Consider the following 288,358-nt stretch of genomic DNA (forward strand, 5'->3'; position numbering starts at 1 on the left):
CAAGCTTCTTCACTGCTCGCACGAGTGAAGGAGGGAAGGAGGAGTGGGCTGCCGGCACACGCCGCACAGAGCAGAGACTCGTTGGAGCGGCGGCTTTGGAGGACGCTACAAAGCAAGGAATGGGTAAGAAAAGTTCTGACCACCAGCTCCTAGAGCCCAACAAATCACCTCACCCTGCACCAGCAGGGAGCCCATGATCAGACAGAAGCAGGGTGTCACAACCAGGGACACCTAAAGTAGCGCCTGATCTTTCTCCCAGCAGTGTCTCTCGCTCCCTGCAGCTGCAGCAGAGCTCACTGTGGGCAGAAAGACATGGACTTATACGGAGCTCACAGTCCCCTGACACAGAAGCTGAAAACTTAGCTCCTCCTCCACCCCTCCCATTGCAATTAGTGGCGAGGGGCGGAGAGGGGGCAGGAGCTCAGTGCACTGCTCCCAACACTTCCAGCCTTCCTCCCCCTGCAGAGAAGGACGCTGTATATCGTTGGGGCATGCAAACCAGGCCGATATACGGTCGTCAGAATAAGCCCTTAAACTGCTAATAGCCAGAGAGTGGAAGCCCCCTAACACACCCACAATCCAAAATTTGATCAGTATGACATTGGAGCATTGCTTGTATGAAAAACTATTAGGCCTAAGGCAGAGAAGAATGCATAGCTTAGGAGAAACTTGGCTAAAAATGGATTAAAAAGCTATTATTATTATTGTAATAAAGGTCTAGAGGGATGGGTTCTTTCGGGTCATGGTTGTGATGGTTCTGGAAATGTACCCCCCTCTCTCCCCTGCCCCTCACCCCACCCCCCTCCTTGTTTTACCCAATCCACACCTTTTATGTTTCTTTAGCTTTAAAATGTCATGTTTATGTGGTTTTGTATGAAGAAAAGATTGATGGACAGATTCACCATCTGAATGTAAATTGTAAATCTAACCAATGCGCGGTTTTATCTGTCATCACAATAAAAATGAACGGAATTAAAAATCTTTTTTTTCATTATTTTTCACATTTCAAATAGGAATCTGGTTTCCTTGTAAAATGTTTTCCACATACAGAAATCAAACAACGTCTTCCTCGTGTAAATTATTTATTGCTATTTACAACTGGTATGAGTAGTAAAACATTTCCCACATTATGAACATAAGGCCTCGCTACTGTGTGACTTCTCTGATGTAAAATAAGATTTAATTTCAACGCAAAACGTTTCCCACATTCTGAACATGAATGCAGATTCTCTGGTGTGTGAACTCTCTCATGTACAAGTAAGTTTGATCTATGTGCAAAGCATTTCCCACAGTGTGAACATAAAAATGGCTTCTCTCCTGTGTGAACTCTCTCATGTACAAGTAATTGTGAGCCACGTGCAAAACATTTTCCACATTCTGAACATGAAAATGGCTTCTCTCCTGTGTGAACTCTCTCATGTAGAAGTAATTGTGAGCCACGTGTAAAACATTTTCCACATTCTGAACATGAAAACAGCTTCTCTCCTGTGTGAACTCTCTCATGTACAAGTAAGTTTGATCTATGTGCAAAACATTCTCCACATTCTGAACATGAAAACGGCTTCTCTTCTGTGTGATTGCTCTGATGTTGAACAACATCTGATTTTTTGATTAAAGATTTCCCACATTTTGAATGTGAAAATGGCTCCTTTCCTGTGTGAGTTCTCTCATGTGCAATTAACTGTGCTCTATGTAAAAACCGTTTCCTACAGTGTGAACAACGGTACAGTTTCTCCCTTGTATGGACATTTTTGTGTGTAAAAAGACGTATTCTGCTTGGAAGATGCTTTCCACATTCATCACACTGAAATGTTTTACCCCTTTTGGGAGCTGTAGGTTTGGTAACAATCTGCAATTGGCCAGAAGAAGGTTCCACATGATTACGGGGATTATATGACAGGTCTGTACTGACAAGCTGTGATTGGTCAGGAGAAGGTTCCAAATGATTAGGGGAATTATATGACAGAAATGTACTGATAAGAGGTGGTTGTACATGAAGGGTGATGAGGTTTTCTGCTGAAGAGCGCTGCATGAGATCTTCATCTTCTACTTTATAATTACACGATAACATCAAGTTTCCTTCTGAGTTCGCAAGTGGATTATCTGCTAAGAGTAAGAAAAAAAGGATTTCGTGGTTTTTGGTTTTTTTTAAATCACTAAAGTACAGAAATTTATTGAATTTGTAGTAACCTTGAAATAAGGGAGATGGAACAATACCTCTGTAGTGCCACCTATTGGAAGGCAGCTTTCCTGCAAGTCATTGTTAGACTCCTTATACAAGCGTTGTAACAATGACTGGGAATTGAAAAACAAGCCCGAACAACATACACAGACAGCCGTTTCAGGGTGTTTGCCCCTCATCAGTGTGTAGTAAGTGCTCTACTTAAGGAGAAAAGATAGCGTTCCCGACCCACATCTAGAGGCTTCTCACTAGTCAAGCCAGAAATCTACTATACACTGATGAGGAGCAAGCACCCTGAAACAACTGTTTGTGTATGTTATTTTGACTTAGTTCGCTGATGCCTTCTCATCTCCCGGGGAACAGGAGGATCTGGCTATGAAAGTTAACATCCCTGCTTCTTCTTTTCTCCAACATCCTCTGCTAAAGGAAAGTTAAGCCGCCCCAGACACGTTAGAGAATTGTCCAGCTGCCAAACCCACCATTAATAACAGGTTGTACATGAAGGGTGATGAGGTTTTCTGCTGAAGAGCGCTGCACGATATCTTCATCTTCTACTTTATAATTACACGATAACATCAAGTTTCCTTCTGAGTTCTCAAGTGGATTATCTGCTAAGAGTAAGAAAAAAAGGATTTCGTGGGTTTTTTTTTTTAAATCACTAAAGTACAGAAATTTATTGAATTTGTAGTAACCTTGAAATAAGGGAGATGGAACAATACCTCTGTAGTGCCACCTATTGGAAGGCAGCTTTCCTGCAAGTCATTGTTAGACTCTTTATAAAAGCCTTGTAACAATGACTGGGAATTGAAAAACAAGCGCGAACAACATACACAGGCTGCTGTTTCAGGGTGTTTGCCCCTTATCAGTGTGTAGTAGGTGCTCTACTTAAGGAGAAAAGATAGCGTTCCCAACTAGAGATGAGCGGACGTACTCGTTACGAGTACTTACGCACCCGAGTACCGCCATTTTCGAGTACTTCAGTACTCGCGCGCAAAGATTCGGGGGGCGCCGTGGCGGCACGGGGGGTAGCAGTGGGGAGTGGGGGGGGGGGGAGAGGGAGAGAGAGAGGGCTCCCCCCTGTTCCCCGCTGCTACCCCCCGCACCGCCAGGCCTCTCCCCGCCCCCCGGCGCCCCCCGAATCTTTGCGCGCGAGTACTGAAGTACTCGAAAATGGCGGTACTCGGGTGCGTAAGTACTCGAAACGAGTACGTTCGCTCATCTCTATTCCCAACCCACATCTATAGTCAAGCCAGAACTCTACTATACACTGATGAGGGGCAAGTACCCTGAAACAACTGTTTTTGTATGTTATTTTGGCTTAGTTCTCTGATGCCTTATCTCCCAGGGAACAGGAGGATCCGGCTATTAAAGTTAAAATCCCCGCTTCGTCTTTTCTCCAACATCCTCTGCCAAATGAAAGTTGAGCCACCCCAGACACGTTAGAGACTTGTCCAGCTGCCAAACCCACCATTAATAGCAGGTTTTGGACAACTAAAGTCTAATGTGTATGGCCGTGTGTAGGTAGCCTTAGTGAATGGAGATGGAGTAGGTTGGGGATCACCTCCGGCCACCATTCATAGCAGACAGGCAGTCATTCATAGATGAATGATTGTCCAATTACACGGGCCGATCGGCAATTGATTTTTATACCTACAGAAACTGAACGACAAGCGAACCAATTGTCATTCCTCGTTCATTCACTGGCAGCGTTTACACTGAATGATTGTTTCGCACCACCCAGATATAAACTTAATGATAATTGTTCTGTGTAAAAGCCCCCTTAGACACAAACAGTTCACAGCATTTTGTTCTGATAAAAAGTGCATCTAATAGTCTGAAAAAAATATGACAAAATATATTTATTTGTTTTCTCCACTACATATGTAACTCTCTTCTTACCCTGTGATATCGGAGGCTGGTGGTTCTCCATCTTGACGTCCTTGTACAGATCCTTGTGTCCTTCTAAATACTCCAACTCCTCCATGGAGAAATAGACAGCGACATCCTGACACCTTATAGGAACCTGACACACACAATGACACCGTCATTACCCAGACTCCTCTAGTGCTGTTACTGTATAATTACCCAGCATTCCCAGCAGGGTCACCTCTCCAGTCAGCAGCTCAGTGATCTTGTTGGTGAGTTCTAGGATCTTCTGTTCATGTATCAATAAGTGAGGTGGAGCCTCTGTGATGGGCCTCTGGCTCCATCCTCCTGACTCATGGAGATGGCTGTTGGGAGTCGCACCATCACCCGATGTCTTCTTCACTATTGTGTAATCCTGTGTATGGAGAGAGAGACATGTAGAGAACTGAACCAAGTATTCATCCATCAGTAGAAAGCGGGAGATTGGGATCCCGCTGTATAGAGGTCTAGTGAGACCACATCTGGAATACTGGGTTCAGTTCTGGAGAACTCATCTACTAAAATACCTTGATAAAATAGACCAAGTCCACAGATGGGTTATAAAAATGGTGAAAGGTCTTAAGCAAAGAACTGACAAGGTGTCACCAGATTTCAAGCTGGCCAACTGATGGAAGCAGCATATGGCAATGGCACTCAATACTGGCTCAGCTCTATATAATCTCTAGTAATCACACTCCCCATGCATTATTCATTGGGTGGAACTCAGGCTTTCATCAGCAATGGCTCCACACTCTGCAGATATAATGCCACTATGCCAATTATATTTGCACATTCTTATTCCCTAACGGCAATGTCCTCCTTAGCAACGCTATTTTCACAGTCAGAAGCACCAGTTGAACTCCTTCACATCTTGTAGACTGTGCCACTGTCACGTTTCATCCTTGTCAGGACAACCACTCTATGAACAAGACACTACTTAAGACCCCCATAGGCATGTACAGCCTCGCCTCACAACACACAGAGCCTCCTATGCCATGCTCTGTAGTCACAACGTTGTCAAGGTATTTTTTATTAAAGTGACAATGTAAGATCCACTTTAAAGAACGTTGAGAAATTTGCAATTCTCCACAGTGTCATACCAGACCAGGATGTACTGAAACCGGTCCCCTGAACAGTCCCTGGGCTATGTTCACACAGTGGAACAAAGAACATAAACCAGCACAGGTATCATGTGAAATAACAGATGGAGGGGAACTTTCCATATATGTGGATGTCCCGTCCTGATATTTCCAGCGTAAACCAGACTTCTGTGAACAAAACTCAAAACCTACAGCAACAGTACCTCCTCTGCTAGAAGGGGCCGCAGGACACTTAGGACCAGGTCCATTTGGATTAGGTCTATGAAACTTCATAACTAGCCGTTTCGTATAGACATTTATGGCCGGAACCCATGTCTTTTCTTCTGGCCCGCAACCATGCCAATGCACAAAGTACTGTAATGAATTCCTCACTCAACGAGTCCAAAATGTGGCTGACCCCAAATTAAAGATCTCCATCAACCATCACTGGGACAGGAGGGGTAGAGCCATTCCCTGGATTGATATACTTTTTTTTTTAACAAAAAGATTTGTGAAACACATCTGTAATAAAAGTTGGGAATCATCAATCTAAAGGATATACAATTAATTTTAGCTGGACCAGGCTAACCTCCGGCCAGGTGATCCTGCTGGTTCCTGCCTCCCTTTCCTCCTCATTACAAGGAGCCTACTTCCCATTCTCATTGCTCCTACAACATTACTATTAGCTCATTGGTTCCCACCATACAGAACTGACCATATTGGTGGCCGATGTTCACATTCTCTGCTGCTCAGTTCTTTAGTTCTCCCTCACTTGGAAGGTTTGGAAGCCGTTATACAGGACACTGGATTGTTCCTATTACTTCCTATGATGTATTTTCCCTTGTCCTGGTCTGACTTGTTACATAATACAATAAAGAACATAAAAATATTCAAAAGTTTACCTCTCCGGTCAGCAGGTAGATGATCTCCAAGGTGAAGTTTAATATTCTCTTGGTAATTTCATTGCTGTCTTTGTCCATTCTCAGTGAATCATGAAGAACTGTTTTGGATAAGAACATCAGAAAAATTGATCAACTGGAGGGTTCCAGTACTGCCGGCTTTAAGAATAAAGACTCTAAATCATACGGGGAACATCATCATGCAAGATATACAGAACCTCATTTAATGAGTATTAAGAGCAGCAGGGTCTCAAAGCCTTCAACCTCATGGTTTAAAGGGGTATCCCCAACACAAGCGTATATGATATAGCCATAGTAGGTGCCACCTCCAAGACCCATACCAATTTGAAGAGTTGGGGTCCCCTACCTGTTTGGTGAGGCGGCCACCACTTCCAGGCAGATTATGAATGGAGAAGAGGGTATACTTGGCTCTCTCCATTCACTTTTATGGGAGTTTAGGCAACAGTCGAGCAGACAAAATGACCCGACTCATTACAACCTGACCCATGGCTGATACTGGGGAGGCAATGTGACTGTGACTGTAGATGGCTTTTTGGGGGAATACTACTGCTACCGTGCTTCCCAAAAAATAGGTCATACCCTGATAGTAAGACCTACCAGGTTTTCAGGGGAGGCTTGAAATATATGGCCTCCAATGAAAATAAGACCTAGCTATCATGCCCCCTTCCCCCCAAAAAAATCCTTACCTGGTCCACGGCGTCCTGATAGTCTCCGGCGGCGCTGCGGCAAACTGCAGATTCCTCCCCATCTGCCAATCTGCCATCTCAGCTTCTGCTGGTGACGGAGCTTTGAATACCCCACCTCCAGCAAAGCGAGCGCTGTGATTGGCTAATCGAGCACCAGCAGCCAATCACAGCCGGCACTCGATGAGCCAATCACAGCCATTCAGTGATGTCATTCACTAAATATAGAAAGAAGGATAGAGAAAGAGTTGTGAATAGAGGAGAAAATTATTTATTTAAAGAAAGCAGATAGTTCCCCAATCCTCCAACTCCAGAGAGGACCCCCGCTGCCGGCCAATGGCCTAAAGTCACTGAGAATTAGGAATAACTGAGTTATATTATGTTACCTGTTCCCCTAACTCCTGGAGCTCCGTCTCACCCAAGACCCCCTGCACGGCACTGAGTACTACACCGTCCTCCAGGGGAAGGGACTGCAACCCCCCAAATCCCCTCACAAAAACTTTGCTCATAGCGGGTCAGGCCGGGCTATGAACTGGCGTCACGACAACAGCTGCCATCATTCCCTACTGGAGCCCATTATAAAGTCTCATGCCAAACATTCTGTCGGCTGTCGTTTTGGTGGATAGAAGAGTGACCGCCATCACCACAACCCCCCATTCTGGCGCGCCAAACCTACACACGGCTGAGCACAATATCAAGCCGTGAAACCCGTCCCAATATCACGCTCACACCCGTGCGATGTGCTGGCGGATGCGAGGTGTTTTTCTGTTAGCAATGCCTCCCATCACGTCCGTGAGGTTGCGATCCTCCGGTGCCGCTCACAGCCGTGAGTGTTTCCCATTGTTTTCAGTGGGAGACCTCGCGTTGCACGTGTGCGATGCGTCTTCTGGCCCCATTAAAAACTATGCGTTCCGAGGAAAATTGCTCATGTGACTATTCAAAAGAATGAGGTTCATATTCGTTCAGTTAGGCCGCCTGCAGACGGCCGGGTCGGATCCCGCTGCAAGAGCCCCTGCAGGGACCAGTGCGGCGCTCACCTATCCCGCGGCTCTGGCTCTTTGATGTGCGCAGAGCGGAGGTGGGGATGACACTTCTGTGCGGGCCTCTGCGAGACCCACACGGAAATAGAGCATGCCGTGATTTGTTTTCTGTATGGGGTTTTTTAATGCAATTCTATGCAGGCGTGCACGGGCGGAAATCCCGCAGCAGAATTTCCGCCCGTGTGCAGATGGCCTTATAGTACAACCCCGTTAACCCTTTGTGCTACACAAGTCCTTGCAGAGAGCTGGGCTCTCCTCGTTACACAAGAAAAACACAACAACACTGCAGAACCCCTCCGGCGTCTCTTACCTGCCGGCCGGAGTCACACGCAGAGGTCTAGTACTATTGTATAATTCAGCAACCGACTGGTGTGAATATAGCTGATATCAGTGACCATGTGCCGTATATGTATCCGCTGGCTGATAACAGCAGGGACCAGGACCTGCTACACTGTGATGATGTCACAGTCATGTGATCAGTATATAAGGGGCGGAGTTCAGCAGTGAGGAGTGGTGACTGAAGGAGCTGTGATGATGTCACCGTCATGTGATCAATATATAAGGGGCGGAGTTCAGCAGTGAGGAGTGGTGACCCAAGGAGCTGTGATGATGTCACCGTCATGTGATCAGTATATAAGGGATGGAGCTCAGTGTGCAGATGATAAGAAGTGGCGATATGTCATGTGAACACACAGCGTGAAGCTTCTGTGTTATGTATGAAGTAGAAGAAATTGAAGACTTTGTGGATTTGTTCCAAAATCAATATATTTGCCAGAAGCAACAAACCTGAATGGATCCCCTTAAAAGTACACTTTTATTAATCACATATAAAATTTCACCTCAAAACGATAGAAAAAGAACAGATTATGCTGCAGCAGCAGAAAACAATGATTATACGGACTGAACATATAGACTCCCTGCCTCACATTGGGTGTATATACACTTAATTGGGACTGGTAGAGCCGGCGCTCACTCCACCGCCTCCAGCATAATGGCTCATGCACACTGAGTCATAGAAACCAGTATGACCATGTGAACTAGTGCATATATAACACTAGTCACTGACTGGTATCAGTGGTACTAATATACTGAAAGCACCACAATCAGTAGTGAAGAGATAAATACCTACAGCAGAGATCTGAAGCTAAAGCCTAGCACTAGAGCGCCCCCGACCTGTCACCAGACGACCAGCGTTCTCAGGGGTACATGGAGCTAGAGAGTGCTTTCAGTATATGAGTACCACTGATACCAGTCCGTGACCAGAGACGGAGATGTTCAGCCACGGAGATTCCCCTTTCCAACTTGTAGGTGTTGCAGTTGTTAGTATCGCCCCCGTCCCATACATCCGTGGTTAGTGCCAACACAACAGGACGCCATTAGATTATTACTACTCGCTGTTTGGCCATATTGTATCCCAACTATAGAACTGTCTGAAGTGTTTCCGTGTATTACACCGACATGACAAAAGTGCTGGGATACTTAGTGACCCCATACTATGAGATCAGACGGCTGTCCAGCGTCTTCTAGGTGTACCACACCAAGTACTAAGTACTCACACCCCCGGCTCCTCCAGCTTCTGCCACAGCAATAAACATTAGTTGATACACCGATGTGCCAAAATCCTGGGATAGCGGTATGTAAATTGATAAAGTGGCGAAACTTCAAGGCACGGCTTATATAAGTTGTGAGGTGTTATCTTGCAAGTGAGGATAAACACCGGCCAGCGTGCTCATGGCAAGACAACATTCTCGGAGTTCAAACAAGACACAATAGTGGGTGTCAGACTGGTGGGATGTTCCATTTTCAAACTTGTGTGGGCATTTAGCCTTCCTCGATCACATGCGTACTGGCAATACATCATAGAAGGCACTACCACTCACAGTGGACAGCACAGTGACTACCTACAGGTGCTTAATGATAGTGACTGGCAGCATCTGGCTAGAATTGTCCGTACAAACAGACAAGCAACTCCAGCAGAAATCATATCCACATTCAGTGCACGAGGCCCCAACGCCCCTGTGCCACGGGTCGGGGCAGGAGGCCCCAATGCCCCTGTGCCGCGGTTCGGGGCACGAGGCCCCAACGCCCCTGTGCCGCGGGTCGGGGCACAAGGCCCCAACGCCCCTGTGCCGCGGGTCGGGGCACGAGGCCCCAACGCCCCTGTGCCGCGGGTCGGGGCACGAGGCCCCAACGCCCCTGTGCCGCGGGTCGGGGCGTGAGGCCCCAACGCCCCTGTGCCGCGGGTCGGGGCACGAGGCCCCAACGCCCCTGTGCCACGGGTCGGGGCAGGAGGCCCCAACGCCCCTGTGCCGCAAGTCGGGGCAGGAGGCCTTAACGCCCCTGTGCCGCGGGTCAGGGCAGGAGGCCCCAACGCCCCAGTGCCGCAGGTAAGGGCAGCAGGCTCCACACCCATGTCCTGTGGGTCAATGCAGGAGGTCCCACACCCATGCTTTACAGCTCAGTGCAGCATTCTGTAGCTTCTGTGGGATATTGGAGCAGAAGACCCAGCAGAGCTTATGTTGATATCACAAAACTGGGCTCAGTACCTCACCAGGGCTTGTGAGGTTGCTAACTGTACCCTATAGGACTGGCAAATCACAGTACCCATTGTTCTGGGCTAATCGTGGAATCATAGAATGGTGGAGTTGGAAGGGACCTCCAGGGTCATCGGGTCCAACCCCCTGCTCAAAGCAGGATCACTAAATCATCCCAGACAGATGTCTGTCCAGCTTTTGTTTGAACACTTCCATTGAAGGAGAACTCACCACCTCCCGTGGTAGAACTCACCACTGCCCGTGATAAAGGATAAATAATTCTAAGACTGCAATAGTCATTAAAGTGACTCTCCAGACCTAGACAAACAAAGATGGCCGAACCACTACCCTCACTACCTGTATATAAGTATTCATAGTCTAAGACACTACATGCTGCTCCCAATGGCTTCACACAGGCGATAAAATCACGTGAGATTTCTGCCTTGCGAGATGCACAAATATGAACCCTACTCTTTTGAATAGCTTCATACACATGAGTAATGTTTTCCCACATGGCACCACAATGCTAAGCGGGAAACAAATCGCAGCATCATCTATCTGGCTGCATGATCTCGCATCGAAGCCCCATTGCTTTCAAAGGGATCAGCGGCAACAGCCAAACGATTGAAAACAATGGGAGAAACTCCGCGATCCTCTGATATTTTTTATGTGTTTCCCACGAATTATATCTTCAGCTGGAATCAACATTTCCCAAAGTGCTTTGAGCTCTGTATAGCTCGAGGATTTAGAGCAGACACTTAGAGCTGCACAGGAACCTTACTGTTCCCCATCTGTCGCTTGTGCTCCCCAACCAGACTCACTAGCCCATTTGGATGGACAATTTAAGATTTTGTCGAAAGACGATGGCCTTCTCTCCTCGTTAACAGGATTTTCTGCTGGAGGGACCTAGAGTGTAACCCATGTGCAGACAAGTTCTCTTATGACCGAATACTCATGTTTTTTTTTGAGGAAAAAGGAAAAACCCCTGAAGGAGTTCAAGAAGGCCAACCAAACTAATTGCAGTGCAGAAGTACTGCAGTGTATTATCAAAGCAATCATAGCATCGCAGGTTCAAGGGACATAAAAATTGTCAAAAAACCAATTGTAAAGAGAAAAAGTAAAGAAGGTTTTTTGCACACTTTCCAACTTTTTGTTAAAAAAAATGTTTGGTGTTGTTACATAATATCCTGTACAATAAGTTGAACACTAGAGATGAGCGAGCATACTCGTTCGAGTATTAGGGTGTTCAAGATGCTCGTTACTCGTGACGAGCACCACACGGTGTTCAAGTCAATTCCATTTCCTTCCCTGAAAAATTTGCGCCATTTTCTGGCCAGTAGAAATGCCGGGAATGCATTACAACTTCCTCCTGTGACGTTCCAGCTTTATCCCACCCCCCTGCAGTGAGTGGCTGGTGAGATCAACTGACCGCAGAGTATATAAGGCAGCCCCACCCGCTGCTCGCCTCAGACACACGCTGGCAGAGATTAGGGACAGTGCTGCTGCTGCTATAGGGAGAGTGTTAGCATCTGCAAGAACCCCAACGGTCCTTCTTAGGGCCATAGCTCACCTAGTGCACTACTGTTGTGGCTGCTGGGAGCAGTTTTGCACAATATTTTTTTTTTTTATATCAGACGTGCAGGCTATAGCGTTCTCAGGCTGCAGTCTGTACTACGTAGTAGAGGGGCAGTATTGGTCAGGCAGGGACAGTGGGTAGTGTAGAAGTGGGTACGATCCTGTGGGGGGTCTGGAACGCAGACCGTAATGCGAATGTTGCCTGTATCCAAATTAAGAGGAAATATTATATAGAGTACTCATAGAGAACCATAATAAGCCACTACACAGACCGTCTAGTGATATCAGTATGAATTCTGTTTATTGTTGTACATTGCTAGTTTATATGCAAGTTGTAAAGAAGGCGTTTCCAATACCTAGTTTCATTCTACTTTTGCTGACCAAACCCTCATTCCAACAGATTACAATAGGGCTGTAAATCAAAAGCCTTTTAAACAAAAGGTATCAACAAAGCTGTTTGAACTATACATAAAACAATTACATGTGATAATAAAGATTGTCTCCTGGCTGTCTGAGTACCTACTTAGTCAGAATGTAATCTTAAAGATCCATCAACAATTTGCACATCAAAAGAGGGGACATTGTTTCTACTTTTCACATAGACAAAACTGGTCCAGCCACCTACTGGGAGTCAGCATAAAGTTGATAAGTTGGTATTCAGTAAGATAGCTGAATAAAATCTAATTAATCATACATTTAGTATTCTAAAATCAATATTCAAATAAACGCTTGAATATACCTTTTTACATATGATTCTATATCCAAATTCTACTAGCAACTTCCGGAATGTTTTACATATAATACATAACATTATATAACCAAATAACTAATGTCACATTTATTACACTGTTTCCTTATCTTTCTTATGTTAGATTATTGATTAATAATGATTGACCCCTATCAATCGTGTGGGCTCCCGGGCTTAGGTTGCCCACACGATCGTAACAGATAGTGTGGTATCCTGTCTAGAAGAACCCCAACGGTCCTTCTTAGGGCCACATCTTACCGTGTGAATTACAGTTGTTGCTGCTAGGAACAGCTTTGCACCAATTTTTTTCTTTCATCTTGGGCTCTGCAGACTATTGCGCTCTCAGTCTGCAGCCAATTCTACAGAGTATGGGGGAAGTATTGGTGAGGCAGGGACAGTGATAGTGTTACATGTGCTGCTGGGATCTGTTGTACTATGTACTCCTAGCAGCACAGTCAGGTGGTTGAGGGTTAATTGATCTGGCTGGGTGTGGTACTTCCTGCTAGCCAATCTCCTGGATCTGTGCTCACATATAAACCCCAGCTCCTGGTCAGTCTGGCTGGGTTCCCAAGGTTAGCACTTATGTTACTTCTGTGTCCTGTAACTTGTTATCAGTCATGTTCAGCTTGTTCCCCTCTGATCTGTGTTTGCAAGTAGGTCTATTGCCTCTCTGCTTCCCCAAGATTGTTTGGACACCTGTAGTCCTAGTCTGCAGTACATGCAGCCCCCTTTTCCTTCCCCCTGTACAGGTGCAGCCTCCAAAGGTCTTATGTCTTATTCTGGGTGTCAGTTGGTGTAACTGGACACTGTTCCCTATGTCAGCTTGAGTAGTTGACTGTCTGTTCTGTGTGTCAGTTGGTGTAACTGGACACTGTTCCCTATGTCAGCTTGAGTAGTTGACTGTCTGTTCTGTGTGTCAGTTGGTGTAACTGGACACTGTTCCCTATGTCAGCTTGAGTAGTTGACTGTCTGTTCTGTGTGTCAATTGGTGTAACTGGACACTGTTCCCTATGTCAGCTTGAGTAGTTGACTGTCTGTTCTGTGTGACAGTTGGTGTAACTTGACACGGTTCCCTATGTGAGCTTGTGTAGTTGACTGTCTATTCCCCCTGGTATGAGGACACATTGACTTGCTGTGAGTTCCATCTGTGCACATGTGAGCTCTGGGTAGAGTCTGTCTGGCTGTGTGCCCTGTACTCTGTCCTGTTCCTGATGCAGCTGGCTGTGTGTCCAGTGCTCTGTTCTGTCTTGTTGCAAGCTTTGCTGTGTGATCTGTGTCTCACTGGTTCATGTCCGTTTGTACGTTTAAATTGTCAGTTTTGTTTCAGTTTGCTGTATGACCTGCCATCTGTGTCCTGTCCTGTTGCAGCTTTGTGTGAACTCTGTCCGGTTCTGCTGGACTCCTGGTTAGTGTAGGGACTAGCGGTATAACAAGGAGCCGTGAAGTGGCCTGCTGGCTTCCATGTTTTGTACAAAATGTCTACCAATACCTGGTATTTATATTCAGCTTATCATCTGTTACTAGTGGTTGCATTTTGTCTGCTGTATGCTGTGTTTTCTGGGTCTGTGTATCCTGTTGTTCAGTCTTTGTCATGTGGCATATGTGTCTCTTGTTCTGTGGAGTGGCTCCTAGGATCAGCTAGGGCCCAGATCCGAAGACCGCTGGGCCGCCCTTTATTGAGGCGAATCCCCCGCTTAGGTAGGGCCATGCCATCCTCCCGCATAGAACAGGGTCAGTTGCCTGAAACCTGTGTGAATCCCGTGTGACCCTGGTGCTACCTGTCTGCATCCATCCCATCCATTCTAACCCTCTTTTGGGTACGATCGTGTGGGCTCCCATTCTTAGTCTGCCCACACGATCGTAACATAACGCCTCCCCATCTACGAAAGGGGGGGCACTATGTTATGCTTATGTTGTATGTCATATGTGTGTATGTTGTTGGATTTGTTAGTATGTTCTATGTAGTATGTTGTGCAACATCTGTTGGTATATGTTATGTTATATGCATTGTTGTATGATATGTTAGTATGTTCTATGTAGTATGTTATGTTGCTATGCGAGTATGTTAGTATGAAATCCTGCTATGTTGTATGTTGTACGCCATGTTATGTTCTGAGTATGTTGTACGCATATGTTATCCTGCTATGTTCTGACTATGTTCTTGTTCTGTTCTGAGTATGTTTGCTATGTTCTTGGTATGCATGTAAACTCCGTTTTGTTAGATGTGTCTATTTCTGACAGTCTCTGTTTCCTGTCTGTCTGATCCACCCGTCCATTGGTTGTGGACGCCTGATTCCTGTTCCTGTATTTCTACCCGTCTGTATCCTGTCCCCCTAGTCCGTTGGTAGGCGGATGTAGGGCCTTGTCTGTCTGAGCCACCCGTCCATTGGTTGTGGACGCCTGATTCCTGTTCCTGTATTTCTACCTGTCTGTTGGTGGGCAGACGTCCTGATCTGTATCCTGTCCCTTAATCCATTGGTAGGCGGATGTAGGGCCTTGTCTGTCTGAGCCACCTGTCCATTGGTTGTGGACGCCTGATTCCTGTATAGCTACCCGTCCGTTGGTGGGCGGACGCCCGATCTGTATTCTAACTCCTTTGTCCGTTGGTAGGCGGATGTTAGGGTCTGTTTCCCTGTTTTGTCTGAGTTCCAGCTCTGTCTGTTACCCGTCCTGCATTATGCAGTTTGGATTCCTGTCCCGGTGTCCGTCCTGCGGCATGGTGCGCCCAGCGGACATAATTTGCCGCAGACCCCTGTATGGTATGTACCTGAGTTTTTTCCCTTCTCCTGCTGACTGGCTGGTGTCCGCACTAGGCCCGTATGGATAAGTCCTGTGCACGTTATGTCAGTAGAGTGGGTTGCCATGTTTCCCCTCTGGCTACGTGCACGCTATGTGTTACGTTTGCCCCCTCCTTCACAGGTGTTTGTGTGTTTGCATGAGGCCCGTATGGATAAGTCCTGTGCTACGCCTATCCTGGGTGACCTGTTCAGCAGTACTAGGCCCGTAGTGATGAGTCCTGTACTGCGTCTGTGTCTTTTGGAGGAGTTGCATAATTTTTGATGTAATGCTTAAAGGGTCCGGAGGCCCCTTTTTTAAAGGGGAGGTACTGTTACGTGTGCTGCTGGCATTTGTTGTACTATGTACTCCTAGCAGCACAGTCAGGTTGTTGAGGGTTAATTAAGCTGGCTGGCTGTGGTACTTCCTGCTAGCCAATCTCCTGGATCTGTGCTCACTAGAGATGAGCGAGCCTACTCGGCCATGCCCCTTTTTCGCCCGAGCACCGCGATTTTCGAGTACTTCCGTACTCGGGCGAAAAGATTCGGGGGGCGCCGTGGGTGAGTGGGGGGGTTGCAGCGGGGAGTGGGGGGGAGAGGGAGAGAGGGCTCCCCCCTGTTCCCCGCTGCCACCCCCCACGCCGCCCCCCGAATCTTTTCACCCGAGTACTGAAGTACTCGAAAATTGCAGTGCTCAATCGAGTAAATACTCGAAACGAGTAGATTCGCTCATCTCTAGTGCTCACATTTAAACCCAGCTCCGGGTCAGTCTCTGGCTGGAGGCTAGGGTGAGCACTCATGTTACTTCTGTGTCCTGTAACTTGTTATCAGTCATGTTCAGCTTGTTCCCACTCTGATCTGTGTTTGCAAGTAGGTCTATTGTCTCTCTGCTTCCCCAAGATTGTTTGGACACCTGTAGTCCTAGTCTGCAGTACATGCAGCCCCCTTTTCCTTCCCCCCGTACAGGTGCAGCCTCCAAAGGTCTTATGTCTTATTCTGGGTGTCAGTTGGTGTAACTGGACACTGTTCCCTATGTCAGCATGAGTAGTTGACTGTCTGTTCTATGTGTCAGTTGGTGTAACTTGACACGGTTCCCTATGTCAGCTTGTGTAGCTGACTGTCTATTCCCCCTGGTATGAGGACACATAGACTTGCTGTGAGTTCCATCTGTGCGCATGTGAGCTCTGGGTGGAGTCTGTCTGGCTGTGTGCCTTGTACTCTGTCCTGTTCCTGATGCAGCTGGCTGTGTGTCCAGTGCTCTGTTCTGTCTTGTTGCAAGCTTTGCTGAGTGATCGGTCTCGCTGGTTCATGTCCGTTTGTACGTTTAAATTCTGTCAGTTTTGTTTCAGTTTGCTGTATGACCTGCCATCTGTGTCCTGTCCTGTTGCAGCTTTATGTGTGAACTCTGTCCGGTTCTGCTGGACGCCTGGTTAGTGTAGGGACTAGCGGTATAACAAGGAGCCGTGAAGTGGCCTGCTAGCTTCCATGTTTTGTACAAAATGTCTACCAATACCTGGTATTTATATTCAGCTTATCATCTGTTACTAGTGGTTATATTTTGTCTGCTGTATGCTGTGTTTTCTGGCTCTGTGTATTCTGTTGTTCAGTCTTTGTCATGTGGCATGTGTATGTCTCTTCTTCTGTGGAGTGACTCCTAGGATCAGCTAGGGCCCAGATCCGAAGACCGCTGGGCCGCCCTTTATTGGGGCGAATCCCCCGCTTGGGTAGGGCCATGCCATCCTCCCACGTAGAACAGGGTCAGTTGCCTGAAACCTGTGTGAATCCCGTGTGACCCTGGTGCTACCTGTCTGCATCCATCCCATCCATTCTATCCCATTTTGGGTACGATCGTGTGGGCTCCCGGGCTTAGGTTGCCCACACGATCGTAACAGATAGTGTGGTATCCTGTCTAGAAGAACCCCAACGGTCCTTCTTAGGGCCACATCTTACCGTGTGAATTTCAGTTGTTGCTGCTAGGAGCAGCTTTGCACCAAAAGGTTTCTTTCATCTTGGGCTCTGCAGAATATTGCGCTTTCAGTCTGCAGCCAATTCTACAGAGTATAGAGGCAGTATTGGTGAGGCAGGGACAGTGCTACTGTAGAATCCTGTCAACAAGTACCCCAAAAAAGCACCTGTTTAGGGCTATCTGTGACCGTCTGCATTTAACTCCGTTGCTGCTGGTAGTTATAGTACCTCATTATTGCACAGCTAGGCGTGCTTGCAGTCTTCCGAATAATTTTTTTCCTGGCTGCAGTTTGCGTTGTCTCACTCCAACTGCAGGCCAATAAAAATTCAAAGATTTTTTACACCGCTGTGTGTCTGCTGTAAATTGCACGCACGGTGACAGACCCCCATACAGGGAAACTCACATTGGCGCAATATAGCCTGCATTGCATTGCATAAAAATTACCAAAAAAAAAAACTGAAAATCCTTACGGCTAGCTGTGACTCTCTGCATTTCACTGCGTGGCTGGTGTGAGCTCAGGAGTATCAGTATTGCATATTTCACAGCTTCTGCGTAGATGTTACTGGGGCCTATCTGTACTGCTACTACTGAAATGTTAAAAATACTGTGCTCTCCCTATACTGCTGCAACGGAAATGTTAATCTGCTGCTTTGCCCATACTGCTTCTACGGAAATGTTACTGGGGCCTGTCTGTACTGCTACTACTGAAATGTTACTAATACCGTGCTCTGCCCATACTGCTTCTACAGAAATGTTAATGGGGCCTGTCTATACTGCTACTACTGAAATGTTACAAATACTGTGCTCTCCCTATACTGCTGCAACGGAAATGTTAATCTGCTGCTTTGCCTATCCTGCTGTTACGTAAATGTTACAGGTGTCTGTCGATACTGTTACTACTGAAATGTAGCTGATACTGGGCTCTGCCTATACTGCTGCTACTGAAATGTTACTGGGGTCCGTCTATACTATTACTACAGAAGTGTTAATAGGGTCTCCCTAGACTTCTGCAACATAACTGGTAGTGGGGTCAGCTTATACCTTCGCTACAGGAGTATTACAGGGGTCTGTGCATACTATGGACTGCACTAAGTGTTCCCATCGCGTTGTTCAACGTACATGGCCCCCAAAAAACTAACCCAGACTGACTAGGGCATGCAGTGTGGGCCGAAGCCCACCTGTATTTTCTGACGTTAGCTCAGCTATGCAGGGCACTGCAATGGGATTTATTTATGTACCGCTGGTGGGTTCCAGGGAGCCACCCATGCTGTGGGTCCACACGGACTTCACATAAGGGAGTTGTACCTGCCTGTGTCTATTTATTAAAAGCACCCAGTCTGACTGGGGCATGCAGTGTGGGCCGAAGCCCACCTGTATTTTATCTGATGTTAGCTCTGCTGTCCAGGGCACTGCAATGGGATTGATTTATGTACCACCGGTGGCTTCTTGGGACCCACCCATGCTGTGGGTGCACATGCAACTCCCATAGTGGAGTTGTACCTGCCAGTGTCTACTTATAAAAATCCCCAGTCTGACTGGGGCATGCAGTGTGGGCCGAAGCCCACCTGCATTTAATCTGACATTAGCTCTGCTGAGCAGGGCACTGCAATTGGGATTTATTTATGTACCGCCAGTGGGTTCCAGGGAGCCACCCATGCTGTGGGTGCACACGGAATTCCCATTGCGGAGTTGTACCTGCCTGTGACTATTTATAAAAAAAAAACAGTCTGACTGGGGCATGCAGTGTGGGCCGAAGCCCACCTGTATTTCATCTGACGTTAGCTCTACTATCTGGGGCACTGCATTGGGACAAACTACAGGAGCAATACAGCGCTAATGAGACGTTCACAGCTACGCTAGCATTGGAGTCTGCTCTAGGCCCACGATTGCTGAGGGTTTGTGCAGAGGCCTATGTCCTGGGCGCAGTGAAAGTTTGCTTCCTACCTACGATTGCTGAAGCTGTGGGCGGAGGCCTATGTCGTGGGCGCGGTGCAAGTCTGCCATGTTTGGCCGCTCAGATTTATTAATTGTTCAGGTCTTGGGTTGAATAGGACCCACCTATGCTGTTGGTGCCCACGTAGATCCCATCACGGTGTTTGAACTGTCTAGCACAAGGACACTGACTGACTTGGGTAGGGAGCAGAGTGCAGATGGCTTTCCCCTTGCGGTGTCGATTGAGCTATGCGACACCTTGACAGAATGAATACTGTGTGGGCACATGGATTCCCCATTGCTATGCCCACATTTGCAGCTCCGGACGGAGGTGGCACAGGATTGGATTTCGCATTGCTTCTGTACAGCATTGTGGGCTATCACCCCGCCCCTTTTAAAGAGGGTCACTACATGGCGCTGCCAACCCTCTGCAATGTGTGCCTCTAGTTCCTCCTCATGGCAGACGGCACTTATAAATAGACATGAGGGTGGCGTGGCTATGCAGGCAGCGTGTGGCATGAGGGCAGCTGAAGGCTGCGCAGAGACACTTTTGTGTGCGCTGCAGACACAGGGTCGTGTGGGGGGGTTGGGCAGCATGTAACCCAGGAGAAGAGGCAGCAGTGTGTCCCGCAGGCAGTGATTCTGTTTAGTTGGAGGTAGTGTCGTGGTTAGCTAAGGTGTGCCTTGCTAATGAGGGTTTGTCCGAAGTAAGAATTGTTGGGGGGGGGGGGGGCACTCTTGCCGCTATTGTGGCTTAATAGTGGGACCTGGGTGTTAGGTGGGTACAGAAGAAGGCTGGGAGTCCCTAAAAACCACCCACCCCTCTGACCCTACCTACTTGCCTCGCCCTGGCTAAACCCAGGGGGACAACTGGGCGGCTGTCCCTATACTGTCTAGGGAACCCAGGTCCTAAAGGGGAAAAGCAGCACAAAAACAGAGAGGAACTCGAGGCTGGAAAAAACCTACAGCAAGGGATAAAGCAAGGATAAAAGCAAGGTTTGAAGAAAGGGTGAGAGGACCAGAGAGACCTAGTTAACCTCACTAGGTACAAACAAACACTGGCAATGAACCTAGCCAGCTGCTGCCTTTTATCCCTAGCAAGGGGGCGGAGACAATGACAAGCTGGTGGGTGGAGGAAGAAGACCCACCCTCTCACAACAGAAAAGGCTCAGAGAGCCGCGCTGCCGCCCTAAGGGAACCGGCGCCGGACCTGGTAGGAAGAACATCGTGCCTGGACCGCTGCAGCTGGACTGGCATGCTGCCGAGACCTGACAGCGCTGCTGGTAAGTTTCCTCCTAACATTGGGATCCTGAGATGGAGCCCAGCATGTTGCCCCCCGCCTGCCCTATCCGTTTCTGTGTCGTTTCAATCACTTTCTTGGGTTTTGAAGATTTTCACAAATGAAAACCTTAGCGGAGCATGGGTCATATACAAAAATGCTTGAATCACCCATTGACTTTATTTTGGTGCTCGCTCATCTCTATTGAACACACTTTTTCTCCTGCAAGGCAAACACTATTTAACACAAAAACTAAACAAAAGCTGAGCCAAAATGCATACTTGTTCATTTTTCCTCCCCAAAAAAATGCAATAAAAGTGATGAAAAAAATGTACACAAAAATGGTTCCAATGAAAACTATCGCTTGTAACTAAAATAACAAGCCCTCACATGGCTGCATTGATTAAAAAAAAAAACATTAAAAAAAAGTAATGCAAAAAAGAAATTTTTTTTTCAAAAAGGGAATTGGGTAGAGATGAGCGAGCATACTCGTCCGAGCTTGATGCTCATTCGAGTATTAGGGTGTCCGAGATGCTCGTCACTTGAGACGAGCACCACGCGATGTTCGAGTTACTTTCACTTTCTTCCCTGAGAAATGTGCGCACTTTTCTGGCCAATAGAAAGACAGGGAAGGCATTACAACTTCCTCCTGTGACATTCCAGCCCTATACCACCCCCCTGCAGTGAGTGGCTGGGGAGATCAGATGTCACCCGAGTATTAAAATCTGCCCCGCCCGCGGCTCGCCACAGATGCAGGCTGAGAGAGATTAGGGAAAGTGCTGCTGCTGCTATAGGGAGAGTGTTAGGTGTGATTTTAGTGTTCAAGAACCCCAACGGTCCTTCTTAGGGCCACATCTGACGGTGTGCAGTAATGTTGAGGCTGCTTTTAGCAGTGTTGCACTTTTTTTTTTTTTTTGTATATTGGGCGTGCAGACCATAGTGTCCTCAGTCTGCAGTCATTTTACAGAGTATAGGGGCAGTACTGGTGAGGCAGGGAAAGAGGTACAGGGAAAGAAGTATACTGGCTATATAAGCAGTGGGCTTTTTCAAAATAGTCACTGTATTTGGGCTGCCTGTGACCGTCTGCAGTTTACTGCGTGTCTGCTGGGGGTAGTAGTCCCTAAATTATTCCCAGCTAAGCGTTTCAGCAGGCTTGCGCATAATTCTTTCCTGGCTCTGCTGTGCGTTCCGTAACATCATCGCCGTCATCCCGGCATAGGGAAACAGTATACATATATACGCTGCATACGGTGTCTGTCTGCTTTTTCACCTCACCATTTAAAAAAATAGAGGCAAATAACTTAAAGCCTACCACCGGCCTTTGGCCACTTCACTGGTTCTGCGCTGTGAATGCCAGCAGCTCAGTCTTACGCATCTACGTCTCACTACAGGCTGGCGCATAATTCTTTCCTGGCTCTGCTGTGCATTCCGTTAGCAAAGTCAGCCTCCAACCACAGGCCAATAAGCGCCACATTTAAATACAGCGTTCTGTTTCTGCTCTACTCGTAATACACCATGCTGAGGGGTAGGGGTAGGCCTAGAGGACGTGGCCGTGGACGCGGGCGAGGACGCGGACTCCCAAGTCAGCGTGTGGGCACAGGCCGAGCTCCTGGTCCAGGTGTATCGCAGCCGACTGCTGCGGGAATAGGAGAGAGGCAAGTTTCTGGGGTCCCCAGCTTCATATCACAATTTTTGGGTCCACGCGGTAGACCTTTATTAGAAACGGAGCAGTGTGAGCAGGTCCTGTCGTGGATGGCAGAAAGTGCATCCAGCAATCTATCGACCACCCAGTATTCTACGCCGTCCACAGCTGCAACTCTGAATCCTCTGGCTGCTGCTCCTCCTTCCTCCCAGCCTCCTCACTCCATGAAAATGACACTTTCTGAGGAGCAGGCAGACTCCCAGGAACTGTTCTCGGGCCCCTGCCCAGAATGGGCAGCAATGGTTCCTCTCCCACCGGAGGAGTTTGTCGTGACCGATGCCCAACCTTTGGAAAGTTCCCGGGTTCAGGGCGATGAGGCTGGGGACTTCCGGCAACTGTCTCAACAGCTTTCAGTGGGTGAGGTGGACGATGACGATGAGACACAGTTGTCTATCAGTGAGGCAGTAGTAAGGGCAGTAAGTCCGAGGGAGCATCGCACAGAGGATTCGGAGGAAGAGCAGCTGGACGATGAGGTGACTGACCCCACATGGTGTGATAAGCCAACTGAGGACAGGTCTTCAGAGGGGGAGGCAATTGCAGCCGCAGGACAGGTTGGAAGAGGCAGTGGGGTGGCCAGGGGTAGAGGCAGGGCAAAAGCGAATAATCCACCAGCTGTTTCCCAAAGCACCCCATCGCGCCAAGCCACCGTGCAGAGGCCAAGGTGTTCTAAGGTGTGGCAGTTTTTCACTGAGAGTGCAGACGACCGATGAACAGTGGTGTGCAACCTTTGTCGCGCCAAGATCAGCCGCCACCAACCTCACCACCACCAGCATGCGCAGGCATATGATGGCCAAGCACCCCACAAGGTGGGACGAGGTCCGTTCACCGCCTCCGGTTTGCACGACTGCCTCTCCCCCTGTGCCCCAACCTGCCACTGAGATCCAACCCCCCTCTCAGGACACAGGCACGACCGTCTTCCGGCCTGCACCCACACCCTCACCTCCGCTGTCCTCGGCCCCATCCAGCAATGTCTCTCAGCACAGCGTCCAGCCATCGCTAGCGCAAGTGTTTGACCGCAAGCGGAAGTACGCCGCCACGCACCCGCACGCTCAAGAGTTAAACATGCATATAGCCATATAGCCATATAGCCATTGATCAGCCTGGAGATGCTGCCGTATAGGCTTGTGGAAACGGAGGCTTTCAAAAACATGATGGCGGCGGCGGCCCCTCGCTACTCGGTTCCCAGTCGCCACTACTTTTCCCGATGTGCCGTCCCAGCCCTGCACGACCACGTCTCCCGCAACATTGTACACGCCCTCACCAACGCGGTTACTGCCAAGATCCACTTAACAACCGATGTTGCAGGGTCCTGAGGGTGGCAGCGTCCGTGGTGGACTTGCGGAAATGTGCGCAGATGCGGCGCACTTTGCCGAGCAGGTCAGACAAGTGGGGGGTAGTTTTTCAGAAACCGCTGAACCACCGGATTGAAGACGTGGGCCAGGCATGGCACGTGTGTGAGGCTGCCGAGCTGCAGAGCCGCCACCAGGTTAAGGTCGTTGTCACACACGACCATGCCCAGTTGGAGGCTCAGCGGCAAAAGCCAGAGGTCGGTCTGCTCTGTAAGACCCTGCAACAGTTCGGGGGCCATGTGCCTCTTGTCACCTAAGCTGATTAGTTTCAGCACGGCCTGCTGACGCTTGCCCACCGCCATGCTGCCGCAACATGCGATACCGACTGCTGGCGACATGCTCACGCTTCTTAATTGAGAGGTAGGGGTGGCGGAGGAGGAGGAGGGGGAGAGTTTAGAGGAGGTGGCATAAAACGCCGCAGATACCAGCACCGAGATAAGAACCGCTATTCTGGGTGTGGGTAGGACGTGAGCGGTCCCAGGCTCCACCAAATTCACCCAATGTGCCGTCAGGGAGATATAGTGGCCCTGCCCGCAAGTACTTGTCCATGTGTCCATGGTTAAGTGGACCTTCCCAGTAACCGCATTGATGAGGGCATGATTTATGTTGCAGGAGACGTGCTGGTGTAGGGCTGAGACGGCACACCGGGAAAAATAGTGGCGACTAGGGACAGAGTAGCGCGGGACCGCCGCAGCCATCATATTTTTGAAAGCCTGTTTCCACAAGCCTGTACGGCAGCATCTCCAGGCTGATTAATTTGGCAATGTGCACATTTAAAGCTTGTGCGTTCGAGTGCGTGGCGGCATATTTGCGCTTTCGCTCCAACGCTTGTGTTAGCGACAGCTGAACGCTTTGCTGAGAGACATGGCTGGATGGGGTGGAGGACGGTGGAGGACAGTGGAGGCACTCGTGCCTGTGTCCTGAGAGGGGGATTGGATCTGTGTGGCAGGTTGGGGCACAGGGGAAGAGGCAGTGGTGTGACCCGGAAGCGGTGAATGGCCTTCGTTCCACCTTGTGGGGTGCTTGGCCATCATGTCTGCGCATGCTGGTGGTGATGAGGCTGGTAGTGGTGGCTCGCTGTCTGATCTTGGTGCACACAGGTTGCACACCACTGTTCGTCAGTCGTCCGCGCTCTTACTGAAAAACATCCACACCTTTGAACACCTAACCCTCTGCACGGGAAACAGTTGGGTCCTTCTTTGCTCTGGCCCTGCCTCTACCCGTGGCCACCCCACTGCCTCTTCCAACCTGTCCTGCTCCTGCACTTGCCTCACCCTCTGAAGACCTGTCCTCAGTTGGCTTAGCAAACCAGGTGGGGTCAGTCACTTCATCGTCCAACTGCTCTTCCTCCGAATCCTCTGTGCGCACCTCCCTTGGACTTACTGCCCTTATTACTACCTCACTGACAGACAACTGTGTCTCATCATCCTCCTCACCCACAAAAAGCTCTTGAGACAGTTGCCTGAAGTCCCCAGCCTCATCACCCGGACTCCGGGAACTTTCTAAAGGTTGGGCATCGGTCACGACAAACTCCTCAGGTGAGGAACTGTTTTTCCCAGTCAAGGCAGGGGCCCGAGAACAGTTCCTGGGAGTCTGTCTGCTCATCAGAATGTGTCATTTTCATAGAGTGAGGAGGCTGGGAGGAAGGAGGAGCAGCAGCGAGAGGATTCAGAGCTGCAGCAGTGGACAGCGTAGAAGACTGGGTGGTCGATACATTGCTGGATGCATTTTCTGCCATCCACAACAGGACCTGCTCACACTACTCATTTTCTAATAAAAGTCTACCACGTGGACCCAAAAATTGTGATATGAAGCTGGGAACCCCAGAAGCTTGCCTCTCTCCTAATCCCGCATCAGCCGGCTGCGATTCACCTGGACCAGGAACTCGGCCTGTGCCCACACCCTCACTTGGACCTCCGCGTCCTCGCCCGCGTCCACGGCCACGGCCTCTAGGCCTAACCCTACCCCTCAGCATGGTGTATTACCAATAGAGCAGACACAGAGCGGTCTGAATAATTATGTAATTAGTGGCGTGCAGTTGAAGGCTGACAGCGGTTATGTTACGCACACTACAATACGTAAAAAATTATACGCAAGGCTGCAAAAAGGCCTAGCTGGCTAATAGTGAGCCACTACAACTCCCAGCGGCCATGCAGTAAAATGCACACAGTCACAGGTAGCCCTAAGAAGGAGCTTGTTTTCAAATTTTTGTGAAACCGCAAACAGCCTAGATAGCGTGATTGTGTCTTTCCCTCTATCAGCGGCTGTGGGCGTACGCTGTGCGTGAAGTTGAAGGGACGCACAGAGCGGTGTAACAAATTAGGCAATTATTGGCCTGCACTTGGAGGGTCACAGTGGTTATGTAACACACACTGTAGGCCGAAAAAAATATACGCTGGGCTACAGAAAGGCCTAGCTGGCTAACAGTGAGCCACTACAACAGTAATGCACACGGTCACAGGTAGCCCTAAGGAGGAGCTTTTTTGGGGTACTTGTTGACAGGATTCTACACTACCACTGTCCTTGCCTGACCAGTACTGCCCCTATACTCTGTATAATCGGCTGCAGACTGAGAACGCAATAGTCTGCATAGCCCAAGAGGAAAACAAAAAATGTGTGCAAAACTGCTCCCAGCAGCCACAACAGTAATGCACACGGTCAGATGTGGCCCTAAGAAGGACCGTTGGGGTTTTTGAAGACGCCAACACTAACTATAGCACCAGCAGCACCCTCCCTAATCTCTGCCTACGTGTGTCTGAGGCGAGCAGCGGGCGGGACTGCTTTATATACTCGGTCACTTGATCTCGCCACCCACTCACTGCAGGGGGGTGGGATAGGGCTGGAACGTCACAGGACGTCCCTGCATGTCTATTGGCCAGAAAATACAGAGAAAATAGGAAACCAACAGCACTCACCGCCACAATCCGGGGGGGTCCTTCTATTAAACACGCAGTCTGCACGCCTAGAGCGGGATTAGATCCAAATCCCAACAGATACAGTCAATGAAGTAAAGGAACGTCAGGCAGCAGGTTTTTCAGTGCAATGCACTTTTATGTATCCAGAAGCATTTACCTTGTACTCCTATGGATACAAAAAAATACATTGCACTTGAAAACCTGCTGCCTGACGTTCCTTTACTTCATTGACTGTATTGGCCAGAAAATGGTGCAAAACATGCAGGGAAGGAAATGGAATTGACTCGAGTACTGCGTGGTGTTCGTCTCCAGTAACGAGCATCTCGAGTACCCTAATACTCGAGCGAGCATCAAGCTCGGACGAGTACGTTCGCTCATTTCTAATATATATATGTAATGAGAAAAAGTCACATAACAGTCACGTGCACGTCACATGGCATACGAGTGCCATGTATTTTTTTCCAAGGTCATGTAGGAACAATGAGCGATCTCTCCTGCAGGAACGTCCAAAACTAGAACACGCTGTGATCACATTTCCTCGCAGAGTGAGTGAAAAAAATTGCTGATGTGAATAAATGAATGGATTTCATATTCGTGCGCGTTAAATATGCATCGCACAAAACCGACGCGAGCGAATTACCATTGGCGAAATCACTGCCGTGGACAGGGAGAAAGCAAAACCCGATTTGTTCATCTTTTTTCAGGGGGGGGGGGGTGGCCTGGATGGAGACCAGAGCGGTTGCTAGTCTCTAAGCTCCACACAAGAAGGCCTTCTAAAAGCTAATACAAGCACAGGAAGAATGGGAACCAGCTAAAGAAACCTAGCAGAGGATTGCCCTGCACAATGTCCACCAGAAAAAGCTGGCCCGTAGCGGCTCACAAGCTTCTTCACTGCTCGCACGAGTGAAGGAGGGAAGGAGGAGCGGGCTTCCGGCACACGCCGCACAGAGCAGAGACCCGTTGGAGCGGTGGCTTTGGAGGACGCTACAAAGCAAGGAATGGGTAAGAAAACTTCTGCTGACCACCGGCTCCTAGAGCCCAACAAATCACCTCACCCTGCACCAGCGGGGAGCCCGCGATCAGACGGAAGCAGGGTGTCACAACCAGGGACACCTAAGGTAGCGCCTGATCTTTCTCCCAGCAGTGTCTCTCACTCCCTGCAGCTGCAGCAGAGCTCACTGTGGGCAGAAAGACATGGACTTATACGGAGCTCACAGTCCCCTGACACAGAAGCTGAAAACTTAGCTCCTCCTCCACCCCTCCCATTGCGATTAGTGGCGAGGGGCGGAGAGGGGGCAGGAGCTCAGTGCACTGCTCCCAACACTTCCAGCCTTCCTCCCCCTGCAGAGAAGGACGCTGTATATCGTTGGGGCATGCAAACCAGGCCGATATACGGTCATCAGAATAAGCCCTTAAACTGCTAATAGCCAGAGAGTGGAAGGCCCCTAACACACCCACAATCCAAAATTTGATCAGTAGGACATTGGAGCATTGCTCGTATGAAAAACTATTAGGCCTAAGGCAGAGAAGAATGCATAGCTTAGGAGAAACTTGGCTAAAAATGGATTAAAAAGCTATTATTATTATTGTAATAAAGGTCTAGAGGGATGGGTTCTTTCGGGTCATGGTTGTGATGGTTCTGGAAATGTACCCCCCTCTCTCCCCTGCCCCTCACCCCACCCCCCTCCTTGTTTTACCCAATCCACACTTTTATGTTTCTTTAGCTTTAAAATGTCATGTTTATGTTGTTTTGTATGAAGAAAAGATTGATGGACAGATTCACCATCTGAATGTAAATTGTAAATCTAACCAATGCACGGTTTTATCTGTCATCACAATAAAAATGAATGGAATTAAAAATCTTTTTTCATTATTTTTCACATTCCAAATACGAATCTGGTTTCCTTGTAAAATGTTTTCCACATACAGAAATCAAACAACGTCTTCCTCGTGTAAATTATTTATTGCTATTTACAACTGGTATGAGTAGTACAACATTTCCCACATTATGAACATTTCCCACATTATGAACATTTGGCCTCCCTACTGTGTGACTTCTCTGATGTAAAATAAGATTTAATTCCAACGCAAAACGTTTCCCACATTCTGAACATGAATGCAGATTCTCTCGTGTGTGAATTCTCTCATGTGTAATACAGTGTGATCTATGTGCAAAGCTTTTCCCACAGTGTGAACATAAAAATGGCTTCTCTCCTGTGTGAACTCTCTCATGTATAAGTAATTGTGAGCCACGTGCAAAACATTTTCCACATTCTGAACATGAAAATGGCTTCTCTCCTGTGTGAACTCTCTCATGTATAAGTAATTGTGAGCCACGTGTAAAACATTTTCCACATTCTGAACATGAAAACAGCTTCTCTCCTGTGTGAACTCTCTCATGTACAAGTAAGTTTGATCTATGTGCAAAACATTTTCCACATTCTGAACATGAAAACGGCTTCTCTTCTGTGTGATTGCTCTGATGTTGAACAACATCTGATTTTTTGATTAAAGATTTCCCACGTTTTGAATGTGAAAATGGCTCCTTTCCTGTGTGAGTTCTCTCATGTGCAATTAACTGTGCTCTATGTAAAAACCGTTTCCTACAGTGTGAACAACGGTACAGTTTCTCCCTTGTATGGACATTTTTGTGTGTAAAAAGACGTATTCTGCTTGGAAGATGCTTTCCACATTCATCACACTGAAATGTTTTACCCCTTTTGCGAGCTGTAGGTTTGGTAACAATCTGCAATTGGCCAGGAGAAGGTGCCTCATGATTACGGGGATTATATGACAGGTCTGTACTGACAAGCTGTGATTGGTCAGGAGAAGGTTCCAAACGATTAGGGGAATTATATGACAGAAATGTACTGATAAGAGGTGGTTGTACATGAAGGGTGATGAGGTTTTCTGCTGAAGAGCGCTGCATGAGATCTTCATCTTCTACTTTATAATTACACGATAACATCAAGTTTCCTTCTGAGTTCGCAAGTGGATTATCTGTTAAGATTAAGGAAAAAATAAGGATTTCGTGATTTTTTCCTTTTTTAAATCACTAAAGTGAAACAAAAATTTATTGAATTTGTAGTAACCTTGAAATAAGGGAGATGGAACAATACCTCTGTAGTGCCACCTATTGGAAGGCAGCTTTCCTGCAAGTCATTGTTAGACTCCTTATACAAGCGTTGTAACAATGACTGGGAATTGAAAAACAAGCCCGAACAACATACACAGACAGCCGTTTCAGGGTGTTTGCCCCTCATCAGTGTGTAGTAAGTGCTCTACTTAAGGAGAAAAGATAGCGTTCCCGACCCACATCTAGAGGCTTCTCACTAGTCAAGCCAGAAATCTACTATACACTGATGAGGGGCAAGCACCCTGAAACAACTGTTTGTGTATGTTATTTTGGCTTAGTTCGCTGATGCCTTCTCATCTCCCAGGGAACAGGAGGATCCGGCTATGAAAGTTAACATCCCCACTTCTTTTCTCCAACATCCCCTGACAAAGGAAAGTTGAGCCGCCCCGGACACGTTAGAGACTTGTCCAGCTGCCAAACCCACCGTTAATAGCAGGTTGTACAAGAAGGGTGATGAGGTTTTCTGCTGAAGAGCGCTGCATGAGATCTTCACCCTCTACTTTATAATTACACGATAACATCAAGTTTCCTTCTGAGTTCTCAAGTGGATTATCTGTTAAGATTAAGAAAAAAAAAGGATTTCGTGTTTTTTTTTAAAAATCACTAAAGTACAAAAATTTATTGAATTTGTAGTAACCTTGAAATAAGGGAGATGGAACAATACCTCTGTAGTGCCACCTATTGGAAGACAGCTTTCCTGCAAGTCATTGTTAGACTCCTTATACAAGCCTTTTAACAATGACTGGGAATTGAAAAACAAGCCCGAACAACATACACAGACAGCCGTTTCAGGGTGTTTGCCCCTCATCAGTGTGTAGTAAGTGCTCTACTTAAGGAGAAAAGATAGCGTTCCCGACCCACATCTATAGGCTTCTCACTAGTCAAGCCAGAAATCTACTATACACTGATGAGGGGCAAGCACCCTGAAACAACTGTTTTTGTATGTTATTTTGGCTTAGTTCTCTGATGCCTTATCTCCCAGGGAACAGGAGGATCCGGCTATGAAAGTTAACATACCCGCTTCGTCTTTTCTCCAACATTCTCTGCCAAAGGAAAGTTGAGCCGCCCCGAACATGTTAGAGACTTGTCCAGCTGCCAAACCCACCATTAATAGCAGGTTTTGGACAACTAAAGTCTAATGTGTATGGGGGGGAAGCTTCTAGGGTCCTTTTACACGGAATGATTGTTGTCCACTTAAGTGTCCCAAAGTCGTCCTGAAGATTACGGCTTCTGTCCTTTCACACAAGTGATAATTACTTAGGCTGCTTTCACACGACCGAGAAAAATCACACAAGATTTCTGCAATGCGAGACGCATAAATCTTGCATGAATACTAATCCCGTTCTTTTGAATGGAGTCATATTCATGAGTGAATTTTCCTCGAATAGCATTGCCTATTGTTTTCAATAGGAAACACTTGCCGATCCCCCGACATGGCTATAAGACTCACCAGGGGATCGCTGCTTCCCAGAAGCTGCTTCGCATCCACCGGCACATTGCATATGCCTGAGCGCGATATTGGGCTGAGTGTCACGCCCAGATATCACATTCGGCCGTGTGTAGGTAGCCTTCGTGAATGGAGGTGGAGCAGGTTGGGGATCGCCTCCGGCCACCATTCATAGCAGACAATCATAGATGAATGATTGTCCGATTACACGGGCCGATCGGCAATTGATTTTTATACCTACAGAAACTGAACGACAAGCAAACCAATTGTCATTCTTCGTTCATTCACTGGCAGCGTTTACACTGAATGATTGTTTCGCACCATCCAGCTATAAACTTAATGATAATTGTTCTGTGTAAAAGCCCCCTTAGACACAAACCGTTCACAGCATTTTGTTCTGATAAAAAGTGCATCTAATAGTCTGAAAAAAAATATGACAAAATATATTTGTTTGTTTTCTCCACTACATATGTAACTCTCTTCTTACCTTGTGATATCGGAGGCTGGTGGTTCTCCATCTTGACGTCCTTGTACAGATCCTTGTGTCCTTCTAAATACTCCCACTCCTCCATGGAGAAATAGACAGCGACATCCTGACACCTTATAGGAACCTGACAACACAATGATACCGTCATTACCCAGACTCCTCTAGTGCTGTTACTGTATAATTACCCAGCATTCCCAGCAGTGTCACCTCTCCAGTCAGCAGCTCAGTGATCTTGTTGGTGAGTTCTAGGATCTTCTGCTCATGTATCGGTAAGTGAGGAGGAGCCTCTGTGATGGGCCTCTGGCTCCTGCTCCATCCTCCTGACTCATGGAGATGGCTGTTGGAAGTCGCACCAGCACCCAATTTCTTCACTATTGTGTAATCCTGTGTGTGGAGAGAGACGTGTAGAGAACTGAACCCAGTATTCATCCATCAGTAGAAGGCGAGAGATTGGGATCCAGCTGTATAGAGGTCTAGTGAGACCACATCTGGAATACTGGGTTCAGTTCTGGAGAACTCATCTACTAAAATACCTTGATAAAATAGACCAAGTCCACAGATGGGTTATAAAAATGGTGAAAGGTCTTAAGTAAAGAACTGACAAGGTGTAATCAGACTTCAAGCTGGCCAACTGATGGAAGCAGCATATGGCAATGGCACTCAATACTGGCTCAGCTCTATATAATCTCTAGTAATCACACTCCCCATGCACTATTCATTGGGTGGAACTCAGGCTTTCATCAGCAATGGCTCCACACTCTGCAGATATAATGCCACTATGCCAATTATATTTGCACATTCTTATTCCCTAACGGCAATGTCTTCCTTAGCAACGCTATTTTCACAGTCAGAAGCACCAGTTGAACTCCTCCACATCTTGTAGACTGTGCCACTGTCACGTTGCATCCTTGTCAGGACAACCACTCTATGAACAGGAAGACACTACTTAAGACCCCCATAGGCATGTACAGCCTCGCCTCACAACATACAGAGCCTCCTATGCCATGCTCTGTAGTCACAACGTTGTCAAGGTATTTTTTATTAAAGGGACAATGTAAGCTCAACTTTAAATAACGTTGAGAAACTTGCAATTCTCCACAGTGTCATATCAGACCAGGATGTACTGAAACCGGTCCCCTGAACAGTCCCTGGGCTATGTTTACGCAGTGGAAACATAAACCAGCACAGGTATCATGGGAAATAACAGATGGAGGGGAACTTTCCATATATGCGGACATCCCGTCCTGATATTTTCAACGTAAACCAGACTTCTGTGAACGAAAATCAAAACCTACAGCAACAGTACCTCCTCTGCTAGAAGGGGCCTCAGGACCCTTAGGGCCAGGTCCATTTGGATTAGGTCTATGAAAATTCATAACTAGCTGTTTCGTATAGACATTTGTGGCCGGAACCCATGTCCGTTCTTCTGGCCCGCAACCATGCCAATGCACAAAGTACTGTAATGAATTCCTCACTCGACGAGTCCACAATGTGGCTGACCCCAAATTAAAGATCCCCATCAACCATCACTGGGACAGGAGGGGTAGAGCCATTCCCTGGATTGATATACTTTTTTTAAACACAGATTTGTGAAACACATCTGTAATAAAAGTTGGGAATCGTCAATCTAAAGGATATACAATTAATTTTAGCTGGACCAGGCTGACCTCCGGCCAGGTGATCCTGCTGGTTCCTGGCTGCACTTTCCTCCTCATTACGACGAGCCTACTTACCATTCTCATTGCTCCTACAACATTACTATTAGCTCATTGGTTACCACCATACAGAACTGACCATATTGGTGGCCGATCTTCACATTCTCTGCTGTTCAGTTCTTTAGTTCTCCCTCACTTGGAAGGTCTGGAAGCCGTTATACAGGACACTGGATTGTTCCTATTACTTCCTACAATGGATTTTCCCTTGTCCTTGTCTGACTTGTTACATAATACAATAAAGAACATAAAAATATTCAAAAGTTTACCTCTCCGGTCAGCAGGTAGATGATCTCCAAGGTGAAGTTTAATATTCTCTTGGTAATCTCATTGCTGTCTTTGTCCATTCTCAGTGAATCATGAAGAACTGTTTTGGATAAGAACATCAGAGAAATGGATCAACTCGAGGGTTCTAAAACTGCTGGCTTTAACAATAAAGACTCTAAATCATACGGGGGACATCATCATGTACGATATATTATACAGAACCTCATTTAATGAGTATTAAGAGCAGCAGGGTCTCAAAGCCTTCAACCTCATGGATTAAAGGGGTATCCCCAACACAAGCATATATGATATAGCCATAGTAGGTGCCACCTCCAAGACCCATACCAATGTGAAGAGTGGGGTTCCCTACCTGTTTGGTGAGGCAGCCACCACTTCCAGGCAGATTATGAATGGAGAAGGGGGTATACTTGGCTCTCTCCATTCATTTTCATGGGAGTTTAGGCAACAGTCGAGGAGACAAAGATGACCCGACTCATTACAACCTGACCCATGTCACTGTAGATGGCTTTTGGGGGAATACTACTGTTACCATGCTTCCCCAAAATAGGTCCTAACCCCGATAGTAAGACCTACCGGGTTTTTGGGGGAGGCTTGAAATATAAGGCCTCCATCGAAAATAAGATCTAGCTATCGTTTCTCCCCCCCCCCCCCCCAAAAAAAATCCTCACCTGGTCCACGGCCTCCTGATGGCCACCGGCGGTGCTACGGCAAACTGCAGAGTCCTCCCCATCTGCCATCTTAGCTTCTGCTGGTGACGGGGCTTTGAATACTCCACCTTCAGCAAAGCGAGCGCTGTGATTGGCTAATCGAGCACCAGCAGCCAATCACAGCCGGCACTCGATGAGCCAATCACAGCCATTCAGTGATATCATTTACTGAATATAGAAAGAAGGATAGGAGACAGAGTTGTGAATAGAGGAGAAAATTATTTATTTAAAGAAAGCAGATAGTTCCCCAATCCTCCAACTCCAGAGAGGACCCCCGCTGCCGGCCAACGGCCTAAAGTCACTCAGAATTAGGAATAACTGAGTTATATTATGTTACCTGTTCCCCCAACTCCTGGAGCTCCGTCTCACGCACGGCACTGAGTACTACACCGTCCTCCAGGGGAAGGGACTGCAACCCCCCTAAATCCCCCCACAAAAACTTTGCTCATAGCAGGTCAGGCCGGGCTATGAACTGGCGTCACGACAACAGCTGCCATCATTCCCTACTGGAGCCCATTATAAAGTCTCATGCCAAACATTCTGTTGGCTGTCGTTTTGGTGGATAGAAGAGTGACTGCCATCACCACAACCCCCCATTCTGGCGCGCCAAACCTACACACGGCTGAGCACAATATCAAGCCGTGAAACCCGTCCCAATATCACGCTCACACCCGTGCGATGTGCTGGCGGATGCAAGGCGTTTTTCTGTCAGCAACGCCTCCCATCACGTCCGTGAGGTTGCGATCCTCCGATGCCGCTCACAGCTGTGAGTGTTTCCCATTGTTGTCAGTGGGAGACCCCACATTGTACGCGTGCGATGCGTCTTTTGGCCCCATTGAAAATGATGCGTTCCGAGGAAAATTGCTCATGTAACTATTCAAAAGAATGAGGTTCATATTCGTTCAGTTAGGCCGCCTGCAGACGGCCGGGTCGGATCCCGCTGCAAGAGCCCCTGCAGGGACCAGTGCAATGCTCACCTCTCCCGCGACTCCGGCTCTTTGATGTGCGCAGAGCGGAGCCGGGGGAGACCCTTCTGTGCGGGCCTCTGCCAAGGATTACGTTTTTTAATGCAATCCTATGCAGGCGTGCACGGGCAGAAATTATGTGGGAAATCCCGCTGCAGAATTTCCGCCCGTGTGCAGGTGGCCTTATAGTACAACCCCGTTAACCCTTTGTGCTACACAAGTCCTTGCAGAGAGCTGGGCTCTCCTCGTTACACAAGAAAAACACAACAACACTGCAGAACCCCTCCGGCGTCTCTTACCTGCCGGCCGGAGTTACACGCAGGGGTCTAGTACTATTGTGTAATGCAGCAACCAACCGGTGTGAATATAGCTGATATCAGTGACCATGTGGCGTATATATATCCGCTGGCTGATAACAGCAGGGACCAGGACCTGCTACACTGTGATGATGTCACTATCATGTGATCAGTATATAAGGGGCGGAGTTCAGCAGTGATTGAAGGACCTGTGATGATGTCACTGTCATGTGACCATTATATAAAGGGCGGAGCTCAGTGTGCAGATGATAAGTAGTGGCGGGAGGATCTGTGCTGATGGTCATGTGAACACACACCGTGGAGCTTCTGTGTTATGTATGAAGTAAAAGAAATTGAAGACTTTGTGGATATGTTCCAAAATCAATATATTTGCCAGAAGCAACAAACCTGAATGGATCCCCTTAAAAGTACACTTTTATTAATCACATATCACCCTCGTCCCATACATCCGTGGTTAGTGCCAACGCAACAGGACGCCATTGGATTATTACTACTCGCTGTTTGGCCATATTGTATCCCAACTATAGAACTGTCTGAAGTGTTTCTGTGTATTACACTGACATGACAAAAGTGCTGGGATACTTAGTGACCCCATACTATGAGATCAGACGGCTGTCCAGCGTCTTCTAGGTGTACCACACCAAGTACTAAGTACTCACACCCCCGGCTCCTCCAGCTTCTGCCACAGTAATAAGCATTAGTTGATACACCGATGTGCCAAAATCCTGGGATAGCGGTATGTAAATTGATGATAAAGTGGCGAAACTCCAAGGGACGGCTTATATAAGTTATGAGGTGTTATCTTGCAAGTGAGGATAAACACCGGCCAGCGTTCTCATGGCAAGAAGACGTTATCGGAGTTCAAACGAGACACAATAGTGGGTGTCAGACTGGTGGGATGTTCCATTTTCAAACTTGTGTGGGCATTTAACCTTCCTCGATCACATGCGTACTGGCGATACATCATAGAAGGCACTACCACTCAGTGGACAGCACAGTGACTACCTACGGGTGCTTAATAGAGATGAGCGAGCATACTCGTCCGAGCTTGATACTCGTTTGAGTATTAGGGTACTCGAGATGTTTGTTACTCGAGGCAAGCACCACGCGATGTTCGAGTGAATTCCATTTCCTTCCCTGAAAGTTTTGCGCCATTTTCTAGCCAATAAAAATGCATGGAAGGCATTACAACTTCTTCCTGTGACGTTCCAGCCTTATCCCACCCCCCTGCAGTGAGTGGCTGGCGAGATCAAGTGACCCCCAAGTATTTAAAGTGGGGCCACCCGCGGCTTGCCACAGTCACACACTGGGAGAGATCAGGGACAGTGCTGGTGCTGCTATAGGGAGAGTGTTAGTGTAGGATCCTGTCTTCAAGAACCCCAACGGTCCTTCTTAGGGCCACATCTGACTGTCTGCATTACTGTTGTGGCTGCTGGGAGCAGTTTTGCTAATTTTTTTTTTGTATATCGGGTGTGCAGCCCCATTACAGCTATAGCGTTCTCAGGCTGCAGTCTGTGCTACATAGTATAGGGACAGCGTTGCTGAGATAGGGAAAGTGGTAGTGTGGGATCCTGTGTAGAAGAAAACCAAGGGTCCTTCTTAGGGCTACCTGTGACCGTGTGCATTTTACAGGTTGTCTGGTGGGAGTTGTAGTCCATCACTATTGCACTTAGGCCTGTTTGCGGCCTTCCTGACTATTTTCTTCAGCCTGGAGTTTGCCTTACTATACCACTCACAGCGAGAAAGACTATGCACATAATTCCAAGATTATTTACACCGGCCTGTGTCTGCAGTGAATTTGACGCTCAGCATACGGCCAACACAGCTACTTATAGAGGGAAAGTGATATACACAGTATATAGCCTGTCTTCTTTTTAAAAAAAAACCCAAAAAGCTCCTTTGTTGGGCTACCTCTGACCGTCTGCATTTTACTGGGTGCCTGGTGGGAGTTTTGGTGCATCACTATAGCACTGCTAGGCCTCTTTGCGGCCTTCCTTCCATTTTTTTCTGCCTGGAGTTAGCATTACGATTCCGCTCTCTCCGTGAAAGTGTACGCATATAATTCCGTGGTCTGTGTCTGCTCTATTCGTAATAAACCATGCTGAGGGGTAGGGGTCGAGGATGTGGACACGGGCGAGGATGCAGAGTTCCAAGTGAGGGTGTCGGCACAGGCCAAGTTCCTGGTCCAGGTGTATCCCAGCCGGCTGCTGCGGGATTAGGAGAGAGGCAAGTTTCTGGGGTCCCCAGCTTCATATCACAATTTATGGGTCCACGTGGTAGACCTTTATTGCAAACAGAGCAGTGTGAGCAGGTCCTGTCGTGGATGGCAGAAAATGCATCCAGCAATGTATCGGGCACCCAGTCTTCTACGTAGTCCACTGCTGAAACTCTGAATCCTCTGGCTGCTGCTCCTCCTTCCTCACAGCCTATACTGCTGCTGCAAAAATGGTACTGGGGTCTGCATATGCTTCTGCTACATAAATGTTACAGGGGTCTGCTGATACTGCTGCTACAGAAATGTTACAGTGGTCTGCGTGTACTGCTGCTAGAGAAATGTTACTGGGGTCTGCCTTTACTTCCACTACAGAAATAGTACTGGGGTCTGCCTATACTGCAGCTACAAAAATGTTACAGGGGTCTGCCTATACTGCTGCTACAGAAATGTTCCTGGGGTCTGTTTATACCTTTGCTACAGGAATGTTACAGTGGTCTGTCTATACTATGGGTGCACTAAGTCTTCCCATCGCGGTGTTTTACCTATGTGGCACAAATAATACAATGACTGACTAGGCCAGAATTGCTGGCCGAGGCCAAGTTGCTTGGCGGGGCGAAACTCTCCCATGGTTGGGCACTCCGATTTCTTCCTGTGTAATACCATCTTTGTGCACTTACAGCATAGGCTAGGCCAAGGAACTCTAAGACTGCCCCTTCCAGTGTTGAGCTATCTATGTTGCGACACATGGATTTCCCGTTGCTATGTAACTCAGGGCACCTTAGGTCACAAAGGTGGAGGCTTGGAACCGAGCCTGACCCTGGGCCCGCTAACGTGCTTCCCACACAGACTATTGCGGGTCCTGGTCATGGTGTCTTGGGCTTGTAATGCCACCTTCTCCTCCTGCTTGGGGTCAGGGGATCAGCACTGGGCATTATGTATTTTCTCCCGTGTTACCACAGTTATCTGAGACACTGGTTTGGGCCAAAGAGGAGGAGCGTTACTGCATTGATGAGACCTTCACAGCTGTATAAGCATCGGAGTCTGCTCTATGCCCACGATTGCTGAGGGTGTGTGCAGAGGCCTATGTCCTCGGCACAGTGAAAGTCTGGCATGTTTGGGCACTATCATTTCTTCATGTTTATTACTGTCTTTGGGTTCCTTCGGCTCGCCTACGCTGTGGGTGCACAAAGACTTCCCATAGCGGGGATTTACCTGTCTGGCACAAAGTCACTGACTGACATGGGTAGGGTGCATAGTGCAGATGGCTTTCCCCTTGCGGTGTGCATAGAGCTATCCGACACCTAGACAGAATGAATACTGTGTGGGCACATGGACTGCCCATTGCTATGTCAGTCACAGCACCTTGGGTCTCACAAGGTATTTGCTGGGACCGAGCCTGGCCAAGAGCCCGCTCACATCCTTTCAACACAGGCTACAGCGGGTCCTGGTCATGGTTTCTTGGCCTTGTAAGGCCACCTCCTCCTCCTGCTTGGAGTCAGGTGATCAGCAATGCGCATCATGTATTTTCTCTCGTGTTACCACAGTTATCTGAGAAACTTGTTTGGGCCAAAGGAGAGGAGTGTAACTGCATTAATGTTACAGGGGTCTGCCTATACTTCAGCTGCAGAAATGTTACAGGGGTCTGCCTATACTTCAGCTGCAGAAATGTTACAGGGGTCTGCCTATACTGCTGCTACACAAATGTTACAGGGGTCTGCCTATACTGCTGCTACACAAATGTTACTGGGGTCTGCCTATACTGTTACTACAGAAATGTTACTTTGTCTGTCTATACTGTTACTACTGAAATGTTACTGGGGTCTCCCTATACTGTTACTACTGAAATGTTACTGGGGTCTGTCTATATAAGCGCTGCAGGAATAAGTTGGCGCTATACAAATAAAGATTATTATTATTATTATATTGTTACTACTGAAATGTTACTGGGGTCTGTCAATACTGTTACTACTGAAATGTTACTGGGGTCTCCCTAGACCTCTGCAACATAACTGTTACTGGGGTCAGCTTATACCTTTGCTACAGGAATATTACAGGGGTCTGTGCATACTATGGGTGCACTAAGTTTTCCCATCGCGGTGTTCTACCTATCTGGCCCCCCAAAAAACACTGACTGACTAGGGCATGGAGTGTGGGCCGAAGCCAACATGTATTTTCTCTCACGTTACCACAGCTATCCGGGGCACTGCAATGGGATTTCTTTATATACCTTCTCTGGGTTCCTGGGACCCACCCATGCTGTGGGTGCACACAGACTTCCCATAGCGGAGTTGTACCTGCCTGGCACTTTAAAAAAAAAAACAGACTGACTAGGGCATGGAGTGTGGGCCGAAGCCAACATGCATTTTCTCTCACGTTACCACAGTTATCCGGGGCACTGCATTGGGACAAACAAGAGGAGCGATACAGCGCTAATGAGACGTTCACAGCTACGCTAGCATCGGAGTCCGCTCTATGCCCGCGATTGCTGAGGGTTTGTGCAGAGGCCTATGTCCTGGACGCAGTGAAAATCTGCCATGTTTGGGCACTCTGATTTCTTTATGTGAACAGTCTTTAAGTTCCTTGGGCCCACCCATGCTGTGGGTGCACACAGACTTCCCATTGAGGTGTTTTACCTGTCTGTCCTCAAAAGACTGACAGACTCGGGTAGGGTGCAGAGTGCAGATGGTTTACCCCTTGCGTTATCGATGAGATATCCGACACCCAAACAGAATAAGTAGTGTGTGGACACATAGATTCCCCATTGCTATGTCACTCGCAGCACCTTGGGCCACACAAGGTGTTTGCTGGGACCGAGCCTGGCCAAGGGCCTGCTCACATCCTTTCAGCACAGGCTACAGCGGGTCCTGGTCATGGTTTCAGGGCCTTGTGAGGCCACCTCCTCCTCCTCCTGCTTGGGGTTAGGGGGTCAGCATTGCGCATCGTGTATTTTCTCTCGTGTTACCACAGTTATCTGAAAAACTCGTTTGGGCCACAGGAGAGGAGCATAACTGCATTAATGAGACCTTCACAGGTGTACTAGCATCGAAGTCCACTTCCTGCTTACGATTGCTGAAGCTGTTGGCTGAGGCCTATGTCCCGGGGGACCGACAACGACGCCAGGTTGGGCCTGTGGAACTTTTTCCTGGCTAATGCAGTCTTTGGAGCAGTGAAAGAAAACGTAACGGATTTACAGACACCTTCACAGGTGTACTAGCATTGAAGTCCGCTTCATGCTTACGATTGCTGAAGCTGTGGCCCGATGCCTATGTCGTCGGCGCAGTGTAAGTCTGCCATGTTTGGCCACTCTGATTTCTTTATTGTTCATGTCTTGGGTTGCGTTGAAACCACCTATGCTGTGGGTGCACACAGACTTCCCATCGCGGTGTTTGACCTCTCTGACACAAAGACACTGACTGACTTGGGTAGGCGGCAGAGTGCAGATGGCTTTCCACTTGCAGTGTGGATTGAGCTATCTGACACCTAAACAGAATGAATACTGTGTGGGCACATGGATTCCCCATAGCTATGTAACTCATGCCCACGTTTGCAGCTCCTGACGGCGGTTGGCACTTTATTGGAATGAAGAGCGAACGTCAATTTCTCATCGATTCTCTACAGCATTGTGGGCTATCGCCCCGCCCCTTTTAAAGAGGGTCGCTGCCTGGCCCTGCCAACCCTCTGCAGTGTGTGCCTCCGGTTCCTCCTCATGGCAGACACACTTATAAATAGACATGAGGGTGGTGTGGCTATGCAGCCAGCGTGTGGCATGAGGGCAGCTAAAGGCTGCGCAGGGACACTTTTGTGTGCGCTGCGGACGCAGGGTCGTGCGGGGGGGGGGGGCTGGGCAACATGCAACCCAGGAGAAGAGGCAGCGGTGTGTCCCGCAGGCAGTGCTTGGTTGGAGGAAGTGTGGTGCTTAGCTAAGGTATGCCTTGCTAATGAGGGTTTGTCCGAAGTAGAAATTGTTAGGGGGGGGAGGGGGCGTCACTCTTGCCACTATTGTGGCTTAATAGTGGGACCTGGGAACCTGAGATGCAGCCCAGCATGTTACGTTTTGAAGATTTGCACAAATAAAAACCTTAGATAGCATCGGCGATATACAAAAATGCTCGAGTCGCCCATTGACTTCAATGGGGTTCGTTACTCGAAACGAACCCTCGAGCATCGCGGAAAGTTCGACTCGAGCAACGAGCACCCGAGCATTTTGGTGCTCGCTCATCTCTAGTGCTTGATGATTGTGACCGGCAGCATCTGGCTAGAATTGTCCGTACAAACAGACAAGCAACTCCAGCAGACATCATATCCACATTCAGTGTAGGAGGCCCATATCCATGTCCTGCAGGTTGGTGCAGGAGGCCCCACACCCATGTCCTACAGGTTGGTGCAGGAGGCCCCACACTTATGTCCTGTGGTTCAAGGCAGGAGGCCCCACACCCATGTCCTGCAGGTTGGTGCAGGAGGCCCCACATTTATGTCCTGTGGGTCAATGCAGGAGGCCCCACACCCATGTTCTACAGGTCAGTGCAGCATTCTTTAGCTTCCATGGCATATTGGAGCAGAAGACCCACCAGAGCCTATGTTGATACCACAAAACTGGGCACAGCACCTCACCAGGGCTTGTGAGGTTGCTAACTGTACCCTATAGGACTGACAAATCACAGTACCCATTGTTCTGGGCTGATCATAGAATGGTAGAGTGTGAAGGGACCTCCAGGGTCATCAGGTCCAACCCCCTGCTCAGTGCAGGGTTCACTAAATTATCCCAGACTGATATCTGTCCAGTCTTTGTTTGAACACTTCCATTGAAGGAGAACTCACCACCTCCCGTGGTAGAACTCACCACTGCCCGTAATGAAAGGATGAATAATTCTAAGACTGCAATAGTCATTAAAGTGACTCTCCAGACCTAGACAAACAAAGATGGCCGAACCACTTCCCTCACTACCTGTACATAAATATGCATAGTCTAAGACACTACATGCTGATCCTACTGGCCAACGCTGCTCATGGACAGCACTACTCCAAAATAACAATGGGCATACATATGTATACAGCTGTGTATATCGTTATATCAACCCCAATACACAGATTAGGAATGTAAAAAAAAAACCTTTATTTACCAATCATATTAAAATATTTTTATTTAATATTTACAAGTTGAACAAGAGTGCGCAGCTCTGACACAAAAACAGTAGATCAATTAAATATGCATTAGTATAATGGTTGAGGTCCCATATGTGTGCTACAATGTATAAGAAGCATCATATCAAAATATATTAACAGCAGTCACATGTTACAACACAAAATAAATGAACATACCTATACCATATATAGCACCGACCTAGATGCACACCCCGGTAAGTATGCATAGTCTAAGACATTACATGCTGCTCCCACTGGCCAGCGCTGATCATGGACAGCACTGGTCCATCAAAGCAGGTGTAGTATCTTAAAACAACAATGCAAACTAATCCACAGCGTGCATCAGGTAGGCAGAGAAGTGGTTCGGCCATTCTTGTTTGTCCAAGCTTAGTGGTTTGCATTAAAAAGGCATTTTATGCTGAATTTTGAGAGACCACTTGTTATATTAGTTGTGTTGAGATATTTAAATTGTTCTGGTCTGACAGCATTGTGAAAACAGCTAAAAGTTTGTATATTTGACAAATAAACCTAATTTGCAATTGCGGTTGAATAATTTTGATTGGAACTGTCCGTCCATCCAGTTCAACATCCTGCAATATTGATCTAAGGTCGGCTTCACACGGACGATAAAATCACGTGAGATTTCTGCCTTACAAGACGCACAATTTTCGCACAAATATGAACCCCACTCGGCACCACATGGCACCACAATACTATGCAGGAAACAAATCACAGCATCATTTATCTGGCTACATGATCTCGCATCGAAGACCCATTGCTTTCAAAGGAGCCAGTGGCATCAGCCAAACGATTGAAGACCATGGGAGAAACTCTGCTATCCTCTGCTGAAGCCGCGACAGCTGTACAGGAGGATCCCTGCATTCCTGAAGAGGCACCCTCTTCGGGCTTTCACATGGATGGCGAGCGCGATATTGGGGCGGGATTCATGGCCCCATATTGCACTCGACTGTGTGAAATTAGCATAAAGGAAGGCAAAACCTTATGCGTTAAGTCTTTTTTTCTGCCTTTGCCATAATCCAAACAAGAATCTGGTTTTGTTGATTAAATTGATTCCCTTACAAAATGTTTTCCACATATAGATTATCAAAAGGGCTTCTTCCCTCTGTGAATTCTTTGATGATACCTACATCTGGTTTTAATAATAAAACATTTTTAACATTCTGAACATGAATAAGGCCTCTCTCCTGTGTGACTTCTCTGATGTGTAGTAAGATTTGATTTAGACCCTCTCCTGTGTGAAGTTTTTAATGTGTAAAAAGACTTAGGCCTCATGTCCACGGGGAAAATCAGATCCGCTGCAGATTCTCCATGTAGAATCTGCAGCGGGTCCCTCCTGCCCCGCGGACATGAGCGCTGAAAATGGGAATAAATGAGAATAAACTCACCTCCCATCCGCTCCGTTTCTTCTCTTCGCGGCGGCGTCATCTTCTTTTGTCGCGGCCGGATCTTCATTCTTCGGCTCGGCGGATGTGCATGATGACGTCGGTGACGTGCCTCGCGCATGCGCCGGGCTGAAGCAAAATGATCCGGCCGCGACGGAGAGAAGATGACGCGGCGCCGAAGAGAAGAACCGGAGCGTGTAAGTAAAATATGATTTTTGTGTCCCGCGGATCCGGACGGCTTCCATAGGCTTCAATAGAAGCCCGCGGGAGCCGTCCCCGCGGGAGACCCGCATGAAAATGGAGCATGGTCCAGATTTTTTCATGCTCCATTTTTTTTAAAATCACTTTTATTGACGATCCGCGGGTATTTATCTACCCGCGGGTGGTCAATGCATCCCTATGGGATGCGGATCCGCGCGCGGGAGAAGAGTTAAAATCCGCTGCGGATTTTAATTCTTATTTTCCCCGTGGACATGAGGCCTTAGCGTCACGAACAGGATGAAACCTCGGTGCCATGTATGCTGACAGGTGGGAGAATGGACTTCTCTCTGTTGTGTTGCTGCTCTTGGTCGATTACAAAACCTGAGAATTAGAATTGGACTTTTATGGAGATAAATTCTATGTGCAGAAAATGCCCTACGACTTGGAAGAGGACTGTGTGGTGTTGCTGGGTGAGGTAGCACTGTTGGACACTCACATCAGGCCGATGGTTCAAATAGCGAAATGGACTCTCAAGATGGCGCCTAGAAGACCCCCTCCTCCTCCCAGGAAAAGCCTGCCCAATCCTCCCCGCCAAGAAAAGCCCGCCAGTGGTGAGAGAAAAGTATGGGGGTGGAAATAGGCAACCGGACGGAGGCGGGGTTAATGACAAGCGCTACAGTACTACAACAGTGTGCTCAGGAGAGAGAAGAAGTGCCTGACAGTGAGAGCACTAGAGGCTTTAAGCTGCTGCAATGGCATTACAAGGTGTGCCTGCTGGATATTCCCCGTCTAACCCCAGTGGTACTTTGGGGATAAAAAAACAGTGCAAGAGAGGCTGCCTTTTATCAGAATGTAATCTGGAGATCCGTCTGGCTTGGGTTCCGTCGGTGAGGGAGAGAGAACTGACATGGAGTCTGTACCAGCCGACGCAACCATCCCCAGCAGAAACAGGAATTTGCGGCGTCTGGCCCTCAAATGCCCCCTAAGACTTGACCTCCTGTGTGGATTCTCTGATCTCCATTAGGATTTGAGTTTTGTATAAAAGATTTCCCACATTTTGAACATGATTGCAGCTTCTCTCCTGTGTGAATTTATATGTGATTTATATCTAAAGCATTTCCCACAGGTTGAACAGGAGTACGGCTTCTCCCCTGTGTGCACCCTTGCGGGTGTAAAAAGACCTGGTCTGCTTGAAAACCATTTTCCACATTCACCACACTGTTACAACATGTCACAAAGATGGAAAAAGGTTTCAATCTAAGATTGGTCAGGAGAAGGTTCCTCATGATTAGGCCTCATTCAGACTATTGCAGTTTTAGCGCTGTTAGCAGCGAGAAAAGCTTGCTGCTGAAGTGCTGTAAAGATCACATGAATGGGCTACTTCAAGCTTCGTAAAGTCACCCATTTACACAATCTGAGGTGCGTGCTTTCAATGCTCCCGTAGCAGCCCATGGAAAGCACACAGCAAAGATAGAACATGTCCTATCTTAGCGTGCACCTCGGAGCCGACATGCAAGTTTGCACTCGCATGGCCTATCTTTTGTTAGATGCGCTGATTCAGCGCTTCTAACAAGCACTCATGTAAACGCTTCTATAGGAACCCATTCGTTCCTATAGAAGCACTCTTTTCATGTGCATCTCAAACACTAAAACAGCGCTCGTCTGAATGAGGCCTTAAGGGGATTGTATGACAGATCTGTATAACGAAGCTGTGGGGTTTCTTCTGAAGAGTGTTGTACAGTAGCTTTATCTTCTACTTTATAATGGGGCGATAACATGAAGTTACCCTATTTGTTAGCATTAAAAAAGTTTTTAATGATTTTTTTTTTTTTTAAATCAGAAAGTAGGTCAGGTGAACGAAGCACACGTGTAATTGCCATAGATTTCAATCAACGCTACCCAACGAGACTTCCCATTACCCCCAGTGAAGTTGCCAAATTCTGAGAAATGGGTTCTGTGGCTGAGAAAAGCTGTTGAGGATGCTTCATGACTGCTTTTTGTCATGCAGCGAATGCCACCAATTACAAGGAAGTGCAGAAAGAAGTGGAGCTACTCCAGCAGACTAAGAAGTCCAATTTTGTGTGGCTATGGGTGATGGATAGTGATAAATTAAATATAATTCTAAGGTGCTGCCAGCCCAGAATACGACACAGTTGTACAATGGGTGCATCAGTATAGCTGAATGAAAAAGTAGAAAAACTTTTCACAAATAACAATTACACTAGGAATATAAACCCAACTCCTCCGTATATGGCAGCTAAACCAACCCATTTGACCCATCATCTTCTCTTTGTCTGAATGCACCCCAGCTGCCCAACGCTTAGGAGCTGTGTTCTACCCAGCCATTCTGAGGAAGGGGCTGTGTCCCCCGAAACACATAAAATGTGCTAGTTCTGTTGGACTTTATATGACATCACTGGGCAAAAAATACATAGCGTTACAAACAGGGCTATAAATCCATAAGGGAGATGTTTGTAAAGTCGTAACAATTAATCTTTAAGGTGTATAAACAAACGTAATTGGAAGACAGTTTCGTCATGTGACACGGGTCGCTCAACGGCAGTTCAGGGGTGTGATGACGTCAAAGACATAGAGGACATCAGAGGCGTGCCTATGCATCCTGTTGTGAGGATGAGCTATAATCAGAAATACAAGGAACGTGACGCTGCGTTCCACTGTGGTGCTCCAGGGAGGTAATGAGCGTCGGGGGTGTGCCTATGTATTCTATTGATGCCTTATGACATAGGAGGTAAATGGGGAACGTAATGTTGCGTTCCATTCTTTCAATTCAAAATAAAGGAATCATTATGAAAAAATATAATAGCATCATGAAAGGACAGGGGGAGATAACAGAAATTTACAGGAAAATTATATAATGATTAGAAAAGCAAATACAGAGTGTACTATTGTGGAAATGAAGTGAAGTGGGGGAACAATACAGTTATACAAATGACTTCATGGAAGGGCATAGGGGCATGTCACCTGCACCTCAAGAACATCACAAAAATCCGACACCCTTTCTCACCATGGACACGCTAAAAACGTTCACTCTTGCCGTCATCCACTCTCGGCTCAATTATTGCAACTCGCTGTTAACCGGCCTTCCCTGCGCCAGACTCTCCCCTCTCCAATCCACAATGAATGCAGCAGCCAGGCTCATCTTCCTGTCCAGCTGCTACTTGGATGCCTCTGAATGACCCACCGAGGAGGAAGAAATCCGGCAATGAGATTACCAAGAGAATATTAAGCTTCACCTTAGAGATCATCTACCTGCTGACTAGAGAGGCAAACTCTTCTGTATTTCAATCATCTTTATTGTATTGTTTAACAAGTCAGAGTAAGGGGAGAGAAAATACATTCTAGGAAGTAATAGGAACAACCCAGTGTCCTGTATAACGGCTTCCAGACCTTCCAAGTGAGGGAGAACTAAAGAACTGAACAGCAGAAAATGTGAAGATCGGCCACCGATATGGTCAGTTCTGTATGGTGGGAACCAATGAGCTAATAGTAATGTTGTAGGAGCAATGAGAGTGGGAAGTAGGCTCCTTGTAATGAGGAGGAACCAACCAACAGCCAGGAGCCAGCAGGATCACATGGCCGGAATTCAGCCTGTAGACTTTGATATTTGCCACTTCTAGAGACATAGAAGACTGATGTCAGAAGGAGAACACATGGTCCATCACGTCTGCCCTTGTAGATCCTTATATACAGCGGGATCACAATCTCCCTCTTTTTACTGAGGGAGGAATACAGGGTTCAGTTCTCTACATCTCTCTTTCCATACACAGGATTACACAATAGTGAAGAAGACATTGGTTAACGGTACGACTCCCAACAGCCATCTCCATGAGTCAGGAGGATGGAGCAGGAGCCAGAGCCCCATCACAGAGGCTCCTCCTCACTTACCGATACATGAGCAGAAGATCCTAGACCTCACCAACAAGATCACTGAGCTGCTGGGAATGCTGGGTAATTATACAGTAATAGCACTAGAGGAGTCTGGGTAATGATGGTATCATTGTGTTGTGAGGTTCCTATAAGGTGTCAGGATGTTGCTGTCTATTTCTCCATGGAGGAGTGGGAGTATTTAGAAGAACACAAGGATCTGTACAAGGACATCATTATGAAGAACCACCAGCCTCCGATATCACAAGGTAAGAAGAGCCATATAAGAAATACATAGAAAAAAAAATGTTATATATATATATACATACATACATACATACACATATATATCCCATATTTTTCAGACTATTAAATGCATTTTTTATCAGAAAAAAATGTATTGAAAGGTTTTTATGTCTAAAGGCCCCCATACACATTGGACTTTAGTTGTACAAAACCCGCTAATAACAGCCATGTGGCCAGACAACTCTAGTTTGTCCAGGGCAGCTCAGCTTTCCTTTGACAGTTGATGTTTGTGAAAAAATAAATCAGGGGAATCTTTATCAGTTAGGGACAGATGGCTCTTTTAAAGGGGTTGTGTCTGTAAATTAAACATTTTTCCCAACTCAGCATGAGTTAAAATTAAAAAAAATAAAGCAAACTCACCTGTCTTTGTACCTCCTCCCCTCCTAGGAGCCACTATCCAGCTCCCACTGCTCTGTCCCCATTCTCCGCCGCTGGGAGTCGGCGTGAACCCTGAAGCCAATCAGAGGCTACAGCATCACTTTAAGGTCGCTACTCATGTCTGCCGCCCTCATGCAGTTTCTGGCAGCTGTAAGTGTCTCTCTGCCCTCCCTGTCTGCTTCCCTCACTGCAACATCTTTCCTGAGCACCAGTGTTCAGAACTGTACACAGTATTCCATGTGAGGCCTGACCAGTGCCTTATATAGTGGGAGGATAATGTTCTCGTCCTTCGCCCCTATACCTCTTTTAATGCACCCTAATACTTTATTTGCTTTTGTAGCAGCTGACTGGCATTGATTGCTCCAGTTAAGTCTACAGTCCACTAGTACCCCCAGGTCTTTTTCCATCTCACTTTTTCCTAGCAGTACCCCCTTTAGTGTATATTGGTGACATCAGTTTTTGCTGCCCATGTGCATAACCTTACATTTTTCAATATTGAACTTTATTTGCCATCTTTCTGCCCAAGCCCCCAGCTTATCTAGGTCAGTTTGTAGCCGTACATTGTCCTCCTTCGTATTAATTATATTGTATAATTTTGTGTCATCTGCAAATATTTATATTTTACTGTGCGGTAACTCTATCAGGTCATTAATAAATATGTTGAACAGAATGGGGCCAAGTACTGAGCCCAATCAGAGTACAAATAATTTATTACCACCCTCTGCTTTCTATCTCTAAGCCAGTTATTTATCTAGATACACACGTTTTCGCCCAGTCCGAGCTGTCTCATTTTATATATATCAGCCTATTATGCGGCACGGTGTTAAATGCTTTCCAGAAATCCAGATGTATGAGATCAATAGACTCTCCCGTTCCAGCCTAGAACTTACTTCATCGTTGAAGCTGATCAAATTGGTCAAAGCAAAAGGATCATTTATTGTGGAGAACAGACCCCTTGTAGGAAGGCTCTAGTACCCGGTTGATCCGCTTCTAGCTTAAATACAAGATGTGATGTGGATAGGCATGGAAGGGGCTTGTTATTTAAATTGCGCCAACTTTTTCCACAGCGCTTTCAGGTAATCTATATATATACACAAAAGGTGAAAGCCCTCACTCACTCACTGATTGATTGACTGACTCGCCACTAATTTTCTAACTTCCCGATGTCGTACAAACAGGAAATTTAGGATGATCATTCTTTAGGTCCTAAATAGGAAAAGAAAAGGGGTCACAACTCAATTATTCAATGCTAAGTGCAAAAGTATTAGCAGCTCTGTGTAATGGACTAAATCTAATTCTCTAACTTCCTGGTGTCACACAAACATGAATTTGGCAGAAGAATTCTTAAGATCCTAAATAGGAAAAGTAAAGGGGGGGGGGGGTCACAACTTGAAAATTCAATGCTAAGTGCAAAGGTATTGGCACCCCTATATAATGTACCTAATCTAAATTCTCTAACTTCCCAGTGTCGTACAAACATGAAATTTGGCAGGAGCATTTGTTAGGTCCTAAATAGAAAAACTCAATTATTCAAAGCTAAGTGCAAAAGTAAGTGCACCCCTATGTAATGTAACTTCTCAGTGTCATACAAGCGTGAAATTTGGCGCAAGCATTCTCTAGGTCCTAAATGAGGAGAGTGGGAGGGGTGGCACATTCTACAGAGGGACATCAGTACATGCAGCCTGAGGAGAATCTAACACTCCTCTATGTGTATACATATTTTATTCCTCGGTTACTCCAAAGCAACCTTGACTTCATAAAATTTTCCAAGCAAACAACACGTAAAACACGTGTATCTAATTAACTCGGGCTAGTTTATTTATATTACCCCACAGCAACTGGATACTCATTTTACCAACCTTGGAAGGCTGAGTCAATCTTGAGCTGGCTACCCGAACCATGCATGAATTGAACTCATGAGTGAGACCTTAGGACTTCATACTGCTGCCTTAACACTCTGCACCAACGTGCCTCTAGTACCCTGTTGTACCGCCTCTAGCTTGGCTACAAGGTGTGATACTGATGGACATGGAGGTTCTACTACCCTGTTATACTACCTCTAGCTTGGATAAAAGATGTGAAAAGGGGTGAGCATGGAGGCATCATGTTGTATCTCTTCTAGCTTGGATAAAAATGTGATACGGGGGGGGGGGGCATAGAGGCTATAGTACCCTGTTGTAATGCCTCGAGCTTGGCTACAAGATGTAATATGGGTCTGGTATGGAGGCTCTAGTACCCTGTTATACCACCCCTAGCTTGTATGCAAGGTGTGATACAGATGACAGAAGTATGGTATCCTGTGGCATATCAGTCCACATTTGCTGAAACTGAGCCTCTAGAGCGTGCAAACTTCCAGGTTGTCCCAGATGGTCCCATACATGTTCTATTCGTGATAAACCTGGTGATTGGGCAACCATGGAGGTGTGACAAAGTTGTGGAGATGTTTCTGTGACCAGCTTGTGTGTGCGGCCGAGCATTATCCTGCTGCCTCTTTGAAGCTGCCATGAAGGACAACTACAGCACCAGCAGGATGCTGCTCCACAGCAGAGGCAAGATTGAGACGCTCACACTAAGGTCTCTACACCAAGGTATTAAGCCGCCTTCGCACGGAGTAAATGCTGTGAGAATCCTGCAGTGTCTACAGTAGACGGCAACGGAATGAGAGTCTACAAATCTTCACACATCATGGATTTTGTCTTGCATGACATTTGAAAAATGCTGCGGTTTGAAAACAGCAGCACATCAATTTTTTTTTTGCAGAAACGGCATATACGTGCAGCGGATTTTCACCATAGTGATCGATGGGCAACATAAAAATCACTCCGTAAACTACAAAGAGGGTATTGTTACCATTTTTGCATCTTTTCTGTTGCGAAAACACTCAATTCACTTGAAAATCTGCATTTATTATTATGTGTTTATTGAAATTTAAGCACCAGGTGCTTTTTTTGGTCACGCCCCCTCAAATGAATTTTTTTTATTAAAAAAAAGTGATCACAAAACTCATATTGTACCCCAAAATGGTACCATTAGGAATTACAGCTCATCTTACAAATAACAAGCCTCCACACAACACCATCAACGGAAAAAAATAAAAGTTATGGGGGTCAGCAGATGGCAACAAAGTAATTTTTTATAAAGTTTTTTTTATTTTTTATTTTTATTTTTACAGTAGTACAACAAAAACTATCACATGGGAATTATACTGATTGAAAAGCTGAAAAGCTGAGTTCTTGAGAGAAAATAAAGCCAAATAAATCTCCTGTAGTCAGAATGAGATCACATGACCCTGACGCTGGGAGTACATTTGTCAGGATAAAGCATCGCTGAGCCCAAACGGCTCGTGAGCACAGATGCGACTTTGCAGCAATTTTCTTGCGACGATGTCACGATAGCCAGTGTGAAAGTAGCCTTAAGGTATCTTCGCACAGGCCGATAGATAAACATTTCTATTCTCTGGATATGTAGAATTTGGCTCTAGGACCATATAGGGCTGAGAAGATGGCAGAGCTCATCCAAGTGTTGTCATTGCTGAAGACTGGCTCAATAGAAAGTCTATGGGCCCTATGACATCTCAAGTTTGTTTTTTAGAAAGTGCAGTTACACCTTAAGCTGGTTTATGTTGAAATACATTTTAGCACTTCTTCACATTGACTCCGCGGGTCCCGTTTTCCTTCTCATTTATGGCAAAAAAAAAAAATGTAATTCACTGGTCGAATAGATCTCTTCCAAGATGGAAACGAGCGGCACTGAACGTTCCCCATTCTTGTATTATAACAGACTTCAGTGACAAAGGCTCCGAATGGAACATCCAGAGGAGCGTGAAAGAATCGCCAGTGTTTCCTACATACTTTAGGGAAAAACCACATGCACATCACATGGCATACGAGTGCCATGCATTTTTTTTCCCAAGGTCCCATAGGAAATAATAGGTGACCCATCCTGCGGGAACGCCCAAAAATAAAATAGGCACTTTTCCTCGCAGCGTGAGGGGGAAAAAAAAATGTGAATAAATCCACTTAGAAGAATGGAATTCGTTTGCGTTATATATGCATCGCACAAAACTCACATATGGCATTTTTGTGCTTGTTTTTGCAATCAGACGATACGCAGTATATCCACATACGTCCGTGTTGAAAACCGCGACCATACACAACTAGTTTTTATGATCATTCGCAGGTCTAATGTGAGCCCGGCCTAAACCTAACTTGTAATGGGAATCAAAATATACATAAAAAGGGAATATATACAGACAATAAAAAAAAAAACTAGAATATGGCCATATACTTACCAATGTACTAATACAAGAGGGCAGGTAGAAGCACCACATCCCTCAACATGCAGAGGGGGGTGGGGCGGGGGGCGGCGGCTACTTAGTGCTATACTAGCTCACAGACATAACATACAAAGGGTGTCAGGCCACCTAGAACATGTAGTGCACCCTGCATGCTTACAAGGTGTGAGTTGTTGTTCATCAGTCCATACACCTGTATAATGCTCCTCCATATAGCAGTCTGGCTGTCTGCATGCTGGGGGCTGTCGTACTTCTACCTACTCTCTTGTATCAGTACATTGGTAAGTATACGGTCATTTTCCGTAACTTGTAATGGCGGTTGAATAATTTTAATATCCAGTTAAACATCATTCTGCAGAATTGATCTAAAGGAAGACAAAACTTGATGCGTTAAAAAAAAATTTTCAGCATTTTTCACATTACAGATATGAATCTGGTTTCCTTGTAAAAGGTTTTCCACATAGAAATCAAAACAGCTTCCTTGTATGAATTATTTGATATTACCTATATTTGGTATGAGTACTAAAACATTTCCCGTATTATGAACAGAAGGCTTCCCTCTTGTGTGACTTCTCTGATGAACAATAAGACTTGATTTCACTGTAAAACGTTTCCCACATTCTGAACATGAATAGGGTTTCTCTCCTGTGTGAATTCTCTGATGTGTTATGAGATATGATTTTTGGATGAAACATTTCCCACATTCTGAACATAAAAAGGACTTCTCTCCTGTGTGAATTCTCTGATGTCTAACAAGATCTGATTTTTGGATAAAAGATTTCCCGCATTCAGAACATGAAAATGGCTTCTCTCCTGTGTGACTTCTCTCATGTATAAGAAGATCAGATTTCTGGATGAAACATTTCCCACATTCTAAACATGAATGCGGCTTCTCTCCTGTGTGAATTCTCTCATGTATAACAAGTTCTGATTTCCGGGTAAAAAGTTTACCACATTCTGAACATGAATGCAGCTTCTCTCCTGTGTGACTTCTCTCATGTGCAATAAAAGGTGATCTATATGCAAAACATTTCCCACAGTGTGAACAAGAGTACGGCTTCTCCCCTGTGTGCACTCTTGTGTGTGTTGAAAGACCTGATCTTCTTGAAAACTGTTTTCCACATTCACCACACTGAAACTTTTTACCCCCTTTGTGAGTTGTAGGTGAGCTAAGAATCTGTAAATGGTCAGGAGAAGGTTCCTCATGATTAGGGGAATTATACGACAGATCTGTACTGACAAGCTGTGATTGGTCAGGAGAAGGTTCCTCATGATTAGGAGGATTGTATGACAGATCTGTACTGATAAACTGTGGTTGGTCAGGAGTAGGTTCCTCATGATTAGGGGGATTATATGACAGATCTGTACTGACAAGCTGTGGTTGGTCAGGAGTAGGTTCCTCATGATTAGTGGGATTGCATGACAGATCTGTACTGACAAGCTGTGGTTGTACATGAACGATGATGAGGTTTTCTGCTGAAGAGCATTGCATGAGATCTTCATCTTCTACTTTATAATTAAACGATAACATCAAGTTTCCTTCCGAGTTCTCAGGGGGATTATCTGTTAGGATTAAGAAAAAAAAAAGGATTTCGTGATTTTTCTTCTTCAAATCACAAAGGTACAAAAACTTCCATCACCAACTCGTTCGCTCCGGCGAGTGAGAATCGCGAGATTCTCGCTGTGCCTAAAGGGGCCCTAACATCTAAAGATGGTCTGTTACGATTAAAAAAAAAAAAAAAGGATATGGTGATTTTTTTTTTTTTTAACTACAAAAATGTATAGAATTTATATTATGCAGGAAACACACTTTTGGTTTTATCCAGAATTGGATCCGGGAAGACTTGGAAAAAAGCACTTCTTTATATTTTCTCAACAGAGACAAAAACTATTCATGTGATTTCGGTCTTTGTATGTACTTCGCCTTATGAGGCATCGATTCATGCAGGTTTTATAGAACACCTACCACATACTGCTTACTTTACTGTAAATATCAATATCTCCTACAAAAGTAAAAAGAATTCTAAATATGACTCTTATGATATGCAGTTTATTTTTAATTTACGGAGAAGACCCAACTCTGCATGGGGTTGGAGTCCTCACTTCTGGGTTGGTGATTATGGCAGGTCTGCACATTCCACAAGCCTCAAGGCTTCATACACTTCAAATTTCAAAAAACAAAAGTCTGCAGATCTGTAACGGGCTGCTGGTAAGTGCCCAGGATGGAGCGGAGATGACAAACAGAGGCAGAAGAAGCACTTTATTTACTATTTAATTTTTTTCTTTTTTAACTAAACAACATGGCTGTAAGCCGCACCAGAGGATCGCTGCTTCCCAGATGCTGCTTTGCATCTGCCGTCACATCGAATGCGAGTGTGATGTTGGGCTGAGTTTCACGGACAGATATCACACTCGGCAGTGTGTAGGTAGCCTTAGTGAATAGAGGCAGAGCAGGTTGTGGATCACTTATGACCACCCGCCATCATTCACAGCAGACAGGCAGTCTATCATTGATGAACGATTGTCTGATTACACGTACCGATTGTAATTTAATTTTTATACCTGCAGAAACTGAGTGACAAACAGTTTATAGCATTTTTTTTTCTGATTAAAAGGGCATCTAATAGTCTGAAAAATATGACAAATATACTAATTTTTTGTTTCCTACACTACATATGTAAATCTCTTCTTACCCTGCGATATCGGAGGCTGGTGGTTCTCCATCATGACATCCTTGTACAGATCCTTGTGTCCTTCTAAATACTCCCACTCCTCCATGGAGAAATAGACAGCGACATCCTGACACCTTATAGGAACCTGACAACACAATGATACCGTCATTACCCAGACTCCTCTAGTACTGTTACTGTATAATTACCCAGCATTCCCAGCAGTGTCACCTCTCCAGTCAGCAGCTCAGTGATCTTGTTGGTGAGTTCTAGGATCTTCTGCTCATGTATCGGTAAGTGAGGAGGAGCCTCTGTGATGGGGCTCTGGCTCCTGCTCCATCCTCCTGACTCATGGAGATGGCTGTTGGGAGTTGTACCGTCACCCGATGTCTTCTTCACTATTCTGTAATCCTGTGTATGGAAAGAGACGTGTAGAGAACTGAACCCAGAATTCCTCCCTCAGTAAAAAGAGGGAGATTGTAATCCCGCTGGGAATTGCATTCTCACCCGATGTCTTTACTATTATGTAATCCTGTGTATGGAAAGAGACATGTAGGGAGCTGAACCCAGTATCCCATCTTGAATAGAAAGTGAGAGATTGTGATACCGCTGTATAGAGGTCTAATGCGATCACATCTGAAATACTGTGTTCAGTTCTGGAGACCTCATCTACTAAAATACCTTGATAAAAGTCCACAGATGGGTTACAAAAACGGTGAAAGGTCGTAAGCAAGGTGACAAGGTGTAATCCGACTTTGAGCTGGCCAACTGATGGAAGCAGCATATGGCAATGGCACTCAATACTGGCTCAGCTCTATATAGTCTCTAGTAATCACACTCCCCATGCATGCCATTCACTGTCCCTAACTAGGACAGAAGTAAACAACTAAGAATACAACTACATCAGTAATCACAGTATTTAGCTTGAGATTAGCAGGAAAAAATTGGAGACCAAGTTCCAGCTCTGATTCCAACAACCATCAGATGAAGCCTGAGAATAATCAGCACAAATCCACAGCCAAGACAGGAATAAAAGCCATCCCTAATTACCAAGTAGGTGCAACAGGTAGCAGAACACTCCCACCAGTGCCAGAGAAAGCAGAGAGGAAAATCAAAACAGCACTAGCATAAACCAGATCTCAGTGAACAAAAACCAAAACCTGTCGCAACACATAGCCACAGTAAGGAGTAATTATGTTTAGGGCTTATTCACACAGGCGTATACAGTGTCAGTCTGTGAAATACTCAGGGTTTTCACAAACCAAAACTGTTCATATTTCCAGCATATTTAGAACTTTCTGGCATTTCTCCTGCCTTTATGTGTAAATACGCAGTGAATATACATGTATTGCGCATATTCACACAATTCTATTGACCTTAATAGGCAATTTCGGGCCGTAGTATAAACCAAAAGAGGAGATGCTGCAATTTTTTCACATGCATAAAATACAAACATGAAAAATGCATGTCTGAATTCCCCAGTGCAAATGAATGGGGACTAGGCAGTCAGTATGGAGTGCGTAAAAAATATGTAGGTAAAACAGAGCGTAATTATGCGAATGTGTGAATGAGGCTTGTAACGGGTACTTTGAAGGCAACCATAATGCTGATTTGGTTCCCTGGTGAAAATAGGTTTGACACCCCTGACCGAGGAACTAAAAGAAAAGGGAAACCTGATGGGACATAATCTGAGACGACTTAGGAGGAATATCAGAAAAAAAAAAAAGGAGTAGTAGATGTTTGGTTTGGAACAAACTTCCAGCAGAAGATGTTGGAAAAATCAACAGTAAGTGTCTGTAAACCTACCAGAGATAAACATAGCCAAGAAAGGAATAGAAAGGAACTAATATAAGGACAGACTAGCTGCAGCGTTGCTCCACCTGCTGCCAATGGTCTACAAATCTGTATAAATGTAAAACGAGAGGCAAAAGTCCAAGTCTCCAGGCCGAACTCTGGCCATGTTATCCTGCTGGCTCCTGCCCTTTCCTTCTCATTACAAGGAGCCTACTTCCCATTCTCATTGCTCCTACAACATTACTATTAGCTCATTGGTTCCCACCATACAGAACTGACCATATTGGTGGCCGATCTTCACATTTTCTGCTGTTCAGTTCTTTAGTTCTCCTTCACTTGGAAGGTCTGGAAGCCGTTATACAGGACACTGGATTGTTCCTATTACTTCCTACAATGGATTTTCTCTTCCCTTAGTATTAGTTGTTACATAATACAATAATATAGAATGGCTTACCTCTCCGGTCAGCAGGTAGATGATCTCCAAGGTGAAGTTTAATATTCTTTTGGTAACGTCATTCCGCTCTTTGTCCATTCTCAGTGAATCATGTAGGAGAAGAACTTATTTGGATAAGAACATCAGAAAAATGGATCAACTGGAAGGTTCTAGAACTGCCGGCTTTATGAATAAAGACTCTAAATCACACGGGGGACATCATCATATGAGATTTACAGAACCTCTTTTAATGAGTATTAAGAGCAACAGGGTCTGAAAGCCTTCACCACATGGATAAAAGGGGTATCCCCAACACAAGCATATATGACATATCCACAGTGCTTCTATAAATGTGCCACCTCTGAGACCCATAACAATGTGAAGAGTGGAGGTCTCCTGTTTGGTGAGGCGGCCACCACTTCCAGGCAGATTATGAGGCGGTCATACTTCCAATTCCAAATTGGCCTCATGTTATACCAAGGCCCAAATCAGCAGGAAGTGGGGTAAATTCAAGTAGGCTGGGGTCAGCAAACGGCCAGTCATAGCCACGAAGGTGGTAGGAGGGAAGGAGTCTATGCAGCATGCACTGCTTGCCACCAAACATTTTCTACAAAGCAAAGACCATGTTAGCAGTGGAGGTACACTAGAGGGGTTTTCTGGGTAAATACTATTCAAGACCCCAGGATAGGTCATCAATAGTGGATCAGCTGGGTCAGGTGCCTGCTGGCAGCGCCACAACACGGCTATGTAGCAGAAGTAAAAAACGTGAACAATCTGCATGACAACCACTCCGTTCCCCCCATTGGCTGTCCATCACACAGCTCCCCATTGGCTGACAGTGGGGTGATTGTGAGAGGAAGCCTGTGATTGGTAGAAAGCAAGGGGCGACCGTCAGTGTGGAGTGAGAGGAGGAAACAGTCAGTGAGGAGGAAAGGTGTTTAATACAAGAGAAGATTATAATAGAAAATATAGATAGGCAGAATAAGGAAGGAGGAGACAGAAAGAAGAATTGTAATTAAAAAAAAAAAAGGAATTTTTATATTATATTAATATATATATATATACATACACACATAAGGAGAGAGAGAGAGAAAAGTATAAAGAAAGAGAGAAAGAGTTGTGAATAGAGGAGAAAAGGACCCCGACTACCGGTCAACGGCCAAAAGTCAATGAGAATTAAGAAGTACTACACTGCCCTCTAGTGATAGGAACTACAACCCCCAATATCACCAAATCCCATTACACTGTTCGTAGTGGACTCAGGCCCGGCTATGAACTAGCGGCATGACAGCAGTTACCACCATTCCCTACTGGAGCCAATTCTAAAGCCTTATGCCAAACATTTTGTTGGCCGCCGGCGCCATTGTTTAGGGTGACAGCATTACCACAACCCCCCCATTCTGGCGCACCGCACCTACACACGACCGAGCATAATATTGGGCCGTGAAACCTAGCCAGATATCGCGCTCGCACCCAAGCGATGTGCTGGCAGATGCAAGGCTTTTTTTCTAAAAAACACTTCCCATCACATCGGTGAGGCTGCGATCCTCCAGTGCCGCTCACAGCCACATCAGAGGATCGCCAAGTGTTTCCCATTGTTGTCAGGGGGAGACCTCGCATTGTACGCATGCGATGGGTCTTCCGGCCCCCATTGAAAATAATGCGTTCCAAGAGAATTCGCTCGTGTGACTATTCAAAAGAATGGGGTTCATATTCGCGCAAGATTTTCTCAGCCGTGTGAAAGTGTCCGTATACTGTGGATAACCTGCAGTTATAGTACAACCCCTTTAACCCTTTGTGCTATACAAATCCATGCAGAGAGCCGGGCTCTCCTCGTTACACAAGTACAAAAATTCAACAACACTGCAGAAACCCTCCGGCGTCTCTTACCTGCTGGCTGGAGTCACACACAGAGCTCTGATACTGTAATATAATGTAGCTGATATCAGTGTGCTGTATATGTGTATATATATCCTCTGGCTGATAACAGAGACAACAACAGGGACCAGAGCCTCCTACACTGCAATAGGACCTGTGATGATGTCACCATCATGTGATCAGGATATAAGGGACGGAGCTCAGCAGTGAGGAGAAGTGGCTGTAGGATCTGTGATGATGTCACCATCATATGATCAGTATATAAGGGGCGGAGCTCAGTGTGGAGATGATAAGTAGTCCAATTCTTACATGCTTATAAAAAAACACTTTCTGATTTTTTTTTTCAAATTCCTGGTCGCTATGGTTATATGCGTTGAAAATGGGTCGAACTCACATTATGCATGTGCAATCCATTTTTTAAATGGACACATAGTCTTGAATGGGCTATTTTCATATGAAAATCACACCAAAACAGGACATGCTGTGATTTTTTAAAACCTTTTTTTACTCAGACTATTGTGAATACATATTCAAATAAACGTGTTTTATTTCCATCTGATCTTTTGGTCCAAAAATTGGACAGAAAAATATTTTGTGTTAATTTCTCCTAAAGCGCATACCAAATGCTGAAGGTCTTCATGCCCGAACTCCAAGGCCTCCACCTCTACTGACCCAAAAGTACTAAAAAACGTTACCTGCAATGTGCTCAAAACCATATAAATAAGGCTACAGAAGTGTTGGGATTCTGTTGTGTAACAATGTGTAGTAGCCCAGTAATTTTTTCCTGGCCCCCTCCATAAATGTCATACATGTCATGTTTTGTGTTAGTGTGCTGTGCAAGTGTCTTGTCATTCTATTAAGTGTATTGCACAGCTGCAGCAAATGAAGAGTTAAGAGTTTGCAAGAGACCGGGAGATGCTTGCAATGTATCAATTTGTCTTGTCATGTGGTATGAGTGAGAATATAAATAGGAGTGTGTGAGAGCGGGAAAAGGTCCTAGTCCATTCTTCTGGGTTCATCAGTCTTCGCAGTGCCAGCCACATGGGGGTACCTTCAACTCTCATGTGGTGAAGAATGGAGGAGGAAGAGCGGTTACCGTTTACCTGTGTGACAGCATCTGTGGCAGAGTGAGTCCCTTGAGAAAGAGAGCGTGAGCAAGAGAAGGTGCATACAGCCAGGCCTAGTGCAGAGGTAACATAGTATGTAAGGCTGAATGAAGACAATGTCCATCTAGTCCAGCCTGTCTATCCTCCTGTGTTGATCCAGAGGAAGGCAAAAACCCCAAGAGCAGAAGCCAATTAGCCCTTTTGGGGAAAAAAATTCATTCTCGACTCCCTAATGGCAATCAGACTGTTCCCTGGATCAACCCCTAATAGTTCCTACCTGCCTGTATACCCGGATTGACAATTAACCTAAGATGTATATCCTATAATGTCCTTCCTCTCCAGAAAGACATCAAGTCCCCTTTTAAACTCCTCTATGGATTTTGCCATCACCACTTCCTCCGGTAGAGAGTTCCACAGTCTAACTGCTCTTACAGTAAAGAATCCCCTTCTATGTTGGTGATGAAACCTACTTTCCTCTAATCGTAGCGGATGTCCTCTTGTTACCGTCGTGGTCCTGGGTATAAACAGATCGCGGGAGAGATCCATGTGTTGTCCCCTCATGTACTTATACATGGTTATTTGATCACCCCTTAGCCGTCTTTTTTCTAGAGTAAATAGTCCCAATTTGGATAGCCTCTCTGGGTATTCCAGTCCCTTCATTCCATGTATTAGTTTAGTTGCCCTTCTTTGAATCCCCTCAAGCACTGTGACATCCCTCCTGAGCACCGGTGACCAGAACTGTACGCAGTATTCCATGTGAGGCCTGACTAGTGCCTTATATAATGGAAGGATAATGTTCTCATCCTTCGCCCCTATACCTCTTTTAATGCACCCCAAGACTTTATTTGCCTTTGCAGCAGCTGACTGGCATTGGTTACTCCAGTTTAGTCTACTATTCACTAATACCCCCAGGTCCTTTTCCATATCACTTTTTCCTAGCAGTACTCCATTAATTGAATATTGGTGGCATCCGTTTCTCCTGCCCAAGTGCATAGTCTTACATTTTTCAACATTGAACTTCATTTGCCATTTTCCTGCCCAAGCCCCCAGCTTATCCAGGTCCGTTTGTAGCCGCACATTGTCCTCCGTTGCATTAATTATCTTGTATAATTTTGTGTCATCTGCAAATATTGATATTTTGCTGTGCAGCCCCTCTATCAGGTCGTTGATAAATATGTTGAACATTGTGGGGCCTAATACCGAACCCTGTGGCACCCCGCTAGCGACTGTGGTCCAATCAGAGTACGAACCATTTATTACCACTCTTTGCTTTCTATCATTGAGCCAATTTTTTACCCACTTACACACGTTTTCGCCCAGTCCGAGCTGCCTCATTTTGTATATTAGCCTATTATGTGGCACGGTGTCAAAGGCTTTAGAGAAGTCCAGATATATGAGATCAATAGATTCTCCCAGGTCCAGCTTAGAGCTTACTTCATCGTAGAAACTGATCAGATTTGTCTGACATGAGCGACCCTTCATGAATCCATGCTGGTGAGGAGTTATTCCCTTGTTCTCCATGAGGTACTCGTCGATGGCGTCTCTCAGAATCCCCTCGAAAATTTTTCCCGTTACTGAAGTGAGACTTACTGGCCTGTAGTTACCAGGCTCACTTTTGCTCCCTTTTTTGTAAATTGGAACCACGTTGGCAATGTGCCAATCCAATGGTACTACACCGGTCTTGATAGTGTCTAGAAATATTAGATATAGCGGCCTAGCTATCTCATCACTTAGTTCCCTTATTATCCTTGGGTGTAATCCATCTGGGCCCGGTGATTTATCAATTTCAGTTTTCTTTAGACGCTTCCGCACCTCCTCCTGCGTTAGGTATGAAATATTTTGTGATGGGTTCATTTTATTCCCCTGCATCTCATGTGGCATTTCCTTTTCGTTTGTGAATACACTTGAGAAGAAACTGTTTAGTAGATTTGCCTTCCCTCCGTCATCTTCAATGATCTCTCCTGCATTATTTTTTAAAGGGCCAGTGCGCTCCCTGCAAATCCTTTTGCTGTTAATATAGTTGAAAAATAGCTTCGGGTTGTTTTTGCTCTCTTTGGCGATCAGTCTTTCTGCTTCCTCCTTGGCAGTTTTGATCTTATCTTTGCATATTTAGTTTTTTCCCTGTATGATTTTAGCGCTTCTTCGTGCCTTGTTGCTTTAGTAGTTTGAACGCTTTCTTTTTTTCGTTTATTACCCCTCTTACCATCTTGTCGAGCCACATTGGTTTCCGTTTAGTTGACTTTCTTTTATTTTTAAAGGGAATGAACTGCTCACATGAGGTAATTAGGATCCTTTTAAACTTTTCCCATTTGTCCTCTGTACGTTATTTTTGAGGATGTTGTCCCAATTAATGTTACCGATAGTAGTTCTAAGCTGATCAAATTTGGCTTTACTAAAGTTTAGTTTCTTTGTCGCTCCCTGATAAGGCTTCCTATTGAATGACAGCTGGAAATTGATTATATTGTGGTCACTGTTCCCCAAGTGGCCCTCAACCTGCACCCCCTTTATACGTTCCGGTTTGTTAGTACTAGGTCCAGAATGGCTCTCCCTCTTGTTGGTTCCTGCACAAGTTGGTTCAGGTAATTATCTTTAATTACTCTCAAGAACTTATCACCTCTGTGAGATTTGCAGGTTTCGTTCTCCCATGTTATATCTGGATAATTAAAGTCCCCCATGATAATTACTTCGTAGCGGTTTGACACCTTGATTATTTTTCCTACACGGCTGTCCTGAAGACTGGGATCACCGCGTAGAGGTACGCCCATATGTTTTTGCATCTGGTCGTCCTGAAGTCTGGGATCACTGGGTGGAGGTACATCCATTTGTTTTTCACACCCGGCTGTCCTGAAGTCTGGGACCACTTAGTGGAGGTACTCTTAAGTCTACTTCTTTACCTGCACTGCCAATTCTGTGTAAACTGTAGCATCAGCTGGAACTCATGGTTTGTAAAGTTTTGCCAGGCCCTGACCGCTCCCAGGGACCTGAGGTACGTTACTTTGGTCTGTGGCTCTGTTATTTACCACTGAGGGTTGGCATCACCCGTGACATTTGCTATCCCGGTTCTCCAGTTTATTGGGCATCTTTATGCTAGGCTAAGGCTACATGGTCTCCCTGGGAGAGAGCCTGGTAAGTGCCACCATGACAAGTGACCACTCTTCCCTCCCAGCTCCTCAATGTGTGCCTTGTGTCTGGGGTGACCCTACAAGACGTTGCAAGTGAAACAAAAAAAGTGGGCCTCTGGATTAGCGGTATGTCTGGAGGAGAAAAAAATGAAGCAGACGCTAAAAAGAACCCCTGCCTACATTGAACCCTGGTGGTGGCTCGGTGATGCTCGGGGGCTGCTTTGCTTCCTCTGGCACTAGAAACCTGCTGTGTGTGTAGTGTCCCACTTTAGGAGTTAATGTAGTTTTGCTGAAATATGTGTGTACTGCTTAAAGAACGTTAACAGGTTCATTCACCATGCCTATTCTGCCTGATAACTCCCACTGTACCCTGGTGGCTAGTTAGGTAACAATAGTTAGCTGTTCAGTGACTGAAGTAGTAAGGAGTCAGAAACACTTTCTTTTCTCCTATGGAGAGCACCTATGAGTGAGGAGACTCAAAAAGCCATTCATGCTCCTCTGGGTAATATGCAAACAAGGGAGATGGAATAATCCCTCCACAGTGCCACCTATTGGAAGGCAGCATTTCTTCAAGCCAAAGTCAGACTCTTTATACAAGCCTTGTAACTATGACTGGGAATTAAAAGCAAAGCCAGAATCCGTGTACAGAGGATAACCGCTTCTCACTGATTGGTTGAGAGAATTTAGTGAGAACATAAGTTAGTGAACAGAGGAAGTGGTGGGAGAAGAGTTCTAGAGTTGAGCACAAACAAGAGAACAGAGCAGAAGAAAAGACCAGAGCTAACGCCAGAGAAAATGTGGTCGGAAATGGAAGTGTAATAAGTAAGAGAAAGAAAGTTCTGCTTGGAAAAGACAGAGAGAAAGAATGAGAGATAGTTTATACAGAAAGAACCAGTTTATGCAGTAATCATGGAAGCAAAGAAACCGTCAGTGCACCAGTAGCAGGAGAAGAAAAGAGAATACATAAAGAAATATGGTGAAGAAAGGAATTAATAGAACAAAAGAAACAGCTGAAACAGAAGTAACATCCTAGGGTGCAGAAGAGTTACCTGAACCTGAAATTGTGAAAAAGCTTAATGTGCAAATGTGGTTTCTGGACTTCTATCTCTGAGCGTACAGATGTGACTAATGACAGACTGTCACCATCTGGAGAGAAATCATCTGGGCTTGAATGTCTTGTCTGATAGACAAAAGATCTTTCATCCGCCACACAGTGAGCATATATGACCGCTTTGAACAACTGTAACAGTAAGTATACACTAGAATGGCTGTTTCTGCAAAACCAGACAATCATCAACCTAGTTTTATCTAATGTGTATGACCAGCTTAAAGGAGTTGTGTGGTTTAAAATAAAAAAAATGTTACCAGCTTGGCATAAGTTAAAATAAACACGAAAACATATTCACCGATCTTCAGATTCCCAGAGTCACCAATAACCGACTCCTGCTGCTCAGTCCCCATTCTCTGCCACCAGAAGTCAGATGATGGTTGCAACGGAATACAAAAAGAAAAAAAGATCCAGCGCTCCAAAGCAAAAGAAGCCTTGTTAACTAGTAAACTAGAAGGCTCCTTAGGCTTCTTTTGCTTTGGAGCGCTGGATCTTTTTTTCTTTTTGTATTCCGTTTTATCCAGTCGCATCCCTGTCTAGGGATGTGACAGATCCCTGCTTGCTCTGTTGCATCATTTCCTTATTTCCTGACGGGAGAAAGGAGAGTGTACCTTATATACATGGCCTACCAGGACGTGGAGGTGTTAGGTGGTGGGTCCCTCAGCAGAGGCCCATCCACCTTCACCGGGTAAGTCCCCAGATTTCCGTTTCATTGTGTTTGAAATATTGTATTCCAGTGGGTGGAGCGCCGTCTCTCATCAGTAGATGATGGTTGCAGGTAATCAGAGGCTGCAGGGAACTCCTGGCATCATGACACCAAGGATGTGAATGCTGATGCCAGGAGTTCAGAAGGTGATGCTGCAGCCTCTGATTGGCTTCAGTGTTCTCACAGACTCCCAGCGGCAGAGAAGCGGGACAGAGCAGTGCCTAGGAGGGGAGGAGGTGCAAAGATGGGTGAGGTTGCTTTATTTTTTTTAATTTTAACATGCTGAGCTGAGAAAAATGTTTAATTTGAAAAAACACAACTCCTTTAAAAGAGCCATCTGTCCCAAACTGATAAAGATTCCCCTGATTCTTCTTTCGTAAACATCAACTGTCAAAGGAAAGCTGAGCTGCCCTGGACAAACTAGAGTTGTCTGGTCACATGGCTGTTATTAGAGGGCTTCGTACAACTAAAGTCTAATGTATATGGGGGCCTTAGACATAAAAACCTTTCAACACATTTTTTCTGATAAAAGGGTATTTTGTAGTATGAAATATATGGGGCGTATATATAGTACATATACTTTTTTTTCTATGCTATATATGTATGTCTTATATGTCTCCTGGTGGTTCTCCATCATGATGTCCTTGTACAGATCCTTGTGTCCTTCTAAATACTCCCACTCCTCCATGGAGAAATAGACAGCGACATCCTGACACCTTATAGGAACCTGACAACACAATGATACCGTCATTACCCAGACTTCTCTAGTGCTGTTACTGTATAATTTCCCAGCAGTATATCAAAGTATAAATGAAGTGGGCAACAGCACAACCCAAATACAATGCCCCAAGGTGGGAGAATATATATAAGCGTGGTGCAGGATTTCAGGACAGGTCAGGACTTATTGACCCGTATCAGTATAATTACCCCTCCATTGGTTTGTGGTGAAATCAGCCCTCCAGGACTTGGCTTTTAAAAGGAGGAACTTGATTCCTCCATAAGCTAGCTGCGACGTTTCGACCTTGAGGAGGTCTTTCTCAAGCAGGGGGCAGTGTGCTGCTCTATAGCAAAGGCAGGATTGAGGCGCTCACCCCAAGGTCTCTACACCAAGATATAAAGCCGCCTTCACACAGGGAGTAACACTGAGAATCCTGCAGTGTCTACAGTACACGGCAACGGAAGGAACGTCTACAAATCTTCACACATCATGGCTTTTGTCCTGCACGACATTTGACTAATGCTGCGTTTTGATACGGACAGCATGGAGGCTCATCTATTTATATTGCAGGAACACCAGATATGTGCAGCGGGCTTTCACCATAGAGATCGATGGGCAACATAAAAACCGCATCGTAAGAGATTATGGTTTCTGTAGCTTTTCCGTTCTGAAAACGCTCTTAATTCACTTAAAAATCCGCGTTTGTTTTGTTTTTCTTAATTATAGGTTTATTGAATTTTTATAAGGAAACAAATAAGAAAGTTTACAATTAGAGATGAGCGAGCGTACTCGCTACGGCAAACTACTGGAGCGAGTAGTGCCTTATGCGAGTACCTGCCCGCTCGTCTCAAAAGATTCGGGTACCGGTGGGGGAGAGCGGTGAGTTGCGGGAGTGAGCAGGGGGGAGCAGGGGGAGAGAGTGAGAGAGAGATCTCTCCCTCGTTCCTCCCCTGCCGGCACCCAGATCTTTTGAGATGAGTGGGCAGGTACTCGCATAAGGCACTACTTGCCCAAGTAGCTTGCCTTAGTGTGTATGCTCGCTCATCTCTATTTACAATCTTTTGTTACTAAACATTAGATTATCTACAAAATAAGTGGCTACGAGGTTTACAGTAAGAGCGTGTTCACACACAGCAGAAACACCACGGCCCCCGCAGCATTCCCACAAAAAGAAACAAAAGTAAAACCCGTTGGGATTCCCCCACATGTGGGGAACTGCCGGAACAAATGGATCTGTGCAGCAGAATGAGAGCTGGATGACTCCAGTGGCGCAGGTTATTCAGATAGTATCGGGCACTGAAATGGAATATTTGTGAAAAAAGTGCAATTTTCACTCCTCACCATCGCAGTTTGTCATAAAGATAATACAAGTAAATTCGTATATTGACCCCTCTGAACGATTTATAATTACCGGGGGCTTTTTTTGGTCACCCCTCTCAAAGGAATTTTTTTAAATAAAAAAATGATCACAAAACTCATATTGTACCCCAAAATGGAACCATTAGATATTACAGCTGAATTTGAAAAACTGAGTTCTTGAGCGAAAATAAAGCTAAATAAATCTCTTGTAGTCAGAATGAGATCACATGACCCTGACAATGGGAGTTTGTCAGGAAAAAGCATCACTGAGCTCAAGCGCCCCATAAGCACGTATGCAATTTTTTCACGATTTTCTTGGATTTTTTTGGAACATTCAAATGAGCGTAAAAGTATGGCAAGTGTTTCCAATATACTTTAATGAGAGTAATCGCATCACCGTCACATGCACATCACATGGCATATGAGTTTCCAAGGTTCAACAGGAAACAATGGGCGACCCCTCCTGCGGGAACGCCCCAAAATAGAACACACTGCAAGGAAGGAAAAAAGTGCTCATGTGAATAAATCCACTTAAAAGAATGGATTTCATATTCGTGCGCCTTATATATGCATCATTAGAACTCAAGCGAGTTTCTTGTTCATGAGAACAAGCCCTAAAAGTGGCATTTTTGTGCTTAGTCTTCCACACAGACCATCCGCATACATCCTTGTTGAAAACAACACGCCTATGCGACCATACGCAAATAGTTTCCATGATCATTTACAGGTCTTCCACTGCAGTATCCGACCCCCTCGTGTGAGCACATCCCTCAACATGCAGGGTGGGAGAGCAGTGGCAGCTGATCAGTACTATACTTGCACACATACAAAGGGTGTCAGACCACCTAGTACTTGTAGTGCACCATATAGGCTTACAAGGTGTGAATGGCTGTTCATCAGTACCTGACCCTGTGTAATGCTCCTCCATCTGACTGTCTGCATGCTGGGAGTTGCGGTGCTTCTACCTGCCCTCTGGTATTAGTACATTGGTAAGTATACGGCCACTTTCTGTATCTTGTAATGGTGGTTAAATAATTTTAACACCCAGTTCAGCATCATCCTGCAACGTTGATCTAAAGGCAAAACCCGATGTGTTAAAAATCTGTTTTCAGCATTTTTCACATTCGAAATAGGAATCTGGTTTCCTTGTAAAAAGGTTTTCCATGTATAGAAATCAAAACATGTGAATTATTTGATAATATCTACAACTGGTATGAGTAGTAAAACATTTCCCACATTATTAACAGAAGGCCTCTCTACTGTGTGAGTTCTCTGATGTGCAGTAAGAGTTGATTTCACTGCAAAACATTTCCCACATTCTGAACATGAATAGGGCTTCGCCCCTGTGTGAATTCTCTGATGTCTAACAAGATCTGATTTTTGGATAAAAGATTTCTCACATTCTGAGCATGAGAATGGCTTCTCACCTGTGTGACTTCTCTGATGTACAACAAAATCAGATTTAATGGTAAAATACTTCCCACATTCTAAACATGAAAACAACTTTTCTCCTGTGTGAATTCTCTGATGTCTAACAAGATCTGATTTTTGGATAAAAGATTTCTCGCATTCTGAACATGAAAATGGCTTCTCCCCTGTGTGACTTCTATGATGTGTGGCAAGATCTGATTTCCGGGTAAGACATTTCCCACATTCTAAACATGAATGCAGCTTCTCTCCTGTGTGAATTCTCTCATGTGTAATAAAGTGTGATCTACGTGCAAAACATTTCCCACAGTGTGAGCAAGAGTACGGCTTCTCTCCTGTGTGAGTTCTCTGATGTGTAACAAGATCTGATTTCCGGGTAAAATGTTTCCCACATTCTACACATGAATGCAGCTTCTCTCCTGTGTGAATTTTCTCATGTTTAATAAAGTATGATCTATGTGCAAAACATTTGCCACATTCTGAACATGAAAACGGCTTCTCTCCTGTGTGAAGTCTCTCATGTGCAATTAAGTGTGATCTATGTGCAAACCATTTTCCACATTCTGAACATGTAAACGGCTTCTCTCCTGTGTGAATTTTCTGATGCCTAACAACATCTGCTTTTTTGATAAAAGATTTCCCACATTTTGAACATGAAAACGGCCTTTCTCCTGTGTGAATTCTCTCATGTATAACAAGTTCCGATTGCTGGGTAAAAAGTTTCCCGCATTCTGAACATGAATGCAGTTTCTCTCCTGTGTGAATCCTCTCATGTGCATTCAAGTGTGATCTATATGCATAACATTTCCCACAGTGTGAACAGGAGTACGGCCTCTCCCCTGTGTGCACTCTTGTGTGTATAAAAAGAGCTGATCTTTTTAAAAACGGTTTTCCACATTCACCACACTCAAACTTTTTACGCACTTTGTGAGTTGTAGGTGAGGTAACCATCTGTGATTGGTCAGGAGAAGGTTCCTCATGATTAGGGGGATTACATGATAGATCTGTACTGACAAGCTGTGGTTGGTCAGGAGAAGGTTCCTCATGATTAGGGGGATTATACGACAGATCTGTAAGGACAAGCTGTGATTGGTCAGTAGAAGGCTCCTCACGTTTAGGGGGATTATATGATAGATCTGTACTGACAAGCTGTGATTGGTCAGGAGCAGGTTGCTCATGATTAGTGGGATTATATGACAGATCTGTACTGACAAGCTGTGATTGGTCAGGAGAAGGTTCCTCATGGTTAGGGGGATTATATGACAGATCTGTACTGACAAGCTGTGATTGGTCAGTAGAAGGCTCCTCACGTTTAGGGGGATTATATGACAGATCTGTACTGACAAGCTGTGGATGTACATGAAGGGTGATGAGGTTTTCTGGTGAAGAGAGCTGCACGATATCTTCATCTTCTACTTTATAATTACATGATAACATAAATTTGCCTTCCAAGTTCTCAGGTGGATTATCTGTTAGGAGTAAGAAAAAAAAAAAGCTTTGTGATTTTTTTTTTTCAGATCGCAAAAGTACAAAAATGTATAGACTGTGTATTAGCCTGGAAACACACTTTTGGCTTTTCATGTCATTTGAGCTGCATTTTTTGAGACAAAACGCAGAATTGGATCCGACAAGACTTGGAAATAAAAGCGCTTCTTTATATTTTCTAAACAGAGACAAAAACTATTCATGTGATTTCGGTCTTTGTATGTACTTCGCCTTATGGGGCATCGATTCATGCAGGTTTTATAGTAAAAATCAATGTCCCTCAAAAGTAAAAAGAATTCTAAATATGACTCTTAATGATGTGCAGATTATGTTTAATTTACGGAGAAAACCCAACTCTGCATGGGGTTGGAGTCCTCACTTCTGGGTTGGTGATTACAGCAGCCTCAAGGCTCCATACACTTCAAGTGCAAAAAACAAAAGTCTGCACATCTGTAACGGGCTGCTGGTAAGTGCCCAGGATGGTGCAGAGATGACAAACGGAGGCAGAAGAAGCACTTTATTTTTTACCATTTTGATTTATTTACTTAAACTGTCAAAGGGTTAACTACTACACTCCATAGGAGGCATGGACAGCTATCGGTGTAGGACTGTGCCTAGAGGGGTAACTGATATGGAGTGGATGAGAGCTGAAGCATTCCTACATCCCGTGATATTGATCGCAGAGGGCCAATGAATGGCAGACATCAGCATCTGTGAGTGCTAGGACAAGTGATAATACACTGCAGCATAGAAGTATTGCAGTGCATTATCTGGGCAATCATATGATGGAAGTTTGAAAAAAAAAAAAAAGACAGAACTTAAAAATATTCAAAAAAGTAAAAGAAAAGCCTCTTTTGCACACTTTTCCTTTTGTACGTTTAAAAAAGCAAATATATATGTTTGCTATTGACACATCTGTAACAATCCATACAAGAAATTGAACACACCTTGCATGCCTCATGGCAAAATGCTATTCAGAAAAAACAAAAAACCTAAGGCAAAATGCGTTTTCTTTTTTGTCTATCACTGGACAATAATCATTACCTTCCATATTCACCATAAACTCGGACCATTAAGGTGCCCATACACATTCAAAAACTGTTCCAAGAACAATTGCTCATCCCACAGCCGTTTCCCATGGATACCCCACATGGATGAAAGTTCATCTGGGCCAAACGTTCATGTGTTTAGAGGTAAGCTGCAGCCAGATAACTCTGATGACGCCTTATCTCCCAGGAACAGGAGGATCCGGCTATGAAACTTAACATCCCCGATTCTTCTTTTCTCCATGATCATATGCCAAAGAAGCTCGAGCCGCCCCGGACACATTAGAGACTTGTCCAAAACCTGCTGACAAAGGCAGATTTGGCAGCCGGACAACTAAAGTCTAATGCGTATGGAGCCTCTGGGGTCCTTTTACACTGTACGAATGTTGTCCACTGAAGTGCTCCAAAGTCATCCCAAAGATTATGGCTTCGGTCCTTTCACACAGAAGCGATAATTACTTTCATGCGGCTGCATTGAATGGCTGTAATTGGTTCATCAAGTGCTGCAGGGATTGGCTGAGCTGCGGCGCTCAAGAACCAATCAGAGCCAGCACTTCCTGGAGGCAGGGTTTTTGAACCTCCGATCCAGAATGCGCTGTCTGAAGACTTCAAAATAGTGGTGGGGACCTGAGAGGAGACATGCGGCGGAGACGTCTGTTAGGTGATGCATTCTGTCTTTTTAATGCAGCCAGGGCTTATTTTTGGAATAGGGCTTATATTTCCAGCACTCCAAAAATCCTGGCAAAAGGGAGCTATAAAGTCGTGCAACTTTGTAGCAACACAAAAATTGCAATATGGCCGCGAGAAAATGCAGCGATGTTGCTGTTGCCCATGTGAAAGAGGCCTATGGGTGGCTTCACACGGGTGAGAAAATTGTACGATTTCTCATCTGATGTGAGAGTCAGTTAAAAAAGCTGATTAATGAAACCAATGATATACAATGCTTTCCTTTCCATTAGCGATGTTTTCACTCCTGCGATGATGAAAGAACAATAAAAAAAAAAATTGCAGCATGCTCTGTCTTTTTGCGCTGTGCAATTTTTTTTCTCTCTCATATTTCCCTATGAAGCCTTCTTTTTATAGCACCGCAACACACGAAACGTGCATTATAGGGCGGCAGCGATGCAAAAAAAGAAAATAGCATCACTAACACTCAAAAATCATGGGCAAAAAGACACGACAGCTCGTGTGAAACTAGCCCAATAGTCTGAAAAATTCTCACAAATATATTTATTTTTTGTTTTCTCCACTACATATATAAATCTCTTCTTACCTTGTGATATCGGAGGCTGGTGGTTCTCCATCATGACGTCCTTGTACAGATCCTTGTGTCCTTCTAAATACTCCCACTCCTCCATGGAGAAATAGACAGCGACATCCTGACACCTTATAGGAACCTGACAACACAATGATACCATCATTACCCAGACTCCTCTAGTGCTGTTACTGTATAATTACCCAGCATTCCCAGCAGTGTCACCTCTCCAGTCAGCAGCTCAGTGATCTTGTTGGTGAGTTCTAGGATCTTCTGCTCATGTATCGGTAAGTGAGGATGAGCCTCTGTGATGGGGCTCTGGCTCCTGCTCCATCCTCCTGACTCATGGAGATGGCGGTTGGGAATTGCATCGTCACCCGTTGTCTTCACTATTATGTAATCCTGTGTATAGAAAGAGACATGTAGGGAGCTGAACCCAGTATCCCTCCCTGAGTAGAAAGTGAGAGATTGTGATCCCGCTGCATAGAGGTCTAATGCGATCACATCACAAAAATGGTGACAGGTCTTAGGCAAAGAACTGACAAGGTGTAATCCGACTTCGAGCTGGCCAACTGATGGAAGCAGCATATGGCAATGGCACTCAGTACTGGCTCAGCTCTATATAGTCTCTAGTAATCACACACCCCATCCATCACTCATCGGGTGGAACTCCAGCTTTGACTAGGACAGAGGTAAACAACCAAGTGAGAATACAACTACCACCAGTAACTACAGTACTTAGCTTGAGATGTGCAACCATTACGTTTCCTCCTTGTCACAACCACACTCTGAACAGAAAGATACTACTTAAGGCCCCCCATCAGCATGTACAGCCACGCCTTACAACTAGGGTTGCCACCTTTGTCATGAAAAAATACCGGCCATAGTTAAAGGGGGCGGGGCAAAAATGTTGTTCTGCGCATGTGGGATGGCCATGGACAGGGGACCATAAAGGATCACACATTGGCAAGCACGACTAAAGGACTAACTAAGGGACAAACTGACTAGAAGGAATGACTGAGGGACAGACGGAATAAAGTACTGACTGACTAAGAAACAGATGGACTATTAGATTGACTGAGAGACGGACAGACTACAGGACTGACTGACTAACAGAGACAGACGGACTATAGGACTAACTGACTCTCTCTTATACCTGAAAGAGTGAAGAGACTAATGTCCTAGCAACACTCTGGATAGATTTGTGGCACTGCTCCAGCCTTGGGCAGAAGGTCACTTGTCTTCTTAGGCTTACATTCTTACATGTTAATGCTGCCATGTTACCGCAGTAACATGGCAGCATTAACATGTAATTATGACTTCAGTGACCTCAAAAGCCAGTGCTCTTAACTGGTTAGATAATGTCTATATGGGATCCATAGAAAAAAACAAAAACAACTTCCCACAGAGAAAAAGTATTTGCTGATTATGTCACATTTGACCAGAATGAACCAAAACCAGTCTCCCGAACAGTTCCTGGGCTATGTTAATACAGTGGAACAAAGAACATAAACCTCCACCAGTAACAAGTGGAATAGATGGAGGAGGCGAACTTTCCATTACTCAGATAAAGAGACTGTACCTGATATATAGTGGATGACCCATTCTGATAAGAATGCACTTGACCCACGTTTCTTGGCCTCTCACTGTCCCTAACTAGGACAGAAGTAAACAACTAAGATTGACTGAGAGACGGACAGACTATAGGACTGACTAACAGGCAGACAGGCTACAGGACTGACTGACTAACAGAGACAGACGGACTATAGGACTAACTGACTCTCTCTTATACCTGAAAGAGTGAAGAGACTAATGTCCTAGCAACACACTGGATAGATTTGTGGCACCGCTCCAGCCTTAGGCAGAAGGTCACTTGTCTTCTTAGGCTTACATTCTTACATGTTAATGCTGCCATATTACCGCAGTAACATGGCAGCATTAACATGTAATTATGACTTCAGTGACCTCAAAAGCCAGTGCTCTTAACTGGTTAGATAAGGTCTATTGACCAGAATGAACCAAAACCAGTCTCCCGAACAGTTCCTGGGCTACGTTAATACAGTGGAACAAAGAACATAAACCTCCACCAGTAACAAGTGGAATAGATGGAGGAGGCGAACTTTCTATTACTCAGATAAAGAGACTGTACCTGATATATAGTGGATGACCCATTCTGATAAGAATGCACTCGACCCACGTTTCTTGGCCACTCACTGTCCCTAACTAGGACAGAAGTAAACAACTAAGAATACAACTACCACCATTAACCACAGTATTTAGCCTGAGATTAGCAGGAAAAAACTAGAGACTAAGATCCAGCTCTGATTTCAACCACCATCAGATGAAGCCTGAGAATAATCAGCACATATCCACAGCCAAGACAGGAATAAAAGCCGACCCTAATTACTAAGTAGGTGCAACAGGTAGCAGAACACTCCCACCAGTGCCAGAGAAAGTTGAGAGGAAAACCAAAACAGCACTAGCATAGATCTCAGTGAACATAAAACAAAACCTGTCGCAACACACAGCCACAGTAAGGAGTAATTATGTTTAGGGTTTATTCACACAGGTGTCTACAGTGTCAGTCTGTGACATACTCAGGGTTTTCACAAACCAAAACTGTTCATATTACCAGCGGATTTGGAACCTTCTTGCATTTCTCCTGCCTTCACGTGTAGATACGCAGTGAATATACATGTATTGTGCATATTCACACAATCCTATTGACCTTTATAGGCAATTTCGGGCCATAGTATAAACCAAAAAGGAGATACTGCAATTTTTTCACATGCATAAAATACACGCATGAAAAATGCATGTCTGAATTCCCCAGTGCAAATGAATGGGGACTAGGCAGTCAGTATGGAGTGCGTAAAAAATATGTAGGTAAAACAGAGCGTAATTATGCAAGTGTGAATGAGGCTTGTAACGGGTTCTTTGAAGGCAACCATAATGCTGATAATGGTATGAGTAGTAGATGTTTGGTTTGGAACAAACTTCCAGCAGATGATGTTGGAAAAAGCAACAGCAAGTGTCTGTAAACCTACCGGAGATAAACATAGCCAAGAGAGGAATAGAACTGAAATAATATAAGGACAGACTAGCTGCAGCGTTGCTCCACCTGCTGCCAATGGTCTACAATTCTGTATAAAATGTAAAACGAGAGGCAAAAGTCCAAATCTCCAGGCCGAACTTCGGCCATGTGATCCTGTTGGTTCCTGGCTGCCCTTTCCTCCTCATTACAAGGAGCCTACTTCCCAATCTCATTGCTCCTACAACATTACTATTAGCTCATTGGTTCCCACCATACAGAACTGACCATATCGGTGGCCGATCTTCACATTCTCTGCTGCTCAGTCCTTTAGTTCTCCCTCACTTGGAAGGTCTGGAAGCCGTTATACAGGACACTGGATTGTTCCTATTACTTCATAGAAAGGATTTTCTCTTCCCTTAGTATTAGTTGTTACATAATACAATAATATAGAATGGCTTACCTCTCCGGTCAGCAGGTAGATGATCTCCAAGGTGAAGTTTAATATTCTTTTGGTAACGTCATTCCGCTCTTTGTCCATTCTCAGTGAATCATTTAGGAGAAGAACTTATTTGGATAAGAACATCAGAAAAATGGATCAACTGGAAGGTTCTAGAACTGCCGGCTTTATGAATAAAGACTCTAAATCACACGGGGGACATCATCATATGAGATTTACAGAGGCCCCCATTCAGTACTAACGAGCATCCACTTAGTAATAACGCCCCTCATGTGGGCCCCCCACTCAGTAGTAACGCCGCGGCAGAGGGTCGTTACCTGAAATGATGCAAGGTGGTTTTAACACAAACACGTCTCACATTCGCAGGGACATCGCACGTTGGCGAGTTAGATATCAGGCGGAGTTTCATGACCCAATGTCGCACTAACTCGTGAAGTTAGCGGAAGGCGACCCGCAGTGCGCACAACGTAATATTTCATGCAAGTCTGTTTTTATGCATTTCTGATAAAGGATGTTGTTGGTTGTAGAAGAAAGGGTTAATCACAATCTGCATGACAACCACTTCATTCACCCATTGGCTGTCCATCACCCAGCTCCCCATTGGCTGACAGTGGGGTGATTGTGAGAGGAAGCCTGTGATTGGTAGAAAGCAAGGGGCAACAGTCAGTGCGGAGTGAGAGGAGGAAACAGTCAGTGCGGAGTGAGAGGAGGAAACAGTCAGTGCGGAGTGAGAGGAGGAAACAGTCAGTGCGGAGTGAGAGGAGGAAACAGTCAGTGCGGAGTGAGAGGAGGAAACAGTCAGTGAGGAGGAAAGGTGTTTAATACAAGAGAAGATTATAATAGAAAATATAGAAAGGCAGAATAAGGAAGGAGGAGACAGAAAGAAGAATTGTAATTAAAAAAAAAGGAATTATTATATATGTATATATAATAATTTATATAAAAATACACACACAGGAGAGAGAGAGAAGTATAAAGAAAGATAGAGAAAGAGTTGTGAATAGAGGGAAAAAGGACCCCGACTACCGGTCAACGGCCTAAAGTCAATGAGAATTAAGAAGTACTACACCGCCCTCCAGTGATAGGAACTACAACCGCCATTGTTTAGGGTGACAGCATTACCACAACCCCCCTATTCTGGCGCACCGCACCTACACACGGCCGAGCATAATATTGGGCCGTGAAACCTAGCCAGATATCGCGCTCGCACCCAAGCGATGTGCCGGCGGATGCAAGTCGTTTTTTTCTAACAACACCTCCCATCACATCGGTGAGGTTGCGATCCTCCAGTGCCGCTCACAGCCACATCAGAGGATCGCCAAGTGTTTCCCATTGTTGTCAGGGGAAGACCCCACATTGCACGCATGTGATGGGTCTTCCGGCCCCATTGAAAATGATGCGTTCCAAGAAAATTCACTCGTGTGACTATTCAAAAGAATGGGGTTCATATTCGTGCAAGATTTTCTCAGCCGTGTGAATGCGGCCATATACTGTGGATAACCTGCAGTTATAGTACAACTCCTTTAACCCTTTGTGCTATACAAATTCATGCAGAGAGCCGGGCTCTCCTCATTACACAAGTAGAAAAATTAAACAACACGGCAGAAACCCTTCGGCGTCTCTTACCTGCCGGCCGGAGTCACACGCAGAGCTCTGATACTGTAATATAATGTAGCGGATATCAGTGTGCTGTATATGTGTGTATATATCCTCTGGCTGATAACAGAGACAACAGCAGGGACCAGTACCTGCTACACTGCAATAGGACCTGTGATGATGTCACCATCATGTGATCAGTATATAAGGGGCGGAGCTCAGCAGTGAGGAGAAGTGGTGGCTGTAGGATCTGTGATGTCACCATCATGTGATCAGTATATAAGGGGCGGAGCTCAGTGTGGAGATAAGTAGTTATTACATGCTTTAAAAAAAAAAAAACACTTTCAGAAAAATATTTTGTGTTACTTTCTCCTAAAGCGCATACCAAATGCTGAAGGTCTTCATGCCCGAACTACAGGGCCTCCACCTCTACTGACCCAAAAGTACTAAAAAAAGTTACCTCCAATGTGCTCAAAACCATATAAATAAGGCTACAGAAGTGTTGGGATTCTGTTGTGTAACAATGTGTAGTGGCCCAGTAGTTTTTTCCTGGCCCCCTCCATAAATGTCATACATGTCATGTTTTGTGTTAGTGTGCTGTGCAAGTGTCTTGTCATTCTATTAAGTGTATTGCACAGCTGCAGCAAATGAAGAGTTAAGAGTTTGCAAGAGACCGGGAGATGCTTGCAATGTATCAATTTGTCTTGTCATGTGGTATGAGTGAGAATATAAATAGGAGTGTGTGAGAGCGGGAAAAGGTCCTAGTCCATTCTTCTGGGTTCCTCAGTCTTCGCAGTGCCAGCCACATGGGGGTACCTTCAACTCTCATGTGGTGAAGAATGGAGGAGGAAGAGCGGTTACCGTTTACCTATGTGACAGCATCTGTGGCAGAGTGAGTCCCTTGAGAAAGAGAGCGTGAGCAAGAGAAGGTGCATACAGCCAGGCCTAGTGCAGAGGTAACATAGTATGTAAGGCTGAATGAAGACAATGTCCATCTAGTCCAGCCTGTCTATCCTACTGAGTTGATCCAGAGGAAGGCAAAAACCCCAAGAGCAGAAGCCAATTAGCCCTTTTGGGGAAAAAAAATCATTCTCGACTCCCTAATGGCAATCAGACTGTTGCCTGGATCAACCCTTAATAGTTCCTACCTGCCTGTATACCCGGATTGACAATTAACCTAAGATGTATATCCTATAATGTCCTTCCTCTCCAGAAAGACATCAAGTCCCCTTTTAAACTCCTCTATGGATTTTGCCATCACCACTTCCTCCGGCAGAGAGTTCCACAGTCTAACTGCTCTTACAGTAAAGAATCCCCTTCTATGTTGGTGATGAAACCTACTTTCCTCTAATCGTAGCCGATGCCCTTTTGTTACCGTCGCGGTCCTGGGTGTAAACAGATCATTGGAATGATCCTTGTATTGTCCCCTCATGTACTTATACATGGTTATTTGATCACCCCTTAGCCGTCTTTTTTCTAGAGTAAATAGTCCCAATTTGGATAGCCTCTCAGGGTATTCCAGTCCCGTCATTCCATGTATTAGTTTAGTTGCCATTCTTTGAACCCCCTCAAGCACTGTGACATCTTTCCTGAGCACCGGTGTCCAGAACTGTACGCAGTATTCCATGTGAGGCCTGACTAGTGCCTTATATAATGGAAGGATAATGTTCTCATCCTTCGCCCCTATACCTCTTTTAATGCACCCCAAGACTTTATTTGCCTTTGCAGCAGCTGACTGGCATTGGTTACTCCAGTTTAGTCTACTATTCACTAATACCCCCAGGTCCTTTTCCATATCACTTTTTCCTAGCGGTACCCCATTAATTGAATATTGGTGGCATCCGTTTCTCCTGCCCAAGTGCATAGTCTTACATTTTTCAACATTGAACTTCATTTGCCATTTTTCTGCCCAAGCCCCCAGCTTGTCCAGGTCCGTTTGTAGCCGCATATTGTCCTCCGTTGCATTAATTATCTTATTGATATTTTGCTGTGCAGCCCCTCTATCAGGTCGTTGATAAATATGTTGAACAGAGTGGGGCCTAATACCGAACCCTGTGGCACCCCGCTAGCGACTGTGGTCCAATCAGAGTACGAACCATTTATTACCCCCCTCTGCTTTCTATCATTGAGCCAATTTTTTACCCACTTACACACGTTTTCGCCCAGTCCGAGCTGCCTCATTTTGTATATTAGCCTATTATGTGGCACGGTGTCAAAGGCTTTAGAGAAGTCCAGATATACGAGATCAATAGATTCTCCCTGGTCCAGCTTAGAGCTTACTTCATCGTAGAAACTGATCAGATTTTTCTGACATGAGCGACCCTTCATGAATCCATGCTGGTGAGGAGTTATTCCCTTGTTCTCCATGAGGTACTCGTCGATGGCTTCTCTCAGAATCCCCTCGAAAATTTTTCCCGTTACTGAAGTGAGACTTACTGGCCTGTAGTTACCAGGCTCACTTTTGCTCCCTTTTTTGTAAATTGGAACCACGTTGGCAATGCGCCAATCCAATGGTACTACACCGGTCTTGATAGTGTCTAGAAATATTAGATATAGCGGCCTAGCTATCTCATCACTTAGTTCCCATAGTATCCTTGGGTGTAATCCATCTGGGCCCGGCGATTTATCAATTTTAGTCTTCTTTAGTCGCTTCCGCACCTCCTCCTGTGTTAGGTATGAAATATTTTGTGATGGGTTCATTTTATTCCCCTGCATCTCATGTGGCATTTCCTTTTCGTTTGTGAATACACTTGAGAAGAAACTGTTTAGTAGATTTGCCTTCCCTCCGTCATCTTCAATGATCTCTCCTGCATTATTTTTTAAAGGGCCAGTGCGCTCCCTGCAAATCCTTTTGCTGTTAATATAGTTGAAAAATAGCTTCGGCTTGTTTTTGCTCTCTTTGGCGATCCGTCTTTCTGCTTCCTCCTTGGCAGTTTTGATCTTATCTTTGCATATTTAGTTTTTTCCCTGTATGATTTTAGCGCTTCTTCGTGCCTTGTTGCTTTAGTAGTTTGAACGCTTTCTTTTTTTTGTTTATTACCCCTCTTACCGTCTTGTCGAGCCACATTGGTTTCCGTTTAGTTGACTTTCTTTTATTTTTAAAGGGTATGAACTGCTCACATGAGGTAATTAGGATCCTTTTGAACTTTTCCCATTCGTCCTCCGTACTGATATTTTTGAGGATATTGTCCCATTTAATGTTACCGATAGTAGTTCTAAGCTGATCAAATTTGGCTTTACTAAAGTTTAGTTTCTTTGTCACTCCCTGATAAGGCTTCCTATTGAATGACAGCTGGAAATTGATTATATAGTGGTCACTGTTCCCCAAGTGGCCCTCAACCTGCACCCCCTTTATACGTTCCGGTTTGTTAGTACTAGGTCCAGAATGGCTCTCCCTCTTGCTGGTTCCTGCACAAGTTGGTTCAGGTAATTATCTTTAATTACTCTCAAGAACTTATCACCCCTGTGAGATTTGCAGGTTTCGTTCTCCCATGTTATATCTGGATAATTAAAGTCCCCCATGATAATTACTTCGTAGCGGTTTGACACCTTGATTATTTTTCCTACACGGCTGTCCTGAAGACTGGGATCACCGCGTAGAGGTACGCCCATATGTTTTTGCATCTGGTCGTCCTGAAGTCTGGGATCACTGGGTGGAGGTACATCCATTTGTTTTTCACACCCGGCTGTCCTGAAGTCTGGGACCACTTAGTGGAGGTACTCTTAAAGGAGATGTCTCATGAAAGCAAGTGGGGTTATATACTTCTGTATGGCCATATTAATGCACTTTGTAATATACATCGTGCATTAATTATGAGCCATACAGAAGTTATTTCACTTACCTGTTCCGTTGCTGGCGTCCTCGTCTCCATGGATCCGTCTAAAATCGCCTCTTCTGGAGATTTTAGACGCGCTTGCGCAGTCCGGTCTTCTTGTTTTCTCAATGGGGCCGCTCGTGCAGGATGCCGGCTCCGTGTAGCTCCGCCCCGTCACGTGACGATTCCAGCCAATCAGGAGGCTGGAATCGGCAATGGACCGCACAGAAGCCCTGCGGTCCACCGAGGGTGAAGATCCCGGCGGCCATCTTCACAAGGTGAGTATGAAGACGCCGGACCGCGGGGATTCGGGTAAGTACTATATGTTTTTTTTTTTAAAACGTCTGCATCGGGTTTGTCTCGCGCCGAACGGGGGGGCTATTAAAAAAAAAAAAAAACCGTTTCGGCGTGAGACATCTCCTTTAAGTCTACTTCTTTACCTGCACTGCCAATTCTGTGTAAACTGTAGCATCAGCTGGAACTCATGGTTTGTAAAGTTTTGCCAGGCCCTGACCGCTCCCAGGGACCTGAGGTACGTTACTTTGGTCTGTGGCTCTGTTATTTACCACTTAGGGTTGGCATCACCCGTGACATTTGCTATCCCGGTTCTCCAGTTTATTGGGCATCCGTATGCTAGGCTAAGGCTACATGGGTCTCCCTGGGAGAGAGCCTGGTAAGTGCCACCATGACAAGTGACCACTCTTCCCTCCCAGCTCCTCAATGTGTGCCTTGTGTCTGGGGTGACCCTACAAGACGTTGCAAGTGAAACAAAAAAAGTGGGCCTCTGGATTAGCGGTATGTCTGGAGGAGAAAAAAATGAAGCAGACGCTAAAAAGAACCCCTGCCTACATTGAACCCTGGTGGTGGCTCGGTGATGCTCGGGGGCTGCTTTGCTTCCTCTGGCACTAGTAACCTGCTGTGTGTGTAGTGTCCCACTACAGGAGTTAATGTAGTTTTGCTGAAATATGTGTGTACTGCTTAAAGAACGTTAACAGGTTCATTCACCATGCCTATTCTGCCTGATAACTCCCACTGTACCCTGGTGGCTAGTTAGGTAACAATAGTTAGCTGTTCAGTGACTGAAGTAGTAAGGAGTCAGAAACACTTTCTTTTCTCCTATGGAGAGCACCTATGAGTGAGGAGACTCAAAAGGCCATTCATGCTCCTCTGGGTAATATGCAAACAAGGGAGATGGAATAATCCCTCCACAGTGCCACCTATTGGAAGGCAGCATTTCTTCAAGCCAAAGTCAGACTCTTTATACAAGCCTTGTAACTATGACTGGGAATTAAAAGTAAAGCCAGAATTCGTGTACAGAGGATAACCGCTTCTCACTGATTGGTTGAGAGAATTTAGTGAGAACATAAAAGTTAGTGAACAGAGGAAGTGGTGGGAGAAGAGTTCTAGAGTTGAGAACAAACAAGAGAACAGAGCAGAAGAAACGACCAGAGCTAACGCCAGAGAGAGAGTGGTCAGAAATGGAAGTGTAATAAGTAAGAGAAAGAAAGTTCTGCTTGGAAAAGACAGAGAGAAACAATGAGAGATAGTTTATACAGAAAGAACCAGTTTATGCAGTAATCATGGAAGCAAAGAAACAGTCTGTCTACCAATAGCAGGAGAAGAAAAGAGAATACATAAAGAAATATGGTGAAGAGAGGAATTAATAGAACAAAAGAAACAGCTGAAACAGAAGTAACATCCTAGGGTGCAGAAGAGTTACCTGAACTTGAAATTGTAAAAAAGCTTAATGTGCAAATGTGGTTTCTGGACTTCTATCTCTGAGCGTACAGATGTGACTAATGACAGACTGTCACCATCTGGAGAGAAATCATCTGGGCTTGAATGTCTTGTCTGATAGACAAAAGATCTTTCATTTCATAATCTTTTCCTTCAAAGAACGTTCTCAGAAAGATAGTTCATCCGCCACACAGTGAGCATATATGACCGCTTTGAACAACTGTAACAGTAAGTATACACTAGAATGGCTGTTTCTGCAAAACCAGACAATCATCAACCTAGTTTTATCTAATGTGTATGACCAGCTTAAAGGGGTTCTGTGGTTTAAAATAAAAAAATGTTACCAGCTTGGCATAAGTTAAAATAAACAAGAAAACATATTCACCAATCTTCAGATCCCCAGAGTCACTACTAACCGACTCCTGCTGCTCAGTCCCCATTCTCTGCCACCAGAAGTCAGATGATGGCTGCGGGTAATCAGAGGCTGCAGGGAACTCCTGGCATCATGACACCAAGGATGTGAATGCTGATGCCAGGAGTTCAGAAGGTGATGCTGCAGCCTCTGATTGGCTTCAGTGTTCTCACAGACTCCCAGCGGCAGAGAATCGGGACAGAGCAGTGCCTAGGAGGGGAGGAGGTGCAAAGATGGGTGAGGTTGCTTTATTTTTTTAAAGGAGATGTCCCGAGGCAGCAAGTGGGTCTATACACTTCTGTATGGCCATAATAATGCACTTTGTAATGTACATTGTGCATTAATTATGAGCCATACAGAAGTTATAAAAAGTTTTATACTTACCTGCTCCGTTGCTGGCGTCCTCGTCTCCATGGTGCCGACTAATTTTCGCCCTCCGATGGCCAAATTAGCCGCGCTTGCGCAGTCCGGGTCTTCTCCTCTTCTCTATGGGGCTCCGTGTAGCTCCGTGTAGCTCCGCCCCGTCACGTGCCGATTCCAGCCAATCAGGAGGCTGGAATCGGCAATGGACCGCACAGAAGCCCTGCGGTCCATGAAGACAGAGGATCCCGGCGGCCATCTTCAGCAGGTGAGTATGAAGACGCCGGACCGCCGGGATTCAGGTAAGCGCTGTGCGGGTGGGTTTTTTAACCCCTGCATCGGGGTTGTCTCGCGCCGAACGGGGGGGGGGTTTAAAAAAAAAAAAAACCCGTTTCGGCGCGGGACATCTCCTTTAACTTATGCTGAGTTGGGAAAAATGTTTAATTTGAAAAAACACAACTCCTTTAAAAGAGCCATCTGTCCCAAACTGATAAAGATTCCCCGGATTCTTCTTTCGTAAACATCAACTGTCAAAGTAAAGCTAAACCGTCCTGGACAAATTAGAGTTGTCTGGCCACATGGCTGTTATTAGAGGGTTTCGTACAACTAAAGTCTAATGTATATGGGGGCCTTAGACATAAAAACCTTTCAACACATTTTTTCTGATAAAAAGTGCATTTTGTAGTCTGAAAACTATGGGGCGTATATATAGTACATATACTTTTTTTTCTATGCTATATATGTATGTCTTATATGTCTCCTGGTGGTTCTCCATCATGACATCCTTGTACAGATCCTTGTGTCCTTCTAAATACTCCCACTCCTCCATGGAGAAATAGACAGCGACATCCTGACACCTTATAGGAACCTGACAACACAATGATACCGTCATTACCCAGACTCCTCTAGTGCTGTTACTGTATAATTACCCAGCAGTATATCAAAGTATAAATGAAGTGGGCAACAGCACAACCCAAATACAATGCCCCAAGGTGGGAGAATATATATAAGCGTGGTGCAGGATTTCAGGACAGGTGTGGACTTATTGACCCGTATCAGTATAATTACCCCTCCATTGGTTTGGGGTGAAATCAGCCCTCCAGCACTTGGCTTTTAAAAGGAGGAACTTTATTCCTCCATAAGCTAGCTGCGACGTTTCGACCTTGAGGTCTTTCTCAAGCAGGGGGCAGTGTGCTGCTCTATAGCAAAGGCAGGATAGAGGCGCTCACCCCAAGGTCTCTACACCAAGATATAAAGCCGCCTTCACACAGGGAGTAACACTGAGAATCCTGCAGTGTCTACAGTACACGGCAACGGAAGGAAAGTCTACAAATCTTCACACATCATGGCTTTTGTCCTGCACGGCATTTGACTAATGCTGCGTTTTGATACGGACAGCATGGAGGCTCATCTATTTATATTGCAGGAACACCAGATATGTGCAGCGGGCTTTCACCATAGAGATCGATGGGCAACACAAAAAACGCACCGTAAGAGATTATGGTTTCTGTAGCTTTTCCGTTCTGAAAACGCTCTTAATTCACTTAAAAATCTGCGTTTGTTTTGTTTTTCTTAATTATAGGTTTATTGAATTTTTATAAAGAAACAAATAAGAAAGTTTACAATTAGAGATGAGCGAGCGTACTCGCTAAGGGAAATTACTGGAGCGAGTTGTGCCTTATGCGAGTACCTGCCCGAGCGTCTCAAAAGATTCGGGTGCCGGTGGGGGAGAGCGGTGAGCAGGGGGGGGGGGGGGGGGGGGGAGAGTGAGAAAGAGATCACGATTTTCTCAGATTTTCTTGGAACATTCAGATAAGCGTAAAAGTATCGCAAGTGTTTCCAATATACTTTAATGAGAGTAATCGCATCACCGTCACATGCACATCACATGGCATACGAGTTTCCAAGGTTCAATAGGAAACAATGGGCGACCCCTCCTGCGGGAATGCCCCAAAATAGAACACACTGCAAGGGGGAATATGGATAATTAGAACTCAAGCGAGTTTCTTGTTTATGTGAACAAGCCCTAAAAGTTGCATTTTTGTGCTTAGTCTTCCACACGGACCATCCGCACACATTCTTGTTGATAACAGCACGCATATGCGACCATACGCAAATAGTTTCCATGATCATTTACAGGTCTTCCACTGCAGTATCCGACCCCCTCGTGTGAGCACATCCCTCAACATGCAGGGTGGGAGAGCATACAAAGGGTGTCAGACCACCTAGTACTTGTAGTGCACCATACAGGCTTACAAGGTGTGAATGGCTGTTCATCAGTACCTGACCCGGTATAATGCTCCTCCATCTGACTGTCTGCATGCTGGGAGTTGCGGTGCTTCTACCTGCCCTCTGGTATTAGTACATTGGTAAGTATACGGCCACTTTCTGTATCTTGTAATGGTGGTTAAATAATTTTAACACCCAGTTCAGCATCATCCTGCAACGTTGATCTAAAGGCAAAACCCGATGTGTTAAATATCTGTTTTCAGCATTTTTCACATTCGAAATAGGAATCTGGTTTCCTTGTAAAAGGTTTTCCACGTATAGAAATCAAAACATGTGAATTATTTGATGATATCTACAACTGGTATGAGTAGTAAAACATTTCCCACATTATTAACAGAAGGCCTCTCTACTGTGTGAGTTCTCTGATGTGCAGTAAGAGTTGATTTCACTGCAAAACATTTCCCACATTCTGAACATGAATAGGGCTTCGCCCCTGTGTGAATTCTCTGATGTCTAACAAGATCTGATTTTTGGATAAAAGATTTCTCACATTCTGAGCATGAGAATGGCTTCTCACCTGTGTGACTTCTCTGATGTACAACAAAATCAGATTTAATGGTAAAATACTTCCCACATTCTGCACATGAAAACAACTTTTCTCCTGTGTGAATTCTCTGATGTCTAACAAGATCTGATTTTTGGATAAAAGATTTCTCGCATTCTGAACATGAAAATGGCTTCTCCCCTGTGTGACTTCTATGATGTGTGGCAAGATCTGATTTCCGGGTAAAACGTTTCCCACATTCTAAACATGAATGAAGCTTCTCTCCTGTGTGAATTCTCTCATGTGTAATAAAGTGTGATCTACGTGCAAAACATTTCCCACAGTGTGAGCAAGAGTACGGCTTCACTCCTGTGTGAGTTCTCTGATGTGTAACAAGATCTGATTTCCGGGTAAAATGTTTCCCACATTCTACACATGAATGCAGCTTCTCTCCTGTGTGAATTTTCTCATGTTTAATAAAGTATGATCTATGTGCAAAACATTTGCCACATTCTGAACATGAAAACGGCTTCTCTCCTGTGTGAAGTCTCTCATGTGCAATTAAGTGTGATCTATGTGCAAACCATTTTCCACATTCTGAACATGTAAACGGCTTCTCTCCTGTGTGAATTTTCTGATGCCTAACAACATCTGCTTTTTTGATAAAAGATTTCCCACATTTTGAACATGAAAACGGCCTCTCTCCTGTGTGAATTCTCTCATGTATAACAAGTTCCGATTGCTGGGTAAAAAGTTTCCCGCATTCTGAACATGGATGCAGTTTCTCTCCTGTGTGAATCCTCTCATGTGCATTCAAGTGTGATCTATATGCATAACATTTCCCACAGTGTGAACAGGAGTACGGCCTCTCCCCTGTGTGCACTCTTGTGTGTATAAAAAGAGCTGATCTTTTTAAAAACTGTTTTCCACATTCACCACACTCAAACTTTTTACGCACTTTGTGAGTTGTAGGTGAGGTAACCATCTGTGATTGGTCAGGAGAAGGTTCCTCATGATTAGGGGGATTACATGATAGATCTGTACTGACAAGCTGTGGTTGGTCAGGAAAAGGTTCCTCATGATTAGGGGGATTATACGACAGATCTGTAAGGACAAGCTGTGATTGGTCAGTAGAAGGCTCCTCACGTTTAGGGGGATTATATGATAAATCTGTACTGACAAGCTGTGATTGGTCAGGAGAAGGTTCCTCATGATTAGTGGGATTATATGACAGATCTGTACTGACAAGCTGTGATTGGTCAGGAGAAGGTTCCTCATGGTTAGTGGGATTATATGACAGATCTGTACTGACAAGCTGTGGATGTACATGAAGGGTGATGAGGTTTTCTGGTGAAGAGAGCTGCACGATATCTTCATCTTCTACTTTATAATTACACGATAACATCAAGTTTCCGTCTGAGTTCTCAGGTGGATTATCTGTTAGGAGTAAGAAAAAAAAAAAAGCTTTGTGATTTTTTTTTTTCAGATCGCAAAAGTACAAAAATGTATAGACTGTGTATTAGCCTGGAAACACACTTTTGGCTTTTCATGTCATTTGAGCTGCATTTTTTGAGACAAAACGCAGAATTGGATCCGACAAGACTTGGAAATAAAAGCGCTTCTTTATATTTTCTAAACAGAGACAAAAACTATTCATGTGATTTCGGTCTTTGTATGTACTTCGCCTTATGGGGCATCGATTCATGCAGGTTTTATAGAAAACCTACCAGATACTGCTTACTTTATTGTAAATATCAATATCCCCCAAAAGTAAAAAGAATTCTAAATATGACTCTTAATGATATGCAGATTATGTTTAATTTACGGAGAAAACCCAACTCTGCATGGGGTTGGAGTCCTCACTTCTGGGTTGGTGATTACAGCAGCCTCAAGGCTCCATACACCTCAAGTGCAAAAAACAAAAGTCTGCACATCTGTAACGGGCTGCTGGTAAGTGCCCAGGATGATGCAGAGATGACAAACGGAGGCAGAAGAAGCACTTTATTTTTTACCATTTTGATTTATTTACTTAAACTGTCAAAGGGTTAACTACTACACTCCATAGGAGGCATGGACAGCTATCGGTGTAGGACTGTGCCTAGAGGGGTAACTGATATGGAGTGGATGAGAGCTGAAGCACTCCTACATCCCGTGATATTGATCGCAGAGGGCCAATGAAAGGCAGACATCAGCATCTAGGTCTGCTATAGCCTGTGAGTGCTAGGACAAGTGATAATACACTGCAGCATAGAAGTATTGCAGTGCATTATCTGGGCAATCATATGATGGAAGTTTGAAGAAAAAAAAAAAAAAGACAGAACTTAAAAATATTCAAAAAAGTAAAAGAAAGGCCTCTTTTGCACACTTTTCCTTTTGTACGTTTAAAAAAGCAAATATATATGTTTGCTATTGGCACATCTGTAACAATCCTTACAAGAAATTGAACACACCTTGCATGCCTCAGGGCAAAATGCTATTCAGAAAAAACAAAAACCTAAGGCAAAATGCGTTTTCTTTTTTGTCTATAACTGGACAATAATCATTACCTTCCATATTCACCATAAACTCGGACCATTAAGGTGCCCATACACATTCAAAAACTGTTCCAAGAACAATTGCTCATCCCACAGCCGTTTCCCACGGATACCCCACATGGATGAAAGTTCATCTGGGCCAAACGTTCATGTGTTTAGAGGTAAGCTGCAGCCAGACAACTCTGATGACGCCTTATCTCCCAGGAACAGGAGGATCCGGCTATGAAACTTAACATCCCCGATTCTTCTTTTCTCCATGATCATATGCCAAAGAAGCTTGATCCGCCCCGGACACATTAGAGACTTGTCCAAAACCTGCTGATAAAGGCAGATTTGGCAGCCGGACAACTAAAGTCTAATGCGTATGGAGCCTCTGGGGTACTTTTACACTGTACGAATGTTGTCCACTTAAGTGCTCCAAAGTCATCCCAAAGATTATGGCTTCGGTCCTTTCACACAGAAGCGATAATTACTTTCATGCGGCTGCATTGAATGGCTGTAATTGGTTCATCAAGTGCTGCAGGGATTGGCTGAGCTGCAGCACTCAAGAACCAATCAGAGCCAGCACTTCCTGGAGGCAGGGTTTTTGAACCTCCAATCCAGGAAGCGCTGTCTGAAGACTTCAAAATAGTGGTGGGGACCTGAGAGGAGACATGCGGCGGAGACGTCTGTTAGGTGATGCATTCTGTCTTTTTAATGCAGCCAGGGCTTATTTTTGGAATAGGGCTTATATTTCCAGCACTCCAAAAATCCTGGCAAAAGGGAGCTATAAAGTCGTGCAACTTTGTAGCAACACAAAAATTGCAATATGGCCGTGAGAAAATGCAGCGATGTTGCTGTTGCCCATGTGAAAGAGGCCTATGGGTGGCTTCACACGGGTGAGAAAATTGTGCGATTTCTCATCTGATGTGAGAGTTAGTTAAAAAAGCTGATTAATGAAACCAATTATATACAATGCTTTCCCCTTTCCATTAGCGATGTTTTCACTCCTGCGATGATGAAAGAACAAAAAAAAAAAATTGCAGCATGCTCTGTCTTTTTGCGCTGTGCAATTTTTTTTCTCTCTCATATTTCCCTATGAAGCCTTCTTTTTATAGCACCGCAACACACGAAACGTGCATTATAGGGCGGCAGCGATGCAAAAAGAGAAAATAGCGTCACTAACACTCAAAAATCATGGGCAAAAAGACACGACAGCTCGTGTGAAACTAGCCCAATAGTCTGAAAAATTCTCACAAATATATTTATTTTTTGTTTTCTCCACTACATATATAAATCTCTTCTTACCTTGTGGTGTAAGAGGCTGGTGGTTCTCCATCATGACGTCCTTGTACAGATCCTTGTGTCCTTCTAAATACTCCCACTGCTCCATGGAAAAATAGACAGCGACATCCTGACACCTTATAGGAACCTGACAACACAATGATACCATCATTACCCAGACTCCTCTAGTGCTGTTACTGTATAATTACCCAGCATTCCCAGCAGGGTCACCTCTCCAGTCAGCAGCTCAGTGATCTTGTTGGTGAGTTCTAGGATCTTCTGCTCATGTATCACTAAGTGAGGATGAGCCTCTGTGATGGGGCTCTGGCTCCTGCTCCATCCTCCTGACTCATGGAGATGGCTGTTGGGAATTGCATCGTCACCCGTTGTCTTCACTATTAAGTAATCCTGTGTATGGAGAGAGACATGTAGGGAGCTGAACCCAGTATCCCTCCCTGAGTAGAAAGTGAGAGATTGTGATCCCGCTGCATAGAGGTCTAATGCGATCACATCACAAAAATGGTGACAGATCTTAGGCAAAGAACTGACAAGGTGTAATCCGACTTCGAGCTGGCCAACTGATGGAAGCAGCATATGGCAATGGCACTCAATACGGGTGGAACTCCAGCTTTGACTAGGACAGAGGTAAACAACCAAGTGAGAATACAACTACCACCAGTAACTACAGTACTTAGCTTGAGATGTGCAACCATTACGTTTCCTCCTTGTCACAACCACACTCTGAACAGAAAGATACTACTTAAGGCCCCCCATCAGCATGTACAGCCGCGCCTTACAACTAGGGTTGCCACCTATTTCATGAAAAAATACCGGCCATGGTTAAAGGGGGCGGGGCAAAAATTTTGTTCTGCGCATGTGCGATGGCCATGGACAGGGGGCCATAAAGGATCAAACATTGGCAAGCGCGACTAAAGGACTAACTAAGGCACAAACTGACTAGAAGGAATGACTGAGGGACAGACGGAATAAAGTACTGACTGACTAAGAAACAGATGGACTATTAGATTGACTGAGAGACGGACAGACTATAGGACTGACTAATAGGCAGACGGACTACAGGACTGACTGACTAACTGAGAGACAGACGGACTATAGGACTAACTGACTCTCTCTTATACCTGAAAGAGTGAAGAGACTAATGTCCTAGCAACACACTGGATAGATTTGTGGCACCGCTCCAGCCTTAGGCAGAAGGTCACTTGTCTTCTTAGGCTTACATTCTTACATGTTAATGCTGCCATATTACCGCAGTAACATGGCAGCATTAACATGTAATTATGACTTCAGTGACCTCAAAAGCCAGTGCTCTTAACTGGTTAGATAATGTCTATATGGGATCCATAGAAAAAAAACAACAACAACTTCCCACAGAGAAAAAGTATTTGCTGATTATGTCACATTTGACCAGAATGAACCAAAACCAGTCTCCCGAACAGTTCCTGGGCTATGTTAATACAGTGGAACAAACATAAACCTCCACCAGTAACAAGTGGAATAGATGGAGGAGGCGAACTTTCCATTACTCAGATAAAGAGACTGTACCTGATATATAGTGGATGACCCATTCTGATAAGAATGCACTCGACCCACGTTTCTTGGCCACTCACTGTCCCTAACTAGGACAGAAGTAAACAACTAAGAATACAACTACCACCATTAACCACAGTATTTAGCCTGAGATTAGCAGGAAAAAACTAGAGACCAAGATCCAGCTCTGATTTCAACCACCATCAGATGAAGCCTGAGAATAATCAGCACATATCCACAGCCAAGACAGGAATAAAAGCCGACCCTAATTACTAAGTAGGTGCAACAGGTAGCAGAACACTCCCACCAGTGCCAGAGAAAGTTGAGAGGAAAACCAAAACAGCACTAGCATAGATCTCAGTGAACATAAAACAAAACCTGTCGCAACACACAGCCACAGTAAGGAGTAATTATGTTTAGGGTTTATTCACACAGGCGTCTACAGTGTCAGTCTGTGAAATACTCAGGGTTTTCACAAACCAAAACTGTTCATATTACCAGCGGATTTGGAACCTTCTTGAATTTCTCCTGCCTTCACGTGTTAATATGCAGTGAATATACATGTATTGTGCATATTCACACAATCCTATTGACCTTAATAGGCAATTTCGGGCCGTAGTATAAACCAAAAAGGAGATGCTGCAATTTTTTCACATGCATAAAATACACGCATGAAAAATGCATGTCTGAATTCCCCAGTGCAAATGAATGGGGACTAGGCAGTCAGTATGGAGTGCGTAAAAAATATGTAGGTAAAACAGAGCGTAATTATGCAAATGTGTGAATGAGGCTTGTAACGGGTTCTTTGAAGGCAACCATAATGCTGATAATGGTATGAGTAGTAGATGCTTGGTTTGGAACAAACTTCCAGTAGAAGATGTTGGAAAAAGCAACAGCAAGTGTCTGTAAACCTACCGGAGATAAACATAGCCAAGAGAGGAATAGAAAGGAAATAATATAAGGACAGACTAGCTGGACCGTGTGCTCCACCTGCTGCCAATGGTCTACAATTCTATATAAAATGTAAAACGCGAGGCAAAAGTCCAAATCTCCAGGCCAAACTCAGTCCATGTGATCCTGCTGGCTCCTGGCTGCCCTTCCCTCCTCATTACAAGGAGCCTACTTACCATTCTCATTGCTCCTACAACATTACTGTTAGCTCATTGGTTCCCACCATACAGAACTGACCATATTGGGGGCCGATCTTCACATTCTCTGCTGCTCTTTAGTTCTCCCTCACTTGGAAGGTCTGGAAGCCGTTATACAGGACACTGGATTGTTCCTATTACTTCTTAAAAAAAAGGATTTTCTCTTCCCTTAGTATTAGTTGTTACATAATACAATAAAGATGTATAGAATGGCTTACCTCTCCGGTCAGCAGGTAGATGATCTCCAAGGTGAAGTTTAATATTCTTTTGGTAACGTCATTCCGCTCTTTGTCCATTCTCAGTGAATCATTTAGGAGAAGAACTTATTTGGATAAGAACATCAGAAAAATGGATCAACTGGAAGGTTCTAGAACAGCCGGCTTTATGAATAAAGACTCTAAATCACACGGGGGACATCATCATATGAGATTTACAGAGGCCCCCATTCAGTACTAACGAGCATCCACTTAGTAATAACGCCCCTCATGTGGGCCCCCCACTCAGTAGTAACGCCGCGGCAGAGGGTCGTTACCTGAAATGATGCAAGGTGGTTTTAACACAAACACGTCTCACATCCGCAGGGACATCGCACGTTGGTGAGTGAGATAGCAGGCGGAGTTTCATGACCCAATGTCGCACTAACTCGTGAAGTTAGCGGAAGGCGACCCGCAGTGCGCACAACGTAATATTTCATGCAAGTCTGTTTTTATGCATTTCTGATAAAGGATGTTGTTGGTTGTAGAAGAAAGGGTTAATCACAATCTGCATGACAACCACTTCATTCACCCATTGGCTGTCCATCACCCAGCTCCCCATTCGCTGACAGTGGGGTGATTGTGAGAGGAAGCCTGTGATTGGTAGAAAGCAAGGGGCAACAGTCAGTGCGGAGTGAGAGGAGGAAACAGTCAGTGCGGAGTGAGAGGAGGAAACAGTCAGTGCGGAGTGAGAGGAGGAAACAGTCAGTGCGGAGTGAGAGGAGGAAACAGTCAGTGCGGAGTGAGAGGAGGAAACAGTCAGTGCGGAGTGAGAGGAGGAAACAGTCAGTGAGGAGGAAAGGTGTTTAATACAAGAGAAGATTATAATAGAAAATATAGAAAGGCAGAATAAGGAAGGAGGAGACAGAAAGAATTGTAATTAAAAAAAAAGGAATTAATATATATATATATATATATATATATATATATATATATATATATATATAATATAAATACACACACAGGAGAGAGAGAGAAGTATAAAGAAAGATAGAGAAAGAGTTGTGAATAGAGGGAAAAAGGACCCCGACTACCGGTCAACGGCCTAAAGTCAATGAGAATTAAGAAGTACTACACCGCCCTCCAGTGATAGGAACTACAACCGCCATTGTTTAGGGTGATAGCATTACCACAACCCCCCCATTCTGGCGCACCGCACCTACACACGGCCGAGCATAATATTGGGCCGTGAAACCTAGCCAGATATCGCGCTCGCACCCAAGCGATGTGCCGGCGGATGCAAGTCGTTTTTTTCTAACAACACCTCCCATCACATCGGTGAGGTTGCGATCCTCCAGTGCCGCTCACAGCCACATCAGAGGATCGCCAAGTGTTTCCCATTGTTGTCAGGGGGAGACCTCGCATTGTACGCATGTGATGGGTCTTCCGGCCCCCATTGAAAATTATGCGTTCCAAGAAAATTCACTCGTGTGACTATTCAAAAGAATGGGGTTCATATTCGTGCAAGATTTCCTCAGCCGTGTGAAAGCGGCCGTATACTGTGGATAACCTGCAGTTATAGTACAACCCCTTTAACCCTTTGTGCTATATGAATCCGTGCAGAGAGCCGGGCTCTCCTCGTTACACAAGTACAAAAATTCAACAACACTGCAGAACCCTTCCGGTGTCTCTTACCTGCCGGCCGGCCGGAGTCACACACAGCTCTGATACTGGTCTATAATGTAGTTGATATCAGTGTGCTGTATATGTGTATATATATCCTCTGGCTGATAACAGAGACAATAACAGGGACCAGAACCTGCTACACTGCAATAGGACCTGCGATGATGTCACCGTCATGTGATCAGTATATAAGGGGCGGAGCTCAGCAGTGAGGAGAAGTAGTGGCTGTAGGATCTGTGATGATGTCACCATCATGTGATCAGTATATAAGGGGCGGAGCTCAGTGTGGAGATGATAAGTAGTCCAATTCTTACATGCTTTTAAAAAAAAAAACACTTTCTGATTTCTTTTTCAAATTCCTGGTTGCTATGGTTATATGCGCTGAAAATGGGTGGAACTTACATTATGCATGTGCAATCCATTTTTTTAAATGGACACATAGTCTTAAATGGGCTATTTTCATATGAAAATCACACCAAAATAGGACATGCTGTGATTTTTTTTACTCAGACTATTGTGAATACATATTCAGATAAACGTGTTTTATTTCCATCTGATCTTTTGGTCAAAAATTGGACAGAAAAATATTTTGTGTTAATTTCTCCTAAAGCGCATACCAAATGCTGAAGGTCTTCATGCCCGAACTCCAAGGCCTCCACCTCTACTGACCCAAAAGTACTAAAAAACGTTACCTCCAATGTGCTCAAAACCATATAAATAAGGCAACATAAGTGTTGGGATTCTGTTGTGTAACAATGTGTAGTGGCCCAGTAGTTTTTTCCTGGCCCCCTCCATAAATGTCATACATGTCATGTTTTGTGTTGGTGTGCTGTGCAAGTGTCTTGTCATTCTGTTAAGTGTATTACACAGCTGCAGCAAATGAAGAGTTAAGTGTTTGCTGGAGAATGGCAGATGCTTGCAATGTATCAATTTGTCTTGTCATGTGGTATGTGTGAGAATATAAATAGGAGTGGGTGAGAGCGGGAAAAGGTCTTAGTCCATTCTTCTGGGTTCCTCAGTCTTCGCAGTGCCAGCCACATGGGGGTACCTTCAACTCCCATATGGTGAAGAATGGAGGAGGAAGAGCGGTTACCGTTTACATGTGAGACAGCATCTGTGGCAGAGTGAGTCCCTTGAGAAAGAGAGCGTGAGCAAGAGAAGGTGCATACAGCCAGGCCTAGTGCAGAGGTACTACTTGATTATTTTTCCTACACGGCTGTCCTGAAGACTGGGATCACCACATAGAGGTACATCCATTTGTTTTTCACACCCGGCTGTCCTAAACTGTAGCATCAGCTGGAACTCATGTTTTGTAAAGTTTTGCCAGGCCCTGACCACTCCCAGGGACCTGAGGTACGTTACTTTGGTCTGTGGCTCCGTTATTTACCACCGAGGGTTGGCATCGCCCGTGACATTTGCTATCCCTGTTCTCCAGTTTATTGGGTATCCGTATGCTAGGGGTTTCCAGAAGAGGCCCAGCGCTGCTCTGGCCAAGGCTACATGTGTCTCCCTGGGAGAGAGGCTGCTAAGTTCCACCATGACACGTTGCAAAGTGTAGACCAGGCAGCATCAGATGTAATTTCAAATAATTTTCAACCTTTATTCCTCCATAAAAAAGACCAGCGACGTTTCGGCCACTACTTAGGCCTTTCTCAAGCTTAGTCAGCCAACATACAATGACACATATATATACCAAAAGACATAATGACACATACTAATCAGGTGTGGACACAACATCTCACCCATCATTAATTACTTAACCCTAAGTGTGCACATACATACCTCACAGTGTTAATGACAAGGTTTTGATCCGGACCAAACTGGGCTGGTGCATCCATTTACTCCTCACTGCTTATACAGCAGAATATCAGAATCTGATCACATAGATTCTATGAGAGTGCTGCAGTTGACGCTATACAAATAAAGATTATTATTAGATTATTATTATTCCCACCATGACAAGTGACCACTCTTCTGGCCAAGGCTACATGTGTCCCTCCGGGAGGGAGTCTGGTAAGTGCTACCCTGACAAGTGACCACTCTTCCCTCCCAGCTCCTCAATGTGTGCCTTGTGTCTGGGGTGACCCTACGAGACGCTGCAAGTGAAACAAAAAAGTGGGCTTTTCGATCAGCGATGTGTCTGGAGGAGAAAAAAATGAAGCAGACGCTAAAAAGAACCCCCTGTTTACATTGAACCCTGGTGGTGGCTCAGTGATGCTCGGGGCTGCTTTACTTCCTCTGGCACTAGAAACCTGCTGTGTGTGTAGTGTGCCACTACAGGAGTTAATGTAGTTGTTTTGCTGAAATATGTGTGTACTGCTTAAAGAATGATAACAGGTTCATTCGCCATGCCTATTCTGTCTGATAAATCCCACTCTATCCTGGTGGCTAGTTAGGTAACAATAGTTAGCTGTTCAGTCATTGAAGAAGTAGGGGGTCAGAAACACTATCTTTTCTCCTATGGAGAGCACCTATGAGTGAGGAGACTCAAAAGGCCATTTATGCTTCTCTGGGTGATATGCAAACAAGGGAGATGGAATAATCCTTCCATAGTGCCACCTATTGGAAGGCAGCATGCCTTCAAGCCAAAGTTAGTCTCTTTATACAAGTCTTGTAACAACTGGGAATTAAAAGCAAAGCCAGACTCCATGTACAGAGAATAACCGCTTCTTACTGATTGGTTGAGAGAATTTAGTGAGAACATAAAAGTTAGTGAACAGAGGAAGTGGTGGGAGAAGAGTTCTAGAGTTGAGAACAAACAAGAGAACAGAGCAGAAGAAACGACCGGAGCTAACGCCAGAGAAAATGCAGTCAGAAATGGAAGTGTAATAAGTAAGAGAAAGAAAGTTCTGCTTGGAAAAGACAGAGAGAAAGAATGAGAGATAGTTTATACAGAAAGAACCAGTTTATGCAGCAATAATGGATGCAAAGAAACAGTCAGTGCACCAGTAGCAAGAGAAGAAAAGAGAATACATAAAGAAATATGGTGAAGAAAGGAATTAATAGAACAAAAGAAACAGCTGAAACAGAAGTAACATCCTAGAGTGCAGAAGAGTTACCTGAACTTGAAATTGTGAAAAAGTGTAAAAGTGCAAATGTGGTTTCTGGACTTCTATCTCTGAGCGTACAGATGTGACTAATGACAGACTGTCACCATCTGGAGAGAAATCATCTGCGCTTGAATGTCTTGTCTGCTAGACAAAAGATCTTTCATTTCATAATTAGAGATGAGCGGGCACCAAAATGCTCGGGTGCTCGTTACTCGAGACGAAATTTTCGCGATGCTCGAGGGTTCGTTTCGAGTAACGAACCCCATTGAAGTCAATGGGCGACCCGAGCATTTTTGTATATCGCCGATGCTCGCTAAGGTTTTCATTTGTGAAAATCTGGGCAATTCAAGAAAGTGATGGGAACGACACAGAAACGGATCGGGCAGGCGAGGGGCTACATGTTGGGCTGCATCTCAAGTTCCCAAGTCCCACTATTAAGCCACAATAGCAGCAAGAGTGCCCCCCCCCAACAATTTTTACTTCTGAAAAACCCTCAGTAGCAAGGCAGACCTTAGGTAAGCACCACACTACCTCCAACAAAGCACAATCACTGCCTGCATGACACTCCACTGCCACTTCTCCTGCATTACTTGCTGTCTAACCCCCCCCCCCCCCGCACGACGCAGTGTCCACAGCGCACACCAAACTGTCCCTGCGCAGCCTTCAGCTGCCCTCATGCCACACGCTGGCCTCATAGCCACCCCACCCTCCTGTCTATTTATAAGTGCGTCTGCCATGAGGAGGAACCGCAGGCACACACTGCAGAGGGTTGGCACGGCCAGGCAGCGACCCTCTTTAAAAGGGGCGGGGCGATAGCCCACAATGCTGTACAGAAGCAATGAGAAATCCAATCCTGTGCCACCTCCATCAGGAGCTGCACACGTGGGCATAGCAATGGGGAACCCATGTGCCACACACTATTCATTCTGTCAAGGTGTCTGCATGCCCCAGTCAGACCGGGGTTTTTTATAAATAGACACAGGCAGGTACAACTTCGCAATGGAAATTCCGTGTGCACCCACAGCATGGGTGGCTCCCTGGAACCCACCGGCTGTACATAAATGTATCCCATTGCAGTGCCCAGCACAGCTGAGGTAACGTCAGGTTTAATGCAGGTGAGCTTCGGCCCACACTGCATGACCCAGTCAGACTGGGGTTCTTTAGAAGTGGACACATGCAGTTACAACTCCGTGTGGACCGACAGCATGGGTGGGTCCCAGGAAGCCACCGGCGGTACATAAATATATCCCATTGCAGTGCCCAGCACAGCTGAGGTAATGTCAGGTTTAATGCAGGTGGGCTAAAAATTACTAGGATTACAGTGTAGGCGAGGGCCCAAAAAAATTGGTGTACCAACAGTACTAATGTACCTCAGAACAATTGCCCATGCCCAACCAAGAGGGCAGGTGAAACCCATTAATCGCTTTGGTTAATGTGGCTTAATTTGGAACTAGGCCTGTAGGCAGCCCAGTTAAAATAAAAATTGGTTCAGGTGAAAGTTTCAACTCTTTATTGAATTGAGAATTAAAACGTATAAACATTGTTTACAAAAGTAATATGACTGAGCCTTGTGGGCCTAAGAAAAATTGCCCGTTCGGCGTGATTACGTGAGGTTTCAGGAGGAGGAGCAGGAGGAGGAGGATGAATATAATACACAGATTGATGAAGTTTTTTATGGTGATAGAGAACGATGCTTCCATCCTCGGGTGCAGCCTACGTATTGTTTAAGTATCGCTGCTGTCCGCTGGTGGAGAAGAGAAGTCTGGGGAAATCCAGGCTTTGTTCATCTTTATGAGTTTAAGCCTGTCGGCACTGTCGGTTGACAGGCAGGTACGCTTATCCGTGATGATTCCCCCAGCCGCACTAAACACCCTCTCTGACAAGACGCTAGCCGCAGGACAAGCAAGCACCTCCAGGGCATACAGCGCGAGTTCAGGCCACGTGTCCAGCTTCGACACACAGTAGTTGTAGGGGGCAGAGGCGTCACGGAGGACGGTCGTGCGATCGGCTACGTACTTCCTCACCATCCTTTTACAGTGCTCCCGCCGACTCAGCCTTGACTGGGGAGCCAGAAAGCTGTCAAAGGCCTTAGAGAGTGTTTCCCTGCCTGTGCTGTACATGCTGCCTGATCTCTGCGCTGTCGGATGGGAATTTTACCATCAGTTTGTCCGCCAGGGTCCTGCGGTATAGCATCACTCTCGAACCCCTTTCCTCTTCGGGTATGAGAGTGGAAAGGTTCTCCTTATACCGTGGGTCGAGCAGTGTGTACACCCAGTAATCCGTAGTGGCCAGAATGCGTGTAACGCGAGGGTCACGAGAAAGGCATCCTAACATGAAGTCAGCCATGTGTGCCAGGGTACCTGTACGCAACACATGGCTGTCCTCACTAGGAAGATCACTTTCAGGATCCTCCTCCTCCTCAGGCCATACACGCTGAAAGGATGACAGGCAAGCAGCATGGGTACCCTCAGCAGTGGGTCAAGCTATCTCTTCCCCCTCCTCCTTATGCTCCTCCCCCTCCTCCTCCTCAACGCGCTGAGATATAGACATGAGGGTGCTCTGACTATCCAGCGACATACTGTCTTCCCCCGCCTCCGTTTCCGAGCGCAAAGCGTCTGCCTTTATGTTTTGCAGGGAACTTCTCAAGAGGCATAGCAGAGGAATGGTGACGCTAATGATTGCAGCATCGCCGCTCACCATTTGGGTAGACTCCTCAAAGTTTCCAAGGACCTGGCAGATGTCTGCCAACCAGGCCCACTCTTCTGTAAAGAATTGAGGAGGCTGACTCCCACTACGCCGCCCATGTTGGAGTTGGTATTCCACTATAGCTCTACACTGCTCATAGAGCCTGGCCAACATGTGCAGCATAGAGTTCCACCGTGTGGGCACGTCGCACAGCAGTCGGTGCACTGGCAGATTAAACCGATGTCGCAGGGTGCGCAGGGTGGCAGCGTCCGTCTTGGACTTGCGGAAATGTGCGCTGAGCCGGCGCACCTTTCCGAGCAGGTCTGACAAGCGTATGTAGCTTTTCAGAAACCGCTGAACCACCAAATTAAAGACGTGGGCCAGGCATGGCACGTGCGTGAGGCTGCCGAGCTGCAGAGCCGCCACCAGCTTACGGCCGTTGTCACACACGACCATGCCCGATTGGAGGCTCAGCGGCTAAAGCCAGCGGTCGGTCTGCTCTGTCAGACCCTGCAGCAGTTTGTGGGCCATGTGCCTCTTCTCTCCTAAGCTGAGTAGTTTCAGCACGGCCTGCTGACGCTTGCCCACCGCTGTGCTGCCACGCCGCGCGACACCGACTGCTGGCGACGTGCTGCTGCTGACACATCTTGATTGCGAGACAGAGGTTGCGTAGTAGGAGGAGGAAGACGGTGGTTTAGTGGAGGAAGCATACACCGCCGCAGATACCCGCACCGAGCTGGGGCCCGCAATTCTGGGGGTAGGTAGGACGTGAGCGGTCCCAGGCTCTGACTCGGTCCCAGCCTCCACTAAATTCACCCAATGTGCCGTCAGAGAGATATAGTGGCCCTGCCCGCTTGTGCTTGTCCACGTGTCCGTTGTTAAGTGGACCTTGGCAGTAACAGCGTTGGTGAGGGCGCGTACAATGTTGCGGGAGACGTGGTTGTGCAGGGCTGGGACGGCACATCGTGAAAAGTAGTGGCGACTGGGAACCGAGTAGCGCGGGGCCGCCGCCGCCACCATCATGTTTTTGAAAGCCTCCGTTTCCACAAGCTTATACGGCAGCATCTCCAGGCTGATCAATTTGGCTATGTGCACGTTTAACACTTGAGCGTGCGGGTGTGTGGTGGCGTACTTGCGCTTGCACTCAAACAGTTGCGCTAGCAACGGCTGGACGCTGCGCTGAGAGACATTGCTGGATAGGGCCGAGGACAGCGGAGGTGAGCGTGTGGGTGCAGGCCGGGAGACGGTCGTGCCTGTGTCCTGAGAGGGGGGTTGGATCTCAGTGGCAGGTTGGGGCACAGGGGGAGAGGCAGTGGTGCAAACCGGAGGCGGTGAACGGCCTTCGTCCCACCTTGTGGGGTGCTTGGCCATCATATGCCTGCGCATGCTGGCGGTGGTGAGGCTGGTGGTGGTGGCTCCCCGGCTGATCTTGGCGCAACAAAGGTTGCACACCACTGTTCGTCGGTCGTCTGCACTCTCAGTGAAAAACTGCCAGACCTTTGAGAACCTCAGCCTCTGCAGGGTGGCATGGCGCGAGGGGGCGCTTTGGGAAACAGTTGGTGGATTATTCAGTCTGGCCCTGCCTCTACCCCTGGCCACCGCACTGCCTCTTCCAACCTGCCCTGCTGCTGCACTTGCCTCCCCCTCTGAAGACCTGTCCTCAGTAGGCTTAGCAAACCAGGTGGGGTCAGTCACCTCATCGTCCAGCTGCTCTTCCTCCGAATCCTCTGTGCGCTCCTCCCTCGGACTTACTGCAATTACTACTACCTGAGTGATAGACAACTGTGTCTCATCATCATCGTCCTCCTCACCCACTGAAAGCTCTTGAGACAGTTGCCGGAAGTCCCCAGCCTCATCCCCCAGACCCCGGGAACTTTCAAAAGGTTGGGCATCGGTCACGACAAACTCCTCCAGTGGAAGAGGAACCATTGCTGCCCATACTGGGCAGGGGCCCGAGAACAGTTCCTGGGAGTCTGCCTGCTCCTCAGAAAGTGTCATTGTAATGGAGTGAGGAGGCTGGGAGGAAGGAGGAGCAGCAGCCAGAGGATTCAGAGTTTCAGCAGTGGACGGCGTAGAAGTCTGGGTGGTCGATAGATTGCTGGATGCACTTTCTGCCATCCACGACAGGACCTGCTCACACTGCTCATTTTCTAATAAAGGTCTACCGCGTGGACCCATTAATTGTGAGATGAATCTGGGGACACAAGAAACTTGCCTCTCTCCTAATCCCGCAGCAGTCGGCTGCGATACACCTGGATCAGGAGCTCGGCCTGTGCCCACACCCTGACTTGGGCCTCCGCGTCCTCGCCTGCGTCCACATCCTCTAGGCCTACCCCTACCCCTCAGCATGGTGTATTACGAGTAGAGCAGAAACAGAACGCTGTAATTAAATGTGCCGCTTATTGGCCTGTGGTTGGAGGCTGACTTCGCTTACGGAACGCACAGCAGAGCCAGGAAACAATTTTGCGCACGCCTGCAGGGAGACGTAGGTGTGTATGACTCAGCTACTGGAATTCACAATGCAGAAGCAGTCAAGTGGCCAAAGGGCAGTGGTAGGCCTTACATATTTTGCTTCTATTTTTTTAAATGGTGAGCTGAAACACCAGTCAGATACTGTATGCAGCGTATATTATGTATACTGTTTCCCTCTGGGGCTATGACGGCGGTGATGTAACGGAGACAGCAGAGCCAGGAAACAATTTTGCGCATGCCTGCACTGAGACGTAGGTGCGTATGACTGAGCTAGTGGAATTCACAGCGCAGAAGCAGTCAAGTGGCCAAAGGCCACTAGTAGGCCTTACATATTTTGCTTCTATTTTTTTAAATGCTGAGCTGATACAGCAGACAGATACTCTAGGCAGCATATATTATGTATACTGTTTCCCTCTGGCGGGATGACGGCTGTGATGTAACGGAGACAGCAGAGCCAGGAAACTATTTTGCGCAAGCCTGCTGTAACGCTTAGCTGCGTATTAATTAGGACTACTACCCCCAGCAGACACGCAGTACACTGAAGACGGTCACAGGCAGCCCAAATATAGTATTTTTCCCCAATTTTTTTTAAAAAGCCCACTGCCTATATAGCCATCTCTTTCACCTTTCCCACTGTCCCTGCCTCACCAGTACTGGCCCTATACTCTGTACAATGACTGCAGACTGAGGACGCAATGCTCTGCACGGCCGATATACAAAAGAAAAAAAATTGTGCAACACTGCTCACGGCAGCCTCAACAGTACTGCACACGGTCAGATGTGGCCCTAAGAAGGACCGCTGGGGTTCTTGAAGCCTAATATAACACCTAACACTCTCCCTATAGCAGCAGCAGCATCAGCAGCACTTTCCCTGATCTATGTCAGAATGCATCTGTGGCGAGCCGCGGGAGGGGCTGATTTATATACTCGGGTGACACCTGATCTCGCCAGCCACTCACTGCAGGGGGGTGGCATAGGGCTAGAACATCACAGGAGGAAGTTGTAATGCCTTCCATGTCTTTCTATTGGCCAGAAAAGCACGCAAATATCTCAGAGATGAAAGTGAAAGTAACTCGAACATCGCGTGGTGCTCGTCTCGAGTAACGAGCATCTCGAACACCCTAATACTCGAATGAGCATCAAGCTCGGACGAGTACGTTCGCTCATCTCTACTCATAATCTTTTCCTTCAAAGAACGTTCTCAGAAGTATAGTTGTGTAGATTAACTATCTAACTGTAACAGTAAATATACACTAGAATGGCTGTTTCTGCAAAACCAGACAATCATCAACCTAGTTTTATCTAATGTGTATGACCAGCTTAAAGGGGTTTGTGTGGTTTAAAATAAAAAAATGTTACCAGCTTGGCATAAGTTAAAATAAACAAGAAAACATTCACCGATCTTCGGATCCCCAGGGCCACCACTAACCGACTCCTGCTGCTCAGTCCCCATCCTCTGCTACCAGAAGTCAGATGATGGTTGCGGGTAATCAGAGGCTGCAGGGAACTCCTGGCATCATGACACCAAGGATGTGAATGCAGATGCCAGGAGTTCAGAAGGTGATGCTGCAGCCTCTGATTGGCTTCAGTGTTCTCACTGACTCCCAGCGGCGGAGAACCGGGACAGAGCAGTGGAAGCAGTGCCTAGGGGGGGGAGGAGATGCAAAGATGGGTAAGGTTGCTTTATTTTTTTTTATTTTAACTCATGCTGAGCTGAGAAAAAATGTTTAATTTGAAAAAACACAACTCCTTTAAAAGAGCCATCTGTCCCAAACTGATAAAGATTCCCCTGATTCTTCTTTCGTAAACATCAACTATCAAGGTAAAGCTAAACCGCCCTGGACAAACTAGAGTTGTCTGGCCACATGGCTGTTATTAGCGGGTTTCGTACAACTAAAGTCTAATGTGTATGGGGGCCTTTAGACATAAAAACCTTTCAACACATTTTTTCTGATAAAAAGTGCATTTTGTAGTCTGAAAAATATGGGCATATATATAGTACATATACTTTTTTTTCTATGCTATATATGTATGTCTTATATGTCTCCTGGTGTTTCTCCATCACAATGTCTTCGCACAGATTCTTGTGTCCTTCTAAATACTCCCACTCCTCCATGGAGAAATAGACAGCGACATCCTGACACCTTATAGGAACCTGACAACACAATGATACCGTCATTACCCAGACACCTCTAGTGCTGTTACTGTATAATTACCCAGCATTCCCAGCAGTATATCAAAGTATAAATGAAGTGGGCAACAGCACAACCCAAATACAATGCCCCAAGGTGGGAGAATATATATAAGCGTGGTGCAGGATATCAGGATAGGTCTGGACCTATTGACCCATATCAGTATAATTACCACTCCATTGGTTTGTGGTGAAATCAGCCCTCCAGGACTCGTCTTTTAAAAGGTAGAACTCTATTCCTCCATAAGCTAGCTGCGATGTTTCGACCTTGAGGAGGTCTTTCTCAAGCAGGGGGCAGTGTGCTGCTCTATAGCAAAGGCAGGATTAAGGGCATAAATTCCCTTAATCTCTATGAGCTGGATTACATTTTCTCCAGCAGGTTTCGGGGTATTTTGTAGCTTCCAAATTGTATAGTGTGCACACATCATCGACCAGATCAGACACAAATGCTGGTCTAAAACTGGGAGAGTCTCTACAATGTGTAGAGCCTCAGCCTTTTTATTATAACACATGACACCTGCCCTTTAATGGGCGTGCAACAGATTACATCAGTAACATATAAGATTCTCATTTGTCGGATCATATAGAATCTCCCGCCTCTCTGCCCACCCTTCCTCAAGCCCGATGTAGCTTGGACTTTGTCTTCTTAGCATGCAGGCAACCTTAAGCAATGTCTGTGTACGTGGCAACTCATTGTTTAAATAGTGTCTGTGTGGGGGGGGGGGTGGAAGAGGGCTAGGAAAACACTCAGTATTGGACGAGTATACATATAACACTATGACCTTTAACTCTTAGAGGCTGTTTGTGCAATTTATGTACTCAGCTAACATTACACCACACATCTTTCACCATGCCATTGTCCAACAAATACCATGATGAGATTGTGTGGCCATTATCCTCCACTAAGTTAAAAAGTCATTACAATAGCATAATACATTTGGTTTATACAAATCAATAGACTTTTTATACTGACTAATTATCATGTCTACTACATCTATACCAAGATATTAAGCCGCCTTCACACAGGGAGTAAACACTGAGAATCCTGCAGTGTCTACAGTACAAGGCAACGGAAGGAAAGTCTACAAATCTTCACACATCATGGCTTTTGTCCTGCACGACATTTGACTAATGCTGCGTTTTGATACGGACAGCATGGAGGCTCATCTATTTATATTGCAGGAACACCAGATATGTGCAGCGGGCTTTCACCATAGAGATCGATGGGCAACACAAAAACCGCATCGTAAGAGATTATTGTTTCTGTAGCTTTTCCGTTCTGAAAACGCTCTTAATTCACTTAAAAATCCACGTTTGTTTTGTTTTTCTTAATTATAGGTTTATTGAATTTTTATAAAGAAACAAATAAGAAAGTTTACAATTAGAGATGAGCGAGCGTACTCGCTACGGCAAACTACTGGAGCGAGTAGTGCCTTATGCGAGTACCTGCCCGCGCGTCTCAAAAGATTCGGGTGGAGGTGGGGGAGAGCGGTGAGTTGCGGGAGTGAGCAGGGGGGAGCAGGGGGAGAGAGTGAGAGAGAGATCCCCCCCCCCCCCCCCCCCGTTCCACCCTGCTCTCCCACGCCACTCCCTCCCCCCCGCTGGCACCCAAATCTTTTAAGACGAGCGGGCAGGTACTCGCATAAGGCACTACTCGCTCGAGTAGTTTGCCTTAGCGAGTATACTCGCTCATCTCTATTTACAATCTTTTGTTACTAACCATTAGATTATCTACAAAATAAGGTTTACAGTAAGAGCGTGTTCACACGCAACAGAAACACCACGGCCCCCGCAGCATTCCCACAAAAAGAAACAGAAGTAAAGCCTGTTGGGATTCCCCCACATGTGGGGAGCTGCCGAAACAAATGGATCTGTGCAGCAGAATGAGAGCTGGATGACTCCAGTGGCGCAGGTTGTTCAGATAGTATCGGGCATTGAAATGGAATATTTGTGAAAAAAGTGCAATTTTCACTCCTCGCCATCGCAGTCCGTCATAAAGATGATACAAGTAAATTCGTATATTGACCCCTCTGAACGATTTATAAACACCTGGTGCTTTTTTTGGTCCCCCCTCTCAAAGGAAGTTTTTTTTATAAAAAATGATCGCAAAACTCATATTGTACCCCAAAATGGAACCATTAGATATTACAGCTGAATTTGAAAAACTGAGTTCTTGAGAGACAATAAAGCCAAATAAATCTCATGCAGTCAGAATGAGATCACATGACCCTGACAATGGGAGTTTGTCAGGAAAAAGCATCACTGAGCTCAAGCGTCTCATGAGCACGTATGCAATTCTTTCACGATTTTTTTGGAACATTCAGATGAGCGTAGAAGTATCGCAAGTGTTTCCAATATACTTTAATGAGAGTAATCGCATCACCGTCACATGCACATCACATGGCATATGAGTTTCGAAGGTTCAATAGGAAACAATGGGCGACCCCTCCTGCGGGAACGCCCCAAAATAGAACACACTGCAAGGGGGAAAAAAAGTGCTCATGTGAATAAATCCACTTAAAAGAATGGATTTCATATTTGTGCGCCTTATATATGCATCATTAGAACTCAAGCGAGTTTCTTGTTCATGAGAACAAGCCCTAAAAGTTGCATTTTTGTGCTTAGTCTTCCACACAGACCATCCGCATACATCCTTGTTGAAAACAACACGCCTATGCGACCATACGCAAATAGTTTCCATGATCATTTACAGGTCTTCCACTGCAGTATCCGACCCCCTCGTGTGAGCAGATCCCTCAACATGCAGGGTGGGAGAGCAGTGGCAGCGGATCAGTACTATACTTGCACACATACAAAGGGTGTCAGACCACCTAGTACTTGTAGTGCACCATACAGGCTTACAAGGTGTGAATGGCTGTTCATCAGTACCTGACCCTGTGTAATGCTCCTCCATCTGACTGTCTGCATGCTGGGAGTTGCGGTGCTTCTACCTGCCCTCTGGTATTAGTACATTGGTAAGTATACGGCCACTTTCTGTATCTTGTAATGGTGGTTAAATAATTTTAACATCCAGTCCAGCATCATCCTGCAACATTGATCTAAAGGCAAAACCCGATGTGTTAAAAATCTGTTTTCAGCATTTTTCACATTCTGGTTTCCTTGTAAAAGGTTTTCCACGTATAGAAATCAAAACATGTGAATTATTTGATGATATCTACAACTGGTATGAGTAGTAAAACATTTCCCACATTATTAACAGAAGGCCTCTCTACTGTGTGAGTTCTCTGATGTGCAGTAAGAGTTGATTTCACTGCAAAACATTTCCCACATTCTGAACATGAATAGGGCTTCGCCCCTGTGTGAATTCTCTGATGTCTAACAAGATCTGATTTTTGGATAAAAGATTTCTCACATTCTGAACATGAGAATGGCTTCTCACCTGTGTGACTTCTCTGATGTACAACAAAATCAGATTTAATGGTAAAATACTTCCCACATTCTAAACATGAAAACAACTTTTCTCCTGTGTGAATTCTCTGATGTCTAACAAGATCTGATTTTTGGATAAAAGATTTCTTGCATTCTGAACATGAAAATGGCTTCTCTCCTGTGTGACTTCTGTGATGTGTAGCAAGATCTGATTTCCGGACAAAAAGTTTCCCACATTCTACACATGAATGCAGCTTCTCTCCTGTGTGAATTCTCTCATGTTTAATAAAGTATGATCTATGTGCAAAACATTTGCCACATTCTGAACATGAAAACGGCTTCTCTCCTGTGTGAATCTTCTTATGCGCGTTCAAGTGTGATCTATATGCATAACATTTCCCACAGTGTGAACAGGAGTACGGCCTCTCCCCTGTGTGCACTCTTGTGTGTAGAAAAAGACCTGATCTTTTTAAAAACTGTTTTCCACATTCACCACACTCAAACTTTTTACCCACTTTGTGAGCTGTAGGTGAGGTAAGAATCTGTGATTGGTCAGGAGAAGGTTCCTCATGATTAGGGGGATTACATGATAGATCTGTACTGACAAGCTGTGATTGGTCGAGAGAATGTTCCTTATGATTAGCGGGATTATACGACAGATCTGTACTGACAAGCTGTGGTTGGTCGAGAGAAGGTTCCTCGCGCTTCGGGGGATTATACGAGAGATCTGTAAGGACAAGCTGTGATTGGTCAGTAGAAGGCTCCTCGCGCTTAGGGGGATTATATGATAGATCTGTACTGACAAGCTGTGATTGGTCAGGAGGAGGTTCCTTATGATTAGGAGGATTATATGACAGATCTGTACTGACAAGCTGTGATTGGTCAGGAGAAGGTTCCTCATGATTAGGAGGATTATATGACAGATCTGTACTGACAAGCTGTGGATGTACATGAAGGGTGATGAGGTTTTCTGCTGAAGAGAGCTGCACGATATCTTCATCTTCTACTTTATAATTACACGATAACATCAAGTTTCCTTCCGAGTTCTCAGGGGGATTACCTGTTAGGGAAAAAAAAAAGGCTTTTGAGATTTTTTTTTTTTCAAATCGCAAAAGTACAAAAATTTACAGAATTTGTATTAGGCTGGAAACACACTTTTGGCTGCATTTTTTGAGACAAACGCAGAATTGGATCCGACAAAACTTGGAAATAAAAGCACCTCTTTATTGTTGATGCATTCCCATACCTTGTATGTTTAAAAAAAAATCTAATAAAAATTGATTTAACAAAAAAAAAACAAAAAAAAACAAACAAATAAAAAAGCACCTCTTTATATTTTCTAAACCGAGATAAAAACTATACATGTGATTCCGGCCTTTGTATGTACTTCGCCTTATGAGGCATCGATTCATGCAGGTTTTAAAGTAAACCTACCACATACTGCTTACTTTATTGTAAATATCAATATCCCCCAAAAGTAAAAAGAATTCTAAATATGACACTTAATGATGTGCAGATTATGTTTAATTTACGGAGAAAACCCAACTCTGCATGGGGTTGGAGTCCTCACTTCTGGGTTGGTGATTACAGCAGCCTCAAGGCTCCATACACTTCAAATGCAAAAAACAAAAGTCTGCAGATCTGTAACGGGCTGCTGGTAAGTGCCCAGGATGATGCAGAGATGACAAACGGAGGCAGAAGAAGCACTTTATTTTTTACCATTTTGATTTATTTACTTAAACTGTCAAAGGGTTAACTACTACACTCCATAGGAGGCATGGACAGCTATCGGTGTAGGACTGTGCCTAGAGGGGTAACTGATATGGAGTGGATGAGAGCTGAAGCACTCCTACATCCCGTGATATTGATCGCAGAGGGCCAATGAATGGCAGACATCAGCATCTAGGTCTTCCATAGCCTGTGAGTGTTAGGACAAGTGATAATACACTGCAGGATAGAAGTATTGCAGTGCATTATCTGGGCAATCATATGATGGAAGTTTGAAGAAAAAAAAAAAGACAGAACTTAAAAATATTCAAAAAAGTAAAAGAAAGGCCTCTTTTGCACACTTTTCCTTTTGTACGTTTAAAAAAAGCAAATATATATGTTTGCTATTGACACATCTGTAACAATCCTTACAAGAAATTGAACACACCTTGCATGCCTCACGGCAAAATGCTATTCAGAAAAAACAAAAACCTAAGGCAAAATGCGTTTTCTTTTTTGTCTATAACTGGACAATAATCATTACCTTCCATATTCACCATAAACTCGGACCATTAAAGGGGTTGTCCCAAGGCAGCAAGTGGGTCTATACACTTCTGTATGGCCATATTAATGCACTTTGTAATGTACATTGTGCATTAATTATGAGCCATACAGAAGTTATAAAAAGTTTTTCACTTACCTGCTCCGTTGCTAGCGTCCTCGTTCCCATGGAGCCGACTAATTTTCGCCGTCTGATGGCCAAATTAGCCGCGCTTGCGCAGTCCGGGTCTTCTGCTTTCTTCAATGGGGCTCCGTGTAGCTCCGCCCCGTCACGTGCCGATTCCAGCCAATCAGGAGGCTGGAATTGGCAATGGACCGCACAGAAGCCCTGCGGTCCACCAAGGGGAGAAGATGCCGGCGGACATCTTCAGCCGGTAAGTAAGAAGTCACCGGAGCGCGGGGATTCAGGTAAGCGCTGTCCGGTTTTTTCTTTAGGTCCCTGTCTCGCGCCGAACGGGGGGGGGGGGGGGGGGGGGGAGTTGAAAAAAAAAAAAAAAACCAGTTTCGGCGCGGGACAACCCCTTTAAGGTGCCCATACACATTCAAAAACTGTTCCAAGAACAATTGCTCATCCCACGGCCGTTTCCCATGGATACCCCACATGGATGAAAGTTCATCTGGGCCAAACGTTCATGTGTTTAGAGGTAAGCTGCAGCCAGACAACTCTGATGACGCCTTATCTCCCAGGAACAGGAGGATCCGGCTATGAAACTTAACATCCCCGGTTCTTCTTTTCTCCAAGATCATATGCCAAAGGAAGCTTGAGCCGCCCCGGACACATTAGAGACTTGTCCAAAACCTGCTGATAACGGTAGATTTGGCAGCCGGACAACTAAAGTCTAATGCGTATGGAGCCTCTGGGGTCCTTTTAAACTGTACGAATGTTGTCCACTTAAGTGCCCCAAAGTCATCCCAAAGATTATGGCTTCGGTCCTTTCACACAGAAGCGATAATTACTTTCATGCGGCTGCATTGAATGGCTGTAATTGGTACATCAAGTGCTGCAGGGATTGGCTGAGCTGCGGCGCTCAAGAACCAATCAGAGCCAGCACTTCCTGCAGGTAGGGTTTTTGAACCTCCGATCCAGGAAGCGCTGTCTGAAGACTTCAAAATAGTGGTGGGTACCTGAGAGGAGACATGCGGCGGAGACGTCCGTTAGGTGATGCATTGTGTCTTTTTAGTGCCGCTAGGGCTTATTTTTGGAATAGGGCTTATATTTCCAGCACTCCAAAAATCCTGGCAAAAGGGAGCTATAAAGTCGTGCAACTTTGTAGCAACACAAGGATTGCAATATGGCCGTGAGAAAATGCAGCGATGTTGCTGTTGCCCATGTGAAAGAGGCCTATGGGTGGCTTCACATGGGTGAGAAAATTGTGCGATTTCTCACCTGATGTGAGAGTCAGTTAAAAAAGCTAATTAATGAAACCAATGATATACAATGCTTTCCTTTCCATTAGCGATGTTTTCACTCCTGCGATGATGAAAGAACAAAAAAAAATTGCAGCATGCTCTATCTTTTTGCGCTGTGCAATTTTTTTTCTCTCTCATATTTCCCTATGAAGCCTTCTTTTTATAGCACCGCAACACACAAAACGTGCATTATAGGGCGGCAGCAATGCAAAAAAAGAAAATAGCGTCACTAACACTCAAAAATCATGGGCAAAAAGACACGACAGCTCGTGTGAAACTAGCCCAATAGTCTGAAAAATTCTCACAAATATATTTATTTTTTGTTTTCTCCACTACATATATAAATTTCTTCTTACCCTGTGATATCGGAGGCTGGTGGTTCTCCATCATGACGTCCTTGTACAGATCCTTGTGTCCTTCTAAATACTCCCACTCCTCCATGGAGAAATAGACAGCGACATCCTGACACCTTATAGGAACCTGACACACAATGATAACGTCATTACCCAGACTCCTCTAGTGCTGTTACTGTATAATTACCCAGCATTCTCAGCAGTGTCACCTCTCCAGTCAGCAGCTCAGTGATCTTGTTGGTGAGTTCTAGGATCTTCTGCTCATGTATCGGTAAGTGAGGAGGAGCCTCTGTGATGGGGCTCTGGCTCCTGCTCCATCCTCCTGACTCATGGAGATGGCTGTTGGGAATTGCATTGTCACCCGATGTCTTCACTATTATGTAATCCTGTGTATAGAAAGAGACATGTAGGAAGCTGAACCCAGTATCCCTCCCTGAGTAGAAAGTGAGAGATTGTGATCCCGCTGCATAGAGGTCTAATGCAATCACATCACAAAAATGGTGACAGGTCTTAGGCAAAGAACTGACAAGGTGTAATCCGACTTCGAGCTGGCCAACTGATGGAAGCAGCATATGGCAATGGCACTCAATACTGGCTCAGCTCTATATAGTCTCTAGTAATCACACACCCCATCCATCACTCATCGGGTGGAACTCCAGCTTTGACTAGGACAGAGGTAAACAACCAAGTGAGAATACAACTACCACCAGTAACTACAGTACTTAGCTTGAGATGTGCAACCATTACGTTTCCTCCTTGTCACAACCACACTCTGAACAGAAAGATACTACTTAAGGCCCCCCATCAGCATGTACAGCCACGCCTTACAACTAGGGTTGCCACCTTTGTCATGAAAAAATACCGGCCATAGTTAAAGGGGGCGGGGCAAAAATGTTGTTCTGCGCATGTGGGATGGCCATGGACAGGGGACCATAAAGGATCACACATTGGCAAGCACGACTAAAGGACTAACTAAGGGACAAACTGACTAGAAGGAATGACTGAGGGACAGACGGAATAAAGTACTGACTGACTAAGAAACAGATGGACTATTAGATTGACTGAGAGACGGACAGACTATAGGACTGACTAACAGGCAGACAGACTACAGGACTGACTGACTAACAGAGACAGACGGACTATAGGACTAACTGACTCTCTCTTATACCTGAAAGAGTGAAGAGACTAATGTCCTAGCAACACTCTGGATAGATTTGTGGCACTGCTCCAGCCTTGGGCAGAAGGTCACTTGTCTTCTTAGGCTTACATTCTTACATGTTAATGCTGCCATGTTACCGCAGTAACATGGCAGCATTAACATGTAATTATGACTTCAGTGACCTCAAAAGCCAGTGCTCTTAACTGGTTAGATAATGTCTATATGGGATCCATAGAAAAAAACAAAAACAACTTCCCACAGAGAAAAAGTATTTGCTGATTATGTCACATTTGACCAGAATGAACCAAAACCAGTCTCCCGAACAGTTCCTGGGCTATGTTAATACAGTGGAACAAAGAACATAAACCTCCACCAGTAACAAGTGGAATAGATGGAGGAGGCGAACTTTCCATTACTCAGATAAAGAGACTGTACCTGATATATAGTGGATGACCCATTCTGATAAGAATGCACTTGACCCACGTTTCTTGGCCTCTCACTGTCCCTAACTAGGACAGAAGTAAACAACTAAGAATACAACTACCACCATTAACCACAGTATTTAGCCTGAGATTAGCAGGAAAAAACTAAAGACCAAGATCCAGCTCTGATTTCAACAACCATCAGATGAAGCCTGAGAATAATCAGCACATATCCACAACCAAGACAGGAATAAAAGCCGACCCTAATTACTAAGTAGGTGCAACAGGTAGCAGAAGACTCCCACCAGTGCCAGAGAAAGTTGAGAGGAAAACCAAAACAGCACTAGAATAGACCAGATCTCAGTGAACATAAAACAAAACCTGTCGCAACACACAGCCACAGTAAGGAGTAATTATCTTTAGGGTTTATTCACACAGGCGTATACAGTGTCAGTCTGTGAAATACTCAGGGTTTTCACAAACCAAAACTGTTCATATTTCCAGCATATTTAGAACTTTCTGGCATTTCTCTTGCCTTTATGTGTAAATACGCAGTGAATATACATGTATTGCGCATATTCACACAATCCTATTGACCTTTATAGGCAATTTCGGGCCGTAGTATAAACCAAAAAGGAGATGCTGCAATTTTTTCACATGCATAAAATACAAACATGAAAAATGCATGTCTGAATTCCCCAGTGCAAATGAATGGGGACTAGGCAGTCAGTATGGAGTGCGTAAAAAATATGTAGGTAAAACAGAGAGTAATTATGCAAGTGTGAATGAGGCTTGTAACGGGTTCTTTGAAGGCAACCATAATGCTGATGTGGCCCCCTGGTGAAAATAGGTTTGACACCCCTGACCGAGGAACTAAAAGAATAGGGAAACCTGATGGGTCATAATCTGAGACTACTTAGGAGGAATATCAGAAAAAAAAGGAGTAGTAGATGTTTGGTTTGGAACAAACTTCTAGCAGAAGATGTTGGAAAAATCAACAGTAAGTGGCTGTAAACCTACCGGAGATAAGCATAGCCAAGAAAGGAATAGAAAGGAAATAATAGAAGGACAGACTAGTTGGACCATGTGCTCCACCTGCTGCCAATGGTCTACAATTCTGTATAAATATAAAATGAGAGGCAAAAGTCCAAGTCTGCAGGCCGAACTCCATCCATGTGATCCTGCTGGTTCCTGGCTGCCCATTCCTCCTCATTACAATGAGCCTACTTAGCATTCTCATTGCTCCTATAACATTACTATTAGCTTATTGGTTACCACTAGAGATGAGCGAGCGTACTCGTCCGAGCTTAATACTCGTTCGAGTATTAGGGTACTCGAGATGCTTGTTACTTGAGACGAGCACCATGCGGTGTTCAAGTCACTTTCATTTTCTTCCCAGAAAATTTTGCGCCGTTTTCTGGCCAATAGTAACACAGGGAAGGCATTACAACTTCCTCCTGTGAAGTTCCAGCCCTATCCCACCCCCCTGCAGTGAGTGGCTGGGGAGATCAGGTGCCACCCGAGTATCTAAACTGGGGCCGCCCGCGGCTCGCCACAGATGCACGCTGAGACACATTAGGGAAAGTGCCGTATTGCTGTAGCTGCTATAGGGAAAGTGTTAGGCTGTTATATTCGTCTTCAAGAACCCCAACGGTCCTTCTTAGGGCCACATCTGACCGTGTGCAGTACTGTTGAGGTCTCACTACAGGCTTGCGCATAATTGTTTCCTGGCTCTGCTGTGTCCGTTACATGATCACCGTCATCCCGCCAGAGGGAAACAGTATACATATATACGCTGCATATGGTGTCTGTCTGGTTTTTCACCTCATCATTTTAAACAATTGGGGTAGTAGTCGCTCACTTATTACCCAGCTAGGTGTTACTGCAGCCTTGCGCATAATTTTTTCTGGCTGCACTGTGCTTTCAATAACCACAGTCATCCTCCAACAGGGAAATCCATATACAGGCTATATAGGCAGTGGGCTTTTTCCCAAAAATTGGAAAAAAATACAATATTTGGGCTGCCTGTGACCGTCTTCAGTTTACTGCATGTCTGCTGGGGGTACTAGTAGTCGCTCATTATTACCCAGCTAAGCGTTACAGCAAGCTTGCGCATAATTGTTTCCTGGCTCTGCTGTGTCCGTTACATGATCGTCGTCATCCCGCCAGAGGGAAACAGTATACATATATACGCTGCATATCTGTCTGGTTTCTCACCTCACCATTTTTAAAAAATTGAAGCAAAATACTTAAGGCCTACCACTGGCCTTTGGCCACTTGACTGGTTCTGCGCTGTGAATTCCAGTAGCTCAGTCATACGCACCTAGGTCTCACTACAGGCTTGTGCATAATTGTTTCCTGGCTCTGCTGTGCGTTCCATAAGCGAAGTCAGCCTCCAACCACAGGCCAATAAGCGGCACATTTAATTACAGCGTTCTGTTTCTGCTCTACTCGTAATACACCATGCTGAGGGGTAGGGGTAGGCCTAGAGGACGTGCTCCCCCTATACTGCTGCTAGTGATATGTTACTGGGGCCTGTCTTGACTGCTACTACTACTGAAATGGAACTAATACTGTGCTCCCCCTATACTGCTGCTAGTGATATGTTACTGGCGCCTGTCCCTAATGCTACCGCTGAAATGTTACTAATTCTGGGCTCTGCCTATACTGCTGCTAATGCTATGTCACTGGGGTGTGGAAACGGAGGCTTCCCAAAGACATGATGGCGGCATGGCCATTTCCCACCAACGCGGTTACTGTTAAGGTGCATATAACCACGGACATGTGGAGAGGACACGTAGTGCCTCAAAAACATCCCCCTCCCCCAACAATGAAAACATTCTTGGCAAATACCTTTGCATTGGTCCGTCTGGTGGCAGTCCAAGAATTTCACCTTTAACGACACAACAAGAGAGCCCCCCCACCATCCCCCCGCCACGGCCCACTTAATCCTGGCCACATTCCAAAAACCAACTAAATAAAACCGCGTTACTAGGTCCGCAGTCTCGACCACATTCCCACCAACGCAGTTACTGTTAAGGTACATATTACCAGTCTGACTGGGGCATGCACTGTGGGCCGAAGCCCACCTGTATTGTATCTGACGTTAGCTCTGCTGAGCAGGGCACTGCAATGGGATACATTTATGTACCGCCGATGGGTTCCAGGGAGCCACCCATGCTGTGGGTCCACAGGGACTTCACATTACGGATTTGTACCTGCCAGTGTCTATGTATTAAAAACCCCGGTCAGACTGGGGCATGCAGTGTGGGCCGAAGCCCACCTGCATTTAATCTGACGTTACTTCAGCTATGCTGGGCACTGCAATGGGATTTGTTTATGTACCGCCGGTGGCTTCCAGCGAGCCACGCATGCTTTCGGTCCACACGGACTTCACATTAGGGAGTTGTACCTGCCTGTGTCTACTTATAAAGAACCCCAGTCTGACTGGGGCATGCAGTGTGGGCTGAAGCCCACCTGTATGTAATCTGACATTAGCTCTACTATCCGGGGCACTGCATTGGTACAAACTACAGGAGCAATACAGCGCTAATGAGACGTGCACAGCTACGCTAGCATTGGAGTCCGCTGTAGGCCCGCGATTGCTGAGGGTTTGTGCAGAGGCCTATGTCCTGGGTGCAGTGAAAGTCCGCTTCCAGCCTAGGATTGCTGAAGCTGTGGGCCGAGGCCTATGCCGTGGGCGCGGTGCAAGTCTGCCATGTTTGGCCGCTCAGATCAATTTTTGGTTCATGTCTTGGGTTTCCTAGGACCCACCTATGCTGTTGGTGCAAACTTAGCTCCCATTGCGGTGTTTGACCTGTCTGGCACAAAGGTACTGACTGTCTTGGGTAGGGGGCAGAGCGCAGACGGCTTTCCCCTTGCAGTGTGGATTGAGCTACGCGACACCTTGACAGAATGAATACTGTGTGGCACATGGATTCCCCATTGCTATGCCCACGTTTGCAGCTCCTGACGGAGGTGGCACAGGATTGGAGTTCTCATTGCTTCTGTACAGCATTGTGGGCTATCGCCCCGCCCCTTTTAAACAGGGTTGCTGCCTGGCCCTGCCAACCCTCTGCAGTGTGTGCCTCCGGTTCCTCCTCATGGCAGACGCACTTATAAATAGACATGAGGGTGGTGTGGCTATGAGGCCAGCGTGTGGCATGAGGGCAGCTCAAGGCTGCGCAGGGACACTTTGGTGTGCGCTGTGGACACTGGGTCGTGCGGGGGGGTTGGGCAGCATGTAACCCAGGAGAAGTGGCAGCGGAGTGTCATGCAGGCAGTGATTGTGCTTTGTTGGAGGTAGTGTGGTGCTTAGCTAAGTTATGCCTTGCTAATGAGGGTTTTTCAGAAGTAAAAATTGTTGGGAGGGGGGGCCCACTCTTGCCGCTATTGTGGCTTAATAGTGGGATCTGGGAACTTGAGATGCAGCCCAACATGTAGCCCCTCGCCTGCTTTATCTGTTTCTGTGTCGTTCCCATCACTTTCTTGAATTTCCCAGATTTTCACAAATGAAAACCTTAGCGAGCATCGGCGATATACAAAAATGCTCGGGTCCCCCATTGACTTCAATGGGGTTCGTTACTCGAAACGAACCCTCGAGCATCGCGGGAAGTTCAACTCGAGTAACGAGCACTCGAGCATTGTGGTGCTCGCTCATCTCTAGTTACCCCCTTACGGAACTGACCATATCGGTGGCCGATCTTCACATTCTCTGCTGCTCAGTTCTTTAGTTCTCCTTCACTTGGAAGGTCTGGAAGCCGTTATACAGGACACTGGATTGTTCCTATTACTTCATAGAAAGGATTTTCTCTTCCCTTAGTATTAGTTGTTACATAATACAATAAAGCTGTATAGAAAGGTTTACCTCTCCGGTCAGCAGGTAGATGATCTCCAAGGTGAAGTTTAATATTCTTTTGGTAACTTCATTCCGCTCTTTGTCCATTCTCAGTGAATCATGTAGGAGAAGAACTTATTTGGATAAGAACATCAGAAAAATGGATCAACTGGAAGGTTCTAGAACTGCCGGCTTTATGAATAAAGACTCTAAATCACACGGGGGACATCATCATATGAGATTTACAGAACCTCTTTTAATGAGTATTAAGAGCAACAGGGTCTGAAAGCCTTCACCACATGGATAAAAGGGGTATCCCCAACACAAGCATATATGACATATCCACAGTGCTTCTATAAATGTGCCACCTCTGAGACCCATAACAATGTGAAGAGTGAAGGTCTCCTGTTTGGTGAGGCGGCTACCACTTCCAGGCAGATTATGAGGCGGTCATACTTCCAATTCCAAATTGGCCCCATGTTATACCAAGGCCCAAATCAGCAGGAAGTGGGGTAAACTCCAGGAGGCTGGGGTCAGAAAACCGCCAGTCATAACCACGAAGGTGGTAGGAGGGAAGGAGTCTATGCAGCATGCACTGCTTGCCACCAAACATTTTCTACGAAGCAAAGACCATGTTAGCAGTGGAGGTACACTAGAGGGGTTTTCTGGGTAAATACTATTCAAGACCCCAGGATAGGTCATAAATAGTGGATCAGCTGGGTCAGGTGCCTGCTGGCAGAGCCACAACACGGCTATGTAGCAGAAGTAAAAAACGTCAACCCGTGTATTGGCCAGCGCAGGTAATTGCAGATGCCGCTCTCATTAGGCCGAGCCCTCAGAACAGTTTAAAGCAACCCTCTGGTCCAGAAACAAAGATGGCCGCCCGTTTCTCTGCCTACCTGATGTAGACTGTTCATTAGTATACATCATGAGTTTAGGGCACTATGCCTGCTTTGATTGCCCAGGTGAGCAGTATTGGCCAATCACATCCGCATGTAGTGTACGACTACTGATGCATACTAATGCCCCCCACTCCGTGCTAACGCCCCCCCATACGGTCCCCTGCTCAGAGGCCCCCATTCAGTACTAACGAGCGTCCACTTAGTAATAACGCCCCCCATGTGGGCCCCTTCACTCAATAGTACAGCCACGGCAGAGGCCCCCTCACTCCGTAGTAACGCCGCGACAGAGGCCCCCTCACTCCGTAGTGACGCCGCGGCAGAGGCCCCCTCACTCCGTAGTGACGCCGCAGCAGAGGCCCCCTCACTCCGTAGTAACGCCGCGGCAGAGGCCCCCTCACTCCGTAGTAACGCCGCGACAGAGGCCCCCTCACTCCGTAGTGACGCCGCGGCAGAGGCCCCCTCACTCCGTAGTAACGCCGCGACAGAGGCCCCCTCACTCCGTAGTAACGCCGCGGCAGAGGCCCCCTCACTCCGTAGTAACGCCGCGGCAGAGGCCCCCTCAGTCCGTAGTAACGCCGCGGCAGAGGCCCCCTCACTCCGTAGTAACGCCGCGGCAGAGGCCCCCTCACTCCGTAGTAACGCCGCGGCAGAGGCCCCCTCACTCCGTAGTAACGCCCCGGCAGAGGCCCCCTCACTCCGTAGTAACGCCCCGGCAGAGGCCCCCTCACTCCGTAGTAACGCCGCGGCAGAGGCCCCCTCACTCCGTAGTAACGCCGCGGCAGAGGCCCCCTCACTCCGTAGTAACGCCGCGGCAGAGGCCCCCTCACTCCGTAGTAACGCCGCGGCAGAGGCCCCCTCACTCCGTAGTAACGCCGCGGCAGAGGCCCCCTCACTCCGTAGTAACGCCGCGGCAGAGGCCCCCTCACTCCGTAGTAACGCCGCGGCAGAGGCCCCCTCACTCCGTAGTAACGCCGCGGCAGAGGCCCCCTCACTCCGTAGTAACGCCGCGGCAGAGGCCCCCTCACTCCGTAGTAACGCCCCGGCAGAGGCCCCCTCACTCCGTAGTAACGCCCCGGCAGAGGCCCCCTCACTCCGTAGTAACGCCGCGGCAGAGGCCCCCTCACTCCGTAGTAACGCCGCGGCAGAGGCCCCCTCACTCCGTAGTAACGCCGCGGCAGAGGCCCCCTCACTCCGTAGTAACGCCGCGGCAGAGGCCCCCTCACTCCGTAGTAACGCCGCGGCAGAGGCCCCCTCACTCCGTAGTAACGCCGCGGCAGAGGCCCCCTCACTCCGTAGTAACGCCGCGGCAGAGGCCCCCTCACTCCGTAGTAACGCCGCGGCAGAGGCCCCCTCACTCCGTAGTAACGCCGCGGCAGAGGCCCCCTCACTCCGTAGTAACGCCGCGGCAGAGGCCCCCTCACTCCGTAGTAACGCCGCGGCAGAGGCCCCCTCACTCCGTAGTGACGCCGCGGCAGAGGGTCGTTACCTAAAATGATGCAAGGTGGTGTTAAGACAAACACGTCTCACATCCGCAGGGACATCGCACGTTGGCGAGTGAGATAGCAGGCGGAGTTTCATGACCCAATATCGCACTCACTCGTGAAGTTAGCCGAAGGCGACCCGCAGTGCGCACAACGTAATATTTCATACAAGTCTGTTTTTATGCATTTATGATAAAGGATGTTGTTAGTTGTAGAAGAAAGGGTTAATCACAATCTGCATGACAACCACTCCGTTCCCCTATTGGCTGTCCATCACCCAGCTCCCCATTGGCTGTCCATCACCCAGCTCCCCATTGGCTAACAGTGAGGTGATTGCGAGAGGAAGCCTGTGATTGGTAGAAAGCAAGGGGCAACAGTCAGTGCGGAGTGAGAGGAGGAAACAGTCAGTGCGGAGTGAGAGGAGGAAACAGTCAGTGCGGAGTGAGAGGAGGAAACAGTCAGTGCGGAGTGAGAGGAGGAAACAGTCAGTGCGGAGTGAGAGGAGGAAACAGTCAGTGCGGAGTGAGAGGAGGAAACAGTCAGTGAGGAGGAAAGGTGTTTAGTACAAGAGAAGATTATAATAGAAAATATAGAAAGGCAGAATAAGGAAGGAGGAGACAGAAAGAATTGTAATAAAAAAAAATACATTTTTATTAAAATATATATATATACGAAAACTTTTTTCGTAGTGGACTCAGGCCGGGCTATGAACTAGCGGCATGACAGCAGTTACCACCATTCTCTACTTGAGGAAATTTTAAAGTCTTATGCCAAACATTCTGTTGGCCGCCGGCGCCATTGTTTAGGGTGATAGCATTACCACAACCCCCCCATTCTGGCGCACCGCACCTACACACGGCCGAGCATAATATTGGGCCGTGAAACCTAGCCAGATATTGCGCTCGCACCCAAGCGATGTGCTGGCGGATGCAAGGCATTTTTTTCTAACAACACTTCCCATCACATCGGTGAGGTTGCGATCCTCCAGTGCCGCTCACAGCCACATCAGAGGATCGCCAAGTGTTCCCCATTGTTGTCAGGGGGAGACCTCGCATTGTACGCATGTGATGGGTCTTCCGGCCCCATTGAAAATGACGCGTTCCAAGAAAATTCGCTCGTGTGACTATTCAAAAGAATGGGGTTCATATTCGCGCAAGATTTTCTCAGCCGTGTGAATGCGTCCGTATACTGTGGATAACCTGCAGTTATAGTACAACCCCTTTAACCCTTTGTGCTATACAAATCCATGCAGAGAGCCGGGCTCTCCTCGTTACACAAGTACAAAAATTCAACAACACTGCAGAATCCCTCCGGCGTCTCTTACCTGCCGGCTGGAGTCACACACAGGGCTCTGATACTGTAATATAATGTAGCGGATATCAGTGTGATGTATATGTGTATATATATCCTCTGGCTGATAACAGAGACAACAGCAGGGACCAGTACCTGCTACACTGCAATAGGACCTGTGATGATGTCACCGTCATGTGATCAGTATATAAGGGGCGGAGCTCAGCAGTGAGGAGAAGTGGTGGCTGTAGGACCTGTGATGACGTCACCATCATGTGATCAGTATATAAGGGGCGGAGCTCAGTGTGGAGATAAGTAGTTCAATTATTACATGCTTTAAAAAAAAAAAACACTTTCAGATTTTTTTTTCAAATTCCTGGTCGCTATGGTTATATGCGTTGAAAATGGGTCGAACTTACATTATGCATGTGCAATCCGTTTCTTTAAATGGACACATAGTCTTGAATGGGCTATTTTCATATGAAAATCACACCAAAATAGGACATGCTGTGATTTTTTAAAAACTCTTTTTACTCAGACTATTGTGAATACATATTCAAATAAACGTGTTTTATTTCCATCTGATCTTTTGGTCCAAAAATTGGACAGAAAAATATTTTGTGTTACTTTCTGCAAAAGCGCATACCAAATGCTGAAGGTCTTCATGCCCGAACTCCAAGGCCTCCACCTCTACTGACCCAAAAGTGCTAAAAAAGTTACCTCCGATGTGCTCAAAACCATATAAATAAGGCTACATAAGTGTTGGGATTCTGTTGTGTAACAATGTGTAGTGGCCCAGTAATTTTTTCCTGGCCCCCTCTATAAATGTCATACATGTCATGTTTTGTGTTGGTGCGCTGTGCAAGTGTCTTGTCATTCTGTTAAGTGTATTGCACAGCTGCAGCAAATGAATACTTAGGCCTCATGTCCACGGGCAAAAGAAGAATTAAAATCCGCAGCAGATTTTAACTCTTCTGCACGCGGATCCGCACCACATAGGGATGCATTGACCACCCGCGGGGTAGATAAATACCCGCGGATGGTCAATAAAAGTGATTTTAAAAAAAATGGAGCATGAAAAAATCTGGACCATGCTCCATTTTTGTGCGGGTCTCCCGCGGGGACGGCTCCCGCGGGCTTCTATTGAAGCCTATGGAAGCCGTCCGGATCAGCGGGAGACAAAAATCAGATTTTACTCACCCGCTTCGTTTCTTCTCTTCGCCGCGGCGCCATCTTCTCTCAGTCGCGGGCAGATCATTTTGCTTCGGGAGGGCGCATGCGCGGGGCACGTCACCGACGTCATCCTGCGCATCCGCCGGACCGAAGAAAGAAGATCCGGCTGCGACGCAGAGAAGATGACGCCGCATTGAAGGAAGGATTCGGAGCGTGCGGGAGGTGAGTTAATTCTGATTTATTCTTATTTTCAGCGCTCATGTCCGCGGGGCAGGAGGGACCCGCTGCAGATTCTCCATGGAGAATCCGTAGCGGGCCTGATTTTCTCCGTGGACATGAGGCCTTAAGAGTTTGCAAGTGACTGGGAGTTGCTTGCAATGCATCAATTTGTCTTGTCATGTGGTATGAATGAGAATATAAATAGGAGAATAGGAGTGTGTGAGAGCGGGAAAAGGTCTTAGTCCATTCTTCTGGGTTCCTCAGTCTTCGCAGTGCCAGCCACATGGGGGTACCTTCAACTCGCATGTGGTGAAGAATGGAGGAGGAAGAGCAGTTACCGTTTACCTGTGTGACAACAACCAGAGCAGAGTGAGTCCCTTGAGAAAGAGAGCATGAGCAAGAGAAGGTGCATACAGCCAGGCCTAGTGCAGAGGTACTACGTGATTATTTTTCCTACATGGCTGTCCTGAAGACTGGGATCACTGCATAGAGGTACACCCATTTGTTTTTGCATCTGGCCGTCCTGAAGTCTGGGATCACCGGGTGGAGGTACACCCATTTGTTTTTCACACCCGGCTGTCCTGAAGTCTGGGACCACTTAGTGGAGATACTCTTAAGTCTACTTCTTTACCTGCACTGCCAATTCTGTGTAAACTGTAGCATCAGCTGGAACTCATGTTTTGTAAAGTTTTGCTAGGCCCTGATCGTTCCCAGGGACATGTGATCTGGAATATGATTTCTCCAGCAGGCTTTGGGGTATTTTGTCGCTTTCCGAATTGAGTATCGTGTGCACACATCATTGAACCAGAATCAGACACAAATGCTGGTCTAAAAACTGGGAGAGTCTCTACCATGTGTAGAGGCTCAGGCCTTTTATTATAACACATGACAACCGCCCTTTAATGGGCGTGCAACAGGTTACATCAGTAACATATAGGATTCTCATTTGTCGGATCATACAGAATCCCCCACCTCTCTGCCCACCTCTCTGCCCACCCTCTCTCACGTCCGCCATAGTATGGACTTTGTCTTCTTTAACATGCAGACAGCCTTAAGGAATTCTGTGTAGTTGACAAATCATTTGTTTAACTAGCTGAAGTCAGCTCCGTGTATAAGCAAGTCTTATCAACATGTGCTCAGGCTGAAGCAATTCCTTTGTTGTAGACGTTTCAGGATGGGAGGGGTGAAGAAGTGCTAATTCAACACTCAGTGTTGGTCACAGGATATACACGACACTATGGCCTTAACTCTTAGAAGCTGGTTGTGCAACTTGTGTAACTTCTATGTACTTAACTAACATTAGATCAGACATCCATTGTCTAGCAAATACTATGATTAGATTGTGTGTGTGTCCTTTAAACTCTTGAGCTAAAAGTCATTACAACAACAAAATACATTTGGGTTATATTAATCGATAGACATTTTATAAATAATCATCATGTCTATCACAATCCCCCCTTAAAATGTCTATCCTCTAATTCTCTATCTAATTTTCACAGTTTTCTGCGCATGAGCCTAAAACTGGAGCGCGTTGAAGGTTCGTTTTAGGGTCTTCAAGTGGGTGTAGGACTTGTCCACTCCTTCTGGGGATGCATTCAGCAAACTCATGGTGGGGGCGGCTTTTCCAGCATCAGTTTCACAGGTCTCTCTGACACAGGGGATAACACAGCAGACTAGAACAGAAAAGGTAACCATCAGTTCACATACAACAGCGACGCCCGTCTGTGCCAGGATCCTTTACCACCCGCTCATCCATGGCGAGTGCTGGTCCCAAAAGTTAGCTCTTTTTAGTTAGTGCGGTCAGCTTCTTAATGGCAACTGCGTCTTTACCCGCGGGTCACGTGTCGTCTGGGATGTAGGTACAACAAGTCTCCCCTATCATCTTACAGACACTCCCCTTTTTAGCTAAAGTCATATCTGAGGTCACTCTATTTTAAAAAAAGTCAATAGTCGAGGTAGGTCCTATTGGTCGACTAGTCCCTATAAGGCGTCTCTAGTATAATTTATAAACCACTGCTAATTATAATAAACATAATTAATCCAGTCAACATTTATTTACCCTAATGATCAGGAAAATGGACTCGAATCTAGTTTTAACTTGGTCTCTAATTTTTAAAACTTGTCAGGTACCCCCCTTGGCTATCCTATGACGTCAATGTATACGTGTAGATCAAAACTACCACCAGGGGTCTCTCTTCTCGCTCTAGCATAATGTTACAATACTAGTAGCGTGCACAGGTACGCACGGCGTGGGACTCCCTAATCTTCACCCACACCAATGTCCCTCCTGGAGATAGTCCTAATGGTGAACACGTCCAAGTCGCCTCACCCTTGCGTCAGGGTTTTCCCACTGCCCGTAAGTCCCTACTCCTAGGAGGGGGGGATCCCTACCTCACCTCAGAGGGAGGCCATGGATTCCCTGGGCTCATTTCCGGGCATCCATACCCTCTATCTGTACAAGTTAACACCCCACAGGGTGTGCCCTCGCCGGAACCTAAGGTCTTCTGCACTATCCCTAGGCAAATGGGAATTCCACTGACAATCCATCTTAGGAGATCGGGGCAGGCGCAGTACTAGTACATTTCTCCTTTTTCTTTGGTAGCGTATGTGTTTGGCATTATCGGAACTGGCTCTTCATCTTTTTCAAACAAGGGAAACGTTGGTGTCTGACAGGATGTGGAGGAGCATAAGGGCTTTACTAAGGCACACTCCCCTGTCCAATTACCCTCCAGGCGGGTCCTCTACCTCATGTCTCCACAAAGCCAGTAAACGTCTCCTAAGGACTGGACCTGATTCTGCATCTATTCCCCTCCTATCATACTGTAGGAGGAGCAATACCCGTTGGTGAGTTCCCCAAAAATCTCCCTCCACCCTGCCTATTTGCCCGGCAGGTGTAGTTTCCAGGGTAGTCAGTAATACTCTCTCCGGTGCAAAACACTTAAGTAGTTATAGAGTATTCCTTCTTCCATTTCTCACGGACAGTGTAATTAGCGGAAATGTTCGTGAAGAGACTAAGCATCTACAGGGAGATTTAGGGGGACCATCCCCGAGTGTGGTCGGGCACTACCGCACACGCAACAGTTAGACTTGTTGCTCGTGTTAGCATTGTACCTCATCAACTCCAACCAGAGATTCTGGTCAGAGTAGCCAGTCGCTACTGTCAAGGTGTCCTCAAAGGTAGGGTCGGCTATGATCATCATGTTCATCAAGGTCTTTATCTTACGGCGGAGGGGGTTAATTATGGGCACGGGACTAAGTGAAGGCTTCCATTCGGCTGCATCTACCATATCCCTTATTTTAAACTTCCCTAAGGGATCTGTCCTCCCGTACCGGTATGTCCCCAGACTATAAGTCTCCCCGTCCCCCGGGCTTGGATCTCCCATGGTTAATGTAACAACCACATTAAAACCAAGCAGCATACTAAGTTCAGCCTTCCAATACCTGCTGTCCTTATTACTCTCAAGGAGGGTTATACAACTAATTAGGGATTTCCCGCTCCTATCTTTCTTATTTAAGGCACTTCGCGGTTTATAGGACTAGTCTATTCCTGTGTTCCATCCCACTAATCCCCAATAACGGCAGTCTTCTCCCCAGACGTTATCAGTGGCGCAAACATATTGTATTCCCCGGGTATATAAGTCATATAACCAGCTGGACTGAGCTAAATCTGGCCTGCGGTGGGATCTTGCGCCTAGACACGGGACCACAGTACAATAGTCGAAGGAATATGCGGCTACTTGAGCATTGAACGAGTTATACCAGAAGGTAACCATACCCTCATATTCTTCCGACTAAGGATTCCAGTTGCTACCCTCCTCTCTCACTAGCCCTAACCAGAGTAATGTCTTTGGCACAACTTAAGACTGGTCTCCCGGATCTGAAGCTTTCTTACAGTATGAAGCATGGATCCATGTAAGTCTTTCGGCTAGTTTCACAGCTGTGGCAGTAGTCAGAAGCACCTGGTAGGGGCCATCAAATCGGGGCTCAGGAGGGTGCTTCCTGGGGAACTTCTTGACGCACACCCAATCCCCAGGCTGCAAGATATGTGTCCCAGTGTCTGCCTCTGAGTCTGGAAGAGAACACCTGTGCATAGGCTTTGGTTAGTTCTTTAACAACGGAAATCACATACTCAGTCAACACATCAGATTGTAATTGTAACCACTGAGGATAGTAACGACCTAGCCTTGGGGCTAGCCCAAACAATCTCATAGGGAGATAATGTATAATCCCCCCTGGGTTCATATCTAACACTGTATAAGGCTATTGGATGACAGCCTTTCCAAAGTGGCGTCATTTTTAAGTATCTTACTTTTTAGCGTGCCACTACGTCTCTCCACCTTTCCACTACTCTAAAGATGGTAGAGTATGTAAAAGGCCTGGGATACACCCAGAGCAGACATGACATGTTACATTTACCTGCGAAGTTTATACCTCTGTCTGACTCTGAATCACCTCTGGTACCCCATATTCACAGTTTACCTCGTTCATGAGCTTCTTTGCGGTTACCTACTTGTTTACCTTGGTAACAGGGTCGGCCTCCAACCTGCAAAGACATCAACAACAACAAGCACGTAGTCATACTTCCCAACAAGTGGGAGCTGAACGTAGTCAATTTGCAATCCCTGAAATGGGTAGAGTGGTCCCGGCAAGTGTGATGTGGCAAATTTACTTCTGCCCTGTCTCACCTATGGCATAGATCATGCTAAACCGGACAAATGATGCAGCAGCTACAGAGAATCTAGAAGTCGCCCAACCTCTTTCAAGCGTCGTCGTCATTACTGCTTTACTAGGTGGGTCTTTCCGTCCATCAGCTGGGCCATCATGGGATACAGGAACTGTGGTGGGCAAGTGCTGTTGACTGGTCACCACACGCTGTCCTGTTTCTGCTGCTCCCATATTAGTCCATTTATTCTTTCCTTCCTTGCTGGCTGGTAACTGTAAAAGTCTTTAGCATATCAAAGTCCAAATTTTTGTCAATGTCCAAAGTTTTTTGCCACTGACTCATGCTGTCAGTACCTTTCTTCTTTCTTCCACGGCTTGAGGGCCGCTGCCTTTGCTGCGCTGTCAGCGAGGGTGTCGTCTCTCGCCTCTCCAGTGTAGGAATCGGTGCGAACTCTCAACTTTGTCAGGTAGAAGTAGGGCCTCCATGCGACTCTGTACCGCTGCACCATACTCAATTGGTTGTCCTGCTAAGGTAAAAAAACTGTCTGGCCTTCCATATTGGGCCGTAATCATGAGCTGTGCCAAATGCATACCAGGAGTCAGTGTAAAGGATTGCCGGTCTTACCTCTCGCCACTCTACACGCCTCAGTGAGGGCTTCCAATTCCGCTTCTTGTACTGTGACATGCGGAGGCAGAGCTTCTGCTTCTAGGACATCTTGTTGTGTGACCACTGCATATCCGATGTGGAGTCATCAGTCCTCACCCTGATACCATCTGCAAAAAGCTCAACATATGCATTATCAACAGAGGTTCTGACAACTGTTTGCATACCTGCAGTTTCTTACTGAATTAGTACTAAATAATCGTTCTGATGTTCTATTTCCCATGGCTCGGAACCTTGTTATCTTATTCCATTTATTTTAATTTTTTTTTTCAAACCCAATAGCTGATCTACAACACCTAGATCATCTATGACCCAGATCACCTATGCCTCCCCCCTTTTGAACCGCAATACTCAATGGAAAAAGAGTCATTGCGTTCAAACTAGTAAACCAAGAGGCACAAAAACAAGCACTTTGTAGGTCAAGGTGACATTGTATGCAGCGAAGTCTGAGCGAAAATCTCCTTACAAAAATTTTTTTTTTTTTTTTTTTTTTCTGGTCTCAGTTAGCATTTTTTAACACAAGGGGGCGCCACACGATTCAAATTTTACGTCACCCAGTGTAATAGTATTTCAGGGTATGGCCAGCGTTTAGCTTTTACTCTCCTGTCGGAATATAATTATAGCTTCAGTGTAGACTGACACTAGAATATACAAAAGACTTAAAGAAAAACTAAAAAATACGGATGAATTAACATCCTACTCTGGGCAATTCAGTCCCTCTTTCTTCACATAAAAAGTAAAATTACTTCACCAAATTGCATGAAAAAGTTTGCTGGGTGACTATAGGGAAATTATTCCATCTGTAGGAGCCTTCCATAACATCATCTGTCTGAGCATCCATTGGAGAAGCGGGCAGTGGAAAACAGAGCCCCTGGGAACATGAGAGAGCGTCCCCTGTCATGTATTCCTGGTCTCTGCCCCCCATGCATCAACTCAAATCTTCCATGCACTATAAACCAGCTTAGTCATCTACTATGTCCCAAGCTGCATCTCCACAAAGGTTTGTTTCACTGAACTTATCACACATCCAAAGTGGCCACATCTTGGAGTGTAACAAAGTCTGGTCAAACAAAACCTTACTTCAGACAATCATGATGTTAGCACTGGATACAGTGGCATTGGGGAATATAGGCCTCCCAAGTGCAGCAAAATGGCCGCCAGAGGCAGAAAGGGGCGGGGCTACAAATCTCCCAAGTGAGGCAAAATGGCTGCTGAGTAGCAGCACGTCCAGGTGAGGCAAGATGGCCGCTGGAGGAGGAAGGGGCGGGGCCAGGTCCTGTCCCGGATGGGGAGGGACCGGAAGTAACATCACACACCCTGAAAGTGAGCACATGGGGGGGAGGGGGGAGGGGGGGGGGGAAGTAACTTCAGGGTGGGGGCAGGCCTCACTACATTTTCTGCAGAGTCACACTATGTTGGATTGTAAACATTGCAAGCCAGCCACCATTACCGGGAGGGGCTGCAGTCAACACAAAGACATTACATTGTTCATTAGCAATACACATACCCCCCCTACATGCTTTCCCCTCTTCAATCTCTTGACTACATTATACCTTCTCCTAGCAATCTAAAAACACCTTTCTTTCTGCTAGGCTTCCTGCTCATCTTCTGAAAACTTTCTACAGCCTATCTTATCTGTCCATGACCTAACATTTCTTTCTGCAACTTTTCCTGGTCCTTTCCCATTGTTCAGTAACCAAATCACAAGCTCTATGACCCTTGTCCTTGCTCACTTTGCTCAACTCTATGCTACCTGCTTATTCTATTCTATTCAAAGTTTCTGCACACAATACTGTTTCTCTTGTAAAATCTGCTTTCTTCAAATCCTTCCCATATAACCTCTTTCCCACTCAGAATTATAATGCACATTAATTCTACAAAACACAGGGAACGACAAAGTAAACAGAAAGGGTTAATTGGAAAAAGCTTTCAGTTCACTCTTATCAGCAGCCCTCCCCCCAACAATAAACACTGCACATTCTTTCTATAATACCAGACAGACGGGATTACTGGAGAATACCCACAACGGCTCAAGGTATATATATATCTCATCCACCTTTATATCAACCCAAGGTCTACTAGCAATCCCGAAGAGCACTTCCTGTACACGTCCTAGACAGGACATTTAGCTATACACAGAGACTGACGATTATTTTCAATGACCAAAACCTCAATAATATTCTGGAGAAATCAGCCGTCACACCACGGCTATATTCACCCGTAAATACCTTTCCACATATGAGAACATAACACGCTCAATCATATGGTAAGTATACGTATCATAAATCTTCCTAACCTCACACTAGTTTTACCTAGGAGCACGTGTCACTGGCGTGTTCCCTCAGACTTAAACAGCCGAGTCCGCCCTCCCGACACATTAACCCTCACAGAATTTATCTCTTGGTCTTGCATAAACAATTTTTAACCGTCTCAGACATAACAGCATACACAGCGTACAAAATACCCCTAGACAGGTAACGTGGTGGTTTTACCGAGTGGACAGAACTGTCTTTCAGTGAAGGTCCAGTCTGGATCAGATATAGGCAGATTTAGCAGTCAGAACCCAGATCACATCGGTAGATTTACATAAAGCAATCTTACCGTGTTCTGTAGATTTTCGGGCCCCTGAGTTCTGCGTGCCATCTGCCGATCTCCATACGTTCCAGGCTGTAACCTCACAGATCCACTCGCTCACCCAGGAACGACACTGATCTGGAATATGATTTCTCCAGCAGGCTTTGGGGTATTTTGTCGCTTTCCGAATTGAGTATCGTGTGCACACATCATTGAACCAGAATCAGACACAAATGCTGGTCTAAAAACTGGGAGAGTCTCTACCATGTGTAGAGGCTCAGGCCTTTTATTATAACACATGACAACCGCCCTTTAATGGGCGTGCAACAGGTTACATCAGTAACATATAGGATTCTCATTTGTCGGATCATACAGAATCCCCCACCTCTCTGCCCACCTCTCTGCCCACCCTCTCTCACGTCCGCCATAGTATGGACTTTGTCTTCTTTAACATGCAGACAGCCTTAAGGAATTCTGTGTAGTTGACAAATCATTTGTTTAACTAGCTGAAGTCAGCTCCGTGTATAAGCAAGTCTTATCAACATGTGCTCAGGCTGAAGCAATTCCTTTGTTGTAGACGTTTCAGGATGGGAGGGGTGAAGAAGTGCTAATTCAACACTCAGTGTTGGTCACAGGATATACACGACACTATGGCCTTAACTCTTAGAAGCTGGTTGTGCAACTTGTGTAACTTCTATGTACTTAACTAACATTAGATCAGACATCCATTGTCTAGCAAATACTATGATTAGATTGTGTGTGTGTCCTTTAAACTCTTGAGCTAAAAGTCATTACAACAACAAAATACATTTGGGTTATATTAATCGATAGACATTTTATAAATAATCATCATGTCTATCACAATGAGGTATGTTACTTTGGTCTGTAGCTCCGTTTTTTACCACCAAGGGTCATACCGGTGGGTAACAGAATGTTGGCATTACCCGTGACATCTGCTATCCCTGTTCTCCAGTTTATCGGGCATCCGTATGCTAGGGGTTTCCAGAAGAGGCCCAGCGTTGCTCTGGCCAAGGCTACATGTGTCCCCCCGGGAGGGAGCCTGGTAAGTGCCACCCTAACAAGTGACCACTCTTCCCTCCCAGCTCCTCAATGTGTGTCTTGTGTCTGGGGTGACCCTACGAGACGCTGCAAGTGAAACAAAAAAGTGGGCCTTTGGATCAGCGATAGGTCGGGAGGAGAAAAAAAATGAGGCAGACGCTAAGAAGAACCCCCTGTCTACATTGAACCCTGGTGGTGGCTCGGTGACGCTCGGGCTGCTTTGCTTCCTCTGGCACTAGAAACCTGCAGTGTGTGTAGTGTCCCACTACAGAAGTTAATGTAGTTGTTTTGCTGAAATATGTGTGTACTGCTTAAAGAATGTTAACAGGTTCATTCACCATGCCTATTCTGTCTGATAAATCCCACTGTACCCTGGTGGCTAGTTGGGTAACAATAGATAGCTATTCAGGGATTGAAGAAGTAGGGGGTCAGAAACACTATCTTTTCTCCTATGGAGAGCACCTATGAGTGAGGAGACTCAAAAGGCCATTCATGCCCCTCTGGGTAATATGCAAACAAGGGAGATGGAATAATACCCTGAGTATTATGAGTGCGTCTGCCATGAGGAGGAACTAGAGGCACACACTGCAGAGGGGTGGTAGGGCCAGGCAGCGATCCTCTTTGAAAGTGTGGGCGATAGCCCACAATGCTGTTGAGAATTGATAATAGATTGACATTCGATCTTCATTCCAATCCTGTGCCACCTCTGTCAGGAGCTGCAAATGTGGGCATAAAGGGGACTCAGCTGCCAGCTCAGCACTTCTACACATCTCCACAATGCAGCAATACTCGGTGTGGGAAGTATGTGAGCGGGTCCTGGGTCAGCCTCTGTCCCAGCAAATACCTTGTGTGGCCCAAGATGCTGCGAGTGACATAGCAATGGGGACTACATGTGTCCACACACTACTCATTCTGTTTGGGTGTCGGATACCTCATTGACAACGCAAGGCGTAAACCATCTGCACTCTGCACCCTACCCAAGTCTGTGAGTGTTTTGGGGACAGACAGGTAAAACACCTCAATGGGAAGTCTGTGTGCACCCACAGCATGGGTGGCTAGCAGGAACCCACAGACGGTACAGAAAGAAATTCCATTGCAGTGCCCCGGATAGCTGTGGTAACATGAGAGAAAATACATGTTGGCCTTGGCCCACAATCCATGCCCTACTCAGTCTGGGTATTTTTTTGGGCCAGAAAGGTAGAACAACGCGACGGGAAGACTTAGTGCACCCATAGTATACACAGACTCCTGTAATATTCCTGTAGCAAAGGTATAAGCTGACCCCAGTAACAGTTATGTTGCAGAAGTCTAGGGAGACCCCAGTAACATTTCTGTAGTAGAAGTACAGGCAGACCCCTGTAACATTTCTGTAGCAGAAGTATAGGCAGACCCCTGTAACATTTCTGTAGCAGAAGTATAGGCAGACCCCTGTAACATTTACGTGCCAGAAGTATAGGCAGACCCCAGTAACATTTTAGTAGCAGAAGTATACGCAGACCCCCTAGTAACATTTATGTAGCAGCAGTATTGCCAGACCCCTGTAACATTTCTGTAGCAGCAGTATACGCAGACCCCAGTAACATTTGTGTAGCAGCAGTATAGGCAGAGCCCAGTATTTGTAACATTTCAGTAGTAACAGTATAGGCAGACCCCAGCACCATTTCTGTAGTAGAAGTATAGGCAGACACCAGTAACATTTCTGTAGTAACAGTATAGGCAGACCCCTGTAACATTTCTGTAGTAACAGTATAGGCAGACCCCAGTAACATTTCTGTAGCAGCAGTATAGGCAGACCCCAGTAACATTTCTGTAGCAGCAATATAGGCAGACCCCTGTAACATTTCTGTAGCAGCAGTATAGGCAGACCCCTGTAACATTTCTGTAGCAGCAGTATAGGCAGACCCCTGTAACATTTCTGTAGCAGCAGTATAAGCAGACCGCTGAAACATTTATGTAGCAGAAGCATAGGCAGACCCCAGTAACATTTTTGTAGCAGCAGTATAGGCAGACCCCAGTACCATTTCTGTAGAAGTAAATGCAGACCCCTGTAACATGTCTGTCGCCGCAGTATAAGCAGACCCCTGAAATATTTATGTAGCAGAAGCATAGGCAGAACCCAGTACCATTGTTGTAGCAGAAGTATACGCAGACCCTTTTAACATTTCTGTAATAACAGTATAGACAGATCCCAGTAACCTTTTCTGTAGCAGAAGTATAGGCAGACCCCAGTAACATCCTTGTGGCAGCAGTATAAGCAGACCCCTGTAACATTTATGTAGCAGAAGCATAGGCAAATAGTGGCGACTGGGGACCGAGTAGTGTGGGATCGCCGCCGCCATCATGTTTTGAAAGCCTCCGTTTCCACAAGCCTGTACGGCAGCATCTCCAGGCTGATCAATTTCGCAATGTGCACGTTTAAAGCTTGAGCATGCGGGTGCGTGGCGGCGTATTTGCGCTTGCGCTAGCGACAGCTGGACGCTGCGCTTTGAGACATTGCTGGATGGGGCCGAGGACAGCGGAGGTGAGGGTGTGGGTGCAGGCTGGCAGGCGCTCGTGCCTGTGCCCTGAGAGGGTGGTTGGATCTGAGTGGCAGGTTGGGGCACAGGGGGAGAGGCAGTGGTGCGACCTAGAGGCGGTGAACGGCCTTCGTCCCACCTTGTGGGGTGCTTGGCCATCATATGCCTGCGCATGCTGGTAGTGGTGGCTCCCCGGCTGATCTTGGCACGACACAGGTTGCACACCACTGTTCGTCGGTCGTCCACGCTCTCACTGAAAAACATCCACACCTTTGAAGACCTAGGCCTCTGCAGGGTGGCTTGGCGTGATGGGCTGCTTTGGGAAACAGTTGGGGGAGTCTTCGCTCTGGCCCTGCCTCTACCCCAGGCCACCCCACTGCCTCTTCCAACCTGTCCTGCTGCTGCACTTGCCTCCCCCTCTGAAGACCTGTCCTCAGTTGGCTTAGCGAACCAGGTGGGGTCAGTCACCTCATCGTCCAGCGGCTCTTCCTCCCAATCCTCTGTGCGCTCCTCCCTCGGACTTACTGCCCTTACTACTACCTCACAGATAGACAACTGTGTCTCATCGACATCGTCCTCCTCATCCACTGAAAGCTCTTGAGACAGTTGCCGGAAGCCCCCAGCCTCATCACCCGGACCCCGGGAACTTTCCAAAGGTTGGGCATCGGTCACGACAAACTCCTCAGGTGAGAGAGGAACCATTTCTTCCCACTCATGGCAGGGACCCGAGAACAGTTCCTGGGAGTCTGTCTGCTCATCAGAATGTGTCATTTTCATGGAATGAGGAGGCTGGGAGGAAGGAGGAGCAGGAGCGAGAGGATTCAGAGTTGCAGCAGTGGACGGCGTAGAAGACTGGGTGGTCGATACATTGCTGGATGCATTTTCTGCCATCCACGACAGGACCTGCTCACACTGCTCTGTTTGTAATAAAGGTCTACCACGTGGACCCAAAAATTGTGATATGAAGCTGGGGACCCCAGAAACTTGCCTCTCTCCTAATGCCGCATCAGCCGGCTGCGATTCACCTGGAACAGGAACTCGGCCTATGCCCACACCTCACTTGGACATCCGCGTCCTCGCCCACGTCTGCGTCCACATCCTCTAGCCCTACCCCTACCCCTCAGCATTGTGTATTACGAATAGAGCAGACACAGAGTGGTGTGAATAATTATGGAATTATTGGCGTACACTTTCACGCTGACAGCCGTAATGTAACGCAAACTCCAGGCAGAAACAAAGAATAAGGAAGGCTGCAAACAGGCCTAGCCGTGCAGTAGTGATTCACTACAACTCCCAGCAGCCAGGCAGTAAAATGCACACGGTCACAGGTAGCCCAATGAAGGAGATATTAAAAAAAATATTTTGTAAAACAATACAGCCTATATAGCGTGTATATGACTTTCCCTCTATCAGGCGCTGTTGCTGCACGCTGTGCGTTAAGTTGATGGCACACACAGAGCGGTGTAAAAAAGGGGTGATTATACCTACCCAATAATCGGGTTTCGAGGAGTCTCCATGACAGCACCACCTGAGATCGCCTCCTCCTGATAGGACAGGAACACACCGAGAGGTTAAAATCTCCCCCCCCTTCCTCAGTGTATTATAACGAAACTGCCAGGGTAGGAGCTAACTAATTTTTTTACCTATCTGGTTTTTTTTTTTTTTAAATGTATAGACCTATTAACTTTTTTTTTTTTGGGAGGGAATGTACGGGTGCTGTCGTGGAGAATCCTGGAAACCCAATTATCGGGTGGGTATAATCACCCTTTTCCCAGGTCGTCTCCACGACAGCACCACCTGAGACGTACCAACTAAAGTTATTCTAGGGTGGGATTGCCGCCGAGAGGACCTTACAACCAAAAGGTCATGTCCTCGTCTAGCTGCACTTTTACCCTATAATGTCTGACAAAAGTGTGTGGCTTTTTCCACACTGCTGCCTTGCATATCTGTTCCACGGATGCCGAGCTTTGCTCAGCCCATGAAGTCGCTACTGCCCTCGTGGAGTGGGCTTTAAGAGCCGAGGGGGCCTCCTTCCCCTGGGTCCTATATGATTTGCTAATGGCCAGGTGGATCCACCTGGCTATAGAGCTTTTAGCCTCTTTTTTCCCCTTGTTAGGGCCTGAGAATTGGACGAACAGGTTGTCGTCCTGCCTCCAGGGACCCGTGGCATCGATGTACTTCAGGACCGCTCTCCTGACATCTAAGCAATTTAGGGCTCTTCTCTCTCTCTCTCTCTCTCTCTCTCGTTTTTTGGGTTATTAAAGAACGAGGGGATTACTATGTTCTGGGCCCTATGAAATGGTGATACTACTTTAGGCAAGAAGGTCAGGTCTGTTTTGAAGACTAGTTTGGTGTCAGTTATCTTTAGGAGCGGGTGGCGGATGGATATGGCTTGTAGCTCACTGACCCGTCTGGCTGAGGAAATGGCCACTAGGAAAATTGTTTTAATTGTGAGCATTCTTATTGAGAGCCCCTCAATTGGTTCGAAGTGTTCCGCCAACATAGCCCCCAAGACCCAATTTAGGTTCCAGTCTGGACATATATTTGTAGGTCTAGGTCGCAACCTATCTGCCGCTGTCAGGAATCTACTGATCCACTTGTCTCCCGCTAGCTTAGTGTCGAATAGGGCGCTAAGGGCTGCCGTCTGGACTCTTAGGGTGCTCGGGGAGAGGCCCATATCCAGGCCCTCCTGCAGGAAATCTAGGATTAATGGGATGTCAGCACCACTGCTCGAGAAGTCCTTCCCCTGTCTCCAGGAGATAAACCTCTTCCAGATCTTTTGGTAGTTGCGGTTGGTTGTCTCTTTTCTACTTGCCATTAGCGTCCTGACTACCTTGTCCGAGAACCCCCTGCCTCTCAGTATGGATTCTTCAGTATCCAGGCTGTTACGTGGAGTCTGCTTATATCGGGGAGGTTCAGAGGCCCCTGTGTTAGTAGATTCGCGTGAGGAGGAAGGGTGACTGGATCCTGGATGCTCAGGTTTCTTAGAAGGCTGAACCAGATCCTCCTTGGCCAAAAGGGAGCCACTAGGATCAGAGTGCATGGCTGTGACCTGAAGTGCTGCAACACCCTTGGGATTAATGGAATTGGGGGAAAGGCGTACACCAGTTCTCCTCCTCAATCCTGGATTAGGGCGTCCACCGCTGTTGGCCGGTCCTCCGGTCTGAGGGAGAAAAAGTTCTCTACCTTGGCGTTTTGTCTGGATGCAAACAGGTCCAGCTGTGGGAGACCCCACCTGTCCGTCATGATTCAGAATGCCTCCTGGGATAGAGACCATTCCCCTGGGTCTATACGCCTTCGGCTGAGAAAGTCTGCTCTCTGATTCAGGGATCCCTTCAGGTGTACTGCTGATAATGAGAGGATGCGGCCCTCCACCCAGTGAAAGATTCTTTGTGCGATGCTTTGTAGGGCTGGTGAACTCATGCCCCCCTGATGTCGAATATGGGCGACTGCCGTGGTGTTGTCCGATAGCACTCATGTGCTGGTTTTTTACTGAGTCCCCCAGATGCTGGAGGGCCTTCCAGATCACCTGCAGCTCTCTGTAGTTTGAAGACTGGTATTTCATCCCCCATGGCCATGGACCCTGTAGGAGCTTGTCTCCGACGTGCGCCCCCCACCCCCAGGAGCTTGCGTCTGTCGTGACTTGCATGGCTGGATTCAGTATCCAGTGGACCCCCCTTCGCAGATTTCCTGGGGATGTCCACCAGCGCAGGGATATTTTTACTGAGTTCCTTATCTGTATTCTCCTTTCTAGTGAGGATTGCTTGCCGTCCCATGCTGAGAGAACCGCTGATTGCAGAGGTCTGGTATGCGCCTGAGCCCATGCTATCCCCGGGATGCATGATGTCAAGCTTCCCAGAAGAGACATAGCCTCCTGGATTGAGCATGACCGTCTCTGAAGAAAGGATTCTACTAGCTGTCAGATCTTCTGCCCTTTTGCTTCGGGGAGGAAGGAGCATTGAGCTTCTGAATCGAGCGTTATGCCCAAAAACACCTTCTCCCTGCTGGGGTCTAGGCTGGACTTCTCCCAATTCACTATCCATCCTAAAAACTGAAGCAGGTTGAGCACCGTTGCCAGGTTTTCTACTAGAAGCTCTCTGGACTCGGCTATAATTAAGATGTCGTCCAGATAGGGGACTATTAGAATCGAACTCTGCCTCAAGTAGGCTGCTACCTCCGCCATGATCTTTGTGAAGATGCGAGGTGCCGAGGAGATTCCAAAGGGCAGGCATCTGAACTGGAGATGTCTCGTCCTTTTGCCCATCTCTAGCGCGAACCTTAGGTACTTTTGCGAGACCCTGTGGATTGGCACTTGAAAGTAGGCGTCCCTCAGGTCGATAGATGCCATGTAGGCTCCCTTGGGGATTAACCTTACTGCTGAAGAGATCGACTCCATCCTGAACTTTCGATATTTGACAAAGGCGTTCAGGGGCTTTAGATTTATTATCATGCGTGATCCTCCACCCGGCTTCTTTATTAGGAAGAGTCTGGAGTAATGCCCCCAGGTCTCTTCTCTCTGAGGCACGAAGGACACTGCATTTAGACGTAGTAGGTTCCGAACCGCTTGCTGGAGCGGGTGCAGTTGTTGCGCTGGACCTCTGGTAGTAACGTATCTTCTCTTGGGGAGTGACACCAGTTCGATTCAGTATCCCTGCTGTAGGATCTCCGGGATCCATGGGCTCCTGCAAATTGAGGCCCATCGATCCACGAAGTTCCGCAGCCCCCCTCCCCCCCCCCCCCCACTGGGATGGCGTCAGGGCTTCTGTTTGGCTGGATCCCCCTGATGAGGGTTGAAGAGGAAATTTCTTCCTCTACCCCCCTTGGGGTAACTTCAGCGGCCTGTCTTGCCCTTGCCCCTATACGGTTCCGGCTGTTGTGCTGGGGCCCGGAAGAAGGTCTTCCCCTTCTGCTGTTTCTCCTCCGGGAATCCTTTCCTTTTGTCGGATGCCTTCTCGAGGATTCTGTCCAGATCCGGACCAAAGAGGAACTGGCCATGAAAAGGGAGCGAACATAATTTGTTTTTTGATGCCAGGTCACCTGACCATGACTTTAGCCACAGGACTCTTCTAGCGGAATTGGTTAAGGCCGTTGTTTTCGCTGAGGGCTTCACCGACTCCGCCGCTGTGTCCACCAGAAAATTTGTGGCCCTTTTTAATATAGGGAGGGAATCTATGATTTGTTCCCTCGGTGTTTTATTTGAAATATGCAGCTCTAGCTGCTCTAGCCATACCCCCAGGGTTCTAGCAACACACGTGCCTGTGACCCCTGGTCTGAGTGTACTGGCGGCTGGCAGGATCTTCTTAGTAGGCCCTCTGCCTTCCGATCCATTGGATCTCTCAGCTGTGTGGCATCTTCAAAGGGCAAGGTTGTCCTCTTAGCCACCTTAGCCACTGGGACGTCCACTCTGGGTATTTACTCCCAACTTGCGCATACCTCCTCCTCAAACGGGTAGCGTCTCTTAACCCCTCTAGAGGAGAAGGATCCTGCGTCGGGTTTTTTCCACTCTTTTTGTATCATCTTGGAGATGTTGCTGTGGATCGGGAAGGTATGCTTCCGTCACTCCCCTAATCCTCCAAAGACGGCGTCTTGTATGGTGCAGGGCTCTTTTGGTTCTTCCATCTTAAGCGTGGCTCTAACAGATTTGATGAGCTCCGCTAGGTCTTCTCTATGGAAGAGGTACTTCTTGTAGTCCTCTTCTTCTGAGGACTCCTCGAGCACCGGCTCTTCTGGTTCTGATCCTGAACCCTCTTCAGAGTCTGAGTGCTCCACTGGGCTATACGCCCTTTTTCGGCCTTTTGCCCTGGATGCCCCCGTTGGTGGCGTTTTTGGAGTTGTCAGGGCTGACCATACCTCCTCCCGGACTAGCTTCCTGACGTCCTCGAGGAATCCCCCCGATACCTCCTTGACTAGCCTGGCTATGCATGTTTTGCATGACGACTTCCCATACGTAGCCGGCAGTCTTGCGCCACATTCTGCGCATTTTTTTTTGCTTTGGTTCTGGGAGGGGTATCCCTTTTATCCCCCTGGCAGATAAACAAAAATTTTTTGCGTATAAGGATGCAACATTCACAATAACGTACAAGAATATGCATGACCTTGTTTGCCCCACTGGCTACTTACGGTTCCCGCTGCGGCAGAACATTCCGCAACCTCTGGTGCTGGAGCACTCATGTTTTACTGCTGGTGCTGCAGACACTCTTGGGCAGTAAGCCAAACACTCACCAAATGGCCCTTACTTGATCTGCGCCATCTTCTCTCAGGTTCCTGTTTTATTTTTTGAATTTGGCGCCATTAAGATTAAGCCCCCTCCCCTCCGAGCGCTGGCCGCGATGACGTCATCGCGCTAGTCACATGGCACGGTGCCCCGCCCCCTCCAACACGCGTCAAGGGGATCCAGGAAGCGCCGCGCTAGGTCCTAAGCCGGCGCCTGAGGAGAGCTGGAGCCCCACTTTGAACCCCCCATGGGCCGCCGCGGGAGGAACCTGGCCTGGGGGAACCACCCCATGTGACGTCCCGGGAGCCGCTCTGCAGGAAGGGAGGGCAGGCTGACCCACTGCCCTCCGATCTGCCGGTAAGATCCTTCAGGCTGGCGTCTCCACCAGCCCCTCTCAGTGATCCTGCCTCCTGGTAGGACAGGAAAGCACTGAGGAAGGGGGGGAGATTTTAACCTCTCGGTGTGTTCCTGTCCTATCAGGAGGAGGCGATCTCAGGTGGTGCTGTCGTGGAGACGACCTGGGAAATTCTGGAATTATTGGCGTCCAGTTGGAGGCTGACAGCGGTTATGTAACGCAAACTGCAGTCGGAAGAAAATTATATGCAAGGCTGCAGAAAGGCCTAGCTGAGTAATAGTGAGGCACTACAACTCCCAGCAGCCAGGCAGCAAAATGCACACGGTCACAGGTAGCCCTAAGAAGGAGCTTTTTTTAAAAAAATTTTGAAAAAGAATACAGGCTACATAGCGTGTATATGACTTTCCCTCTATCAGGGGCTGTCGCCGCACGCTGTGCGTGTGAAGTTGACGGCACACACAGAGCGGTGTAAAAAATTATGGAATTATTGGCGTCCAGTTGGAGGCTGACAGCGGTTATGTAACGCAAACTGCAGTCAGAAAAAAATTATATGCAAGGCTGCAAAAAGGTCTAGCTGGGTAATAGTGAGGCACTACAACTCCCAGCAGCCAGGCAGTAAAATGCACACGGTCACAGGTAGCCCTAAAAAGGACCGTTGGGGTTCTTGTAGACAGGATTCTACACTACCACTGTCCTGCCTCACCAGTACTGCCCCTACACTCTGTATAATTGACTGCAGACTGAGAACGCTATAGCTGTAATAGCCTGCAGAGCCCGAGATGAAAAAAAAAATTTTGGGTGCAAAACTGCTCCCAACAGCCACAACAGTAATGCACATGGTCAGATGTGGCCCTAAGAAGGACTGTTGGGGTTCTTGAAGACGCCAACTCTCTCACTATAGCACCAGCAGCACCCGCTTAATCTCTGCCAGCGTGTGTCTGAGGCGAGCCGTGGGCGGGACCGCTTTAAATACTTGGCGGTCACTTGATCTCGCCAGCCACTGACTGCGGGGGGGGTGGGATAGGGCTGGAACGTCACAGGAGGAAGTTTTAATGCCTTCCCTGCATGTCTATTGGACAGAAAATGGCGCTAAACATGCAGGGAAGGAAATGGAATTGACTCGAGTGCCGCGTGGTGTTTGTCTCGAGTAACGAGCATCTCAAGTACCATAATACTCGAGCGAGCATCAAGCTCGGACGAGTATGCTCGCTCATCTCTAGTTACCTGTACTTGAAATTGTGAAAAAGCGTAAATGTGCAAATGTGGTTTCTGGACTTCTATCTCTGAGCGTACAGATGTGACTAAGGACAGACTGTCACCATCTGGAGAGAAATCATCTGGGCTTGAATGTCTTGTCTGATAGACAAAAGATCTTTCATTTCATAATCTTTTCCTTCAAAGAACGTTCTCAGAAAGATAGTTCATCCGCCACACAGTGAGCATATATGACCGCTTTGAACAACTGTAACAGTAAGTATACACTAGAATGGCTGTTTCTGCAAAACCAGACAATCATCAACCTAGTTTTATCTAATGTGTATGACCAGCCTAAAGGGGTTGTGTGGTTTAAAATAAAAAAATGTTACCAGCTTGGCATAAGTTAAAATAAACAAGAAAACATATTCACCGATCTTCAGATCCCCAGAGTCACCAATAACCGCCTCCTGCTGCTCAGTCCCCATTCTCTGCCACCAGAAGTCAGATGATGGCTGCGGGTAATCAGAGGCTGCAGGGAACTCCTGGCATCATGGCACCAAGGATGTGAATGCTGATGCCAGGAGTTCACAAGGTGATGCTGCAGCCTCTGATTGGCTTCAGTGTTCTCACAGACTCCCAGTGGCAGAGAACCGGGACAGAGCAGTGCCTAGGAGGGGAGGAGGTGCAAAGATGGGTGAGGTTGCTTTATTTTTTTAATTTTAACATGCTGAGCTGAGAAAAATGTTTAATTTGAAAAAACATAACTCCTTTAAAAGAGCCATCTGTCCCAAACTGATAAAGATTCCCCTGATTCTTCTTTCGTAAACATCAACTGTCAAAGGAAAGCTGAGCTGCCCTGGACAAACTAGAGTTGTCTGGCCACATGGCTGTTATTAGCGGGTTTCGTACAACTAAAGTCTAATGTATATGGGGGCCTTAGACATAAAAACCTTTCAACACATTTTTTCTGATAAAAAGTGCATTTTGTAGTCTGAATAATATGGGGCGTATATATAGTACATATACTTTTTTTTCTATGCTATATATGTATGTCTTATATGTCTCCTGGTGGTTCTCCATCATGACGTCCTTGTACAGATCCTTGTGTGCTTCTAAATACTCCCACTCCTCCATGGAGAAATAGACAGCGACATCCTGACACCTTATAGGAACCTGACAACACAATGATACCGTCATTACCCAGACTCCTCTAGTGCTGTTACTGTATAATATCCCAGCAGTATATCAAAGTATAAATGAAGTGGGCAACAGCACAACCCAAATACAATGCCCCAAGGTGGTAGAATATATATAAGCGTGGTGCAGGATTTCAGGATAGGTGTGGACTTATTGACCCGTATCAGTATAATTACCCCTCCATTGGTTTGGGGTGAAATCAGCCCTCCAGGACTTGGCTTTTAAAAGGAAGAACTTTATTCCTCCATAAGCTAGCTGCGACGTTTCGACCTTGAGGAGGTCTTTCTCAAGCAGGGGGCCGTGTGCTGCTCTAGAGCAAAGGCAGGATTGAGGCGCTCACCCCAAGGTCTCTACACCAAGATATAAAGCCGCCTTCACACAGGGAGTAACACTGAGAATCCTGCAGTGTCTACAGTACACGTCAACGGAAGGAACGTCTACAAACCTTCACACATCATGGCTTTTGTCCTGCACGACATTTGAGAAATACTGCGTTTTTGATACGGACAGCATGGAGGCTCATCTATTTATATTGCAGGAACACCAGATATGTGCAGCGGGCTTTCACCATAGAGATCGATGGGCAACACAAAAAACGCACCGTAAGAGATTATGGTTTCTGTAGCTTTTCCGTTCTGAAAACGCTCTTAATTCACTTAAAAATCCGCGTTTGTTTTGTTTTTCTTAATTATAGGTTTATTGAATATTTATAAGGAAACAAATAAGAAAGTTTACAATTAGAGATGAGCGAGCGTACTCGCTAAGGGAAATTACTGGAGCGAGTAGTGCCTTATGCGAGTACCTGCCCGCACGTCTCAAAACATTTGGGTGCCGGTGGGGGAGAGCGGTGAGCAGGGGAGAGCGGTGAGCAGGGGGGAGCGGGGTGGGGGGGGGGGGGTGGGGGAGAGAGAGTGAGAGAGAGATAACGATTTTCTCGGAACATTCAGATAAGCGTAAAAGTATGGCAAGTGTTTCCAATATACTTTAATGAGAGTAATCGCATCACCGTCACATGTACATCACATGGCATACGAGTTTCCAAGGTTCAATAGGAAACAATGGGCGACCCCTCCTGCGGGAACGCCCCGAAATAGAACACACTGCAAGGGGGAATATGGATAATTAGAACTCAAGCGAGTTTCTTGTTCATGTGAACAAGCCCTAAAAGTTGCATTTTTGTGCTTAGTCTTCCACACGGACCATCCGCATCCATCCTTGTTGATAACAGCACGCATATGCGACCATACGCAAATAGTTTCCATGATCATTTACAGGTCTTCCACTGCTGTATCCGACCCCCTCGTGTGAGCACATCCCTCAACATGCAGGGTGGGAGAGCATACAAAGGGTGTCAGACCACCTAGTACTTGTAGTGCACCATACAGGCTTACAAGGTGTGAATGGCTGTTCATCAGTACCTGACCCTGTGTAATGCTCCTCCATCTGACTGTCTGCATGCTGGGAGTTGCGGTGCTTCTACCTGCCCTCTGGTATTAGTACATTGGTAAGTATACGGCCACTTTCTGTATCTTGTAATGGTGGTTAAATAATTTTAACACCCAGTTCAGCATCATCCTGCAACGTTGATCTAAAGGCAAAACCCGATGTGTTAAAAATCTGGTTTCAGCATTTTTCACATTCAAAATAGGAATCTGGTTTCCTTGTAAAAGGTTTTCCACGTATAGAAATCAAAACATGTGAATTATTTGATGATATCTACAACTGGTATGAGTAGTAAAACATTTCCCACATTATTAACAGAAGGCCTCGCTACTATGTGAGTTCTCTCATGTTGAGTAAGATTTGATTTCACTGCAAAACATTTCCCACATTCTGAACATGAATAGGGCTTCGCCTCTGTGTGAATTCTCTGATGTGCCATAAGACATGATTTTTGGATGAAACCTTTCCCACATTCTGAACATGAATAGGACTTCTCTCCTGTATGAATTTTCTGATGTCTAACAAGATCTGATTTTTGGATAAAAGATTTCTCGCATTCTGAACATGAAAATGGCTTCTCTCCTGTGTGACTTCTGTGATGTGTAGCAAGATCTGATTTCCGGGTAAAAAGTTTCCCACATTCTGAACATGAATGCAGCTTCTCTCCTGTGTGCATTCTCTCATGTTTAATAAAGTATGATCTGTGTGCAAAACATTTGCCACATTCTGAACATGAAAACGGCTTCTCTCCTGTGTGAATTCTCTCATGTACAATTAAGTGTGATCTATGTGCAAAACATTTTCCACATTCTGAACATGAAAATGGCTTCGCTCCTGTGTGACTTTTCTGATGTCTAACAACATCTGCTTTTTTGATAAAAGATTTCCCACATTTTAAACATGAAAACTGCCTCTCTCCTGTGTGAATTCTCTCATGTCTAACAAGTTCTGATTGCTGGCTAAAACGTTTCCCGCATTCTGAACATGAATGCAGTTTCTCTCCTGTGTGAATCCTCTCATGTGCATTCAAGTGTGATCTATATGCATAACATTTCCCACAGTGTGAACAGGAGTACGGCTTCTCCCCTGTGTGCACTCTTGTGTGTATAAAAAGACCTGATCTTTTTAAAAACTGTTTTCCACATTCACCACACTCAAACTTTTTACCCACTTTGTGAGTTGGAGGTGAGGTAACCATCTGTGATTGGTCAGGAGAAGGTTCCTCATGATTAGGGGGATTACATGATAGATCTGTACTGACAAGCTGTGATTGGTCAGGAGAAGGTTCCTTATGATTAGCGGGATTATACGACAGATCTGTACTGACAAGCTGTGATTGGTCAGGAGAAGGTTCCTTATGATTAGCGGGATTATACGACAGATCTGTACTGACAAGCTGTGGTTGGTTGAGAGAAGGTTCCTCATGATTAGGGGGATTATACGACAGATCTGTAAGGACAAGCTGTGATTGGTCAGTAGAAGGCTCCTCACGTTTAGGGGGATTATATGATAGATCTGTACTGGCAAGCTGTGATTGGTCGAGAGAAGGTTCCTTATGATTAGGAGGATTATATGACAGATCTGTACTGACAAGCTGTGGATGAACATGAAGGGTGATGAGGTTTTCTGCTGAAGAGCGCTGCATGATATCTTCATCTTCTACTTTATAATTACACGATAACATCAAGTTGCCTTCTGAGTTCTCAGGTGGATTATCTGTTAGAAGTAAAAAAAAAAAAAGGTTTTTGTGATTTTTTTTTTTTCAGATCGCAAAAGTCCAAAAATGTATAGAATTTGTATTAGGCTGGAAACACACTTTTGGCTTTTCATACAAGATAAAGTACACCAGCAGCACACTTCAACCCTATCAGGGGTCAGGTCAAAGGATGCATAAGCCAAGTCCGGACCAAAAAAGAACCAAAGGTCCACGTTAGAATCCACAATAAAGAATGACTGGCAGCATAAGCAGGATTGCAAATGTGAAAAAAGGCTTCTTTATTCCCCCATTACATGGATAGCGACGTTTTGGCCTGTGTGGCCTTCCTCATGAGGAAGGCCACACAGGCCGAAACGTTGCTATCCATGTAATGGGGAAGGCCACACAGGCCGAAACGTCGCTATCCATGTAATGGGGGAAGGCCACACAGGCCGAAACGTCGCTATCCATGTAATGGGGGAATAAAGAAGCCTTTTTTCACATTTGCAATCCTGCTTATGCTGCCAGTCATTCTTTACTTTTGGCTTTTCATGTCATTTGAGCTGCAGTTTTTGAGACAAAACGCAGAATTGGATCCGACAAGGCTTAGAAATAAAAGCACCTCTTTATATTTTCTAAACAGAAACAAAAACTATACATGTGATTCCGGCCTTTGTATGTACTTCGCCTTATGAGGCATCGATTCATGCAGGTTTTATGGAACACCTACCACATACGGCTTACTTTATTGTAAAAATCAATATCCCCCAAAAGTAAAAAGAATTCTAAATATGACACTTAATGATGTGCAGATTATGTTTAATTTACGGAAAAGACGCAACTCTGCATGCGGTTGGAATCCTAACTTCTGGGTTGGTGATTACAGCAGGCCTGCGCCTTCCCACAAGCCCCAAGGCTCTATACAAGAAAAGTCTGCACATCTGTAACGGCCTGCTGGTAAGTGCCCAGGATGGAGCGGAGATGACAAACGGAGGCAGAAGAAGCACTTTATTTTTTACCATTTTGATTTATTTACTTAAAATGTGAAACGGTTAACTACTACACCCAATAGGAGGCATGGACAGCTATCTGTGTAGGACTGTGCCTAGAGGGGTAACTGATATGGAGTGCATGAGAGCTGAAGCACTGCTACATCCCGTGATATTGATCGCAGAGGGCCAATGGATGCCAGACAACATCATCTAGGTCTGCCATAGCCTGTGAGTGCTAGGACAAGTGATAATACACTGCAGCATAGAAGTATTGCAGTGCATTATCTGAGCAATCATATGATGGAAGAACTTAAAAATATTCAAAACAGTAAAAGAAAGGCCTCTTTTGCATACTTTTCCTTTTGTACGTTTAAAAAAGCAAATATATATGTTTGCTATTGCCACATGTGTAACAATCCTTACAAGAAATTGAACACACCTTGCATGCCTCACGGCAAAATGCTATTCGGAAAAAACAAAAAACCTAAGGCAAAATGCGTTTTCTTTTTTGTCTATAACTGGACAATAATCATTACCTTCCATATTCACCATAAACTCGGAGCATTAAGGTGCCATACACATTCAAAAACTGTTCCAAGAACAATTGCTCATCCCACGGCCGTTTCCCACGGATACCCCACATGGATGAAAGTTCATCTGGGCCAAACGTTCATGTGTTTAGAGGTAAGCTGCAGCCAGACAACTCTGATGACGCCTTATCTCCCAGGAACAGGAGGATCCGGCTATGAAAGTTAACATTCGATTCTTCTTTTCTCAAATATCATATGCCAAATGAAGCTTGAGCCGCCCCGGACACATTAGAGACTTGTCCGGCTGCCAAACCTACCGTTATCAGCAGGTTTTGGACAACTAAAGTCTAATGTGTATGGGGGGGGGGGGGGGGGGGCTTCAAGGGTCCTTTTACACGATACGAATGTTGTCCACTTAAGTGCCACAAAGTCATCCCAAAGATGATGGCTTCGGTCCTTTCACACAGAAGCGATAATTACTTAGACCGCTTTCATGCGGCTGCATTGAATAGGTGTAATTGGTTCATCAAGTGTTGCAGTGATTGGTTCTTAAGCGCTGCAGCTCAGCCAATCAGAGCCAGCACTTCCTGGAGGCAGGGTTTTTGAACCTCCAATCCAGGAAGCGCTGTCTGAAGACTTCAAAATAGTGGTGGGGACAAGAGATGAGCGAATCTACTCGTTTCGAGTATTTACTCGAACGAGCACCGCGATTTTCAAGTACTTCAGTACTCGGGTGAAAAGATTCGGGGGCGCCAGGGGGCGGCGTGGCAGAGTGGGGGGAGCCCTCTGTCTCTTCCTCTCCCCCCCACTCCCCGCTGCAACCCCCCACTCACCCACGGTGCCCCCCGAATCTTTTCGCCCGAGTACGGAAGTACTCGAAAATCGCGGCGCTCGGGCGAAAAAGGGGCGTGGCCGAATAGGCTCGCTCATCTCTAGTGGGGACCTGAGAGGAGACATGCGGCGTAGACGTCTGTTAGGTAATGCGTTCTGTCTTTTTAATGCAACCAGGGCTTATTTTTGGAATAGGGTTATATTTCCAGCACTCCAAAAATCCTGGCAAAAGGGGGCTATAAAGTCGTGCAACTTTGTAGCAACACAAAAAATGCAATATCGCCGTGAGAAAATGCAGCGATGTTGCTGTTGCCCATGTGAAAGAGGCTCATGGGTGGCTTCACACAGGTGAGAAAATTGTGCGATTTCTCACCAGTTAAAAAAGCTGATTAATGAAACCAATGATATACAATGCTTTCCTTTCCATTAGCGATATTTTCACTCCTGCGATGATGAGAGAACAAAAAAAATTGCAGCATGCTCTGTCTTTTTGCGATGTGCGATTTTTTTAATCTCTCCTATTTCCCTATGAAGCCTTCTATTTATAGCACCGCAACACACGGAACGTGCATTATAGGGCGGCAGCGATCAAGAATATTCTAAAAAAAAAAAATTGCATTGCTAACACTCAAAAATCATGGCCACAAAGACGCGATCGCTCGTGTGAAACTACACTACATATGTAATCTCTTCTTACCTTGTGATATCGGAGGCTGGTGGTCCTCCATCATGACGTCCTTGTACAGATCCTTGTGTTCTTCTAAATACTCCCACTCCTCCATGGAGAAATAGACAGCGACATCCTGACACCTTATAGGAACCTGACAACACAATGATAACGTCATTACCCAGACTCCTCTAGTGCTGTTACTGTATAATTTCCCAGCATTCCCAGTAGTGTCACCTCTCCAGCCAGCAGCTCAGTGATCTTGTTGGTGAGTTCTAGGATCTTCTGTTCCTGTATAGGTGAGGAGGAGCCTCTGTGATGGGGCTCTGGCTCCTCGCTGTTGGGAGTTGTACCGTCACCCGATGTCTTCACTATTATATAATCCTGTGTATGGAAAGACACATGTAGAGAACTGAACACAGTATACCGACTTCAGTAGAAAGTCTGAGATTGTGATCCCACTGTATATAAGCCTCTACAAGGGAGACTAGATGGACCATGTGTTCTCCTCCTGACACCAATATTTACAATGTCTATATAGATGTCAACCTAGTGGCAAAAGTCCAAGTCTCCAGGCCAAACTCCGGCCGTGTGATCCGGCTGGTTCCTGGCTGCGCTTTCCTCCTCATTACAAGGAGCCTACTTACCATTCTCATTGCTCCTACAACATTACTATTAGCTCATTGGTTCCCACCATACAGAACTGACCATATTGGTGGCCAATCTTCACATTTTCTGCTCTTTCTTTGACCTCACTTGGAAGGTCTGGAAGCTGTTATAGAGGACACTGGATTGTTCCTGTGCTGGATTGTTCATCTGCTGTTCAGTTCTTCAGTTCTCCCTCACTTGGAAGGTCTGGAAGCCGTTATACAGGATATAACACACACACACACAAATAAAAGTCCTTACTGACTCACTACTAATTCTCTAACTTCCCGATGTCGTACAAACAAGAAATTTGGCAGAAGCATTCTTTAGGTTCTAAATAGGAAAAGTAAAGGGGGTCACAACTCGAAAATTTAATGCTAAGCGCAAAAGTATTCGCGCCCCTGTGTAATGTACCAAATCTAATTCTCTAAAATCCTGATGTTGTACAAACATAATATTTGGGATAATCATTTTTTAGGTCCTAAATAGAAAAAGTAATGGGGTCACAACTTGATTATTCAATGCTAAGTGCAAAAGTAAGTACACCCCTATATAATGGAACTTCTCAGTGTCGTACAAGCATGAAATTTGGCAGGAGCATTCTTTAGGTCCTAAATGAGGAGAGTGGGAGGTGTGGTACATTCTGCAGAGGGACATCCATACATACAGCCTGAGGAGAGTCTAACGCTCCTCTATATGTATACATAGCTTATTCTTCGGTTACTCTAAAGTAACCTTGACTTCATAAAATGTTTTGTGCAAACACGTAAATGCCTGTATCAAATTAACTCTGGCAAGGCCGGTTATATCAGCTACTAATATAATAAAGCTGATAGGAATATAGAAAAGTTTACCTCTCCGGTCAGCAGGTAGATGATCTCTAAGGTGAGGCTTAATATCCTCTTGGTAATCTCATTGCTGGTCTTCTCCATCCTCGGTGGGTCATTCATGAGGACCATTTTGGGTGAGCATATGAGAGAACTGGATGAACTGGAGGGTTCTAGTGCTGCCGGCCCTTTATGAGAAAGAAAAGGCCCCAAATCATACAGTGTGATATACAGAACCTCACTTACTGAGCATTGAGAGACGCAGGCTCTCAGAGCCGTCACCACATGTATACGGGTATGTTCACACAGACGGCAGATGTTTGCTGCGGATATTGACATTCCATGGAAAATTCCACCGCAAATCTGCACCCATTATAATCAGTGGGAATCTGCGCTATAATCCGTATGATACAGAATTTTCTCACATGCAGATATTAAAATCCCGGGGAGAAAAAAAAAAAGTTGTGTCACTTTCCATGGATTTTATGCTATTTCCACGCCGAGAATTACACACGCAGATTTACAGAAATCCACAGTTCACAGTATTCACGTGGAAAAATCCATGTTGAATTCTGTGATCTGAACACCCTTAAAGAGCCACTCCACAGATTCCCCCCCCCCATTCCCTATGTAGGTATCCCCCAGTGTATATAAGTGGGCTAATGTTACATTGGTTAGTTATTCCTTCCTGTCTGAGTCTCCCAGCCTCCTTCTCCTCAGATGGTCATGTGATCTCAGTCCTGACCAGCCAAGATCTACTTGGGGTTATGTATTCAGCTTCTAGTCAATTTCACAGTCTGTGTGAGGCTGATACATGAATGCGACCACAGAAACTGACTAGGAGACACTGACACTCCTATCACAGTTACTGATGATGATCACACAGCTCCTGTCACACCGGTATAATACAGGAGATCACAGCTCATTCTCCTGACTGTATATTTATGGTCCATGGCTTATTTAGATGAATATAGAAGAGAATCATAATTAAAGGGATTGTCCAGTTCTAAACTATTCAGGGCCCTATATTTAGGATGAGCCATCATTAGAAGATCAGCAAGGGTCCGCCATCCAGCACCCTCGCTGATCACCTGTTCACTGGATCAGTGTGCTTGTGCACTGAGCTGAATTCTTTAACCCCTTAGTGACCAGCCCATAGTATTTCTACATCCTGCCCAAGTGGGCTTTATTCCCTGAGGACGTAAAAACACGTGTCCCGCAGGGAATAAAGCCCATGGGCTATGGACGTGACAGCTCCATGCTGTCTGTACCCACAGGTAGCCGACAACATGGAGCTGTCATCCTGGGCTGCGGGCAGTCCCCCTCAGCAATGCAATCGGCATTATCCAATGAATAGCGCCGATTGCAATAAAACGAAAAAAAAAGTTTTAGATTCAGCTGCCCTGATGGATCGGACCCCATCAGGACATCTGAAATTACTCACCCGCCTTCTCTGAGGTGTTCTGCGGTGAAGGGGTCCTCCGTGACCCGTCGCCGCTCTTCTGCGCATTCGCGCCAGACAAATGATGTCACGCTCATGGGCAGAAGGCCGGGAACCCCGGCAAATTCAAAATCTCCTGGCTCCTGAAGGTGTTCCGGGACCTGAAGTCCCCTTCTGCTCATGCGCGCCCAACATCAATTATTGGGCGCTTGCACAGAGGGGCTCAGGCCCCGGGAAATTCAAAATCCCTTTGCTGCTGACTACGGTCACTGGGGACATGATTACTGTTATCCAATGGATAACAGTGACGATTTAAAGTAAAAAAAAAAGTGTAAAAAAAGTAAACAAAAAGTTTAAAAAGCTTACGTTTCATCTCCCCTCACGGATCATATCCGTGAGGGAGGATGAAAGTATGTACATAAAGCCCCCGGATTTATCCATGGACCTTATCTCCGCTTCTGCGCACACACCCTTTGCCAAAATGGCGGACGCATGCGCAAAAGCTGTGGATTGCCAGGTTAATTTAAATTCTCCCTGCTCCTGGCTACAAAACTGAGCCAAGAGCCTGGAGATTTCACAGGGGGGGCGCGGTGTGCGGTTCCTGGTCACGCGTTCGCCGTTATCCAATGGATAATGGCGGTCACGTAAAAAAATAAAAAAATAAAAAACGAGAGGAGATGAAACTTTTTACTGGAGGTGATCCGCAGATCAATCGCATTGGATTACACAATTCCGCTCACATTAGTGGGTTGGAATTGTGTAATCCACTCGCAGAAAAGAGAACGCAGCAGGTTCTATTTTACTGTGGATATCCACAGCATAGAGCCCATTGTGCTCCATGTTCGTGGATATACCCGCAGCCCATACGCAACTACATTGTATACGGGCTGCGGGTACCGGCGTCATCGCTAAGTGACGGTGTGAAAATACATACCAAAAAAAGGTGTACTGCGCATGACCGCCTCTGTGAGTAGGCAGTTATGCGCAGTACATTGCGTGGCCGTACACAGGGCTCACAGCTGGGATCCGCTGCGGGCCTCCGCAAGCAGATTCCACCTACGGCCGTGTGAGCCCGGCGTTATTCAGACCGCTACCTGTAATACGTGTTTTACAAGAAGCCCCGGGAACGCTCGCCTTCCTGCAGTTCCAGGAGCAGCTTGTTGAGCGCCTTCTGTGTGAGACCGCCGCACCTCAGCAAGCTTACGAAGATTCATGGAGCGCCACTTTTTACACCCCATACCTGCCGCTGAGGTCATGAAATACCCCCAAAAAGCATGAGAGGAGGGGGGATACCCAGTTTTATTGCCCCATGTACCCATCCCAACCAGCCTCTGTAATTACCCCTGTCTTCGGAAATACCACATAGTTCACATTATTACTTTTATCTAAGAGTTGGGGGAACGCCGAAAAGGGCGCGGAGCGTGTGTGGGCGGGGGGGGGGGGGGAATTTTAGGGAGTCCATTTTTATTCCGTACAAATAAGCAATGGGTCCTGGAATGTATTCAGTTGTGCTCTGCAATCCAACGGGTGTTCCCTCCATTATAGGCCTTGCCATGTGTCCTGTAAGTAGATTAGGGCCACAATGGGTATGTTTCAGAACACGGGACAAACGGGCGTATCCATTTTGGGGTGAACGTCTTCATTCCTATGTACACTGTACAAAAAAAACTGTTGTTACATTGACAAAATTGCCAAAAAAAAAATTTCCTTCTGTTTTGCTTAGATTTATTTAAATACTGTGTGGTTAAAATGTGCAGTACACCGCTAGAGGAATTCGTTAAGCGGTCTAGTTTTCAAAATTGGGGCTTTTAAGGGGGTTCCTTATTGTTTTGGCCGCTCAATGTCTCTACAAGTGAGCAAGGGGGCCTGGAATTTATTCCGTTGTACCCTGAAATCCAACGTGTGCTCCTTCCATTATAGGCCTAGCCATGTGTCCTGTAAATAGATTAGGGCCACAATGGGTATGGTTCTGAACACGGGACAAACAGGGGGATCCATTTTGGGGTGAAAGTCTTCATTTATATGTGTGCTGTACAAAAAAAAAAAACAGTTTTTAAAAATTGCCACAATTGCCCAAAAATGAAAATTGTAATTTTTTCTTACTGCTTTGCTCAGATCTATTCAAAAATTGTAGGGTTAAAATACACCATACACCCCTAGATGAACGCGTTAAGTGGTCTAGTTTTCAAAATGGGGTCATTTGTGGGGATTCTCAATAGTTTTGGCAGCTCAAGAACTCTACAAGTGTGCTGTACACGCTGTTCTTAAAATAACAATTTTTTCCTTTTGCTCTGCTTGAATTCATTCAAAAACTGTGGGATCAAAATACACAGTGTACCCCTGGATGAATTCGTTAAGGGGTCTAGTTTTCAAAATGGGGTCATTTTCTATTGTTTTGGACGCTCAAGAGCTCTACAAGTGGGCAATGAGGCCTAAAAGGACTTCAAGCAAAATCTCTGTTCTAAAAGACACTGCTCCTTTCGTTTTGGGCCCTGTTGTGCATCCAGATATAAGATTAGGGCCACAATGGGTATGTCTCTGAACACGGGACAAACAGGGGATCCATTTTGGGGTGCAAATCCTCATTTTCATGTAAACTATAGGAAAAAATGTTTTTCAAATGTGCATTCAGAATAAAGTAAACAGATGGAAATATATATCTTAGCAAAACTTTGTACAGTATGTTTGGACATATTTGAGATATTACAATTGAAAATGTGAAAAAACACGATATTTTTTCAAAATGTTCCCAATTTTGGCACTTTTAATAAATATACACAAATTCTATCGGTCTATTTTCACCACCTAAATGAAGTACAACATGTGGAGAAAAAAACAATGTCAGAATCACTCAGATATGCAAAACCTTTACGGAGGTATGCTATGTTAAAGTGACATGTCAGATTTCCAAAATTTAGCCTGGCATTAAGGCGCAAACAGGCTTGGTTACTAAGAGGTTAAAGTGCAAACAGCTCCGTTCTCACTGCAATGACCAGGGTTGGTATTACAGGCAAAGTCAGTGGCTTTCCAGCGAACGTAGTGGGGGGCTCTATCTAGGCTGAACTACTATGTCTGTTCTTCTTTCAAGTACTCTCTCCACTTGCTGAGACTACAACCTGTTGTTTTAATCACTCCTAGGTGTTTTCATCTCTTACCTGTAATGTGTTTGGATACTATTGATATATGGTTTGTTTTGTTACAGTTGCCCATGACTATTATTTGTATATCTGTTTAACCCCTTAGTGACGGCCCCATAGTGTTTTTATGTCCTGCCACTGCAGGACCTTGTGGAGGGAGATAGCGCTGCCATGTTCCTCCATACATTGCAGGTGTCAGCTGTTTATTACAGCTAACACGCACAGGCAACAGCCCAGACAAGCCACGTGGTCAACCCTTTAAATGCCCCAAACAATGTTCGGGGGTCCCGTACGCCTAACACACACACACACACACACACACACGAAGCCACGAGGGTGTCATGACCCCAGGGCTGTAGGACAGAATGGAGTATGATGTAATGCTGCAGCAGATGGCAAATTGGGATAGTTAATTGTATGTTTTGCTTTAGATGTGATTGCCTTAATGTAAGGCTGCATTCCCACGAACGTATATCGGCTTGGTTTTCACGCCGAGCCGATATACGTCGTCCTCATGTGCGGGGGGGGGGGGGGGGGGGATGGAAGAACCAGGAGCAGGAACTGAGCTCCCGCCCCCTCTCTGCCTCCTCCCCGCTCCTCTGCACTATTTGCAATGAAAGGAGGCGGGACGGGGGCGGGGATAAATATCGAGAATTAGCCCCACCCCCATTCCACCTCACCCCATTGCAAATAGTGAAGAGGGGCGGAGAGGGGGCGGAGAGGGGGCAGAGAGGGGGCAGAGAGGGGGCAGAGAGGGGGCGGGAGCTCAGTTCCTGCTCCTGGCTCTTCCATCCTCCCACCCCTGCACATGAGGACGATGTATATCGGCTCGGCTTGAAAACCAAGCCGATATATGTTCGTGGGAATGCAGCCCAAGTTAAACAAAGATAGCAATCAGTTCAATACCCCTCTGTTCCCTCCAAATCATTGGAATTGCTAATATGATGTGCACCATTTTCCCATCCAGTGAGAAGCCTAACACATCATACACAGCATATACTTGGGGCCCAGTGTTTATCTAAATTACCAACTTTACACCCAAAATAAAGTTCAGAACACACCTTCTTGGCATATTGAAATTTTTCTCAAACTAATAAAATAAAAAAGAATGTACAGCACAAAATACTACGCCTCAGGCCTTATGCCAACGGCCATGACGGACTCCGCCAGCGGAATATCACAGCAGAGTCAGTCACGACGCCCCCCAAAGACCCCATACTCACCTCTCTGGATCCGCTCTACGCGTCCTGCCTGACAATACAACGTGTGATGCGCCCACAGTGCGGGATGATGCGGCTGGCGGTGGGCAGGGACGTGTAATCACGCGATTCTTCTCTTGTGCTACAGCAGAAGTATAGCATGACGGCCGGCTTCCATTGACTACAATAGAAGCCGGCCGCGCGTATTCCCGGTTTCTTTCACGCTACGGAATTCCGCGGTGGATTCTATAGTGTGAACATTGAGCTATTAGGTTCAGCAGAACCTAATAGCTGCGGCATAACGCTGTGGATTTCGACCATGTAAAACACGGCAGAAATCCGGCCGTGGGCATTAGCCTTTAGGAGAAGCAAATACTTACATTGACTGACTCAGTCCACTACTGACTGCCTGCTTACCATAGCAATCAGTGAAACATGTCTGAATGTGTCGCACAAGAATAAGCTTGCATGGCAGAAGGCATTTTGCCGAGTACACATTATTTAAAAACAGAGGGGATGGAAGAGCCAGGAGCAGGAACTGAGCTCCCGCCCCCTCTCTGCCTCCTCTCCGCCCCTCTGCACTATTTGCAATGGGGAGAGGTGGGGCAGGGCGGGGCTAATTCTCGGAATTTAGCCCCGTCCCGCCTCCTTTCATTGCAAATAGTGCAGAGGGGCGGAGAGGAGGCAGAGAGGGGGCGGGAGCTCAGTTCCTGCTCCTGGCTCTTCCATCCTCCACCCCCTGCAGATGAGGACGTATATCGGCTCCGCGTAAAAACCAAGCCGATATACGTTCGTGCGAATCCAGCCTAAGGATGCAACGATTTTTGGCGGATTTTCATCTCAAAAGCCATAACTTTTTTTTTTTTCCTTCGACGCGGCCGTATAAGGGCTTGTTATTTGCGTGGGGAGCTGTAGTTTTTATCGGTGCCATTTTTTGGGTACATAGACTATATCGTAAAACTTTTTTTTTTATGACAACAGGGAGAGAAAACGCATCAATTCTGCCATAGATTGTTTGGGTTTTTTTTTACGTTAATCATGCAGCATAAATGACTCAATATGTTTTTTCTGCGGGTCAGTACGATTGCAACGATACCAAAATGCTTATATTTTTTTAGGTTTTTCCACTTTTTTGCAAATTTTTGTTTTCTTTATAGCTGCATTCAAAGTCCTGTAACTTTTTTATTTTTCCATGGATGGAGCTCTCTGAGGGCTTATTTTTTGTGAGACGAGCTGTAGTTTTTATTAGTACCATTTTGGGGAATATACAGCTTTTTTGATCACTTTTATTGCATTTTTTGGGAGACAAAATGCTAAAAATTTGCAGTTTGCCTGTTTTTTAGCGGTTTTTTTTTTACGCTTTTTGCCGTGCAAAATAAAAAGCGTGTTCAAATTTTTCTACACAACGTTGCGGACGTGTCAATACCAAATATGTGCCGTTTTAATTCTTTTATGCTAATAAAAAAAAAAAAAGCACAAAAAAGGTTTTTTTTTTTACATTTTTCCTTTTCTTTTCTTTTACACTATTTGAGTCCCTTTGAGGGACTTGCAGCACAGCACTTATGATCGCTGGAATAAGGCATGGCAGGACGCACCGAAAGATGGCGGAATGTTGTTTTTTCTTCATTTCTCTCCACTTATAATTTTTAAAAAGTTTTTCAGTACATTAAATATCACCATTGAAAAATACAACTCGTCCTGCAAAAAACAAGCCTTCATACAGCGACGTCGATGGATAAATAAAGGAGTTACAATTTTTTTTTAAAAGGGGGAGGAACAAACGAAAATAGAAAAAAAAACAAAAAAGCTCCGTCACTAAGGGGTTAAGAACCATCTTCTGTGTAGGGAAGAACAGGGAGTCCTGGAAGTGATGATTTGGCCCCACAGAGCTCTGATCTCACACCATCCAGTCTGTCTGGGATTACATGAAGAGACAGAAGGATTGGAGCGAGCCGACATCCACAGAAGATCTGGGCTTAGATCTCCAAGATGTCTGGAACAACCTCCCTGCTGAGTTCTTTCAAAAACTGTGTGCAAGTGTCCGTAGCAGAACTGATGCAGCTGTGAAGGTGAAGGGCGTCACCCCGAATACTGATGGGGTTACATTTCTGTTTTGTTCGGTCACTTTGTATTGTGGTAATTACCAATAATAATCTATTATCCCTTCTGGCCTCATCAGCGCTCTTCCTCCGCAGCGTTCTCTCCCCACCGGCCAGGAACACTTCCACAGCTCAGTATATCACCGCCATCCATCCTCTGGGACCTTCATACATTCCTCCCCCGCACCCCAGTAGTAATAACCACATGGACCGTGTCTGACCTCCCCACAAGACCCTCCGCCGCCTCTTACCTGCCGGCCGGAGTCACACGCAGAGCTCTGATACTGTAATATAATGTAGCTGATATCAGTGTGCTGTATATGTGTATATATATCCTCTGGCTGATAACAGCAGGGAGCAGGACCTGCTACATTGTGATAGCTGAAGGACCTGTGATGATGTCACCACCATGTGATCAGTATATAAGGGGTGGAGCTCAGCACTGAGGAGAAGTAGTGGCTGAAGGACCTGTGATGATGTCACTCTCATGGCGGTGTGCTGATGGTCATGTGATGTGATGGGGCGGAGCTCCCATTTAATGTATGGAGTAGAAGAAATTGGTGACTTTGTGGGTTTGTGTCTTTAACCCCTTCTAGCCCAGTGACTTAATATTATCCCTAAGGGTCTTGCTGAGATTTGCCCTGACGCTGCCGCCCAATTTTTTTTCCATCTCTGGCTGTGCAGGCAATTACAGCTATAGCGTTCTCAGTCCGCAGTCTATTATACAGAGTATAGGGACAGTACTGGTGAGGCAGGGACAGTGATAGTGTGGAATCCTGTCTACAAGAACCTCAACGGTCCTTCTTAGGGCTACCTGTGACCGTGTGCATTTTACTGCCTGGCTGCTGGGAGTTGTAGTGGCTCACTATTACCCTGCTAGGCCTTTCTGCAGCCTTGCGTATAATTTTTTTTTTACTGCAGTTACAATACCGCTGTCAGCCTCCAACTGGACGCCAATAATTCCATAGTTTTTTACACCGCTCTGTGTGTGCCGTCAGCTTCACACGCACAGCGTACGGCGACAGCCCCTGATAGAGGGAAAGTCATATACACGCTATGTAGCCTGTATTGTTTTTCAAAAAAATTTTAATAAAAGCTCCTTCATTGGGCTACCTGTGACCGTGTGCATTTTACTATCTGGCTGCTGGGAGTTGTAGTGGATCACTATTTCACAGCTAGGCCTGTTTGCAGCTAGGCCTAGGCCTTCCGTATTCTTTATTTCTGCCTGGAGTTAGCGTTACAATACCGCTGTCAGCGTGAAAGTGTACGCAAATAATTCCATAACTATTTAAACCGCTCTGTGTCTGCTCTATTCGTAATACACCATGCTGAGGGGTAGGGGTAGGGGTCGAGGACGTGGATGCAGGCGAGGACGCGGAGGTCCAAGTGAGGGTGTGGGCACAGGCCAAGTTCCTGGTCCAGGTGAATCGCAGCTGGCTGCTGTGGGATTAGGAGAGAAGCAAGTTTCTGGGGTCCCCACATTCATCTCACAATTAATGGGTCCACGTGGTAGACCTTTATTACAAACAGAGCAGTGTGAGCAGGTCCTGTCGTGGTTGGCAGAAAATGCATCCAGCAATGTATCGACCACCCAGTCTTCTACGCCGTCCACTGCTGCAACTCTGAATCCTCTGGCTGCTGCTCTTTCCTCCCAGCCTCCTCACTCCATGAAAATGACACATTCTGATGAGCAGGCAGACTCCCAGGAACTGTTCTCCGGCCCCTGCCTTGATTGGGAAAAAATCGTTCCTCTCTCACCTGAGGAGTTTGTCGTGACCGATGCCCAACCTTTGGAAAGTTCCCGGGCGATGAGGTGACTGACCCCACCTGGTTCGCTAAGCCAACAGAGGACAGGTCTTCAGAGGGGGAGGCAAGTGCAGCAGCAGGACAGGTTGGAAGAGGCAGTGGGGTGGCCAGGGGTAGAGGCAGGGCCAGACCGAAAAATCCCCCAACTGTTTACCAAAGCACCCCCTCATGGCAAGCCACCGTGCAGAGGCCTGGGTCTTCAAAGGTGTGGATGTTTTTCAGTGAGAACGCGGACGACTGACAAACAGTGCCACCAGTACCAGCCTCACCACCACCAGCATGCGCAGGCATATGACGGCCAAGCACCCCCCAAGGTGGGACGAAGGCCGTTCACCGCCTCCGGGTCAGACCACTGCCTCTCCCCCTGTGCCCCAACCTGCCACTCAGATCCAACCCCCCTCTCAGGACACAGGCATGAGCGCCTCCCGGCCTGCACCCACACCCTCACCCTCACCTCCGCTGTCCTCGGCCCCATCCAGCAATGTCTCACAGCGCAGAGTCCAGCTGTCGCTAGCGCAAGCGTCAGAGCGCAAGCGTAAATACGCCGCCACGCACCCGCACGCTCAAGCTTTAGACATGCACATTGCCAAATTGATCAGCCTGGAGATGCTGCCATACAGGCTTGTGGAAACGGAGGCTTTCAAAAACATGATGGTGGCGGCCCCGTGCTACTCGGTCCCCAGTCGCCACTATTTTTCCCGGTGTACCGTCCCAGCCCTACACCAGCATGTCTCCCGCAACATCAATCAGGCCCTCACCAACGCGGTGACTGGGAAGGTCCACTTGGCAGGGCCACTATATCTCCCTGACAAAACATTGGGTGAATTTGGTGGAGGCTAGGACCAAGTCAGAGCCTGGGACCGCACACGTCCTACCCACACCCTGAATTGCGGGTCCTTCCTCGGTTCTGGTATCTGCGGCGGTCTATGCCACCTCCTCCTATGCAACCTCTACCTCTCAATTAAGAAATGTGAGCAGCACGTCGCCAGCAGTCGGTGTGGCGCGGCGCAGCAGCACAGCGTTGGGCAAGCGTCAGCAGGCCGTGCTGAAACTACTCAGCCTAGGTGACAAGAGGCACATGGCTCCCGAGCTGTTGCAGGGTCTGACTGAGCAGACCGACCTCTGGCTTTTGCCGCTGAGCCTCCAACCGGGCATGGTCGAGTGTGACAATGGCCGTAACCTGGTGGTGGCTCTGCAGCTCAGCAGCCTCACACACATGCCATGCCTGGTCCACGTCTTCAATCTGGTGGTTCAGCGGTTTCTGAAAAACTACCTGCACTTATCTGACCTGCTCGGCAAGGTGCGCCGCGTCTGCGCATATTTCCGCAAGTCCACCACGGACGCTGCCACCCTGAGGACCCTGCAACATCGGTTTAATCTGCCAGAGTAACGACTGGTTTGCGAAGTGCGCACACGGTGGAATTCTACGCTGCACATGTTGGCCAGGCTGTATGAGCAGCGTAGAGCAATAGTGGAATACCAACTCCAACATGGGCGGCGTAGTGGGAGTCAGCCTCCTCAATTCTTTACTGAGGAGTGGGCATGTATGGCAGATATCTGCCAGGTCCTTGGAAACTTTGAGGAGTCTACCCAGATGGTGAGCGGCGATGCTGCAATCATTAGCGTCACCATTCCTCTGCTATGCCTGCTGAGAAGTGCGCTGCAAAGCATAAAGGCTGACGCTTTGCGGTCAGAACAGGAGACGGGGGAAGAGAGTATGTCGCTTAATAGTCAGAGCACCCTCATGTCTATATCTCAGCGTGTTTTGGAAGAGGGGGAGGAGCAGGAGGAGGAGGGGCAAGAGACAGCTGGGCCCACTACAGAGGGTACCCATGCTGCTTGCCTCCCATCTGTTCAGCGTGTATGGCCTGTGGACGAGGAGGAGGAGGATCCTGAAAGTGATCTTCCTAGTGAGGACAGCCATGTCTTGCATACTGGCATCCTGGCACACATGGCTGACTTCATCTTAGGCTGCCTTTCCTCTCACGTAACCTCAGCTATCCGGGGCACTGCAATGGGATTTCTTTCTGTACCGTCTGTGTGTTCCTGCTAGCCACCCATGCTGCGGGTGCACACAGACTTGCCATAGCGGAGTTGTACCTGCCTTTCCCCAAAACACTGACAGACTTGGGTAGGGTGCAGAGTGCAGATGGTTTACCCTTTGCGTTGTCGATGAGGTATCCGACACCCAAACAGAATGAGTAGTGTGTGGACACATGTAGTCCCCATTGCTATATCACTCGCAGCACCTTGTCCACACAAGGTGTTTGCTCGGACAGAGGCTGACCCAGGGCCCGCTCACATACTTCCCACACCGAGTATTGCTGCATTGTGGAGATGTGTAGAAGTGCTGGGCTGGCAGCGGACTCCCCTTTATGCCCACGTTTGCAGCTCCTGATGGAGGTGGCACAGGATTGGAATGAAGATCGAACATCAATTTCTCATCCATTCTCAACAGCATTGTGGGCTGTCGCCCACCCCTTTCGAAGAGGGTCACTGCCTGGCCCTGCCAACCCTCTGCAGTGTGTGCCTCCGGTTCCTCCTCATCACAGACACACTTATAAATAGACATGTGGCTATGAAGCCAGCGTGTGCCTGAGGGCAGCTGAAGGTTGTGCAGGGACACTTTTGTGTGCGCTGCGGGCGCAGCGTCGTGCGGGGAGGGGGGGGGGTGTTGGGCAGCATGTAACCCAGGAGAAGAGGCAGCGGTGTGTCCCGCAGGCAGTGATTGTGCTTGGTTGGAGGTAGTGTGGTGCTTAGCTAAGGTGTGCCTTGCTAATGAGGGTTTGACCAAAGTAAAAAGTGTTGGGGGGGGGGGGGGGGCGCACACTTGCCGCTATTGTGGCTTAATAGTGAGACCTGGGAACCTGAGATGCAGCCCAGCATGTTGCCCCTCGCCTGCCCTATCTGTTTCTGTGTCGTTTTCATCACTTTCGTAGGTTTTCCAGATTTTCACAAATGAAAACCTTAGCGGAGCATCGGTCATATACAAAAATGCTCGAGTCGCCCATTGACTTCAATGGGATTCGTTACTCAAAACGTACTCTCGAGCATCACGGAAAGCTCAACTCGAGCACCCGAGCATCTTGATGCTCTCTCATCTCTAGTGCACATAGTTACAGCACTTTGTGTTCCCCGTCACCGCGGGGCGCACTCACACGGCGTGCGGTTGTGGAGATATGCTGCTGATTTATCTGCCCTAACTCTGTTTATTGTAATTTTCTTGTATTTTTTTTCTTCATGTGTTCATCCACAGTGAGCGCTGCGGACTTCCTGCACTTCTTGTTCGTCGTTCATGTTACACAGGCATAAATATCGGTTTAACCAGCGCTCGTTCGGTCCCTCTCAGTCGCTTATACAGCGAACGAGAAAGACTGAACGATTCTTGTTTGAACGAGCCAACAATGTATCTGCTGTATAAACAGGCTGCATGAGAGTATGCAAATCAGTTGTCCCAAACACACCTGATGCAACCAATCAAGGACTTCATTCGTTACAGCAGGTGTCCTTGGGATAAAACACATCAAATACCTGGGCTGGCTAGAGGGCTTTATTGGCTGTGTTAGAAACATGGCAAAGGTAAGACGCGACAGTGTCTCTCACTGTACCTGAAGACGGTCTGGACCATACACAGAACCCCTCTTTCCTTCCCTTTCACAGGTGCGGCCTCCAGACGTCTTATGTTGTGTGTGTGTGTGTGTGTGTGTGTGTGTGTGTGTGTGTGTTTATCAGATGGGTGTTGCCTGACACTGTTTCCTATGTAAGCACGATGGCTGACTCTCTCTATTCCTTCATTGTGAGGACAATTGGACTAGCTATGGTTTACTATCTGCATGCATGTGAGCTCTGGGTGGGGTTGCATGTAGGTGTGAACAGTGACATGTGTGGTATATCTGTGCAGGTGCCCAGACATGTGCTATATGTGCACTTCTGTTGTGTGTGTGTGTGTGTGTGTGTGTATACAGTGTCGTGCCCTATGTATGTTTTAAGCTTCTCTCCAGGCTCCTAATCAGGCATAGCCAGGTTCCAGATAAAGACAGTGGGGACAACCTTATTGGAACGAACACCCCACTTTTAGGCTCAGGTTCCAAGTGTCCTTCCATGTTTGCCTGGAGCGGTGCAATTGGTCCTTGTGTCCAATTGGTCCCACTCTGTGTGTGATTGTGGTTTTAAATGGACACAATCTTGCGTTTGTACGGAGGCATGGCACTTTAGTGCGCCCAGCGAACGTAACATAATGACCAGTAGTAGCAGTAGCATACTCGAAGGTGCTCGTTACTCGAGCGAGCACTACGGGGTGCTCGAGAAAATTATATCCTCTCCTCCCCACATGTTAGCGCCATTTTTTAGCCGATAAACATGCAGGGAAAGCTTTGCACCTCCTGCTGTGACGTGCCAACCCTGTGCACATCTATAGCAGTGACTGGCTGGCCTGATCGGGTGACCTCTGAGTATAAAAACTCTGGTCACCTGAGGCTCGCCTCACACGCATGCTGCATGAGCTGAGGGACAGACCTGCTGATATTCAGGGAAAGCGATAGTGTAGGGTAGAGGTTGTGGTTAGGCAGTGATCCTTGTTCCAAGAACCAAACAGTCCTCCACTGCCTCCAACTCCTCTTATTGTGTGCATCAGCAGTTTGGATGGCTGGGAGCAGTAGTGCGCACAAAGTATTCTCAAGCATCCCAGCTGTATACTGCATACTGTTACCAGTTTTATGCAGTATACTGCTAGCGGTGTACATAAAGTACATAGGAAGTAACAAAACTCCTATCATTTTTAATTTTTTTAATTTTTGGGTGGGCTTTAAATGTACGCTATATACCCCTGTGTGCGTCCTGTCAATCCACACTATCTAACAGTATACGCTGTTTAAAATTTTTTTTTTTGCCCTCTCAAAGCATACACTATATACCCATGTGTGGGTGCTGTCAATCTACGCTATCTGACAACAGTATACACTGTTTAAATTTTTTTGGGGGGTGCTCACGGCGTACGCTATATACCCGTGCGTAGGTCCTGTCAATCCACACTATCTAACAACACTATACGCAGTTTACAGTGTCTATTTGGGGCTATAAGCGTACGCAAAATACCTCGCAATTTGCGTTGCATTTTGACCAGGTGCATTTTACAACATGATGAAGACTAGAGCTAAGGGTCGAGGTCGAGGATGTGAACATGGGTGTCCGAATGAGGGTGTGGGCAGAGGCCAAGGTCCTGGGTGGGGTGAAACAGTGCCTGCTGCTGAGGGATTAGTAGAGCGCCGGGTATCTACGCTCCCTAGCTTCATCTCACAGTTTGCAGGTCCGCATGGTAGACCATTATTAAAAGCAGAACGGTGCGATCAGGTGATGACGTGGATAGCGGGTAATGCGTTAAGTAATTTATCCAACAACCAGTCTTCCACGCAGTCCACTCATGCTAGCTAAGAGACTGGACCTGTGAATCCTCAGGCTGCTCCTCCTTCCTTGCAGCCTGGTCACTCCAGGAAAAGGAGAGATTCAGAACAGGCATACTCCCAGGAACTGTTTTCGGGTCCCCGCCCTGAGTCGGAAAAAACGGTTCATCAGCCACCTGAGGAGTTTGTCGTGACCGATACCCGAAATTTGGACCTTTCACAGACTCAGGGTGATGAGACTGGGGACTTCCAAGTAGTGTCTCAAGAGCTATTTGTGGATGATGATGATGATGGGACACAGTTGTCTGTCAGTGAGGTTGTTGTTAGGGCAGTAAGTCTGAGGGAAGAGCAGGCTGAGGATTCAGAGGAAGAGCTGGTAGATGATGAGGTGACTGACCCGACCTGGGTTGGTAAGCCTACTGTAGACAGGGCTTCAGAGGGGGAGGCAAGTGCAGCACCAGAACAGGTTGGAAGAGGCAATGGGGTGGCCAGAAGCAGAAGCAGTGCCAGAGCAAGTAATCCCCAAACAGTTCCCCACAGCACCTCCTCACGGCAAACTCCCGTGCAGAGGGCTAGGTGTTCGAAGGTCTGGAAGTTTTTCAGTGAGAGTGCGGATGACCGACGAACAGTGGTTTGCAACCTGTTCTGCACCAAGATCAGCAGGGGAGCCACCATTACCAGCCTGACCACCACCAGCATGCGCAGGCATATGATGGCTAAGCACCCGATGAGGTGGAACGAAGGTCATTCACTCCTTGTGGGTCACACCGCTGCTTCTTCCCTTGTGTCACATCCTGGCATAGAGATGCAATTCCCTCCCAAGACGCAGGCATGAGCATCTGCGGGCCTGCACCCACCCCTTCACCTCCACGGTCCTCCACTGCCTCCACCAATGTGTCCCAGCGCAGTGTTCAGCTGTCCATAACCCAAGCATCAAAGCACAGGGGGAAATATGCAGCCACCCACTCGCATGCACAATCGCTAAACGTGCATATCTCCGAACTACTGAGCCTGGAGATCCTGCCATATAGGCTTGTAGAAACGGAAGCTTTCCGCAACCTCATGGCAGCGGCCGTCCCTCAGGTCTTGGTCCCCAGTCGCCACTATCTTTCGCACTCTACCGTCCCCGCCCTATACCAGCATGTCTCACGGAACATAAACCATGCCCTCACCAATGCGGTTACTGGGAAGGTCCACTGAACTGCCGACACATGGACAAGTGCTGGCAGGCAGGGACACTACATCTCCTTGATGGCACATTGAGTTATAACCTGGTGGAGGCTGGGACTGAGTCTGTCCCTGGGTCCACTCACATGCTACCCACACAGAGGATTGCAGGTGCTACCTCGGTTATGGTTTCTCTGGCTTATTATGCCACCTCCTTCAACCCCCCCCCCCCTCCTCCTCCACCTCTCAATTACCAACTGTGAGCACATAACCTTCAGTTGGTAGTTCGAGGTGCTGCAGCACTGCCGTGGGGAAGTGTCAGCAGGCCGTGCTGAAACTCCTGAGCTTAGGTGACAAGAGGCACACCGCCTAAGAGCTGTTACAGGGTTTGACGGAGCAGACAGATCTGCGGCTTTCACCACTGAAACACCAACCAGGCATGGCCGTGTGTCACAATGGGCGTAACCTAGTGGTGGCTCTGCAGCTTGGCAGACTAACGCACGTGCCATGCCTGGCCCACGTGTTCAATCTGGTGGTTCAGCGCTTTCTTAAAAACTACCCCAATTTGTCTGAGCTGCTCAGCAAGGAGTGTCGCGTGTGCGCACATTTCAGAAAGTCCACCACAGATGCTGCCACCCTCTGGACACTGCAACATTGCTTCTAGCTGCCAGTGCACCGACTGTTGTGCCAAGTGCCCAGGCGCTGGAATACAACGTTGCACATGTTGGCCAGGGTTTATGACCAGCGTAGAGCCATTGTTGAATACCAGCTGCCACATGGCCGTTGGAGTGGTAGTGAGCCTCCGCAGTTCTTCACAGTGGAGTGGGCATGGATGTCTGACATCTGTCAGATCTTAGGAAACTTTGAGGAATCAACACAAATGGTGAGCGGCAATGAGGCCATTATCAGTGTAACCATCCTGCTGCTTTGCCTGCTAAGAAGCTCACTGCTAAGCATTAAGGCTGACACTTTGCAGATAGAACAGGAGATGGGGGATGACAATACGTCGCTTGATATCCAGACCACCCTCACGTCTGTTTCTCTGCGCATATTGGAGGAGGAGGAGGGGAAAAAGACTGTTGCCCACACTGCAGAGGGTACCCATGCTACTTCTTTCACATCTGTTCAGTTTGTATGGGCTGAAGAGGAGGAGAAGAAGGAGACTGAGAGTCATCCTCCTAGTGAGGAAAGCGATGTGTTGTGTACTGGGACTTTGGCATACATGGCTGACTTCATGTTAAGCTGCCTTTCCCGTGACTCTCGCGTTAGATACATTCTGGCCAACACAGATTACTGGGTGTTCACCCTTCTCAACCCACGGTATAAGGAGTACCTTTCCACTCTCATTCCCCAAGAGGAAAGGAGTACAAGAGTGATGCAATACCACAAGGCCCTGGTGGAAAAGCTGATGCTAAAATTCCCATCTGACAACGCTAGTGGTAGAGGACGTAGTTCTGTTGGCCAACTAGCAGGGGAGTTTCTGCGAACAGGCAGCATGTCCAGCGCAGTATACTAAGGCAAACTCCAGGCAGAAAAAAATAGTCACGAAGGCCGCAAACAGGCCTAAGTGCAATATTGATGGACTAAAACTCCCACCAGACACCCAGTAAAATTTAAGCGGTCAGCGGTAGCCCTAAGAAGGACCTTTTTTTTTTTGGTCAAAGAATACAGGCTATATAGTGTGTATATCATTTCCCCTCTATCAGTCGCTGTGGCCGTATGCCGTGCGTCTCTAATTCACTGCAGACACAGCCCGGTGTAAATAATCTTGGAATTATGTGAGTAGACTTTGTCGCTGAGAGCAGTCTAGCAAGGCAAACTCCAGGCAGAAAAAAAGTCAGGAAGGCCAAAACAGGCCTAAGTGCAATAGTGATGGACTACAACTCCCATCAGACAACCTGTAAAATGCACACGGTCACAGGTAGCCTTAAGAAGGACCGTTGGGGTTCTTGTACACAGGATCCTACACTACCACTCTCCCTATCACAGCAATGCTGTCCCTATACTATGTAGTACAGACTGCAGCCTGAGAACGCTATAGCTGTAATGGGGCAACAGCAATGCACACGGTCAGATGTGGCCCTAAGAAGGACCGTTGGGGTTCTTGTACACAGGATCCTACACTAACACTTTCCCTATAGCAGCACCAGCACTGTCCCTGATCTCTCCCAGTGTGTGACTGTGGCGAGCCGCGGGTAGCCCCACTTTAAATACTCGGGGGTCACTTGATCTCGCCAGCCACTCACTTCAGGGTTGTGGAATAGGGCTGGAACATCACAGGAGGAAGTTGTAATGCCTTCCCTGCATTTCTATTGGCCAGAAAATGGCGCAAAACTTTTAGGGAAGGAAATGGAATTGACTCGAACATCGTGTGGTGCTCGCCTCGAGTAACGAGCATCTCGAGTACCCTAATACTCGAACGAGCATCAAGCTCGAACGAGTACGCTCGCTCTTCTTTAGCGAGCCCCAAAATGCTCGAGTGCTCGTTATTTGAGCCAAGCTTTTTGTAATGCTCGAGAGCTCGGCTCGAGTAACGAACCCCATTGAAGTCAATGGGAGACGCAAGCATTTTTCAAGGTGCCTGATGCTCTGCATTGTTTTCAATGGATCCGCGGCTGCTGCTGGCGGCTCCATTGAAAACAATGGTCTGCCGGCACCCCTGAATTGTTTTACATATAAGCCCTTCCCTAAAAAACAATAATTTTAGTGCAAAAAAGCCAAAACATCCTCCGCCACTGCCGTGTCCCCCGCGGGGATAAAGAACACATCTTCTGCATGCGGCAGATGTTTCCTTCATCCCCGCTAGTAAAAAGAATTCCCAGCTGCTACATATGCCACATCTGTGACAGATGCAGCAGAGGAATTCTTCAATTCCCTATCGCAGCTGTCATGTATTCATGAATGGGTGAGTGAGTACTGCCTCTGATTGGCTGAGTGCTGGGACCAATCAGAGGCAGCTCTCAGCTGTCATTTAATAGCTGAGAGCTGCCTCTGATTGGTCTCAGCACTCAGCCAATCAGAGGCAGCCCTCACAGCAGTGCAGGAGAAGAGCCGGCTGGACGCGGCTGAGCCCCGGCAGCTGAAGAAAGGCGAGTATAGATTTATTTTTAATTTCTATCACCATTTTTTCTTGTTTTTCAGGGAAGGGCTTATATTTAAAGCCCTTCCCTGAAAAACAGTTACAGGATGCCAGCAGCTGGATCCCATACCGCAGCTGTCATATGTAACAGTTGTGGTAGGGAATTCTTTAGTGCCTACAGGGATGAAGAATTCCTTTGCTGCATCTGTCACAAGTGTGGCAGGTGCAGCAGGGAATTCTTTTTTCCTTGCAAAGATGAAGGAAACATCTGCCACATGGGGCAGATGTGTTGTTCATTCCTGTAGGGACATGGCAGCGGCGGACAGGTAAGTTTTTTTTTTTTACACTAAAATTCTTTTTTTTTTCAGGGAAGAGCTTATATGTAAAGCTCTTCCCTAAAAAACAATTCGGCGGTGCTGGCAGACCATTGTCTTCAATGGAGCCACCGGCAGCAGCCGCAGCTCTATTGAAGACAATGCGTGCATTTTTATTTTTTTTTTTACACAAAAATTCTGTTTTTTTCAGGGAAGGGCTTTTATTTAAAGCCTGTCCCTGAAAAACCATCAGCTGCCGGGGCTCAGCCGCGTCTTATCCCTGCTGTTCCCAACTCTGTAGCACTGCTGACCTATCAGCACGCGGGGATTTAAAATCCCCACCTGCTGAAAGAGCTGATTGTGATTGGCTGAGCGCCTCAGCCGTGGCTCTATTGAAAACAGGTGGGGAGGAGAGGGTCAAGATTTTCTCGAGCACCCGAGTAACAAGTACTTCGAGTATGCTAATGCTCGAACAAACATCAAGCTCGGACGAGCATGCTCGCTCATCTGTGGTAAATATGACAAACAAACCTAACAAAAAATGGGGGTGGGGGTAAATAATTTTGACATCCCGTTCAGCATCATCCTGCAAATTTGATTTTCACATTCCAAATAAATATCCGAATCCTTTTATGAAATGGATTTATTGTAAAATGTTTTACACATGTTGGAATCACAACGGTTTCTTGTGAATTCTTTGATGATACCTACATTTAGTATGAGTAGTAAAACATTTCCCACATTCTGAACATGAATATGGCTTCTCTCCTGTGTGAGTTCTTTGATGTATAGTAAGATTTGATTTCACCGTAAAACATTTCCCACATTCTGAACATGAAAACGACTTCTCTCCTGTATGAATTCTCTGATGTCTAGCAAGATCTGATTTATGGATAAAAGATTTCCCGCATTCTGAACATGAAAATGGCTTTTCTCCTGTGTGACTTCTCTGATGTGTAACAAGTGCTGATTGCCAGGTAAAATGTTTACCACATTCTGAACATGAAAGCAGCGATTCTCCTGTGTGAATTCTCTGATGTCTAACAAGTTCTGATTTTTGGATAAAAGATTTCCCGCATTCTGAACATGAAAATGGCTTCTCTCCTGTATGAGATCTCTCATGTCTAACAAGCTTTGATTTCCGGGTAAAAGGTTTACCGCATTCTGAACATGAATGCAGCGACTTCCCCGTGTGAATTCTCTCATGTGCAATAAAGCGTGCTCTGTATGCAAAACATTTCCCACAGTGTGAACAAGAGTATGGCTTCTCCCCTTTGTGCACTCTAATGTGTGTAGAAGGACTTGATTTTTTTAAGAATGGTTTTCCACTTTCACCACCCTGAAACTTTTTTCCCCCTTTGTGAGTTGTAGGTGAGGTAATAATCTGTGATTTGACAGAAGGTTCCTCATGATTAGGGGGATTATATGACAGTTCTGTACTGACAAGCTGTGGATGTACATGAAGGGTGATGAGGTTTTCTGCTGAAGAGCGCTGCACGATATCTCCATCTTTTACTTTATAATCACACGATAACATGAAGTTTCCTTCCGAGTTCTCAGGGATATGATCTGTTAGAAAAAAAGGGATTTAGTGATTTTTTTTTTTTTTAAATCGCAAAAATACAAAACTTTATAGAATTTGTATTAGGCTGGAAACACACTTTTAGCTTTTCATATCATTTTTGAGACAAACGCAGAAAAGCCTCAAGACACAATACATTTCGAATGCGAAAAAACATAAAAATCTGCAGATCTGTAACGGGCTGCGGGTAAGTGCCCAGGATGGTGCGGAGATGACAAACAGAGGCAGAAGAAGCACTTTTTTTTTAACTATTTTAATATATTTTGTTACTTAACAAACTGGCAAAGGGTTAACTACTACACTCTATTGGAGGGCATGGACAGCTATCTGTGTAGGACTGTGCCTAGAGGGGTAACTGATATGGAGTGGATGAGAGCTTAAGCACTCCTACATCCCGTGATATTGATCACAGAGGGACAATGGATGCCAGACAACATCATCTAGGTCTGCCATGGCATGTGAGTGCTATGACAAGTGATAATACACTGCAGGATAGAAATATTGCAGTGCATTATTTGAGCAATCATATGATTGAAGGTTGAAGTCCTATGGTGGAATAAAATGGGTTAAAAACATAAACTAAAAAAAGTAAAAAAAAAAAAAAAACTAGCTTTTTTTGCACACTTTTCTTTTTTTTCCCATTTGAAACGAAGTGAATAAAAAAAGATATGCATATGCTATTGCCGCATCTGTAAAAGTCCTTACAAGAAATGGAACACTTTGTATGCTTCACGGCAAAATGATATTAAGAAAGGAATGTGTTCATGTGTTTAGAGGTAAGCTGCAGACAGACAACTCTGATGCCACCTTATCTCCTGAGGAACAGGAGGATCGGGCTATGAAAATCAATGTCCCGGAATCTTATTTTCTCTGACATCATCAGTCAAAAGGGAGTTGATCCGCCCCGGACACATTAGAGACTTGTCCGGCTGCCAAACCCACCGTTATCAGCAGGTTTTGGACAACTTAAGTCTAATATGTGGTGGTGGTGGGGGGGGGGGGGGGGGCTTCTAGAATCCCTTTACATATGACAAATGTTGTCCACTTAAGTGCCTCAAAATTGTCCCGGCTAGAAGATTTATGGCTTCTGTTCTTTCACACAGAAGTGATAATTACTTAGGCCGCTTTCACACAACCGAGAAAATCCCACAAGATTTGTGCATTGCGAGACGCATAAATCTGGCATGAATATGAACCCCGTTCTTTTGAATGGAGTCATATACACCAGTGATTTATCCGCGGAATGCATCGCCCATTGTTTTAATTGGAAAACGTGGCTGTAAGCCCCACCAGGAAATCGCTGCTTTCCAGAAGTGATGGGAGGCGTTTTTGACAGAAAACCGCCTTGCATCCGCAGGGCGGGGCCACTCTGGCATGCTCGCGCCGCACAGGTCTTCTGCGCATGCGCAGAAGACCTCTGCGGCGTGAGCACGCCGGAGCCAGACAGAAGAGGGCACACTGCGCAAGCGCGTCTAATCCAGGCAGAAGGCGACTTTGGTCGGCGCCATAGAGACGGGGACGCCAGCATCGGAGGGGGTAAGTGTATAACTTCTGTATGGCCAATATTTAATCCATGATGTATATTACAAAGTGCATTAACAGGGCCATACAGAAGTGCTTAAAGGGGTTGTCCCGCGCCAAAACGGGTTTTTTTTTAATTCAATAGGCCCCCCGTTCGGCGCAAGACAAACCCAATGCATGGGTTAAAAAAAAAAACGTTTAGTACTTACCCGAATCCCCGCTCTGCGGCGACTTCTTACTTACCTTACCAAGATGGCCGCCGAGATCTTCACCCACGAAGCACCGCGGGTCTTCTCCCATGGTGCACCGTGGGCTCTGTGCGGTCCTTTGCCGATTCCAGCCTCCTGATTGGCTGGAATCGGCACACGTGACGGGGCGGAGCTACGAGGACCAGCTCTCCGGCACGAGCGGCCCCATTCACCAGGAAGAAGACCGGACTGCGCAAGCGCGTCTAATCAGGCGATTAGACGCTGAAATTAGACGGCACCATGGAGACGAGGACGCTAGCAACGGAGCAGGTAAGTGAATAACTTCTGTATGGCTCATATTTAATGCACGATGTATATTACAAAGTGCATTAATATGGCCATACAGAAGAGTATAACCCCACTTGCTGCCGCGGGACAACCCCTTTAGCCCCACTTGCTATCGCGGGACAACCCCTTTAATAATAATTGTTCCGTGTAAAAGCCCCCTTAGACACAAACCGTTACCAGCATTTTTTCTGATAAAAAGTGCATCTGAAAAAATGACAAATATATATATATATTTTTTTTTTTTTTCTACTCTACATGTAAATCTCTTCTTACCCTTTGATATCGGAGGCTGGTGGTTCTCCATCTTGACGTCCTCGTACAGATCCTTGTGTTCTTCTAAATACTCCCACTCCTCCATGGAGAAATAGACAGCGACATCCTGACACCTAATAGGAACCTGACAACACAATGATACCGTCATTACCCAGACTCCTCTAGTGCTGTTACTGTATAATTTCCCAGCATTCCCAGCAGTGTCACCTCTCCAGTCAGCAGCTCAGTGATCTTGTTGGTGAGTTCTAGGATCTTCTGCTCATGTATCGGTAAGTGAGGAGAAGCCTCTGTGATGGGGCTCTGGCTCCTGCTCCATCCTCCTGACTCATGGAGATGGCTGTTGGGAGTCGCAGTGTCACCCGATGTCTTCTTTACTATTGTGTAATCCTGTGTACGGAGAGAGACATATAGAGAACTAAACTCTGTATTCCTCCCTCTGTAGAAAGTGAAAGATCGTGATTCTGCTGTATAGAGCTCTACAATGGAGACTAGATGGAATATGTGTTCAATATTTAACATGTCTATATAGATGTAACCTTACTGGAAAATATAAGTCTGTGATCCTGCTGGCTCCTGGCTGTTGATTGGTTTCTCCTCATTGCAACGAGCCTACTAGCCATGAGCTAGTAATGAGCCTATTAGCTCATTGGTTCCCACCATACAGAGCTGACCATACTGGTGGCCGATCTTCACATTTTCTGCTGTTCAGTTCTTTAGTTCTCCCTCACTTGGAAGGTCTGGAAGCCGTTATACCAGACACTGGATTGTCCCTATTACTTCCTAGAATGGATTTTCTCTTCCCTTACTCTGACTTATTACATAATACAATAAAGATTATATAAATATAGAAAAGTTTACCTCTCCGGTCAGCAGGTAGATGATCTCCAAGGTGAAGCTTAATATTCTCTTGCTAATCTCATTGCTGGTCTTCTCCATCCTTGGTGGGTCATTCATGAGGACCATTTTGGATGAGGACATGAGAGAACTGGACGAACTGGAGGGTTCTAGTGCTGCCGGCCCTTTATGAGAGAAGGAGAGACTCTAAATCATACAGGGACATCATCATGTGTGATATACAGAACCTCACTTACTGAGCATTGAGAGACGCAGGTTCTCAGAGCCGTCACCACATGTATACGGGTATGTTCACACAGACGGCAGATGTTTGCTGGGGATATTGACATTCCTTGGCAAATTTCACTGCAAATCTGCACCCATTATAATCAGTGGGAATCTGCGCTAGAATCCGTATGATACAGAATTTTTCCACATGCAGAAAAAAAAATTACGTGTTACTTTTCGTGAATTCTAAGCCGAGAATCAGACAAGCAGATTTGCAGAAATCCACAGTTTACGGTATCCACTTGGAAAAATACATGTTGAATTCTGCGATCTGAACAGTCTTAAAGAGCCACTCTGGGATTTTTTTTCATTCACTATATAGGTATCCCCCAGTGTATATAAGCTGGCTAGTGTTACCTTGGTTAGTTATTCTCTCCTGTCTAAGACTCCCACCCTCCCTTTCAGATGGTCATGTGATCTCAGTCCCAACCAGCCAAGATCTACTTGGGGTTATGTATTCAGCTTCTAGTGAATGCTACCACAGAAAGTGACTAGAAGGGGACACGGACACTCTTATCACAGTTACTCATGATGATCACACACCTCCTGTCACACAGGTATAATACAGAAGATCACAGCTCATCCTCAAGACTGTATACTTATGGTCCATGGCTTATTTAGATGAATATAGAAGGTAAGGAATTAAAGGGATTGTCCAGTTCTAAACTATTGAGGGCCTATATTCAGGTTGGGCCCTCAATAGAAGATCAGCAAGGGTCCGCCGTCCAGTATCCCCACTGATCAGCTGTTCAATGGATCAGTGCGCTTGTGCACTGAGCTTTTTCTTTACGTAACAGACAGCTCCGTTCTTACTGCAGTGGTCAGGGTTGGTATTACAGGCAAAGTCAGCAGCTTTCAAGCGAATGTAGGGGGGACTTTGACTTGGATGAACTACTGTCAACCTGTTGTGTCTAATCACTCTTACAGTTGCCCATTACTATTATTAGTATATCTGTCCAATAAAAGTTATATTTTAACAGGGACCTTTTTCAGCAATTCCTACAGGCAAAGTTTTCATTCACTTTGTGAAGGCTATGGGCCTAAACAGATACATATATATTTCATCCTGTCTCCTATGAGCATCTTTGATATACGCTTGTACATTCATGTGTTGTTTACTCAGCAAATTGCATTGTTACAGGAATAGAAATGAGAGTAGTACTCAGCAAAAGTATATATAACTATAGCATTCTTCCTTATCTTCTGTTACACTGTTCAAAGGTCAGTGTGCAATAGTGTCCAGTAAAGACAATGTCTTAATGTTTAACTGCTATCTATGTAAAAGCACATGACTGGCTGAAATGTACACTTATTGACAATAGACCACTCTCCTTTAAAATACTATATAAAGAAAGATGTTTTGTAATAAAGGAAGATTGCTTTTAGACACTTTCATGATGTCGGTGTCTATTGCTTTCTCACGCGGCCACCATAACCACCTCTGATTTGGAGCCTCACAGCATATTGACGGAACGATTGAGTTTCCCTAACAAATTAATTGGGAACTTGACCTGTAATACTAAGCCTGGCCACTGCAGTGGGGATAGAGCTGTCTGCTTCCTGCAGTAATCAGGTCAATGCATGAGTGCAAATAGCATATCAAAAGGGCTTCTGTGCAGCAGACCCCCGCTGATCTGCTACTGATTGCCTATCCTATTGATATGTTATTAATACTTTACAACTGGACAACACCTTTAAACTGTTCCCTCAGCAGGCGGAAATGGTATAGCCTGTGTGCTGATGTATCGTTGGATTGATTTGAAAGTGAAAGTAAAAAAAAATCAAGATGGTGCCCTATAAGCATCAGACAGGGGGCTGCAGCACACAGAGGAGACCCCCCATAGTGTGACAGGCAATCAGGTGAGGGGACTGGGAAGGAAAAATATATTTTCACCAGAGTGGCCCTTTAACCCCTTAACGACCAATGACGTACCTGGTACGTCATGGAGCGTCGGGGTATGTATGAAGAGAGGTTGCGATGCAACCTCTCTTCATACAGTGCGGGCATCAGCTGTTTATAACAGCTGACATCCGCGGGCAATAGCCGCGAGCGGCCGCGCGGCCGATCGCGGCTATTAACCATTTAAATGCCGCTGTCAATTCTGACAGCGGCATTTGAATCCCACGAACGATGTTCGGGGGTCCCGCACGGCCCCCCCGCGGTGAGATCGGGAGAGCCGTGCATGTGTCATGGCAGCCGGGGGCCTAATGAAAGGCCCCAGGGCTGCCTTAGCAGACTGCCTATCAAGCCGTCCCCGTGGGGTGGCTTCATAGGCTGCCTGTCAAAAAGCAATATGACGTAATGCTATAGCATTACGTCATACTGCAGGAGCGATCAAAGCATCGCATCTTAAAGTCCCCCAGGGGGACTTCAAAGTAAAGTAAAAAAAAAAATCAATAAAGTTTTTTCTTAATTGAAAAAAAAAAAAAGTTGTAAAAGTTTAAATCACCCCCCTTTTGTCATATCTATTATTAAAAAATCTAAATAATAAATTAAAAATATGTATTTGGTATCACCGCGTCCGTAAAAGTCCGAACTATCAAAGTACCACATAATTTTTCCCGCACGGTGAACGTCGTTCGAAAAAAGAAATGAAGAACGCCAGAAATGCATTTTTTTAGTTACCCTGTCTCCCAGAAAAAACGCAATAAAAAGCGATCAAAAAGTCGTATGTATTCCAAAACGGTACTATCAGAAACTACAGGACATCCCGCAAAAAATGAAACCTTGCTCAACTACGTCGACGGAAAAATAAAAAAGTTATTGCGCGCACAAAATGACTGCAGAAAATAATTGAAAAAAATTTTATGTCTTTAAAAAAAAAAAGAGTATAGTAAAAAAAAACCTATACAAGTTTGGCATCGTAGTAATCGTACCGACCCATAGAATAAAGTTATTATGTCGTTTTTGTTGCCATTTATGCGCCGTAGAAGCAAGACGCACTAAAAATGGCAAAATGTCGTTTTTTTTTCATTTTACTCCACTTAGAATTTTTTAAAAGTTTTTCAGTACATTATATGGTACTTTAAATAGCACCATTGAAAAATACAACTTGTCCCGCAAAAAACAAGCCCTCATACAGCGACGTGGATGGATAAATAAAGGAGTTATGATCTTTTTAAAGGGGGGAGGAAAAAACGAAAATGGAAAAAGAAAAATGCCCGCGTCATTAAGGGGTTAAAGTGGTATTCCCAACATGGACTTATATGCCATATCCACAGTATGTGCTACAAATGTCTAACAGATGTGGGTACCATCTCTGGGACCTATACCTATGTGGTGAACGGGGGTCCTTCACTCCTTAGGTTAGGCGGTCACCACTTCCAGGTGGATTATGAATGGAGAGGTAGGTGGCCACACGCAGCTCTCTCCATTCACTTGTATACGTGTTACAGAAAAAGTCCAGCAGACAATGATGCCCCGACACGTGGCGGATACTGGGGGCATCACGGCCGTCACCTGCAAATGGCTTTTGGGATGGACTCGCTATTTCTGGCATCTCACAGATCCCGACACACACTATGTATTTAAACTCTGTGCATGAAGAGAGATTCTGCAGCAGCTGAGGTCTGCATTATATGTAAAGGGAACCTGCCCCGATGAACATGGCGTCCAATCTGTCAGCCTCCTCTTATAGAGCAGGAGGAGCCCAGCAGATATATTGTTGTGTGGGGGATATTCTGTATCAGCTGGTATTTAACCACTTCTTGCACTGTACAATTATGGCGCCGTCGGGACGCACCTCCCACACGCTGGTATAACGGTACGCCGCGGCTCAGTGTTCCTGCCGTCAGCAGCTGCTGTCACATAGCACTGACTCGCTGAGCATTACCTTGGTAACTATACCACCGAGCGTCAAGCAGCGCCTCGCTGCGCCCGATGACAGATCAGTAGGATGAATGTGATCTAGCTATTTTTGTGCGGTGAAAATGTACAAATAAAATACATGCATGTGAGCAAAAACACGGAGAGCCGCGGGTTCTATTCACTGCATATTGTGCGCAAATACATCCGTGTGAAGCCGGCCGAACAGAAGGAAGACCAGAAAATGTAAGAAAACTGTGCGAAACCCTTCGGCGTCTTTTACCTGCCGGCTGGAATCACACACAGAGCTCTGATATCAGTGTGCTGTATATGTGTATATATATCCTCCGGCTAATAACAGAGACAACAGCAGGGACCAGGACCTGCTACACTGCAATAGGGCCTGTGATAATGTCACCATCATGTGATCAGTAGGGGCGGAGCTCAACAGGGATGAGGATATGTGGTGGCTGAAAGACCTGTGATGATGTCACTGTCATGGCGGTGTGCTGATGGTCATGTGATGTGACGGGGCAGAGCTCCCATGTTATGTTTGGTACGGTGTCGCCAGTAGAGAAACCAAGTAATCTTGAAGATAGGAGACCTTCTAATTGCTAACAAAAATGCATGATATTATAGAAAGCATTCAAACCTACTCATGGTCCTTCCTAATGAAATAGATCTGAAGAGGCATACATATATATACACATACATACGAAAAGGCACAGACATGGTGGGATTAGTTTGCACTTAAAAAGGTCCAAAAAGGGATGAACAGAGCAGTAAATACTTAATTAGTCCACTGATAAGGGATGTGAAAGTTTTATGGTCTCTGAATTAGTTTTAGGGGGTCACCAGGCCAGGGTGTTATCAGTCCTATAGATTTCTCATAAGCTTCAGTGATGCATGAAGCCCCCTCCAAGGTTCATTCCATTCTGAAGAGTGTCAAAGATGGTTATAAACTTGTACTTCCGAATTCGTCTGTGACCTAGAGATTTGAAAATGCCTTTTAGTATAGTGACCTACACATGCTCGGCCGCAGGTAATTCTGTCTTTCTCTTTTTTTCATTGTGTGGCGATGAGATCTCATCCTCGCTTTCAGCTTTTGTCCCGTTTTTCCAAGCCCCCCAACAGGACATTTTCTGCACAGGACCAGGTACACAACATCAGACGTGGAACATGTGAATGTCCCTGGGATCTTATAGTCCTGCTGTGTGTTGGGGATTTGTATCCTGTCTGAGGTCCATACATGTCAGCAGGTCTTACAGCTCCTTACATTGCAGGGATTAGTTCCTTTTTCTGTGTCAGAGGACAATGCAGGTACTTGTAGGACACCACGGACCTACTGAAAAAACTATCAACCATAGGTCCCCCACTCCCCTGAAGGAGGGGCCACAATGGATGTGGAATCTTTATATTCTAACATCCCACACAAAGATGGACGGACCACCTGGCAGGCGCATCTTGAAGCCAATGGAGTTGCCTCTGAATCGGTGTTACAACTCACAAGATTCATCCTCACATACAATAATTCATCCTTTGGCAAAGAGATTCCTGCCAAAGGAGAAAGAATTAGACCTGGAATCTCCATAGGCAATAAAATAACACTGCAATATGTCAACCTTTTTATGGCAAAACCGCAGAGTGACTTTCTGGCCTCCCGCTCCATTAAACAATTGGCCAGCATCCGCTACATTGATGGCATCATAATCATCTGGACCAAGCCTGAAGAAGAACTAATATAATTCCATGAGAGATTCAATACATTCCACCCCACAATAAAGCTGACATTATGCTACTCGTATACCGAAATCAACTTTTTGGACACCACCATAAAAATTTCAAACAACTCAATACAGACATCCCTATACCGGAAATCGATTGATCGGCCCACATACCTCAGATGGGACAGTTTTAATCCTAAGCACATCAAAAAGTCTATCATCTACAGCCAGGCCATCAGATACAATTGGATCTGCTCCCACCCAACAGAGAAGAACATTTATACCATCTTTAAACCATTGTTAAATCAGGACTACCATCCCACCTCAATAATGACCAAATCACCAGAGCCACCAGGATACCCAGGAATCAACTACTCCAATAGAAGGAGAAGGAAAAAATGGACATATACCTCTAGTAGTGACCTACAATCCACAGCTAGAGTAGTAAGGAAAACCGCAAAGAAACTCCATCATACCAGATACAAGGATGACCGTCTGATAACCATATTCCCGGACCCTCCGCTTCTGTATTACAGGCAACCTCCTAATTTGAGAAACTGTATAATCAGGAGTGCATTACCCTCTGACACACAAAAAGGAACTTATCCCTGCAATGTAAGAGGCTGCAAGACCTGCTCACATGTACGGACCAAGGACAGGATACATAACCCCAACACGCAGCAGGACTATAAGATCCCAGGGAGATTCACATGTTCCATGTCTGATGTTGTGTACCCGATCCATTCCATGTTTGATGTTGTGTACCCGATCCGTTCCATGTTTGATGTTGTGTACCCGATCCGTTCCATGTTTGATGTTGTGTACCTGATCCGTTCCATGTTTGATGTTGTGTACCCGATCCGTTCCATGTTTGATGTTGTGTACCCAATCCGATGCAGTGACTGTCCCATTGGGGGCCTTTATGTTGGGGAAACAGGACAGAAACTGAAAGCGAGGATGAGATCTCATCACCACACAAAAAAAGAAAGACAGAATTACCTGTAGCCGAGCATTCTTCTAATCATGGACACAACATAGAACATATGAAAAATTGAAAGGCAACTTGAAATCTCAACGTCACACAGGAATTTGGGAGTGCAAGTTTATAACCATCTTTTACACTCTCAAGAATGTATGGCTGAAGGCCAATAGGGACTGAGGCCTCATGGAATCTGAGTGGAAATGGTTTAAAAGGTCTTTTGGCCATTGATTATTTGAGTATTGGCTTATTAGGTAGGTATTTAGTAGATGTCCTTTGAGTTCCCTACAGAGTCCGCTGTGAACAGGCTGGAAGGTGCTGGAGGTTGTGGGGAAACGTTGAAGCCCTGGGATGGATGGTGCTTGGTCTGAAGAAAATGGTGGGAAGAAGCCTGAAAGATCCTTCTGTGAAGCTCGGGCCCTAGCAACAAGAGCTGATTGGTGTGAGTGATTGTGAGAGAAAGCAAGAGCTGATGTAAGGAGGTGCCGACAGGACGGGGGCTTTTTATACATCACCACAAGATTGTCCCTTCCTCCCTCTTGTTTAGCTTCTAACTTGTTGCGGCATGTTAAAATGGGGGAATGCCGCCTGCCTCCTGCAGGTGGGGATAAAGATGGATTAATGATTGGTTATTGGTGTAGACTTGAGTAGGTAGGACTCAGTCTACGTGTTATGTGTGTTGGGTTTTTGTAATATTAATATTTTTAGGGTAACCCCGTTTAAAATAAATGCCGCGGCCTTTTAAATCCATGCTGGTGTCTGTGTGTTTTCACTTCAGGTATATGTTTGGATAATAATATACAGCATAAGATTCCATGGAATTAACATCGGAGGTGGCTTCATGCATTAGTGGAGAACATGAACTATCAATAGCAGAGGTTACACGCAGGCCTGGTGACCCCCTAACACCAATTTAGAGACCATAAAACTTTCATATCACTTATCAGTGGATTACTTATTTACTCCTCTACTCATCCTGTTCTGGTATTCTTTTAAGTGCAAATTAAACACGCCATCTCTGTGCCTTCTCGTGTGTGTGTATTATATATATGCATCTTAGTATCTATTCCATTTTGGCTCTATCCACACGGGCAATTTGATTGCAGCGATATCACATCGGTGGTCCTTGCAATAATCGCTGCATTTTCGTGCTGCAATACCGCGATTTTGTAGCGCTACAAAGTCGTGCAACTTAATAGCACCACGTGCGAGAATTTTTCGGGGGGACTTGAAATATAAGCCCTGCCTCAGAAATAAGCCATAGCAGCTGTAAAATAAAAAAAATTATACATCACCTAAGAAGCGCTGTCATCTCCGTCACTGTGATCTCTCCCAGCGCTGTCTTCTTCCCCTTCAGCGCATCTTCTTCCAGCCCTTCATGGATTCGAGGATGAAAATCCCCGCCTCCAGGAAGGGCTGGCTGTGATTGGTTGACGAGCACTGTGGCTCAGCCAATCAGAGCCAGTGCTCGGTGAGCCAATCATAGCCATTCAGTGAATTATTGATTGGCTGTGATTAGTTTACTGAGCATGGGTTGTGATTGGCTGAGCCTGAAGCCTAAGCCTGAAGATAAACCCTGCGTAGGTTCGTTATAGCATTATGTGTTTTTGTTGGCCATTAAAAGGTAACATATCTACAAGATTACATGGTTTCTCTTGATGAGAACAATCAAGTGTGGAGTAGAGGAAATGGAAGACTTTGTGGATTTGTTGTCTTTAACACCTTCTAGTCCAGTGATTTAAAATTATCCCCAAATGTCTTGCTGAGATTTGCCCTGATGCTGATGCCATAGGGAAAAACCAGCAGTATGGTGTGCACATGTTTATTGCACTTCGATTCCCATACCCCCTTCACTTCCGAGAAAACAGTGTGCAAAAAAGACTTTGTGCTCATAAGAGAATTATGTTATAATATTGTCTATAAGACCACAGAGGTGTGTGAAAAGTGACAATATGATGTCACTTACTTTGAAGGAGGGTATGGAATCAACAAACAGAAGCCCCTCCTAGTGGTAGTGGTCAGCGGTAGTCAGTTTAAACGCCAGGTCCACAATAGTATTTATTGGAACACAAGGACAAACATAAATGTAATGGCGATGCGTTTCAGTGCTATGAATAGAGCCTTTTTCAAGCCTAAATGGCATAATACCTCATAGTTACATACATAAGGAGTAACACAACAGAAGGGAGACCGAAAACATGCAAGAAAACCGTAAAAAAACCTCCGGCGTCTCTTACCTGCCGGCCGGAGTCACACGCAGGGGTCTGAGACTTGTCTGTAATGTAGCTGATATCAGTGTGCTGTATATGTGTATATATATATATATATCCTCTGGCTGATAACAGAGACAACAGCAGGGGCCAGGACCTGCTACACTGCAATAGGACCTGTGATGATGTCACTATCGTGTGATCAGAAGGGGCGGAGCTCAGCAGTGAGAATTGGTGACTGAAGGACCTGTGATGATGTCACCATGATGTGATCAGTATAAAAGGGGTGGAGCTCAGCAGTGAGGAGGATATGTTGTGGCTGATGGACCTGTGATGACATCCCTGTCATGATGGTGTGCTGATGGTCATGTGATGTGACAGGGCGGAGCTCCCATGTTATTTATGGGGTAGAAAGAAAAAGGTTTGGTATCATGTTAGCCAGTAGAGCAAAATGTGATTGTTCTCAATAAGAGAAACCAAGTCATCTTGTAGATATGATACCTTTTAATGGCTAACAATGATACATGATGTTATTGCGAGCTTTTAAAACTACTCAGGGTCCTTCCTCAGGTATAATGAAATAGATCCGAAGAGGCATGCATATATATTTACACATACATACGAAAAGGCACAGACATGGTGGGATTAATTTGCACTTAAAAAAATACGAGAAAGAAATGAGAAGAGCAGTAAATACTAATACTAATAAGGGATGTGAAAGTTTTTTGGTCCATGAATTTGTGTTAGGGGGTCACCAGGCCAGGGTGTTATCTGTGCTATAGATTTTTCATAAGCTCCAGTGATGCATGAAGCCCCCTCCGAGGTACATTCCATTCTGGAAAGAGTCAAAGATCATTTTAAACCTGAACTCCCAAATTCTTCTGTGATGCAGAGATTTGAAATTGCCTTTTAGTATAGTAACCTTCACATGTTGTATGTTGTGTCTGTTATTAGAAAAATGCTCAGCCAGAGGTTTTTCTGTCTGTCGTGAGGCGATAAGATCTCATCCTGGCTCTCAGTTTTTGCCCTGTTTCTCCAACATAAAGCCCCCCAACAGGACATTTACTGCACAGGACCAGGTACACAACATCAGATGTGGAATATGTGAATGTCCCTGGGATCTTATAGTCCTGTTGTGTGTTGGGGATTTGTATCCTGTCCGCGGTCAGTATATGTCAGCAGGTCTTACAGCTCCTTACATTACAGGGGTAATGCAGCTACTTGCAGGACACCACGGAGCTACTGAACAAACTGTCAGCCATAGGTCCCCTCCCCAGTGGTGCCATCCTGGCCACCATGGATGTGAAATCCTTATATTCTAACATCTCACACAAAGATGGACAGACCGCCTGCCGGGCACACCTTTTGGCCAATAGGGTTGCCTCTGAATCGGTGTTACAACTCACAAGATTCATCCTCACATGCAATTACTCCTCCTTTGGCAAAGAGATATTCCAGCAAAAGGAGAAATAATTGGAACCAGAATCACCAGGGTCAGTAAAATATCACTGCAATGTCAACCTTTTCTTGGCAAAACCGGAGAGTGATTTTCTGGCCTCGTGCTCCATTAAACCATTGGCCTGCATCCGCTACATTGATGACATCATAATCATTTGGACCAACACTGAAAAAGAACTAATAAAGTTCCATGAGAGATTCAGTGCATTCCACCCCACGATAAACCTGACATTAAGCTACTCATATACATAAATCAACTTTTTGGGCACTACCATAAAGATTTCAAACAATTTAATACAGACATCCCTGTACCAAAAAACAAATAATCAGTCTACATACCTCAGATGGGACAGTTCCCATCCTAAATACATCAAAAAGTATATTGTCTACAGCCAGGCCTTCAGATACAACCGGATCTGCTCCAACCCAACAGAGAAGAACATCTATATCATCTTAAAAGGACATTTTTAAATCAGGGCTACCATCCCACCTCAATCAATAACCAAATTACCAGAGCCACCAGGATACCTAGAAATCAACTGTTCTAATACAAGGAGAAGGAAGGGAACAGTTGTGTGCCTCAAGTAGTGACCTACAATTCACAGCTAGAGGTAGTAAGGAAAACCGCAAAAAAACTCCATCATACCCTACACAAGGATGACCGTCTGATAACCATATAACCATATTCCTGGACCCTCCCCTTCTGTGTTACAGGCAACCTCCTAATTTGAGGAACTTTATAATCAGGAGCGCATTGCCCTCTGACACACAAAAAGGAACTTATCCCTGTAAGGTGAGGAGCTGAAAGACCTGCTCACATGTACTGACCGCAGACAGGATATGGATCCCCAACACACAGCAGGACTATAAGATCCCAGGGACATTCACATGTTCCATGTCTGATGTTGTGTACCTGATCCTGTGCAGTAAATGTTCTGTTGGAGGACTTTGTGTGCCCATGGCTGTACTGCAAGCTTGAATATAAAACTGTGGGGTTTGGCTTTGTCGGTCCCCTTGGTGGTCCCTCCTTCACATTGTTTGCGGCGGTTCAAGGCAAAACGTTACTTTGTCTCGCCATGGTGTTCCCCCAGATCAACTTGGTCTTCAGGTGTTTTGAAGATTTTGTAGGTGCAGTCCTCCTTGAAGACTTTGATGGTCACGGGGTACTGTAGCTGAAAGCAGATTCTCTTTTTGCACAGAGTGGTGCAGACGTTGTTGAATGCACATCTTTGATTTGCCACTCTTGACGAGAAATCTTCAAACAGAAATATTTCATGGTATCTGACATGGACTGGATGTCTTCTAGCTCTGAATGCCCTCATCAGAGCTGTTTTGTCATTGTAGTCTAAGAAGTGCATGATTATTTGGCTTGGTCTTTGTTGCATCAGTCTTTCCTTTAGGGCCCCTCTGGCAGTTGGTGGTTCCGGGTGTACACAGTGAACTTTTCTTATTCTGCAGTAGTAACCGAGCTCCTTTTCACAAATTTAGAAAAAATTTTGGTGGCTCTACCAGACTCCTCTCTGGAGGGATGTACGCAACCTCGGCCCTAGTACCACTTCCAGGCAATGCTAGGACAACGGTTTCCTGTGGTAGACGTTAGATTGTCACGCGTGACGCCACCGTTCCTTCCCACCGTAGCTTGTACCCAGCGGTTAAATGAAGAGAGTCCACATGCACAGCTGAAATTTGCTAACTCAGTCACTGGGAATGGGCAATGATCAGTGAACTTTACTTGAAGCTTTGCAGAGTACAGCTTTACACACTAGAGCAGGGAAGAGAGAGAATGGGAGTTTAGGGAGGAGACACAGGATGACACCGGACCTACAATCCATGTTATCTGTAAGGTACCGCTCCTGGAAGGGGAACACTCTGGAGGAGGAAGGGGGTAGGAAAACTCTACAGATGCTCACTTAGTACTTATAAACAGCTCTGCACAGTGGACTTCTCACTTCTTTCTCTCCTCAGAGGTGGCTCCTGACATAGAAGAACTCAGGATACCTCTCCTCTTCCTCCATCACTTCACCACATGAGGGTTGAAGGTACCCCCATGTGGCCAGCACTCTCACTCCTCTCTCAATCGTTGAAGAACGGGAACCTTCTACCACACCCCAATCACTCACATTTATAGGGAACAAACATCACGTGACTAAACAGATATTGATACTTTTCCAGACAGATCCCAGCCACATTCAGACATTAACATGCTGCAGCTGTGCAATACACATTATAGCAGACAAGACACTTTACACAGTGCATTCACATAAAAGACATAACATGCCTGAGAATTATGGAGGGGCAGAAATAGGTGTTTCGGGCCACTACACCTGATGGCCCTGGGTTAGGGATTTTTCTTACCAGAGCTCTCCTGCTGCCCATCCGCTGCTGCTGATGGTGTCACCGGAAGTCCATTTACAAGGTTTTGACTCAGTGCTAATATATCATTTTTTTCGGTGTAAGAATATACTTTGTGTATCCTCAGACAGCCCCCTTCCCTTCTTGTTATTTTTCTATTATATCTTGTGTTTGGCAAACAACTGTGGAGATGGCAGCTGCTTATAAGATGCAGCACAAGGAAGTGCTGATGACCTGCTGATCATAGAGAAGTCTGCATGGGATTGGAAAGACGAAGGAACAGCTGATTCAGTTGTTGGTGAAGGATAAAGCATGGCAGCAACTCGCAACAAGGCCCATGCAAGGGAAGGATGCCTTCCCAGAAGAGGCAGCAGCGGACTGAGCCCTACTAGTCTCATTCAACACCAGATCTCAGCAGGACTTGTACTCGTTACCCAGAGGGCCCTATAGCAATTGATTATCACATACCCTGATCGGTACGTGCAGCTCCTTCTCCAGCTGCAAGAGGCTACAGCATGCAAGGCTGTGAGCGAGAGGCTACAGAATATGAGCGCTGGGCTGAATACAAGGCTGCAGAGTGCCAGGCTGAGCGTGAGCACTAGCTGCAAATAGCCCAAATTGAGAGCCAGGCCTCCACCCCACAAATCCGTGGGTCCCACGACACAACATCCTTGGAACCCAAGGGGAATGGTCTAAGTTCCTAACCCCAAGGCTCAGAGACAAAACCCTGGAGGTGGTCATGGAACTCCCTGCAGAGCAAGATGGCAACTACTAGGTGCTCAAAGAAGCCTTGGCCCACAAGTACAACCTCACTCCAGAGGTGTACCGCCAAAAGTTCAGTTCTACAGCTCGGACCCAAAGACAACCATGCCACCATGCGAAGTGGCTTGGCTACTGCCTTCCAGCAATGGACCCAAGGATTGTCCATCACCACATTGGAGGATATGAAGGACTTTATGATAAAAGAACAGTTGCTAGAGATCTGCTCAGAGGAAGTGCAACAGTTTGTCACGGACCGTAAGCCAAAGACTTTAGTTGAAGCACCCATGATCGCTGACGAGTACGTCACCAACAGGACAGCAAGAGTGTAGAAAGCTGCGCCAAGCTGGAGAGGGCATAAACAAAACTTGACTCCTCCAACTCCTCTTCCCCAACAAACAAATCCTCTGAGGTGTCTGCTCCCTCTCTCCCCTACAGGCCTTCAATACCCGCAGATGTTTTTCCTGCAACAAAGTGGGCCATGTCAGCACCACCTGCTCTGACAAGAAGGAGAAGGCTCCCTTCTCCAAGCCCCCTGGGTCTGCCACAGGTATTCTCCTAGCAGGTGGGGGTGGTAGAAGGGACACTGATCTGCAAGTAGTGACTGTGAGGCTGGGTGACACTGGTGCAGAAATGATTCTCATCTGCCCCGAATTAATGTCCCCCAAAGATATCATCCATAGACCATTAAAGGAGTAGGGGGTGACATTCCTGCTCTGCCCATAGCCTGGGTCTACTTGGATTGGGCTGTGTGGAGGGGTTTGCGGGAGTTGTGGGTATATGATAACCTATCTACAAATGTATTGTTGGGGACAAATCTTGGGCATTTAGTAGCTCGGTATGAGTCAGCTGAGTGCCCAAGATCTGATGAAATGTACAAGGGTAATGTTACTGTTGAGAATATCATATGTGTTCCTGCAGAGGCCAGTGGCGCTCTGGAGGGGTGTAGCAGTGGCAGCAACTATGCGGTGCACACCCCTCTCAAGCTCTCTGGACAGATGTAGCCTGAGAGTGGCAAGGTAACGGGTGACATGGTGGGGCTCGGTGATGTCGCTCCTGTGAGCAATGTCACTGAGGATCCTCCAATACCTCTGGTGGCCAGGGCTGACACACATGCAGAATGTGGTGATGATGTGAGGCTCTCCGTGGCAAAGCTTGAGCATACCACTGCAGGGGGTGGTGTGAAAGGTGGAGGCCCATCATTACTGAACCCTGGTCTAGAAGTATGCCCGGCTGAATGGGGAGAGATGTATCTTCCCAGGGTCCAGGTGGCATACTGGCTGTCACTTGCAGCCAGAGTGCCTGGAATGCAAGAAGCCATCTGCCTTCCGGACCCTTTTGCTCCCCATCCAGGGGAACAAGCGGGACAGGAGACAGCTAAGAGTCAGCTCCGGAGAAACCTTGTCTTTAACCCCACTCCTGGCTGCCCCCAGCCAGGAGTTCCAGGCCGCTGTGCTTTCTGATGCCAGCCTGGGGATGTTAAAGAACCGCACCGGGGAATCCCCTCTCTGTGTCCTACAAGGAAAGATTCTTATGGGACCAGGGAAGGTTATACCAAGAAACCAGCCCAGATAACCCTGCGCAGGATTGGCTAAGAGAGTAGCAGCTGGTAGTGCCCTACCCATTTAGACAGGAGCTGCTACGGGTGACTCATGAGATCCCACTGGCCGCACACTTAGGGGTTGGTAAGACCAAAGCCCGGCTAGCCCACCATTTGTACTGGCCTAAGATGGGTATTGATATAGCCAATTGCTGTTGGTCCTGCGTGACCAGCCAAAGTATGGGGAAGTCCAGGCCTGGCCTGAAGGCTCTCCTAGTTCATTTGCCAATCATTGAGAAGCCTTTCCAGAGAGCTTCTGTGGATCCGCTTGGGCCCCTGGCCATTCCCAGCAACTCCGGGAAATGCTACATCTTGACCGTAGTTGACTACACCACTTGCTACCCTGAGGCCTGTCCTCTACATGGGCCGAGAAGGTGGCTAATGCCCTGATAGCCATATTTTCCCATGTAGGATTTCCCAGGGAGATGCTTACCGATCAGAAGCCCCAGTTTATGTCTAGCCTCATGCAGTGCCTCTGTAAAAAGATACAGGTGCAACATCTGCTAACTAGCTCATATCACCCCTAGACTAATGGTCTGTGTGAACGGTTCAATGGCACCTTAAAGCTGATGCTTAAGATGTTGGTTGAGTCCCATGGATGCGACTGGGAATGGTAACTCCAACATCTGGTATTTGCTTACAGAGAGGTACCTCAGGCCTCAACAGAGTTCTCCCTTTTTGAGCTTCTGTACAGTAGCAGGTACGAGGACCCCTGGCATTGGTAACAGAATCCTGGGAAAGATAACTGGCCACCTCTGAAGGGTCGGTCATCGAGTATGTTATGTGGCTCTCTGACAAGATGCAGGCATTGACACAGCTGGTGCTTGGCAACATGGAGTGGGCCCAAGCCAGCCAGAAGTAATGGTACAGCCACAACTTAAGAGAAAGGACCTAGAAGGCGAGGGACATCCTGGTTGATTTGCTACTCACCGCGCAGGTGGGCGAATCCATTGAGGACGCAGATTTCAACCTGCAGCTCTCTGGGGACCAGAAGTCCCAGCTACAGGAGGTTCTGCTTCCCTTCCAACCCACCTTCACTGGAAAACCAGGGAGGACCCAGTTGACAGTTCACCAGGTGAACACTGGGAGCCTCCCGAAAAGTGCAGGCAGATATAAAGCAGGAGAGTGAGGAGATGTTGCATCTAGGAGGCATCCAAAAGTCACAGAGTGCATGGACTTCCCCTATAGTCCTCTTGTACAAGAAGGACCGGACAACCCAGTTCTGTGTGGACTATAGGAGCTATTAGACCGGCTAGCCAGTGTCTCGGTTCTTCAGGCCCCAGACTTCACCAGGCCTGGGTTCTGTTCTCAGCCAAGTGCCTTTGGGTGGAGAAGTGCACCCCATGCTATATCTCAGTTGCAAGCTCCTACCCAAGGGGTGGCTGACACCACCCTAGAGAAGGGATGCCAGGCTAGTATATGGGCCCTGAAGAAATATCTCTATGGGCAAAAGTGAACCACTGTTACAGACCACAACCATGTCAGTTGTTATGCCGGGTTGCGCGGCAAAATGGCAAACTCTTCTGATGGAGTCTGGCCCTTCAGCATTACGATTTTTCTATTCAGGACCGAAAAGGGAGTGAGCATGGCAATGCAGATAGACTATCCTGTCAGGTGGAGGCAGCGGAGATGGGTGTAGTAGGTGGTCTAGAGGACCCACCTACCATGCCCATTCAAAAAGGAGAGGTGTGATAGAGACACTGACAGGTGTTAGCTATTTTACTGCGTGTCATCCACTTTGTGTGTAACTAGATAGCATTCGTAGCTTTTCAGTCAACTTTTCACCCATTTCCTCACTCCTACCTGTTGAATATTCCTATTTAGAAAGAAAATTAGGGTCACCTTACCTTAAGATCACCTTACAATAAGAGTTGTAAAGTAAATAAGCACCTTCATTTCTTCTTTGCTCCTGGTCTCTACCTGTCTGTTTAATTTAGAATTAGCGTGAGGATACCAAATGGTGTGACCATTGACTTGTTAATGAAGTTTAAGAAAAAAACATCAATCAAGTAGCTGGAATCTGGCAGTCGTTCTGCCTGCGACCTTCAAATTAGAAAAAAATCTTTTAATAAGTATTACTTATTGATTATGTGAAGGCCCTAGCTCGATATAAATTATATTTTCAGAATTTGGCGGGTCAACTGAAAAAAACGCATCTACACTTAGTGTGGTGCAGGGCCAGGAACGCTCCCAAATAGCATACCCGCATAACTGGTTATAATTTATGTATCATGTTTAGTATCACTGAATAGATAAAATAATGACCAGAAACATGCCAGACATATATATCCCCGATCGGAAGATCTTCTGCACAGATATGGCCAAAATGGGGAATTATGGTTTTTCACAGGTGCAACGCATTTACCCCTCCCTCAGAGAGACCCAGTTTTCAAATCTTCAAAGATATGGCACAGCCTAAGGACTTTCCTGTTTACTTCCTGTGACTCCACACAAACAGAACCATGGGCCGAACATCCTAAATCTGATAGCTTTATTTTCTCCTTGAATACTTCCTGTTGTGTATACCTGATCTCCACTAGAACATCTTTTTCTGTATATAAAAATATTTAGCACTGCTAGCCATTTTTTTCTAGACTACATCTGCAATTTATTAGTCAAACATTATCCATTTAAAATAAACCATAACTCCAAAAACTGTGTTCATAATTCTCTGGATTCATAATAAGTCTGTGTTGCAGCTTACCTGCAATATTGACTTAAAGGAAGGTAGAAGCCGATGCGTTCAATTTTTTCAGCAGTTGTCACATTCCAAACAAGGCCTTGTTCGATGTAATTGATTAACTTGTAAAATGTTTTCAACATATAAAAAAAATCACAATGGTTTCTTATCTGTGTGAATTCTTTGATGATACCTACATTTTAAATAATTAGTAAAACATTTCCCACATTCTGAACACGAATACTGCCTCTCTCCTGTGTGTCTTCTCTGATGTGCAGCAAGACCTGATTTCATTGTAAAACTTTTCCCACATTCTGGACATGAATAAGGCCTCTCTCCTGTGTGACTTCTCTGATGTAAAGTAAGATTTGCTTTTTGGCTGAAACATTTTCCACATTCTGAACATGAATAGGGCTTCTCTCCTGTGTGACGTCTTTGATGCACCATAAGATTTGATTTTTGGCTGAAACATTTCCCACATTCTGAACATGAATATGGCTTCTCTCCTGTGTGAGTTCTCTCATGTATAACGAGATCTGATTTCAGGCTGAAACGTTTCCCACATTCTAAACATGAATAGGGCTTCTCTCCTGTGTGAATTCTCTGATGAATCATTAGATTTGATTTTCGGATAAAAGATTTCTGGCATTCTGAACATGAAAAGGTCTTCTCTCCTGAATGAATTTTCTTATGTGTAACAAGATCTGATTTCTGGGAAAAACATTTCCCACAGTGTGAACAAGAGTACGGCTTCTCCCCTGTGTGCACTCTTGTGTGTGTAAAAAGACCTGATCTTGTTGAAAAGTGTTTCCCACATTTAGTACACTGAAACTTTTTACCCCCTTTGTGAGTTGTAGGTGAGGTAACAATCTGTGATTGGTCAGGAGGAGGTTCCTCACGATTAGGGGGATTATATGACAGATCTGTAGTGACAATCTGTGGCTGGTCAGGAGAAGGTTCCTCACGATTAGGGTGATTATATGACAGATCTGTACTGACAAGCTGTGATTGGTCAGGAGAAGGTTCCTCACGATTAGGGGGATTATATGACAGATCTGTACTGACAAGCTGTGGTTGGTCAGGAGAAGGTTCCTCATGATTAGCGGGATTATATGACAGATCTGTACTGACAAGCTGTGGATGTACAAGAAGGGTAATGAGGTTTTCTGCTGAGGTGTGCGGCATGATATCTTCATCTTCTACTTTATAATTACACGACAACATGAAGTTTACTTCCAGGGGATTATCTGTTAGAATTAATAAAAAGCTGTGTTACATTACCATCATTATCCACGCTGTAATCATCCAAGTAGATAAAACAGTTCAAGTTTGGAGCCAACATTCACAAACAATGCCTGACAGCAGGGACTTCCAACCAAGATGCCATGGCAGGCTGGAATACCATGACATGAAAACTCACAAGGGGTGCCACAACACTCACGGCCAGGGAGTCAGAATTAGGCACATTAGGGATTATTAGCTGCTGGCCAGTAGCACTATGGGAAATGCGATGAGGGAAAGTGCTGCAGGCAAGCTCTGCCCACGCTGCCCCTGTTCTGCTTCCCGGGTCTCCAGTCATTGCTCGGGTAAAAGTTTGGACCATTAAGGTGCCCATACACATTCAACAACTGTGAAAAGCACAATCCCACAGCTCTTTCCACCACACACATGAAAGTTCATCTAGGTCAAAACAACTCTGATGCAACCTTATCTCCCAGGGAACAGGAGCATTGGGCTATAAACATTAACATCCCCGATTTTACTTTGCCCCGACCTTATCTGTCAAAGAATACTTGACCCACCACCCCCCTGGACACATTAGAGACCTATCCAGCTGCCAAACACACCGTTATCAACAGGCTTTGGACAACTAAAGTTTAATATGAATGGGGTCCTTTTACACGGGATGTTTGTTGTCTACTTAAGCGTCCAAAAGTCATTCCAGAGGTTAGGCTTCCTGTTTCTCCACACAGAAGCGATAATCACTTAGTGCATGGAGGCGGTGCAGGTTGGGGATCGCTTCCAGCCACCCCCTCCATTCACAGCAGACAGGCAGTCTTTCATAGACGAACGATTGTCTGAATGCAACACCCCAGAGGAATTGACCCTGGGCACCTGACTACTGTGCAGAGCTGGGAGGGATAACTGTTGGCTTGTCATGGTGGCACTTACCAGGCTCTGGTCCCATAGGGATAACACGTAACCAAGGCCAGAGCAGGATCGCAGGCCAGCTTCGACACCTCTAAGATAGGGAGTACCAATAAACAGGATGGTGGGAGGAGTAGTACTTATAACTCGTGATGCCACCATTCCCACACAGGTATGCTACACGGTGGAGACATAACACAGAGACTTGTGTATAATACCTCGGGTCCTCAGGAAGAGTTAGAGCCCGGTATAGCCTTTACTTAAATAATAAACTTTTACAACAGGTGATGCAGGTACAATTCACTTTAAGTAGCAGCAAACTATAGCTCAGAGGTAGGGAGGATACACAGGATGAATGCGGTCCTACAGTCCACGTTATCTGTATGTCACTGTTCCTGGACTGGAAGCACTCCAGAGGAGGAAGGGGGTAGGGGCCATTCTGCAGACTCTCTGGCAGACCATTATTGACAGATAAGGCTTAAACAATAAACACCCTACATGGCAGGTGCATTGGTGTGACTCAGTGAAGTACCTAAGTGCAGTGATCTCAACTATGGACAGCCACACAGGAAAAGCCTGTAGTGTGAACTGGTACCTGTTCAGATTTAGTGTAGGTCTCGCTCTCTCTGGTGCTGGGACTCACTCCATTTACATCCACACTCAAAACGCTATGGGAATTGCTCCTCTTCCTCCATCTTCACCTACATGGAAGCTGAAGGTGCTTCCATGCGGCTCTGTGTTAGCACTCTTAGGTCCCTGAACAAGATGGCACTCACAGATTCAAGATAGAACTCTCGTCCCACTCTCAAGCGCTCCTATTTATCTCCGCGGGGATGAAAGAAACAGCTATGGCAGAAGTCTGCGGTATTCTCCATATCTTTTCAATGGGGCTAGCGCTGCTCCCCATTGAAAAGACTGTCGATATCCCGTTTTTTTCCTTGCACTGCGCTGCGAGAGTTTTCACTTACTCTCGCAGCGCAGTGGAGAAAAAAACACCAGTGGGTGTCCGCCCTACCGTGTTTCCCCGAAAATAAGGCACTCCTGAAAGTAAGACACATTAAGAAATTTGCAGAAGTCGCAAATATAAGGCACACCCCGATAGTAAGGCATACTAAAGTGTGCAGGCAAGTCAAGAGGCCTGTCCCCTGCTGCCATTCCCGTTGTCTCCTACCTCCAGATGTATAGGTAGATCTGCAGACAGTCTGCTGTTATCCTGTCCCTGCTGTGCTGCACGAGTGTGCTGTTGTGAGCTGGAAAAGTACATACTGTATGTTCTGTTCCTGCTGTACATGTCTGCTGTGATGAGCTCCCCCTGGTGGCTGGAAGCTGCAATACCATCCCTGCTTACAAGTGGTACAGGAACTTCTGTCTGCAGACAGGTACGATACTTTACAGCCCTTATTTTTTTTTATGGCTCTGTGTGTGAGTCAGGCAACGATATGTGTGATTCTTAAGGCAGGGTTCTCACAGAGTGTATTTCCAGCCTTAGGGAGTGAGCATTACAGTCTCCAGACAGTGTGTGGGAGCCAGGAGTGTCAAGAAATTCAGCAGGAAATTCCGCGTTCAGATGTTTATGATGATGTGCCAGAAAATGATGACATGACTGTCATTGAGTAATTTTTGCTTTGTTTTCACAGTTTGTCTAGCTATATTGGTTTGTGGTGACAACTACGGTACTGTGCAGTATATACGGTAATAAATGTTCTTTTTTTTTTTTGTTAAACAATAAATGTGAATTCTTCTTCATTGAAAAATAAGACACCCCTGAAAATAAGACGTAGCACATATTTGGGAGCAAAAATTAATATAAGACGCGTCTTATTTTCGGGGAAACAGGGTAATAGTCTGAAAAATATGACAAATATATTTCTTTTGTTTTCTCCACTACATATGTAAATCTCTCCTTACCCTGTGATATCGGAGGCTGGTGGTCCTCCATCATGACGTCCTTGTACAGATCCTTGTTTTCTTCTAAATACTCCCACTCCTCCATGGAGAAATAGACAGCGACATCCTGACACCTTATAGGAACCTGACAACACAATGATCCTGTCATTACCCAGACTCCTCTAGTGCTGTTACTGTATAATTTCCCAGCATTCCCAGCAGTGTCACCTCTCCAGTCAGCAGCTCAGTGATCTTGTTGGTGAGTTCTAGGATCTTCTGCTCATATATCGGTAAGTGAGGAGGGGCCTCTGTGATGGGGCTCTGGCTCCTGCTCCATCCTCCTGACTCATGGAGATGGCTGTTGGGAGTCGCACCGTCATCCGATGTCTTCACTATTATGTAATCCTGGGTATAGAGAGAGAGACATGTAGGGGACTATTACTTCCTATAATGTATTTTTTTCCTTAGTCTGACTCGTTACATAATAAACTAAGATGATAGAAATACAGAACAGTTTACCTCTCCGGTCAGCAGGTAGATGATATCCAAGGTGAAGCTTAATATTCTCTTGGTAATCTCATTGCTGTTCTTCTCCATCCTCGGTGGGTCATTCATGAGGACCATTTTGGATGAGGACATGAGAGAACTTAACAAACTGGAGGGTTCTAGTGCTGCCGGCCCTTTATGAGAGAAGGAGAGACTCTAAATCATACGGGGACATCATCATGTGTGATATACAGAGCCTCACTCACTGAGCATTGAGAGACGCAGGTTCTCAGAGCCGTCACCACATGTATACGGGTATGTTCACACAGACGGCAGATGTTTGCTGGGGATATTGACATTCCAGGGCAAGTTCCACAACAAATCTGCACCCATTATAATCAGTGGGAATCTGCGCTATAATCCATATGATACAGATTTTTCCACATTCAGATATGTAATCCCCGTGCAGAAAAAAAAAAAAGTTTTGCGTCACTTTTCGTGGATTCTATACTATTTGCATGCCGATAATTACACACACAGATTTGCAGAAATCCACACTTCGCGGTATGCACGTGGAAAAATCAATGTTGAATTCTGCGATCTGTATCACGGCTGCCATCTGCTAATGGCTTTTAGGCCTCATGTCCACGGGGAAAATCAGGCCCGCCGCGGATTCTCCATGCAGAATCCTGTAGTGGGTCCCTCCTGCCCCGCGGACATGAGGCCTAAAAATAAGAATAAACTCACCTGTCCGGACGCTGCGGATCTTCCCTCTGTCGCGGCCAAATCTTCTTTCTTTCCGAAGAAAGTCCGCAGCAGAACAGGGAAGGTCCGCAGCGTCCAGACAGGTGAGTTTTAATTCTGGTACAGGTGTTCCGCGGATCCGGACGGCTTCCATAGGCTTCAATAGAAGCCTGCGGGAGCCGTCCCTGCGGGAGACCCGCACTAAAATGGAGCATGTCGCGTTTTTTTTCCCGCCTGAAGGGAAAAATGACATCCGCAGGTATTTAATGCATCCCTATGGGGCGCAGATCCGCGTGCGGGAAAAATGCTGCGGATTTTAAATCATCTTTTCCCCGTGGCCTCATGTCCACGGGGAAAATCAGGCCCGCTACGGATTCTCCATGTAGAATCCGTAGCGGGTCCCTCCTGCCCCGCGGACATGAGGTGTTAGGGAATTCAATGTTCCGTCAATATGCTGTGGGGCTCCAAATCAGAGGTGGTTATGGCAGCCACCATGAGAAAGCAATAGACACAGGCATCACGGTCGTGTCTTAGAGCAATCTGAGTTTATTGTGTGCATTGTCTTTCTTATACAAAAAATAGTAGGCGTATCAGAGGTTGAACTGCTTTACAGAGGTCGACCTGTTTTACTGGTACATAATTTTGTCTTCTCTATAAACAATGCTTTATTTGTTTGTATGTAGACATCGTGTCTGGTATCCTGATTATCATCACACTCTACATATTAATCACATGCCCTACCTAGACAGCAGACAATGATCAAAGCATTCCTCACAACCTTTGTAAACAAAAGCTGAACAAGATCTTGGAGACATGATGGACATTTAAGATTACACCTCCACTTCATTTAGCAGAGCTTTTCATAGGACACAGAATAGAGTGTACAATTTAGGCCTACAGCCTCCGGAAACGTATATTACAGATGGATGAAATGTATACATATATAAGTTTTCATGTTCATAACCCTCACAGTGGCATAAAAATAAGAATTAACTCACCTCTCGCCCGCTCCGGATCTTCCCTGCGCCGCGGCTTCATCTTCTCTCCATCGCGACCGGATCTTTTTTCTTCGGCCCGGTGGATGCGCAGGGCACGTCGGTTGTGTGCCCCACGCATGCGCCGGCCCGAAGAAAAAATATCCGGCCCCGACAGAGAAAAGATGAAGCCGCGGCGAAGGGAAGATCCGGAGCAGGTGAGTAAATTCCGATTTTGGTCTCCCGCGGATCCGGGCAGCTTCCATTGGCTTCAATAGAAGCCTGCGGGAGACCCGCACGAAAATGGAGCATGGTCTGGATTTTTTCATGCTCCATTTTTTTTTATTCCCTTTTATTGACGATCCGCGGGTATTTATCTACCCACGGGTGGTCAATGCATCCCTATGGGGTGCGGATCCGCGTGCAGGAGAAGAGTTAAAATCCGCTGCGGATTTTAATTCTTCTTTTGCCCGTGGACATGCTCCATTGAGGCCTCATGTCCACTGGGAAAATCAGATCCGCTGCAGATTCATAACGCGGATTTGGGCTGCGGATGCACTGTAATTGTCTTTTATTTTTCATGTGGGAGATCAATTGAGCTATGTGCCCTATGAGCTCCCGCACGCGTGATCCGCACTACAATGGAGCATGGCCAGATTTTTTCATGCTCCAGAAATTTTTTAATTCACTTTTAAATACCATCCGCGGGTGGTCAATGCATTCCTATGGGGCGCCGATCCGCGTGCGGGAAAAACGCTGCGGATTTTAATTCTTATTTTCCCCGTGGACATGAGGCCTTAGGATGGACTCGCTATTTCTGGCATCTCACAGATCCCGGCACACACTATGTATTCAAACTCTGTGCGTGAAAAGAGGTTCTGCAGCAGCTGAGGTCTGCATCAGATGTAAAGGGAACCCGTCCCCATGAACATGCCGTCCGATCTGTCAGCCTCCTCTTATAGAGCAGGAGGAGCCCAGCAGATATATTGTTGTGTGGGGGATATTCTGTATCAGCTGGTATTTAACCCCTTCCTGCACTGTACATTTATGGCGCTGGCAGGACGCACCTCCCACACGGTGGTATAACGGTACGCCGCGGCTCAGTGTCCGTACCGCCAGCAGCCGCTGTCACATAGCGCTGACACCCGGCTACATCACTGGGATCAACACTCACTGGGCATTACACGGTTGCCTTGGTAACTATACCGCCGAGCGTCCAGCAGCGCCTCCCCGCGCCCGATGACAGATCAATAGGATCGCTCACACAAAATACGCGCATGTGAGCGAAAACACTGAAATATATGGGTTCTATTCACTGCATATTGTGCGCAAATACATCCGTGTGAAGCCGGCGTAACAGAAGGGAGGCCGAAAAATACAAGGAAACCGTGCGAAACCCTCCGGCGTCTCTTACCTGCCGGCCGGAGTCACACGCAGAGCTCTGATATCAGTGTGCTGTATATGTGTATATATATCCTCCGGCTGATAACAGAGACAACAGCAGAGACCAGGCCATGCTACACTGCAATAACCAAAGGACCTGTGATGATGTCACTACCATGTGATCAGTAGGGGCGGAGCTCAGCAGTGAGGAGGGCTGAATCACACAACCCAAACAACCAATCAGGTTGCTGGAATTGCTGAATATGGCAGAGGTGTTGCAGAAATTGATAATATGCGTGAAGAGGATATGTGGGCATAATAACATCTTCTTCCCCACCTCTGCAACAATCAGCAATTCCAGCAACCTGATTGGTTGTTTGCCTTGGCTGATTCAACCTGCTTGGTTGTTAGGGCCGAGGTAGGGAGTAAAAGGCTAATATGCGATATGTGGTGGCTGAAGGACCAGTGATGATGTCACTGTCATGGCGGTGTGCTGATGGTCATGTGATCAGTATATAAGGGGCGGAGCTCCCATGTTATTTATGTTACAGTGTCACCAGTAGAGCAAAGAGTGATTCTTCTCAGTGAGAGAAACCAAGTAATCTTGTAGATCGGAGACCTTCTAATGGCCAACAATAATACATGATGTTACAGCCAGCGTCTTACTGCCCGTCTTACTGCCCGTCTTGCTGCCCGTCTTGCTGCCCGTGTTCTGGGGTGTCCTACAAGTAGCTGCATTACCCCTGTAATGTAAGGAGCCGTAAGACCTGCTGACATGTACGGACCGGATACAGATCCCCTATAAGATCCCGGACACATTCACATGTTCCACGTCTGATGTTGTGTACCTGATCCTCTGCAGTAAATGTCCTGTTGGGGGCTTCATGGCGGAGAAACAGGACAAAAACTGAAAGCGAGGATGAGAACGAAAGTAAGATCCCGTCGGGGACATCGCCGGAGACATGGATAACGGCGATCACGTGATCAGGACCGCATACCGCAGCCCACGTGAAATCTCCAGGCTCTTAGCTGCCTTTTGTATGCAGGAGCAGGGAGATTTTAAATTTTCTGGACCCTCCACAGCTTTTGCGCATGCGCCTGTCAAGAGACTCATGCTAGTAGCTGGGGAAAGGTCCACAAATAAACATTGCAGCAGGGGACACATCTGTGGGCCTTAGGTAAGTGATTTAATCTCCCCTCGCAGTTACCACTTGTGAGGAGATGAAACTTTATCTTTTTAAACTTTTTTTTAAACTTTACATAATTGCTATCCATTGGATAACAGCGATCACATGATCGGGGCGGGTCGCACACCGCAGCACCTGGTGACATCTCCCTGCTCTCGGCTACGTTGACAGCCGGGAGCAGGGAGATTTTAAATTTGCTGGGCCCTCCAGCGTTTTCCGTCCAGCGCGCATGCGCACAAGGCGGCAGCTGGTCCTTTCAGGACTAGATCGCCGCAGGACATCACGGAGGCGAGCAGTGTCAGCTCCGATCCGTGAGGGGAGATGAAACTTTAACTGTCTTTTACTTTTATGCGATTACAGTTATCCATTGGTTACCAGCAATCACGTGACCGGGGGTTGCACACCGTGGCCCCTCATGACAGCTCCAATCTGTCAGTCGATACACACAAAGACCCCGGGGCTTTTGTCTGTAGGTTCGGCGTGTTTTTACGGCCCAGGGGAGTAAAGCCCAAAGACTCAGGACGTGAAAACACGTATGGGTGGTCACTAAGGGGTTACATTGCTAAAGGTTTGTAAATAAGACCGGTTGCACACGAGCAGATTTAAATTACGGCTTCTGCGATTGCATCTGCGCAGATTATACACAGTAACTGACTTTCGCCGGTTGAGGAGAGGATTTGCAGATTCCGCTCGTGGAAGAAAAATCGCAGCATGCTCTATTTTACCGATGATTGCTCCCAGAATGTACTAATACAAGAGGGCAGGTAGAAGCACCACAACTCCCAGCATGCAGACAACCAGACGTCTATATGGAGGAGCATTACACAGCTGTAGGTATTAATGAACAACCACCCCCACACCTTCCTTATCCTGGGGGATGGGGGAGGGGAAGGGTGTCGGCAGCTACTTAGTACTATATTTGTACACAGATGTAACATACAGAGGGGTCAGGCCACTTAGTACATGTAGTGCACCCTGCAGGCTTACAAGGTGTGAGTAGTTGTTCATCAGTCCATGCACCTGTGTAATGCTCCTCCATATAGCAGTCTGGCTATCTGCATGCTGGAGGTTGTGGTACTTCTACTTGCCCTCTTGCATTAGTACATTTGAAGTAGGATATTTGACAGGACAACTCAGGATCTTCGCAGGAAATGGGTATTTTATTTTATGTGCGCACCGACCATGGTCGATTTACAAAGTAGGATTCTAACAGCCTTATACAGTGTGGGCGGGCCTAATAAAAGCCAACACTTATTGGTTCATCTTATTTCTTATACCCGCTATGTACATACGGATGCATGGTGAGGAGAACAGTGTCATACCGGGGGGGGGGGGGGGGGGCAATCTTAGGATCAAATTACAACACTGTGAGCAGAGAAAACTTAGAATATACTCCAGGTCTCTGGCTGATAAGAGAGGCAATAGCAGTTAAAGTACATTAATTTTTCTATGTCCTCGTACCCCATTTCCCTCCCTTTGATAGCTATCACTTGCTTATAGCCTATCATCCTAATTTAGGGGTTTATGCCCCCATTGACTTGAGTATAGCCTGTCTATCCCATGCTCCATCAGTGTAGATCCATGTTTTAGAGGGAGCGCATACTTGATTATAGCATATGATCTGTAAACCATGTTCATATATGTAGTAGGTGGTCTTATTGTATGTGTAACCCCCTACTTGTCTCCCCTTACCCATGTAGTAAGTATGGTACACCAATGTTCCTGTGATGCGTGTACCCATTATAATCTCTTGTATAAATTTTTATCACAATTATTGGGACAAGTCCAAATTTCCTGTATAGCGTAATCCCACCACCCCAACACAGTTTTTAGTAGGTTCTTTGTTCTTCCTGTTGTCTTGCAGCTGTAGTTCTGCCCTCACCTAGGTGTTTGAGGGAAAAACAATGTCTCTGTGAAGAAAACACTGTCTCTATGTAGTAAACACTGTCAGATGGTGGCTCCTGAGCTTCCTGGAGGTGACAAGTACTCTGTCTGGTCCAAGGCACTTCTAGAGGTTTTTAAGGTGAGCTTCAGGGAATCTGGCGGGTATGTTAAGCAGGCATGGTCAGTATAGGCCACTTTAACTCTGGGCTGGTGGATTCAAGGTCCCATCTCGGCAACTTTAACAGCAGTCGGGGTAGACGGGATAACGGTGTATGGACATGTCCACCTAGGTTTACGAGGCTTCTGGTGCCAATCTTTCACCCAGACTTTATACCCTAAAAGAAAAAAGAAGTCCACAGCTGTATCCAGACATATAGGTAACTTTTGCACAGCAATAGTGAAACAAGTAGGTAACCCTTCTCCTGCTCTTTTGGCGATGGTTGCCATGGTCTTACCCTGGGCAAACATCTGCTGGTGATTTATCATCTCTCCCACTATTTTGTTGCCTGCTCTAATTCCCAACACTACTTGGCTAGGCCTACCCTACATCATCTTAAGAGGGGAATAACCAGTTATTTTGATTCTGAGCAGAGCAATGGGTAGGACTTATGACTATTTTAGGCGAGTCTCCTGACAGAGCGTCTCTAAGGCAAGTTTTAAAGTCCAGTTCATGCGCTCAGCCTTTCCTGAGCTCTGTGTGCAAAGTACAATTTCCAACTGATCGTGAGGCAGCTGGCTAGCTCTTGTTCGATCTCTACAGCAAAGGCTGGTCCGTTGTATGACCAAATCCACATTGGTAGACCGTGTCTTGGAATTATGTCTCTCAGTAGTACTTTGGCCACTTCGGTCAATTTTTCAGTCCTAGTGGGGTAGGCCTCCATCCACTCAGTGTGAGTGCAGACATAAACCAGGGGATACTTACATACATCAGCTGCAGGCATTCGAGTAAAGTCCACTAGTACATCTTGGAAGAGAGCAGCTCCATAAGATTGTATCCCTGACGTCTTCAAAGGTCCTTGTCTGGGACTATTTTCAGCATAAATGAGACATAATCTGGTGCTCACCTGGTAAATCTTGGGATTTACAGCACATTTTGGCTTAGATCTTCCATAGTGGTGGACCCATAGCGTGTCCTCATGCGCTTTCTTGATGTTCTCCGTCGCTAGTGCTGTTGCAGCCACACTTCTTCCATCCGAGGGAATGAACCAACGCTTAGGGGTGTATTTTCCATCTTCTGTCTCTAGTCACTCCTGTTTACTTTGATTGTAGCACAGGTTCTACCCTGTTTCCCTGAAAATAAGACATACCCTGAAAATAAGACATAGCATCATTTTCCAGAATTTTTGAGGATGCAAAATGATTTTTCAGGCTTTTTGAGGATGCTTGAAATATAAACCCTACTCCCAAATTAAGCCCTGCTAACAGTTAATTAAAAAAGTCAATTTAAATAGTGTCCAGGCAGCTATACATGTAAAAAAGTTAAACCTTTTTGAACAAAAATGAATATGACACTGTCTTATTTTTGGGGAAACACAGTAGTTGCTGAGGGGAACCAGGAAAAAGGCTTGTGGCTTTAACAGAACTTTTGGCGTTTTGGAGAGTGTCCGCTTGCTTGGCATCAGCATCTGCCTCTCTGTCTCCTTGTGCCATGAGTGAGTCTCCCTTCTGTTTTCCTTTGCCGTAAATGACCCATGCCTCTCCTGACAGTTCCAGAATGAGAAGAAAATGCTTCACTTCTTGACCCACTCAAGGGATCAGACTCTTTTCTTTTTTTCAGGGCCCCATGAAGATGGAGTGTGAGGAAGGCATACTTTGATTCAGTGAAGATATTGACTTTCACCCCAGCTGCCAGCTGAAGGTTTCTGATAAGTGCAATAAGTTCTGCCTTTTGAGCTGAAGCTCCTTTGGGCAGCGGTTCTGCTCTTGTAGTAGTCTGTAGACTGACCACTGTATATTAAACATAGCATATGCCTTCAGCCATGAAGCTGCTACCAGCTGTGTACTATTCGACATCAGGAGCTTCAAGCGGTGTATCCTGTAGATCAGGATGGTTGCTGAAAATTTCATCCATCACCTCCCAGCAGTTATAGTCAGGGGTTTAAGTTCTAGTGAGCAACAGAGTTGCTGGATTTAGAGTAGTACACACTTCCAACTTCAGTCTTGGGTTTTTACATAGGAGGCCTTGGTATTTGATCATGTGAAAATTTGTCAGCCAGTGGTGACCTTTGCAGTCCATCAGTTAGGACAGAAGGTAGCACTTGTACTGTAAGATCTTGACCCAGGGTTAGCTTGTCAGCCTCCATAACCAAGGCCACTGTTGCTGCCAGTCTTCTCAGGCAGGGAGGGCATCCCATGGCTGCATTACCAAGTTGCTTGGAGAGATAGGCAACAGGTTGATGCTATGATCCCATCATCTAGGTGATCACCAGTCTCTTCTTCTAATGACCATACAGAATAAGTGGTTTCTCCAGATTAGGCAAGGCCAGTGAGGGTGTTTTTAGAAGAGCTTGCTTGATGCTGTCATAGGCCCTTGTATGTTCCTGCTTCCAGCAGAAGGGGGCATCTTTATCTCCCTTTGTGACTTTGTTAAGGGGTTTGGCCATTTTAGCAAGGTCAGGTATCCTGCAGAATCCGGCAGCTCCAAGGAATTCTCCGACTTGTTCTGGTGGTTGGTAATGGGATATTGTAGATGACCTACTTTCTTTCAACTCCTAGTTGTACCTTCCCTTGCGAGATCTGAAATCCTAGGTATTTAACAGTTGCTTGGCAGATCTGTGACTTCTTCCTTGAGACTTTGTACCTTGCTTCATAGAGATGACGAAGCACTGTCTCACTGTGCTGCAGATTTCATTCAGAGGTAGATTCAGTTATGAGGTCATTCACATACTGTAGCAATACATTGCCTGGCTGGGAATTCTTCTTAGGTCAATACCAAGAGCTTCTCCGAAGAGTGCGGGTGAGTTCTTGAGCCCTTGGGGCAAATGGTACTTTTCTCCAGTTCTTGGGTCTTCCCATTGGAAGGCAAAGATAAGCTAACCGTCCTTTGTCAGCCTAACAGTGAAGAAAGAGTCTTTCAGATTCAGCACAGTAAAGTGGGTAGCTTCTCCTGGTATCAGTCCAAGCAGTGTGTACGGCCAGTTGGGCATTGTTTGATGCAAAGTAACCACAGCCTGATTCAGTGCTCTGAGATCCTGGATTGGGTGATACTTTGTTCTTCTAGGTTTCTTCACAGGCTGGAGAGGGGTGTTCCAGGATGATTGGCATGTCTGCAGGATACCGTACTTCAGAAACTTTTACAGATGCAGTGTGATGTCATGGCAGGTAGCAGATGGTAGGTGGTTTTGCTTGATAGACACCTGTTGTGCCCCTGGCTTCAGCTGCACTGTGGCTGGAGGTATATTCTTCTTATGTATTCTAGTGTGGAACCACTGTGTTGTCACTCCGGGCAGGAAAACCACTCGGTGAAACTGACAGCTGACCCAGAGACTGGATACTCACTCCTCAGCGTGTAGCTTGGTACGAGGTGGAAACTAGGACTGAGCTAGCCCTGCATTGGTGAGGAATATGAAATCCCTGCCTAACAGAGAGCAGGGTCATTGTCCTGACAAAACCGGCCCTGAGCTAGAACCTGGGCGCTGACTAACCCTGTCACGATCCCAACACCAGAACGGGTCATACCAAGCAGGCATAGAGGTCAAGGCTGAGAGTAGGTAACAGAGAACCTGGAATGTACAAAAGTTGCAAATGGCTACAGCAGACTGGAGATCAGTAGCAACAGAGATCACTGTAGAAGTAGCAGCCAGAAGCGGTCATACAATTCTGAGCTAGTCCTGGTGGATCATCTTCCGCTTATTTTCTTAGCAGCTTCATTACTAGGTCCGGGGTGGGACTTGAGTGATCTGGCTCATGAAAGACAGCAAACAATCTCCATTCTTCCTCCTGAGGCACTGTGAGAGGATGTGGGCGGGAGTTGGAACATCTTTTTCAAGTTGTGAAGGCATCTGTCCTTCCATTTCAAAGGACACTCGAGCCTGTAGTTTTCTCATCATATCCTGTCGCAATATTGGTATTGGGCAGTCCAGTAGATGCAGGAATTAATGAGTGACTTCTTTGGGTTATAACTAAATATTCAGCTCCAGTATCAACCATAAAGTTCACAGAATGATCCCATACATTTACTCTGACCATAGGTTCCATCCTCATTCAGCATTATCTTCATACAGCAGAACAATATGAGCAAAACAAGATGTAGGTTATGGGGGCAGGTGTGAGTGGCTCTGCCATGTGCTCATCTCTGGTAGTGGCCATTTTGGGCCTAGCCCTTTCCTCCTTCTCTTCCTGTATGAGCAGAGAATGTGAGAGGGCAGTCTCTAGTCGTCTTACACCTTCTGCATTAGTCTCCAGCAAAGGGGCGATGTTGGGGCCCACCCTTCTGTACATATGAAGGAGGTAGGTTGTTTCGGGTGTTGTACGGGGGTGGGGTGTCTTGACTGCATTGCTGCAGGCCATCTTTTAAATTTTTTTTAACAGTCCTTTGTTCTCCAGCAATTGTGCACTGTAACTTTCTTCTAATGTCACTATTATCACCCTGTCCGTGCCTCCAGAAATGTAGGATTATGGTCTATCAAGAACTCCCTAAAACTTGACAATCCCCTTTCTGATAATTTTTTAATTACCATTCCTGTTTGCATAAGCTCATAATAAAGACAGTGTAATTCACTTCACTACAAGTTTGTTTTCATTACAAGTTTCTATTCCATTAACACAAAAAAGTACCTCTGCAAGAATTCTTACATTAGAAGATCAACACACATTCCTCCATCTTTTCTTACCGCTAGACTATCTAGCTGAAAGGGAGGGGTGACAGGGGAAAGTAAAACTGCAGCTTTATCAAACGTGTGCGAGAATCAAGCATTTTTTTAAACTATTTGTAAACTACACAGAGCCTGTATCACATTAAGCTATTTGTAAATGTGACTCCATTCAATACTAGTGTAGCCTATATTCCCCCTTTTCTCCCTGTTAAACAACTACATGTGCAGGCAATTTAAACACAATGCCAGGGAAAGTGACTTCAGGTGGGTGCCAACACAAACTGCAGGCAGATAACCGGGGGAAGTTGAATATTCCTATGCAATTCGGAGAAGGCACCCATCATTGCACTAATACTTATGCAAGCATTTCGATGCCAGGTAAAAGGTACATCAATGAGAGGTGAGAAGCCCGTGCCTGTTGTGGAGTTAAGATGGTGCTTGAGTGGCTGTCCAAAGTATGACAACAGATTCTAAAATAGCTGCTGGGCCATGGCTGGCACTGAAATGGCCACCGGGGACATGGCCTGACTGGGTGATGGTAAGGGGTGGTTCTGCACACTAAACAAGTATCAAGGTATGCAGACTGCTACTGGCCACATAAACAACATGGCCATCTATGCAATAGGTAGGAAACACCCTTCATGACACGTCCAGGGTGGAGCCCTCAGATGGTGAAGAAGGGCTGACTTTTGTCTTTCACACAAAGCACTTGTAAAAAATTGCTATCTTGTAACTTCAACTATCTTTCTTTTACTTTTCGTCACCTACTTAAACATTCTTCACTGGGTCTTTTCTAACTTGAGCAATCGTTTATCAGCTAAAATTCCTTTATTTTTAACTGACATTTTTTTCACACCTTCTTGTCTAAACAACAGTCAATTTTCCATCACTAACTTTAAAGGGGTTGTCTCATGAAAGCATGTGGGGTTATGCACTTCTGTATGGCCATATTAATGCACTTTGTAATATACATCGTGCATTAATTATGAGCCATACAGAAGTTATTCACTTACCTGTTCCGTTGCTGGCGTCCTCATCTCCATGGATCCGTCTAAAATCGCCTCTTCTGGCGATTTTAGACGCGCTTGAGCTGTGCGGTCTTCTGCCTTCTGAATGGGGCCGCTCGTGCCGGAGAGCTGCTCCTTGTAGCTCCGCCCCGTCACGTGTGCCGATTCCAGCCAATCAGGAGGCTGGAATCGGCAATGGACCTCACAGTGAAGATCCCGGCGGCCATCTTACTAAGGTAAGTAAGAAGGAGGAAGAAGTCGCCGCAGCGCGGGGATTCAGGTAAGTACTACCCGTTTTTTTTTTATTTAACACATGCATCGGGTTTGTCTCGCGCCGAACGGGGGGCCTATTGAATAAAAAAAAAACCCGTTTCGGCGTGAGACAACCCCTTTAAGATACCATTTACTGAAATTCCAAATGTGACAATTGAGGTAGTATTGAAATCCTTGGTAGATGCCATCTATCAACCTTATTTACTTTAGACTAGCAAGGTTCGTTAGCAAATATCCATGAACCGTACTACGATGACCTCCAGTCATCATTATTATTCAAGATGTCTTCACTTGGAATTCCCATCAAGCTACTAAGGTCTCTCTGGGGCATGGCCAGGACCCCCTACTGCCCATATGGGAGAGGTCATTTATTTGCGATGGCCTCTATACCATCGCTACCATACTATCTCAGAATACCGTGTCTTACCTTTTGTAGTTTCCCTCAAATGAACGTCACCGTACACAGTCCATTTCCTGGGATCTGTCTGAGTTCCCTTTATTCCACTGAGAGGTAGACAGATATCTGAGCAGAGTTTTCAGTCGTTCCAGAGAAATCTCTGTCTGGCGCCACGACGGTCATTTGCGAAAACATTCCCATAAAAACTCTGAGGGAATTCAGGTGGCAAAAAGCCGTCCCTGACAAATCCCGGACGTGCCCCCATATGTAATAGGATATTTAACAGGACAACTCAGGATCTTCTCAAGAAATGCTTATTTTATTTTATGTGCGCACAGACCCTGGTCGTTTCACATCTTTCACCCAGAGTACTTATAAAATAGGATTCTAACAGCTTTATACAGTGTGGGCAGGCTTATTAAAAGCTAACACTTATTGGTTTATCTTATCTCTTATACCAGCTACGTACATACAGATGCATGGTATTGGTAACTATATGGCCACATTCTGTAGCTTGTAATGGTGGTTGAATAACTGACATCCAGTTCAGCATCATCCTGCAATGTTTATTAGAAGGAAGGCAAAACCAGATGCATTAGAAATCTTTTTTTTGCATTTTTAACATTATAAATAGGAATTTGGTTTCCTTGTAAAATGTTTTCCACATATAGAAATCAAAGTCTTTCTTTGTGTGATACCTAGATCTGGTATGAGTAGTAAAACATTTCCCACACTATAAACATGAATAAGGCCTCTCTCCTGTGTGACTTCTCTGATGTCTAGTAAGATTTGATTTCTTTGAAAAATATTTCCCACATTCTGTACATGCATAGGGCTTCTCTCCTGTGTGACTTCTCTCATGAGTAGAAAGACTTGATTTCTTTGTAAAACATTTCCCACATTCTGAACATGAATAAGGTTTCTCTCCTGTGTGAGTTCTCTCATGTATAACAAGACCAGATTTCCAGATGAAACCTTTCCCACATTCCAAACAGGAAAATTGCTTCAGTCTTGTGTGAATTCTCTGATGATTAACAACATCCGATTTGCTTGTAAAATATTTCCCACAGTCTGAACATGAAAATGGCTTCTCTATTGTGTGACTTCTCTGATGTATAACAAGTTTTGATTTTTGAATAAAAGATTTCCTGCATACTGAACATGAAAATGGCTTCTCTCCTGTGTGAACTCTCTCATGTATAACGAGTTTTGATTTCCGGGGGAAAAGTTTCCTGCATACTGAACATGAATGCAGCTTTTTTCCTGTGTGACTTCTCTCATGTGCAATATAGTGTGATCTATAGGCAAAACATTTCCCACAGTGTGAACAAGAGTACGGCTTCTCCCCTGTGTGCACTCTTGTGTGTGTAAAAAGACCTGATCTTCCATAAAACTGCTTTCCATTTTCACCACACTGAAACTCTTTACCCCCGTTGTAAATTGTAGGTGAGATAAGAATCTGAGATTGGTCAGGAGAAGGTTCCTCATGATTAGGGGGATTATATGACAGATCTGTACTGACAAGCTGTGGGTGTACAGGAAGGGTGATGAGGTTTTCCGCTGAAGAGCGCTGCATGATATCTTCATCTTCTACTTTATAATTACATGATAACATCAAGTTTCCTTCTAAATTCTCAGGGGGATTATCTGTTAGGATTAAGAAAGAAAAAAAAAAAAGGTTTAGCGTTTTTTTTCTTCAAATCACAAAACTACAAAAAGACCGTGTATTAGGCTGGAAACACATTTGTGGCTTTTCATGTCATTTGAGCTGCAGTTTTTGAGATAAACCCAGAACTGGATCCGACAAGGCCTAGAAATAAAGCGCTTCTTTATATTTTCTAAACAGAGACAAAAAACTATTCATGTGATTCCGGCCTTTGTATGTACTTCGCCTTATGAGGCATCGATTCATGCAGGTTTTATAGAAAACCTACCACATACGGCTTACTTTATTGTAAATATCAATATCCCCCAAAAGTAAAAAGAATTCTAAATATGACTCTTAATATGCAGTCTATGTTTAATTTACGGAGAAGACCCAACTCTGCATGGGGTTGGAGTCCTCACTTCTGGGTTGATGATTACGGCAGTGCCTTCCCACAAGCCCCAAGGCTCCATACACTTCGAATGCAAAAAAACAAAAGTCTGCACATCTGTAACGGGCTGCTGGTAAGTGCCCAGGATGGTGCAGAGATGACAAACGGAGGCAGAAGAAGCACTTTTTTGGACAACTAAAGTCTAATGTATGGGGCGGGCTTTACATGGGACAATTGTTGTCCAGTTAAGCGCCCCAAAGGTTATGGCTTCTGTTTTTTTACACAGAAGTGATAATTACTTAGGCTGTTTTCACACGACCGAGAAAATCGTGCAAGATTTGTGCATTGCGAGACGCATAAATCTGGCATAAATATGAAGCCCGTTCTTTTGAATGGAGTCATATACATGCGTGATTTTTCGTTGGAACACATCGCCCATTATTTTTAATGGGAAACACTTGCCGATTCCCCTACCCGGCTGTAAGCCGCACCAGGGGATCACTGCAACCCAGAAGTGATGGGAGGCGTTTGACAGAAAAACGCCTTGCATCCGCCGGCTGGGGATCGCTTTCGACCGCCATTCACAGCAAGCACGGAGTCTTTCATAGATGAACAATTGTCAGATTACACGGGCCAAATCGCCTTTGAATTTTAGGCTTGTAGAAACTGAACAACAAGTGAACAAGTTGCCGTTCTTCGTTCATTCACCGGCAGCGTTTACACTGAATGATGATTGTTCAGTTTCGCACAATCCAGCTATAACCTTAATGATAATTGTTCTGTGTACAAGCCCCCTTAGACACAAACAGTTACCAGCATTTTTTCTGATAAAATGTGTATCAAATAGCCTGAAAAATATGACAAATATTTTTTTTTTCTCCACCACATATGTAACTCTCTTCTTACCCTGTGATGTAAGAGGCTGGTGGTTCTCCATCTTGACGTCCTCGTGCAGATCCTTGTGTTCTTCTAAATACTCCCACTCCTCCATGGAGAAATAGACAGCGACATCCTGACACCTTATAGGAACCTGACAACACAATGATACCGTCATTACCCAGACTCCTCTAGTGCTGTTACTGTATAATTACCCATCATTCCCAGCAGGGTCACCTCTCCAGTCAGCAGCTCAGTGATCTTGTTGGTGAGTTCTAGGATCTTCTGCTCATGTATTGGTAAGTGAGGAGGAGCCTCTGTGATGGGGCTCTGGCTCCTGCTCCATCCTCCAGTCTCATGGAGATGGCTGTTGGGAGTCGTATCGTCACCCGATGCCTTCTTCACTATTGTGTAATCCTGAGTATGGAGAGAGACAGAGGATTGAACCCAGTATTCATCCCACAGTGGAAAGTGATAGAATGTGATCCTGCTGTACAGAGGTCTATAAGGGACACTAGATGGACCATGTGTTCTCCTCCCAATTCCAATATTTACCATGTCTAATTAGATGTCAACTTAGTGGCAAATATCAAAGTCTCAAGGCTGAGCTCAGTCTATGTGATCCTGGTGGTTCCTGGCTGCCCTTTCCTCCTCATTACAAGGAGCCTACTTACCATTCTCATTGCTCCTACAACATTACTATTAGCTCATTGGTTCCCACCATACAGAACTGACCATATTGGGGGCCGATCTTCACATTTTCTGCTGTTCACTTCTTTAGTTCATCCTCACTTGGAAGGTCTGGAAGCCGTTATACAGGACACTGGATTGTTCCTATTACTTTGTATAATGTATTTTCTCTTCTCTTAGTCTGACTTGTTACATAATACAATAAAGTTGATACAAATATAGAAAGCTTACCTCTCCGGTCAGCAGGTAGATGATCTCTAAGGTGAAGTTTAATATTCTCTTGGTAATCTCATTGCTGGTCTTCTCCAGCCTCAGTGGGTCATTCATGAGGACCATTTTGGATGAGGACATGAGAGAACTGGAGGAACTGGAGGGTTCTAGTGCTGCCAGCCCTTTATGAGAAAAAAGACCCTAAATCATACAGGAGACATCATCATGTGTGATATACAGAACCTCACTTACTGAGCATTGAGAGACACACGTTCTCAGAGCCGCATGTATATGGGTATGTTCACACAGACGGCAGATTTTTGCTGTAGATACTGATATTCCATCCCATTATAATCAGTGAGAATCTGTTCTATAATATGTATGATACAGAATTTTTCCATATGCAGACTTGAAATCCCCATGCAGAAAAAAAAAATAAAAGTTGCGTGTTGCTGTTGGTGGGTTCCATGCTATTTCCATGCACAGATTTACACAGTTCACGGTATCCATGTGGAAAAATCCATGTTGAATTCTGCGATTCGAAGAGCCTTAAAGGGCCACTCTGGGGATTTTTTTTGCCATTCACTATGTAGGTATCCCCCAGTATATATAAGTGGGCTAGTGTTACCTTGGTTAGTTATTCCTTCCTGTCTGAGTCTCCCAGCCTCCTTCTCCCCAGATGGTCATGTGATCTCACCAGCCAAGATCTACTTGGGGATATGTATTCAGCTTCTAGTCAGTTTCACAGTCTGTGTGATGCTCTTACATGAATGCTGCCACAGAAACTGACTAGAAGGGGACACTGACATACCTATCACGGTTACTGATGGTGAACACACAGCTCCTGGCACATAGGTATAATAGAGGAGATCACAGCTCATCCTCCTGAATGTATACTTATGTCTGTGGCTTATTTAGATGAATATAGAAGGTAATGATAATTAACAGGGATTGCCCACTTCTAAACTATTGAGGGCCTATATTCAGGATGGGCGATCAATAGAAGATCAGCAAGGGTCTGCTGTCCAGCATCTCCGCTAATCAGCTGTTCACTGGACCAGTGCTCTTGTGCACTGAGCTTTTTTCCTCAGGAACTAGACAGCTCCATTTTCACTGCAGTTGCCAGGGTTGCTATTACAGGCAAAGCCAGCAGCTTTTTAGCTGATTTTGGGGGTGAGGGGGCGTAACTGACTAGGCCAGACTACTAGGTCTGTTCATCCTTCTTTCAAGTCCTCTCTCCACTTGCCGAGATTATGACCTATTGAGTCTAATCACTCCTAGATCACCCAGGTGGGGTCATCTCTTACCTATAACATGTCTGGATATTGTGGATATTAACATATGGTTTGCTGTGTTACAGCTGCCCATGACTATTATTTGTATATCTGTTTAATAAAAGTTATATTTTAATAAGGACCTTTTTCAGTGATTCCTACAGCCAACGTTCGCAATCTCATTCAACGGGAACTTTGCCTGTAATACCAAGCCTGGCCACTGCAGTGGCGACAGAGCTATCAGCTTCCAGCAATAATCAGCTCAGTGCATGAGTGCAAACAACTTTTCAAAAAGGCTTCTGTGCAGCGGACCCCCGCTGATCCACTAATGTTGGCCTTTCCTGTCAATACGCCATTAATACTTTACTACTGGACAAACCCTTTTAACTGTCCACTCAGCAGACAGAAATGGTATAGCCTGATGTGCTGACAAAGTACAAAAAAATCTCACCATCAAGATGGTGCCCGATAAGCATCAGGCAGGTGGCTGCAGTACATAGGGGAGACCGCCAGAGTGAGGGGGCAGGGACCCCCACAATCAGGTGAGGAGGCAGGGATTGAAAAATATGTTTTCACCAGAGTGTCCCTTTAAAGTGGTATTCCCAACATGGACATGTATGCCATATCCACGGTATGTGCTACAAATGTCTAATAGATGTAGGTACCACCTCTGGGACTTGTACCTATTGTGGAAAGTGAGGGTTACTTGCCTGGAATCTCTCGCTTACTTTCCCCTGCCCAGGGGTTGGCAGCACCACAATGACATGCAGAAACATCAGGTAAAGTCCAAATGCTGGTCTATTTCAACAATCTGAGGCTTTATTCCCATGGGCGCATATACGGCGTGTTTTCACACCCGGGCGCATATACGATACCCATGTGAAGCATTGGTTTCCAATGCAGCCGGTCACACGGGCGTATATATGTTGCGTAAATACGCCGGCAGCGTGAAAAATAGAACATATACGCAGCGGCGCATATACGCCCAGCCAAAACATAGTTCTGGAACTATGTTTTGGCCAATATACGCCGGCAGATCCTATAGACTCCGATGGGAGCAGGGAAAGAGAAGGGAGGGGGAGGCATTTTTGCAGTTTGCAACGCTGCGAAAAACTTACAGGTGCTTCTATATAGGCATTGGAAGGCATCCCGAGGATTTTAGCAGAGCTAGGATGGTGGAGCTGGTGGAACAGAGCCCTGACCATGTCAGTGCAGCCATCTGCTTAATTAGGAACAGCTTTGTCTTCTGCTCCTGGGCTTTGCTCTGAACCAACTGTTTCAGCAGCTTCTCCATTCTTGTGGGGTCCATTTGCAATTTTTCGCTTTCGTTCTGACTTTGGACCTCAGGGTCCACACTGCCTACATCTTCTATCTCTCTAGAAGCAGCCCTTTTCCCTTCTTTGCACCTTTAGTACTATCTGTCCCCTCTCTGTCTAAAGGCATATTTGTACCAAATTCCCCACGGGCGTTGGCTGCACCCCCTATAGCAACCTGTTCACACTGACTTTATCTGGGGAACATTACTATACACAGAAAACATTGCACAATCCCCCACACAGAAGGTCACATTCCCTGCCCTGCCCTGCAACAAAGATTGTGAGGTGGGACCTTAGTCCCATGTGGTGTGGCAACACTGATGTGTAGCTGTAGGTGAAGGAGTTGGATGCTGTTCAGTACCCAGAAAAGCTGAGTGCTGAAATACCTTTGAAGTAGGCTTCAGCAAAGGTTGTTACCCCCCCCCCCCCCCCCCAGGGGGTCTCTGATGTCCTACAGCCCCTCTGAAGCCAGAGCAGAAACTGTTTATATTAGTTGATAAAGACTGGCAACTTCTTCGCCCCCATTTACCAAAGGCCAAAAGCCAGACCTGATAACTTTTGGAGGCAAAGTTGACAAAAGGACAAGTAAGTCTCTTGCCGATTATCTTGTAACATCATTTTTGTATTTTTCTGTAAATAAGCACTGCTCTTTTCTTTGAGAATTAAACGTTAAATTAATTAGTGAGCCTCATCCGTGTTAACACGAAACCATATTCTCCGAAGATTGTATTCATAAATCGGGTTCCAATTTACTGTTACGAAACTGGTGGTGGCAGCTGTATGCATATTGTAGAGCTCTGGGGTGCGTTAGACCGGATCAGGTGGGTAATTTGAGCTTCTGCTTCGCATGCGTGCACAAGTCTGAGAACGCTAGATACAAATCAGCCTGTATTCAAACGACTGCCAGCTTGCAACACTGCAGAGTGTTTGAGGACAGAGGTGGGACCTATAGGTATCATCCCTTCCCCTCTCTCCTCTTGTCCAGTGTAGGACAAATTGGTTTACATCACTGGGCTAGGCGGATTGCTGTAGAGTTGTGGCTGTGGCTCATGGTCGCCCATCCGGTGTCTTAGGAAGTGGAGTACCAGTCACCCCCCAATCTAAGAGCCTTCCTCCTTCTCCTCATCCTGCTGCTACGTGGCAAAGACATTATGCATTTCATATGACTTTGCATAATCATGTTCACCATCCTGCAAGAAAGCCACATTATCAGAATGTTCCAGTCCATATTGCCCCCTTTCATCAGACCTTGCTTTCCCCACTCCCCTGACTTGATGTGTGGCACTGCAGCTGCTCCTCTGGACCCACAGATGACAGTTCTTGAACACTTGCAGTTTTTGTATGAGCCTGTACTGGATCCTTTCCCTCGCACAGTCGGAAAAAAATGGGGAGCGTCCGTGGCCAATACAAACTCCACTTGCAATCTCTTACATTTTGTCCAGACACATGTCACTTTATCATATGGAGTCTCAAAGATTAGACTCACCATCTCATCAGTCTCTGGACAGCAATGAAGGAATGGCAAAATGTCCGGCATAACTGCTGACCTGTCCTGCTGTGGATCCAAGTCCACTGACAGTGGGATCCCACCCACTATTGGCTTGCAGGTTCTCATCTCCAACTTTGCTTGCACTGGACTCCTGGACTCTCTTATGGACAACTGTCCATTTTGTCACACCTCCAGACACAGTCAACAGGTTTCCTGTCAACAGCCTCCCGCTGTTGACATCCTCTGCCAATGGCAACTGCAATTTTTGTCCTCCTGTCCCTTCAAGCGCTGTTCCAAGGCTCTTTAAATGCCTCCAGCAACACAGCTCACAGCAGACGTCCTCTGTACACTCATTGCTCTCTAGGTTTGTGTGCCCTTCCGTTTGCCAGCACATCCTCCACCATATGTGGCTAGTGGGGGTTATTTGCCCGAGATCTCCAGCTTTCTTTCCCCTGCCCAGGGGTGGCAGCACTGCAATGATGTCCAGAAAGGGAGTGAATTTCTTACCGAAAATTCCTTTTTCCCCGAGTCATCCTGACGGCAGACATGGAGGTTGCACCTTGACCTTGTAGGGACAGGAAGCAAGAGACTTCAAAAGGCTCCTCCTGCCTCCCATTCACCAGTGTCTTCTAAATTACTTACATGGACATGTCGTGGTTAACCAAGGAAGATTTTTATTGCTCCGAAACAAAATTAACATGGTTAGTTCTATTTTGAACATAAACAATAAGAGGGTAGCTTACCCGGCTTAAACGAAGGAAATATGCACAAATTTACCGCATAAACAAAAAAATGTCCAATATAGGAGCCTCTGGGCTACTGGTTCGCGCCCACACAGACGTAGGTACCACCGTGTGAATTTTCGGGAGGGAAATACGTGCCGTCAGGATGACTCGGGAAAAAGGAATTTTCGGTAAGAAATTCACTCCCTTTTCCCGGCGTCATCCTGACGGCAGACATGGAGTATACCAAATTAACTCTTAGGGAGGGACCACCGCTTGCAGGACCTTTCTCCCGAAAGAGAGATCGGAGGAGAGGTCCGTATTTAGCCTGTAGTGTTTTGTGAAGGTATGCAGGTTGGACCATGTGGCTGCCTTACAAATTTGATCCGGCGTCGCCATGGCCCTCTCTGCCCAGGAGCAGGATACTGCCCTGGTTGAATGGGCCTTGAGTCCTTCAGGGATAGAACTGTTGCCGGAAGAGTAGGCCTGCTGGATGGTGGATTTTATCCAGCGGCTAATGGATCTTCTAGAAGCCGCTCTTCCTCTGCCCGGCCCCTGGAATTGGACAAAAAGACAATCAGCCTTCCTGAAAGATGAAGTCTGTTCTAGGTAGCGTAAAATGGCCCTCCTTACATCCAGGCTGTGGTAGTCTCTTTCCCTATCATTCTGGGGATTTTGGCAGAAGGAGGGAAGAATAATTTCTTGCTGCCTATGGAACTTTGAGGCTACCTTGGGGAGAAAAAAGGGGTCTGTTTTTAGTATGACCCTATCATCCTGGACTAGTAGGTAGGGTGTTTTGCAGGATAGGGCCTGGAGTTCACTTACGCGCCTCGCTGTAGTAATAGCTACCAGAAATACCGTTTTAAATGTGAGGAACCTAATTGTTACCTGATCAATAGGCTCAAAGGGGCTTTTGCACAGACTTTGGAGGACTAAGTTTAGGTCCCATGGGGGGACCGTACTACGGCTAATTGGTCTAATTCTTTCTGCCGCTTTTATAAACCTGCGGATCAATCTATGTTCCGCCAGGGGTTTATCTAGAATGGCTGAAAACGCTGATACCTGTACCCTCAGGATTCCCGGTCTCAGGTTTCTGTCTAGACCCTCCTGGAGGAAGTCCAAAATCTCCGCCACCGAAGTGTCGAGATTGGAGACTTCCAGCCCTCTCCAGGAGGAGAATCTTTTCCAGATTTTATTGTAGATCGCTGAAGTCACGGGCTTTCGGGACTGGCGTAATGTCGCAATAACTCTGGAGGATAAACCTTGCCTTATTAGCGTCTGTTCCTCAATATCCAGACCGCTAGGTTCAGCCTTTCTGAGTTGGGGCACAGAACTGGGCCCTGCACTAGAAGGTCCTTCCTGGATGGCAGGCGGATTGGCTCCGTGATGGCGAGCCTTAGAAGTACCGGAAACCATGCCCTTTTTTCCCAGTGTGGGGCGATCAGGATCAGCGTGATGTTGCTCTGCTGAACCTTCCGAAGAACTCTCGGGATCAGGGGTATGGGTGGGAAGGCATAAGCCAGACTGAAGTCCCACCTCTGGGAGAAGGCGTCTAATCCCTCGGCCCTGTCCCTTGGATCTAGGGAAAAGTAGGCTGGGCATTTTGAGTTCTTGCTGGTCGCGAACAAGTCCACCTGTGGACTGCCCCAGGTTTCCGTAATATGATGAAACTCCTCCTGGTTCAGAGACCATTCCCCGGGGTCCAGGCATCTTTGACTTAGAAAGTCGGCTGTCTGGTTCTGGGACCCTTTGAGATGGACCGCTGTTAGGGATTGTACCGTGGTCTCGGCCCATCAGAAGATCCGCGCTGTTAGTTTCAGCAGGTGAGGGTTCCTGGTGCCTCCCTGGTGGCGAATAACTGAAACTGCAGTCATATTATCACAGAAGATTTTTACATGTTTCTTCTTTAAGATGTCTTGGGTTCTGTGAAGCGCTTCCCAGATGGCCCTAAGTTCTCTGAAGTTCGATGACTGGGCACGCAACGTCGGCCCCCACTCGCCCTGGAGTAGGCACTGCCCTACTTGCGCTCCCCAGCCAGACTGGCTTGCATCTGTTACTACGGGGATGAAGGGTTCTGCCACCCATGGGAACTCTGCTTCAAGGATGTCAGATGACTGCCACCAGCGGAGGGACCTTAAGACAGCTGGAGACATGGGCATTCTCCTGTCCAGAGAGGTGGATGCCCCATCCCAGTTACCCAGGATGGATCTCTGTAGTGTCCTAGAGTGCGCCTGGGCCCAAGGGATAATACCGATACAGGAGGTCATGAGGCCCAGGAGCCTCATTGCATCCCTAATTACGATTTGCCTTCTCTGGCCGCCCTCCTGCGCTGCCAGTCTAAGACTCTCCTGTCTGGGGGGGGGGGGGGGGGGGGTAAAGACAAAGTCTGTGACACTGAGTCTATCTGTACCCCCAAAAAAGGTCTTCCGCGTCTCGGGGAGAAGGCTAGATTTGGGGAAGTTGACTATCCACCCCAATCTCTGGAAAAGGGAGATGACTCTGCTAGTATCGGTCCCTGAGGACCCTGGGTGAGGAAGCAATCACTAGGAAGTCGTCCAGGTACGGGATGATATTTATACCCGCTAGACGGAGATGAGCCACCATCTCTGCCACTATTTTAGAAAATATTCTGGGAGCCGTGGAAATGCCAAAGGGTAGGCACCGGAATTGAAAGTGACGCACACTGCTCCCTATCCTGATGGCAAACCTTAAATATTGGTGATGCTCCGGCAGGACTGGGACGTGATAGTACGCGTCCTTTAGGTCGACGGTACTCATGAAGTCCCCCCTTTCGATCAGCGTTACCGCTGACCTGACGGTCTCCATTTTAAATCTTTTGTAGGCAATAAATTTATTCAGGCCCTTCAAGTTAAGAATCATCCTGAAACTACCATTTGGCTTTCTGATCAGGAAGAGAGGCGAGTAGAATCCCTGGCACTGCTCTACTGTGGGGACCCGGACTATCGCCCCCATTTGCAGCAGCTTCGAGATTTCGTCTTTAAAGATATCCTGCAGGGTCGGGGATTGTGTGGGGGTGACTCTGAAGACATTGGGGGGCGGGTGAAGAACTCTATTCTGTACCCCTGAGCTATGAGTTGCAAGACCCACGGGTTGTCTGTAACCCCCTGCCATTCTCGGGAAAATTTCAGTAGTCTACCCCCCACCTGGCACTCTTCTATGGGGGTAGGGGTTGTTTTAGTCTTACCCCTGTCGCCTTTGGGGTAGGACCAGCGTCCCGTCTTCCCTTTGCCCCGATATGGCCTGAAGGATGGTTGACGTTTGTGAGAAAACCCAGTCCTCGCTTGGTCCGGGAAGCTGTGGGTTTTATCCGTAGCTCTTTTAAGGATCTCCTCCAGGTCTGCGCCAAAGATGTACCGGTCATGGAAGGGAATATTACATAGCCTCCCTTTAGATGCCGTGTCTGCCTTCCACATCTTCAGCCAGACTGCCCGCCTGGCCATATTAGATAATGCAGCACTCCTAGCCGCCAGTCTCATGGATTCGGCAGATGCGTCTGCCAGGAAGCCCGTAGCCGATTTCCATAGAGGCATGCATTCCAGTAATGCGTCTCTAGGGACCTTCTGTTTTATCTGGTCATCAAGTTCCCCTAACCAGAGGAACATTGACCTGGCCACGGACGTCGCTGCAATGTTGGACTCCAGCGTATAGGCCGTTGTTTGCCAGGCCCGTTTCATCAGGGCATCTACCCTGTTGTCCATTGGATCTTTAAGGTGGGAGGAGTCCTCAAACGGTAGGGCTGTCTTTTTAGTCATTCTGGCCACTTGCGCGTCCACCTTGGGGACATCCTCATAGATGTTCACGTCCTCTTCCGCAAACCGGAGTCTCTCTTTGTACTCATGGGATAGATAAAAGGTGTTTATCTGCTGAGGCCCATTCATCTGTGATCACTTTTTTTAAGATATCGTTTACAGGAAACATGATGCGGTTTCTCGGTCTGAGCCCACCGAACATGTCGTCCTGTACGGACCTAGGCTCAATCACATCCTCCAGCTTCATAGTGTCCCTGACCGCTTTGATCAGGTCGTCCAGCTCTGCTGATGAGAAATAGTATTTTCTATTCTCATCTCTGGAGTCCGGGGGATGGTCAAAGAGTTCGCCGTCTGACAGGTCGCCCAGGGATTGCTCAGACTCTGAGCTCGTCAGCGGCATGTGGCTCGCCCTCTTAGTGGCTCTTTTTTCCCGCTGTACTGGGGGGAGACTAGAGATTGATGCCCGGACCTCTTCACGGACCAGGGATCTAATATCCTCCCTGAAGGCGGCCTGTTCGTCCGTCAGGATTTTTGCGGTACAATCGGGACATAGCGGCTTTTTATATGTCTCGTCAAGTTTTTTGAGACACAGGGCGCATTTCCTGCATCTTTTTTTAAGGTCTTGTTTAGACCGGGTAGATTCCCTGTCCTGCAAAAATATATGCATGCACATAAGGGAAATAAACCGCCATACAATGCTAAATCCCCAGCACATCACCCCTGCAATTTGTCACACTTACGGTTTGCAGGGCTTCCATCTCTGGTTCCTTAGTAGTCATCATGCTAGGTAGCGATAGACAGGACCAGCCAGACAGATAAATCCTTCCCTGAAGGTGTGCTGTCAGTGGAAGCTTGCCGGGGGGTTTCCATTTTTAAATCTCCTGCCATTTCCGGGTTCTCCTGACAGCGTCTGACGTCACCGCGTCACGCTGCGTCTTTGGCCCCGCCCCCCAACGGCGCGTCATTGGCTCCGCCCCCTGCCACCGCACGAGGACGTGCCGGCATGCCTAGGGGAGAGAGGCATCTGAGCCTATGGCCCGCCGCTCTCCCCTGCCGAGAAAACGCTGTACGGAGCCGAAAGGAGGAAGGAGGGGACTCAGGGACCTGTGGTCCGCCGCTCCGACCATTGCGGTGGTGATCCCCGGGCGGTCAGACCTGTGGCCCGCCGTGCTCCCGGACCGCGCTGACTCTCCGGAGGGGAGGTAAACGGGGAGCAGCCCTGTGGACCGTCAGCCCCGCTTGTCAGCCAGATTCCCCTGGAAAGGTGAGAGGGGAAGCGGCCCCGTGGACCGGAAATCCCGGTGTTATCCTGTAGCTCCCTGGAGGGAGCACCTTTTGCATGTCCCTGTAGGGACAGGAAGCACTGGTGAATGGGAGGCAGGAGGAGCCTTTTGAAGTCTCTTGCTTCCTGTCCCTACAAGGTCAAGGTGCAACCTCCATGTCTGCCGTCAGGATGACGCCGGGAAAACATCAGGTAAAGTCCGGCATATCATATGCAACTTCTCACTGTTGTACGTGACAGTGCACACAGAAACACGTACCGCTTTTTCAGCGGACCTTCCAGGAAGGGACCTTCCGACTACCCCCTGTCCGCTCCATGATTCCAGGTCCCTCACAGACCAGCACCAGGTCTACATAGACCCCAGGCCTCAATGAACCTAAGCTCCACGAGCTTCAAGTACCCCAAGTTTGTGAGGGAGAGGAAATTTAATCTGTGTAGCCACACCCTTACAGGTGCAGGTCAACTAAACCAAACACAGTAACTGCGCTCAGAGGCCCCCTACAGGCTACTCTTGCTACTGCATTATCACACTATGTGAAGAACGGGGGTCCTCCACCCTTTTGGTGCGGCGGCCACCACATCCAGGGGGATTATGAATGCAAAGAGAACCCGTCCCGATGAACATGGCGTCCGATCTGTCAGCCTCCTCTTATAGAGCAGGAGGAGCCCAGCAGATATATTGTTGTGTAGAGGATATTCTGTATCAGCTGGTATTTAACCCTTTTCTGCACTGTACATTTATGGCGCTGGCGGGACGGACCTCCCACACGGTGGTGTAACGGTACGTCACGGCTCAGTGTCTGTCGAACAGCTGACAACACGCTAAAATCACTGGCTTCAATGCTTGCTGGGCAATACGCGGTTGCCTTGGTAAATTCCCCATGCCTGATGACAGATTAGTAGGACAGGCATGTTCTATCTGCAAGAGGTGGCTCCTTAGGTGCTCTGAAGCAACTCCCTGTCATCTGCAACAGAGCCACAACGGCCTCTTCACGGCGTTATTGAGATTTTATTTATTTTATGAGTAAATCGTGACGCCAGTGCTACGTTAGCGCAAGAATGTTAAATGTGATGCAATTAAGAAATCACAAGAACAAGGGCTTCACAAACAAAGACTTAACAACTTTTTCCCCATTGCTTTGTTGATGTTGGAAGCAATCATATATCAGTGGACACGTACAAGCCTTTCATTAAAAGTGGTTATTTTCTTTACATCTTACCATTAACAGGGATAATGTACATGGGATTCCTCAGGTTACAGACAGAGATGACGCTCGGGGTAACATATGGCAGCGCTGGTAGTTTTTCTTGGGCCGGTTTAATGGCTCATCAGGGGCGTGAACTGTGAGCAGTATACAGCTTTGTTTTGGCCCAGGTTATGAGGGTATTCCATGGCTCTGGTGTCTGTAATTATAACTCTGCCCTGTATATGGGGCCCTCTCCTCATGGTAAAATGTATACTTTTGGCTTATCTCTCGTGTCTCGGCCACCTCGCAGGGACTCTCTTGTGACAGGCTACAACTCGCCTCTGGATCCAACAACTCTTCCGGTAGCCTCCGGCAGCTCCCTGACTGCAATGTTGACCAGGATCTTTCTTCTCCTGGTCATCCTAACTCTCTCTCTATACACACTAAAGGCCCATTTAGACACAACGATTATCGCTCAAAAGATGTCTTTTGAGCGACTTTTGAGCAATAATTGATGTGTCTATTTGCGGTGCAAGGTGATCGCTCAAACGTTGAGCGATCACCTTGCGCTCTGAGCGAGGAATGCAGAAGACAAACGGGGCCAGCTGTTCCCCGCTGGCCAGCTCTGTTCTTCATACCCTGCCTGTCTTCAGGGCGCGGGATACAGCTGAAACAATATTGTCAGCTATAACCCGCTGTGAATCTCTGATAAGGCTGATTGTTTTTTTTCAGCTTGCTAAAAGACAACGATCAGCGGCTAGTTAACGAAAACTGCACAATGTCAGTGCAGTTACACACAACGATTATTACTCAAAAGACGGCTTTTGAGCGATAATCGCTGTGTCTAAATGGGCTTTAACACTGTCCCTCCCTCTCTCTCTGATGGACGCCTGAAGATTTTCACTATCCAACTCTTTCACTTGTCTGACTAACTCCTCTCAACCAAACATAAGCTCACACTGACTATCTATATGGTCCACTTGTTTACCAGTCGACTTACTGACAAACTCTCTGCGCACTTAAGGCGCACTTGTAAGGACTCATTCACATAGGCGACAAAGTCGTGCGATTTTATCGCGTTGCCACAATGCTACAAATCATATGTATGGGAAGCCCATAAGGGTTTCTTCACACATGCCATGTTTTGTAGCATGCAACAACCCAACACAAAAACCTTTTGGGTCCGGCGATATGCCCGCGGCTCGTGAGGTTTTGTAGCCCATGTTTCCCTATGGAGCCTTCTCTGTCGTATCACACGAAAATCGCATTTTTGTTCGGTGTGTGCAACTTTGACCGTAGGAAATCCTACTGTCAAAGCTATAATCTAAGCCCCGGCTGCAGGAAAAATAAAAAAAATTCACATACATCCCCTTACAAGTGCTCTCTGACGCCGCAGCAGCTTCTCTCCGGGGCCCGGCATTGTTTCTCTTCATCCTCTTCTGGCCGGGGATTGAAAAATCGCTGCTTCCTGGAAGCCCTGGCTGTGATTGGTTGACGCTTAGCCAATCACAGCCAGCGCTGGATGAGTGGCTGTGAGTGAACCAAGAGAGAGGAAGAGGTGATGTATACATGTATACTTATTTTTTTCTTCAGCTACGGTTTATTCTCGGGGTAGGGCTTATATTTCAAGCCCCTCCCCCCAAAAAAAATCCTACATGTGGTGCTACAAAGTTGCTCTACCACTGCAAGAAACCGCAGTAATATCGCACGGACCAGCAATGGGAGATCGCTGCGAGTTTCTTGCAGCGATGCCATGTCGCTTGTGTGAACGAGGCCCAACTACGACACAACTCCTCTCTTCACTCCCCAGACCCCCATCATCAACAGCCTCCCAACTGTCACTCCACTGGCTTGCAGCCAATCAGAGTTTAATCTGCCGGCAACCAATGAGAATCATCTGTCCACCTGGCAGATTATTAATATCTCTGTCGTAGGGCAAATTAAGTAGTGGTTAACCCCGGCTGGTTATACATGAACTGAGTGCTGCTATTTAAAGGCAAGGCGCTTTTGTAGGACTCATTCGGGCCACCACATATCGGCCGAAATAAGACCAAAAAAAGTGTAAGAAAACTGTGCAAAACCCCTCCGGCGCCTCTTACCTGCCGTCCGGAATCACACGCAGAGCTCTGATACTGTAATACAAAGCAGCAACCGTCAGCTGTGAATACATCTGATATCAGTATATATATCCACTGGCTGATAACAGAGACAGCAGCAAGTACCAGGACCTGCTACACTGCAATGGAACCTGTGATGACATCACCATCATGTGATCACTACGGGCAGAGTTCAGCAGGTAGGAGGAGAAGTGGTGGCTGAAGGACCTGTGATGATGTCACCATCATGTGATCAGTATATAAGGGGCGGAGCTCAGCAGGGAGAGGATGATAAGTGGTGGCTAAAAGACCTGTGATGACGTCACTGTCACGGTGGTGTGCTGATGGTCATGTGATGTGACAGGGGTGAGCTCCGATGTTAAGTATAGAGTAGAAAGAAACAAGTTTGTTACGGTGTCACCAGTAGAGCAAAATGTGATTGTTCTCAGCAAGCGAAACCAAGTAATCTTGTAGATATGAAACTTTTGTTAATGGCCAACAATAATACATGATGTTACAGCCAGCGTCTTACTGCCCATCTTATTGCCCATCTTACTGCCCATCTTACTGCCCATCTTGCTGCCCATGGCGGTGCCGCTGAGCTGTAGGAATGTCTCTTTGTCAAAGGAGAAATAATTGTGTGTGAGGAAGAATCTTGTGAGTTGTAACACCGATTCAGGGGCAACCCCATTGGGCTAAAGGTGTGCCTGTGGGATGGTAGAATATAAGGACTCCACATCCATCATGGCCAGGATGGCATCATCGGGGAGTGGGAACCTATGGCTGATAGTTTGTTCAGTAGCTCGGTGGTGTCCTTTAAGTAGCTGCATTGCCCTCTGACACACAAAGAGGAACTTACCCCTGTAATGTAAGGAGCTGTAAGACCTGCTAGCATGTACGCACCTCAGACAGGATACAAACCCCCAACACACAGCAGGACTACACAACATCCACGTCCGATGTCGTGTACCAGATCCTCTGCAGTAAATGTTCTGTAGGGGGGCTTTATGTTGGAGAAACAGGACAAAAACTGAAAGCAAGGATGAGATCTCATCACCACACAAAGAAAGACAGAATTACCTGTGGTGGGGCAGTTTTCTAGTCAAGGACACAACATACAAACTATGAAGGTTACTATACTAAAAGGCAACTTCAAATCAGAACATCATAGAATAATTTGGGAGCACAAGTTTATAACCATGTTTGATACTTTCAAGAACAGAATGAACCTCGGAGGGGGCTTCATGCATCATTGGAGATTATGAGAAATCTATAGCAGAGATAACATGCAGACCTGGTGACTCCCTAACACTAATTCAGAGACCATAAAACTTTCACATCCCTTATCAGTGGACTAATTAAAGTGGTTCTGTTATTAACAAGAAAAAAAAACTATATTTATCTATTCCTCCTCTGTCTGTCTACTTACCAGATCTTCACCTTACATATCTTCTAATGTCTCCTGCAGTCCCGGGGGGGTCACTTCACCTCCAGGTGGCTGATTCTTCTGTTTTCTGTGTGACTCTTTTCTGCTGTACGCTATGTCACTAGTTTACAGCCTGGCACAGGGAGCGCTGAGCTATTGCCGAGACTGTTCTTGCATCCTGTCACTGCAATAGATCAGCATTCCTTCCTAGCCAGTGAAGGTTACGCCATAGGGACGAGACCTTCACTGCAGAAGGCTTCATGTCCTAAGTAGGTTTGTAACATCATGTCTCTTTGTAAGGCATTAAAAGGTATCATATCTACAAGATTACTTGGTTTCTCTTGCTGAGAACAGTCACAGTATGGAGTAGAAGAAATGGAAGACTTGATGGATTTGTTGTCTTTAACCCCTTCCAGCCCAATAATTTAATATTATCCCTAAATGTCTTGCTGAGATTTTCCCTGAAGCTGATGCCACCCCGATGCAGGGAAATATTAGCAGTACTGTGTGCCCATAGTTATGGAACTCTGTCTTTTGCACCCCTGTCGCCTCAGGGCTCACTCACACGGCGTGCGGTTGTGTAGATACGCTGCGTATTTATGTGCCTGGTGTGTATTTTCATTTTCTTGCATTGTTTTCTGCACATGTAAACAGAAAGTGAGGGCTGCATATTTTCTACACTTCTCGTTCACGTTACACAGGCATAAATATCATCGTTGGCTCGTTCGCTTATCGTTTAAATTGTGCTCTTTCAGTCCCTCTCAGTCACCTATAAGGTGAACGTGTAACTAACATGTAGGTAGTTCACCAGTGAACGTGAAAGACTGAATGATTCTCTTGAGTGAGTCAACAATATATCTGCTGTATTAACAGGTTACATGACAGCAAAGGAACTAGTGATGCACATGTATGCTAATCAGTTGTCTCAAACACACCTGAAACAACTAATCAAGGACTCCATTAGTTGCAGCAAGTGTCCTTGAAATAAAACACATCAAATACCTGGGCTGGCTAGGGGCTTTCTTGGCTGAGTAAGTCAGTGAATATTTTTACAGATACAGTTGGAAGTCTGTATGCTCAGAGTTAAAGGAGCATTGGTACAATATCTGGATGTGGCAGAAATAGTTAGTAATTACCAGCTGCCATCAGATTCCTGAAGAGGTAGGTGGGCAACAACTGTCAAGTAACTGCAAAAGACCTGCAGCAAGATTGGTGGCCGCAGGCACTGAGGTTTACATTTTGCACAGCACGACCTTATTCACACAAGATTTTTATGTGGCTATTTAGCTGCGATAAAACGTCCGAAAATTGCGACCATGTGAAGCATTGGATTCCAATGCATTCAATTAAATGGGTGATTTTCGGGCTCTTGAAAAAAAATTTAACCTCAAAATGTGGAGCATTTTCAGTGGCTCAGTGATGCTATAGTGAAGCATGGCAGTGGCTCGGTGATGCTACAGTGAAGCCTTGCAGTTGCTCGGTGATGCTACAGTGAAGCTTTGCAGTTGCTCGGTGATGCTACCGTGAAGCCTTGCAGTGGCTCCGTTATGTTATAGCGAAGCCTGGCAGTGGCTTGGTGATGCTATAGTGAAGCCTTGCAGTGGCTCAATAATTCTATAGTGAAGCCGGGCAGTGGCTCCGTCATGCTACAGTGAAGCCTGGGGGTGGCTCGGTGAAGCTACAGTGAAGCCTGGCACTGGCTCCGGGATGCTACAGTGAAGCCTGGCACTGGCTCCGTGATGCTAAAGTGAAACCTGGCACTGGCTCCGTGATGCTAAAGTGAAACCTGGCACTGGTTCCGTGATGCTACAGTGAAGCCTGGCACTGGCTCTGTGATGCTACAGTGAAACCTGGCGGTGGCTCGGTGAGGCTACAGTGAAGCCTGGCGGTGGCTCCGTGATGCTACAGTGAAGCCTGGCACTGGCTCCGTGATGCTAAAGTGAAGCCTGGCACTGGCTCCGTGATGCTAAAGTGAAGCCTGGCACTGGTTCCGTGATGCTACAGTGAAGCCTGGCACTGGCTCTGTGATGCTACAGTGAAATCTGGCGGTGGCTCGGTGAGGCTACAGTGAAGCCTGGCGGTGGCTCCGTGATGCTACAGTGAAGCCTGGCGGTGGCTCCGTGATGCTACAGTGAAGCCTGGCACTGGCTCCGTGATGCTAAAGTGAAGCCTGGCACTGGCTCCGTGATGCTAAAGTGAAGCCTGGCACTGGTTCCATGATGCTACAGTGAAGCCTGGCACTGGCTCTGTGATGCTACAGTGAAACCTGGCGGTGGCTCGGTGATGCTACAGTGAAGCCTGGCACTGGCTCTGCGATGCTAAAGTGAAGCCTGGCACTGGCTCTGTGATGCTACAGTGAAACCTGGCGGTGGCTCGGTGAGGCTACAGTGAAGCCTGGCAGTGGCTCCGTGATGCTACAGTGAAGCCTGGCACTGGCTCTGCGATGCTAAAGTGAAGCCTGGCACTAGCTCTGTGAAGCTACAGTAAAGCCTGGCACTGGCACTGGCTCTGTGAAGCTACAGTGAAGCCTGACACTGGCTTGGTGAAGCTACAGTGAAGCCTGGCGGTGGCTTGGTGATGCTCTGGGGCTGCTTTGCTTCTTCTGACCCTAGAAACCTGCAACATGTGGAGGGCTAGATGGATTCAATCAAGTATCAAACTCCGAGGTGAAAATATCATGCCTTTGTGAAAAAAGCTAAAGCTTGGACGTCATTGGCCCATCTAAACTGCAAAGTCCACCAAGGCTTGGTGTCAGATTATCTGACTTGCACCTCATAGAACATCTTTGGTGGGATGTGTAGAAGATGATTGCAGCATGCAAACCCAAGTATATCAGTACACTGGAGGACATTGCTGTGATGATTGGGCTAAAGTCCTCCGGAACGCAGTCAGAAGCCGGTATCTAGCTATGCATTATCTTTAACACAGGTCATAACAAGAGCAGCTCTTTACTGCCCAGAGATCAGGGCTGGTACTGCACCGCTTTTCTGTGTACTAATGTCGGGATTGGGGACAGCAGGTCAGGCGGAGGCAAGGAGCTATAGGAGCAGCTAAGTGCCACAGAGTATGTAAGAGAAAATTGCAAACTTATCAACATGCTCTCTTCCCTAGGAATCAGTCTTACTAACTTTGCAATTTTCTCTGACTTAAGGTAGCTTTGCACCGGCCGACAAGGTAAAAATGTCTGCTCTCTGGATATGTTTTGGCGCTTTGTGCTCATCCAAGTGCTGTCATTGCTGAAGACAGGCTCAATAGAAAGTCAATGGGCCGATTTCAGCTAGTGAGCAGTGACACCACTCGGCTGAGCCCTTCAGTTGGCTCCTTCTAGCGATTAGTGAGGGTCCCAACCGAAGACCCCCCGCAAGCAAAACTTTTGACACGTCCCTATGACATCTCAAAAGTTTTTTTTTTAGAAAGCGCAGTTAAGCTGGTTTATGTCGAAATACATTTTAGCACTTCTTCACACTGACGCTGCGGGTTCAGTTTTCCTGCTCATTTATGGCAGCAGAAAAACGTAATTCATGGGTCGAATGGATCTCTCCCCAGACGGAAACGAGCGGCATTGACCGTTCCCCATTCTTGTATTATAACTGACTTCAGTGATAAAGGCTCAGAATGGAACATTCAGATGAGTGTGAAAGGATCGTAAGTGTTTTCTATATACTTTAATGGGGAAAAAAAAATAAAAATCGCATCACCGTCACATGCACATCACATGGCATACGAGTGCCATGCTTTTTTTTCCTAAGGCCCGATAGGAAACAATAGGCAACAGCTTCTGCGGGAACGTCCAAAAATAGAACATGCTGCGATCAGGTTCCTCACTGCGAGGGGAAAAAAGTGCTCATGTGAATCAATCCACTTAAAAGAATGGATTTCATATGTGTGCGCCTTATAAATGCATCGCACAAAACTCACGTGAGTTTCTTGTTCATGTGAATAGGCCCTAAAAGGGGCATTTTCGTGATAAATTTGAATTACTGGTTATGTTAGTTGTCACGGCCAAATTTTGGAAATCTGACATGTCACTGTAACATAGAATAATTCCGTAAAGGTTTTGCATATCCAGCTGATTCTGACATTGTTCTTTCAACACATATTGTACTTCATTTAGGTAGTAAAATTAGACTGATAAATATCCACAAATTCTATTAAAAGCGCTAGAATTGGGAAAATTGTGAAAAATTTTTAGTTTTTTTCACATGGGCTCACATGACCATATGTGGAATCTGCTTGCAGATCCAAGATATGAGCCTGGCCGTGACATAAATGCGTTCTCACACAGACAGTCATGTGCAGGACACCTTTTTTGTTTATAATTCCCACAACGTTGCTTAGCAATGATGCAGGTGCCAGTAGTCATATACAATGTAAATTTCTCAGGCCCTCCCCGACTTTTGTGCATGTGCTCATCGTTCCTCCTGCGGGGCATGCACAGAATGCAGGGAAGATCCATGGAGGAGTATCGCACCGGGATTCAAATGTGGAGGCCTCCGGTAAGTTTCATCTCCTCTGACTGATCGCATGGGTGAGGGGTGATTACTAGAGATGAGCGAACGTACTCGTCCGAGCTTGATATTCGTGCGAATATTAGGGTGTTCGGGATGCTCGTTACTCTTAACGAGTACCACGCGGTGTTCCGGTTACTTTCACTTTCCTCTGTGAGACGTTAGCGCGCTTTTCTGGCCAATTGAAAGACAGGGAAGGCATTACAACTTCCCCCTGTGACGTTTAAGCCCTATACCACCCCCCTGCAGTGAGTGGCTGGGGAGATAAGGTGTCACCCGAGTATATATATCTGCCCTTCCCGCGGCTCGCTACGGATGTATTCTGACATTAGTTCAGGGAAAGTGGTATCGTGTTGGAGCTGCTATAGGGAGAGTGTTAGGTGTATTGTAGGCTTCAAGAACCCCAACGGTCCTTCTAAAGGCCATAAATAGTCTCTATATGCGCTCAGTGGGGCCGGCGGCAGCAGCGCCGACCCCATTGAGAACATATAGAAGACAAATCCTTCTTTTCTGCCACAGCTGTAACAGCTGTAGCAGAGAAGAACGATGTTTGCCCATTGAATTCAATGGAACCAGCAATACAGCAGGTTCCACTGAATGCAATGGGCTGCCGGCGATCGCAGGCTGAATGGTCGGGAAGGGGTTAAATATATAACCCCTTCCCTGCAATTCATCCAGAAATGTGATACACTAAAAATATATACCGGCGTATAAGGCGACGGGACGTATAAGACGACCCCCCAACTGTCACCTTATACGCCGGCAATACAGTGGAGCAAAGAATAAAAAGCATTACTCACTTCTTCAGACGATCTGCGCCGCTCCTGTAGACTGTCACTCCTTCCTGGTGTTCTGCGGTGCTCCTGCAGGCTGTCGCTCCCTCCTGGTTCCCGGCAGAGCATTGCTTTCTCTACGAAAGGCTTTAAATCCACGCCTCCAGAAACACACGTGCCTTCAGCCAATCACAGCCAATGACAGTGATGTCATTGAATTGCTGTGATTGGCTGTGTTTCTGGAGGCGGGGATTTCAAGCCTTTCATAGAGAAAGCTTTAGTCTGCCGTGGACCAGGAAGGAGTGACAGTCTGCAGGAGTGGCGCAGATCGTCTGAAGAAGTAAGTAATGCTTTTTATTCTTTGCTCCACTGTATTGCCGGCGTATAAGGTGACAGTTGGGGGGTCGTCTTATACGCCCCGTCGCCTTATACGCCGGTATATATTTTTAGTGTATCACATTTCTGGATGAATTGCAGGGAAGGGGTTATATATTTAACCCCTTCCCGACCATTCAGCCTGCGATCGCCGGCAGCCCATTGCATTCAGTGGAACCTGCTGTATTGCTGGTTCCATTGAATTCAATGGGCAAACATCGTTCTTCTCTGCTACAGCTGTTACAGCTGTGCCAGAGGAGAATGATCTTTACACTGACAGTGCGGGGGGGGGGGGGGCACTCTTGCCGCTATTGTGGCTTAATAGTGGGACCTGTGAACTTGAGATGCAGCCCAACATGTAGCCCCTCGCCTGCCCTATCCGTTTCTGTGTCGTTCCCATCACTTTCTTGAATTGCCCAGATTTTCACACATGAAAACCTTAGCGAGCATCGGCGAAATACAAAAATGCTCCGGTCGCCCATTGACTTCAATGGGGTTCGTTACTCGAAACGAACCCTCGAGCATTGCGAAAATTTCGTGCCGAGTAACGAGCACCCGAGCATTTTGGTGTTCGCTCATCTCTAGTGATTACACTAAAACCTTTTTTTTTTACTCTTACATGATCGCCATTATCCATTGAACAACGGTGAGCACGTGACCAGGGACCGCATACTGTGACCGTCGGTTACTGCTTCAGGCTTTTGGCTACCTTCAGTAGCCAGGAACAAGATGTTAAATTTCCTAGGGCCTCCCCAGCTTCTGCGCTTACAACCGTTATGTTGCCAACTGTCGCATACGGCGAAGCTGGGGAAAGGTCTGCAGATAAAGATCCTGCAATGGGACAAGGCCACGGGCCTTAGGTAAGCAATTTCACCTTCCCTCATGGATCGGCTATGTGCCGGGAGGGGAAACTACTTTTTTTTTAACTTTTACATGATTGTCGTTATCCATTGGATAACAACGATCACGTGACCAGAGACCGCATACCACAGCCCGCCGTGAAATCTCCTGGCTCTCGGCTACGTTTTGGTAGCCAGGAGCAGAGAGATTTTAAATTACCCTGGCAATCCACGTCCGCCATATTGGCAACAGGCGCATGTGCAGAAGCTGAGGTAAGGTCTGTGGATAAATTTAGGGGCCTTAGGTACGTAATTTCATGTACCATCACAGATATGATTCGTGAGGGGAGATGAAACAAACTTTTAAGCTTTTTTTTTACTTTACATGATCACAGTTATCCATTGGATAAAGTCCAATACAGATAGAAAATGGTAAGCAGTAAAAACAATGGGTAAATCCACACTTCAGCAGGGCTGGTATACATACCATATACACGCTATACAAACGGGTTCGGACCACAACCCAACAAAATTTTCAGATAGTAGAGAGTATAGCAGGAATGCAAGTTGCAAAATTTTAAAGTAGAAAAAAAACTTTATTCCTCCATAAAAATCACATGTAGCGACGTTTCGACCAAAGAAGTAGGTCTTTCTCAAGATTGACCTGCACCTGTGTAATGCTCTTCTATATAGCAGTCTGGTTGTCTGCATGCTGGGGGTTGTGGTGCTTCTACCTGCCCTCTTGTATTAGTACATTGGAAAGTATACGGCCGCTTTCTGTAATATTTAATGACGGCTGAGTTTCCTTGACATCCATTCTAATGAAAGGTAAAACCCGATGAGTTAAAAAACTCCCTTTGCAGCATTTTTACATTACAAATAGGAATTTGGTTTCCTTGTGAAATATTTTCCACATATAAAAAGCAAAGCAACTTCTTCCTTGTGTGAATTATTTGATAATACCTATATCTGGTATGAGTAGTAAAACATTTCCCACATTATGAACATAAGGCCTCTCGCATGTGTGACGTCTCTGATGTTTAGAAAGATTTGATTTCAACGTAAAACATTTCCCACATTCTGAACATGAATATGGCCTCTCTCCTGTGTGAGTTCTCTGATGCATCATTAGATTTGATTTTTGGATGAAACATTTCCCACATTCTGAACATGAAAAGGGCCTCTCTCCTGTGTGAATTCTCTGATGTCTTCCAAGATCAGATTTCTTTGTAAAACATTTTCCGCATTCTGAACATAAAAATGACTTCTCTCCTGTGTGAATTCTCTCATGTGCAATAAGGTATGATCTATATGTAAAACATTTCCCACATTGTGAACAAGAGTACGGCTTCTCCCCTGTGTGCACTCTTGTGTGTGTAAAAAGACCTGATCTTCCATAAAACTGTTTTCCACATTCACCACATTGAAACTTTTTACTCCCTTTGTGAGTTGTAGGTGAGGTAGCAATCTGTGATTGGCCAGGAGAAGGTTCCTCATGATTAGGGGGATTATATGACAGATCTGTACTGACAAGCTGTGGATGTACATGAAGGGTGCTGAGGTCTTCCGCTGAAGAGTGCTGCACGATATCTTCATCTTCTACTTTATAATTACACGATAACATGAAGTTTCCCTCCGAGTTCTCAGGGGGATTATCTGTAAGAATTAAGAAAAAAGGATTTTGTGAGTCTTTTTTTTCAAATTACAAAAGTCCAAAAATGTATAGACTCTGTATCAGGCTAGAAACACACTTTTGGCTGCAGTTTGAGACAAACGCAGAATTGGATCCGACAAGGCTTGGAAATAAAAGCGCTTCTTTATATTTTCTAAGCCGAGACAAAAACTATTCATGTGATTCCGGCCTTTGTATGTACTTCGCCTTATGAGGCATCGATTCATGCAGGTTTTATAGAAAACCTACCAGATACTGCTTACTTTATTGTAAATATCAATATCCCCCAAAAGTTAAAAGAATTCTAAATATGACTCTTATGATATGCAGTTTATTTTTAATTTACGGAGAAGACCCAACTCTGCATGGGGTTGGAGTTGTCACTTCTGGGATGGTAATTACAGCAGGCCTGCGCCTTCCACAAGCCTCAAGGCTCCATACACTTCAAATGCAAAAACAAGTCTGCACATCTGTAACGGGCTGCTGGTAAGTGCTCAGGATGGAGCGGCGATGAGAAACGGAGGCAGAAGAAGCACTTTTTTTTTTTTACTATTTTAATGTACTTTTTACTTAACAAACTGTCAAAGGGTTAACTACTACACTCCATAGGAGGGCATGGACAGCTATCTGTGTAGGACTGGACCGAGAGGGGTAACTGATATGGAGTGGATGAGAGCTGAAGCACACGTTTGCTATCATACACTTTGAAAACATGAAAATTTGTGTTCTGACTAAAAGACCTACTTATTGCAGTATTGTGGCAGTTATGCTGCGTTTCTTTAACCTCTTAGTGCAAGGAGGAAGTTTAGGCGAATTGCAGTATATTTACGGCATTTGGATAGTGTGGGCTCAGGAGCTGAGCCTGGTCTAAGCTGAGCTTCTATATTCCCACTTTTAACCCCTTTACATCCTGTGATATTGATCCCAAAGGGCCAATGGATGATAGACAACAGCGTCTAGGTCTGCTATGGCCTGTGAGTGCTATGATAAGTGATATGCACTGCAATAGTCCTATACTGCAGTGTATTTATCTGAGCAATCATACGATTGAAGGTTGAAGTCCTTTCTGGGCATAAAAGTATTTAAAAAAGCAAAAACAAAATCTAAAGATAGTGAATAAAAAAAGATGTATGTTTGCTGTTGCCACATCTGTAATGATCCTTACAGGAAATTGAACAATTTGTATGCCTCGCGGCAAAATGCTATTCTAAAAGGGAAAAATAGAAAGCTAAGACAAAATCCTTTTTGTCAGTTTAGAACTGGATTACCATCATTACCTTCTACATTCACCATAAACTTAGGACCATTAAGGTGCCCATACACATTTAAAAACTGTTCAAAAGAACAATTGCTCATCCAACAGCCCTTTTAACCAGATCCCCCCTACAAGGAATTGGCTGTTTGATGAGCAATTGTTCAAAAGTTCGTCTGAGCCAAACATTTATGTGTAAGCTACAGCCAGACAACTGTGATGCCACCTTATCTCCCAGGAACAGGAGGATCGGGCTATGAAAATCAACATCCCCGATTCTTCTTTTCTCCAACATCAATCAGTCAAAGGAGAGTTGAGCCGCCCCGGACACATTAGAGACTTGTCAGGCTGCCAATCCCACCGTTATCGGCAGGTTTTGGACAACTAAAGTCTAATGTATATGGGGGGGGGGGGGGGGTCTTCTAGGGTCCTTTTACATGGGACAATTGTTGTCTACTTAAAGGGGTTGTCCCGCGCCGAAACGGTTTTTTTTTTTTTCAACCCCCCCCCCCCCCCGTTCGGCGCGAGACAACCCCGATGCAGGGACCTAAAGAAAGCTTACCGGAGCGCTTACCTTAATCCCCGCGCTCCGGTGACTTCTATACTTACCGGTGAAGATGGCCGCCGGGATCCTCTTCCTCCGTGGACCGCAGCTCTTCTGTGCGGTCCATTGCCGATTCCAGCCTCCTGATTGGCTGGAATCGGCACGTGACGGGGCGGAGCTACACGGAGCTACACGGAGCCCCATAGAGAACAGGAGAAGACCTGGACTGCGCAAGCGCGTCTAATTTGGCCATTAGGCCATTTTAGACGGCGAAAATTAGACGGCAACCATGGAGACGAGGACGCCAGCAACGGAGCAGGTAAGTATAAAACTTTTTATAACTTCTGTATGGCTCATAATTAATGCACAATGTATATTACAAAGTGCATTAATATGGCCATACAGAAGTGTATAGACCCACTTGCTGCCGCGGGACAACCCCTTTAAGTGCCACAAAGATTACGGCTTCGGTCCTTTCACATAGAGGTGATAATACTTAGGCCGCTTTCACATCAGATTTCTGCATTGCGAGACGCATAAATCTTGCATGAATACGAACCCCGTTCTTTTGAATGGAGTCATATACATAAGTGATTTATCCTCGAATCGCATTGCCTATTGTTTTCAATGGGAAACACTTGCCGATCCCCCAGACGCGGTTGTAAGATTCACCAGGGGATCGCTGCTTCCCAGAAGCTACTTCGCATCTGCCGGCACATCACATGTGCATGAGCGTGATATTGGGCTGAGTGTCACGGCGAGATATCACACTCGGCCGTGTGTAGGTAGCCTTAGTGAATGGAGGCGGAACAGGTTGAGAATTGCTTCCGGCCACCAGGCCTCCATTCACAGCAGACAGGCAGTCTATTATAGCTTAACGATTGTCTGATTACACGGGCCGATCGGCATTTGATTTTTTTTTTATACCTGCAGAAACTGAACGACAAGCGAACAAACTGTCATTTCTTGTTCATTCCCCAGCAGCGTTTACACTGAACGATATCACTGTGCAACACAATTTTTGTAACAGATAGGCGGCTGATATTAACTTTAGTGCACGGAATTTAAATATATCATTTTTTTCTGCCGCGTAAGGTTTTCCAGTTATGGGGTAAAATGTAATCCAAATTGCCCATGTTCTTTATTCTTTGGAAATCTGCCTATACAATTAATGAGGTCGGCTCGCCATTAACCTTGCTTAATGAAAGGAATAAAAGTCATTGCGCAACTCTTTTGCAATCACTCGTACACACCACACGCTGTGCAAAGGTAGGTTTGCATGTGGCGGAAACAGTGCGGATCATCCACCAGTAAGTTGTAAGTAATGAACTGTGTTTTTACAGGTCACTGGTTAGACATTTAAAAGCAATGTGGCTGAGCGGCGCGGATGTCTGAACAACCCAGACAATTTCTGCTATGTCTGCGGACGGTTCACAACAAAGACACAGCAGAGGAAAAAAAAAAAAAAAAAAAAATCACATCCTTGGTAAAGTGTGTGGAAAGGGGGCAATGTAAATTCCAGAAAGTATAAAAGAAAACCCAAACCATTGGGTTATGGCACTAAAAGAGTAACCAAAATTGCGCTCTGTTGTAGGAACTGGTAGAATAGCGCCCCTCTGTAACAAGTTTTTAACCCCCTCCTCCAATCTTACTTGAAAAAGAGGTGTATGATTTGGGGTAATCAAATATTTCCTAGCGGGGAGGGATGAAGACAACTTTGTACCCCAACAATATAATCTTAAGGACCCGGGGATTTCCCGAAATCTAGGACCATCTCCCTTCAAACTGCAGTAACCTACCCCCAACTGACCTGTAGTTTGTTTTGCTTTCGGATCTATGGGGAAAGAGTGGATGCTTACCATTTCCTCCTTTTGGATCAGTCCACCTACCTGTGTTACCCTTGCCTCTCTGATGTCTGAATTGGAACGACTGTCTGCGAAAGGCCAAACTGCTTTTTTTTTATCCCCTGCTTTTTCCAGGATTTTATCTAATACCGGGCCAAATAAATATTTGCCCTGAACGATAATTAAACACAGCTTAGTCGTAGAGATTGCATCTCTTGGCCAGGCTCTAATCCACAAAGCGCGTCTAGCGGAATTTCCCAGTACCGCGTTTCTGGCAGCAAACCATACTGACTCCACCGATGCATCAGCTAGGAACCCCGTAGCTTTTCTGAGCAGTGGGATACAATGCAACAATTCTTCTCTAGAGATCTTCTGCTTTAAATGCAACTCCAATTGTGAGAGCCATAGGTGCATAGACAGTGCGACGTGGTATCCATCAGATTTACTGTGCATTCCCACGCGCTTTTCAGGAGAGAATCTACTTTCCTATCCATAGGCTCTTTTAGTTGTGATGCGCCTTCAAATGGTAGAAAGGTTTTTCTGATTAATTATGCCACCTTTGGTACCTTGTTCCATAATTTGATGTCGTCAGGTGCAAACAAAAGTCCATCTTTAAATTCTCTAGACATAGAAAACCTTTTCTCAGCTTTTTCCCACACTTCTGATATAAGACGACTCATTCTCATTTCCTGTGCCAAGACCTAAGACCCCCAAATGTTTCATATTGGACAGATCTAGGCTGTTAGATATCTACCATTTCCGTAGTGTTGCAAACTGCCGATATCCGTTTTTCAGGGTCTTGATTTGAAAATTTTTTATAGTCATCGTCCACAATTATGGGCACTGTTGACGGTTCAGATGTGGATGATAAGTAACTTTGTGTTTGGGCCCTTTTTGCTGGCCTAGAAGGTCCAACTTGCACCTCCTGCCTTACCATTTGGCGGAGGCCATCCACTAGGGACTGTTGCAACTTAAATAATTTTCGACGTACATTCAGCACAATTAAGCTTTTTTGAATTGCTGTCTAGCTTACTAGTACATCATGCACATCTTTTAATCCTCTTTATGTTTTCAGATGTTTGCTTAGATGAAGAAAATATATATTCCAGGGATTATGTGTTCCAAGGTAAGCCATCCCCCCTGGGGGCTGGAAGGAACTGAGTGGGAGTTACCCTAGTGAGTTTAAAGAATTGCACATGGACATACGTGAGGTCTGGTCCGATGTTCTGGTGCGACTCCACACCAAAGAATGGTAACACTCTTCTTTTAATCCCTGTTATTTTACGGTCTGTGATATCATATGTAAGTCTCTTGCCATTTATCTTGTAACATCATTTTTGTGTTTTTTCTGTAAATAAGCACCTCTCTTTTCTTTGAGAATTAAACGTTAAATTAATTAGTGAGCCTCGTCCGTGTAACACGAAACCATATACTCCAAAAAGATTGTATTCATAAATTAGGTTCCAATTTACCGTTACGAAATTGGTGGTGGCAGCTGTATGCATATTGTAGAGCTCTGGAGTGCGTTAGAACGGCTCAGGCAGGCGATTTGAGCTTCTGCTTCGCATGCATGCACAAGTCTGAGAAAGCTGGATACAAATCAGCCTGTATTCTAAGGACTGCCAGCTGGCAACACTGCAGAGTGTTTAAGGACAGAGGTGGGACCGCTAGGTTGATTTTACAGCGCAGGGCTAGGCGGATTGCTGTAGAATTGTGTCTGTGGCTCATGGTTGCTTATCCGGTGTCTAGGGAAGTGGAGTACCAGTCACTCCACAATCCAAGAGCCTTCCTCTCGCCTCGCCATGTTGCTACGTGACACCAAGCATAATTTTTCACCAAAAACAGACGAAAAGTAATATTACGACATGTCCAAACTGTTGTCTTAAATAAAGGAAATGACTCATAACTAAAATAAGACGTGCCGCTATTATTCAAGGTTACCAGTGTAATCAGCAGGTTTTAATATTATAGAGACATATCAACTACTTTCTGCTATGAACATTTTAAAAAATTTCTTGCACACTGCTATTCAGTTTTCGGACAATCCAGCGATAAACTTAATGATAATTGTTCTGTGTAAAACGTTTACCAGCATTTTGTTCTGATAAAAAGTGCATCTAATAGTCTGAAAAATATGACAAATATATTTGTTTGTTTTCTCCATTACATATGTAACTCTCTTCTTACCCTGTGATATCGGAGGCTGGTGGTTCTCCATCATGATGTCCTTGTACAGATCCTTGTGTTCTTCTAAATACTCCCACTCCTCCATGGAGAAATAGACAGCGACATCCTGACACCTTATAGGAACCTGCCAACACAATGATACTGTCATTACCCAGACACCTCCAGTGCTGTTACTATATAATTACCCAGCATTCCCAGCAGTGTCACCTCTCCAGTCAGCAGCTCAGTGATCTTGTTGGTGAGTTCTAGGATCTTCTGCTCATGTATCGGTAAGTGAGGATGAGCCTCTGTGATGGGGCTCTGGCTCCTGCTCCATCCTCCTGACTCATGGAGATGGCTATTGGGAGTCATACCGTCACCTGATGTCTTCTTCACTATTGTGTAATCCTGTGTATGGAGAGAGACATGTAGAGAAATGAACCCAGTATTCATCCCTCAGTAGAAAGTTAGAGATTGTGATCCCACTTTATAGAGGTCTACAAGGGAGACTAGATGGACCATGCGTTCTCCTCCTGACACCAATATTTAATTAGTCTATATAGATGTCAGCTTAGTGGCAAATATCAAAGTCACCAGGCCGAACTCCGGCCATGTGATCCTTCTGGTTCCTGGCTGCCCTTTCCTTCTCATTACAAGGAGCCTAGTTACCATTCTCATTGCTCCTACAACATTACTATTAGGTCATTGGTTACCACCATAGAGAACTGACCATATTGGTGTCCCATCTTCACATTCTCTGCTGTTCAGCTCTTTAGTTCTCCCTCACTTGGAAGGTCTGGAAGCAGTTATACCGGACACTAGATTGTTCCTATTACTTCCTAGAATGGATTTTCTCTTCCCTTAGTCTGACTTGTTACATAATACAATAAAGATGATAGAAATACAGAAAAGTTTACCTCTCTGGTCAGCAGGTAGATGATCTCTAAGGTGAAGCTTAATATCCTCTTGGTAATCTCATTGCTGTCCTTCTCCATCCTCGGTGGGTCATTCATGAGGACCATTTTGGATGAGGACATGAGAGAACTGGATGGTTCTAGTGTTGCCGGCCCTTTATGAGAAAAAAAGGCCCTAAATCATACGGGGACATCATCATGTGTGATATACAGAACCTCACTTACTGAGCATTGAGAGACGCAGGTTCTCAGAGCCGTCACATGCATATGGGTATGTTCACACAGATGGCAGATTTTTGCTGGGGATATAAACATTCCAGGGCAAATTCCGCTGCAAATCTGCATCCCATTATAACTAAAGAGAATCTGCGCTATAATCCATTTGATACAGATTTGTTACTTTTCGCGGATTCCATGCTATTTCCATGCCAAGATTTAGACACACAGACTTGCAGAAATCCATGCTGAGTACTACAATCTGAACACCCTTAAAGGGCCACTCCGTGGATTTTTTTTCCATTTACTATATAGGTATCCCCCAGAGTATATAAGTGGACTAGTGTTACCTTGGTTAGTTATTCCTTCCTGTCTGAGACTCCTGGCCTCCTTCTCCTAAGATGGTCATGTGATCTTAGTCCCGACCAGCCAAGATCTACTTGGGGTTATGTATTCAGCTTCTAGTCAATTTCACAGTCCGTGTGATGCTGTTGCATGAATCCTACCACAGAAACTGTCTAGAAGCAGACACTGACACTCCTATAACAGTTACTGATGATGATCACACAGCTTATGTCACACAGGTATAATAGAGATAATCACAGCTCATCCTCCTGACTGTATACTGTGTGATGCTGTTGTGTGACTCCGATCACAGAAACTCTAGTATGGGACACTGACATTCCTATCATACAATGATAATAGAGCTCCTATCACACAGGTATATCATAGAATAGTAGGCTTGGGACCTCCAGGATCATTGGGTCCAACCCCCTGCTTAGTGTAGGATTCACTAAATCATCCCAAACACGTCTGTCCAGCCTTTGTTTGAACACTTCCATTGAAGGAGAACTCACCACCTCCCGTGGTAACCTGTTCCACTCATTGATCACCCTTCTCACTGTCTAATATCTAATCTGTGTCTCCTCCCTTTCAGTTTCATCCCATTGCTTCTAGTCTTTTTTGTGCAGATGAGAATAGGGCTGATCCCTCTGCACTGTGACAGCCCTCAGATATTTGTAGACAGCTATTAAGTCTCCTCTCAGACTTCTTTTTTGCAAGCTAAATATTCCCAGATCCTTTAACCGTTACTCATAGGACATAATTTGCAGACCGCTCGTCATCTGGGTAACTTCTCTGCTTGCTCCAGTTTGTCTATGTCTTTTTTTAAAGTGGGGTGCCCAGAACTGGACCCAGTATTCCAGATGAGGTCTGACTAAGGAAGAGTAGAGGGGGATAATGACCTCACATGACTTAGACTCTATGCTTCTCTTAATACATTCCAGAATTGTGTTTGCCTTTTGGCTGCATCACATTGTTGACTCATGTTCAGTCTATGATCTATTAGTATACCCAGGTCTTTTTCACATGTGCTGCTTTTTGGCCCAATTCCTCCCATTCTATATGTGCTTTTTTCATTTTTCTTGCCCAGATGTAGGACTTTGCATTTCTTCTTGTTAAATACAATTCTGTTAGTTGCCACCCACTGTTCAAGCTTTTCTAGATCTTTTTGAATACTCTCTCCATCTTCACTAGTGTTAGCTATCCCTCCTAGCTTTGTGTCGTCTGCAAATTTGATCAGTTTCCCATCAATCCCCTCCTCCAGATCATTTATAAAAATGTTAAACAACACTGGGCCTAGGACAGAGCCTTGTGGTACCCCAGTCAGCCAGTTGTGAATCCACCCAACAGTTGCCTTGTCAATCCCATATTTGGTCATTTTTTAAATAAGTATGGTATGAGATACTTTGTCAAATGCATTATTAAAGTCAAGATATACTATATCCACCACATTTCCCTGATCAACCCAGTTGGGGATTCGGTCATAGATGGAAACTAGATTCATCTGGCATGACTTGTTTGTTACAAACCCATGCTGGCTCTGGTTAATTACTCCCTTTTCATCCAAGTACTTGCCTATATGTTGTTTCATAATTTGTTCAAATATCTTTCCCAGTATAGAAGTCAGGCTCACAGGCCTGTAGTTTCCTGGATCCACCTTCCTCCCTTTTTCTGAAGATAGGGATAGCATGATCGCTGCCTTCTAAGGTCCCAGCCACCCTAACTTCCTACCTGTTGGTAAGAATTATGTCCAAGATAGCAGATCCCCTTGTTTTCTCTATTACCTTTTGGAAGATAAAGTTGTCAGCAAGAGCGGATAAGAATTTGTTGGATCCATTACTTTTACCTTAAGCTTGAATTTCTGTGGAGATGAACGTTTTCCTAACATACAACGTAATACCTCCTCCCCTTTTTTTATGTCTGTTTCTTATAAATAAGTTGTATCCTTTAAGCCTTGTTTTCCAATCATGAGTATCATTCCACCAAGTTTCCGTGATGCCTACGATATCATATTTCTTTTCTTGTGTTAGGAGCTACAATTCTCCTTGTTTGTTTCCCATGCTCTGTGCATTTGTGTAAAAACATTTTAGTTTGTGATCGGGGTCTCTTACTCCTATTTTCCATCTGAATTTTTGTCTTTGTTCTTTCATTACCCTTCTAATAGGTTCTCAAATGTATTCATTAGCTGTATATTTTTACTGGCCTTTCACTTCCCTTCGCATATTGGTCTAGTTTAATAGGTATATGGGTATAATATTATAAGTATAATAGAGGAGATCACAGCTCATCCTCCTGACTGTATACTTATGGTCTTTGGCTTATTTAGATGAATATAGAAGGTAATCATAATTAAAGGGATTGATCAGTTCTAAACTATTGAGGGCCTATATTCAGGGTGGGCCATCAGTAGAAGATCAGCAAGGTCTGCCGTCCAGCATCCCCGCTGAACAGTGCGCTTTTGCACTGAGCTAATTTCTTTAGGAACCAGACAGCTCCATTCTCACTTCAGTGGCCAGGTTTAATATTACAGGCAAAGTCAGAAGCTTTCCAGCGAAAGTAGGGGGGGGGCTCTGACTTGGTTGAATTACTATGTCTGTTCATCCTTCTTTCAATTCCTCTCTCCTTTTGCTGAAACTACAACTTGTTGTGTCTAATCACTCTTACAGTTGCCCATGACTATTTCTATATCTGTTTAATTAAAGTTATTTTCACCCTTTAAAGTGGTATTCCCAATATGGACTTGTATGCCGTATCGACAGTATGTGCTACAAATGTCTAATATATGTGGGTACCACCTCTGGGACCTGTAACTATGTGGTGAACGGGGTCCTCCACTCTTTTGGCAACGCGGTCACCACATCCATGTGGATTATGAATGGAGAGGTAGGTGGCCACACGTGTACGCAGCTCTCTCCATTCACTTGTATAAGTGTTACGGAAACCGCCCAGCAGACAATGACGCCCCGACACGTGGCTGATACTGGGGGCATCACGGCCGCCATCTGCAAATGGCTTTTGGGATGGACTCGCTATTGCTGGCATCTCACAGATCCCGACACACAGTATGTATTCAAACTCTGTGCATAAAAAGAGGTTCTGCAGCAGCTGAGTTCTGCATCATATGTAAAGGGAACACGTGCCGTCTGATTCATTGGCTTGAGAAAGACTGGTGGGACACACTCGAGACGTTGCTGTTGCATGCAATAAAGAAGGATTTGTGTTAAGAAGATGTGGTTCCTGTGACGGATTACGCCCAGATGCTGCTTGCTAGTAGTTTATTGGACGTGTTTTGGATGAAGAGTCATACTGCGAGCTCTGCATCATTGCCCTGAAGCTGCTCCATTGTGAGTATACAGTCTAGTGTGCTGCAACCGTATTTTGATGAATATGTACATGAAAAGAGGTTCTGCAGCAGCTGAAGTCTGCATTACATGTAAAGAGAACCCGTCCCGATGAACATGGCGTCCGATCTGTCAACCTCCTCTTATAGAGCAGGAGGAGCCCAGCAGACATATTGTTGTGTGGGGGATATTCTGTATCAGCTGGTATTTAACCCCTTCCTGCACTGTACATTTATGGTGCTGGCGGGACGCACCTCCCACACAGTGGTATAACGGTACACCGCGGCTCAGTGTCCGTGCCGTCAGCAGCCACTGTCACATAGCGCTGACACCCGGCTACAATCAGTGGGAGCAATACTGCGCTGGGCATTACACGGTTGCCTTGGTAACGCCGAGCGTCCAGCAGCGCCTCCTCGCGCCCGATGACAGATCAGTAGGATGGTCCGACCGGAGAACACGTCACATTTATCACCCCGTGTAATTTATGGCAGTACTAAAAACATGTACCGTGTCTGCGCGCTCCGCAAGACCTTCTCTGAGCGGTTTAACCACACCAAGATGGTGGCTGATGAGCATCAGACAGGGGGCTGCGCTACAATGCTGTACTAAGGCCGGCTTCACACCAGCGGATGTGCGATTGCTCGTGCCTCAGTGAGACATATCTGCGCTATGAATGAGGCTCTTCTGCGCTCGTATCGGCGTATTTCACGGCACTTTTTCTGTCCGGGACACAAACACTCCGATGGAAATGGTGGATTCATCTAATGAGCCCCGGATGGGTTCCTCCTGCAGCGGATCAGGCATCTCCGCTCGCAGCTGCGCATCCTCCCCGCTGACTTCTATGGACTTCTAAGCACTGCGGAATTAGATGGCGCTATACAAATAAACAATATTATTATTATGGGGGCTCACACAAAATCTATTCTATCCACTGTATATTGTGCGCAAATACATCCGTGTGAAGCCGGCCGAACAGAAGGGAGACCGAAAAATACAAGAAAACCGTGCGAAACCCTCCGGCGTCTCTTACCTGCCGGCCGGAGTCACATGCAGAGCTCTGATATCAGTGTGCTGGATATGTGTGTATATATCATCTGGGTACATATGAAGGGGCGGAGCTAAGCAGTGAGGAGGAGGAGAAGTGGTGACTGAAGGACCTGTGATGATGTCACTGTCATGTGATCAGTACATAAGAGGCGGAGCTCAGCAGGGAGAAGAAGTGATGACTGAAGGACCTGTGATGATGTCACTGTCATGGCGGTGTGCTGATGGTCATGTGATGTGACAGGGCGGAGCTCCCATATTATGTATGCAGTTGAAGAAATTGGTTACTTTGTGCATTTGTTGTCTTTAACCCCTTGTATCCCAGTGACTTAAAGGGGTTGTCCCATAGAGAGAAGTGTAGGTGTATACTTCTGTATGACCATATCAATGCACTTTGTAATATACATCGTGAATAGGATATGAGCCATACAGAAGTTATGTACTCCCCCCCCCACCCCCCCCACCTGTGTTGACGACTGTCCTGGTGCCGACCATAGTGCTTCTTCTTTCTTCTCCCCTAATCGGATATGCGCAGATCGAAGTTCCCTGGTCCGTGGAAGAGCTTTCGGATCTTCGCGCATGCGCAGTAGCGCTGCTCGGGCCGAGGGTGCAGGGAGATCCATGCAGTACTGTGTGCACATAGCTATAGCACTTCCCGCGGGGCGCACTCACACGGCGTGCGGTTGTGGAGATACGCTGCCGATTTATGGGCCCCAACTCTGTGTATTCCCATTTTCTTGCTTTTCTCCACTCTTGAATCCACAGTGAGCGCTGCGGACTTCCTGCACTTCTGGTACAAGGAAGGCAAGCCATACAAATAGATAGTAGAGGCGGTGAATATTCCTACAGATACAGGTGGAAGTCTGCAAGCTGAGAGTTAGAGGAACATTGGTACAATATCTGGATGTGGCAGAAATAGTTAGTAATTACCAGCTGCCACCAGATTCCTCAGGAGGAAAGTGGGCAAAAACTATCAAGTGACTGCAAGAGACCTGCAGCAAGATGTGGTGGCCGCAGGCACTGAGGGTTATATGTATACAGGTGGCCGCAGGCACTGAGGGTTACATGTATACAGGTGGCCGCAGGCACTGAGGGTTACATGTATACAGGTGGCCGCAGGCACTGAGGGTTATATGTATACAGGTGGCCGCAGGCACTGAGGGTTACATGTATACAGGTGGCCGCAGGCACTGAGGGTTACATGTATACAGGTGGCCGCAGGCACTGAGGGTTACATTTATACAGGTGGCCGCCCTCAGACAGGCGTTTGCAGAAACGCAGCCAAGGAAGCTGAACAAAACAAAAAAGCAATACTCGTCAGACAGGCGCCCCCCGGGTCTCTCCGGAGCTCCAGCAGGCTTCTGGGCACTTGTCAGTGCAGACAGATCATCTATTGCTGGTAACACGGTTTGATAACCTCTCCTCCAGCTCTGATTGGTTCTCACTCGCTTGCTCAGCCAATTAGAGCCAGCGCTTGATGCACCAATCACAGCCATTCATTGAATAACATCATTGAATGGCTGCGATTGGGTTATCAATCATTGGCTCAGCCAATCAGAGCAATCTCTTGCTGGAGGCAGGGATTTCAATCCCTATCACCAGCAATAGATGCTTGTCAGCACTGACAAGTGCCCGGAAGCCTGCCCGGAGCTCCGCAGAGCATCGGGAGGAACACAGACAGCACCTGTCAGGTGAGTATTGCTTTTTTTTTTTCATCTAGTGTAGCTAGGGCCTAAGGCATATACTAAAAGTGGAAGGTCTTCATGCACAAACTCCAAGACGCTCACCTCTACTGACCCAAAAGCACAAGAAACGCTGGGTCCAAAATGCCCAAGACCATATAAATAAGCTGAAGATGTTTTGGGATTCTGTTCTGTGGAGCGATGAAACACAACTGGAACTTTTCAGGCCTCTGGATCCGAGGTCTGTCTGGAGGAGGAAGAATGAAGCAGACGGTGTGAAGAGCCACCTGCCTACAGTGAAGGCTGCCGTTGGCTCCGTGATGCTACCGTGAAGCCTGGCGGTGGCTCCGTGATGCTACCGTGAAGCCTGGCGGTAGCTCGGTGATGCTACCGTGAAACTTGGCGGTGGCTGCATGATGCTACAGTGAAGCCTGGCACTGGCTCCGTGATGCTCCAGTGAAGCCTGGCACTGGCTCCGTGATGCTCCAGTGAAGCCTGGCACTGGCTCCGTGATGCTACAGTGAAGCCTGGCACTGGCTCCATGATGCTCCAGTGAAGCCTGGCACTGGCTCCGTGATGCTACAGTGAAGGCTGGCACTGGCTCCGTGATGCTACAGTGAAGCCTGGCACTGGCTTCGTGATGCTACAGTGAAGCTTGGAGGTGGCTCCATGATGCTACAGTGAAGCCTAGCGGTGGCTCCATGATGCTACAGTGAAGCCTGGCGGTGGCTCGGTGATGCTCTGGGGCTGCTTTGCTTCCTCTGACCCTAGAAACCTGCAACATGTGGAGGGCTAGATGGATTCAATAAAGTATCAAACTCCCAGAAAAAAACATCATGCCTTCTATGAATAAACTAAAGCTTGGGTGCCATTGGACCATCTAACAGGACAATGATCCCAAGCAGACCTCAAAGCCCACCAAGGCTTGGTTTCAGATTCTGGAGTGGTGACACAGTCATCTGACTTGCGCCCCATAGAACATCTTTGGTGGGATGTGTAGAAGGCGGTTGGAGCATACAAACCCAAGCATATTAGTAAATTGGAGGACATTGCTGTGATGAATAGGCCAACCTTTCTTAGAAACACAGTCAGAAGCCGCTATCTAGCTATGCATCATCTTTATAACAAGTCATATCAGCAAAAGGTGCTCTACTAAGCACTAAAGACACTTGTCATGAAGGGGTGAATAATTCTGAGACTGCAGTAATCTCGCAGGCGGGGCATTTGCCCGGGGTGCAATTATGAAGGACAGCAGGAGAGGCACTGGCAGCACAGTGTGATACAGGAGCAGAGCTAAACAGCTGATCACTGCCTTCTGACTTACTACACCGCTACCCCAGCCCATCTTGGCATTTTCACCCAGAAGAGTGGTGCTGTCTGATCTGCAGCGCCTGCCTGAAACCAGTATAGTTGCACAGAAGAGAAGCACTGCGCCGCCCCTGGCTTCCTGAGTCCGACACTGAACACCTGATCACTGCTCAGCGCTCGCATCCTGCAGCTGCCCGGGCCTGACACCATGCTTTTGTCAGTGAAGGCGCTGTGGCAGGCTCTGGTGGCTACAGGACAGGAGCGCTGAGCAGCAATCAGCTGTTCTGTGTCGGACTCGGGAAACAGGGGCGACCATGCTAGGCTATGAAGAGGTGAAGCACAAAGCTGCAATGTCCCTGCAGACAGGAGGCGTTGTTGTGTCTAAAACGGCTCCCATCACTTCAGGGAAGCAGCGATCCTCCATCATGGCTTTTAGCCACACGGAATCATAGGCAAGTGTTTCCCATTGTTTTCAATGAATGACCTTGCACGCACCTCCGGCCCCATTGAAAGCAATGGGTGAGGAGTTCCGAATGAAAGCCCAAAATCAGGACATGCTGATTTTTTTCCTGCACCACTTATGTATATGACTGTATTCAAAAGAATGGAGCTCGTATTTGTGCGTCTCACAACGCATGCATCTCACACGATTTTCTCAAGCGGTTAAAGCAGCCTGAACCTGAGTATGAAGAGATGGTGAACGAAGTGGAAGAGATTATTCTACAACTCCTGGGGACAGTTCAGCTTCTACATGAGAAGACTCTGCACAGCTACCACACTCAGAAAGTGAGGGCAGGTAAGGCGGCCATGGGAAGGGAGCGACTTCTGCAGGACGTTTAGGGATCTGCAGGTCAGACTGCAAGACTCTTCTGCTGTATAGTAAGTCAGAAGCAATCAGTGTTTATTGCCCAGAGATCAGGGGTGGCGCAGCGCTGCTCTTCTGTGTGATTATGTCTGGCTTGGAGGCTGCAGGTTAGGAGGCAAGGAGCAAAATTGCAAACTTAACAATTCAGTGACAGAGGCTCAGATGAAGTGGAGGGGGAGCGCCAAACAATGTTTGTGCTGGATGCTACTCCTCTGATCATGGCTACACCCACGGGGCGATTTTCACAATGAAGTGATTTTGATAAAAAAAATTTACATCGCTTCTGTGAGATTGCAATCTTCACGCAAGTCAAAGGATTACAAGTGCTTCACATATACCTCACTGGGAAAAATCCCATCACACCCGAATGCACATTCAATTTGTTTTTCCAAGGTTCCACAGGAAAGGGGTGATTTTTCCTATGGGAGCGTCTAAAACTAGGAAATGGTTTAGTTTATGCCTCGAGGAGCGGAGAAAAAAAAAACAAAAACAAAAAAAGAACACACGCACACATCAATAAAGCGGTCCAAAAGTATGGATTTCATATCCACACAAGTTTTTTGTTCATGTGCATAAGCCCTAACAGTGGCATTTTGTAGTGAAAAGGAAGAAACCATTTGCTGGTTTAAATCTTTTTTTGACAATTTTCATATTCCAAAACAAGAATCTGTTTTTTTGGATGAAATAGATTTATTGTAAAATGTTTTCCAAATGTAGAAAATCACAGCGGTTTCTTTCTTGTGTGAGTTCTTTGATGAGATCTACATTTGGTATGAGAAGTAAAACATTTCCCACATTCTGGACATGAATAGGGCTTCTCTCCTGTATGAGTTCTCTGATGCCTTTTAAGATCTGTTTTTGCAATGAAACATTTCCCACAATCTGAACATGAATATGGCTTCTCTCCTGTGTGAATTCTGTTATGGATCACAAGAGAATATTTCTGGGTAAAACATTTTCCACATTCTGAACATGTATAGGGCTTCTCTCCTGTGTGACTTCTCTGATGCGTCATAAGATCTGCATTTCGAATGAAACATTTCCCACATTCTAAACATGAATATGGCTTCTCTCCTGCGTGAATTTTCTGATGTGTAACAAGAACAGATTTCTGAGTAAAACATTTCCCACATTCTAAACATGAAAATCGATTCAGTCCTGTGTGACTTCTCTGATGTATAGCAAGAGTCGATTTTAGCATTAAAAATTTTCCACATTCTGAACATGAATAGAGTTTCTCCCCTGTGTGACTTCTCTGATGCCTTTTAAGATTTGATTTTCGGAAGTAACATTTCCCACAATCTGAACAGGAATATTGCTTCTCTCCTGTGTGAATTCTCTCATGTAAAACAAGACCATATTTCTGTGCAAAACATTTCCCACAGTGTGAACAAGAGTACGGCTTCACCCCTGTGTGGACTCTCATGTGTGTAAAAAGACCTGATCTTCTTGAAAACTGTTTTCCACATTCACCACACTGAAACCTTTTACCCCCTTTGTGAGTTGTAGGTGAGGTAACAATCTGTGATTGGTCAGGAGAAGGTTCCTCATGATTAGGGGGATTATATGACAGATCTATACTGACAAGCTGTGATTGGTCATGAAAAGGTTCCTCATGTTTAGGGGGATTGCAGGACAGATCTGTACTGACAAGCTGTGGTTGTACATGAACGGTGATGAGGTTTTCTGCTGAAGAGCGCTGCATGATATCTTCATCTTCTACTTTATATTTATACGATAACATGAAGTTTCCATCTGAGTTCTCAGGGGGATTATCTGTTAGGAGTAAGAATTTTAAAAAAGTAGGCGATTATGGTTTTCAAATCACAAAAGTACAAAAACATCTATCATCAACTCATAAGTTTAGGCAAATGGGAATCGTGAGATTCTTGTTGTGTCTAAAAGGGCCCTAACATCTAAGGATGGTGATAAGCAAAGTAGATGTGAGCAATGATTAGTTTCTCTGAGCTGTGTTACATTACCATCACTATCCATGCTGTAATCATTCAGCTAGATAAAACAGTTAAAGTTTGGAGCCAACATCCACAAACAACGCCTGACAGCAGTGACCTCCAACCAAGGTGTCATGGCACCCTGGAGTACCATGGCATGGAAACCCACCAGGGATGCCACAACACTCACAGCCAGGGAGTGAGAATTGGCCACATTAGGGATTATTAGCTGCTGGCCATTAGCACTGCAGGAAGTGGGGTGGGGGAAAGTGTTGCAGGCAAGCTCTGCCCACCATGCCTCTGTTCTCCTTCCCGGGTCACCTGTCATTGGTCTGGTAAAACTTTGGACCATTAAGGTGCCCATACACATTCAACAAATGAAAGAATAATTGCTCAGCTGACAGCCGTTTCCACCAGTTCCACCACACACAATTCCACCTCATCTCCTGGGAACAGAAGGACCGGGCTCTGAAAGTTAACATACTGGATTAATGTTTTCCTCAACATCATCTGTCAAAGTACGGGTGACCCCCCTCCCCCTCCCCCTCCGGACACATTAGAGACTTGTCCGGCTGCCAAAACCACCGTTATCAGCAGGTTTCAGACAACTAAAGTCTAATGTGTATGGGGGCCTTTAGTATGATTGTTGTCCACTAAAACGGCTGAAAGTCGTCCCAGAGATTATGGTTCCTGTTCTTCCACACAGAAGCGATAATCGCTTACTGCATGGAGGCGGAGCAGGTTGGGGATCGCTTCTGGCCGCCCCCCCCCCCCCCCCCCCCCATTCACAGCCGACAGGCAGTCTATCATAGATGAACGATTGTCTGATTACACGGGCCGGCCATGGTTTGCTTTTTATACCTGCATAAAGTGAACAACGAACGATAAGCGAACAAATTTTCATTCGTAGTTCATTCACGGGCAGCAGTTTCACTGAATGATGATTGTTCAGTTTCGCACAATCCGGCTATAAACTTAATGATAATTGTTCCGTGTAAAAGCCCCCTTAGATACAAACCGGTCACAGCATTTTTTAGGATAAAAAGTGCATCTAATATGACAAATACATTTATTTTTTGTTTTCTCCACTACATATGTAACTCTCTTCTTACCTTGTGATATCGGAGGCTGGTAGTTCTCCATCATGACATCCTTGTACAGATCCTTGTGTCCTTCTAAATACTCCCACTCCTCCATGGAGAAATAGACAGCGACATCCTGACACCTTATAGGAACCTGACAACACAATGATACCGTCATTACCCAGACTCCTCTAGTGCTGTTACTGTATAATTTCCCAGCATTCCCAGCAGTGTCACCTCTCCAGTCAGCAGCTCAGTGATCTTGTTGGTGAGTTCTAGGATCTTCTGCTCATGTATCGGTAAGTGAGGAGGAGCCTCTGTGATGGGGCTCCGGCTCCTGCTCCATCCTCCTGACTCATGGAGATGGCTGTTGGGAGTCGCTTCATCACCCGATGTCTTCCTCACCATTGTGTAATCCTGTGTATGAAGACAAACATGTAGGGAACTGAACTCAGTATTCATCCATCAGTAGAAAGTGAGGGATTGGGATCCCACTGTATATAAGGCTCTACATGGAAGACTAGATGGACCATGTGTTCTCCTTCCGACACCAATATTTAACGTGTCTATATAGATGTCAACTTAGTGGAAAATATCAAAGTCTGTGATCCTGCTGGTTCCTGGCTGTTGATTGGTTCCTCCTCATTACAAGGAGCCTACTTCCCATTCTCATTGCTCCTACAACATTACTATTAGGTCATTGGTTACCACTATACAGAACTGACTATATTGGTGGCCGATCTTCACATTCTCTGCTGCTCAGTTCTTCAGTTCTCCCTCACTTGGAAGGTCTGGAAGCCGTTATACAGGACACTGGATTGTTCCTATGGCTTCCTAGCTTTGCCACGGGCATTGCGGTGTCCCATGGCAAAGCTCCGCCACGGGAGCTGCCGCCGAATCTCCGCTGGTGAGCCCTATCTGATAGATAGGCTGACCACGGACAATCGGGGCAATTTGCAGCGTGCTGCAAATTGCCTGCAGGAAGCGGAGAATCGCAGTGATTTTCCGCTCGTGGACAGTGTGACGGCGCTTTCCATAGCAGTGCTATGGAAAGCTTCAGAAGGCGTGATTCGCCGGCGGTTTACCACTGGCGAAATCACGCCTTTGGACTGGCACCCTTAGTCTGACTTGTTACATAATACAATAAAGATAACATAAATACAGAACAGTTTACCTCTCCGGTCAGCAGGTAGATGATCTCTAAGGTGAAGCTTAATATCCTCTTCGTAATCTCATTGCTGTCCTTCTCCATCCTCGGTGGGTCATTCATGAGGACCATTTTGGATGAGGACATGAGAGAACTGCATGAACTGGAGGGTTCTAGTACTGCCGGCCCTTTATGAGAGAAGGAGAGACTCTAAATCATACGGGGACATCGTCATGTGTGATATACAGAACCTCACTTAGGCCGCCTGCAGACGAGCGGAAATCCCGCCGCGGGATTTCCCGCGGGATTTCCGCCGCTGAAAGTTTGCATAGGAGTGCATTAAAATACGCACTCCTATGCAGACGGCCGCGGTTTGGCCGCGCGGCAAACAAACCGCGGCATGTTCTAATTTTCTGCGGGGCACGCACTCACCCGGCCGCCGGCTCCGGTCTGCGCATGCGCCGGCTGCGCGGCAGCCGGCACATGAAAGAGCCGGGGCCGCCAGGCGCGGGTGAGTACGCGCTCGTCCCTGCAGGCGCTCGGGTCGGATCGCGCGGCGTGAATTCTCGCTGCCGGATCCGACCGGCTCGTCTGCAGGCGGCCTTACTGAGCATTGAGAGACGCAGGTTCTCAGATCCGTCACCACATGTATACAGGTATGTTCACACAGACGGCAGATGTTTGCTGGGGATATTGACATGGAACCTGTAGTAATTAGCTCAGTGAATGAGCGCAAACAACACACATAGGACTCCTGTGCAGCAGACCACCGCTGATTTGCTACTGATTGCCTAACCTGTTGATAGGCCATTAATACTTCACAACTGGACAACACCTTAGAACTGTCCCCTCAGCAGGCAGAAATGGTATAGCCTCTGTGCTGATGCATCATTGGATTAATTTAAAAGTGAAAGTAAAAATAATTTCAGCATGAAGATCGTGCCTGATAAGCATCAGACAGGGGGCTGCAGTACACAGAGGAGACCCCCAGAGTGTGACAGTTAATCAGGTGAGGGGGGCAGGGACGGAAAAATGTATTTTCCCCAGAGTGGGCCTTTAAAGTGGTATTCCCAACATGGACTTGTATGCCATATCCACAGTATGTGCTACAAATGTCTAATAGATGTGGATACCAACTCTGGGACCTGTAACTATGTGGAGAACGGTGGTCCTTCACTCTTTTGGTGATGCAGCCACCACATCCAGGTGGATTGTGAATGGAGAGGTAGGTGGCCACATGTGTAAGCAGCTCTCTCCATTCACTTGTATGGGGGTTATGGAAACCGCCCAGCAGACAATGACTCCCCGACACGTGGCTGATACTGGGGGCATCAGGGCCATCACCTGCAAATGGCTTTTAGGATGGACTGGCTATTCGTGGCATCTCACAGATCCCGGCACACACTATGTATTCAAACTCTGTGCATAAGGTCTGCATTATATGTAAAGGGAACCCGAACCGATGAACATGGCGTCCGATCTGTCAGCCTCCTCTTATAGAGCAGGAGGAGCCCAGCAGATATATTGTGTGTGGGGATATTCTGTATCAGCTGGTATTTAACCCCTTCCTGCACTGTATTTTTATGCCGCTTGCGGGACACACCTCCCACACGGTGGTATAACGGTACGCTGCGGCTCAATGTCCATGCCATCAGCAGGCGCTGACACCCCGCTACATCACTGGGATCAATACTCGCTGGGCATTACACGGTTGCCATGGTAACAATACCGCCGAGCGTCCAGCAGCGCCTCCCTGTGCCCAATGACAGATCAGTAGGACGGTCCGACCGGAGAACACGTCACATTTATCACCCCGTGTGCATCGCCGCTTACTGTGTAATTTATGGCAGTACTGAAAACATGTACCATGTCTGCGCGCTCCGCAAGACCTTCTCTGACGGTTTAACCGCGCCAAGATGGTGGCTGATCAGCATCAGACAGGGGGCTGCACTGCAATGCTGTACTAAGGCCGGCTTCACACCAGAGGATGTGCGATTGCTCGTGCCTCAGTGAGACATATCTGCGCTATGAACGAGGCTCTTCTGCGCTCGTATCGGCGTATTTCACGGCACTTTTTCTGCCCGGGACACAAACACTCCGATGGAAATGGTGGATTCATCTAATGAGCCCCGGATGGGTTCCTTCTGCAGCGGATCAGGCATCTCCGCCCGCAGCTGCGCATCCTCCCCGCTGACTTCTATGGGGCCGTTGGTGCGCAAATACACAGAAAGATAAGGCGTGTTCTATCAGTGCGGCTGAAACGTGCGCAGAAAATACACGCATGTGAGCGAAAACATGGAGAGCCGCGGGTTCTATTCACTACATCATATTGTGCGCAAATACATCCGTGTGAAGCCAGGCGAACAGAAGGGAGACCGAAAAATACAAGAAAACCGGGCGAAACCCTCCGGCGTCTCTTACCTGCCGGCCGGAGTCACACGCAGAGCTCTGATATCAGTGTGCTGTATACGTGTATATATATCCTCTGGGTACATGTGAAGGGGCGGAGCTCAGCAGTGAGGAGGAGGAGAAGTGGTGACTGAAGGACCTGTGATGATGTCACTGTCATGTGATCAGTATATGAGGGGGCAGAGCTCAGCATGAAGGAAAAGTGATGGCTGAAGGACCTGTGATGATGTCACCACCATGTGATTAGTAGGTGTGGAACTCAGCACTGAGGAGAAGTAGTGGCTGAAGGACCTGTGATGATGTCACTGTCATGGCGGTGTGCTGATGGTCATGTGATGTGACAGGGCGGAGCTCCCATATTATGTATGGAGTAGTGACTTTGTGGGTTTGTTATCTTTAACCCCTTGTAGCCCAGTGACTTAAAGGGGTTGTCTTGTGAAATCAAGTGGGGTTATACACTTCTGTGTGGCCATATTAATGCACTTTGTAATATACATCGTGCATTAATTATGAGCCATACAGAAGTTATTCACTTACCTGCTCCGTTGCTAGCGTCCCCGTCGCCATGGATCCGTCTAAATTCGCTGTCTTCTGGCGTTTTTAGACGCGCTTGCGCAGTCCGTGCTTCTCCCTGGTGAATGGGGCCGCTCGTGTCGGAGAGCTGGTCCTCGTAGCTCCGCCCCGTCACGTGTGCTGATTCCAGCCAATCAGGAGGCTGGAATCGGCAATGGACCGCACAGAGCCCACGGTGCACCATGGGAGAAGACCCGCGGTGCATCGTGGGTGAAGATCCCCGCGGCCATCTTGGTAAAGGAAGAAAGAAGTCGCCGCAGCGCGGGGATTCGGGTAAGTAATAAACTTTTTGTTTTTTTAACCCATCCCTTGGGTTTGTCTCGCGCCGAACGGGGGGCCTATTGAATAAAAAAAACAAAACGTTTTGGCGAGAGACAACCCCTTTAATATTATCCCCAGAGGTCTTGCTGGGATTTGCCCTGATGCTGCCCCCCCCCCCCCCTCCCCCCGATGCAGGGAGATCCCAGCAGTCCTGTGTGCACATAGTTACAGCACTTTGTCTTCCCTGTCGCCACGGGGCGCACTCACACGGCGTGCGGTTGTGGAGATACGCTGCGGATCCATGCGCCCCAACTCTGTGTATTCCTCTTTTCTTGCTTTTCTGCACACTTGAATCCACACTGAGCGCTGCGGACTTCCTGCACTTCTGGTACAAATAGATAGTAGAGGCGGTGAATATTCCTACAGATACAGGTGGAAGTCTGCAAGCTCAGAGTTAGAGGAACATTGGTACAATATCTGGATGTGGCAGAAATAGTTAGTAATTACCAGCTGCCACCAGATTCCTCAGGAGGCAGGGGGGCAACAACTGTCAAGTGACTGCAAGAGACCTGCAGCAAGATGTGGTGGCCGCAGGCACTGAGGGTTACATTTGTACAGGTGGCCGCAGGCACTGAGGGTTACATTTGTACAGGTGGCCGCCCTCACACAGGCGTTTGCAAAAACGCAGCCAAGGAAGCTGAACAAAACAAAAAAGCAATACTCGTCAGACAGGCGCCCCCCGGGTCTCTCCGGAGCTCCAGCAGGCTTCTGGGCACTTGTCAGTGCAGACAGATCATCTTTTGCTAGTAACAGGGTTTGATAACCTCTCCTCCAGCTCTGATTGGTTCTCGCTCGCTGGCTCAGCCAATTAGAGTCAGTGCTTGATGCACCAATCATAGCCATTCATTGAATGGCTGTGATTGGTTTATCAAGCTCTGGCTCTGATTGGTTCATCAAGCTCTGGCTCAGCCAATCAGAGAAATCTCTTGCTGGACGCAGGGATTTCAATCCCCATCACCAGCAACAGATGCTTGTCGGCACTGACAAGTGCCCGGAGCTCCGCAGAGCAGTGGGAAGGACCCAGACGGCGCCTGTCAGGTGAGTATTGCTTTTTTCCCCCATCTAGTGTAGCTAGGGCGTAAGGCATATACTAAAAGTGGAAGGTCTTCATGCACGAACTCCAAGACGCTCACCTCTACTGACCCAAAAGCACAAGAAACGTTGGGTCCAAAATGCCCAAGACCATATAAATAAGCTGAAGATGTTTTGGGATTCTGTTCTGTGGAGCGATGAAACACAACTGGAACTTTTCAGGCCTCTGGATCAGCGGTCTGTATGGAGGAGGAAGAGTGAAGCAGACGGTGTAGAGCCCCCTGCCTAAAGTGAAGCCTGGCGGTGGCTCCGTGATGCTACATTGAAGCCTGGCGGTGGCTCCGTGATGCTACATTGAAGCCTGGCACTGGTTCCATGATGCTACAGTGAAGCCTGGTGATGGCTCTGTGATGCTACAGTTAAGCCTGGAGGTGGTTCAATGATGCTACAGTTAAAGGGGTTGTCCCGCGAAAGCAAGTGGGGTTATACACTTCTGTATGGCCATATTAATGCACTTTGTAATGTACATCGTGCATTAATTATGAGCCATACAGAAGTTATTCACTTACCTGCTCCGTTGCTAGCGTCCTCGTCTCCATGGAGCCGTCTAATTTCAGCGTCTAATCGCCCAATTACGAGAAGGTAAACCAGATAGCGCCTCAAGGTTGACATGCAGTGGAAATCAACACTATTTTGATCCTCCAATACCCGGGGGAGAGCTGCAGAAATAACTGGGGTCTCTCATAAGAGAGTGATCCCAAAGGAATGAAATACAAAAGAGCTATCAGCAAAACAAAAATTTCTGCGCTCAATAAATAGTGTGAAACCACAAATAGTTATCTGTCAGAGAAAATATAGGAGTTACACTTACTGAGGAGGAGGGGGGTATGATGACCATGAGCCCCCTCCTTGAAGTGATGACTCCTTCAGTCTCCAAATAGATGTTTACCAGACGTTTTAAAAGTGAAGCAATAACACCTTTAATTTCAAAATTCGCTAAAATAACAGGCAACGCGTTTCAGTGCACACAGGCACCTTTCTCAAGCCATAATGCAACATAAAATACTCACATATATATAGGAGATAGATTACTTACAAATCATACCGCTGGTGGGGGCAGCCATATTGGGGGCGTGTCATAATGTGCCGACGTCACAGCGCCGGTCACATGGTTAATGTCCTAACGTTCTATCACTGCTGATGAGGTATGGGGGCGTGTTGTGGCGTATTATGATAACCTACGTCATTGCGTAGGTCACCTGACCAGCGTCCTTACACCCACCGCCAAAAGCGTCTTCCGATGGTGGTGGCCATATTTACGGTGTATATTAGATTCACCAGCGTCACCACGTCAGTCACATGACCGGCGCGGTGACGTGTGTCAATACAAGGAACGCACCTAACAGTCGCGACCTAGGTGGGGGCGGTATCTGGTGAGCCTACGTCATCGCGTTGTCCACATGACTAGCGCTCTGACGCGCTAGTGTTGCTGAAGTCTCCTAGCAACAAAGGCCAAAGGAGAAATGTATTATCCCGGCGGTGGGTGCTTTGATAGGGGCAGCGTCTGGTACGTCAACGTCATTGCGTCGGTCACATGACCGGTCTTCTGACGTACTAGTGTTACTGATGTAACCTAGTAATATAGGACAAATAGGGGGTACATTACCCCAACGCTAGTATCTTAATTGGCGTCTCACTGTCCTCTTCGTGGAAGATATTAGAAAAAGATCTTTATATATATATATACTTAGTTAACTCACAGTGCCTCAGTACGGTCACCTAATCAATTTTTATCCAATAAATTGTGGGCAGTATATATAAACATAAATTCATGCATTATGTCATTTCATTATTATTATTAAGAATCTATCCAAAAAGGCAGTATTTTGTTCAGTTAAAGTTAATTGAGCATTCTTCATATCAGTTCTTGTTTTACATATTTTCGCAACACATATAATCAGGGTTTATGCGTACCGAAGCAAAAAATGTTTTAGTAGACACTAGCATTCAAAATTAGCTAAAAATATATTTATAAAATATACAGAAATTTAAAAAATAAAAATTTTTTTTTATTTTTTTTTTTATATATTTTATGTTATTCTTTTTATATATTTTTTTTATATATTTAAAAATTTTTTTCCAGAGCTTTGTTCAATCCTACTGGATTCAGTGTTTGTAGTCGAAAAATCCAGTACATTTCTCGTTTTTTAAGCAAGGAAAATATTTCTGGTTTAACCTTCTCAAGAGGTGTAACTTTTAAACCTCTGGCGTCTTTATTATGTTCTTTTTTAAAATGTTTTGAAATGCTGTGTTTTTCGAAACCATTCACTATATTGTTGCGATGCTTATTGATGCGTGTTCGTAAAGGATTAATAGTGCGTCCTACATACCTTAACCCACAGGGGCATTGTAGGAGGTATATCACGAATTTAGAACTGCATGTTAAAAGTGATTGAATCTTGTGTGTTTTCTTTGGAGTTGTTATTGATAATGGTATTTCTTTTTTTCCATGCGTGATATGTGTGCAGCATTTGCATCTAGAAATTCCACATTTGAATGCGCCTTGGATCGGTTTTAACAATTGGTTCGTATCCTTTGTAACTTTATTCTGTTTATTTTTTTGTTTTTTAAAAGGACAAGAGGGAGCTAGTATGTCTTTAATTGTTTTATTTCGTCTGAACGTTATTATAGGCCTTTCAGATAAATTTTTTTGTAAAAAAGGATCGTCTTTTAAAATGTTCCAATGTTTTTGCAGAATATTTCGAATTCCTCCATGTTGCATGTTGTACTTTGTTATAAATCTTGATTGAAGGCTCTGGTTCTCTTCTTCCACCCTTTTATTTCTTTGTTTCTGGTTCTCTCTTTTTTGTTCGGTTGTTCTTATCAATGCTTTCTTGTAGGCCGATTCAACAAGTTGTGTTGGGTATTGTTTTTCATGGAAACGTTGTTTTAATATTACTGATTGCGTCATGAAGTCCTCAATATTGGAGCAATTCCGACGCATACGTACAAACTGGCCATATGGAATATTACTTTTCCATGATTTTGCGTGACAACTAGTAAACTTTAAATAGCTGTTTGTGTCGGTAGGTTTAAAATAATTTTTTGTGTTAATTACTTTTCTATCGTCAATAAAAATTTCAACGTCCAGAAAAACTATACTTTTTTGACTAAAATTTCCTGTGAATTCGAGTCCCCATTCTCTCGAATTTAGATTTTTTATAAAATTCTCTAATTCATGTTTTTCTCCTCCCCATATAAAAAATACATCATCAATAAAACGACGGTAAAAAATAATATTTGTATCTTTTATCTCTTCCTCCAGGGCTCCCATAAATAGGTTAGCATATGCCGGCGCAAATTTCGTGCCCATGGCGGTACCTTTGTTTTGAATATAAAAACGATCTTTGTAAGTAAAATAATTATTTTGTAGGATAAATCTGATTGCTCTGAGGATAAACATTTTTTGGTGATCCGGCATGGATGTATCCCTAGTCAAGAAGTGGTTGACTGCTGATATACCCTTCTCATGTGGGATGTTCGAGTATAAAGATGTTACATCTAGAGTACATAACCAATATTTTTCTTGCCAACTGTTCATTTTTAATGCTTCCAGAAAGTCACTGGTGTCTTTGATATATGCTGGTAGGTTAGTTACAATTCTTTGTAATTGATGATCTACATATTCTGATAGTGCACATGTAATCGAGTTTATGCCTGCAATTATTGGGCGTCCTGGAGGGTTCTCTTTATTTTTGTGTGTTTTTGGTAGGAAATAAAAAAATGGGGTCTCCGGTTCTTTATTACAAATATAGTTCCTCTCTTCTTTCGTGAGGCATTTTTCCTCTAACGCATTATCTATCAATTCATATAGTTTCTGAGATATTTTCTTCAGAGGATTTTCGTATAGCCTAGTATAATATTCAGAGTCTCCCAGGATCCTATTGGCTTCTTTTTCATAGTAGTCGATGTCCATGATCACCGTTGCTCCTCCCTTGTCTGCCCTTTTGATTGCAATTTGATCATTTTTGGCTAGATTGAGAAGTATGCTTCTCTGTTTTATATTTTTGTATCCAAGTATTGGTTCTTTTATATTGCACAGTGTAGTGAGATCTTTTAATACTTTCTGGTAAAAAGTTTCTATATAGCATCCCTTGCTCTCTAACGGATAAAACCGACTTATTTATAATTTAATAATTATCCACAATGGCAAATACAATCAAGGTTTAATAGAGACAGGAGACAACCATTTCCTAGTCATTTCCATCAATATAGAGATAAACGGGTTTACACAAATAGGAGTAATTATAACAACAGGAATTACCCAGAGCCATACAGTGGGTTTAGACCGAATAATGGTAGGAATGGGCATTTCCACCAAAGAACCCAAAGATACAACATCCCTCAGGAGCCACGTTATGATAATGTCTTTTTTCAGAAGCCATTTCATAACAATCGTCCAAGAAAAAATTGGTACACTAGATCTTGGGCCCCTTCGAATCGAATGAGGATAGACAATAGAAGAATAAATCCCCCCATAACAAGGATGGAGACCCAAACAACAAATTTAAAGTCACACATCAATAATAAAAGAAGATTAGAGACCAACAAAGAATTGACAAATATCTCCTGTACATCTCCTGCGAGAAATAGAGATCTAACCAGCACCGCGTGTCTGGTCTCCCCTATAACAACCCAAATCTCCCCTCGTACCTTAGAAGAAAATTTATTAGGAGCCTCAACAGGCTCAACTCCTCCATCTTTTTTAGGGAGAGGACCGGCCTCCCCCCGGAATCCAATAAAAGACCACATTATTGCATCAAAAGAGATGATAAGAGATCTAGAATTTTTGAAAGAAACCCTATCAAACAAAGAGAGGACAAATACAGGCGGGGGATTAGAGCAGCCCGATCTACAGACTTTAATGAATGTTCAAAGATCGGAAAAAACGCAGCTGCCATCAGCAGCAAGATCACAGACAGAAATAATACAAGACAAACAGAATCCCAAGACCCCAAATGGAGAAATGACAATCAAGAAACCTATGACCTCGCAGATCAGAACCCGACAAGACGCACAAATGACTCCGGTAACAACACGGAGTTTAGCATCCAGAACAATGAAACCAGTCCCAGTCCCCAGGACGAAAATAACAGAATTCTACAATTCTTTGATACTTTGAAATAAAAAATTTTTCAGGGGGTGATAGACCACAAGAGCTAGCGCAAACTGATATACCTGACCTAATAACAACTACATTAAAACCAAAAAGTCGGTTTTATCCGTTAGAGAGCAAGGGATGCTATATAGAAACTTTTTACCAGAAAGTATTAAAAGATCTCACTACACTGTGCAATATAAAAGAACCAATACTTGGATACAAAAATATAAAACAGAGAAGCATACTTCTCAATCTAGCCAAAAATGATCAAATTGCAATCAAAAGGGCAGACAAGGGAGGAGCAACGGTGATCATGGACATCGACTACTATGAAAAAGAAGCCAATAGGATCCTGGGAGACTCTGAATATTATACTAGGCTATACGAAAATCCTCTGAAGAAAATATCTCAGAAACTATATGAATTGATAGATAATGCGTTAGAGGAAAAATGCCTCACGAAAGAAGAGAGGAACTATATTTGTAATAAAGAACCGGAGACCCCATTTTTTTATTTCCTACCAAAAACACACAAAAATAAAGAGAACCCTCCAGGACGCCCAATAATTGCAGGAATAAACTCGATTACATGTGCACTATCAGAATATGTAGATCATCAATTACAAAGAATTGTAACTAACCTACCAGCATATATCAAAGACACCAGTGACTTTCTGGAAGCATTAAAAATCAACAGTTGGCAAGAAAAATATTGGTTATGTACTCTAGATGTAACATCTTTATACTCGAACATCCCACATGAGAAGGGTCAACCACTTCTTGACTAGGGATACATCCATGCCGGATCACCAAAAAATGTTTATCCTCAGAGCAATCAGATTTATCCTACAAAATAATTATTTTACTTACAAAGATCGTTTTTATATTCAAAACAAAGGTACCGCCATGGGCACGAAATTTGCGCCGGCATATGCTAACCTATTTATGGGAGCCCTGGAGGAAGAGATAAAAGATACAAATATTATTTTTTACCGTCGTTTTATTGATGATGTATTTTTTATATGGGGAGGAGAAAAACATGAATTAGAGAATTTTATAAAAAATCTAAATTCGAGAGAATGGGGACTCGAATTCACAGGAAATTTTAGTCAAAAAAGTATAGTTTTTCTGGACGTTGAAATTTTTATTGACGATAGAAAAGTAATTAACACAAAAAATTATTTTAAACCTACCGACACAAACAGCTATTTAAAGTTTACTAGTTGTCACGCAAAATCATGGAAAAGTAATATTCCATATGGCCAGTTTGTACGTATGCGTCGGAATTGCTCCAATATTGAGGACTTCATGACGCAATCAGTAATATTAAAACAACGTTTCCATGAAAAACAATACCCAACACAACTTGTTGAATCGGCCTACAAGAAAGCATTGATAAGAACAACCGAACAAAAAAGAGAGAACCAGAAACAAAGAAATAAAAGGGTGGAAGAAGAGAACCAGAGCCTTCAATCAAGATTTATAACAAAGTACAACATGCAACATGGAGGAATTCGAAATATTCTGCAAAAACATTGGAACATTTTAAAAGACGATCCTTTTTTACAAAAAAATTTATCTGAAAGGCCTATAATAACGTTCAGACGAAATAAAACAATTAAAGACATACTAGCTCCCTCTTGTCCTTTTAAAAAACAAAAAAATAAACAGAATAAAGTTACAAAGGATACGAACCAATTGTTAAAACCGATCCAAGGCGCATTCAAATGTGGAATTTCTAGATGCAAATGCTGCACACATATCACGCATGGAAAAAAAGAAATACCATTATCAATAACAACTCCAAAGAAAACACACAAGATTCAATCACTTTTAACATGCAGTTCTAAATTCGTGATATACCTCCTACAATGCCCCTGTGGGTTAAGGTATGTAGGACGCACTATTAATCCTTTACGAACACGCATCAATAAGCATCGCAACAATATAGTGAATGGTTTCGAAAAACACAGCATTTCAAAACATTTTAAAAAAGAACATAATAAAGACGCCAGAGGTTTAAAAGTTACACCTCTTGAGAAGGTTAAACCAGAAATATTTTCCTTGCTTAAAAAACGAGAAATGTACTGGATTTTTCGACTACAAACACTGAATCCAGTAGGATTGAACAAAGCTCTGGAAAAAAATTTTAAATATATAAAAAAAATATATAAAAAGAATAACATAAAATATATAAAAAAAAAATAAAAAAAAAATTTTATTTTTTAAATTTCTGTATATTTTATAAATATATTTTTAGCTAATTTTGAATGCTAGTGTCTACTAAAACATTTTTTGCTTCGGTACGCATAAACCCTGATTATATGTGTTGCGAAAATATGTAAAACAAGAACTGATATGAAGAATGCTCAATTAACTTTAACTGAACAAAATACTGCCTTTTTGGATAGATTCTTAATAATAATAATGAAATGACATAATGCATGAATTTATGTTTATATATACTGCCCACAATTTATTGGATAAAAATTGATTAGGTGACCGTACTGAGGCACTGTGAGTTAACTAAGTATATATATATATATATATATAAAGATCTTTTTCTAATATCTTCCACGAAGAGGACAGTGAGACGCCAATTAAGATACTAGCGTTGGGGTAATGTACCCCCTATTTGTCCTATATTACTAGGTTACATCAGTAACACTAGTACGTCAGAAGACCGGTCATGTGACCGACGCAATGACGTTGACGTACCAGACGCTGCCCCTATCAAAGCACCCACCGCCGGGATAATACATTTCTCCTTTGGCCTTTGTTGCTAGGAGACTTCAGCAACACTAGCGCGTCAGAGCGCTAGTCATGTGGACAACGCGATGACGTAGGCTCACCAGATACCGCCCCCACCTAGGTCGCGACTGTTAGGTACGTTCCTTGTATTGACACACGTCACCGCGCCGGTCATGTGACTGACGTGGTGACGCTGGTGAATCTAATATACACCGTAAATATGGCCACCACCATCGGAAGACGCTTTTGGCGGTGGGTGTAAGGACGCTGGTCAGGTGACCTACGCAATGACGTAGGTTATCATAATACGCCACAACACGCCCCCATACCTCATCAGCAGTGATAGAACGTTAGGACATTAACCATGTGACCGGCGCTGTGACGTCGGCACATTATGACACGCCCCCAATATGGCTGCCCCCACCAGCGGTATGATTTGTAAGTAATCTATCTCCTATATATATGTGAGTATTTTATGTTGCATTATGGCTTGAGAAAGGTGCCTGTGTGCACTGAAACGCGTTGCCTGTTATTTTAGCGAATTTTGAAATTAAAGGTGTTATTGCTTCACTTTTAAAACGTCTGGTAAACATCTATTTGGAGACTGAAGGAGTCATCACTTCAAGGAGGGGGCTCATGGTCATCATACCCCCCTCCTCCTCAGTAAGTGTAACTCCTATATTTTCTTTGACAGATCACTATTTGTGGTTTCACACTATTTATTGAGCGCAGAAATTTTTGTTTTGCTGATAGCTCTTTTGTATTTCAATCGCCCGATTAGACGCGCTTGCGCAGTCCGGTCTTCTCCCTTCTGAATGGGGCCGCTCGTGCCGGAGAGCTGCTCCTCGTAGCTCCGCCCCGTCACGTGTGCCGATTCCAGCCAATCAGGAGGCTGGAATCGGCAATGGAACGCACAGAGCCCACGGTGCACCATGGGAGAAGACTTGCGGTCCACCGTGGGTGAAGATCCCGGCAGCCATCTTCGCAAGGTAAGTAAGAAATCACCGGAGCGCGGGGATTCGGGTAAGTACTATCCGTTTTTTTTTTTAAACCCCTGCATCGGGTTTGTCTCACGCCGAACGGGGGGGGCTATTGAAAAAAAAAACAAAAACGTTTCGGCGCGGGACAACCCCTTTAAGCCTGGCACTGGCTCCGTGATGCTACAATGAAGCCTGGCACTGGCTCAGTAATGCTACAGTGAAGCCTGGCACTGGCTCCGTGATGCTACAGTGAAGCCTGACACTGGCTTTCTGATGCTATAGTGAAGCCTGATGGTGGCTCTGTGATGCTACAGTGAAGCCTGGCCGTGGCTCAGTGAAGCTACAGTAAAGCCTGGCGGTGGCTCGGTGAAGCTACAGTGAAGCCTGGCGGTGGCTCCGTGATGCTACAGTGAAGCCTGGCCGTGGCTCGGTGAAGCTACAGTGAAGCCTGGCGGTGGCTCCGTGATGCTACAGTGAAGCCTGGCGGTGGCTCCGTGATGGTACAGTGAAGCCTGGCACTGGCTCTGTGATGCTATAGTGAAACCTGGCGGTGGCTCAGTGCAGCTACAGTGAAGCCTGACGGTGGCTCGGTGAAGCTACAGTGAAGCTTGGAGGTGGCTTGGTAATGCTCTGGGGCTGCTTTGCTTCTTCTGACCCTAGAAACCTGCAACTTGTGGAGGGCTAGATGGATTTAAAAGTGTAGGGGGTCTTCAATGGAGACCAGTGCTGATGTTGCCTGAGTCCAAATTCAAAGGAAAGTTATAACGAGTACCCGGAGAACCATGAGAACCCACTACACACACAATCATAGTAGGTCAAAATGAATTCTGCTTTATTAGGAAAAACACACAGCTTATATAGGCCGTCGCCCGCACAGGGTGCAACTTTGAAAAATTACTTAATCAGGTGTTTAGTTTGAAAAACAGAATATTAGCACATTTGATTCTTGCAAAAAAAACAGCTTATCTTGAACAAGCACTTCTGCTGCGTTGGGGCGCAGTTCAGGCGCATCCAGCCACAACCTTGAAATGTCAGTAGAAAACTTATCTACTTAGTTCTTTGTGTCTTATCACAATGTACGTAATGCAAGGTCCGGACAAAATGAGCAACTTCTAAGTTCCTTATTTTTCTTATGTCATGTCAGCATTAGGAGTTACTTTAGAAACAAGATTAAAGCTTAACATAATCCCCCATTTGGACATCAGAGCCACCATTATCTCCTGGTTCTGTCACCCGTTGGTGCCGGCTTCAGCCGGGTCCCCAGGTAGGAATGGTGCACTCTATGTCCATCTAGGGTACCAAGACATTTAAACAAATGACATAATATCAAATATTGCAAGTCAATCAAGTTTACAATACAGTAATCTTAGATTTATCAACATCAATATCATCATCGTCATATTAGACATTTCCCGATTTCATTAGGGTCACAAGTAAAATTATAACACACTTCAGCCAATGCAACATTTCTCCCCTGAAACCGAGTCATATTCATTCAATGTGTATGTTCAACGGCATCGCAATGGGGACAATATTCATATATATTAAGGAAGGTGTTTTCCTGAACAACATTGTCATCTACTACATCACTATCATTGTGTACTATTGAGTATATGTCTCGAAGAGTCTCTACGGGAGTGGGAACGGATAATAGAGAAGTCCGCAAAATGTCCTCTCCACTCCTGAGGTTGGCCATACACATGTGAGAAATGTTCAATACATCCTTTGCTAGGTATTCCCACATATTGGGATGTCCTTCTGCCCATCCAGTCCATCGCTTCTCAATGTGGATCGTTTGTAGTGGTGTTCCCCAATAAGAGGACAGTCCAATAAGACAAAATGCAGATGTCAAAGTCAAAATGCCCAGTACCCCCCACCCAAACAACACTGGGATCCCACCCATCACTTTTCCTCTGGCTCGGGAACTTTCTTGCAGTGGGAGGCCTGTATCCAGGTAGCTCTCCCTTCCACTTTTACCGAAGTGGGCATTGTCAACAGAACTTGGTATGGTCCGTCAAACCTTGGTTGCAAGGCCTTTCTTAAGTGTCTTTTTGTGACCACCCAGTCTCCAGGCTGCAAGGAGTGAGTCCCCTCTAGGTTGTCAGGGTCTGGAATTGAAGAAAAGACTAGATTCTATGTTACTTTTAGTTGGTCACACAGGTGCTTTACATATCCGGCTACTGTGTCATAGCCCTTCTGTAGGGCCTGTGGATGATACAGCCCCAATCTTGGCATAGAGCCAAACAACACTTCTTTTAACTTAAGCGTACCATTTAGTCTTTTAACTTTGTCTGAACTCTGCGGGTGGTATGGGGTGTGAAACGCTTGTTCCACCCCAAGGGCTGGCATCACCTCTCGCATCACTTTACCTGTAAAACGTGTACCTCTGTCACTCTCAATTGTCTCTAGTACCCCAAATCTACATACAAGTTCTGACACAGGTTTAGTCGCTGTACATTGTGCAGTGGCTTTGAACAGGTCCACGCACACAAGGACGTACTCATACCTGCCTGATTTGGGAAGCTGGATGTAATCGATTTGTAATCTCTGAAAAGGATACAGTGGTCTGGATGTGCACTTCCGGGGGCAGGGTGCACACTTCACATGCCTTCGCCAACCTGTCGAACCCTGGAGCATACCATACCTTGTCCACAACAGAAACCATGGCATTCCGAGAGGCATGCACTTTCCCGTGAGCTAGGACGGCGAGGTGGGGGTAGGCAGCCGCTGGTAAACACACTCTGTCTCCTAATTTCCATACATCATCTACGTACCTGGCTCCTGCCTTGGTCCACTGCTCCACTTCATCCTGTAGGACGCCAAATCCCACATCAACAAGAGTGGTGAAACCAAGATCCAACTTACAGCACATGGGGTCTTGCGTCCTATCCTGAAGAGCTGCAGCCTTGGCCGCCCTATCCGCTCTATCACTTCCTTTGCTCGCCGGCGACTGCTCCTGCGTGTGTGCTTTAACCTTTATTATGGCCACCTGTTCTGGCAACATGATGGCCTGCATTAATCTAACACCATTCTTAATGGGCTTGCCTTGTGCCGTGAGAAAGCTCCTGGACCGCCAGATGGGTCCAAAGGCGTACCTGGAATCAGTGTAGATGTTAGCAGGGGTACCTTTTGCAATCGTATAGGCCTCAGAGCACGAAGCTCAGCCTCCTGCGCTGACATGTATGGCGCAGTGGTTTTTGTACAAGCATCTCATTCAGTGTGAGTACTTCAAAACCTGTTACAAACCTTCCTTCGTCATTCAGGTATCTAGATCCATCCACAAACATTTCAAGGTGGGGGTTTAGGAGGGGTTTGTCAGTGACATTTGCGAAACCCAGCTGTCTCCTGCTCCATGAGCGCTGCACAATCATGCTGGTGTTCTGCGTCAAAGGCCTCCTCATCATCATCAGTCAGAGAATTTGCAAAAAGCTGGTCCCCTGTACTTACTCCCCCATTTGAATCAGTGTCACCTAGTGGTAATAAGGTGGCCGGATTCAAAGTGGTGCAACGTTGAAATGAAACATTGGATCAAGAGTGTACTGCAAGTTCCATTTTGATCCGTCTAGCAAGGGACAGATGTCTACGGCTTACTTGTGTCAGGATTCCATGTACGTCATGTGGGGTGTAGATCACCATGGTGTGATCTAAGACAACGTCAGAACTTTTGTCCAGTAACTGAAGTTTGTCTTTACTGGCTTTGCAGCCATTCTACTCTGATGGAGGAAACACAAAAGGCTTAGTGATGCATTGAGGCAACTATTTGGGTCAAGAGCACATAAAAATAAATCATCAACATATCACAAGAGGGCAGTGCCCTCGGGAATTGGCCAGGCGTCTAATACCAGCTTCATGCATCTGGTGAACTGGTTTTGGGCTATTCTGAGCCCCTTGTGGCAGCACTGTCCAACAGTACTGCTTTCCTCTAAAAAGTAAAATGCAAACAAATACTGACAGTCTAGCTGGCCCTTTATACCCTTTTTCTTAACGGGGAACAAAGGGGTATTGGCTGGGGAGACATATTCCTTAAGGGCTTTAAGTTGACATAAAGAAAAGACGGTGTCTGCAATTGCATCTTCCTGGGCGTGTGCCAGGGGGTACTGACGGACCATGGGGGCTTTTTCCCCTTCTTTTAGGTAAACCATTACCGGTGGGACTGACAGTCTGTCGGGGTCCGTCTGACTGGTAGCCCAAAGGCTCGAAAGAACGACACTAAGAACTTGTTTCTCTGCGTGCGTAAGAGTGAAGACAGGGAGAGGTGTCGCTAGGTCTGCTGCCATCCGACAGAAGGTCGGGTGACTTTCAGACCCGGGGTGTATACAAGCCTCACCGGACGGGTGAAGTTTGATACAACATCCCAAGGGTCCCATCACGTCGGTTCCCAATATGCTTTCAGGACTTTCCAGCACAAGGAAGCGCGTGAGGCATCGTGACCCTTTAGCGTCTTTTCTTTACTGGAAAAAGAGGGGTGTTTGCTGGAGGCTGTATCTCACGCAAATCCCCCATCGGAACCAAGTCTCCCACTTGTTCCCCAATCAGCATTTTTCTTGTGGGAAACTAAATGGGATACTGTTTGACCCAGGGGTGCGTTTCCTGGCTTCAGATTTACCATCATAGGGGGTATATTCAATTTCCCTATGTCTGTCTTACAGGTGGCTTACATTTTGTCAGGACCTGCGGAAAGCTGAGTTTCTGCAGTAGCAGAAACACATGAGCCAGATCCACCAAGAGAGCAGTTAGTTTACAAAACTCTTCTGAACTGTCACCTGAGGTCTCAACCCATACCGATCCATCTGGTGAGAATTTGATGGATGCAGATAAGGCTTGTAAGATATCAGTACAAATAACAGAGACATGAATTACAACAAGGCAGAATAATCCACAAACATCTATCCACATTGCAATATTTCTTTAAGCAAATTCATTATTAATCTGATCCTGCCTGCAATATCTCATCAAATTTGAGAAGAAAAAAAACTTTTCCTAACTGCCCAAGCTTCTCACCCCCCCCCCCCTTTCAAAGAAGAGAGGGATGAAACATTACGTACTGTTACATCATCTAGCGCCACCCATTCGATGCTGGTCATTTGCATGTCTCTCCTACAGAACATTCTCTCAGAGACAGTACAATACTAACAGCATTTAGCAGTGATACAGACGTCCAACCAATCACAGAACTAACATTTACACAAAAAGCAAAATATATATCTTAAAATCCTTATATGTTTTCTATTTTTAAGACCGTATAATTCACGTAATTCATTACAAGTTTCTTATTTCATCAACGTTTGTCCTTCTTTCTATGACCCTGAATCTTATCTCTCTATGAAACAGAACAATAGCTAAGATATTAAAAAGTAGCCAGAACATTCAGACTTTAAACAGCATTAATCATTAGTAATTACAAGAGGTATATTTCTCTGAGGATATGACTAGTTAAACACATAGAAAAGACAACATGCTAAGCGCTTCTAACAGCGCAACATTTTCTGCCTTTTTAACCCTTGTATTCTTAAAAGCCCCCACAGACGTGAGTGGGGTATAACTCCCTTACACTTGTATGAAGAACACTAAGACGTACAACAAAGATTAGATTACATAACGTCAAGACATACAAGACAAACAATAATGGTTATTTGTCACATAATTGTCCACAGATTCTGCATGAACTTACTTCATGTCACAGGGGGACATAGACTATAAAATTCTGACAGACTGATAACCCATTACTACCGTATCTACACTTGCCCTAATCCATCTGTTTAACGTACTTTTATCCAACCTTTTGTCTATCTCTGAATCTTTCCCAAACTTCTGGTCTAAGACTCTATTCTCCCAAAATTCTAAACACCTTACTACATTCTTCTTCCCACAGCTAACGTGCCTTCTCTGTCTTCTACTATTTCTCTAGCTGATTTCCATATAGGCATACTCTTAGAGCCCTCTTATCCCTTCCCTAACTCTATTTTTGCTCTTCTACAAAAGAAGATTTCCCCAGGAGTTACTATTTAAAGTTAGTCCTGTTCTACCCAGGCTTCTCGCAACCTAAAAGCTGTACCTGTATAGAGGTCAGTAGGGGGATTCCAGGGCTCACTACTGCCCCTTTAGACGCTTTCTGCAAACCTGTTGCTCTTTCTAAACCGGCGTCTCTGATATCTCCTTCCAATTTTTATCATGATACTGAGACCAAAATTCATAATTAATATTCCCGCCTTCTTAAGGCCTATTTGTTTGTATATCTTATACACTATGTCTCCCCCTTCCCTCTCCTTAATTATCTCTATAGGGGTCAGGTAAGCTTTAGACTGTTCAGACCCCATTTCCAAACCACGAAGGTAATCTATTCCCACTATTCATCACTAAGTATACAGGACCTTAATTCACACAGTACACTAAGGACACTTAGTCCCTGGTCCTGGAATAGTTTTACGGAACTACTACAGCAATCACTTAGACTACTTAAGGGGGTTCAGGGGAGACCAGACCTCTCCTCTAAGGGAACTTTTGGTGATATTATAACAGATTCAGTATAAGCAAATTATGGCTAAAATGACACAGACTATCAACGTACAGATTTCAACAATTACTACAGTCAACATGGCATGAAAATATCCCAGTAGTGAGTTCTTCCGTCTAATACAGTTTTATGAACAAACTACACAAAGAGCCGGGGAACCTGAAAGTAACACATGCAGCGACTAACCTTCTGTCAACAGTAGACACAAATCAGGGGAGCCCAGAGCTGAAAATGGCAAGTCAAAGGCTTACCCTACACCGGTGTTTTGTAGATCTGGGGTCCCGTGAGCCTGGTCTTGGGTTGTTGGCAGTTGGTGTCGTCAGGTATCGGCTGCAGGTGAAGAGGAGTCCCCGCCCCACGTTGGGCGCCAAGTAACTGTAGGGGGTCTTCAATGGAGACCAGTGCTGATGTTGCCTGAGTCCAAATTCAAAGGAAAGTTATAACGAGTACCCGGAGAACCATGAGAACCCACTACACACACAATCATAGTAGGTCAAAATGAATTCTGCTTTATTAGGAAAAACACACAGCTTATATAGGCCGTCGCCCGCACAGGGTGCGACTTTGAAAAATTACTTAATCAGGTGTTTAGTTTGAAAAACAGAATATTAGCACATTTTATACTTGCAAAAAAACAGCTTATCTTGAAAAAGCACTTCTGCTGCGTTCGGGCGCAGTTCGGGCGTATCCGGCCACAACCTTGAAATTTCAGTAGAAAACTTATCTACTTAGTTCTTTGTGTCTTATTACAATGTCCGTAATGCAAGGTCCGGACAAAATGAGCAACTTCTAAGTTCCTTATTTTTCTTATGTCATGTCAGCATTAGGAGTTACTTTAGAAACAAGATTAACCCTTAACAAAAGTATCAAACTCCCAAGAAAAAACATCATGCCTTCTATGAATAAGCTAAAGCTTGGGCGCCATTGGACCATCTAACAGGACAATGATCCCAAGCAGACCTCAAAGTCCACCAAGGCTTGGTTTCAGATTCTGGAGTGGGTGACACAGTCCCCTGACTTGCACCTCATAGAACATCTTTGGTGGGATGTGTAGAAGGCGGTTGCAGCATACAAACCCAAGTATATTAGTAAACTGGAGGACATTGCTGTGATGAATAGGCCAATATTCCTCAGAAACACAGTCAGAAGCCGGTATCTAGCTATGCATAATCTTTAAACAAGTCATATCAGCAAAAGGTGCTCTACTAAGCACTAAAGACACTTGTCATGAAGGGGTGAATAAATCTGAGACTGCAGTAATCTCGCAGGCGGGGCATTTGCCCGGGGTGCAATCATGAGGGAAGGCAGGAGAGGCACTGGCAGCACAGTGCGATACAAAAGCAGAGCTAAACAGCTGATCACTGCCTTCTGACTTACTACACCGCTACCCTAGCCCATCCTGGCATATTCACCCAGAAGAGTGGTGCTGTCTGATCTGCAGCGCCTGCCTGAAACCAGTATAGTCGCACAGAAGAGAAGTACTGCGCCCCCCCTGGTTTCCTGAGTCCGACACTGAACACCTGATCACTGCTCAGTGCTCGCATCCTGCAGCCGCCCGGACCTGACACCATGCTTTTGTCAGTGAAGGCGCTGTGGCAGGCTCTGGTGGCTACAGGGCAGGAGCGCTGAGCAGCAATCAGCTGTTCTGTGTCGGACTCGGGAAACAGGGGCGACCATGCTAGGCTATGAAGAGGTCCCTGCAGACAAGAGGCGCTGTTGTGTCTAAAATGGCTTCCATCACTTCAGGGAAGTAGCGATCCTCCAGAACGGCTTCCAGCCACACTGGAGAACGGTAAGTGCTTCCCATTGTTTTCAATGAATGACCTCGCATCGCACTTGCATGCACCTCCGGCCCCATTGAAAACAATGGGTGAGGAGTTCCGAATGAAAGCCCAAAATCAGGACACGCTGTGATTTTTTTCACGCACCGCTTATGTATATGACTGTATTAAAAAGAACAGGGTTCATATTTGTGCGTCTCACAACGCACGCATCTCACACGATTTTCTTTCAAAAATGTATTTATTGTTTTCATAGACAAACATACATGCATTAGAAAATAGATGTAATAGACTACATCATTAGAAATATAACCTTTCTAGAACTTAAAAGAGAGCGCACTCCTTTCCCCTCCCTAAAACTATGGGTTCTCCCCCAGGATTGCATGAGAGTCGTCTCCCTCCTAAGGCAATCAGGAGGGAGAGGGATAAAGAGAGGAAAAAGAGGAAAGGTCCGCCTGGGGAAAACGGGCTGAGTTTAGGGGGACGGTATACAGAGCCAGTATCGAGGGGCCTTGAAAGGGACTCCATGATCCTTGGTATCGCTGTAGGTTGGGCCTCGAGCCAGACATTCCGCGACTAAGGCCTCTCTCAACTGGGCTAACCATGGGTAACAAATCAAAAACGTGTCAAACAAGCCCTTGAGATATCAAGAGATCCTCCAGGTGGCTCACTGGGCATTTACATAGCCCCTGAGTCAAGCAAGAATCCTTGTTATGTAGGTCTACGTACAGACCTTCTTGTGTGGTGGACTGGGAAGGCCCTCTCTAACTGTTGTAACTGTTTTAACTATTATAATCAAAACAAAAAAATTTGAAGAAGGTGAAATCTAGAGGTAAAAAAAAGAAAAGAGAAAAAATTAGGAAGAATACAGGAAAGGTCATGCGTAGGGGAAGGGGAGGAGAAAGAAAGGGTGGGGGAAAGGTCTTTTCTGCCTTTGTCGTGTGAGATCTTAGTAGTGCAAGATGTTCGGGAACGCCATGTTCTGCTCAGAGCTGACCCTCCTCTAGCCATCTAAGAAAGGCCAGGGAGCTTCTTAAGTTGTACCATAACGCCCACGTTTCGTAGAAGCCCGAGTTTCCCTTTTCAGAGTCGGAGCTCCTGAGCTCCTCCATATATTCAATGTGGTTCAGGGCCCCGACCCAAGCAGATCTTGGTATCGCTCCCCCCCCCCCCCGCTTCCAGAATTTGGGAACGGTGAGGCGCATCTCTGGTTACAAGTTCAGGGAGGTTCTGCTTACCTCCTCGTCCAGACGGGTCACGTGAGAGGGCAGGTCCACCATATGTGGTGCATAGTGCCTAACTCGGATTCACACGATTTTCTCAACCGGCTAAAAGCAGCCTAAATTGGAATATGAGGAGATGGGGAACGAAGTGGAAGAGATTATTCTACAACTCCTGGGGACAGTTCAACTTCTACAGGAGAAGACTCAGCTGAAGGAGACTCTGCACAGCTACCACACTCAGAAAGTGAGAGCAGATAAGGAGGCCATGGAAAGAGAGCGACTTCTGCAGCTAGTTTCGATATCTGTAGGTCAGACTGCAACACTCTTCTGCTGTATAGTAAGTCAGAAGCAATCAGCTATTTATTGCCCAGAGATCAGGGGTGGCGCAGCGCCGCTCTTCTATGTGATTATGTCTGGCTAGGAGGCTGCAGTTCAGGAGGCAAGGAGCAAAATTGCAAACTTACCAAATCAGTGACAGAGGCTCAGATGAAGTGGAGGATGATTAAGGCTACACCCACAGGGGCAATTTTCACAATGATGCGATTTTGATTTTAAAAAATTGCTTCGCTTCTGTGAAATTGCAATTGCACTCGCGTAAAGGGTTAAAAGTGCTTCACATATACCTCACTAGGAAGAATCCCATCACATGCGAAAGGAGTGAATTTCTTACCGAAAATTCCTTTTTTCCGAGTCATCCTGACGGCATACCTGGAGGTTGCACCTTGACCTTGTAGGGACAGGAAGCAAGAGACTTCAAAAGGCTCCTCCTGCCTCCCATTCTCCAGTGTCTTCTAAATTACTTACATAGACATGTCGCGGTTAACCAAGGAAAATATTTTATTTGCTCCAAAACAAAAATAACATGGTTAATTCCATTTGAACATAAACAAGAAGGGTAGCTTACCCGAGTTTTAACAAAAGATATTATGCAAAAAATTTTCTGCATGAAAACATCCGACATAGGAGCCTCTGGGCTACAAATTCGTACCCGCATAATTGTAGACATATATGTGTGAGTTTTGGGAGGGAATAACGTGCCGTCAGGATGATTTGGAAAAAAGGAATTTTCGGTAAGAAATTCACTCCTTTTCCCCGGCGTCATCCTGACGGCATACCTGGAGTATACCAGATTATTTTCTCAGGGGGGGACCACTGCCTGCAAGACCTTTCTCCCGAACGAGAGGTCGGAGAAGAGGTCCGCATTCAACCTATAGTGTTTAGCAAAGGTGTGTAGGTTGGACCATGTGGCCGCCTTGCATATTTGGTCCGGCGTAGCCATAGCCCTCTCTGCCCAGGAGCAGGATACTGCCCTGGTTGAACGGGCCTTGAGTCCTTTCGGGATAGGTCTGTCGCTGGAAGAGTAGGCCTGCTGGATTGTGGTTTTTATCCAGCGGCTAATGGACCTCCTAGAAGCCACTCTTCCTCTGCCCAGCCCCTGAAATTGAACAAAAAGACAGTCAGCCTTCCTAAAGGATAATGTCTGCTCTAAGTAGCATATAATGGCTCTCCTTACGTCCAGGCTATGGTACTCTCTTTCCCTATCATTTTTGAGATCCTGACAGAAAGATGGGAGGATAATTTCCTGCTGTCTGTGGAATTTCGAGGCTACCTTTGGTAGAAAGAAGGGGTCCGTTTTTAGTATGACCATATCATCCTGGACTAGTAGATATGGTGTTTTACAAGACAGGGCCTGGAGCTCGCTTAAGCGCCTCGCTGTTGTGATTACTACCAGAAATACAGTTTTTAAAGTGAGCCACCTAATTGATATCTGATCAATGGGCTCGAAGGGGTTTTTACAGAGATTCTGGAGAACTAGGTTTAGGTCCCGGGGGGGGGGGGAACATACTGCGGCAAACTGGCCTCATTCTTTCTGCCGCCTTCATGAACCTGCGGATCAGTCTATGATCTGCTAAGGGTTGGTTTGGAATGGCCGAGAGCACCGATACCTGTACTTTTAGGGTCCCTGGTCTTAGGTTTTTATCTAGACCCTCCTAGAGGAAGTCCAAGATCTCCGCCACCGAGGTGTCAAGATTGGAGACTTCCAGCCCCCTCCAGGAGGAGAACTTTTTCCATATTTTGTTATAAATAGCTGATGTAACTGGTTTGCGAGACTGGCGTAGAGTCGCAATAACTCTGGAGGACAGACCTTGTCTCAGTAGCGTCTGTTCCTCAATAACCACACTGCGAGGTTCAGTCTCTCTAAATTGGGGCACAACACTGGGCCCTGCGCTAGGAGATCCTTCCTGGTTGGAAGACGGATTGGCTCCGCGATGGCGAGTTTTAGGAATACGGGAAACCATGCCCGTTTTTCCCAGTATGGGGCGATTAGGAAAAGGGTCACGTGGCTTTGCTGGACCTTCTGCAAGACTCTCGGGATCAGGGGTATGGGGGGAAAGGCATAGGCCAGACTAAAGTCCCAACTCTGAGAAAAGGCGTCTATCCCCTCGGCCCTGTCCCTTGGTTCTAGAGAAAAAGAGACGGAACATTTTGAGTTTTGGCTGTTCGCGAATAGGTCCACCTGTGGTCTGCCCCAAGTGTCTGTAATGAGTTGAAATTCCTCTTGATTCAGGGACCATTCCCCGGGGTCTAGGCGTCTTCGACTGAGAAAGTCGGCTGTTAGGTTCTGGGACCCTTTGAGGTGGACCGCCATCAGGGACTGTACCGTGGCCTCGGCCCATCGGAAGATCCCGGCTGTTAATTTCAGTAGGTGGAAATTCCTGGTGCCTCCCTGGTGGCGAATAAGGGAAACGGCGGTCATATTATCAGAGAAGATCTTAACATGTTTCTTCTTTAGGATGTCCTGAGCTCTGTGAAGTGCCTCCCAGATGGCCCTAAGTTCTCTGAAATTTGAGGTCTGGCTTCGCAACGCTGGACCCCATTCGCTGCCCTACTTGCGCTCCCCAGCCAGATTGGCTTGCGTTAGTGACTACGCAAATAAAGGGCTCTGCCATCCACGGGGACTCTGCTTCTAGGTTGCGTGTTGACTGCCACCAGCAAAGGGACCGTGTGACTGATGATGACATGGGCATCCTGATGTCCAGGGAGGTCATTGCCCCATCCCAGTTGCCCAGGATGGCCCTCTGGAGCGTTCTTGAGTGTGCCTGGGCCCAAGGAATAATGCTGATACATGAAGTCATAAGGCCCAGGAGTCTCATCGCGTCCCTAATTGTTATTCGTTTCTTCTGGCCGCATCTTTGTGCTGCCTGTCTAAGGCTTTCCTGCCTGGGTGGAGGCAAGGATAAGGTCTGCGACACAGAGTTTATCCGCACCCCCAGGAAGGTTTTGCGTGTCTCGGGGGAAAGACTAGATTTAGGGAACTTTACTATCCACCCGAGCCTCTGAAATAGGGAGATGACTTGGCTGGTATCCTCTTCGAGGGTCTTTGGCGAGGATCCTACTACCAGGAAATCGTCCAGGTAGGGGATGATGTTTATGCCTGCTACATGGAGATGCGCCACCATCTCTGCCACTATTTTGGAGAATATTCTGGGTGTCGTTGAAATGCCAAAAGGTAGACACTGAAACTGGAAGTGACATACACGGCTTCCTATCCTGATAGCAAATTACAGGTACTTGTGATGTTCCGGCAGGATTGGGACGTGATAGTACGCGTCATTTAGATCGACGGTACTCATAAAGTCCCCTTTTCCAATTAGAGTTACTGCTGACCTGACGGTTTCCATTTTAAACCTCTTATAGGTAATGTATTTGTTCAGGCCCTTCAAATTAAGGATCATTCGGTAGCTGCCGTTTGTTTTTTTAATAAGGAAGAGGGGCGAGTAAAAACCCAAGCCCTGCTCTACCGTGGGGACCCGGACTACTGCCCCTATTTGTAGCAAATTGGAAATTTCATTTTTAAAGATATCCTGCAGAGCAGGGGATTGCGTGGGGGTGACTCTGAAGTTATTAGGGGGCCGGGTGAAGAATTCTATTCTGTACCCCTGGGCTATGAGCTGCAGGACCCATGGGTTGTCTGTAATCTCCTGCCATTCCTGGGAAAAATTTTGTAGTCTACCCCCCACCCGGTAATCTTCTATGGAGGTAGAAGTTGTTTCTGTCTTACCCCTGCCTCCTTTGGGGTAGGACCAGCGCCCTGTCTTTCCTTTACCCCGGTAGGGCCTGAAGGATGGCTGTCGTCTGTGGGGAAGTCCGGTCCTCGTATGGTCCGGAAAGCTGTGGGTCTTGTCGGTAGCCTTCTTGAGGATCTCCTCCAAGACCGCACCGAAGATGCGTTGGTCATGAAAGGGAATGTTGCACAGCCTTCCCTTGGATGCCGTATCAGCCTTCCATGTTTTCAGCCAGACCGCCCTCTTGGCCATGTTAGACAATGTGGCGCTCCTGGCTGCCAGCCTCATAGATTCGGCAGATGCATCTGCCAGGAAACCTGTTGCCGATCTCAGCAGGGGTATGCACTCCTGTAATGCCTCTCTAGGGGCCCTCTGTTTGATCTGGTCATCCAGCTCACCTAGCCAGAGGAACATTGATCTGGCCACAGAAGTCGCTGCGATGTTGGACTCCAGCGTATAAGACATTGTTTGCCAGGCTCGCTTCATTAAGGCGTCCACCCTGTTATCCATAGGGTCTTTAGGATGTGACGAGTCTTCAAATGGGAGGACTGTCTTCTTGGCCATCATGGCCACCTGTGGGTCCACTTTGGAAACATCCTCGTAGAAGCGCACATCTTCCTCCGCGAAACGGAGCCTCTCTTTATACTCGTGGGGTAGGTAGAGGTGTTTGTCCGCGCAATCCCACTCGTCCGCGATCACCTTTTTCAGGGTGTCATTTACCGGGAAGACGATGCGGTTCCCCGGTCTGAGCCCTCCAAACATATCGTCCTGCACGGACCTTGGCTCGACCACATCCTCGACTTTCATGGTATCCCTGACTGCTTTAATCAGGTCATCCAGATCTCCCTATCAGAAGTAGTACTTTTTGTTCTCATCCTTAGAGTCAGGGGGACGGTCGAACAATTCACCTTCTGAAAGGTCGCCCAGGGATTGTTCAGAGTCTGAGCTGGTTAGCGGTATGTGGCTAGACCTTTTGGCGGCCCTTCTCTCCCGCTGAGCTGGGGGGAGACTGGAGATTGATGCCCGAACCTCCTCCCTAACCAGGGATCTTATGTCTTCCCTGAACGCAGACTGCTCGTCCGTGAGGATCTTGGAGGTACATTCAGGGCATAGTGGCTTTTTGTACACCTCATCCAGTTTTTTAAGACACAGGGCGCATTTCCTGTGTCTTTTCTTAGGGTCCTGTTTGGACTTGGTGGACTCCCTGTCCTGCAATGATACATGCATGCACATAAGGGAGACCCCCCATATATCGCTATAAGTCCCCCTGAGCATATTACCCCTGCATAAGTAACACTTACAGTTTGCAGGGCTTCCACTTCGGTTTCTCTGGTAGTTGATGTCTTTGTAAAGCATTTCCCACATTCTGTACATGAATATGGTCTATCCCCTGTGTGACTTCTCTGATGCATCATAAGATTTGATTTTCGGATGAAACATTTCCCACATTCTAAACATGAATATGGCTTCTCTCCGGTGTGAATTCTCTGATGTATAACAAGATCAGATTTCTGGGTAAAACATTTCCCACATTCTGAACATGTATAGGGTTTCTCTCCTGTGTGAATTCTCTCATGTATCACAAGGTCATATTTCTGAGTAAAACATTTCCCACATTCTGAACATGTATAGGGCTTCTCCCCTGTGTGACTTCTCTGATGCGTCATAAGATTTGATTTTCGGGTGAAACATTTCCCACATTCTAAACATGAATAAGGCTTCTCACCTGTGTGAATTCTCTGATGTATAACAAGATCAGATTTCTGAGTAAAGCATTTCCTACATTCTGAACATGAAAATCGTTTCAGTCCTGTGTGCCTTGTCTGATGTATAGCAAGATTCGCTTTCAGCATAAAACATTTCCCACATTCTGAACATGAATAGAGCTTCTCTCCTGTGTGAGTTCTCTGATGCCTTTTAAGATTCGATTTTCGGATAAAACATTTCCCACAATCTGAACATGAATATGGCTTCTCTCCTGTGTGAATTCTCTCATGTATCACAAGATCATATTTCTGGGTAAAACATGTCCCACATTCTGAACATGTATAGGGCTTCTCCCGGGTGTGACTTCTCTGATGCGTCATAAGATTTGATTTTTGTATGAAACATTTCCCACATTCTAAACATGAATATGGCTTCTCTCCTGTGTGAATTCTCTGATGTATAACAAGATCAGATTTTTGAGTAAAGCATTTCCCACATTCGCTTCAGTCCTGTGTGACTTCTCTGATGTATAGCAAGATTTGATTTCAGCGTAAAAAAATTCCCACATTCTGAACATGAATAGAGCTTCTCTCCTGTGTGAGTTCTCTGATGCATTGTAAGACTTGACTTTCGGATGAAACATTTCTCACAATCTGAACATGAATATGGTTTC

At 46.0% G+C, this 288,358-nt stretch overlaps 10 protein-coding genes and 1 pseudogene across 10 annotated transcripts; all 11 read right to left on the bottom strand.

Annotated features, from left to right (window-relative positions):
- Window positions 1-1,075: 1,075 nt before the first annotated feature.
- Window positions 1,076-8,271, bottom strand: LOC136609261 (zinc finger protein OZF-like). The gene is made up of 4 exons (XM_066589152.1): window positions 8,120-8,271; window positions 6,069-6,166; window positions 4,082-4,463; window positions 1,076-2,790 (listed from the first exon to the last, which is right to left on the bottom strand). Exon 4 carries the CDS (start codon window positions 2,069-2,071, stop codon window positions 1,079-1,081), a length of 993 nt encoding a protein of 330 aa, XP_066445249.1. The 5' UTR covers window positions 2,072-2,790; window positions 4,082-4,463; window positions 6,069-6,166; window positions 8,120-8,271; the 3' UTR covers window positions 1,076-1,078.
- Window positions 8,272-28,527: 20,256 nt separating this feature from the next.
- LOC136608229 (oocyte zinc finger protein XlCOF8.4-like) lies at window positions 28,528-186,950 on the bottom strand. The gene is made up of 5 exons (XM_066589094.1): window positions 186,922-186,950; window positions 33,635-33,732; window positions 31,654-32,037; window positions 30,144-30,272; window positions 28,528-29,583 (listed from the first exon to the last, which is right to left on the bottom strand). Exons 3-5 carry the CDS (start codon window positions 31,799-31,801, stop codon window positions 28,541-28,543), a joined length of 1,320 nt encoding a protein of 439 aa, XP_066445191.1. The 5' UTR covers window positions 31,802-32,037; window positions 33,635-33,732; window positions 186,922-186,950; the 3' UTR covers window positions 28,528-28,540.
- Window positions 53,957-58,461, bottom strand: LOC136614593 (oocyte zinc finger protein XlCOF8.4-like). The gene is made up of 3 exons (XM_066594125.1): window positions 58,384-58,461; window positions 56,160-56,265; window positions 53,957-55,029 (listed from the first exon to the last, which is right to left on the bottom strand). The coding sequence occupies exons 1-3, from the start codon at window positions 58,459-58,461 to the stop codon at window positions 53,957-53,959; spliced, it is 1,257 nt and encodes a 418-aa protein (XP_066450222.1).
- On the bottom strand, window positions 58,467-77,233 carry LOC136608642 (oocyte zinc finger protein XlCOF29-like). The gene is made up of 3 exons (XM_066589123.1): window positions 77,068-77,233; window positions 73,592-73,975; window positions 58,467-58,487 (listed from the first exon to the last, which is right to left on the bottom strand). The coding sequence occupies exons 1-2, from the start codon at window positions 77,143-77,145 to the stop codon at window positions 73,739-73,741; spliced, it is 315 nt and encodes a 104-aa protein (XP_066445220.1). The 5' UTR covers window positions 77,146-77,233; the 3' UTR covers window positions 58,467-58,487; window positions 73,592-73,738.
- LOC136614755 (zinc finger protein 585A-like) lies at window positions 69,548-94,546 on the bottom strand. The gene is made up of 5 exons (XM_066594136.1): window positions 94,469-94,546; window positions 91,786-91,962; window positions 91,579-91,654; window positions 87,641-89,194; window positions 69,548-70,476 (listed from the first exon to the last, which is right to left on the bottom strand). The coding sequence occupies exons 1-5, from the start codon at window positions 94,544-94,546 to the stop codon at window positions 69,548-69,550; spliced, it is 2,814 nt and encodes a 937-aa protein (XP_066450233.1).
- Window positions 109,643-149,021, bottom strand: LOC136614908 (zinc finger protein 721-like). The gene is made up of 6 exons (XM_066594143.1): window positions 147,573-149,021; window positions 141,753-141,891; window positions 140,434-141,420; window positions 120,395-120,498; window positions 113,950-114,073; window positions 109,643-110,975 (listed from the first exon to the last, which is right to left on the bottom strand). Exons 1-6 carry the CDS (start codon window positions 148,992-148,994, stop codon window positions 109,687-109,689), a joined length of 4,065 nt encoding a protein of 1,354 aa, XP_066450240.1. The 5' UTR covers window positions 148,995-149,021; the 3' UTR covers window positions 109,643-109,686.
- On the bottom strand, window positions 151,948-153,664 carry LOC136615068 (gastrula zinc finger protein XlCGF66.1-like). Its single transcript, XM_066594149.1, has 4 exons — window positions 153,529-153,664; window positions 152,264-152,410; window positions 152,057-152,180; window positions 151,948-151,958 (listed from the first exon to the last, which is right to left on the bottom strand). Exons 1-4 carry the CDS (start codon window positions 153,631-153,633, stop codon window positions 151,948-151,950), a joined length of 387 nt encoding a protein of 128 aa, XP_066450246.1. The 5' UTR covers window positions 153,634-153,664.
- LOC136608388 (oocyte zinc finger protein XlCOF22-like) lies at window positions 173,783-177,947 on the bottom strand. Its single transcript, XM_066589105.1, has 2 exons — window positions 177,913-177,947; window positions 173,783-174,711 (listed from the first exon to the last, which is right to left on the bottom strand). The coding sequence occupies exon 2, from the start codon at window positions 174,677-174,679 to the stop codon at window positions 173,816-173,818; it is 864 nt and encodes a 287-aa protein (XP_066445202.1). The 5' UTR covers window positions 174,680-174,711; window positions 177,913-177,947; the 3' UTR covers window positions 173,783-173,815.
- Window positions 186,951-195,647: 8,697 nt separating the features above from the next.
- LOC136608803 (zinc finger protein 484-like) lies at window positions 195,648-216,035 on the bottom strand. Its single transcript, XM_066589130.1, has 3 exons — window positions 215,870-216,035; window positions 213,696-214,574; window positions 195,648-196,510 (listed from the first exon to the last, which is right to left on the bottom strand). Exons 1-3 carry the CDS (start codon window positions 216,015-216,017, stop codon window positions 195,897-195,899), a joined length of 1,641 nt encoding a protein of 546 aa, XP_066445227.1. The 5' UTR covers window positions 216,018-216,035; the 3' UTR covers window positions 195,648-195,896.
- Window positions 216,017-230,002, bottom strand: LOC136615231 (oocyte zinc finger protein XlCOF29-like). The gene is made up of 3 exons (XM_066594156.1): window positions 229,879-230,002; window positions 216,761-216,921; window positions 216,017-216,256 (listed from the first exon to the last, which is right to left on the bottom strand). Exons 2-3 carry the CDS (start codon window positions 216,878-216,880, stop codon window positions 216,017-216,019), a joined length of 360 nt encoding a protein of 119 aa, XP_066450253.1. The 5' UTR covers window positions 216,881-216,921; window positions 229,879-230,002.
- Window positions 230,003-238,388: 8,386 nt separating this feature from the next.
- Window positions 238,389-288,358, bottom strand: part of LOC136615389 (zinc finger protein 850-like) — a 304,670-nt pseudogene continuing 254,700 nt past the window's right edge.

Source organism: Eleutherodactylus coqui, chromosome 1 (genome assembly GCF_035609145.1).
Source record: "Eleutherodactylus coqui strain aEleCoq1 chromosome 1, aEleCoq1.hap1, whole genome shotgun sequence".
NCBI classification, from domain to species: domain Eukaryota; kingdom Metazoa; phylum Chordata; class Amphibia; order Anura; family Eleutherodactylidae; genus Eleutherodactylus; species Eleutherodactylus coqui.

Coding starts and splice junctions, on each gene's coding strand:
- LOC136609261 (XM_066589152.1), bottom strand. CDS start 2,071: ATGTTATCGTGTAATTATAAAGTAGAAGATGAAGATCTCATGCAGCGC.
- LOC136608229 (XM_066589094.1), bottom strand. CDS start 31,801: ATGACGGTATCATTGTGTTGTCAGGTTCCTATAAGGTGTCAGGATGTC. Junction 30,273..31,653: donor CCAGCCTCCGATATCACAAG/GTAAGAAGAGAG, acceptor TAATCTTAACAG/ATAATCCACTTGAGAACTCA. Junction 29,584..30,143: donor TGTACAACCTGCTATTAACG/GTGGGTTTGGCA, acceptor TAATCTTAACAG/ATAATCCACTTGCGAACTCA.
- LOC136614593 (XM_066594125.1), bottom strand. CDS start 58,461: ATGGACAAAGAGCGGAATGACGTTACCAAAAGAATATTAAACTTCACC. Junction 56,266..58,383: donor TCTACCTGCTGACCGGAGAG/GTAAGCCATTCT, acceptor ATAAGGTGTCAG/GATGTCGCTGTCTATTTCTC. Junction 55,030..56,159: donor CCAGCCTCCGATATCGCAGG/GTAAGAAGAGAT, acceptor TAATCCTAACAG/ATAATCCCCCTGAGAACTCG.
- LOC136608642 (XM_066589123.1), bottom strand. CDS start 77,145: ATGGACAAAGAGCGGAATGACGTTACCAAAAGAATATTAAACTTCACC. Junction 73,976..77,067: donor TCTACCTGCTGACCGGAGAG/GTAAGCCATTCT, acceptor TTCTATACACAG/GATTACATAATAGTGAAGAC.
- LOC136614755 (XM_066594136.1), bottom strand. CDS start 94,546: ATGGACAAAGAGCGGAATGACGTTACCAAAAGAATATTAAACTTCACC. Junction 91,963..94,468: donor TCTACCTGCTGACCGGAGAG/GTAAGCCATTCT, acceptor CTCCATACACAG/GATTACTTAATAGTGAAGAC. Junction 70,477..87,640: donor GAAATCAACTCTTACTGCAC/ATCAGAGAACTC, acceptor AACTTGTTATAC/ATGAGAGAATTCACACAGGA.
- LOC136614908 (XM_066594143.1), bottom strand. CDS start 148,994: ATGTTATCGTGTAATTATAAAGTAGAAGATGAAGATATCATGCAGCGC. Junction 120,499..140,433: donor CAAACTACAGAGAGCTGCAG/GTGATCTGGAAG, acceptor TATCCAAATAAG/TTCTTCTCCTACATGATTCA. Junction 110,976..113,949: donor CCAGCCTCCGATATCACAGG/GTAAGAAGAAAT, acceptor TTTCCCTAACAG/GTAATCCCCCTGAGAACTCG.
- LOC136615068 (XM_066594149.1), bottom strand. CDS start 153,633: ATGGTCCTCATGAATGACCCACCGAGGATGGAGAAGACCAGCAATGAG. Junction 152,411..153,528: donor TCTACCTGCTGACCGGAGAG/GTAAACTTTTCT, acceptor TTCCATACACAG/GATTATATAATAGTGAAGAC. Junction 152,181..152,263: donor CTGAGCTGCTGGCTGGAGAG/GTGACACTACTG, acceptor TTGTGTTGTCAG/GTTCCTATAAGGTGTCAGGA.
- LOC136608388 (XM_066589105.1), bottom strand. CDS start 174,679: ATGTTATCGTGTGATTATAAAGTAAAAGATGGAGATATCGTGCAGCGC.
- LOC136608803 (XM_066589130.1), bottom strand. CDS start 216,017: ATGACGGTATCATTGTGTTGTCAGGTTCCTATAAGGTGTCAGGATGTC. Junction 214,575..215,869: donor CCAGCCTCTTACATCACAGG/GTAAGAAGAGAG, acceptor TAATCCTAACAG/ATAATCCCCCTGAGAATTTA. Junction 196,511..213,695: donor TCTTACTAGACATCAGAGAA/GTCACACAGGAG, acceptor CACACACAAGAG/TGCACACAGGGGAGAAGCCG.
- LOC136615231 (XM_066594156.1), bottom strand. CDS start 216,880: ATGTCCTCATCCAAAATGGTCCTCATGAATGACCCACTGAGGCTGGAG. Junction 216,257..216,760: donor TCTACCTGCTGACCGGAGAG/GTAAGCTTTCTA, acceptor CTCCATACTCAG/GATTACACAATAGTGAAGAA.